Source organism: Cyprinus carpio, chromosome A2 (assembly GCF_018340385.1).
Source record: "Cyprinus carpio isolate SPL01 chromosome A2, ASM1834038v1, whole genome shotgun sequence".
In the NCBI taxonomy this organism is placed as follows: Eukaryota; Metazoa; Chordata; class Actinopteri; order Cypriniformes; family Cyprinidae; genus Cyprinus; species Cyprinus carpio.
In genome coordinates this window covers 14,381,738-14,608,234 of record NC_056573.1, presented here as the reverse complement: position 1 = coordinate 14,608,234, position 226,497 = coordinate 14,381,738, and the positions used below count along the sequence as shown (strand labels likewise).

Sequence of the window (226,497 nt, the reverse complement as noted above, 5' to 3'; positions counted from 1 at the left end):
TCTTCCTCTCTGCACTTTCTCTCACCCCTTCACCCTCCCTTCACTACACTGACTGTACTCAACACTTCTTGTCAGCATTCTTCAGGGTAACTTTAACTGAGTGGGACAATTGTTCCTTTGGGATTCATGCCCATGCCCCATGTCAACAGATAAACTGTCTCTTCCCACCCACCTAGAACATTAGAACATTAGAAATACACACAGGTTAGCATTTACATAAAACATTTTAAAACATCAAACATCATCATCAATCTACCATCATCATCAAATGATTTAACACTGATCTATAATAGACATTTATACAAATCAGTGGTTTAACATCACATAATGTCATTCTGCTGTAAAATTCAAGTAAATATTAAGTAAAAAATTATGAATTATCTTATAATGTTCAGTTCAAATTTATATCACTTAAGAAAACTTATGCAGCTTTACAGTAAATGATTGTCTTCAATGATAAATCATGTAAATAATGTAAAATAATTACATCATTTATGAGTATAAAACAACAAACAAACAGAAAAACAGAAACAGAAAAAGACATTTTCAGAAGTCCCTGCATAACACATCATTCATTATTATATTAAATTTTTATTTATTATATTGTTTTGTTATCATGTATTTTTGTTACATTTTATGGTTAGATTTTAAATAATATATTTTTTAGTGTTTTGTCCCTTCTTCTCTCTAAAAAATAAATAAATAAAAAAAATAACGCAGCAAAAAATAAAAACAAAAGACAAAAGTTGGCCACTTTGAAGTGTAACTATTGAGGTTATACTACAAAGCTATTTGAGACTGGAAACAGTTTAAGGCTTTCTACATTATGCCACCAATGCCATTGGAACAAAACCTAAAAGCTTATATATATATACAAAACCTTCAAGCAGGTGGTCACCGTCTCTCTGGTCTGAGAGGTCGCAGTCCCTCCCTCTCTCAAACTGTACATAAGTGATGCACCAATGGAATAGACAGCTGGAAGGACCATAATGTCTTGAGTGATGATTCTGACAAACTAGAGAGACAAATCTATTGTACTTGTAACAGTAGAGCCCCATGAGGTGGTAAGGTTTCACCCAAAGCTCTCACATCATTGAGACTCATAAAATCAGAGATTATGGAGAGTAACCCAATACCACCCAGTCTCTGAAGAGAGAGAAAGAGCTTGCAATTGATTAAAACAAAATGAGTCGACATGAAAAACATTATGTAAATATAAATATAAACTAAATATGTATATTACATTATATATAGTGGTATGGTACTATACATTCAATTAATGTAATTACTTTTAAATTAAAATTATGCTTGCTTAATTTAAAATCACAAAATTATTGTGATTTGGGAATTCTGATGCTTCCCTGTTAAATCCTGATGTGCCAGAAGTGCATGCAGTTCCTGTTCGTATCATGCATCCTGCTATTAGATGCTGGATTGTCTCGGGAGGACCGTTCCTATTGATTTAGAGCTGAGTGCTTGTTCTTGTTCTGCCATGATTAGAGTCTCTGTGCTTTCCACTGGTCCTGCTATTTTAAACCAATCTCATAGAGTCAGCCATACCAGCTATAGTATCTGGCAGTAGTTCCTCCCATTGAGAGGTCTGTCTTCCGATGGCATTTCCTCAGCCAATCTCAAATCTGCTGGTGTGTGAGAGTCCCTTAGAACCTCAAAACTGGAGGCCATGTGTCAGGATGGTGGTCTTGATACTTAAAACTTTCCAAAGGCTTGGACCCTTTAAAATCTAACACAGATATGCATTTTAATCTTAGTAATTTAATATTTTTGAATTTAAATGTTCAAAATTAGGAAAATAAAGAACAAAAAATTATGGCAGGGAATCTAAAGCCCCCATATACACAGCTGTGCATGATTTTCTTTGTTTAATGTGCTAAATACAGTCACTGCTGGAAAGCGGTCAAATATGCAGAAGATGCTGGAAAACCAAAGAATGTGCAGGAGCTGGAGGATTTTTTCTGAAGAACAACAGGCAGTTGAACTGTTCAGGACAAACAAGGGACTCGTGAACAACTATCACAAAACATAAAAAAACATTCATGGATCTTCCAGGAAATGATACACATTATTAAGATTTAAGGGTATGTAAACTTTTGAAGGGGGTCATTTTTATAAATTTAGCTATAATTTTGTCTTGAGGAGTATAAACATCCGTTATGCAAGACAGTACTAATAAAAAAATAACATGCAATTTTCATGATCCCTCTTATTTTGTTAAAATTATGAACATTTTGCATATTCTTCAAGGGGTATGTAAACTTATGAGCCCAACTGTATATGTAAGTTCACTATATACAAGTTCACTCCTTTTAGTTTTTATGGATCATATACACTCAAAAAACAACAACATTTGGTTTTCACTCAGATATGGCTAAGAAATTTCACAAATAATTACACAGAATCAGCAATTAACATTCAACTGAATGTGAAAATTTAAAATAGAAAGACTGAAATTGTATTTTCTTGTTAAATGTACTCCAATAATCTTTATACAGTATAGGTCTTTCACCACTATATCATTAGATAAAAAACAATAAAACTAGCCAATTCTGTTTCTTATCACCAATCTGCAAATGTTTACAATAAAGATAAGATCAGATCATAAAACCAAGAATTATCATGTAACTAGATATTGAAACATTATATCTTTTAATCTTAAAACAGAAAGGAACTATTGGACTATTTGCGGTCAAGAGATCTTGACTTTTGCTTAGGTAACTCTAGGCAATGTTTATTATGTTAAACATCAGAAACCTCCAATTTGTGCTATGAAATTGAAGACAAAATCTATTGTCTAGTGTCTCTAAGTAAAGCAAACATCTACATGTTACTAAACATCACATGCTAATAATTAGTTTAGACATGAGCTGTTTGCTTTATCAACAAAAGTAATCCTCACATGATTTGGTGGTTCTGCTCCAAATTACATGATTGCAATGACTGTAAGTCTATTATGGATTTAACCACATGCTACTTAGTTTAGTTTTTTGTCATATTTTGTATGGAGATACAACAATACTTTAAAACTTTGCTATTGCCAGGCTTCAGTTGTACTGCTCATAAATAATGATCTTCATGAGCAGTAATGACCCATGAACATAATCAGGGGTCTATGCCTCTGTAGTACTCACAGGAAATGATCGTAGACCTAAAATGGACCACTCTGATGGTAATATGTAACCTTTCAACTCCTAAATCCTTCATTGATATTTACAAATCTCCCAAGTAATGCTTTATTTATTGAATTACCTGAGAAAAAAGATGGATGATGTCAATAAAATACAATTAACATGAATTAAACAGAATCACAATTATATCATTTCATACATAAAACCTCATAATGTAATGTAGCTTGTGGAACTTGATTCTCAGAATCCATAAACTTACATATTTGCTCTTTTCTAAGTGCACCCGTAAGTCTCATTAGGAACGAGCTGGCTGCATCAGAAAAATAGCAAAGGCTCTATTGCACTCTCTCTCTTAGTAAAGCAGTGTAATCTGATAACCAGGACACATCTAACCACACTATAAAAACCCACTCACTGATAGCAAAAAAGCCGCACACAAGCCAATACATAGGAGATTCCAAATGGGTAAGAATGGGCCTCTTAAACTTTTTCTTCTCTTGTTTGTGTGTTGTTTATCTGATGCTCTGATCTGTTGAAACTTGTATTTTGGAAAAGTTAATATCATGGGACGTAACAATAAATGACATTTTCTCTTGTTTTTCATATAGTTTACTTGCAGGATGACTAAAGAATGTGCAGAAATGACAAACATCTCCAAAACTGAGTCAAAATCTAGACAACAGTCATACGACAGTGCAATGGATGGAGACGAGAGCAACCAGATATCTGCAAACGTATTTGAGGTACTCATCTTATCTAAATTCACTAATTTATTCAGGAATATGCATATACACTACCGCTCAAAAGTTTGGGATCAGCAAGATTTTGAAAGTTTGATGGCAAAACTCCAGTGTCACGTGATCCTTCAGAAATCCTTCTAATATGCTTATTTGTTGCTCAAGAAACATTTCTTACTATCAATGTTGAAAACAAGTGTGCTGCTTAATATTTTTGTGGAAACAATCATATTTATTCAATTTAATGTGTCCTTTCTAAATAAAAGGACTCATTTCATAAAATGCAATACAAAATATAAACTTTTCAGAGAGAGAACATTCTGTGCCATGCCTTTCAGTTTCCCGTGTCTGATAGTACTGTGAGATGACAGCTTGTACAGGTGGTCTAACGTTCCTCATGACTGAATTTTAAACGCAGTGGACTAAGCAAGGAAATGTAGTCGCTCTGGAGAAGCACACCAGGTACCTGGACATACGTGACAACATCGGTGCCAGCCCAATGCACTACGCTGCATCCATGGGACACTTTCGCATCATCAGACTAATAGTGCAGATCACTGGACAACAAGGTAATAGAACCACACTTTTAGACATTTATTTTAGTTTGAATCAATGACAAAATACGAATGTAAAATATTGCTGTAAAGAAGCAAAACTAAACTAAAATAAAAATCTCATTTTTGACACTGCAGAGCTCAGTGCCAGGGATGAGGAGGGGAATACACCTCTTCACTGGGCTGTGCAGAAGGACCAGCCAGGAAGCTGCTCTGTGCTTCTGACTCTGGGAGCAGATCCTAACATCCTAAACAACAGCCAGCAGTCACCGCTACATATGGCAGTCAGCATGGGTAAAAATTTTGTGTTAGAGGTAAGTCAGCTTGCTCACAGCATCATATAGTATTATATTATTGTCCATAGTTGTGTTTTTCATTGGAAGCAATATATTTAGCCTCTCAATGTAGATAACATCATTAAACTTTTGGTTTTAAATAGCAACTTGTCTCGCATAAACAAACTGACGTGAACCTGGAAGGGGACTTGGGAAACACCCCTGTCATTTTAGCTGCTTCTTTGGACAACCATGAGGCTCTGGTCATACTGGTAAGTTGGTTTGAAATATTCTCTGTTTTTTTGATGATTATAACAATATAATCATTGTCTCTCTTCCAGTACAAACATGGTGCAAAGTTCTGCCGTCAGAACAAGCTAGGTCATTTTGCAATTCATGCTGCTGCTTTTGCTGGAGCTAAGAAATCATTGGAGGTCATTCTTCTGAAAGGTGAGATTTTGTATCACCTAACCAACTGTGTATTCTGAGCCTGAAATATTATATTAGTGCTCTGAGCCTAAAAACCAAGTGTCTTTTGTTTCTTATTTTTCACAGGAGAAGAAGTTGGTCTGTCGATTGACACCCATATAAACTATGTGGATAAATCTTGCAGTAGTCCACTTCACCTGGCAGTACGTGGAGGAAATCTTGACATCATTAAACTCTGCATTGCATATGGAGCGAAAATTGAACAGCAGCAGGTAATGGAGGATTTTGTCCTAAAATAGACACCAACAGACAATGTCTAATCCGGTACTTTTGTTTTCCTTTTACAGTGTGATAAATCCACTGCTCTCCACTTTGCATGTAGTCAAGGTGCCATTGAGGTTGTTAAAGTCATGCTCACGGCTTACCATAAAGTGTGTGACCTTATCAACATCACGGATGGGGCCAACCAGACACCTCTACATAAGTACTTAGACTTTACCCACTAAACCTGACTAAACGAAACTAAACAAACCAACATATCTGAGAAATCTCTCCTTGTTTATTTTCCATTTGCAGAGCAGCGATTTTTGATCATTTTGAACTCTCTGAGTACCTTATATCACAGGTATGACAACTGCAGTTGTTTGGAAGCGAAATAACTATGCTTGTAAAATGAAACATGATATTCTGACAATTACCGTAAATCTGGATAATTTTGTTCCACAGGGTGCTGACATTGATTTTGTTGACTGCAAAGGCCATTCTCCACTTCTTCTGGCAACGAGTTGTGGAGCATGGAGAACTGTCAGTCTGCTCCTCTCCCATGGTAACCTTAATAAATGAGCATCAATAATAATAGATCATTCTAATTTATAATAATTTTTTTATTATTATTTTGACTGCTGTTACCCGGATGAGCCTGTGTTATTAGCTTTAACAGGTTGTTATCAAAGGATAACATACCTCGGAATGTCACGACTGACCAATCAGAATCAAGTATTCCACAGAGCCGTGTAATAAATAACACTAACAAACTGATCTATTTGTTTTGTAGGAGCTGATCTGAAGAAAAAAGACAAATCTGGATGCAACTTCTTGCATCTGGCCATCTTGCAGCCCAGGGGTCTGAAAAACCTGCCCACAGAGGTACTGCAGGTAAACCGTACAGGGTTTTAAGAGACCGTGCCCATGCTTAACTGAATAACTCATTCTCACGTCTTCCTTAGAGATCCTAAACTTAAGCCACTGCTGCCCTCTACTGTTAGTGCCACTAAAAAGAGTTGATTGAAGTCTCTTTTGGTTTATCCACAGCACGAGAGTTGCTTAACTGAATAACTCATTCTCACGTCTTCCTTAGAGATCCTAAACTTAAGCCACTGCTGCCCTCTACTGTTAGTGCCACTAAAAAGAGTTGATTGAAGTCTCTTTTGGTTTATCCACAGCACGAGAGTGTGAGAGAGCTTCTCAATGATGAGGATACTGAGGGCTGTACTCCTCTCCATTACGCCTGTAGACTGGGAATACCAGAGTCTGTGAAGAACATGCTGGGATTGGAGGTCTCGCTGGACCAAAAGTCCAAACAGAAGAAATCTGCACTTCATTTTGCGGCCGAGTGAGTCTTACTGTGAAGATTCGGAAATGGCAATAAGAAAACAGAAAAGAGAATTTGCATTTACCTGTCTTCTCAACAAACTGTAGGAAAGCTGCAAATACATATTGTAGTAATGTGCATTATTTTTTGTTTCTGATGAGATATGGGAGGATCAACACATGCCACAGGCTTTTGGAGATGGTGACTGACACCAGAATGCTGAATGAGGGGGATGAGAAAGGACTTACTCCACTGCATCTGGCTTCTCGTGGAGGTCACGTTAAAGTAGTCGAGCTTCTCCTACGCAAGGGGGCGCTGTTTCACAGGTACAAGTGCATGCACAATTCACTTTTTGGTCAAATCAAATTCGAGAACCATGAAGCTATTGAGCAAAGTCAAATTTTCATGCATACTTTATTTATATGCTTTATGTTTAGTGACTATAGAGGATGGTCATGCCTTCATCATGCTGCATCTGAAGGATACACACAGACCATGGACACTTTGCTGACATCTAACATCAAACTTTTAAACAAAACTGATGGAGATGGGGTAGTTTGCCTAATTTGTTAAAACATTTCTGACACAACTTGGTCACAGCAACTGTTTATATATATATAAAGAAATTAACACTTATTGAGCAAGGATGCATTAAACTGATTAAATGTGGTTGTATATATATATATATATATATATATATATTTCTGAAGCTTTGCCATCACAGGAATTAATTACATTTGAAAATATATTAAAAATAAAAAGTTATTTAAAATTGTACACTTAGGCTACAGAAAATGATCGTGGTGCTCTGAATATTGATCTCTTTTAGAACACAGCTTTGCATCTGGCTGCTAGAGCAGGTCATGTGGCAGCAGTAAGACTGCTGTTATACAGAGGGGCCAAGATCATCCTCAACAAGAATGATGCCTCTTTCTTGCATGAGGCCGTACATAACGGGAGGAAGGAGGTCACCAACACTGTAATCGAGAGCGACAGGTCAGCTTGGCCAATTTCTAGAAATGTTTGAAATGTGTTTCCCAGTTTCTTCATTTATCTCATCTTTGTTGAATACAGATGTGAAGAGGTGATGACAACGTACAAACCAAACTCATCAAAACGTTGCATTGTCATGGACATGATTGAGTTTCTTCCAGACTCCTTTAAAGTGAGTTTTTACTGCTGCTGACAAGCCTGACACGTAAATTAAAGGTTTAACACTCTAACCAGCAGGGCATTGTATATTTCCCCAGCATCTTCTAGACACTTGCATAAAGGAATCAGAGGAAGATGTTAACAGCACCAATTACTATGTAAGTTTCCTTTTGTACTAGATGCATAAAGTAACATCCTCTTCAGCTAACACTTTGTGTGTTCTCCAGATTGAGTACAATTTCAGGTGGCTTCAGCATCCACTGCAAAACCTTAAAAAGACAGGCATGGAAAAAGACAACACCTACAAACCTCTCAGTGCACTGAATGTTGGTACTTTACAAAAACTATGTTATAGCTGTGTTAATTGTGAATGGCCACGTTCAGAAAATGTGTCTCCGCTACAGGCTATGGTGAATTTTAATCGTGTCAGTTTGCTGACACATCCAGTCTGCAAGAAATATTTGGAGATGAAATGGTGAGTTATACAGCTGAAACCTGAATCTTACATTTTGATGTCTCAGCATCCTGAGCTAAATAACGTTTTGTTCTACAGGAATGCCTATGGGGTCAAAGCACATCTGCTCAATATGACGGTGTATGCGCTGGGGGTGTTTCCTCTAACATATCTCATTGTGAATCTGAAGCCCACACTGGTCACTGCAAGGAATGTCACATCAGTCAACATGGTCTGCACGTCCCTGTACAAGGTACATTAAGCAGGGTTCCTCAGATCCGGTCCTGGAGGCCCACTGCCTTGCAGAGTTTAGCTCAAACCCTGATCAAACTCACCTGTGATTTTCTAGGGATTCTGAAGACTTTGATGAGCTTGCTCAGGTGTGTTTGAATAGGGTTGGAGCTAAACTCTGCAAGGCATTGGCCCCCCAGGGCAAGATTTGAGGAACCTGTACTAAAGCAATGCATCAAGAAAGACAAAGAAAAAAACTATGATGCAACTTCTCTTTCTATACAGCAATCCTATATAATCACAGCATGTATGTTCCTGGTTCTTGCAATGAATATGTATGCAGTTGGGAAAGAGATCCTGCAAATAATTCAACAGGTTTGTATACACTGCACTTTATATTTCAAGCCTTACCTGTATGTAGTCAAATAAGCAAGCAAGCAAGCAAATGAATGAACGGTCTAATGGGAATGTTTGATATGTAGAGTTAATACTGATCAAACCAATAACTGCATGGAACTGATTTGATTTGTATATTATAGGTCTATTTTCTGAAAATTATGACCCCGCGCAAAGATGTTCTTAAAGGGATACTCCACCCCAAAATGAAAATTTTGTCATTAATCACTTAGCCCCATGTCGTTCCAAACCCGTAAAAGCTCTGTTCGTCTTTGGAACACGGATGAAAACTTGAACTTTGGATGAAAACCGGGAGGCCTGTGACTGTCCCATAGACTGCCAAGTAAATAACAGTGTCAAGGTATGAAAGACATCATCAGAATAATCCATCAGAATTTGTGAATCCATCTGCCATCAGTGTACATAACTGTAACGTTATGATGCGACGAGAATACTATAAGAAAACAAAAATAAGGACTTTATTCAACAATTCCTGTCAACAGTCACCGTATGCTGCGTATGCTCTTCTGTATCATCCGCACCACAAGGATGCACTGTTTTCTTTCAAATCAAAGCTAAATACATGTAGAAACAGCACATCCTTGTGGCGCGGCTGATACAGAAGAGCATACACAGCATACGGTGATATGGAGAGACACAGAGGAGACTGTTGACAAAGGAATTGTTGAATAAAGTCATTGGTTTCTTCGTTTACAAAAAGTATTCTCGTTGCTTCATAAAATTACGGTTAAACCACTGATGGCAGATGGAGTATTCTGACGACGACTTTCATACCTTTTATGGACCTTGACACTGTTATTTATTTGGCAGTCTATGGGACAGTCACAGGCCTCCCGGTTTTCATCCAAAATATCTTAAATTGTGTACCGATGACCAACAAAGCTTTCACGGGTTTGGAATGACATGGGGTTAAGTGATTAATGACAAAATTTTCATTTTGGGGTGGAGTATCCCTTTAATTAATAACACGTTATAATCTCACCGATCACCAACACAACATAAATGGTCAATAATGTGCACAAGACACAATTATAAACATTTAAACATGGAATTTATCTAACATTTACTAACCCTTTGCATAGAAGAACTCCATTATGGTAAAATTAAGTTATCCCTCAAGTTTAGTCAAGGTGTGTTTTGTCAAGTTTACATGTTTTGAGATTCATAATAATCTAGATTTCATTCATATTTTGGCAAGATGTGAAAGTTTCTTTTAATTTCTCTAGCAATTTTCTAACTGGTCAGTTGAGTAACGAGAAGAGTGACACGCCTAGGCTACAGTGTAATAATGATACTAATAACGATGATGATAATGCAAAAAGTTAAATATAATATAATTTTGAGGATGCTCATCTTCTTAATTGACTCCTCTGACAGCCTCACGACTTTATGAGCTTGAAAAGTTCTGCAAGTTAAAGTACTGTAAGCTTAATCATTTAAACTGTGTCTTGCCTTTGCAAGCGGGTGCATTATTTGCGGGATCTGTCTAACTACATGGACTGGGGCGCTGCGATCTGTTCTCTGGTGTTCGTGGTGCCGCTACTGCTAAACGTGAAGAGTTCCTGGCACTGGCAGGCTGGAGCACTGGCAGCTTTGGCCTCCTGGCTGAATCTCCTCCTCTATCTCCAGCGGTATTGGCCTGCAAGAATCACTAATACATCCACAGAGCAGAATTATTTAACAGAAGTATTTCATACAATCTTCAAGGACTTATCTGTATCTCTCATGTCTTTAGGTTTGAACGGATCGGTATTTATGTGGTAATGTTTCGGGAGATCTCACGGACACTGCTGAGCATTATTTTGCTGTTCTTTTACTTGATATTGGGATTTGCATTGGCCTTCTATGCCTTGATGATCGAACAGGTGTGTATATCAGTGTTACTAAATGATTATTAAACTTAATATAGATTAATATTACAAGTTGTGGACATGTTGGAACACTAGCCTGAATGTTTAGTTTTATTGGTTGAGTTTAATATATGAATTAATTTTGCAGCAACATTTCGGGAGGATGTTCCTGTCACTGCTGCAGACCTTTGTCATGATGGTAGGAGAAATCAACTACCAGGAGAATTTCTTGAAACCCTTCCTGCAAGGAGACCTTCCTTTCCCCCTTTTGACATTGGCAATCTTCGTTTGGTTTGTCTTACTTGTGCCTATTCTTCTCATGAACCTTCTGGTAAGTCCTAAAGAAAGCAGGCTCTGAATTAAATATTTTAAAAAGTCCACTTTGCCAGATTACATATCAAACTCATGTATTTTGAGCTTAGATTGGTTTGGCTGTCGGTGACATAGCAGAGGTTCAGACAAATGCATGTTTAAAGAGGATTGCAATGCAGGTAATTCAACACCAGCACACTAATACTGTGTCCTTATAATAAGAATACTTTTTTTCCCCTAAAAACAACGATTTGTTGTCATTCTACTCCACAGATTGAACTTCACACTAATCTGGAGGAGAGGCTTCCCTATTGGTTTATGAAACGGGTGGACCAGGTCACCATCAAAGAATTCCCAAACAGATGCTTCAATGGAAAGGTCAGACAGCACAATAATGATAAGATAATGTTCATGTTTCAAAGGGCAAACCAACTTTGATAATTGTGTGGTATATGGTAAAACAATGCATGATTTCAAATAACAGCAGCAAACTCCTACATATAAAGCATTTTCAAAGAAAAAAAATGCATTTACTTTCCATCACTTGTAAAGTTAGATTTAATGTGTTTGTGAACAGAAAAGATGGGTTTTCTGTTGGAACGAGGTGAGGAAGTCCAGGACCCGTCTCAGTCCTACCATCTACCAGTTAACTCCACTGGAACGGGAGCTAACCAAACAGAAATACAGGTAACAGCAATCTGACGCAAAACTTCATTAGCCAAATTTAAGTGCATCAATTCCTGAATTAAACCCAATATACCTTAGCCAGGGTAGAGCCATATTTAATTCTTGACAGGAATAAAATCTAAGCTGTAAGGGATGCAAGTAGTGCATTCAGTAAAATGTACTGTTGTTTAACAACATATTGATTGTTCAGCTGATTAAACTTTTTTTTTAATGAGAAAAGCTTTCAGTAGACAAAGTTTTGAAAGTTGTGAGTAAAGACTAAGTCTATCCTCATTTTCATCTATGTTTAATTTAACATGGCATCTAACCTGTCCATGTGCTGTGAATCTTCTCAGGATGAAGGAGATGTCAGAGTCCATGGAAAAGCAACACAACCTGCTAAAGCTTATAGTGCAGAAGATGGAGATCAGCTCAGAGGCAGAGGAACATGACGGACCCCCAGTCTTTCAAGAACTGAAAGAGAAACTCCTCAGTAGGAGCAAATGGGGTCCACTGCTCAGAGCAGTGACCGCCAGAAAGAAGGGAGTCTGCAAATTCATGAAAACGTCATGAACAAGCCATTGTTTTAACAGAGTTGTTGTATTTACTCATAAACTGTGATGATGTGGCTAATATTTCTCAGTATGACCTTGCTTCTGTACAACAACCAAGGCTGAAACCAAATACCAAGCATCTAGCATTGTGTCTATAAGTAATGTGTTAAATGTTACAAAGTTTGACCACAAATTCAACCAAAGGCAACACCTGTTTTATTACTGGAAATCATTGTACATTGGTTGCGTTTATTAATAAATTGTGTGGATCATGTAAATGAGAAATGCTTGCTTGCACAGTTCCATTTTTTTTTATTTACGTATCAGTCACAGTTCTTCAGAGCAGATGATTTACTATTTGTTATCGATTAGTAACGGCATAAAAAACTTAAAATAATAAATTTGACCTTTGCATCTAAAAAAAATAACAAACAACAATAACAAAAAATTGCTAGGGAGTTTTTCCAACCTCAACACAGAATATCCACAGCTACAGTATGTCAGGCTATCAGTCCTATGAGTTTAGATGCAGAGACAAATTTAGGACTCTTTGGCCTTTTTGGTCTCTTCCTTCACCGTCATTCTCTTCCTCTTGGCTCCAGTTTGCTCTGTTGAGATACATAACTTTTAAGTATCACAAGGATCATGCTCGAGCTGCAGGAATCGCACACGAAATATGAAATAGCCTTCTGACCTTTGCCTGTGGTTTTATTTTGCTCCTCTCTCTGAGCTGACTGCCTTGCAGAATGTGAGGAGGAGGAAGAGGAGTCAGGGAGCTCCTTCCTCTGTCTGTGACCCTCCAGCATGCCTATCTCCTGGGCTTTTCCTAGAGAGAGGGGTGTGGTTTAGTTTAGAAGGGCGGAGAGCACTATTTTAATGAGTGTATTAATGTCTGCACTTAATTTAAAAAGATGTTTTTCAAACCACTTTTACTTTATATTACCAGACAGATTCACCAAACTGTTTTGATGATGATAATTCTGCGTTATGTATACTACACCTCTGACATCCAGAGATAGAGATGCATTTAGAGAGCATAAAACACAATCACAAAGCTTGTTAGTTTAGTTAGCCATGCATTCTGGTAGCACTGCAGCCAGCTTCATTTGGTCAAGGACATTAAAAAGCAACAACTAACAAATGTTATTCTGCGTAACAAAATTCTTGATTCATTTCATTGATAACTATCCATAATTTAACAAAATTCTTTGAGACATTGTTTTTATTCAAATTAATTTTATTTTTTTAAAACACACCATACTTATCAAACCCTTCTCTTTACAATGCTTTTTTTGACACTTTCCATGAACACTTTAATATCTTTCATTAATAAACATTGACAGTGTTGCATTATATCACAGCTTATTAATCTACATTAAAATGGTTAAAAATTTTATCCATACATTCCAAATAAGAATGTATATCATTTTAATCACATAATATTTGGAATTGGCATATTAAGGAAGTTACCACTTTGCAAGAAACTGCTCACTGTCTGGTTTAAATATACTTCAAACATTAATAATGATCAATAAAATAAAAATAATTTAAACATATTTTGGTATAAAAGAATAGATAATTTAAACAAAAAACAAACAAAAAATATTACTCACTCTAAATTCCAAAAGATGCAGAAAATTTTAAACATATTTTGGTATAAAAGAATAGAGCATTGTTAGTTTAAGCAAACAAGCTGCAACACGCTCCTGTAATGATTGGCTTTGAAAGAAAATCAAAGATGACTCTCAGTTAAAGCAAAACTACAGACTGCAGAGCTGCCACATCCCCAAAAAGGATGAAACTCATTTATTTAGGTTCAAATTATTTTACACAAGTACACAAGGTTCCTTGAATGGTCATATATCAGTTATATTATTAACTCTGATTCTCATCAGGTTATTTATTAATAACATTACAACTATAAACAACATTTGTTGTCTTACATGCAAAAATGGGGGCGGGGGGACATTTTCATTAATTTACATTAATAAAAATTGCATATCAGTACATTGAATCTAGCACTCTACCAGCATTTACAAATATGTTTAACAAATGAATTAGACAAGTTGCCATAAGGTTTGAACATTAAGTTACGTACTCCAATTCCACACTCCACTTTTCACACAGTTGGTAAAGTCATGCACAACGCACAGTCCTCTTTCTCCTTTCAGCCCAAAGCGCTATTCAAAATGCAATGTGCATTCATTAAGGACACTGCAACACAAAGTGCTCGCAGAAAGAAATACTAATCTCACATTATGGTCCCAAATACAAGTAACATTACATGTATCCTGTGCAAAATACTGACAGTACCCATTTCTAAATATATAAACAAAAAACTGTTCAGAAGCAACAGTCTTAAAATTTAAAAAAAGGAATGAAAAAACAAAAACAAATGCAATGTACAGACATCTAAATGCCAGTACTAACATTGTTTGAGCTCAAGTTTGTGCTGAAAGGGCTCCATTATCTTAATTGTGTTCCAATCGCAGCAGTTGTTCCTTACCATTTACGGTTATAGATTTTAACTGTCCATCTTCTTCCACTTCTACACGTTCCTGTCCATTCTCGATGATTCTGTAGAAACAACAGCACATCTATGAATTACAGGAAAATCTTGTTTCGGGCTACGTTGATTATATATTTGGTTTGACATTGCTTTTATATCTCAAACCTTTCCACCTTATTTTGCAACATGAAAGTAAGCTATTTTTAATGTGAATGTATGAGACTTCTGATTCATTAGATGCTGTAGGTAGATAATTAGAAGAAAATCAAAGTGCAGTAAATGGTGAAAAATTCTTACAATACATAGTGTAATAATAAACTATATGATTAAAAAAAAAAACCAGTTTGCAGTCTCAAGCAGCATAACAAACTGTTCTGTACAGCTAAAAATAACTAGAAGCAGATGATACCAGAACTGTAAAACATATGTTAAAAATAAAATGGATAAATTACAACTCTTGAAAGATGTCTACCTTTTTGTAGTGATTTTCCTGCCATTGATGAATTTAGTGGAGGTTGACACAGAGCGGAAGCTGCCCATGCTTCCACCACCACCACCACCACCCCCTCCCCCTCCCCCTCCACCAAATGAAGTTGAAGAGAAAGAAGTAAATCCACCTCCTCCCATATGCCCAAAGGGAGAGAAACCTAATGAAATAAAAATAATAAAAAAAATAAGTAAAGAAAGAAAGAAATACTATGGCACCAAAAACAGATATTCAAAAGTTGTCCTGATACAAGTTTTAGAACTTTTTTGCCTGGTTTTGGTCTTTATTTTGAGCAGTTTGTGTTTGCACTTTTACATCAAGTGTTTGCACTTTTACATCAGTTGAAAAGATTTTGAATTGAAGCACAAACATATTTGTAACATCTGACCTGAATCAAAAGATGAAAATCCTGCCCCAAAAGGTGGGAATACCCCAAAGCCCCCAAAGAAGGACCCTCCTGTCCGGTTCCTGCTCATGCCCCGCTGGGGGTAGTGACGTCGACCGCCACCAAAGAAGCCATTGTCAAATGGATCTCCACCTAAAAATGTAAAGAATGTAACATTTATAAACCTTATGTAGCTCCGCCCCCTTTCAGTGTATTTCCACAGCATGAAGATGAGACCTTACAGATTTATGAATGAATCGCTCATTTTAAAATCTTCCCGATCTACTGACATTTGTTATGACATCTGCTTCAAACAATACAATGCATATAATAAATATTGTAAACTATATAATAAGTAAATCCAATTCACCATTTAATTACTCTTCAGCAGCAATGCTACAGAAATGAATGAATGAATGAGGCATTTATAAGCTGCTACAGAAATATATAAAGTTATCGCAAAAACTGAAGTTTAATGACAAAATTCTAAAGATGGCAGTGCGCTTGTTTCTCTGGCACATACGATCTATGGAAAAACTACTACTACAAACTCACCAAAGAATTCTGCAAATGGATCTTGTCCACCAAAGAATTCCCTGAAAACATCCTCTGGATTGCGGAATGTGAAAAAGTGGTCATTATTAAAGTGTCCTCTTCCTCCTCCTGTCCAAATGATGAAAAAAAAGGTTCAAACATAACAGAGTGGCATGTTGTCATATTATTTATATACTTATATTTATTCCAAATTTTGAAATAATTAGGACCAAACAACATATCATTAAAATTCACTGTAGGATGCAATTTACCTCCACCTCCACCTGCAGTTAAGCCTGCTTTTCCATATCGATCGTATAAGTTCCTTTTGTTTGCTGAAGGAGAGTAAACCAAGAGTTAAGCAATGAACTCATAGTAAAGCAAAAATACTAACATAAAATGTGAAAGACCATATAGATTTGTTGCACAGCAGCTGTCAGTAACCTAGTAATTATATTACTCATGCACCAGCCCTGAATCACACCAGACACAGTGGGTGCAGTAAAATCAGTCATTATTCATTTTTTGGAATTCGAATTAGATCAGTGGCTACAGCCCCTCTTTATAAAGGAGTGTCTCAAAAGTGCAAAGTCTGTACAAGGCTGATAAGGCTTTGTTTAGTATACAATTTTGATGACGCGGTGAGTGTGTGCAAGCAGTTTACAGTATACTGACAACCTATAGCTCCTTGATATATCCCATTTAAAACTTTTACTAAAATCTATGAGTGATAATTTTTTTTTTTTTTTTTTTAGAAAGGCTCAACAGTAAGGATTTTTTTTTCCTAAAGACCCAATCAGGCCAGTATATCAAATTCTCACTTGCCGTGAGGAAAAACTAAAAATGCTTAATATTTTTAGGCAAATATTTTAAATGAAATGCCATAAACAAGCATATTTATTTTAATCGTCTTTTTAAAATTCCTTATGTTAGGACTTACCATCTGACAGGACTTCATAAGCCTCTGAAAGCTCTTTAAACTTCTTTTCTGCCTCTTCCTTGTTATCTGGATTCTTATCTGGATGCCACCTGAGAGCTAGTTTCCTGTAACTACAAAGGAAATACAACATGACAGAGTGATAAATGAGACAAGACAGGCAGAATACCATATTTTAAAAAATCTACATCTGATTTACTGTTAAATGTTGAAAAGCAAGCAATGTAAAGGATATTAAAAGGACTAAATGAAACCAAAGATGAAGCTTACGCTTTTTTGATGTCATCTGGAGATGAATTTCTCTGCACCCCTAGAACATGGTAATAATAGTCATCCATGGCCACCGACTTCAATGGCCAGCAATCAAAAGGAGGGTAAACAAAAATATAATTATAATTAATTAGCTCAAATCTGCAGGCACTATAACTATATAAAGCCTATGGTATCACTTGGTGCATGAATTTCTAAGGCCTTTAAATTTTTAACATCAAAACTTTGCTGAAAAACCTGTTGTACACAATCTTACTGTAAAAGCTTTATTGATTTTTATCAAATAAATATGAATAACCTTTATATTGTTATTACTATTTAAATATGAATATTTACTGAACTGAAGCAACGTTACTTGATCATTTGATTATCCATAAAAAAATTTTTTATGTGAATATTAAATATGATACAACAGGCTCTTAAAGAATTTTTCTGTACATCTCTCAATCATCATTGTATCGCACTAACTTCATGTCATGATGGGTTTGTTTTCACAAAACAATTCATATTTTTAGTGTTGGTAGAGAAGGACGCATGTGCAAAATAAGAGATAGCTAGGGGCTATAAATGTCACATTGTCATTTGCCCATTTCACACTATGATAAAAAACATTTATGAATATAAACAATGATTTTTTTTGGTGCATTGCAATAGACAGCCACTAAAACACACTGAATAAAAGCATCAAAGGCATAGTTCACCTACAAAAAAAGAAAGAAAATTCTGTAATGATTTGCTTATTGTTCCAAACCTGTATGAATTACATTCTTCAGTAGAACAAAATGTCTAGCAGAATGTAAGTCTCTGTAACCATTCGCTTTTGTTTAATGAACAAAACATGCCATCAAAGTGAATAAAGGCTGAGGCGGTCATTCTGACAAATATCTCTGTGTGTTTCACAGAAGAAAGAAAATCATGCAGGTTTGGAAGAACATGAGGGTGAGTAAATTAACACAGGCTGTTCATGTTTGGGTGAACTCTCTCTTTAAAGCTTCTCTATGCCAACAAGCTAGCCAACCACCAATAATATTAATAAATCCTATTAATACCTTCTTCCTGACAGATAATCAGCCTTGAAAAACTTCAAAAGATCATTAACGATTTAGAATATATGATATGCGTTTTAATTGAATTTTTTCAAAAATGTACACAGTGTTGTGTATGTGTCTTATTCTGCCTTGATGTATGGCAACTCAGATTTATAATGTAATGGTGCAGGATAGGGGCCATCTACAAAGTACAAAATGAAGAGAATAAACGTTCAATGGTTCCACATCCAAATGCTTAACTGTTGAATTTTTTTTATTTTTATTATTGTACATACAAGACCTTGAAATGCACACACACATCTCTCATTTGCTAAACAACACATGCTAGATATTGTAAAGAATAATAATATTAGTAATATTAATAATAATAATAATATTAAGAATTACAAAATTAAAATTTTTGTAAAAAATACATATATTTGCCATTCAACGCCAAGCACAAAACGTGTTTTAACTACATCCTAAATTAAATGTTTTTATTCTGGTTTTAATATCATACGTGATACAGACTCTTTGGAAGGCTTCACAAGCAATTCCTTAATGTCAACAGCATGAATACTGCATCTCTTTTGACAATGAAAACTGGAAAATTATCTCTGAGAAATCTGTAACAAGGCACAGCCTTTGGAGCAGAAGACTGTATTTATTTCAACTAATTAATGTACTGGTTTCATTTTCAATAGTATGTGTTCTATTATTGTTCCGGGGCTAAAACCACCATCATGTTTCTTTTAAATGAATTCTGTATCGATTTAATTTCAAGAGTGTAATTTTGGTCAAGCAATACTATGACGAGGACTGGGCACATAATCGCATGCATTTGTTCATGCATTTGTGTCTCATCAGTAAAAGCCGGTTCCGTGATTAGCGTAAATGTCTGTCACCTGTTTTTAAACGGGAGCGGCAGTTAATTTATCGATTTTCTGTTCATATTGAGATTAAATAGAGTGTAACAACGATTTTAGGTCAGTGTTCCTCCCGGTGAATAAAACAGGTGACATTAAAATGTTTACTCACGAGACCACCTGGAACAGGCCTTAACGCATATCACCGAGGACCTGGATATCATGGAATATAAAAATAAATATCAAAATATATTTTTCTACTATTAATATAATTATCATATTATATTATAATAACAACCACGATCACATATTTTGTTTACAATATTGCTTATTTAAATAAAAGTGAGCGTTATAAGTGTTTGTCTGGGTAACTTTCAAAGACCTTGGTGCACAAATTGTAAAAAAAAAAATTTTTTTTAAAATTGTAAATAAAAAACAAAAAAAAGTTTTATCCTTCCACTGTACTTTGTAGACGGTCCCTACCTGGCCTAAGGAGCTAGCTGCTAGAGCCTTTATGCGTTACAACATATCAAGGAGGATTAAAACAAATAAACTGCGATGTGTGTCCAGTTCTACGTTCTAAAACTTGTCACAATAAGCCATTTTTATACAATTATACTCATCCACTAAGAATCTATTGATGTTTTTCGCGGCTGAATATGTCTAATATCAAACGTCAAATGAACTTTATCTCGGTCTTTCAGACTAAATAAAAGCTTACCCTTTTTTACCCACACTTTCAAAAGACCATAATATCTGAACAGCGATGTAACTTGCTGTTATTCATATTTCGACCTGGCAACCTTGGCATCTTTTAGATGAGCTAGCCAGCTAGCAACAATGCTATGAGCTGGCGAGCAGGTTTTATTATTATTTATCTCATGAAGCAAAGCTCTAGCGTAAGACTGGAATCATATTTAACGCTTAACCTACCTTTTATTTTAACTGTCAGGGGCAGTTTTTGGTTCGCTAACCTCTGCCTGTGCGAAGCTGTATTAAGCTGATGTGACAATCAACGAAGCGTCCGGATATAACGCGAATCTTCTGGGGTTTTTTTTATTTTTTTTTGTTGTTGGTTTTTTTTTTTTTTTTTTTTGCACGATGTGACGTCACGTCCTGTTTGAGTTATTCAAAGCATCCGCGCTTTTCGCTCCAGTTTTTCTGAGGAAATATCAAATTAGTTGACGAGTTTGACAGCTGCTATATGATGTCGTAGAATAGTCGACTCTGTGCGTTTTCGTCTGCTGTGTAAACATGTTGACTATTATAACTGCTGTATTTCATTGTTCAAATAGCCACATTTTTTCCTGTCCTGGAGGTCGTATAAAACAAATACCCCTTTTGTTAAGAGAGTAGTTGTATAATAAATTCTTTTAATTTTGCTGTTTTCAAATGCCTTTCATATTTCATAGTTTCGCAAACTATGAAAATAATTAAGCCTACAACAAATATAAATTAGTGTGTATAAAACCACATAAAAAGAGTGATTAAAAAAAACATTTATAGAACAAAGCCAGAGACCACGATAACATAAAAAAGAGTTAATTAAACCATTTATACAAAAAAAGCCAGAGTTTATTTTCTGAAAGTTCGCTGATCCTAATGTGCCTACATGCATATAATTAGGCTACATGGCTGAGAGCTGATATCAATGCTGCTAACTACAAATTAAATCACGGTATCCTTATACCGTAATATATTATACCGTACACACATATATATATATATATATATATATATATATATATATATATATATATATATATATATATATATATATATATATATATATATATATATATATATATATATATATATATTAATATTGTGATTCTTTGGCGACGTACTGGGTCCCTCTGCTGGCTTGTTGTTGTATTAAGCTTCGCAGTTTCAAACGTTGCAGAGTTGTATAGTCATGGCCAAAAGTTTGGGCAGTGATATACATTTTGTGTTTTGCAAAGTTTGCTGCTTAAGCTGTTGTGGTGTTCATTTACATTGTTTCTAGATTATTGTGTAGAGTGATCAGATGCATTTTAAATAATTGCTAAAAAATTATTGGCCAAAAAATTTACTTTCACAAAAAAAAAAAAAATTCATTGTTTTTTGATCCTGACACAAAATGACACATGCACAGCACATGTGAAAGTGTGAATGAGTACTAGTCAGGTGAAATCACTATCATATTAATTAGATTGTAAGAGCAGACTCATTGCTGTAAAAGGAGGGAAGAAGTGCTTCCAATCATTGTGTTCTTGTTAGCTCCAAGAAACACATGCAGCCATCATCGCTTTGCATCAAAATGCCTCACATGCAAGGAAATTGCAACAAAGAATATTGCACCTGAAAGAACCATTTACCGGATCATAAAGAACTTCAAGGAGAGAGGTTCGACTGCAGTGGTGAAGTCTTCAGGATGTCCCAGAGTGTCCAGCAAGCGCCAGGACCATCTCCTCCTGAGGAGTCAGCTACAGAATCATGTCTCCAGCAGTGCAGAGCTTGCTCAGGAATGAAAGCAGGTTGGTGTGAGAGCATCTGCACGCACTGTGAGGCCAAGACTTTTGGACAATGGCCTGGTGTCAAGAAGGGCAGCAAAGAATCCACTTCTCTCTAAGAAAAACGTCAAGGACAGACTGAAATTCTGCAGGAAGTACAAGTATTGGACAGCAGAAGACTGGTGCAAAGTTATTTTTTTGATGAAGCTTCTTTCCGACTGTTAGGGACATCTGGAAAATCAATTGTTCTGAGAAGAAAAGGTGAACACTATCATGAGTCCTGTGTGACGTGCCAACAGTGAAGCATCCTGAGACCAACAATGTCTGGGGTTGCTTTTCAACCAAGGTACTGGTCTCTCTCATAATTCTGCCCAAAAACACTGCCAGGAATAAAGAATGGTATCAAAATGTCCTGCAAGAGCGACTTTTTCCAAAGATCCATGAGCAGTTTGGTGATGATCCGTGCATTTTCCAGCATGATGGAGCACCATGTCACAAAGCAAGAGTGATGAAAAAGTGGCTCGAAGAACATTACATTGAAATTTGGAATCTGTGGCCAGGCAACTCCCCGGATCTTAATCCCACAGAAAACCTGTGGTCAGTCCTCAAGACGAGTGGTCGAGCAGAAGTCCACAAATTGTGATCAACTCAGAGAACTAATAAGGCAAGAATGGATCGCCATCAGTCAGGATTTGGCGCAGAAACTAATATCCAGCATGCCAGAGCGAATTGCAGAGGTTATGAAGAACAAGGGTCAACCACTGATCTATAATATAGAACATATATATAGATATAGTCATATATAGATCAGTGGGTTCAACACTGTAAATATTGAGTCATTATATTTTTTGGCCAATAAGACCTTTAAAACATGATAAGCTTATTGTTTTTCAGTATACCATAGAAACGTGTAAAAACAATCTATAAATATTGAAGCAGCAAACTTTGCAAAACACAAAATTTGTCACTGTCAGAACTTTTGGCCATGTAGGCTCGAACACAGCATCAGTAATAACTAATTCTGAAAACAAAATTGAAATAAACATTTACTAATTATATTAATAAAAAATCAATTAAAATATTTAAAAATACATAAATATAAATACTTGCATACAATATTAATCTAATATTAATAGAGAGAAGATTATTAGTGCCAGATTAAAAAAATGACATTTGTAATGTGTGGCATGAGGGGCACCTCTGATAGAAACAGATGCTGGTCTTAAGCCTTGTCACTGACATTCGTCTGTTTCTCATTAAGCTAAGCCTGTTAGCAGTTCAACAGCAAGTGCCCTTTCCAGACCCATCAATTAGAGTCCATATGCAGATAATCAGTGGCTATACAATGTTTCAAATATAAAATATGAATGGGAAGTTCCTTTTGGCATTAATCCAGGTATGTTAGGATACTATCAGAAGTTAATCATCCCAGTTGTTCCAACAGAATTTATTGCAAATCTTTGCATCAGTAGCCTAAAGGAAAACAAAATGGCTAGGTAACAGTGTCATTTTGGCAATGGGAATTTGTCATTTATACTGATAAATGGGCATGAGAAGATGGGTGCAGTAGTGGTACATAAACTATTAACTCCAGTCTCTTTTATGTCTGTCTTTTTTCTCTCTCTCGTAGCTGTTTCTGTAATGAGGGGTGAAACTGAGAAAGTGCTGTTTCATGTTAGTTACACATCCAGGTACTGCTGTGCAGGATGCAGACGTTTGTCAAGTTGAGCCTGTTAAAACAGTCATACATTCTACCATTTCTCTCTCTTGCTCTGTCCCATTTGTACCCTCAGGATGGTAATGTCCAATTTTATCCATGGTTATTGAATAACAGTTCATGAGAAGGCAGAATCAGAGTCAGGTTGAATAATCGATCATGCTGCTCTTTCTGCTATAAATGGAAGTGGGCTAAGTGCTTCATCAGGGATGGAGAGGCCTGTGAAAAAAGACTCATCACTGTGAACAAGGTTCAATGCCTTCAAATGTAAAATCAAGAGATTAGAGTGATGTCAAATTCAATTTGTTGCTTAATGAGTAATATTCACATATTATAAATCAACCAGAGGAATCTCATCACACTTAAAATAAATGACTCAAACTAATCTAATTCTAATCTTAAGTGTTTATTGCATAGCAGAGGTGAGAGGTGAGTTTCACTGGCTTTAAAGTCATTTGCACCTTAACACCTATGCTACCTCACCTCACCACTTGAGGGCTTCACAAGACCTCAGACATCAGTCTGGCAGACAATCACATTTATAAATCAGTGCACACCTAAGCTTGGCTGGTCTCCTTTTTCCAGCACGTTCAGTATGACCAGAGAGGCTTATGCATTTAAATGGCAATATTATTGCAATTTAAAATAAATGTTTCTATTTTAATATACTGTAATTACTTAATGTAATTTATGCCTGTGATGGAAAATCTCAATTTACAGCAGCCATTACTCCATGTTTCAGTGTCACATGATCCTTCAGAATTCAATGTCATCAATGTTAAAGAAAAATTTCTGTGATACTTTTTTTTCTTGATAAATAGCATGTTTTTGAATCTTTTGTAACATATTTGCCTTTATTGTCATTGAAAAATGTAATGCAACAATGAAAGTAATACTTCCCTTCTATATATATATATATATATATATATATTTATATAATATAATTACTGACCCCAATCTTTTGAATGGTGATGTTAATGAAATAGTTTTCTTGTAATTTAAAGTGATGATGATACAAATTGTACATTAAGGTTGTATTAAACAATATGATTTTTATGAATGTCCTTATTCAAGATTGTGTGCTCATTCACTTGCTGCAGGAGGAAATGATGAGAGAAGTCCTGCTGTTAATAGACAGCCTCAGATACATGCATTAAATGAACTGTACAGTCCCATTCACATATCTGGGACTCACATCTCTGAGAGTCAAGATTAAACTCTGCTCTGCTCTTTGAAAGACTAATGAGGTTGAATTACTGTTCTCTTTTTATCCCACAGAGGAAATGGAAGGAATAGGATTCCATTTTGTTGATTTTCATTTTCATTTTTGTTCCGTTTTGACATGTTCATGAAAACATATCTTCACTTTTCAGGTTTAAACAAATGAACAGCTGATGACTAATTCCTGTTTTGTGCCCCAACACAGCATTTCACCAAGAAGACAAGGATAATACAGTTTATGTGCACAAACCATATCTTTATGTGTATTTTATCAGTCAATTACACGGCAGCCATACATCAAAATACGTGTAACCTTTGAGCACAGAATGAGATGGAATTCATGAAAAGGCTGCAGCTGTGACTGAATGAAATGGATTAATCAACTATACACAAGATCTTGTGGTGTTCCACAGGAATCCCCTTTCATCTTCACTTGACAAGTCACTACAAGCATGTTCCTTCCAGAGAGCTTACAAGACACAGCTCACAGTTTTCCATTAGTCATTTAAAGTCACAAATCAAGTGATCTATATAGAGTGATTTCAACATGAATTGATAGAAAACATCTATTTGGTTTCATCTGTGTGTGAACCGGCTACCTGCTAAAGCAGTTAAAATGTGCAGTGCCTGTTAAATCATCAAAGAGTTCAAACAATCACATGGATCTTGACAATCCTGTCTTCTGACTTTGGTGCCGCTCACTGTAGCTGGCTTTCTCTTTCGGAGGTGCATTATTGATGGCTGTGTCTCACTCTGTATTGCTGTTGCTTAGAAAGGAATACAGAGGCACTTAGGAAATTGAACTAGATGCAAACTTCATTGTACCAAACCTTTTAGTGATGTCATTAATTAAACTGCATTGTGAATATGGAGCGTGTTTGGCAGGAGACTGTGACAGCCATCGGCTGCTGGACTGACTGCTTCAACTGAAGCACTTAGACAAACACGCAGTGATGTCATCCAAGCAACACACTGCTGAGAGTTTTGGGAAAAGTAGTTTTTAGTCATCTATGATTTTACTTCTGATCTGAAGCCAAAAATGATGCTACGTTTAAATTTAAACCAATTTCAATTAAAACAAAGACAGATTAATGCATCCAAGATTAAACAGATTCATAAATAGTTTAATAATTATTAAACCCAAAAACGTTCTATATTGTGAACATTAATCTAATTAAAATGATAGACATTTAACAAAAAATAAATAAATAAAATAAAAAACCATGCCTGAGTTGGTAATAGGATCACCCCCTTGTGTCAGTATTTTGTTGAACCACCTTTTGCTTTAATTACAGTCTTTAGTCTGTTGGGATATGTCTCTGTCTCTACTAACTTTGCACATCTAGACTTTCTCTCTTCATTGCAGAGCTGCTCAAGTTTAGTTCAATTTGATGGTGACTGTTTGTGGACTGCAGTCTTCGAATCATTCCACAGATTTTCAATGGGGTTTAAGTCTGAGCTCTGACTAGACCATAAATTCACCCTTTTCTCCTTCAACCACTGTGTGCTTTGGTAAACCATCTTCCCATTGACAACTTTCTGGCAGAAGGCAGCAGATTTTCCTCAAGAGTTTGACTGTATTTTGCCCTATACATTCCTTCTATCCTGACAAGTGCTCCAGGCCCTGCTGCAGAGAAACACCCCCATAACAGGATCTTACCACCTCCGTGCTTTGGTCGCCTCTCTGATCAGTTTCCTCCTGTCTCTTTCATCCAGTTTGGAGCGACGTCCTGATCCAGGGAGGGTCTGTGTTGTACCAAATACCATTTTACTTCCTAATAATAGACTTCACTGTGCATCTAGGCATTGATAAAGCCTTTTAACTTTTTTTGTATCCATCTCCTGACTTGTGCCTGTCCACAAATTCATTCCGGGGATCTTTAGACAGTGCCTGTCCACACATTTGCTTTGATTGTTTGCTTCAGTTGCACTACCAAGAAAATAAACACCACATAAAACCTCTATTCAAACTCAAATAAACATAGATAGATAAACTGAATGTCAAAGATAGATAGATAGATAGATAGATAGATAGATAGATAGACAGACAGACAGACAGACAGACAGACAGAGAAATGTTTTGGTATGTCATAATTATGATTTTTTTAATGTCATAATAGTGATTTACCAATCCTTGATTTTTCTTCTCCTTTTTTCCCCTCTTTTTTCCAACTTGGCTTTTTTTTTTAATTCGTTTTATATAGCTAATCACCATAGTCATCTATTGAACAGTGCATGCTATTTAATGCTCTTTCGAAGAACTTGAAGTTATCTGAGGGCTTTCGTTGGGTTCTCTTTGAAGAAAATCTCTGTTTGTCATGAGCTTTCCAGTCTCACTGCTGCTCTAGGTTTCATGCGGGAAAGGTGGCCTCGGCTGTCTCTAAAGGTGTTGGTTAGTTTACAGTCACATTGCAGGTACCTGTGGAAGGTGTGCTGTCCTCCGCCCTCACATTGACTTGTTTCTCTACATCGTCAGTCTAACAACAGAGCTGACATGCTCATAAAAGCCCTGAGCTTTTGAATTGGCAGTGGGAGAGTTCCATTCTGCACCTCCTTCAATCCCTCCTCTATCTCTCCCTCCCCTCTCTGACCTTTCTTCAGGCTCTGAATGCCTCATTTGATCTGACCGATGTTTGTTTATGGTCTGCGCAAATACAAATTGAGTTTTTCCCCCTGCTTTTCACCAAAGATGTGAAAGAGCAGGAAAAGGATGTGCTCTGTTTGGATTGCATGGTGCTCCATTCATTTGTAAATGGCTGTGGATTGGAGAGGCTTGTCCAGTAGCTGTGACAGTTCAGTGAAAAGACTTATCCACAAAGAAGAGACGCAACTAATAAGCAACTTCAGAAGGACTAATTGCATGAGGAATGCATTCAGCCAGATGAGGTGTGAGGAGGTACGTGTGTGTGCATCATCCATCAAGCTGCCCTGTGAAAAAAAAAGGCAAAAAAAGCTATTCTCTGTGGGGAGCTGCAGTCTTTCAACATTATAGTTTTCAAATGTACACATCTGAAATGTTTATGCAAAAACACTAGATCATTTACCTTGAAAAATAGCTCAGTGCAAGTGATTTTCAGTTGAATAACCCTGAATGAAGTCCACCAGCACCAGATCTTCATCTTGAAAAACTGAAGCGCAATGAGAATCACAATCACCTCAGTACCAAGCCTCCACCCAAAAAACTGTCTAGCCGTCTGTATGACCAATTTTTGGTAGGTTTGTCAAGAGCTTTCAGAACAAGGAGGAAAAGTGCAGGATGGCAGGATCACAATGGGCCTGATAAAAGTGTGGAGTGGAGATGCAGCTGTTCAAATAACAAGCATGTTGCATCTAGGCTACGATGAGTCATATAAGCCCCTTATGGGATATCAACAGGTTCTGCCTCCCAGGATTTGCCTGCTGGCAGTTGAATAGATGAAAAAAGGGCAAATACCTTAAACAGTTTCCTAAAGCCTCTGTGAATGGCCTACTTGAGAGAGGAGAGGGTGGTCGGCAGTGTTTTAAGTGTGATGGGAAAGATCCACAAGCCTTCACCGTCGGTCCACATGCATGTGAATTAACTTGTCAAAGGATAAACAGAGAGATATAATTGGTGACAGACAAGCCAACAAGGAAGGAATTCTGGGTTAAATGAGCAGAGTGATTTTTTAACAGTTTTTGACAGGGCAGACCTGACTAAATGTTCAATAACAGAAAGGTTTGGGTTTTTTTTAAGGATAATATTTCCGAGAAGGAACCAAAATGTAGATGTCAACACAAACTGGAAGATCTTAAATGGTTTGTCAAGATATGAGCTTAAACAACATACATATTTCAACAAACACTACATTAAAACAATTTGGTGTAGTATTTACATAGAAAAAAAAGCTATGAAACTATTTTGACTCAGAAATTGCTATTAAATTTCACATATAATTACCAAGAAATGACCAGTAACACACTGAATTAAGTGTGGAATTTTGAAAGAAAGACTGAAATAATATTTTTGTGTAAAACATACTCCAATAATTGTAAAAAAAAATTTTTTTACATATTTTTTATAGTGTACTTGTATACAACACATATGATCAACATATTTATGACTTTAAGCAAAGTCTGACAAAATGAATATACTATTATTATTTTGAGGTTGTAAATAAAGATTATTGGTGAATACTATTTTAATATTTCTAGATCAAGATTTCACATTATTGTAATTGTTACTTTCCATTTTTTTGTAATTATTTGTGAAATTTACTACAATTTCTCAGTAAAAATGGTTTCTACACTAATTTCATTTAGTAACAAGCCATCATCTAAACAAACATAATAAATAAATAGAGAAAGAAAGAAAGAAAGAAAGAAAGAAAGAAACTTTTCTAATATTACAAATGCTAAAAACCCAAGAACAATGGAAAAAGCTTATCCATCACAGCCAGTTCAAATCCCAGTGACTCCAATAAACATCCTTGGCTGGTAAAACAATTCAATCAACATCAACTGAAACATTTGTAACTCATTAGAAGAGAAGGTTTCCATGGTGACTGATTGAACTTTTGACTGAATAGGAGTTCTAGACGAGTTTGTTTGAATCCGGCTGGGTGACCCTCTGTTTGCTGTGCAGCTTTGCATTCCCACAATCCTTCCCATGCGCCATCCTCCACTTTGATACAGCGGCATAGCAACCGTGAGGACTGGCATTTTAGTGACGAGAGGCCAACACCAGGTGCAACAATCTGCTACTGACTATTCTCTTGCTCCCGCTTTCTCTCTTATACCAGGGTAATTTTGAAACGGCATTGTAACCTGTTTCACAGTTGAGTCAGCAAGCACTCAAGCAAATCCTAATGACAATAATCAGTCTCTGAAACGGCTGTTAATAGTGGCACAAGCTTAATTTCATTAAAGATCGATTGATTTTTACTCTGTGCATAAAATACTGTGGCCATAAACGTTTTATTTGCTATTAATAGTTGTTTCAAAATCTATTAACACTCATTCCTGAGAGGTTAACTTGTCGTAAAAGCAAGATCAATGCTTTCTTGTCTTGCGTGTGGCCAAGGAACCATTAAAACAGGACTGACTGTTACTTTGTCATAAATCATCTTTATACTCCCTGTGACCTGGTTTCTTCTGCACCATTGATGACAAATAGTTATTGGCATGACTAAGAAAAAAACAAAACATAGTCAAATATTTATTAATCTGACATGCTCAGAGATAGCATTCCCAGTGGTGGGAATTCAGATGCACTGCAAACTCAAATGGCATTTAGCCATCCTAACGGCTGCTGCATTGTGACACCTGCTATTTGCAAAAATGTTTCTGTTGGCTAGATATACCAAAATTGCAAAGTAATGAAAATGGCCTTGTTAACATGGTAAAAGGTTCCTTTAAAAAGTGGTACAAGCTTAATTATACATGCTTTCCTCTCTGCTCTGAAAACAGCCCGGGGATTTATAAAGAAGTTAACCTGGCGATGACAGATAGCAGATCTAAGAGAGAGACACCTAATCCTCACATTCTTTTTTCTGTCTGTTCATTTTACCATTGCCAGACTGTAATAAATAAAAATCATGTCAAAGATACAATATGTAGATCAAAGAGGTTTACACTATTTAACAGTTTGAGGTATGCCCACCAAAGCTGTATTTATTTGATCAAAAATACAGTAAAAACAGTAATATTGTGAAATATTTTTACCATTTAAAACAATTGTTTTCTATTATTCTAGTTCTATTGTAATGTAAAATGCAATTCCTGTGATGCCAAAATCATTGTTCCAGGCTTCAGTTTCTAATGATCCTTCAGAAATCATTCTAATATGCTGATCTGATGCTCAAGAAACATTTCTTATTGCTATCAATGTTGTGCTCACTAGGTAAAATATAACTTTTTTTTCAGGATTCTTTGATAACTTTTTATTTTTTTTACAATATATATAACAATACTGCAACTTGTGTTAAATTTGATGCATCCTTCCAGAATTAAAGTATTAATAGAAATAAAAAAAGGAATAAAAATAAATAAATTAAAATAATCTTGACACCAAACTTCTGAACGGTAGCGTATCTTGGCTTCCATTGCTTGTGAAAATAACACCACCCTTGCTATAAAGCTCCTATGCTTGATAGGCTGTTATTTTTTATTACTTCTCCTGATCCGAATTGGTTCACATCCACAAGGTGACCCAAAAAAGCCAGACACCTAAATGGCCCTGTGATATGGGTGCAGATGGACTATGAGCAAATGTTATGAGCCACTTCAAATGAGTGATGGATCAAGTCAAATGACTGAGGGGCTGGAGCAGGTTATTGTGGATAATTATCAAGATCCATAAAAAGTTAAATATAACATCTGTCTGGGCGATATTAATCAGGTTCATTGACTCTTTCTTTTACTTAAGAACAGAATAGCATAAAATAAAATCAATACTGATTAATCAATCTCTTGTAAAATAGTATAATAACTAGTAATAGTAATAAAATAACAGATTAAACTAAAATGCTAAAAACTTGTCCAGATCTATACTGTATTTAATATTGATAAGATATTGTTAAGTTCATTAAGGCTATTCATAAGCAATATAATGGACAGCAAGGCCAGGCCCTGAGCCAAAGTTAATCCTCCATTTCTGTTCCATATGATATGGTATAAGACACTAATGGACAGAAAATGACATAAGTGCATTCACAGTTTGTTTCATGATGACAGGACCAAGAGTGAAATACACCGCATGTGTATAAAACACGTGCAATCCAAATCAGATGGATGCTGGCGGAGAGGTAAGCAGACCAGGTTGAAAGAGTTCAGATCAACAGACGTGATGCGACTTCTGTGAATTAAATACAAATCATAAATTTTAATAGTAGACTTTGGTTTTACTTCATTTACTAAGTGCTGCATTACCTCATGCTCTCGTCCTCACAATGGATTTTCGATAAATCTCGACACGCTCTAAATGATGGAGGGCTCCACATATCACAAAAATATGACAGCACTTATTAGCCTTTGAGAAGTTATTGATCGGGCAGTTTTGATTAATATTTTACGGCCTTCTGTAGCACTGGTGCCCAGAGACAGTGGTAAGGACTGGGCAAAGTTGCCAGTCACTTGGCAGCGACTGAGATTGAGACTATGGTATACAGCCCTCTCAAACTAATTCAGCATGACAACTTTTTTATAGATGAGTACTTGAGACATCACAAATAGCGCATACTACACTTTCAGTAACTTATCAACAGAGAATTATTAATGATTTTGACCACTGACTCCTGAAATGAATCAACACAAACCTGAAGAACAATGCTGATGTTGTCAAAGAAAGTGTATGAATCAAAAACGGTTGTAAGATTTAAATATAACACTACCGTTTAAAAGTTTGGGTTCAGTAAGACTTGTCAAAAGTGACATTTAATAGGTAAAAAAAAATTCTATTTCAAATGCTGTTCTTTTTGCATTTTCTATTGATCAAAGAATTCTGAAAAAAGCTGTATCACAGTTTCCACAAAAATATAAAGCAAAACACCTGTTTTCAACACTGATGATAATAAGAAATGTTTCTTGAGCACCAAATCAGCATAATAGAATGATTTCTGAAGGATCATGTGACACTGAAGACTCGAGTAATGGCTGCTAAAAATTCAGCTTCACCATAACAGGAATAAATCAAATTTAAAATATATTAAAATAGAAATCGGTTATTTAAAATTGTAATAATGTTTACTGTTTTTACTGTATTTTTGGTCTAATTAATGCAGACTTGATGACCATACGAGACTACTAATGTACCTGATGTTCTTTTAGCATCAATGTGGAGGTGAGAGGTCATCCAGTTTAGAGCATTTTGTCCTGCACTCTGATTCAAAAAGATTATGAAATAGAAACAAATCTTATTAGAGACCAGTAAGCAAGAATTAAGACTCATTCTTGTACACATTTCCCTTAAAATCCTCTTTGTTTAGTCGTTCAGTTCATGGGCTTCGCACCATTCCTTTTCACAAGTTATTTTAATGACTTCAAAAGATCAAAATGACACACCACATACAACATAAAAAGAAAGACACACAAAGATCATAAAGTCTAGCTGAAGATGTTATTTTAAAGTTTAAAGCATCACTAATTAGCCCTAATGTGCTCAAAACACAATGATTTTAAAGCCCAGCCAAGCCATCATGAGCATGTTGCAATTATAACCGTGTCTGTGTATGAGGCCTTCTTGACTAATCACGTTTTAAGTAGCTTTGTTCAAAATGTGATCCCAACTAAGCATTTCCCTTTAACAATTCTCCATTGTAACATGTATTAATGTCATGCCTAGTCCCTTTTCCAACAGGCTGAGACAAATCATGCAAATATTACAAAACATTAAAGAGGTTCTATCCAACTTATGGTGACTTTGTATAATGTGCAGTGGTAAATCATGTTCCTCAGATTGCTTTACCACTGTTCTCTTTGGCATCCATTTAAAAACATGCATTTAAACAATGAGGAGGCGACATGATCGTGATTCTGACTAATTCAGAAATCATTTTGGGGGCGGCTTCATTTATGTAGCTTAGAAGACATAAGCTCTTAACTGCATTCTTTATCGTTTACTACATTCGTGTTTTGTAGCCCTGAGGTCACATCTCTGAAAGCCGCAACCATCGATGACCTGAGATTACCTCTTAAACATTGAAGACAACATTATGTTCTACAGTCTAAACATTAGACACACACTTTAGGAACTATGTTGTTTGCTCCTAAATTATTTTTCCATATTATTAGCATAGATTGCATCCACTGCTGCAGCACATTACCTAGACTGCAATACAATATGTCAAGGAAATGTTTCACACTGTGAAGATGTTTATTGGGAGTGTTTTGGCATCACACATCCCTGACATGTGTGTAAACATGCACACTCTGTTCTATCTCGTGTTTTCCTTCTGATCCCAGAAAATAATTACATATTCGATTGCATTGCTGTCATTTTTGTTGGCTTGACATTTATTTTTTTGGAATTTCTGGAATCACAAAATGAATCACTGTTAATTATTACAATATATCAATACTCCCAGTTTCTGTTTACAAAGAATCAATCAATAAATAAAATGGAAACAGTAAGTTCCAAGTTTTTTTTTTTTTTTTTTTTTTTTTTACAACAAGGAAAAGTGATCTCTATGCAAATATTACTATCTTTCATAACCTTATAAGTCTCACAGCCTTCTTGACCTGAAGGTCCCCTGTTTATTGTTTAAGATATACTATCTGGTATTTCTGCTGTAATTACGACAAAGCTGATTGTTTCCATTTTATTTATTTGTTGACTGATTGATAGATTGTAAACAGAAACTGGTACTACAGTATTGATATATTGTAATATTTAACAATGATTCATTTTGTGATTCCAGAAACTTCAAGAAACAAATAGTACTCAATAAGAACACTATAATATAAATTAGTACAGTAGGGAAAAAATAAGATTGCAGTTTGCAACATTATTATTATTTAGAATTTTAATTTAAGTTTGGGTTATATTTAAATAAATATATTATTATTAATAATATTTACTAATACTTGACTAATCATTTATTAATTGAAATAAATATCCTGTAGCATAGCAGTAGAACCACTGTTATAAATGGTTATTACTGTACTTAATTAAGCTAACTTTATAATACACATGTGCATACATAATAATTATTATTTTTTTTAGCAGTGAAATAATCGATCAAATAATATGCAGTTTTGTAGTAAACAGATTAGCTACTGAATTCAGTCATTGTGGAACAAAAACATGTCTCTTGACTTTTTAACTCTCCTTCTTGTTTTCTAAAGGTAGTTTGATTATAATTTTTAAGGTAACAATTCTGGCATCTGACCCAGATAGACAAAGGCAAGACTCAACATGGCACCAGTTGTGGTGGATGACTCTATGTGAGAACTACATGTTTAAAAAAGAATGGAAAGGATGGTTTTATTTAACATTAACCTATGAATAATGATGATACAGTCATACTGTAACTACCATGACTGGTTACTGGCTTAATCTAGAAAATTTCACATGATTCAGTTTATGTTTGTTGCCATTTAATATCGAATGATATCTTTAAATGTATGTTTCTGTTATTTATTTATATTCAGTACAATATAAGCATGTGGTGAAAACCTAAATTGTAAGCTTGTGATATATAAGTATGAGGTGATGTTCAATCAAACCGAATGGGGCTAGAAACTTTAGTCTGACATCTTTAATAGCAAACATCTACTGCATTCAATATTGGGGTAAAAAAAGCAAAAGCATCACACTGCAATAGCTTAACGCATTGGTTTAACCTTACATGGGAGGATTTCTAGCATTCCTCCTCCAGTTGTAATCTTCTTTCATTGTTGCTAGTAATTAGACTGAAAACATTTTATTAATCTGGAGAGGTCAGGAGATCAGTGTTCAACCCGAAACATGTACATGCATCCTTCTAATGCTGTATTACTCTCTCTCTCTCTCTCTCTCTGTATATATATATATATATATATATATATATATATATATATATATATATATAATAACTTGCATTGTTAAATGTTTAAAACAATAAATATCATGAATTAATTGATCAACTTCTACATTCATTTGTCTATGGTCACAATTTGGAGCAGTTATCATGAGAGAGGCAGGATTGAGCATTCACACTTATTATCTTGGGTCTTATCGATCCTGTCTGTCTTCGCTACCTCACAGAATCCTTCCCCTCACCTTGTGGAATTACCCATCACTTTGTGCCAGTTGCCATAGCGACAGACCATTGATCCACTCCACACCTGAGGTACTGATTGATAAAAATTGCAGCTAATGGAAAGTCTACTCTTCTATAAAAGAAACTGGCCACCATATTTACTTGCCCATCCATTTCTCTCCCATTTCTCTGCTCTGTGAAAGACAGCGAGGTACAAATAAAATCACTTTATATGAACATCATTGCCAAATTTATTTGAAGGAACAACAGATTCAATGAAACCTTTCTGTGACTTTACCACAGACTGATTCAAGCAAGCTCACCTCCTTCTCTCCATTTCAAATAGTAAAAGAATGTCTGAAAGCACGTGCTGTACAGTCCGTGAAGGACACTGTGGTTAAGTTTATTTATTAAAAGGTCCTGATAATTATTGCAGGAAGGGAATGACAGAAAATCCAGTGGAACAAAACCTCTGTTCATTGTTGAGCAAGAAACGACGAAATCCGCAGCAGAGAGGCCTGCTGTTTCTTGAGGTTTTCATTCAGTTCTCATTCTAAGTATGGACTGCCCAATGTCTCACCAACTAATTAGGAAGTATTGGACACATTTGACTAAGAGGCCACTATGGGCTGCAAGGCAGTGTTCTGAATTACTGAGACATGTGAATATGGTAACTGCTTTCCTGTGCAAACCTCAACTCCAGGAACCTCAGGCCTGAGGGGTGGGAGAGGAAATTCTCAGATAGCACCTCAGTCCTATTAGTATTTGATTGTATTCTTCATTTAATAAACTATGAAAGGATAGAAACAGGATTAAGTGTGGAATATGATTTTTTTTTTCTTCAAGTAGGAACATTTAATTATGGAAAAAAAAGTTTGTGCTAGTTTTGCGCCAATCATACGAGCGTATCTCAAACTCATCCTTATTTTAGTGTACTTTTGAAATCAAACAAATGAAGTAAGCTAACAAAAGCTAAGAAAGAAAACAAAGCAAATCTAATTTAGGCCAAGAAAATGGCAGGATAATGCAGCAGTTCCAGGGCAATTCTGTCCATCCGTATTTTATGTCTTTGAGTCACCAGAGCGATGCTGGTAGAAAGATGAGTGAATTAGAGGGCTTTATTGGCATCAGAGCGTTCATTAGTGGTGAGACCGCTTTGGCAGGGAGAACAGTGAGTCTGCGTGCCAGGTGAACAAATGAACTGATATTGTATGTATGCTGATTCACCAACAAAACTTCAGTATCAGTGCTTCCATTTTACAAACATACTGCCATTCTAGAGGAAATCACTCATTAGGAACTCATTAGTTAATCTCAGACAGATATAGTTATACTCGTAGGGAAAGTGATTTTTATGCTAGCTGTAGGTCAGTAGTTCATATTTTTTTCATAAAAAAATATATTATATTTAATTTTCATCAACATATTTTGCATGTGTCTGAATATATTATTATTTTTATTTTATTTTTAACTAGCTCTAAGACAATCATTTATGCGGAAAAATGATGCCATAAAATGCAAACCATTACTGAATGTTTTTACAATTTTTATGATGCTTCCAATGGAAAACCTGATCTATGTTATCTGAAAAAGGACCGATATTAAAATTCAATATTACTTTTGTCTAAATAATTAAAAGGTAAAACACTAAAAAAAAAAAAAAAAAATTTAATAAATGTTTTTCCCCCACACTTACACAAAATCTAAAATTTTCACAGTATTATATTAAAAAATAAGGACATTCATTCTGAGATTTGCTAAAGATTACAGCACAAACAATCAAATATCCAGTACTGACCAATCTCTAATACTGGCCGATGACTGATTTGATACCAATAATGTGCATCCTGAAATTCTCTCACAATGTTCTCTTAAAGAGCAGGTCATATGGGTTTTCGAAAAATATATTTTTGCAGTTTGTAACATAGCTATCCTTCAATGTAAACAGTCTGCAAAGATGTTAATCAATAAAGGGGATGATAAATAAAGATATTGTCTCTCAAAAGAAAGAGTTGACTCTGAACCGCCCCTATACACGTCACAAGGTAACACATTTGCATAATCCCCCTAAACACCCCACAAACAAAAAAAAAACAATAATCCCCGCCTGGTCTCGAAATACGAAAACTCTGACCTGCCCACAAGCACTTTGGCTAGTTAGTGTGTTTACATCATGTCAAGAAAAGACCTGTTTTCAGCCTCACTGGCCATTCTAACACAGTTCCTACATGTGCAACAAAGTTTAAACTTACCACTGAGAAACATTCTGATCAAGTCGTGCTTGCGATGGAGTTTCCGGTTGAGCGACTGCATTAGTATCATCCTCTGACTCAGGCTCGAATTGATACGGTAATGTCAATGACATTTTTGTAAACTTATAGCATCTTTGTTTACAACTAACCATCTGGAGCAAAAAAATTAATTAGGGTAATAGGCATTTTGTTTCTGACATGCATTGTATACGTTAAGACCAATCACAACAGACTTGCCCAGCTTAACAATAAGAGCAGAGCAGGCTTATGGAACAGAAGAGTTTACAGACCTTAAGGGGGTCATATGACTTTGCTAAAAATAAAATTATGTTGTGTATTTGGTGTAATGTAATGTGTTAAAATGAGTTTAAGGTAAATAAAACACATTATTTTCCACATAATGTACATTATTGTTGCTCCTCTATGCCCCGCCCCAGCACGGTGAGACAAAACCAATAAAACCCATTACAAACAAGGCATTTGTTGCATCCAGTTTGGACATAATTACTGATTATAATGACCTTTACTGTGTTTTTACGCGTTGCATTGCGTATCGCGCCGCTTAAACATATTTGTGCTCGGAGAAACGACAAACAACAAACGCTACTCTACACTGCTTAAAACTTGCATTTGAATCATCAGTGACAAATTCTTTAAAGGCGTCATATGATCCGATTTAAATTTTTCCTTTCTCTTTGGAGTGTTACAAGCTCTTGGTGCATAAAGAATATCTGTAAAGATGCAAAGACTAAAGTCTCAAATCCAAAGAGATATTCTTTATCCAAGTTAAGATTCTGCCACGCCCCCCTAAAATGGCTCATTCGAACACGCCCCCACATGTCTACGTCACTATGTGGAAATATTTGCGTAATGACGCCCAAATGTTCACACAAAGAAAGAAGGCGTGGTTTCAGTAACCGCAGTTAGTGTTGATGCAGCCATGTCAGGGAGACGCTGTGTGTAACTAGGCGAAAGCAAAAGCACTTTATATGGCCTTCTGAAAGTATATGCATTTAGGAATCTTTAAGATTACTTACAACAGAACAGCTACGCATTTTATGGATGACCGTTTCGTGAACCTAGGAGAGGTAATTCTGACTTTGCTACGACAATCTGGCACTTCTGAATCAGCTACTGTAAGTATGTTTTGTTATTAAAGTATTTGTTATTGACTGTTCACATGCGTAGTTTTGCGTGTCGTGCGTGTGTGCACGCATGCGTGAGAGAAAGAGACAGGGTCACACAGCGGAGTCAGCTGGCTTAACCGTCTGTGGCTTGTATACTGCAAACACATAGAGCTTCATCACTGTGTCTGTCACACAACTTTGTTCCCCTTTCGGGCTTGAACTGATGGTAAAACTAAGGACATTATTACTGTATTTTAAACATTTATTTTGAAAGATGAAGCTTGCGATTATGGAAAGGGGCGTTACATTTCCAACGAGTGCTTGTGGTGCTTGGCCAATCACAATGCACTGGGTCAGTTGGCAAATCAGAGCAGTCTGCGCTTGTCACAAGTAGGGACTTTGTAGAAAACAATGCGTTTGAGCGAGGCAGCAAAGTTTGGCTGGCTTGTGGCAACCACATATGATGACCCCGGGCTGGACTCCGCTTCGTCCACCGGCAAAAGCTGATCCGGCGATCCACAGCGTGAAGTTGATGTATTTTCTCAGCAACCAACATGGATCAGCTCCAGGCATGAGGAAGCGGATATCATCCTCTTTTGGAAGGCCAAACAAAGTAGTTTCGCTTTCACAACGAAACACACAGCATCTCCACAACATGGCGTCGGCAACATCATTACTACAGCAGGAATAAAAGTTACTCCTTCTTTCTTTGGGTGAACATTTGGGTGGTGTTTTGCAAATCTTCCCACACAGTGACCTAGACATGTGGGGGCATGTTAGAACGAGCAGTTTCAGGGGGTGTGGACAAGTCTTAACTTTTATAAAGAATATCTCTTTGGATTTGAGACTTTAGTCTTTGCAACTTCACAGATCTTCTTTATGCACCAAGAGCTTGTAACATGCCAAAGAGAAAGGAGAAATTGAAATAGCATCAATGACCCCTTTAAACTCAGAACTGCTTTGAACTAATCGTTTCGAAATCATTGAAAAATTATTCTAATATTAAATGTCTATTCTGAGAAAATGACAATGTTTTCTGACCTTAGATGCATTTAAACCTGTGGTAAGGGACTCCAACACAATATTAGGACACTTTAAAATACCATATGACCTGCTCTTTTATGTTAAGCCCTGACTCAGATAGTGGACTGTTTAATTGAATGTGGTAAGTACTGAATGCTTATAGATCATGGAATAAAATGTAAGCAATATACTTAAATAAAGATAAGAAAGATCTCGTGCATAGGTCCAAGTCAAGCACCTTACAAAATGAGAATGCAAATCTCATATCGTTACTATGAGAATTGCATTGCTCTGCATGTTCAAGGGGTCCCTGTAACAACTGTCAGAAACCACTACAAGTCTCACCACCAGATATTGGAAGGCCATAACATTTACAAGGGTCCGTCAAAACTTAAAAAGAAGGCCTCCCATTAGTAAAGCCAGGTATTTCCTGTGGATGCGAATGGCCTTTTGACTAGAATAAACCATACCTATCTGAAACAGCTTAACTGGTCCAGTGACCCATCTGTCCACAGGTATTTTAAAGGACTAAAAAGAATGGTTCAAGCATGCTTTTCAGACCTGCCCAGATGGATGTTCGACACTCACATAAACCATGAAACAACTACAACTGATGCACAGATAAAGTTCTCATTTGAATTCCTGCATTTTCAAAGGTTAGAGGGGTTGAATACTCAGTAACTGTGATTTCAAACAGTTATTATGCTAATTCTTGCTCTTGTTTAATCTGCGTATATTGTGACTAAGGAAAAGTACTATACAATTATGGTTTTAGATAGTTAATAGCAGACATTGACTGATATATAACATATACATTGTCTTCATATTTTACTATAAATTAAAACACTATTTTCTTTAATATTCTATATATAATAATATTTGAGAAATTTAATTAATCCAATATTTACTCAAAATTCTTGCACAAGGTGGAATTCTGCGGTTTCAAAATATTGTCTGATTTATTGGACTAGCCTACTGGTCATATTGTAACTCAAAGTTTTGTCTTTTTCAAAGGGAGCTGAGATTTCAGCCCTAACTCTGAAAAGCATTACCCTTGTGTCTGTTCATTAAAGCATGTCTCACTCAGAGCTGTCAGGATTGACAGCGCTGGTTGCCAGGACAGCCAAATGATGTAAGGACGTTCTTTTCTAACATCATCCCATCTAAATCAAAAGCAGGAATGGTTTCATCTAACAAATTGAGCTTTTGTTGAGTTAAGGTGACCTCATCCTTTTAAGAGTGATTGCAGGAAGAATATATGAAGATGAAGATGAAGAGTATATATGTGTATGGTTGTGTAGCACTGCATATTAAACAAATGGATTTTCTTTTATCTCATTTTACGCTGAACATCTAAACATAGAAAGTCAAAGTTTATTAAAGTTGTTTAATATACTACTTATGATTTTTAATTGAAGAGATTAAATGGCCATTTTATTCCATCATGGGACACTTGAAAGACACCTGAAGAACTGATCTCACAGTCTGACAAATCCTTTTGCATATAAACATACACCTCTTATAAATAATTTGTATAAAGCCTATATTCATATCACCTAAACAGATTTATTTCAGCAAATTATTACACAAAATGGTGTATAAATATGTGCCTGAAGCTCATTAACCCTCATAAATAAACAGTCTACCCAATTAATTCTAAAAAGAGTGGGACATTTTTAGTGTTTTCAAGTGTAACCGAGTCATCTGTGGGTCATACCGTAGAGTGGCAAGAGGGTGAGTTTTTGCTCACTCACATGCCAATTTTCAGAAGCCCTTGAAAGTCCAAACCAGGTAGGTGTTATAAATTCAGAGATGTACCATTCATTTATTTCGCCTATACCAACAAAACCCCTCCACAAAACAAAATCTCCTCATTGAGGAACGAAAGAGATCGGATCAAATCTGATAATCAGATAAGATGCTGATATATTTATTAAAGCAGCACAAATAACAGTGCATATAAACTTTTGAGCTACAATATGACCAGTAGTGCATCTATCTATCTATCTATCTATCTATCTATCTATCTATCTATATATATATATATATATATATATATATATATATATATATATATATATATATATATATATATATATCTATATATATATATATATATAAAAACAATCAACAGACTCAACATGTAGCAAATTTTTAGCAGTCAGAAACGGTTTACAATCATCTTGATGATGCCAACTTTTACCGTATAACAAGATTTTCTATTGGAATTATGACATGGACCTGTTTTGTTAAAGTTTAATTTGTAAAGGCAAAGAGCAAATAAGATGAGTGTAAATTAACCTACACTTTCAGATGTCATCACACAAGACCAAAACTTTGACTTAAGGACAGAAATGAATGACTGGACTTTGGATGCCCTGATTATTCCCTGCTAAAGACAACTAGAAAATATATAGCTGCAAGCAGTGATGATGGGCCCAAGCCACCAGTGCAACCGCCACAGCGGGCACATGCATTTACAATAACCCTCTGACAGTCTGGTTTTAAGGATTACTACAATGAAAGTGTAACACTATAACATCAAGAGTGTGAAACAAACACACACACAGAAAACAACATATAAAACTGTGGTAATAGTCATTTATGAGCTTTTGCCAGTGTCATTAATACTGGTGTGTGTGTGCGTGTGTGTGTGTGTGTGTTGAGTTTCATGAAATTCTAAGCATGTTAAGTGCCTTACAAACACCTGTAGAAAAGAAAAAGCACATTTACTATGTTCACGATTGCAAGATCACATTCACTATTACCCTCTGTCCTGCACCCCTGTTATTAGGCCTATGTGTGTATGAATTCTGGTGACAGAGCCCCTCAAAAATGGACTTATTAAAGGGTGTGCCATGGGCCCCCCCGGTGACCCCCCATGTGAAACTCTGCCCGGCAGATTCCAACATGTGTGCAAAGTTTTAAGAGTTTTTGAGCATGCTAAGGGCCCCAAAAACCTATACATAAATAATCATCCTTCGAAGAACAATAGGGCCCCAGGGCCCTGTGCCCCCAGTGGCAGGGGTATAAAAGGATGGGTATAAAGTCCAACAGCGCATCAAAGATTTTGGGTCCTGTGCTACTGTTAGTAACTTAAAATTTGCTGTGCTGACACTTAATGAGGTCTACCAGTCTTATAGAGAAATTTCTGACTACAAAAAACAAAACAAAAATACATCTCTTGAAATGGAGAGCCAGCACAAGGATACAAGGAGTCATTTTACATTTATCAGATTGTTTAAACCTCTAAGAAATTTATTTTAATTACAAAAGAATGTCCAATTTGGCACATTAACTTAAAGCAGGATGCAATCTGACCTTGATATATGACACACATCGTTTTAAAAAGGGTGCACTAAAACAAATTATAAAGGGCTGATTTGAAATAATGCAATTCTGATATACAACATATTTTTGTTTCTTTAAAAAAATCATAACCATTTGTTATTTGTGCTCGTTTGATACTGCTTATAAAAATCGTACTTTTTTGGATATTTTTATACCCGGTGAACTCGAGTTTACCATGGCAACGTGAGAATACGTTTGTGTCATTTCTGCAGAAATGAAGGAGTTCTAGAGACTGTCTTTGCTTGGATGGCATCATAGTTGGACTGCACTCCGTCGAGTCAATAGACTCCCTCCCCCTGCCATAGATTTGCTCTGTAATTCATATGGGTAGACTGCCTCTACTCATAAGCGTCTGACCCTACCTCCCGTCAAACTAAGTCGCTCTTTCGTCTCCCACTTAGCTGTGACAGCCAACCTCCAATGTGCTCAGTCAGTGGCTATCGAGAGCGGTCGTTATTGCACCTGCTTCGGTAGTGGTCGTTGGGTAGCATCCATCCGGTACGCACGAGAAGACTCTGTGAGAGACTAAACTTTAAAGATCCGAAGAGTTCGTTTAACGTCATGGACGTAAGGCTGCATCTGAAGCAAATTGTTTTTCTGTGTTTTATTAGCCTGCTTCTGACGCCTTGTGGATTAGCCTGTGGTCCTGGTAGAGGTTATGGAAAACGAAGACACCCAAAGAAATTAACCCCGTTGGCTTACAAGCAATTTATTCCTAACGTTGCCGAGAAAACGCTTGGGGCCAGCGGCAAATACGAAGGCAAAATCACAAGGAATTCAGAGAGATTTAAAGAGTTGATTCCGAATTATAATCCCGATATCATCTTTAAAGACGAGGAAAACACAAACGCTGACAGACTGATGACCAAGGTATGGACCCATGCGTGCGTAATTGACCAGACTTACGCTCTTTTAAATAATGGATCCCCATTTTTGCGGTAAACGGTTACTGAGTTTCCTATGGTTTTTGGTAGCATTAAAAAATGGTGATGTTGCATTATAGGTTCTTTAGATCAGTATATTGCTTTCTGGGTTCTTTAACGCGCTAGCACAGAACATAGATTCTATTTTTTTAAAACATAAACAGAAAATAGAAAAGTTTTTGGTATAACAATAATAGAATCTCATATTGCATCAGAATGTAAAAACTTGTAAGGAACATTTATTTAGGTTTCCAGGCACTTTGGAGATACTGACAGCGCGCGGTAGAACTAACTTTAACTGTTGGAAATGCCTAACATTTTTATCAAACAGCTTAGCTAGTGATATTTTTAATATGAACATTTGCATTCTTTGCAGACTTTACATGGAACATGCGAGCTATAATTTTGCGTTTTACATAATACATAATATTCCGTTTAATTTAAATCAAAATGACCATTCAGTGCTCATTCGGATTTTATATTTTTGTCATTAGTGCAAAAGTGGCACCGTTGGATAATTTAGTGTTAGTGGTTAAAAGCATGTGCTGAACATAAGTTTCTTCTGATCTCCAAACAGACCTTTGACAGTTAATACATAATTAAATTCACGAAACACCCCGCCTCCACACATCATTGCGTAATTTTTTTTTTCTTTTTCTTCTGGTGTGCCCGATCAATTAATGCGTTTCCTTAAGATCACATCTGCAGATCTTTATATAAATAGATCTAATGACCTGCTTTTATTGTGTACTTAATAGAAAATGTGGGTCACAAGTGATCTTTGCCGCTGATGTCGCGCTCAGGTACTGGATATTACCGGCTCCCGTGGTGACCGCGCTTTTGCATTCCAATCAGCTGCTCAACTGTTTTCTCTAATGGCAGTGCTTTAGGAGAATTTTTTGAAGCCAAATTACAAAACAGTGTAATATTAGTCCCATTTCCCTCACAATATCTAGTATCAAATTAAGCAACTTTCGATTGTACAAAAAATATTAACACATGTTCACAGTGCCATAGTGCCTGGCATTTAATTAAAGCAACATCAGCAGTTATGCGAATCATTGGTGGCAACGTCTCTGTAATTGATTGCTGCCGCACAGGCTGAGAGAAAGAACTTGAATTTTCAGTTCTATTTACTCCTCTCGGTTATCGATCGGTCGGTCTGGAGTCTGCGCTCTTGACCTATGGCAACCAACGATTTCCCCAGCGCACACATCTTTTACGCACAAACTCAGACCGACAATGTGCTTAGTGATGTATATGCAGAGACTATAACTGTTACTCCGTAAGGTTATTTTGCGGTAAGGATCATTCCGATGAAATGATGACATCTATAGTATTTTAGGAGTATGTTCTGCATTATGCAAGCAAATGTGTTTGACAAAAAAACTCAAAGAACATAAACGTCACTTCAACAGCTGTTTGCTGATATGAATGCAGATACTCAAACGTTTGTTAGATAAGTTTCAGAAAGTACTTGGAGAGGAGGACCGACAGACCTTTTGCGCATGCATTTTTTAACCTTTTTGAACATTCAGTAAATCTGCCACACTTTAAAAGTAAGGTCTGTGTTGTAAATAAAGGCAACCTGTCTCTTTCTCTCATTCAGCGGTGTAAGGATAAGTTAAATTCGTTGGCGATATCCGTCATGAACCAGTGGCCGGGTGTGAAACTGCGCGTCACTGAAGGCTGGGATGAGGATGGTCACCATTTCGAGGAATCTTTGCACTACGAGGGACGGGCGGTGGACATCACTACCTCGGACAGAGATAAAAGCAAGTATGGGATGCTATCTAGGCTTGCAGTGGAGGCAGGATTCGACTGGGTCTATTACGAATCCAAAGCCCACATACACTGCTCTGTCAAAGCAGGTGAGCGCAATAAATCACTTTAACTGATAGCTATATATTCACCAGGCAGCTTATGACATAACATAGATGTATATTTTAGATATTTGATTCAATGTCTGTTCATGTGCATTATTTGAGAAACATATCCAAGAAAATCAGCAAATAGCTTACATTGTGAGGAAACTTGAGAACTTCTTGGCACCCTTTGTCACCTTACACGTTCTGTCAAGAAAATGAATATCTCAAGTTCCTCGAAACCTTAACAGCCTAGTTTTAACAGTCTTTAGAATTATTTTGGGATCTTATGGTATCAAGGGAATCATTTGTGAATATGAAGGGTCAAAAATAGGAAAATAACGTCTTAACACACCAAGGAATGAAAGGTTAAAGCAGCTGGTATTAAAGAATTAAACAATTACAAGAACTTAAATGCGGGAAATTATGTAGGCCAATTGGCATGTTGGAATCTCTGCACCTGTGCAAACATTTATGCAAAAAAGGGATCAGGGAAAGCAAAGTCTGTATAGGCTCAATTTAAATGACAATGTCTGATCAGTTTGTGCTAATTGAAGAGCCAGACAAGCGTTTCAGCACTTGCTTCTTGACACAAGAGTTTGGATCATTTCCATGTCAGCACCATCATGTCAATGCATCGATTTTTACAGAGTGCTTTATAAATATCCGCCTAAGTTGTCCACCTTTGCTTTTATCTCAGAAAATTCAGTCGCTGCTAAATCCGGGGGATGCTTTCCTGGATCAGGTACGGCGACACTCGCAGACGGGAGGAGGAAACACATCAAAGACCTTAAAGTGGGCGACCGGGTTTTAGCGGCTGACGAGGAGGGAAATGTCATATTAAGCGACTTCATTATGTTCATGGACCACGATCCGACAACGAGAAGGCAATTCATCGTCATCGAGACGTCAGAGCCTTTTACAAAGCTCACCCTCACAGCCGCGCACCTAGTCTTCACTGGAAACGCGTCATCTAGTTCGGGTATGACAGTAACATTTGCCAGCAACGTGAAGCCTGGAGATACGGTTTTAGTGTCGGAAGGTACAAGCAAGAGCCTCAAGAGCGTTACAGTGATGAGGAGTTACACTGAAGAGCACAAGGGCTCTTACGCGCCGGTCACCGCTCACGGAACCATAATAGTGGATCAGGTGCTGGCTTCGTGTTACGCGGTTATTGAGAGTCACAAATGGGCGCACTGGGCTTTTGCACCGGTCAGGTTAAGTCACAAGCTGACGACGTGGCTTTTTCCAGCTCGTGACTCAAACGTCACTTTTCAAGAGGACGGCATCCACTGGTACTCAAATCTGCTGTTTCACATCGGCTCTTGGCTGCTGGACAGAGACTCTTTCCATCCACTCGGGATTTCACACTTAAGTTGAGACTGCAACTACAGTATAACTTTGTGGGCATCAGACTCAAATGTAGCCTATCTTTATTTTCTGTAAGAAAAGCCTTAAAGTGTTCATTGATTAATTTATTTGTATTGGATCATCTGTCTCTGGAAACGTACCGATTCAAGCATGATATGACCGTTTTTGCGCATTTTTATGAAACCTACAAGAGATTATACAAAATAATAGAAAGCAATGAATTTACAGGGCTGTACGTGCAACCGACTGTTCTATTTTATTGGATAAGCATAGGATGGCGATCAAAATTTATATTTTTATACACAGATTTGTATATTAGATTTTTGACGGATCTAAAAGTATTTCCAGAACCTTATTTCTTAAGTGCTATAGTGTTAAATTTATTTAAACAGTTGCGATGTATCAACGAACTGTTCATGTCATTATGTCGAGTATGTCAAGTGTCATTGTTTTGACCACTGTTCCAACGTTTGTGTATTCACTACACTAACACTTTTTGTTTAAATGTACATTTTTTGACAAAAGTACTCAAAATAAATAGTGCTATAAGTATCTTAACAGTTTCAAGTAAAAACCCTGATCACCAATTTCAAAGTTCCTGTTCTGGTAACAATTACTTTGCAGTACATGATAACAGAAATCTCATATCACAACAAATTATGTTTATTATGCTTGATGATGCTGTGATGCTTTTAATGTCCACAGTAAGAGTATCTCACAGCTGATGTAGTGCGCCATCTACTGGTCTTTATGGCTCTGTCAGACTGTGTGCTCCAGGTTTCCTTGTGACCAAAGACAACATCTGTGCACCTTTTTCTCTAAACTCCTACAGAAACAGAGAAAGATTATCCTTGAGTTTAAAATGTTTTGTATTTACATTTTTTAACCCAACATCTCTTCAACATGAATTATAACATAGCTAAATTAAATCTTTACATTGACTCAACTTTCACTATATGAAAAGCAACATGCTAATGCTGATCAGTAGCTAAAATACAAATAGAACCCTGTGCATTACAAGAATAAAGAAGTTAATTTAAACGTTCTTCTCTATGTAACCTTTGACATGATTGTTAGTGTATTTCCATGGCAGTTGTTAAGTTATGGGGAGCACTAAGTATATGCCTCACAAAAAAAATCAATAATTTTACAGTGTTTCAGTAGTCAAATCAAGCTCAACATGAGTGAAACATATTTCTGAAAGACTTGAAAAGTCTTGGAAGAAAAAAAATTCTTAGTGAGGAAAGAAACACTGGAGTTTTAACTGCAAAGATTGGTAAAGTACTGATAACATGCGAGGCATGATGTAGATGATTCAGAGGCCATTCAATTCATTCTACAAGAGCTTATGTAGAGATGTAGAATAGCTCATTCAAGTAAAGCTCTAAAATAATTGAAAGCAACGAAGCTCAACTTTGGCACAAGTTCAAGCAGCGACTAGCTCAATAACACTGCCCACCTGAGTCAGTTAATCCATCAGACTTCAATCAGACACCAGGCACAAAACCTGTGATGAATGATGCAGACAGGCTGGGAGATACACTGGTATGCTGATCTTTTTCCCTCAACATTTAACTCAAACACAACATTGGTGGTGGTGGGGAGGGGGACTCAAATTGCTTAATGAGAAAAGTAAGTAACATTTAGAGAGTGTTGCGACAAGGATTGAAATTCCACTCACATTCTGCTTTTGAGGAGGGAGCGGTGTTGACTCTGTGTGGTTGAGACTTGCTGGAAGACACAAAAGGAGCTGCGTGGAGACAGAGGGATGACCTTGGGCCCGGCCCAGGTACAAAAGCACTGCTAAAGAAACATTCCAGGGGACCGGGAAAACAAACTAGCCCCTAATCCTCTCTCTATCCCACAGTCTGCCGGATTAGAGCAGGGCCACTCTCTGCAAATGTTGACATTCCCTAACACAAGATGTTAGCGTCTTGGAAAATATTTCAGAATGAAACGTCTGTTGCAAGCAAAAGACGGCACACAATAGATGAGGCGGTCTTGTTGTATCTAAGAAGCAGTGAACCACATATTCTTTCAGTGGTCTGTGTGATTTAAGATGGAAGGTATTCGTCTTTTCTTTTCTTTTTTTGGGAAGTTAAATCAACATCTCCATCAGTGGTTAAAAAACATAACTGTTTGAATTTGTAAAAACTGTGAATTTTTTAATTATCTAAAGAATATTATTAAAAATGAATTTCACAGCTTTTTCAAAGCACAATCAATTAAAAATTATATATGATTTTAAATTAATACACAGAACACAAAGCTCATGAAACATGACTATTAAAAATCAAAACTAAATATTAACAGCCTGCCTAAATTTTAAATTTAATTTCACATTTTACACTTTTGTAATTCTGTAAAATAAATAAATAAATAAAGCCCAATTTATTAATTAACTGGAAAAGATCAAGCAAATTGGCCACTAGATGGTGCTGGACATCAGCATGAGTAAAACCATGTGGCCTAGGCAGGCTTTTGTCAGAAAGATGAGGGAAAATTTATAATATTCAAAATAAGTAAGTGAGTGCTAATGTCAAATGCAGTGCTTTACTTAATAATGTTGGAAGGAATAGAAAACATTGCTTAAAGGGATCGTTGACCCAAAAATTCTGTCGTCATTAACTCACCCAAGCCTGTATGAATTTCTTTCTTCAGCAGAACACAAAAACACACACACAAAATATATTTTGAAGAACTGAACAGCTGTTGGTCCCCATTGACTTCCATAGTATGCATTCCTACTATGGAAGTCTATAGGGACCAACATATTCGATTACCCCCATTCTTCAAAATAGCTTCTTTTTGTGTTCAGCAGAAGGAAGAAATTCATACAGGTTTGGAGGTCAACTTGAGGTTGTGTAAACATCAACAGAATTTTCATTTTTTTGGTTAACTATAACTTTAATGCTTATTTAAGCATTACTGGTAGTTGTCAATAGGCTATTACCATCGTCATGATGCCACCTTTGTTTTTATAGCTCATTCCCCAGAGATAAAACTTAACTAAACTTGAAAAACATTTATGGGGAATAATAAAGGGTGAATAATAAATCAGTAAGAGTGACTGTATAAAGGTGACTCAAAATAAAGTATAAATTCATCAAAGAACAAACACATTAAAGGGTTTCTTGGGAAATAACATGAAAAGCCACGTAGGACCATGCAAGTAGTGTAAGGTATTTAATGGAAACCAAGAAGCAAAATGCAAACAGGTGCCAAACCACTGTCTTCAACAATCACAAAAAAAAAGAAAATATTGCATCATAACCAAAATGTTGCCAAACCTACGAGAACATTTTCTTCTCAGCATGTTGTTGCACAGGGCTTGATATCTGAGAGGTTTAGTGGTTCAGTCTTACTATGAAGTTGACATGGGTTTGAGCAGTAACAGACTCTGTTCTCAGGCCGGAACTGAAGGAACTATAATAGCTATAATAGAGACAAAAAGAGAAAAAAGAGGGCTTAAGCGTTATGGTACATGGTACCAATAACACATAAACAAATATGAGAAACATGCTGGGAAACGATGGTGTCTACTTACATGAAAGCGCTGCAATGGTTTCCCCTGACAGCCACCTGTGTCAAAAGAAGGTTATAAAGGTCAGATCAAAGGTATGACCCCTGAGGGACACTATTTAAAAAGTAATGATGTCGGCCTAGCGCCCATTATCACGTTCCAGTAGCATTCTCGGTCCATTTTTATAGGGTGACAGTGGGCCTGCTGCCTGTCAGGGTCAGTGGTGTTTTTGTAATGCCTGTGACATCATAAAACCACCAGCTCATTAGAGGCCACTGAGAAGCAATGTTGCATGTAATAGCTGCTCCCTTTAACATTCCATGTAGCTGATGGTCACTGCAGGACGCTGTGGGTGGTTTAGATCCTACCATTTAGCAAAAACTTGGAAACGACTTTTGTGTAGATCCCATCCTGTCACCACGGATGTTGCTAAATGAATCACACACTGATTGTTTCACTGATCACATCTATAGTGAATTCAACCTAGTCAATGCTAAAAGCACAGGATACTCCAAAACCCAAAACATAGAAAAAGAATGCAAAGCGACACTACCATTCAAAAGTTTAGGGTCATTAAGATTTTAAAGAAATGTATATTTTATTCAGCAAGCATGCATTAAATGAATCAAAAGTGACAGTACAAAATATTTCTATTTCAAATGAACACTAATGCTATTAATGCTAAATGCTAATTTCTATTAATCAAAGAATTTTGAAAAAAATGTAACACGGTTTCCACAAAAAAAATTAAGCAGCACAACTGTCTTCAACATTGATAATATGAAAAAATTTCTATTCTTGAGCACCAAATCAGCATATTAAAATGATTTTTGAAGGATCATGTGACACTGAAGTCTGTTAGTAATAGCTGCTGAAAATTCAGTTTTGCCATCCCAGGAACAAATGACAAAATATATTTTCAATTAATTTATTATTAATGTACAATAAAATGTATTAAATAAAAAAGTTATTTTAAACTGTAATATTTCACAGTATTACTGCTTTTACAGTATTTTGATCAAATATGTTTTTCAAAAGAATCTTGACACCAAACCCCTGAACAGTAGTGTCTGTTTGCTGTACATTTGCTAAAAATGGCACAAAAAATCATTTTTACTTTTGTGTATGTACAGTACTGTTTGTGTATGAATTATACTACATACGGTATATGCATGGCAATCATACATTACCCTTTCATTGGAGTGAAAGTGTTTCAAAAGTGCCATTTTCAAATGTCAATCACTTTCTTTAATATAGTTTGTCAGAAATATCTTTAAATTTGAATTCTTATGACTGATTTAATCTCTAAAAGAAGCTTTTACAATAAGAAAGCAAAAGGAATACAAATACTGTTTTTTTTTTGACCAGGTTCAAAACTGACAATTCTAAAAAATGCTTAATTAATTGTCTTAAATTAATCCATCAAATATCCACATCCATAAAATTTCAAAACTATAACCTGTAGCATAGCAAAATAAATGTCCCTCTCGACCTCTCTGTATTCAGCCTTACCTAGAGCTCAACAAGTCGACAAAGGCTGCCCTCTAGAGGACTTTTATAAAAAATGATAACATTATGCAGCCTTGGGAAGTGCATATTCAGATTTACAAAATATGCCTTCATATCTCACCAAGACTATTTCACTCACAAAATGATGAGACAAGTGAAAAAGAGCTTAATGAACACAAATCCTAGTAAGAATAGGATTAACATCTTATGCAATAATACGACAATGATAGTAAGTGATAATGTAAGTTTATTCAAAACTAATTTCATAATCACTGTTTTATTTATTTAAAATGAACATTAGCCAATAAGTATATCAGCTAACCAAATATTGTGAGGAAAAAGGGCTAAATTGTTTAATCTGGAAGAAAGAAAACACACCCACTCACCTACACTGAGCAAAACACAAACACCTGTGATTCAGATGACTGCCATGTAAGCGTTGCTCAAGGCAATGCTATGATGCCTCTGTGTCAGCGAGTGAACAATCACCTCTCACTCTCTGTGCAGTAATGCACGACATGACAGCCGAACGCCTCTCAACCCCGTCAAGCCTTTAGATCCACGCACACCAGGGATAGAGTCATACTGTGCAGACAGGCACATCAACAGACCAGGCAACAGCAGGTGATTGGCTGCAGTCAGCATGGGGAACTATGGGGGAACACCACACCCACAGATCCCCACACCCCCCTCACACACATGATATGATAGTCTTGTGCATTACAAGTAATAACAAATCAAAAAAAAAAAATGCACTCTGTGGCATGCTCTCAAAACAGATACAAAAGTAGACAACAGTAATGAAAACTAGAAGAGAAGATGCCACTTAGTGTTAGGTCAAATGTGATTAACTTCCTTTCTAAAAATGTATTGTCGTTTCTTTCTGCTAGTGTTTCTTTCTTTTTCACAGTAATCAACACATTCCTTACCTCTTCAAGGTACCTTTCTTTCTTTACCTGTCGTTCTTACTGTTTTTGTGTTGCAGGGTTTCATTTAGCTTTCTAGCATGATAAAGTTACTAATTATTAATTCAATAGTTAATAATCCAAATGATGAATGCAAATTAAAGCAAGGATACAAAAGTATCACTGTTTCCACAAAAATAATAAGCAGCATCTGTTTTCAACATTAAAAAGAAATGTTTCTTGAGCAGCAAATAAGCATATTAGAATTATTTCGGAAGGATTGTGACACTATGGCTGCTGCAAATTCAGCTTGTAAGCATTTAAAAAAAATGCATTAATTAAAATTCTAATGCCATTAAGCATTAGAAACTTTCTTTTCATCTTACTAAAACCCTAAAATGTATTAAACTACTGTACAAATCCGTTAAACACACTCTACTTTTATCTCTCACGGCCTCGTTTTCATTTCTGTCAAAATTGCCTAATGTTAATGAACTGAACTACATAAACTAAGGTAGAGACGAAAGAGCATTTATATTCAGCAGCCATACTGTACTTTTGAATTTACCATACTGTACTTTTGAATACCATCAAACAACTTAAAACAAACAAAAACAAAATAAATATCCAACCAAACAGAAAGAAGAACGCAGTGCCAGTCTTATGAAACTGCCTGCTCATTTCAGATCGTTTTATTTCAAACGTCTGCACCTGGACAGCGTGTCATTAATCACACTAACTTTCACAAAGGGGTTAAGCTGTTTCACAGTAAATTGCACTGATCGTATCAGCTTTCCAGGGTGAGTAGACGGGCATGACAGTGAGTGGTGGAGTTGGGAGGGAAGCGGGGATTTGACCTACCTGAATGGGTCTTACTGACATCAGCAGGTTTTTCAGATGGACCCCAGCGGTTGATGAAGAAAGCCCTTCAACTGACACCAGGTCTGCAGTCTTGCCCATCCTCTCCCCCCTCTTCCCGCTCTACTGCTCGTCTGTTTGCCTGGCACCAAGTGGGCACTGCCCATCTGGCCCTCTCCGACTCTACCTCGCCCCTGAACAACAACCTGCAGCGAGCGCCAGGCGCATGCCGAGACGACCAATTTAGTTTGCCCTTCTGGCGTCTGCTGATGTTTCAATACGGACGAGATGCTGCAATGTTTTCTGACTCTATTGACTAACAAAAGAGCAAACCTTTGTGATGGTAGATGCCATATTTCATTTTACGCTTTTTGTTGCCCATGAAATGTCACTGAAATGTAGTTGATGTGATGTTTAGACATAAGGTTTAAACTCCCAGACATGCGATTAACTAGTTCCATAGGTATACTGAACAGAAATATGGACAATAAGTCATAAGTATTAAAGAATAATGTGTAGCATTCTCCCATGTTCACAAAATGATAAGGACAGAGACACATTTACCTCATCCTGGGGCTGGTTTGGACCAGATCCCCTTCCCTGTTTGGGACAGTTTGACTTGAGACTGTGTTGCTGAAATGAAGGAGGAGATGAATCAGGCATTCTGAAGGTGACAATTCTGGGCTTCGTTTCAGTCGCTGCAATAGTCTCTTCACTCGTCTGTGGTGTGAGATCACAACTCGCACTCTGTAGCAAAAAAAAAAAAAAAAACCCAGCAACAACAAAAACAAGAATGTTAAAAAAAGAGAAAGGAGCAATTATAACTTATTATAATTATAACAATTATAACTACAGTATGTATGATTCAGTATGGAAGTCAATTGCTACCAGCGACTGTTTGGTTACCTACATTCTTCACAATATCTTCTTTTGTGTTCAGGCTTGGAGCAACATACAGTAAGGGTGAGTAAATGATGACAAAATTAAAATTTTTGACATAAGATCCCCATAACATTAATCTTATCCCACCTCAACAAGTCTTCCTTACCTACCCACTAATCATCTAACTCCACCTCCCACCCCAAAACTGTCTTCCTGACCTTCCCATGCTGCATCTACCTCCTGTTGTCCTGCCGAGAGTGTCCCACCTCCCACCTCAGAGCTTAATGAGCATAAACAAATCAGGAGTCCCCCTGACTCTCTCCGCTTCAAGTTCTGCACCTCTCTCGGCTGGCCCGGGCTCAATGTCACACCTGTCCACTACACTGCTGTGAAAGCAGTGGGCATCCCCAGGCCTACAGTCAAAACAACTGGCCTACAGTGATGTACAACAATGGCACTCCCACAGACTATGTTATGATGTTAGACAACATCACAACATTTCCTGCAGGAGAACAGAGCTGAACATAATTGATTTTTTCCCACATGGTCAATGGGACAGTCTGTGTTGTATACTGTATATTAGGATTAGTGTTGTCAACACATTAACTGCAATTACTATATATTTTATAAAAAAAATGCAATCATTCCTTATTATTTAACTCAAAACAAAAACAATAAAATGCAAATAATTCAAGATTAAAGAACAGTTACACATTCAAGTTTCCTATTGAGGGCAGTGGATACAGAATGTGTGAAGAGCCCATCTACAAAGGACACATTTAAAAACAGATAGAGTGCAACAGAATGGAACACAATGCAAAGGTATTGGGAGCTGAACTAATTTTAACTATTAACTTCAACTTTACTTCCAGTGTAATGTAATGTCTTTGAAGTTGTTTATTTGAGGTGCAAATCACTATTTCCTCAGCAAATATTGATACATGTGATTAACTTGATTGCTTAATCAGCATCTCTTGCAAATAATTTGATTACAAAATTGTACCTATTTGACAGCCCTAAAAAAATTATGCTGATTTGGTGCTCAAGAATAATTTCTTATTATTATCAATGTTAAACAGTTGTGCTGCTTAATGTTTTTGTGGAAACTGTTACAAAAAAATTTCAGGATTCTTTGAGCATTTATTTGAAACAGTAATCTTTTGCAACATTATAAAATGTAATTACTGTCACTTTTGATCAATTTAATGCATCCTTGCTAAAGTATAAAATACTTTTTTTTAAAAATCGTACTGACCCTACTGAAAGTTCCCAATTGTAGTTTATGTGTTAGACCAATTAGAATTAATTATGTCATAGTGTTTAATGCAAAACAGTTTAAGTATGTTAGCACCACCAAAAAAAAAAAAAAAAAAAAAAAAAAAAATGTTGCCATCAAAATTTTTGTCCACAGTGTGAATCCACAAAAATGCATACTTTCTAATCAAAATCTTCTCTTTACATTCATTAAGCTGCTATGGGTGGGATGAATTAACCAATGAAACTAAGTTTGAGCAAAGTCAAAGCATTAAGTAGTTATCCAAGTATGAAGTTCCATTGTAAGGAGGTTTAAATCCAAATTGGTTTACTGCTCTGGATAAACTTGTTGTGATGTATTAGGTGTGAATACATCTTAAACCATATTATGCTATAAACATGTCCCAAGGACATCCCAAATCAAAGCAGCACGATCTGATGCAGTGAAACAGTGCTTTCTGTATTCCACTGCTCTCAGCACAGTGTAAAGTGATTAATCCCCCTCCATAGAAATCACAGCCCTCCATTACACCAATCACACACTAAGTAGTATTATCCTGGGGTGACAACACTTGACAAATTCCCTCCTCGCCCTCACTCCTGCTTTGTGTTCCCTGTTGGCACGCCTGCTATTATTCCTGATGAAAAATTAATTTCCCTTATCTGTCGCTAAGCTCTTCTATCCAAATCCTCCATACTAGCAACTCTCTATTTACAGGTATTAAGAGAACGTGCCCACACACACACATTCTTGCTTGAAAACACACACCAAAGATTAATTGCACGTCTTCAGGGGGTGACATCCAATTCTGAACACCTGAAAGACACTTGATACTTGAGAGAGGGAGAGAGATAACCTTGTCAGCGTGGATGAGACTGACAGCAGAACAATGTCCCTGGGTAGCATCTTGCTGATCTGTCTTTCAGCACCCCCGTACCAGTCTGTCAAATGCAACCTCATCGATTCGGCTGTCTGCAGATATTTCTCTGCAAAGGCTCCCCCCACCACCACCACCAAAACAACCTCTATTAAGACTGACATCCCGTTATCTTCATCGTCCCGCAAAGCTCGCATGCCTCTCATCTCAGTTAGGGTTACGAAGAGGAAAGAAGGGAGAGAAAGGGCGGCTACACAGGAAAGACAGAGATGAAAGGAGAATGTTGTGTTATGTCGTATGGGGAAGATGGAATTCATATATGGGGATGAATTATGGGCTTGTTTTGAAAGGTGAAATTATAAAAGGGAAATCTTTTACCTCTATATCCAATCATGTACTTATTGCTCTCTACTTGAATGTAATAATATATGGATATACAATATATACTGTGGAAACAGCACCAAAAGGAAATATGTGCTAGAGATATTATTAACATTATTAAAGCATTTTAAAGTGTTGTTTGCAAACATAAATAATTTGATTAATTAACTTAATCAATTAATCAATTAATTAATTAAAAGCAAACCAATATTTAAAAATCGGTTCTGCACATCAGTTATTGGACACTTCAAAATAAACTGTTTTGTAACAGCCAGTTTTATAATAAAGCCAATATCTGTAAATCTCAAATCATGTCACACCACTTTTGACTAATTAATTCCCAAATAATTATTAAAGGTGGTATTCATGGGAAAGAACAGTACTTACAACTGGGCTGATGTGTTTTACCACTCTAATTTTGGTGGGAACAGGCCCGTCAGAAGTTCTCTGCTCACACATCCTCTTGCGTCCTCGCCAGACTTCCTGCGGACCTGCTGCATGGGCCTCTTCAGTACTGTACTGTTGGTTCATCTGATCTCGGACTTGCTCCATTCCCTGGAACACCACCCTTTCTGCGCCCCACTGATGAGACTGATTATGCTGCAGCTCTGATGGATTCCCTCGTGGAGCTTGTTGCCATGGAGGCTGAAGTGGGGGTACTAAAACCTGATACTGGTGCTGCAGTGAAGGCAAGGGCTGGTATTCTGGATGGCGCTCCAAGACAAGACAGTGAGGGGGATTATGGAAGGGCTGCAGGTGCGTAACCTTTTGAGGGCAGGAACCCAAGATGCACGGCTGTTTCTGTTGATTTTGGTTTTTGTTCCAGTGTACGGTGGAACTATCAGTTTGGAAGTGCTCCTGCCGCAGATGCTTCTTGTTTACAGCCCGTCTAGATCTCATCCGTTCCTTCTGTTTGATAACCTGCTCCCTCAGTCGCATCTGCTCCTGCAGCCTCTCCATGTAGAACTCCTCCTCCTCACACTGAGAATAACAAAATAAATAATAAACAATTCAATGGTATAATCACAGCAAGCCTGGACATTTATTAGCAAATACTTTGTTTTATAATGAACACTTTAAAAAAAAAAAAGCAAACCACTGTAAGTTATTGTGTTCTATTATTGCTTAAGGTGCAGACATTCTGCTAAATATAATTAAAGCATTTTTTAATACAAAAATCCTTGTCTGATATCGGCAAATGTCTGCTGTCTGAACATGACTGAAAAAGGAGAATGCAGATAGAAGCCGGACTGATTGATTTTCAGAGCTAGGCATTGAAACAGCCCTGACAGTGGCTATTGATTTCCTCCTGACTGCATTGTTAGAGGTAATAATTGGTCTAATGAACAGCTTTCACACAGACTGCCTGACCTTGAGCATGGGGTGAAAGGCTCTATTACCCCACACTTTCATATCAAAGTCCAGAGAAAATGAGAGCCGCTACAAAGCCTTCAAACATATCGACCCAAGAACTGTGAAATGATGCTAATATAAAGGTTTTTATATTAGATAGATTTATACAACACAGCTAATATAAATGTTTTTAAATGAATAAAGTTGTGACTGTCACAGACATCACACTGACCTCTTTGTTGTTTGTCATGTTTAGTGGCTTTGCGGGATGTTTTTGAGTAGCTGGAGGAGTTTGGGGCTGCACCTTGACCTTCTGACCCACATTTCTTCCCAGCATCCCTGGCGCTGGTGGAGTTTTGGCAGATATCTTAGACTTGGCACCTTTTGGCTGCCTTGCAGCAATGGGCATCCCCCTGGCAACAGCCATTGGCTTGGCACTCTGCACCATCCTGGCAACAGCTCTTACCAGCACAGCAGGTTTCTGAGTGGGATGGATGCTGTTATTAGAAATAGATATGTGCTGCATTTGGTAATAAGTGATCGGCCTAAGAGGCTAAGAGGCCACTGAGGCTTGCTGCATTAAAGAATGTTATATAAACTTGAAGTTTTGCATGAAGTGAAATACTGAGTGAAGAAATTAAAAAAGGACCTTTTACCAAAATTTGTTTAAATTCCAACAGTTTGAGGTTAGGATGCATTAAAAGTTCAAAAAAGGCAAAGACGTATAGAAAGATTCTAAATTATGCCTTTTTGAGCATTCTATATATTTAAAAAATCCTGAAAAATTTATCATGGATTCCACAAAGATATTAAGCAGTACAACTGTTTTCAATACTGATAATAATAAGAAATATTTATTAGAAAGATACCAGTCTTCAGTGTCACAAATGTGACATTAAAGAAATAAAGAAATGGCTGCTAAAAATTCAGCTTTGCCATCAAAGGAATAAATTAATTAACAGATAAAAAAGCATTGTATTGTATAATTTTTCACAGTATTACTCTTTTTACTTTATTTTTAAATCAAATTGGTAATTGGTAATAAAAGATAATTCTTTCAAAAACAAATAAAAAATTAAGAATCTTATTGATCCCAAACTTTTGAACAGTAGTGTACTGTAAATTGCAAGAAAAAACAAAAATAATATTAATTTTCATAATCTTTATCTACTAAACTTAATAATTTAATCAGCATTAAAAATTGCATTGAAAATCTCACTAATCTCACTTAAACTAAATGGGTTGCAGCTTTAACCAATGAAATTCCCTGGCACTCCTGATGAAGGCAGATCGACACTGTGATTTGCTCTGTGTTTGGTGTAGTGGACAGTCAGAAGGGGGCCTGTAATGAGTTGGCAGCCAGTGGGTTTCTTTGACTGACAGGCAGAGGAAGAGTCTAAGTCAAAGAGCACTGTGCTTAATAAATAAAGTAAAATGTGCTAGATAAAGAAAATAGCATATAAACAAGATCAGCTCCAAAACTCAATTGCATAAAAATCCGTAAATATAAATAAAGAAGATAAATAATCCTCAGGTTAGATTAGAAGTGTGTGTGTGTGTGTGTGTGTGTGTGTGTGTGTGTGTGTGTATAGATCCATTACAAAAAAAAAAAAAAAACGTAAACAAAATGAAATAAGCTTGATGTTGAAATAATCCAGTTAAGCCTACTGAAGCCAAACTGGAAACAGAGTAATTGCCCAAAACTGCCTTTAAACACTAGAGGGCAGCGTAGCCTGTGGGTCCATCTGTCTATAAGAACAAAAGGGCCTACTATTATTCATCCAATTACTACTTTGAAGTGCATATGTATTTAGAGTAGACATTAAATGTATTTCATATATTTAACATGGTATTAACAGTATTTTAAATTACTTTGTGTCACAACACAAAGTTAAACTGTTAAACTAATGCTATTTATATTTGCAACAGTCTAATAAGTCAAAGCAATGTGAACTAACCACTAGGTCACAGGTTCAACAAATAAACAGCGCAAATAGGCACTTGTTACTTAATTTGGGGAAGTACACTAAACCTAAAGATAAGGTAACAGATCTGAAGACCATTTATGAAGGCAAAAATCCTTGAGAATCAGAAGAGGTTAATAGCCTTCATAAGGCACACCTTAATCAGTCAAATCACAATTGGCAGAGTGGTCTCATCAATATGAGTGGGAGTGGCCATTATGGATATTAATAGAATATTACCTGTGCCTGTGGTCCAGAGGGAGCAGTAAAGGAGCAGCCAGACTGAGCTGATGGATGTTTCTGAAAAGGCTTTTGCCCACGGTGGGGAGTCCCAGGCCTTGACAGATCGGTGGGCCCTTGCAAAGCTAGACTGGGCCTGCAGGGGTCACTCTCATTTCCTGGAGGCTGAATGGAGCCCATGGGAGTAGGTCCAGCAAGGGGCGGATTAGTGTCCAAGACTGAAGCAGAGTGTTGTGGATCAAACATATGCTGTCCTGGGAACACTGGCTCTTTGAAGGAGGGGTGAAACAGAGACAAAAAAAAGAGGGGAAGTGAACATGCGGGTGCCATACTTCAAAACTCCACCTCTTCTAGCACCTAGTCTCTACTACTGCATACACCTATGATGACAGACCAAATACAAAAAAGATGAAAGAGCAAATCTCAAAAAATAAAAACACCATATCTGTGTAAAAAAAAATTAAAATAAAAATGCATATATCTAATTCAAATCGAAAGAATTCTCTTATGCTCACAAGAATGCATTTTTTTTTTATTAAAAATGTTTATTAAAATATAAAATTGTGAAATATTGTTTTCACAATTTTAAAAAGGCTGTACTCAATTTTAATATATTTTGAAATGCTATTTATTCCTGTAATGGCAAAGCTTAATTTTCAGCAGCCATTACTTCAGTCTTTAATGTCATATGATCCTTTAAAAACATTTCTTATTATTTTCAAAGCTGAAACATATGTGCTGCTTTTGTGTAAAAGTTAAAAAAGAACAGCAATTATTTGAAATAGAAATCTTTTATAACATTACAAATGTCATTTTTGTCAGCTTTTGATCAAATTTCTGTGTCCTTGCTAAACAAATCTGTTCATTTATTAAAAAAAAGAAAAAAAAAAAGAAAAAATGATTACCAACCCCAAACTTTTGGACAATAGTGTATATATTTAGGTTAGAAGGTTTTAACTGTAGAGTAGCATGGTAACAGATGATTCAGTTAGAAAAATAAAAGGCGTGTGCATCTAAACATACACCTTCTGAGACTGGATGTGTTTGCTCAACCTTCTGGAGCAGTTGGGATATGTGGTCTCACCAGGACTGCAGCAGGGTCCAGTGAGGGTCTCCTCTGGGGCAGGCTGTCCCCCACAGGAGTGTGTGAGATGAGGCCCAAAGGGTTGAGGAGAGAGACCCTCTCGCAACTCAGATCCACCCTAATCCAGACAAACACTGAATGAGCACCGAGTAAAAACACATATGTTGGCATTTAATTCAAATTAACAATACATTAACATAGAAAATAAATGCCATAGTAATACATCATTTTCTATAAACCATTGCCATTTACTTTAAAAATAAAGAAAAATTATTCTGCCATTTTTCATTGTATCACCTTTTTTTAACCAAATTAACATGGAGGAAAATAAAGGATAAAATAAGAATTTGTTTTTAAAATATAATATTTAGAAATACAACAAATAAATACAATGGAGAAAAGGAAGAAAATAAAAGAAGATTTTTTTTTTCATTTTTTAAAAATAATATATATACTACTGTTCAAAAATGTTTGGTTTAGTAAGATTCATTTTTAAATAAATTATTCATTTTATTCAGCAAGGATGCACTAAACTGATCAATAGTGATGGTAATAATTTTTATATCATGTTAGAAAAGATTTCTATTTAAAATAATGCTGTTCTTTTCAAATTTTCTATTCATCAAAGAATCCTGATAAAATTGATCATGGTTTCCACAAAAAAGTATTTAGCAGCAAAACTGCTGTCAAAAGGTTTTTGAGCCGCAAATCAGCATATTAGAATGATTTCTGAAGGATCATGTGTCATTGAAGAAAAAAATAAAAAATGATAATTCAGCTTTACCATCACAGGAAAAACTACATTTTAATATATACTAAAATAGAAAAGTTATTTTAAATATAAATAATATTTTACAATATTACCATTTTATTGTATTGTTTAATTAAACAAATGCAACCTTGGCGACTATAACAGACTTCTTTTAAAAAATGATATATATAATTTATTTTTTAACATGATTATACAACGATTGTCTGGTTATTCTCACATATTAGCAGAGATTTCAAATGTTTCATAGCGGAAACTTTGCTGGCACTCTGGTCATTATGATCACGCACATCTGCTTTAATTGCATTGAGCTTTTCGTGGGATGCATTATAATAATCCACTAATCCTTTCAAAGAAAAGCTAACTACCCTGATTTCACATTTATCCTCTTAAATATCCATCTCGGTTCTCAAATAAACCCTTTTTCACTGTACTTCACGTACGAAAATGCCACCCTTACCCCTGTTAATTACCTGATGCTATCGCTCCTAATCTACATTCTAAACCAGAATTGATTACTCCTATTTTTTCTTCTCTCCTTGGCCTGCTTGTGAATGAGATTCAAGCCAAGTCATCCTAAACAGAAAGTTAATCAGTGGCTCTATGCAACAGACTGTGGTTCAGAAATAACTGGGCATTGTGCACTTAATCAGTTCTCCACTCAAAAGGTCAGTTCCAGCCCCCCAGTAGGATTTAATTAAAAGCACTACACAAAAGCAAAAGCCGTTTGTATGAATTTGATAACCAAGAATGCTCTTTCAATGGCTAATCCTGCATTTACAGAGAGAGAGAGAGAGATGGAGCAGGAGGGAGAGGGAGAGATAGAGGCTGCCAAAGCTCTCCAGGGTTGGAGCCAGGTGTGGATTGCACTGCATTCAATAACAGAGATGATTTAGAGGACAATAGGAAGATGTTTCATTAGAGTCATGCTTTGCCTGTTGTCTTCCACTCTTAGTGTTAGAATTGCCATTGAAACTGCACCGATATAGGGAGAAGACAGTCACGTCACTGGGCTTCTTTCCTGGAGGAGAGATGCTGTTGTGGAATCAGAAAGTCGTAAGAGGGATGTTTATATTCAGCACACTCTAATTTAAAAACTGCTGTAGGGCTACCGCCAAAGAAGGTCAAACGAGGGCAAAATTATTCACTTTAAAATTAATTTCGGAGTTGTCTACATAATTTATTGCAGGATAGGTAACTTTTTAATAATCTAAACATTATATGCAAAAAAAAAAAAAAAAAAAAAAAAAAAAAAAAATACAATCTGCAGCCAAAATCAAAATTCAGCTGAATAGAAAGTGCATCGCACCTCTTTCAGTCAAATGACCTGGATTATTTGTGATGCATTTTTAACAAGACAGTCTGATATTTTTCTTTTCAGAAACAGCCATTTAAGCGACTTCTGACATCACGGAATGAAAAACTTGCGGGCAATCCACTGATCCATAGCAAAAAGCCTTTATCTGCCTCACTCACTATCAGAGCTGTCATTCAGCCAGTGCAAACAAACAGCAGCCAACCCATTCTCTACTGCAATTAATGGAATTAATGAGATCTTTCACTGGAGGCAATTCATCCATTTCAGTTGAGCGGAATACTCAATGCAGTTGTAAAATGAAGTTTAAAATGATAGACAGGATTTATATTTAAATACCTCTATTCATAGAGCATATTCCTTTCACACACACACACACACACACCACAGATGGGACCCTGCATGTACGATTCGTGTGTGATTGTATGATAATGGTATGATAATCATGATTAATCAGATGCCCACTGGCAAATGGACGTTTCCGGGGGGCATTTTGTCACTTGCATTCTAAACAGCATCATACCAAGCCTTGGCTCGATGACACTGCTGATTGGCTTAGGCTCTCAGAGTTGCTCTCTGAAATGCTGCACTCAATTGAGATTCACATTTGAGAGTGGAAAAATACACATCACATCACGGGCATCCAGAAAACATGAACATAACCAGCTTGGACTTTGACTTCTGACTTTGCGGCCAGAAATTTTCTCCTCCTTTTCTCAATAATCTGCCTGTGTAATCATGTCAAATGTGCACATACAGATTTATGAAGCCATTTTAAAGGAGGCAACAACCAATTTTTTTTTTTTTTTTTAAAGTAGTGAGCTGACTGATTACAACAAAACTTAACAAATGCCATCAGGTTAAGTGATAAAAAGTTTTAGACATCTAATGTGTACAGCTGAACTAATTTAAGATAAAGATATTAAGGAATGATATTTTGATGAATATAATGAATAAGACTTCAGCTGAATAGAAATGTTGATGCTGGGGCATATGTATAGAGCCTGTGACCCTCACATTCTATTGAGCATTAAGTCCCCCTCCTCCCTAGAAATGGAATAAACATGTGCCTAAAGCCCATATCAAACCTTTCCAGTTGCACAAGGACAACTATCAATGTTTACAGATTCAACTCAAACAGTGTTTAGCCAAGGCACTCATGATTAACAGCAGTAGAAAACATATACACAGCCGTGTCTTTGAGCACACACACATATACACTGAGCGAGCAGCTGCTACTCCCTTGGATGCTCAAGGGATCCACAGCAGGCCAGGCATGGCTTTGAGCAGACATCAAGGGCACTGCAATAGAAAGAATAATGCCTATTTGAGACTTAATTTTGTATAGACACCTTAACTTTCTTTAAAGTCAGGAAATGGAATTATTTCAACAAAAATAAATAATTTAACTAATTTAATATGTATTTTGGATGGTGGAAATGTTATTATTATTATTATTATTATTATTACTATTATTATTAACAACAACAAATAATTTTAATGATTAAATAGTATTAATAATAATAATAATAATAATGCAATTTAATAATTAAAATGTAATTATAAATTATTATTATTATTAAAATATTGTGTATTCTGTAAACTGCATTAACAACAACAATATAATGTAAATTATTAATTATTATTATTATTATTATTAATGTAATGTAATCTGAAAATGAATTATAAACAACAATTTTATTAAAATAATAATTATTATTATTATTATTATCCATAACAATAAAATTCCAGCATCCATTGTATTTTAATAGATAAATAAATACAGACATATATTTTAAATTGTATTATTATTATTAGTCCTAATTTTAAAAAAAATAATAATAATTTTAAAATGAAACAATTGTTTAAACGAAACTGTTAAAACGAAACATCTAACCAAAAATCTAAACCCACAGCAATATTTATCAACTCATTATTCCATTCACAGCAATAACAGCTTGATGAAATGAAAGTAAATTTGCGAAGCCCTCAGGCAGAAAGGTGCTGCAGGCCTGAGCCTGACCTTGCCGAGAGAGGGCTCTTCTGGTTCTGGTGAAATGTTGTGAGGGCTCAGAAAGAGAGAGAGCTAGGGTGCGACTCAGGACTCTGGAGGGTTTGGTCTGTGGGTGGATCGTACTTGCCCGAGGGGTGCGACGGGAGCGAAAAGGCCAGGTTTGATCACATCATCAAAAAAACAGTGTTTAATGATACTGTGTACCTGTAATAATAGAGTCAGAACTATATGATGTTCTTTGTTGAAAGATGACTTTATCTAATGTGATATAATTTGAATAAAGCCAGGCAATTCGGCACTTTACTCCAACGACAAGCAGACAATGGGCTGCCACTCGTGCTGCAGAGGGAGGAAGGAGGGGCTGTGATACCTCTCCTCCGCCTGTCTGTGTCTATTAATGCCATGATCACAGATTAGCATGACTTCAGGATAGAAAGAGACAGGGGTTGGGGGGAACATGGGTAGAGAGACAGAAAGGTGAAGAAAGGGATAGACAAAGAGAGGGCATTAACACTTAAAACTGAACAATTTAGCCACTTGAGTGGCCACTTGACTCATTTTTACAGTCAAATACAAAAGAGTCAGAGGGAACTGCACAAAGAGCAAAAGCCAATAAAATAAACAGGTTTAACCATTTAACATGCTTGATGTTAATACAGCAATATTTAGAATGCAGTCTCAATGCTGTAACATCAGCATCAGTGAAACTACAGGGGAGTTTATGTTAGAGTGAATGAAGACATCGGCAACTCCAGTAAGCTTCTTGCAGATGACATAATGCTAATGCGGAGCTATGCATAATTTACATTCACTCTACTCGCTCCCGACATGTTAAATGAGCAGTTTCAGCCAATCCTACACCAGCAATGCTTCATTCATCATTCGTCATGGAGTCAAGAGGAAGAGGGAGAGGTTTCACTTCATCATCAATTAAACAATCAGAGGGAATACCGCAGTGCTATCAGGATGTAGCCTACAACCACTGTCTTTTGCATTAATTAAATATTGTTTTGGGCTTTACAGTAATTGAATTGCCCAATGCAAAATATGTTTATACCACAAGAGATGCTAAATCCAAAGCAAAACACAAAGCTAATTTCGCATGATTGACTCAAAGTGGAAAACTGCCAAGTTATTTTGCATAATCCAAATATCAACATCAGTAAGAGAAGCAATAACCCTGGATAATTTAAATTTCATAAACCAAACTCACAGATCTCACATACATGACAAAAGGACAAAACCTTCCTGAAATCGATACATACACACAGACACACATCCATGCAGTTCCCCATTCAAATCTACAATAACATGTAGATAGTGAAGTTAAAACATGCTAACAGATGCCGGAATAATCATTTTATGTTTAATAAATTCATAAATTCCCACTGAGTGCTGGTCTGCTGGGGCTGGGGGGTGTTGATTATGTTAGTATGGAGTGTTTATCAATCCCCCGTACTCTTGTATGTCTAGCAGAAGATCCCTCTTTACCAAAGCAACCCTGCTTTAATTCCCTTCGGTTCCACATTGTACTATTCTCAAGCAGCCACAAAACACAAACAGGAAATTATAAAAAAATATCCCAATTTGCTCTAGAATGCTCTACAGATCAGCTTGTTAATAGCTGCCGTAAAATAAACTGTGACAAAAACTGCTGAAGAACTTGACCAGCACTAGAAACTTAATGGTCAGTGATGGTGGTTGGGAAATCTATATATCAAGTATCTTATCGAATCTTCCATTTTAACCTGTCTGCCTCTCAACAGGCTATGAATCAGCAATTATTTCCTTCACACTGTGTGTCACAATCAATTTCACTGCTCTGCGTAACAGAATGGTTTCGGGTGACATCTCCAATCAGTAGGTAGGGAGCACATCCTTTCAATGGAAATAGGGTGCTGCACAGGGTCATAACTTCTGACAAAATGCAAATTACATTTGTAACATAAACTGAAATGTCAATTGAGCTTTGCTAGGGCTGCTCCTTAGGTTTTTATACTTGGGAATTTATAATGCATGGTTAGCGCTGGATCAAGAGTTGAATGGTATGAGCAAAACTGTGGTTTTGGAGCCAGTTTCCTACACTTGAAAGTAGTCAAGGCTATTTTCTTTTCATCATTCCCTAAATGAGCACACTATATTTTTCAACAGTAAACCATATGATTTTCCTGTGGATTAGCTTCCTCTGTAACATTAGCACAAGCAAAAAACTGCCGAATAGGCTCCAGAGCTGAAATTATGTCAACTTGCATATCAAAACTGAGAAGCCACAATAACAACAATAATAACACCACCCAAAAAAAACAACAATCATATAAATAAAAAAAAATAAAAATAAAAATAAAAAGGAAAAAGCCCTCTGTCCCTTTTGTGTCTCTGTTCCTGACACAAACAGAGGCTAACACTCTGAGCACAGAGACTGTAAACATAACAGCAGACACCATCTGTACTGCAGGTGTATGTTTGTGTTTACAGTCGAGACTAACACTCTCTTGCCATTAAATAGAGAGGTAGGTCGAAGGTGACAGATGGATCTAATTAACTGCAATTGATGATTTCACTGAATGGTTAGGCTAGCAGATGAACATGTTAAAACGATAAAATTCCCTTGTTTACAAACAAAAAAATAATACACTACACTATTCAAATTTTTAGAGGTTGGAAAGTCTCATAAATGCGCATTAAGGCTGCATTTATTTAATCAAAAATTAAAAACATTAATTAAACATTAACAATAATATTGTTTTCTATTTTAATATAGTGCAGTCTGTAATTTATTCCTGAGATTGCGAAGCTGAATTTTCACCCTTCAGAAATCATTCATATGCTGATTTGAAAGAAACATTTCTTATTATTGTGCTGCTAAATATTTTTTGTGGAAACCATGAAACATTTTTTTTCAGGATTCTCCGATGAATAAAGAGCATAAAAGAGGTTTAAAGAGCAGCATTTGTTTGAAACTCTCTTTTTAACAATGTAAAAGTCTTTACTCTCACTTTTGATCAGTTTAATCCATCCTTGCTAAATAAAAGCATAAACTTATTTAAAAATAAAAAAATTTACTGGCACGAAATTTTGGAACAGTAGTGTATACAGTACATACAGTATTTTATCCTCAGCAAATGATCAACTGCGGAAGCAGAAGGACTATGTACAATAAATGCGCCTCCTCTTCCAAAATACCAAGACAATACAATACCTCTCTTGACTCCTGCAAACTGGACACCACCTTAATGTCATCCTTAACATCCATCTTTACATTGGCCTGCTGATGATCACTGTAGTCAGCAACTTCCTGCTAAATACACATTGCAGCGTTTCTTGACAGGTTTATATTTTATTGATCAATCATTTGAACATCTAATCAGCTGACATTTGGATAAAGCTGTCCCTGTATCTGATTAACATATTCAATAGCATTGAGTATTGAATTATTCAGTCTAGCTTATCCAGTGACAGCTTATTTGACCCTGTTTTGTATTGCTCTCAATCACTTATGAAAGGACTGTGTCTCTATCCTACAACGAAAGACCAGCCTTTATTCAGCAATGACTTAAACGTCCTTGAAATAATGATAAATTGACTTCACAACACACATCACACCATTATTAGGGGTAATCTCTTTCTCTGGTGGACAGGAAAACAAGAGAAGAGCATCAGTTATGTCCTCCATATTTAAGTCACACTGATATCTTTTAAAGGGTCAATAATCTTTTCACCTACACAGGCGTTATCAGATTTGGTTTACGGTTTGATAGAAGCCTATGCATTATCTGAGGCTGATAATTGGCGGGGAGTCTCTCCTACAACACAAAGAGTTCTTTTCTGCAGGGATGCGGGCCTCAAGGTCAGATCTCAATTCTGCCATGGAGACAACAGGGGGGCATTACCTTCCACCAAACAAGCTGTCAGCACTAACTTTGTCAGGGCACAGACAAATAAACTGCTAGAGAGTGATAATAGATCTAATTTCACCTCCCTGTCACTCCCTCCCTCAAGGGAGCCAATTCCAAAGCACGAAAGCTTAAGGAGCAAAAAAAAAAAAAATATCGAATGACAAAACCAATGCTATCTAAAGAGATAAAGGGGTAACTTACGTGAAATTCATCTCCAGAAGGGGCATTGATTTCGATGTCTAAAACTTCACCAGGGTCCACTTCCACCTCTTCTTTAGGACATCTGCCTTGGTCTTCAGCAAGGTGTGGAGTTTTGCAAACGAGGTAAGGCTTTGCAATCGCCTGCAGTTTTGGTTTAGAAATGCTTTCATTGTGACATCTGAAAAGAAAACGCAACCTGTATAATTGTGCTTAAAACAGCCGCAATCAAGGAACCAACAGTAGTATTAGGATTACTGGCCATGTCAGAACATCAGTATTCTCCAAGCAGAGCTACGTAATTCTTGTTTGGAAATTTGCCAGATGGAAAAAGAACAAGATAAGGGCATTTTGAAACAACATTCCCATTATTTGCAATGTGCTTCGGCAGCGTTTGCTCTAAGCAGAGCTTACAGAGGCTCTGGGGGGCATCAAAAATCAACCTTTATCTAAAAGTTCCCCTGTAGACCAGACTGCTATAGAAAGAGGAAAAGTTCACCCTACCTTATAGTTTCGTTCTCATCATCGCTACACAAAAGGTCATCATTCAGCTCTTCATCTGATGTGTCCAACAGATCCTGAGAAACACAGTCTCAATTTAAGCTCGTTGCAAACCAACACTTTAATGAGTCATTCATTTGAGAATTGATCTTTGCTGATATAGTCTTTTCAACACAGAACGAGAACCTATCCACTTTCTATACTAATATATATTTTATTTAGGGCTGTCAAATGATTAATCACGATTAATCACATCCAAAATAAAAGTTTTGTTTACATAATATATGTGTGTATACTGTGTATATTTATTATGTATATATAAATACACACACATGCATGTATATATTTAAGAAGAATATGTTATGTTTATATATTAAATATATTTATATATAATATAAAATATAAGAATATAAATATATAAATGTATATACATGTAAATATTTTCTAAATATATAATTTATGTGTGTGTATTTATATATACATAATAAATATACCCTGTACACATACATATATTATGTAAACAAAACTTTTATTTTGGATGTGATTAATCGTGATTAATCATTTGACAGCCCTAATTTTATTATATTGGTTTACCAGTCAATATTGTGTAAATAATATTGTCTATAAATATCAAATAAGATTTTTTTTTGTCAGACTGCTGTTGCCTGATTCAAAAAATACAAAATTAATTCTTATTGGTATTTTTAAATAAATCAATAACACATCTGTTGAATAGTATGCTCAGATCTTAAATAATCTAAAGGGTATTTGTAAAGCCTAATAAAAAAGATGAATGGAAAAGAAGAGATTCAACTCCCAAAAAGTACATGATAAATATTGATGCACTTATAAATCTTGTTGCCAATTTCAATGACGAGCCAGAGTTTGGACAATTTAGCTAGTCTTCTCAGTTATTAAATATCTAGACTTTATAGTTCCTCTCCTGTAAAATCTGGTCAATCCTCAAGAGACCTCAAACCTGCCACAGTTAAAAGCTATTTCTAGTAGTAAGGTCCTTTTATCTGCAGAACACATTGTATTTGTGCCGTAGGACACATTTAGCAGATAATGTACCATTAGCTGCAAAAAATAGGACAGCTGGCCTGTGAAGAAACCACCTGTGACAATCCTGAGGCAGAATGTGACACCATCACCGGAGACCTGGCATCTTAACAGATATTTACTGCTGTTTATCAGCATATCATACTGTGCACTGAGAATGCAATCACTTCACATGATCTTCAAGACAAGAGTCAGAGATCTAGATCCAACACAGCGGATACAATCTATTCAAATATATTTGTATATATATAAAATATATATATGTTATACAGGATATAGCTCAAGCACTCACTTTGTTTTGGATGTCATCCAGTCATCCACCAGAACGTCTTCCTCTGAATCACTTTATAAGGAAACAACATAAAGAATTGCATTCCCAAGACCAGCAAGCCATTTAGAAACACACAGATTCTCATATTCACAGAAAGAAAAGAACTTTACTTAAAGTTATACAGAGATCAAATGTGTACAAGCTTTACCAAAATGACATATTTACAAAATTAATTAATATAATATAACTAAACCAAAACTACAATTAATATTAATAGATGGAAATACTGGGTTTTTTATTTCAGGATAGTATTTTTTTTTTCAGGATAGTATTTTTACATTTAATCACATACATTATATTAGAGAAGACTAAGACCCGTTTAAACCCAGAATAAGTTCAGAGCAGCATTAACTTACCTGTTCATATCTTTGAACTTGATACTTTCCTCTGTAAAAATCTCTCTCGTCCAGGCTTGTCATAAACCTCATTGTTCTCTGTGAAGAGAATAAATCACGTTTTGTTTGTGGTTGAATTATATTGTGCGGTAATATAAAGGTGCTTGCAGTATTTAGTGCACACCAAGAGTTGTTTTAATTATTATTAGTGCAATAATAAAGTGTACCAGAGCAAGTGCAATGCCGCAATACTAAAAATGTATTTCTGCACAAATAATTGTATTTCAGAAAGAAATAAGCCACAGTTGTTGGTTTAACATAAACTTACACTGCAATATTTTTGGCACCAGTAAAACGCAACGTACGTGCGTCACGTTGTTCACTGCGCATGCGCGGTACACTTTTTTTTTTTTTTTTTTTTTCTTATACAAATCGTTATCGTTTCAGTTAATGTTGTAAATTTGACACTTTATATTATTTGTCAATAATATAAAAATAATTATGTGTCAATTAGGGTCAGCCACGCAGGAGATCACAGGTTTTAGGTGTTATCTTAGATATAGGTCGGGTGTCTCCAAACTGTTCGATTTTTCACATAGCAACGTAATTTTTCGAAGTGCCTGATTAAAATACAAACAAACAAATGACGCAGAAAGAATAAAATTACGTTAAGGAAGTACAACGTTCAGCAATCACGTGAAACAACGCCAACAACCAGCTGACGTAGGCTACTACTATCTAGATGACCTTGTACAGTAATTATATAGTATGGCTTTTGCCGAAGAACAATTTGCCTTTGCCGAAGAACAATTTACCTACAATAAATACCTACCATGATATACACACGATACACAGCCTGACCTGGTGTACTCTAAAGGTTAAAACAGGAAAAGTTATGAAAATGTAAGTTAAGTAAGTAAACGAGGGTGTTGTGGGTAATAAAAAATTAAACCCAAACAAACTTTGAAAATACACGTGCTTATCTTATATATTTGAGATTCGTTTTCACGATTCCTTTTAATTTTAAATGCAAACATAAAAATCTAGAAACTTGCTAAATCTATCTTTTACCGTAAATGTGTTTTCCGTGAATAAAAGAAACCAATAGTGTGTAGTGTGTGTGTGTGTATATGTGTGTATGTGCTATATATGTGAGAATATATATACTATAGTATCTATATTATATATATATTTATGATTATATATATATTAAGTGAAAGTGACATTTGCCAAGTATGTGACCCATACTCGAATTAGTGCTCTGCAGTTATCCTATCCAGTGCCACACACAAAGGAGCAAAAAAAAAAAAATATCGAATGAACAAAACCAATGCTATCCTAAAGATATAAAGGGGTAACTCTTACTATTAATTCAATCTCCAGAAGGGGCAATTGATCATGCGATTCTAAAACTTCACCAGGGTCCACTTCCACCTCTTCTTTAGGGACATCTGCCTTGGTCTTCAGCAAGGTGTGGAGTTTTGCAAACGAGGTAAGGCTTTGCAATCGCCTGCAGTTTTTGTTTTAGAAATGCTTTCATTGTGACATCTGAAAAGAAAACGCAACCTGTATAATTGTGCTTAAAACAGCCGCAATCAAGGAACCAACAGTAGTATTAGGATTACTGGCCATGTCAGAACATCAGTATTCTCCAAGCAGAGCTACGTAATTCTTGTTTGGAAATTTGCCAGATGGAAAAAGAACAAGATAAGGGAAACAACATTCCCATTATTTGCAATGTGCTTCGGCAGCGTTTGCTCTAAGCAGAGCTTACAGAGGCTCTGGGGGGCATCAAAAATCAACCTTTATCTAAAAGTTCCCCTGTAGAGACAGACTGCTATAGAAAGAGGAAAAGTTCACCCTACCTTATAGTTTCGTTCTCATCATCGCTACACAAAAGGTCATCATTCAGCTCTTCATCTGATGTGTCCAACAGATCCTGAGAAACACAGTCTCAATTTAAGCTCGTTGCAAAACCAACACTTTAATGAGTCATTCATTTGAGAATTGATCTTTGCTGATATAGTCTTTTCAACACAGAACGAGAACCTATCCACTTTCTATACTAATATATATTTTATTTAGGGCTGTCAAATGATTAATCACGATTAATCACATCCAAAATAAAAGTTTTGTTTACATAATATATGTGTGTATACTGTGTATATTTATTATGTATATATAAATACACACACACGCATGTATATATTTAAGAAGAATTTGTTATGTTTATATATTAAATATATTTATATATAATATAAAAATATAAGAATATAAATATATAAATGTATATACATGTACATATTTTCTAAATATATAATTTATGTGTGTGTATTTATATATACATAATAAATATATACCCTGTACACATACATATATTATGTAAACAAAACTTTATTTTGGATGTGATTAATCGTGATTAATCATTTGACAGCCCTAATTTTATTATATTGGTTTACCAGTCAATATTGTGTAAATAATATTGTCTATAAATATCAAATAAGATTTTTTTTTGTCAGACTGCTGTTGCCTGATTCAAAAAATACAAAATTAATTCTTATTGGTATTTTTAAATATAAATCAATAACACATCTGTTGAATAGTATGCTCAGATCTTAAATAATCTAAAGGGTATTGTAAAGCCTAATAAAAAAAGATGAATGGAAAAGAAGAGATTCAACTCCCAAAAAGTACATGATAAATATTGATGCACTTATAAATCTTGTTGCCAATTTCAATGACGAGCCAGAGTTTGGACAATTTAGCTAGTCTTCTCAGTTATTAAATATGTAGACTTTATAGTTCCTCTCCTGTAAAATCTGGTCAATCCTCAAGAGACCTCAAACCTGCCACAGTTAAAGCTATTTCTAGTAGTAAGGTCCTTTTATCTGCAGAACACATTGTATTTGTGCCGTAGGACACATTTAGCAGATAATGTACCATTAGCTGCAAAAAATAGGACAGCTGGCCTGTGAAGAAACCACCTGTGACAATCCTGAGGCAGAATGTGACACCATCACCGGAGACCTGGCATCTTAACAGATATTTACTGCTGTTTTATCAGCATATCATACTGTGCACTGAGAATGCAATCACTTCACATGATCTTCAAGACAAGAGTCAGAGATCTAGATCCAACACAGCGGATACAATCTATTCAAATATATTTGTATATATATAAAATATATATGTTATACAGGATATAGCTCAAGCACTCACTTGTTTGGATGTCATCCAGTCATCCACCAGAACGTCTTCCTCTGAATCACTTTATAAGGAAACAACATAAAGAATTGCATGCCCAAGACCAGCAAGCCATTTAGAAACACACAGATTCTCATATTCACAGAAAGAAAAGAACTTTACTTAAAGTTATACAGAGATCAAATGTGTACAAGCTTTACCAAAATGACATATTTACAAGATGCATTTATTTAGTATGATGTACCTATATCTATATGGCTATTAATATTAATAGATGGAAATACTGGCTTTTTTATTTCAGGATATTTTTTTTCAGGATAGTATTTTTACAGCTTTAATCACATACATTATATTAGAGAAGACTAAGACCCGTTTAACCCAGAATAAGTTCAGAGCAGCATTAACTTACCTGTTCATATCTTGAACTTGATACTGTCCTCTGTAAAATCTCTCTCGTCCAGGCTTGTCATAAACCTCATTGTTCTCTGTGAAGAGAATAAATCACGTTTTGTTTGTGGCTGAATTATATTGTGCGGTAATATTAAGACGCTTACAGCATTTAGTGCACACCAAGAGTTGTTTTAATTATTATTAGTGCAATAATAAAGTGTACCAGAGCAAGTGCAATGCCGCAATACTAAAAATGTATTTCTGCACAAATAATTCAATTTCAGAAAGAAATAAGCCACAGTTGTTTGTTTAGCATAAACTTACACTGCAATATTTTTGGCACCAGTAAAACGCAACGTACGTGCGTCATGTTGGTCACTGCGCATGCGCGGTACACTTTTTTTTTTTTTTTTTTTTGGACGTACAAATCGTTATCGTTTCAGTTAATGTTGTAAATTTGACACTTTATATTATGTTTCAATAATATAAAAATAATTATGTGTCAATTAGGGTCAGCCACGCAGGGAGATCACAGGTTTTAGGTGTTATCTTAGATATAGATCGTGTCTCCAAACTGTTCGGTTTTTTACATAGCAACGTAATTTTTCGATGTGCATGATTAAAAGACAAACGAACAAATGACGCAGGGAGATTAAAATTACGTTAAGGAAGTACAACGTTCAGCAATCACGTGACTGAACGCCGTGAACCACCTGCTGACGTGCTACTATCTAGATGACCTTGTACAGTAATTATAGTAATTATAGTAATTATATATAGTATGGCTTTTGCCGAAGAACAATTTGCCTACCTTGAATATTTTCCATGATATATACGCATGATACACAGCCTGACCTGGTGTACTCTAAATGTTAAAATATGAAAAGTTATGAAAATGTATGTTAAGTAAGTAAGCAAGGGATTGTGGGTAATAAAAAATTAAACCCAAACAACCTTTGAAAATACACGTGCTTATCTTATATATTTGAGATTCGTTTTCACGATTCCTTTTAATTTTAAATGCAAACATAAAAATCTAGAAACTTGCTAAATGATCTTTTTACTAAAATGTGTTTTTCCGTGAATAAAGAACCCAAATAGTGTGTGTGTGTGTGTGTGTATATATATATATATATATATATATATATATATATATATATATATATATATATATATATTATTATATATTATTAAGTGAAAGTGACATGTGGCCAAGTATGGTGAGTGACCCATACTCAGAATTAGTGCTCTGCATTTAACCCATCCAAAGCAAAAACACACAGCAGTGAACACACACCCAGAGCAGTAGGCAGCCATTTGTTGCTGCGGCGCCCGGGGAGCAGTTGGGGGTTCGGTGCCTTGCTGTACATTCATTCCCCCCACCCACAATCCCTGCTTGTATGAGACTCGAACCCACAACCTTACAAGTCTGGCTCTCTAACCATTAGGCCACGACTATATATATACTGTTCATAGTAGTTTCCATAGCAAAAAAAAGAAAAGAGGTATAAAGGTTTAAAAATGTATTTATTCATTTTGTTCATTTATTTTATTGCTGCTCTAATTGTGTTTGTCTGTGGCGTCTACACAAAGTAGACGTGGGGGAAGTCGTGACCTAATGGTTCATGTGTCAGATTTGTAACCGAAAGGTTGTGGGTTTGAGTCTCGTACCGGCAGGGATTGTCAGTGGAGGGAGTGAATGTACAGTTCTCTCTCCCACCTTCAATACCACAACTGAGGTGCCCTTGAGCAAGGAACTGAGCCCCCAACTGCTCCCCTTACTCCACAAAAATGCCAAAACTGGCTTATTTATGACTTACAAATTCTCCAAAAATGCCAAAACTGGCTTATTAATGACTTACACATGTTCCCATAGTTTAGACATAGTAGTTCTTTTTTATTATTCTTTATTTATTTAATTATCTTCTTTTTTTTTTTTTTTTGGAAACTTATATTTGATTTATTTGGAAACTCAGTATTATTTTTTGAAACTTTTTCTTTTTTCTTTTTGGAAACTCAGTATTATTTTTGAAACTTTTCTTTCATGGAATGATTATTTACGTTACTGCGGGTACTACAGATCATTCCTACCAATGCTTAATTGTCACTTGGCTGTAATGTTTCCCATTATCTGCTCGAGTGGTGTCTGGGAACTTTCTAATCCGGGAATTTAATGTCTTTGCGATCATTGGATAAGAGTCACAATTCTGTGATTTCATTGGATGTCGCGGCTGTCAATTCTTAGTGTGACCAGCAAGGTTGCTGGTCGTGGCAGCACGACAGACAGGCACGTGGGTAGTCGTTGCTTTTTGTATAGGAAGCGCATGTGTAATTTATTTTTAGGCGGATTCGTTGGGAGTTTTTGTGTAAGTTACCTGGTATCGAACTTGTACCCTGTTTCACCCTCAGTCGTTCTTTGTAGCAACGAAAACTTTTACCCGTGCCTCACTCACCTCTGTTCACACGTCTCAGGTAAGACAGTAAGCTGCATCGACTGTTTATAATGTGTTAGTTTAAGGAAAATAAAACGACAGGTTGTCCATCATACCCTATCCAATCCTAAATATGTACGTTTTTAGTTCTTATTTTAGCTTCTCATTTACTCACACGCACCTGGACAAATGAAACAGGTGCACCAAGTTTTACTTGTAAGTTATTCAGAGTAACTTACACTATTAGGTGACACTGTATCGTATACATATTTAGATTAGTAATTGGTTTAAAACATATCCTACGTTATTAGGCTAAGAGATGCATATATTGCGATGATTCAGTTTTTTAGTTATCAGAACATTTAGTGTTTAATTAAAGTTACAGAGTAACGTAGAGTACAAAAATAGTGTTGTTGTTCAGTTGGGGGCGCTAGTTCGTCCAGAACTTTATGAAAAGTCCCTGAAGGTTTTAAAAAGTTTAACTCATTAAAGATCAGCAATACGTATTATGCATAAAACACACCTGATAATAAGTACTTGAAGCCTATTTTCAAGGCTGTAATCTGAACTCTTTAAAATGCTATCTCTGAGGCGTTTCATAACTTGCTCAGTATTCCAACTGGGCTTTTTTTTTCTGTTGGTTATCATTAGCTTGTTGTGATGAACATTCAGTATAATTGTTCTGTGAGTGTCTATATGAAATGGAATAATGCAATTTCAATTACCTTCACCGTGTTTTGCTCATCCAGGAGATCAGCATGTCACCATGGGTTAAACCGGTTTGCCTTGTTCTTGTGGCAGTGTTCATGTCCAGAACAACAGAGTCAAAGAAAGATGAAGCATTGTACTGTTCAGGTAAGTTGATGTTGCATGGAGTTTCTAAATAAATGAATAAAATACAGTCACACAAATGACTTATAATGCTAAAGTAAGTGATGACTGAGAAACTTAATTTATCCATTTAACATTTTGAAAAGACAAACAATGGCTTGCAAAATATAAAATTGACAATCTTTTAACTGGAATTAAAAAATTATAATAATTATTTATATTTTGCGTAGTGCAACATGTGTAAAGTTGTTTAATTTAGGTCAAAATTTTCACATTGAATAAAATGCCCTGTAAACACAAATCTAAAAGTGACATTTTAAATGAATTTCTGAAGCAAACAACCACATGTTCAATGGTAACTAATTGTGCTTGTTTTTGAAAAGTATTTCTGCAAAAAAAAAAAAAAACCAAAAAAAAACACAACTCAGAGATAAACTGTAGTTTAGCCAGCTGAGTTAAAAACTTAGTTTTTAAAATTAAAAAGTACTACTGATTTCCTTTAGGCTATCTGTTATTATAATCATGGAAATATTTGTTTTAAAAATGTGTTTAGTGCTTTTAAGCGGCGTCAGCTTCAGTTTGATATAATTAAAGTACTTTGAGTGAGCTCATATTTTCATATTGCTTTAAATTGGATTAGTCATTTGGAATAGTACATACTTTGGACTTTTCCATTATGTTTTAGTAACAAACTTTTTGTGAGTTTTATATACATCACATCACATCACTGTATTTTGGTTTCACAGTTTACTTAGTTTTTCAAAACAATAAAACTCAACATAAGCTTAATCGTATTTAAGTGCTATATTGCAGTGATACCGTTTGTGCAAGTTTCACTTGCTTTTTTGCAAAGTATATTTAGATCTTAGTAATGATGACTATAGTATACAGTACAGGTCTTTAATCAATGGATTTGTTTTCATTTATGAATGTGACTAATCCAGTTTTTTAAACTAAATTCTTCTTTTTGGTCCGACATTAACTTATTCTAAACTAAGACAAGCAAATGTGTCTCATAGGCTGCTAATTATACTGACTAGTTTTTCATATGAATTATCGATATAGAAGGCCAACATTAAACCAACACTGAAATTAACTATTTTTCTAATATCTTGTATGTGAATAGATTTCATTTCTTACTTTCAGAGGATTCCGAAGTTAATTTGTATGGTAAATGTGCTATTTAAATGTGTATTCCATTCTGGTCACTTTGCAGGACTAAGATTCTTTCAAAAAAGCCCTGTTGGTTTCTATTATGGAATAATATTGCTAGTATTACAAAATAATAAAACTTGGTGAAACTAATGCTAGGACCAAGCCTTTTTGGAGAATCAAAGGGTGCAAAGCTTGGTTCACATAAATCCTACTTTAAGCTCCGCCCAGGTTTGGCAGTTGCCGTGGCAACATAGCAAGCATGACTAAGCATTACCTGAAGCATAACTAGTGCTTTTTCGCCATTACAATTTTTTCCATTTAAAAAGTACATGCAATGCAGGTAAAAAAAAAAAAAAAATTGATACAAAATTTATTCTAGTTCAGATGATTTGAGTACATGCCATGATTAAAAATCTAGGCCTGATCATTAATTGTACAAGAAGGCATCCAACATTATCTTATGGGAAGTGTATATTTAGCCGTATTTATCACAACAAAATTTTCTTCTACTACCTCCTGCAAAAAATAATAATATTAAAAAATCAAAAAAATATTAAGAATCCATCAATTATTTTCTCCTTTTTTCACCTTTTTGACTACCATTCAATGTTTAAAGGATTAAATTGATTGTAATGTTTTTTTCTTTTCTTTTCTAGCTTGTGTGGCGATTGCAGAGGAGCTGAACTATTCAATCAGTCAAACTGATCCAAAAAAGACGATTCATGTTGGTGGATTCAGACTTAAACCCGATGGAAGTCTTACAGACAAAAAGGTATGATTCACTGTTAATGGCTTCAGAATCAATTTATCACATTTATCATTGTCAATGCATTAACAGTATCCTCTAAAGACATTTCCTCTTCATCCAGGGTGATTCTGACAGCCAGCTTTCTCTTGCACAAGATAGTGATAAATTGTGGAAAAATTAATCTGTCGCTAGAATAGAACTTGCATCATTCCTGTTTGTGCACCACATTCTCAGTCTTTACCACCACCATATTTATTAAGGGCTTTCAGTTACATTATTAACACAGGCTAATCAATGTTTGAAAATATTCTACAATATACTGATAAGATCTGAATTGTTAGTTTCACTTTTTTTATTAAGATGTAATTGTAAATTGAGTTTATTTTTGTGATTAGTTGTCTTACATAGCTCTAATATTTCCTGGTGTTTATAAGCTTGTTCTGTTTACTTGAGTAAAGGGAGCCATTTTTACTGTTTCCTTCTCAATAGTGGTGTCAGTATGTAAAGGTCAGACCCAATGAACTCTAAGCCCTGACCCCTGGTATCCTGGGACTGTCATTAGGTGCCCGACTCCACTATTGATTAGGGGTTAATCCCCTTTTGATCGTAACTGCTGCCTAATAACAAGTGTTTGTTCAGTTCTGACTTTTCCCTTCCCCTATTAGGCCATTTCATCTGTGGATGAAATGTTTGTCAGCCTGTTTGGTGGGAAATGTAACGCAAGTAATGCTCTATCCTAACTGATGATGGGACTTGAATGGGAAGCTTAAATTTTACTGTTGATTTGGGTACACTGTTTGGGTTAAAAAAAAAAAAAACTGCAGGTATTGTTAGGGATGAGAAAGAAACCTGTTAAATCTGTTATGTCTTGCTTCGTTGCAGATGAAACAGTTGATTAATGAAGTACTTAATTTTTTGTTTCATGCATCTGTCTTTTTTCTTAATTTGTCATTTATCAGCTCATTGAGGTGAAGTCAGGAATTTGGGTTTTAATTGCATATTATGCTTTAAATTGTGGCTCGGGGAGCTGTAACATGATTTTGGTCACTATCAAGTTTTTATTTTTCATTAGAAATCAAAAAAAGCTAAGAGTGAGATACAGTTTTTCAAAACTGTGTAGAGGCTTGTAACAATTCTAAAGAGAAAGTGCAGCTCTCAGACGCCACTGTAAAGAGTGAAACAGTTTTGCATTTGACATGTCTGTACTGAATTGTATGCTTAGCATATCTTCTCACATAACAAAAACAACATCATAGCCATAAAATAAAATCAACCCGATCCATGTGCTGACTTCTTCCATCTGACTGTTTTGGTCTTTGGTTCCTGAGTATCCCATTTCTCTTCAATAATAAGGAAGCAAAGCCGAAGCAGTGTAGCAGAACTCGCTCACTGTTCCCTGAGAGTGACTTCACTTAAAAATAAATGCTAATTAATGCTCGCCAAATCCCTCCCTGTTTCACTTTTCATACTTGGCTTGGTTCCCTTGCCCTGAAGCTGTAGGTGAACCCCTGCGTTGAGCCCCATGTTTTTAGCAGATTAACCAAAGATGACCTTCAACAGCTTTGGCTAAAAGGTCAATTCATGTATAAATAAACATTAAAGAACTCTTGATCAGATCCTATATCTAATCTACTGTATATGTTTTTTGTGTGCATGTTTAGACTTTTTAGAATTTTTCTTTAGGGAATTAAGGCAGCAAAATGAAATACCCTGTGTCTCGACACTACAATGATGCATGACTCTCCAATGGGAATTTAGTGAAGGGTGGCATCCCTGAGAAGCCTTTTCTCTGCCTCGTACCCCCCCCCCCCCCCAATTCCTACAGAAATTCTTTATTGACAGCTTCTATTCAAACCCTTCAGACTGTTACGGGGAGGAATTTAATTCCCCTCCATTTTCAGGATTGCATGATAAGGACTCTGCAGAGGTTGTGGCACACAGGCCGTCTTCTGCTAGATCCAAAGGCGAGATTTTTATTGCTTTTGGACCTTTGTGCATGACTGAATCTCTCTTATTGTTCTCAGTTGGTTAGCCCGAAGTCTCCTAAAGATTAATGAGTTGAATTTAGAAATGTAATTGGTGAAGATCTCAAATGTGATAATTCAGTTTTAGTGCCAAAGATGTTCTTATAACCACATTGTATCCATATTAATACGGTTAAAATGTCCTGCACCTATGGGCAAGCGATTAGCTCCTTCGTTCATAGTTGTTCATATATTGTCTTATCTTGCGGCCTATCCAACTGCATTCAGCTTTTTAATTAAAAAGATGGGGGATGTGAAGATAGGTTCCTGTCCTTCCATGGGACCTTTTATCTTATTTGTGACCAGATGGCAGCGAGCCACGGAAGCCTCTTTATGTCACAGAGCCTCACAAGAGTGGAGGGGGTAGAGACGCCCTCATAATGTAATCAGTGAGACCGGAAGGGTCCATACTGTGTCTGAAAGGGGACAAAAGGGTCAGGGATATATCTACATCGCAAGAAAATCCAGCTCATCTGCAACCTGTCCTCTTTCCAATAACCCCCTCGCCCCCAAACCCGACATCCTTTGACTGGCCTGACAAGGAAGACTTCCTGCTTTGATCATTGGAGGGTGGAAGAGATGAGCTGCCCAAGAGAACCAAAGGATGGGACTCCACTGTTTACCCTGCACTTGGCTGCTGTTGACAACTCCCCTCCCCACTGCTTACCCCACGCTCTCCAGCCTTTTCACTCTCTCCGCCCCCATCACCCTTTCCCCTTTCTCCTTCCGGGGGAGGCCAAAGGGGCGGGAGCAGGGTGCACCTTGACCTGTCTAGACACCACAGTGTGGTTTTGTTCTGTTGCCAAGGCAAGGAGATCTACTTTTCAACTTTGGAGATGCAGGTTAAAAGTTAGCGTCGTGGCACAGGGGATGTGTTTAGATGGGGACGGAAGGAAAAGGTCATCTAAGAGAACTCGGTGCCCTCCTTTTTCTTTTTTTCCCCCAAGGTTCGATTTGGTAACTTAGTCAACTAGTCTTTCTATAACTTTATTCTGAATTCTTTTTCTGATAGGTTCCTCTGGCTAGGTCTGAGACTTACTTAACTGAACTGCTGGAAGAAGTCTGCAATAGCATGAGTGACTATGCTCTCTATGAAGACCCGGACACCAAAGAAAAGAGCTACAAGAGATTTGCACCAAGAGGAAATGATGGCGGGAATTTTCCAGATTTCAAAAATTTTAAGTTTGATGGACCAGAGAGTTCCAGTGCCTTGAAGTTTGCAGTGAGTATAAATTTTATATATTTGTCATTGAGTATATTTGTAGTTTTGTTATAACAATAAAACGTGAGTTTCCCACTTAATGGTTTGTAAAATACATATAAATTATCCATATAAATTATTTTGATATTGTTTTTTAAATCATGTGACAGTTGTGTAGTATACACTACAAATAAATTTTTCACTACAATGTTTTTTTAATTTAAGTTTTACTTCTGAAAGCCTTTGGAAAATTTACATAAATTCTGAGATATTTCATGAATCATCAATACTGATGTCTTTTTCATAAACAATGAGACTTGGGTTTTTTTTCTCTTTTCATTTTTGTTATTATCATTATTGTTGTTGTTGTTGTTGTTTTTATTATTTATTGGTTTAATTTTGTTATCATTGCGGTGTTCATTTTTTTAATAAATACAAATGATCAATTTATACAACATTAAATTGACTTTGTCACATTAGACTCCAATTTACCACCCAAAATATCAAATTTTCTGTACAAGATGACTGTATTTTTACGCCACAGTAAAATGACTAAATGGCATTTGCCTGCAAGTTGCCTCGTTAACCATCCAAGATGGCAGACTTGCCAACAGTTTAGCACTAAAGATGGCTGCCCATTACTGTATTTTCACTGATGTGATTGCTTATTTACTGTCAATAAGCTCATAGAATGCTGATTATATTTTTAAAATGTCTATTGCAGTGTGAAAGCATTGTGGAAGAGTTAGAAGATGATATCATCTCTCTCTTCGCCAGTGAGGCCGGCCATGTGGCTAAGACGTTGTGCAGTGAAATATCAGGTATTTATGTATGATGCGTTATACCTTCTTTCATTCAGTGTTAAGCATGTTTACACTGAAAACCTGAACATAGTGTTGTCTTGATTTGCACTGTGCAAAAAGTGTGTTCCAGTTATATTAATACACTTTTCTAGTGCTTTTCTACATACAAATATCAATGCAGTTTTAAATGAATATGAATTTTTTTTCAATGTGCTTGATATTAAACATGCTATTTATATTAGTTTTTTTCCTGCTTTTTAAAATCAAACTTTTAACATTATGAGATGTGATCTAAATGTAGCTTTTTCTTTTCACATTACGCCTCAGACACCATTCACTAATTTGCAGTGCTGTAAAATCTGCATTGCAATTTACATTCATGAAATTAAAATCCGCAAGAACTTGGAGTCTTTAAAAAGAATATTGTAAAAGATATTTTGCTGGAATTATAGTAAATTTAGACATTGATTACAATATGTAATTATCTGAAATATTATTATTGCTAGCTGGGAAAGTGTAAAGAAATTGTTAAATTAATATGCCCTATGCAGAAATAGCATTCCCTTAGCTAATCTGATATGTTTATATATATTTACTTAATTTCTTATTTTAATGTACTTTGTAAATTTAAGTTCAATGCACATTTAAAACAGATGCCTGCTATAGAATCTACACATTTGTAGAAGTAGCTATAAAAGACTAATAAGTCTAAAATAGGATTTCAGTCTATCAAACAAGTGACGACAAAATTCAAATGCAAAACTGTCAATGTCAAAAAAAATTCTAAACGTTGTGTGTGAAAAGATTTTTGAACATTCAGGAAAAAAAATGTAGCAAGAACCTCAGTTAAAACTTTTTTTATATATAATTTTTGTATCAAACGCTTGTGTAATTTTATGCCTTTTTTGTTTTCTTCACATATCCAGGTCACTGTAAGAGCTCTGTTTTCCAGCACAGTGAACTTTAGTTTCACATGAGCGTCTGCTGAAGAACACTTAAAAACCTGGACCAAAAAATGAAGACCTCAAATATTTTCCTAATGTATGTTATTGTTTTGAATGTTTTTAATGACGTAAAATTATGATGATTAAAAAATTATTTGACTTTAGTAAAGTGTATTACAACTGCTTCCACTGCAGATTAGTGGGCACACTCTTCCTGTATTAAATGCATATATTTATAAAACAACGTAACTTTTTTTTATTCTAATGACTTGTAATTGACATGTTTAATTCCTTAGTTCTTTTTAACCTCAATTTAGTTTGAGTGAACTTGACATGGCATTAACCATTGTGATTTATAAAGCGTATACCTGTGATAAAAGAAAATAAAATATTTCAAATATAGTGGTTAAATGAGTCATTTGTTTTCATACTTGGCACATTTTATAATTCAGAATAATTTGTGAGGAACTGTTAACAGGCCCGTAAGACAAAATGGCAAAAAGGGTTTAATGTCCCAGATCGATTCACAGCTCAGTCTGCTTTTTTCGTTCTGATGTCCCATATCTGTCCAAGTCAGGCTTTTGAACATGGCCGCTGGGTAAGCATGATGGCATGCCTTTCGCACCCTTCCCTCACAGCTCCCTCCATGCAGAACTACGCATGCGCTGCTGTGGTAGCAGCACAGGGGCAGGTCCTGCTTTGGGAGTGTAAAGGAGCAAGAGACGCCATGATTGCTTAGCTCTGTGAGTTGGTCTAGATATGGGTGTCAGCCAAATCACTGAGGGGGAAAATAACAAAAATTGTTGCATTGTTTAACAAGTCTACTCTCTATGTGCAGTGGGGAAAATGTTGATATCACAAGGATATATTCAGGAATCTACATGATGCCTGCTTCTTTTGGGAAATGTAATGCCTGGGTGTTTCAGATGATCGGTTGATGTAAATGAGTAAAGTAATATTCACTTTTCTGTAATTTATGAAGTAATTTATTTTTTTAGGTTTTTAACTTCAATTTAATATGTAATCCAAAGAAAATTTGAAAACTTTATTTCTCTTTAGAATTTTTATCATAGAATATAATTTATACAACGAACATGTAACATTCCTTATTTTTATTCTTTTTTTTTTTTTTAATGAGTGTAGACTAGTAACCTTGGGATTAAATTACTGCCCTTGCAAGGTTTTTGGACCCAAAAGCCCTATATCAGCTAATGAAGAGCACCATCATAAGTTCAAAGTTTTGCTGTGGTTGAAGGCTGTTTACATTAACATGAACTTTGCTGTTATTGCAAGTTTTTCAGTTGTCAGATTACTTTTTCTTTTTTCTTTTTTTTCCCCCCCATACTAAATTGAAATTTGGTATGCATGTAACTATAACCCTTCTCTGGAAACTGCTTGCTGTTTAAAAAGTTGTTTGTGTTGTAAGATACAAAGTAGCTTATTTCTATTGTGCTTTGAGTTTAAGTATGACCGATCAGGTGTCACCCATGGTGCATTGGGCTGTGACTCAAAACAAACGGAAGTAGACAAATAAACATCAATTTCCCATGCATACAAAATGCTTTCATGCTAGCTTGAGCTACTTGTCTGCTCTGAAGTGGAGACATTCCCAATGAATGTATTTTTTTTTTTTCTTTATCATGTCAACTATATGATTAACCATTTTGTACAATTAAGTCAGAATGGACCTGAAGTTATACACACTGAAAATTTGTAAATGAAATTTGATCTCTCCCTTAAATTCACTATAAAGTTCAACCGCTGAGCTGTTGTGTTAACTTGTATTCTAACAAGATTAAAATTTATTTGTCCTGGAGATTAGCATACTTGAATCCTTTTTTGCTTTTTCTGAACTGGCAGTGTGCTTTGATCTGTGTTGCGTGGCAAGAGCCTGGCTTTGGCTTGGCCATCCAAGTGCCAAGTGTGAAATTGGCCTGATGTCATCCCCATTCTTCACCCTCTACATCTTTCACTGCCTTAATTATATTTCCGCCACAAAGCCCCGGTTCTTCATTGCATATTCAAGTTTGACTAGGAAGCATTCAAAAACTGTAGATAAATGACTCCGATGGAATGGGGACAAGATAGGCCTTTCTCTGATACGAAGACAAGGGAGATCAATACCGTTCTGATATGTATTTTCTTTTCTAGAGTGTCTGGTCTCAGGAATCCCAGCCATTCAGACTTTGGAAAGACCTGTTTAGGGAAAGGACAGAGTGTGTGTGTGTGTGTATCAGTTCATCAATGATAAAAAAAAAAGGAATAATTCACATCCAAATCAGGTCCTTTGAGGTGAACTGGGATGGACATCAAACTTTTTAAGCCGGTCTTTTGGAGCTTCATATTTTGTCTGTCCATCCAACCATCCAGAATTTTTGGTATGACTTCTTGGACAAAAGAGTTCAAGCAAGAGAGAGTTTTGGGGAATTTCTGCATTCCAGATGCAGAGCTGGATGTGAGTTCTAGGAATCTCCTCGGACCATTTCATCTCAACTTCGATTGCAGAAATGTTCTGTTCGTTTTTGAAGTGAAGCCAATTAAGGAGATGCCTTTAAGATCCGTGTTGAAATCGGAGGTGATGAAATGTGGGCGCAGTGAAACGAGCCACCTGTAGCTGTGACAGGAGGCTTTGACCTTCAACGGGGTCTCCCGGCCACAGCCTTCAATTCAGGAGCCTCGCTGCGCGTCTGAGCGGCAACTGCCTTTTTCTTCCCAGTGAAGCTCATCAGGTCACTGACTGTTGCGCGTTACTTCCACATACAAGCTTGGCAAGAATAGAAATGCAGATGAGATTCTCTGGCATTGAGGAATAGGTCAATGCTGGGAATATTTCTCAGAGATAGCTCGCCTTTTGTGTTGGACCTTTTCAGCAATAGGACTTTTCTAGAAAGGTTTTTTTGGAGTCAGGTAACACTGAAGTATGTGTCAAGTTTCTGGTAAGGGTTACGAGTGCAACAATGTCTACAATATTTTTTTTTTTTTTTTATATATATTTTTTAGTATTTGCGCAAAATTACTTTGTAGACGCTTTGGGTAACTTTATCATTTAAGAGATGATAAATCCTGGTTGTAATCTGTTGTGTAAATTAGATAGTTCAAACAAAAAGTGTCACCGTTTTTAAAGTAGGCCTATGTATTAAATTCTTCAAACTTTTTTTTTTTTTTTTTTTTTTCATAGGCCAAGTGAAGGTTTTATTAGTTGGTTTTTAATACTCGGAATTTACGAGTGAAATGACTTCTATTAGCAGCATTTGGACTCCCCCAAGTGTTGACACTTGGACTAAATTTGGCTTTATACAGCATAGTTTAGTTTGTTTATTCATTTTTGTTCCAACTCCCATCAGTCGCCAAATAAACCCTCGGACGGAACCAGATGGGTAGCATGTCCCAGAATAAAAGAAAAATTACTTCTGATCATAATAGATTGAGTTTCACCAAAGACACCAGTTTTGTAAACTGGTTGTTGCTGCGGCTCATCCAGTACATGTCAGTGTGGTCCTCTAGATTTCTACACAAACTTTGTTACCCTAAAACGAATTTTTCATTTTATGTTTGGCTGTACAAGATTTGGTGAACTTGCTGCATCCAATAGGACTATTTTACCTTAGCATATTAGATAAAGAACCTCGTGCTCTGAATGCCCCGCCTACTTTTAGAAGCTGAATTTGATTTATTGAAAAGCACAAATCACCATTTAAAGTAATTTTGCATTTTGTTAATTAATGCAATGTCCTGCTTTCCATTGCATTCTTTTCAGACATTTCTGGCCATTTGAAAACATTTTTATAAGCTCTGTAAAGCGGTACAATAAATCTTATTGCATTCCGGTTTTCTTTTTAAAGTTGTTATACCAGATTCAAATTATCTGCCTCTGTCTAATGTCACACTAAATCCTATCGAAACTGGTTTGTAATAAACTAAATAAAATGGACAGTTTATCTTTCAATGATAACACCGTCTAAATTTCTTAGTCGCCTCTTGCTAAATTTAATTAGGCTGTCCGTCTTTATTGCCTAACACTTGTGGGCAGATCTTATACATTTTTTTTTCTCTAAATTTGGGTTTTTCAAAGTTAAATTTACAAAACGTTTTGCAAATATTTTGGAGGCAGTGGTAGTGATGCTCCTTTGCTTTCACAATATGTAAATTTTATTGATTTTATTTTTTTTTAAAGAAAAAATGGGGAAAACACTTCTTAATATATCCCCTGCTGACAAAATTTTAAATGGTAATTTTCAAACAACATTTTCTGAGAGTTTCTTTTTCAGCTAAGTAACAATTACCATTTCACCTTTCACAGTAAAAAAAAGAGCAAACGAAAATGCTTCTGTTAAAAAAAAACAAAAAAAAACTTGTTGGATTTCCATTTGGAAAAAGAAGATGAGAAAACTTTTATTGTACATTCCCAACTAAATTTAACAGACAACAACTCAAGTCAAGTACTTGCATTAGAAGTTTTGAGGTTTACTGACTCGTTTACGTTCAGATGTCTGATCTATTTCCTGAAAATGTGAGGACATAGGATGTGTAGCATCCTTGACGGATAGTATTTTAGACCATAATTCTTTTAAATACAATATACTGAATTATTGTAAGCATGATATGATGATATGCAATGTTGTCTTTTTTTAAATACCATGTCTCTGTAACACAAATCAATAAAGTAAAATATTCATAATAAAATTATGCATGGAAACAAACATCTAAATCAGATAAAACATTTTTACCATTTATTTTAAATCACAGTCGCCTGAATGCAGCAGGAAAAATCTTTGGACTTCAGCATGGATTAAACATGTTCACTTGTGGCTCAACGTCAAGTGTCGATCAAATCACTCCCCCTTTTTTAAATAAAGAAGCGTCCTTTTCCTCGCGCACTGCATCTGAAGTTTCAGTAATTGTGCAACAGTGATATTAATTGAAAATGTTTTACACCACTGTACACAAATTATATATATACATAATATTGCAGAATCAAATCTCATACATAAAGTTTTCATCCGTTTAATGCTGGTTTTTTGTACACTGGCCCTTGTTTAGAATTATTGCATTTCAGACGTCCTGTCCTTTACGTTAATCACTGTCTGATTTGTCGTCTTTTGTTGCTGTGGCGTGATTGTATAGTCCCTGTGCCATCAGGTGCAATGCAAGTGAGTTTTTGCTCCCCGACGCTTTTTTAATCTTCGCTCTTTTGTTTTGAAACCAGATTTTGATTTGAGACTCGTTGAGGCCTAGTTCCTGGGCCAGAGCTTGTCTCCTCTGCTCCGTCAGGTAACGGTTATTCTGGAATTCGTTCTTGAGTCTCTGGAGTTGCTCCGCTGTGAAGGCTGTTCTCGGACGCTTGTCTTCCTTGGTTGGATTTGTCTTCTTTGGTTTGCGGGATCTTGGTCCTGCATTTCAGAAATGAACGAGAGGGTTTATGTTCTCGTGCCGTAAATGCACATAAATGTTGCATCAGTATTTTCAATAGATATTAGTTGTTTCATAATATCAATATTAAAAACAAATAATGCTGTTTCAATAATAGTGTTATTTAGAGTTACACTAGTTGGATCAAGGGTTCTTTCAGATCGAATGTTTGAGGGAGTCTGCTCTAGTTTTGAATAAGGAAGCTTGGTGTAGTAGTGGTGGGGGATTGGGGGTGGGGTGACTGCCAGAAAGGGAGGGGTGAAAGAGGCTTTCCCCTCTTTTTGTTACCATAGGAACTACATTTATAAGAGAACGTTTTTTGTAAACTTGTTCTAAGAGTGGCACCTGTCGTTCAATGCTATAGATTACCCACTGCATATTCTATTTTTAGTTCATTCTTAGGTAGGCTATTCCAGTGCACTCAAAGGTTCCGCGTGGCCTGAATGCTGACAATAGATTGATCGGCAGCCTATGAGATGAGCCCTTGCTCGCACCCTATTTTTACATCTTTTATTAAGCTTAAGCAGAGTATACTTTCTATTGTAGACTGCTGGTATGATATAATATTAATATTTTCACGTCGTACAATCGAAAAATCAATTTAAGTAGGCCCTAACCCATCATGACAAGGGGTTGATACACCTTTTAAGTTAGTCTGACCTTTCCAAATATTCACACCTAGCTAAAAATGTATGTTTTATTGTAAGTGTAAAAACTTTGGTAAAATTATGTTCATAGACTGCATTAGAAATGGGCTAAGATGTATTCGCCAGATTATAGTGGGATATAATCATAAGTTTCGACGTGACAAAAAAAAACTTGCGTTGGCACTTTTTCGGAAGGCCGTTTTGTGCACAATTTGAAATTCGTTAATTAGAAATGCTGATTAATATTTTCCTGATTTTTTTTCTATGCCGGTACGTGCAGGAATAGCATATTTATTTCAGAAGCTAGTTTTGAAGAGATTTGGTTAGCATTTAGCTTCTGTGGTGCGTCCAACTACATTGTCAAAAATATGCTAATTAAATATCAACAAAGACAGAGAAGTAACAATGGCGCAAAATCTACCCGTTCCTTTTTTGAAAATAAAGGCAAAAAATGTATCATAATTACCATTCCTAATATTTAAAAATCAGTTCTATCTTTTCTTTAACAACTTAAGAAATGCCCAATCAAACGTAAACGAAGGGCCCCACATTGCACCTTATACGAAATTAAATAGTTTAGATTACATAATAATACACCTGTAAAATAATATATAATAATAATCATAATTCTGATTATTATTGTTTTTAATATTATGGTGAAAATAATAATAATAAAAACATAATACAATAAAATGTATTATTATTAATAATAATTCTATACGTAGCCTACAGCAGCAGTAGGCTATATATAGCCTATATACTTAAAATGTTTGTAAATATTAGATTTAAATTAATAATAATAATTTAAAACAATCTTTGCAGTTAGGCTATTACTTTAAATTTAGGAGAACAGACTCCATAAAAGAAAACTCCCTGACTCTTGGCGGGCAGTTTCACATTCATGAAGAACATTTTCGTACCCCTTTTCATCGACACAATTTCTGTAGCCTAATAGTTTAGTGTTTTATTTGCTCGCTTTCAAGTCAAAATTATATAACATGTGATATTTGAGTACACAAATAGAACTGTGAACAGAATAAATTGCTACCTGATGAAGGTCTGTCTGAATATCTTGTGCAATATACCCAAGCCGGCCAAAGGATTGGTTGGTTCCTCTGAGCAGCGTTACTTTGCGAGCAATCCGAATCTGAGCTTAAACATTGATCTCCAGTCTCTGCACGGGGCTTCAGATGTGTGTCTGCGGTAATATCAGTTTTTTTAGATGCGCTCACTGGAGGAGGGCTCGAGGTTCCTTCCCCTGAAACTGGAGCTCCTACCTGCCCTGATCCGGGAGCCGATGGACAGCGGTTCTCTCTTTCAACTATATTAATTTCGTCGCGCCTGGTTCCTTCTTTCCTGCGACCAAAGTCTGGTCTCAAAATGTTGTCGATGTAAAAGTTGGTGATTCTGTGAGGGAGAAGGTTTCCAGGAGCCTGCAACAGGGGTAAAATAACTCTGTTGGACTCATCGCCCGAATCCTGGCGCTCCACATCTCTGTTGCTCCGATCATTTTCTTCCATAGTGGAACTCTCCAAATGTTCTTTTTAACCCCTTTCTCTCTCGCACAAACGCGTATGCTTGTGTTCCAGTTTTTGTGGTATATTTTCCTTATTTCTTAGTCTCACTGCAAAGAGAAACAAACAAAAAAAAACAAAAAATCCTTTCCCCCATTATTCTTTCGTCTAAAAAATACGAAAAAACCTCCTTTTCTTAGAAAAAAAAAAAAAACATAGTTTTAGAAATTAATTCCACAGTGTGCCCTTTGCAATCGTCTTTACATCTACTTTGTAAAACATATAGGCAAATTTTATCTATGCAGTATCAAAGCAGCAGACCTGCTCTAGTAAATAAGAAAACGCAAACTGGCTCTAGAATACTTTCACTACGGATTTTTGTTCTTATTTTTAATACGAGTCCCCCGGGTGACGTCGCAGTCCGGTCTCTTAGACACGTGCCTTTGACCAATAAATGGAGCGAAATTTTATCACATGACCCAGTGACTCTCGAGTAAATGACAGCACCCAACCTCGCCTTATTCTCAATACTTAAAGCGATAGTACTCTATAGTGTTCAGCATCCCAATATGTTGCGTTTTCAAATCACTAACTGCTGAAAAGATAAACAAATTATTTGGCAAACACATTTGGTTATTTGTCTGTATGTGGAACCGCTGTCTTTTTGAGTAGTCTCGTGAAACTATGTCGTTATTAAATCGCACTGGGGGATGGGTGTGTTCATTTTTACACGTAGCCTAATTCAAATTCGGTGGTAGGTCACACACTGTCCAATTTCGTAGACTTCTTATTCCACAATATGGATTGCTATGCTATTTTAACGTAAGTCAACAATCTGTGTAGCCCAAGTCTACACCAGTGTATTTAGTCCTGCGTGCGATAACTAGCCTAACTAATTACGCACGGCAACTCTCTGCGGAGCGTCACTCAGAACAGCTATTTTAATTTCCCATCCTTTTCCATGTCCAGTTTTTAATGTTTTACATTATGCATTACTACGTTCCTCGTTATCAGTAGCTAGGCTATAGCCTAAAAAACACCGCCATCGTTTGAAATGTTAGTAGGCTATGCGGTGTCCCTGTTGGTCTGGCTTAAGTGTGTTGTGATGTTCTGTACTTGAACAGGTTATTTGCATCCAAAAATATTTCGTTAAATCAATCGCTTTATTCTATCTTTATAACGGTTCGCAAAAAGTTATAGTGAATCACCGAAAAGCAACTCACTCCAGTAGTTTTAAACAGGAGTAGCGTAGATGGCGTGGCTGATGCGCTTTAAAAGAAACCAGCGAAGCAAACCAACAGTGATCTTTGGAGCGTGCATGGCGTCCTGGAGCGTCAAAATGAAACAAACGATCACTTCAGAAGTGGGCTTATTGGAAAGTTTCAGTACAGGTTTTTTTCTGTTTCAGGTTAACCGAAATTATGGAACCATTTGCAATAGACATGAAAATAAATCTCATCCACGTGTCGTGTTTGTTGCAAAACACCTTTTCTTGTGGATTTGCCTAAGCCGCAAATCAGATGGAAAGACACTGCATGTGTGTGTGTGTGTGTGTGTGTGTGTGTGTTTTTTTTTTTTTTTTTTAGAGAAATGTACTGGCATTATCTTATATCGTATCTTATGACATTAGGGGCACGTCAAGAGAACGAGGCTGAAGAAAAAAATAATAACAGTGTAACTTGCATTCGTTTTTTCTCTTATCAGCAGCATCCATAAATTGTAATAATCTGATTGCACAAAAGTGGGGCTACAATATAATGTTTATACTATAACATGTATTTTCTACACTATGTGTGTGTGTACACATTCTACTGTTCCCATGTCCTCAAGTTTTTCCTAAAAGCTTAATGTCTTTCGTGTCCTGCTGATTTTATAAAAACACCAAAACAACTTTTAAAGGACTGTAGAATATAGAAACAGGTCCATCTAAAATAATTTATAGTTTTATAAACGAAAAGTTTTTTTTTTTTTTTTAAATCCGCTTTACCATTATCCGTGACAGTTTTGCCCTTGGTTTCCCCCTCAGAATATTTCCGATATGGATTTTTATTTTTTTATTTTTGTGTTTTTGTAAAAAAAGTGTGTGCATATTTTGGAGCAATAAAGAGTACGGCGGAAAGAAAGGGAAGCGTGAAAAGAGCGCAAGAGTAAAACTGGGCGCCCCGAAATCCTTTCTCGTTATTGTTTTGTAAAAGTTTGTCATTGTGAATCTGAGGTCAGGCATAACCGACTGCTGCACAATAGCGTCAACGCTTTGTGAGCACATAAAATAGAACGTTCCAGCCAGTCAAAAGCTCTGTTGTTGTTACGTTCTCTATTAGGCTACTCAAGTTTAAAGTCATAAAAATATGTGACATTTACATGAAGCTCTATTATTACGAACGTTTTCGGATTTGCACTATTCGTCTTGACAGTCATTTGATCTCATGAAAGCCACTGCTCATGATTACCAAGCGTGATACATATGCATCTTATGCTTTAGACTCCTACTGCAGCTCGAACATCTATATTAATGTATTTCAGATCAATATTCAGAAAAGCTCACAAGGAGAGGAAATGCTCTGTCTCCTTTACCCCCCTCGTTCGTTTTGTTCTGTATAGACTAAAATAATGACTGACCCAGATGCTAATAATATCGGTGAAAGGACTCAGCGAGTCTCAATGGGGAGGAAATGACATGGTCATGTCATTCATACAACATCACACCAGTGCCATTCTATGACACGAAGCCTCTGACAAACATTTCGATTTCATCTATGAGACCACCAGAACAAACCGACTGAGTAGCTTCAAAAGTTCGTAAGTTGTTCTTATTTTATTTTATTTTATCATTTTTATAATTTTAAATTTTTAAAAGCAAAATAAAAAAAAAAAAAAAAAAAAAATAAAAAATGTATTATTATTTTGAAACTAAAGTATTAATGTATTTACGTCCATTACAGTAAGAGAAACTCATTTAATTAGGAATAGGTCATGTCTTAAGGTTCAGTGTACTTGAACTGTAGATTACATTATTCATGAATGCATTGTGAAGATATATATTTCCCACTGAGAGAACTATGTTTGACGTAATAATTCAATTGCTGTTAACTGTAACAAAGCAAAATTCAACTAATGCAAGTTTTAAAATCACCACGTTAAAAATGTGGCAGAATATTCCATACTTGTGACATACATTTATAATGTTAACTCTTGATAAAAGTTTGGTAGCCTGGTTACTCATTGCTTTCTGATGGTAGTTAATCTGTTTTGCTCGTCGTGTAACGTTGTTGAACCCACATACTCTAATCATTATATCGAACAAAATAATGATAATATAGGCTAGGCTTGTATAATTATTTGTATATGTGTGCCATAAAAAGAAAAACAACAGTTAAATAATAACATTCACCTTATTTACCTGACCGCATGGGATGCCATGCAAAGTTTGGCAGTGTCAGAATGTCATTTGGGACGAGCCTTTAATTGGATGTTGCACTGTGACATCACAAACCATTAAAGTAATCCCAGTAGTCTACATGTCTCGGTAAAAAAACAAAAAACTGCTGCATGGCTGGAGGAGCACTATTCAGCCATTTTGGTCTGAAATTTTATTTAACTTTGACAGATAAACCATGTCTGCTGTGCTGTAAAAGAGTCTTGTGCCAAGAGTGAAGGGCTGAGCTGAGGCTCAGAAAACACGCAAGAAGTTACACAATTCATGGTAGAAAAATAGTTGTATGTAGTCAGGATAATATTATTAATGTGGTATTTAGCCTCAATACTGCGTTAAGACAAAGTCTTAGTCGTGTCTAATTGAGTTTTTTTGATGTAGATTTTTTAATTAATAAATAAAACATTGGGCATCTCTTGGAAGGGATTAGGGCCTATTGAAGCACAATGTAGCAACAGGCAAAACAAAAAGCGACAACACACCAATAATTATTTTGCCTGTAATATTTGTGTGTTTGTTTTATCGGCGAGTTTAATAATTACTTCAGGTCTTTCCTCTAAATAATTCCTCAAAGATATGAAGCCGTTTGATAACCTGTCTCCAGCGTGCCAAAATTAAAAGGTAGCCTATAATATACATTTTCATCTCCTTAATCTTTATTTAAACTTTTATCAAATTTGTCGATATCACAAAACCTCATTACACCTAATGTTTAAAGTGTATGCAAAACGGTGTCACTTGTAATACCATATGCATTTAAATTGGATATTAAACTTGCGCATGCAATTAAACTTATCACTCAGATGTAAAATAATCTTGTAAAACAATTGATGACGTGTAGCCTATTGTCGCAAAAGTTTCACATCACTGATTTTTTTCATCCAAAACAAGACAGCTACATAGATCTTATATTTGTTTTTATCATGGGAATTCATAAAAGAGTGACCTAGGCTACTTGTAGATCTTTTTTATTTAACTATTAAACCTTTATTAAATCAACAAAAGTTCATTTTAAGTTTTCAGTTTTAATTTTTTTTTCTTTTTAATTAATTGTTCGCGAAAGACTCCTCTTCGAATCAATAATTTTTGTTTTTGAGTTCTTGATTGTCTTGGCTTTTGGAGATTCAAAATGTTTTTGCTGAATGTTGTTTTCATACGTTCACTGAATTCTGAACCGGAACATAGATGTGATTTTGTCTTTGTGTAGATGTATTTTAAAATTTCAAACCAGAACTTTTTTTTTATACCATACATAATGTTCTCATATAGCATCAGACTGTTCTAGTTTCAAATTGTGTTTTTAATACTCAGCTAGGCTAAATAAAATCTACGAAACCATCCCTTCTGTTCTTCCATAAATTATTTGTTATATTTCAGTAGGTACCCTACTCCACATTTTCTTTAATTTTATTGAATGTTTATAAATTGTAACTTTTGACATAGAGTTAGTTTCAAAAGAGAATGGATTTTAAAGTTTGCTTTTCAACCTAATTAGCGTGATTAGACAGCGTAACTTCAGTGACTTGAGCATGATATTTGCCAGCTGCAGGGAAACGCATCAGCGGTGCGTCGGCTTCACTTCTCTTTGTTTTTAACCTAACAATATTCACTTACTGATTCACCAACATACATTTCTATTTCACCACAAAAACCCCCAACTCTAAAATCATTAAACCCCCAACTCTCAAATTATGCTGTGTTCTGAATCTGACTAATGCCTGTTTTTGCCGTCCAAGGAAAAACAATAAATAAACCTGATTGCACTAATAAGCAATTAATGTAAATGCTCTGCCTGTAATACTCGTGAAATTATAAAGACAGATTCATATGAATTTCACCTATTAGATTTACATGATGTCAAAACATCTCGAGCTTGGACAAAATGTTGCTAGATGAGTTCTGTTCTGTGTCTTTGTGTCAGTAGAACGTTTTGAAAATTTGAATTGAAAGTAAAATTTAAACGTGGACTGATTTAAAATAATCGCGCAAAGACATTCGAATTCTTCTTTCTCGCGTGAGATCGGTGATCTCAGTTGTGTGTACAGCAGATATTTACTTTGTTTTATTAATTTTGGAATGAGACTGAAATTCGTCTGTGTATAAAGAAAATGAGACCTTTTCACCCTACTTTGGGTAGTGCTACCCACTCAAGGCAGGACTGGAATGTGAGCTAGGGAGAGGTGCACTGAGGGACAGGGATGTATCTCACTTATTAAAGGCTCAACGGAGCTGAACACACTCTTTAGACTGCTCTCTTATGAGACGCAAGGTCCTTAAGCTCTTTAAGAATCCTCTCAATTGAGGGTTTGGGTAATGGGCCTCTGCAAATGTTTTACTGACACAAAACTCCAAAATGTTGCCCGCTGTTCTTATTATTTTAGTGTAGAAAGAGTTATTGCTACATTGTTTTTTAAATGTGTTAAGACAAATGATTTTTTTTTTTTTTTTTTAATGAATTTTTATTTTTTATTTTTACAAGAACAAATAGGCTATTCCATAGCCTCTCAATTAATATGAACTAATTAAAGCTAATAATTAGCAAAATGTCATTTAAAATAGTTTTAGATTGATTAAATAGCTTTTGGTTTTAATTGTGTATCGAATTAAGACAATTTACTTGTTCTTCTCTAACAATGACTTGTTTTCTGTGATGCTTTTCCAAATAATCCTAATTTTAACACTCAGCAGGACATTATGATTTTTGACCTTGACTGTACATGGAGTCATTTTTGTAGGTCAAAACCAGCATAATACCTTGCACTCTGGGTATGATAATCTCACTCATCAACTTGAAGTATGTTGTTCTTAGGGATGACTGCCCTAATTAAAAAAACGTTGCCCCGTTTTTTCATTTAACTCTACTTATTAGCTCCCAGTGTAAGTACTATTGTAAATCAACCCAAGGGGCATTTTTGTTAAAGGCACTGCTGAGAAAAAAGTCTGTTCCAGCAGGTCAGTCTTTGGTTTTCAATTAATGTCATATTATTAAAGTATAATAGTCCTAATGTCATATTATTAAAGTATAATAGTCCTGATGATATGATCTCAATTTCTTTGGGGAGCAAGCCCTTAATTTAATTTTCAAAAACCGTTGAACCTGAAGAACCTGTATATTATGTTTAAAAAAAAAATTAAAATTAAGAAAAAAAGAAAGTTTTCAAATCTAATCAGACTTATTTTTGTGTGTATGTGCAGAAAAGCAATTAATAATAAAATAGAGAAAAAGAGAGACTCCTGTGCCATCATAGATTTTTTTTTATATATAAATATACTCTTTGTGTGATGACAAAAGTGAACTTACATTATGCACTACTGAGTGTCACTTAAAAAGGAAGAGAAAATGGGTGTGACCCACTCATTATAATTAATTTATTAAAATAATAATAATAATAATGGTTGGCTAGTTATTATTAGGGCAGACTGAGAATTTCAAGACACAACATTGCTAAACTGACCTGGCTCATAATTGCTAGGGATAGTAATCTCTTTAATTTATTTGAATTAATTATTTTGTAGCTCATGCTGTGTAGTTTCTCACAGATGTATTATGAGCAACAACTTTGCAAGAATTAGTAATTAGTATAGATTCATTATGCTGTGTTTTAACAATATTTAAAAATTTTGCAATGGTAAGACCAAATATCCAGAATTGTGCACATATTTGCATTTTTACTTATTTACACCCACTCTTTTATAATATTATATTATATTATATTATATTATATTATATTATATTATATTATATTATATTATATTATATTATATTATATTATATTATATTATATTATATTATATTATATATTAAAGGTAGAACTCTTTTTATTTGGCCCTATGAATTAGAGACACAATCCCAAATCTGCACACATGCACGAATGGTGACACCCCTGCACTCCTGGCATACCAGAAGGCAACCTGGTCTCCTGGTGGGGTGTCTGTCTCTGTCTCCAGGCATCGCCCCCGCTGAGCCCCTCCTGGCTCTAACCCCACTATTTCTTCTCAAACCTTATAAAAACAGTAACATAAACAACACTCGTACTCTTTTTGCCACTGTTGAGAGACTGACAAACCCCCCAAGTCAGATTTCCCCAGTGAAATGCTCTCAGTTACCAAATGCAATGAGTTTGCTTCCTTCTTTTCTGAGAAGATCATTAATATCAGGAAGGCAATTAGCACATCCTCAAGTAATGCAGAGGTCAGACAGATCTGGACGCAATATCAAAAAGATACTATGTCTATTTTTGAAGCAATTGATAGCAAAATTTTGGAAGAAAATAGTGCAGCACCTAAAATCGTCAACCTGCGATCTTGACACACTTCCCACATCTTTTTTCAAAAGTGTGCTTAACTGTTTAGAAGCAGATCTCTTAGAAGTGGTGAACGCCTCACTTCTTTCTGGGACATTTCCAAACTCCCTGAAAACTGCAGTTGTAAAGCCCCTCCTGAAAAAGAGCAATCTTGATAACACCATTCTGAGCAATTATAGACCAATATCTAATCTTCCTTTTATAGGCAAAATTATAGAAAAGGTAGTTTTTAAATCAGCTGAACAAATACTTAAACTCAAATGGATACCTGGACAATTTTCAATCTGGTTTTCGACTGCATCACAGCACAGAGACAGCGCTCATTAAGATAATAAATGATATTCGCTTAAATTCTGACTCTGGCAAAATATCAGTGCTGGTATTGCTAGATCTCAGTGCTGCGTTTGACACTGTCGATCATAACATACTACTAGAGAGACTGGAAAAACTGGGTCGGGCTTTCTGGGATGGTACTCAAATGGTTCAGGTCAGACTTAGAAGGGAGAGGTTATTATGTGAGTCTAGGAGAGCATAAGTCTAAGTGGACGTCCATGACATGCGGAGTCCCACAAGGCTCAATTCTTGCACCGCTCTTGTTTAGGCCTGTATATGCTCCCACTAAGTCAGATAATGAGAAAGAACCAAATTGCCTATCACAGCTATGCTGATGATACCCAGATTTACCTAGCCTTATCGCCAAATGACTACAGCCCCATTGACTCCCTCTGCCAATGTGTTGATGAAATTAATAGTTTGAATGTGCCAGAACTTTCTTTCATTAAACAAGGAAAAAACTGAAGTTATTGCATTTGGAAACAAAGATGAAGTTTTCAAGGTGAATGCATACCTTGACTCAAGGGGACAACACAACTAAAAAGTCAAGTCAGGAATCTTGGTGTGATTCTGGAGATAGACCTTAGTTTCAGTAGTCATGTCTAAGCAGTAACTAAATCAGCATACTATCATCTAAAAAAACATTGCAAGAATTAGATTTTTTGTTTCCAGTCAAGACTTAGAGAAACTTGTTTCATGCCTTTATCACCAGCAGGGTGACTATTGTAATGGTCTCCTCACCGGCCTTCCCAAAAAGACCATTAGACAACTGCCAGCTCATCCAGAACGCTGCTGCCAGGATTCTGACTAGAACCAGAAAACCTGAGCATATCACACCAGTCCTCAGGTCCTTACACTGGCTTCCAGTTACTGTACATTTAGAATTGATCTTAAAGTACTTTTACTCGTATATAAATCACTCAGTGATCTAGGACCGAAATGCATTGCAAATATGTTCACTGAATATAAACCTAACAGACCCACTCAGATCATTAGGATCGAGTCAGTTAGAAATACCAAGGGTTCACACACAAAACAAGGGGTGAGTCCGCCTTTAGTTACTATGCCGCCCGCAGTTGGAATCAGCTTCCAGAAGAGATCAGATGTGCCTAAAACATTAGTCACATTTAAAAATCTAGACTCAAAACTCATCTGTTTAGCTGTGCATTTGTTGAATGAGCATGTGCGATGTCCCGAATTGATTGCACTGGTATTTTACATATTCACTATATTCTATGTAAAATCATTTTCTATTTTTTAACTGTTTTTAAAATTCATTTTAAATACGTCAATTTTTTAAATCATTTTCCAATGTTTTTAAAATTGCCTGTTTTATGTTTTTTAAAATTGCTTGTTTTTTATTTTTTGTTATTATTTTTCTTCATGATTATTTTACCTTCTTTTATGTAAAGCACTTTGAATTACCATTGTGTACGAAATGTGCTATATAAATAAACTTGCCTTGCCTTGCCTTACCAGGCATCGCCCCCGCTGAGCCCCTCCTGGCTCTAACCCCACTTAATTACCAGATTGGGCTACAGACACCCGTACTGTAGCCCCGATCCCTGCATCAAACCTTATTGTTCCCCAAGTCTTTGGGTTCAACAATAGATCTATCAAGACTTGGAGGGGATCAAAATTTTTGAGATGTCTTATGATGTATGTCCATTCATGTGTCCATTGCCATACTTATGCCACTGATGCTGTGTGCAGGAGGTGAACAGCAGGAGGACAGAAAGTATGGTGCAATACTTTTACAGCATTATGTAATGTGCAATACCTTTTCTTATGTTTAATCTTGTTTTCATGTAACTATTGATTTTAATTTCCCAATAATGCCAACTATGATGAGCTCAAACTTATGGAATACCTTGTTTGAGGTATTTAGAAGTTTAAAGAAGAGAGATACACTGCACATAAGAATAAAAGAGGATGGGTAGGTCATCAGCGGAGGTTGTTGACAGGCTCATTATCTCTGTAGGTAAACTGATGTAGCAGAGGTAGTACACTGCTTGAGATGTGTGATCTGTTAAGTTTGCAGCTTTTCTTAAAAAGCTATTCAGAAAATCTGGCAGAGCTCCCAGAAGTCTCTGAGCGAAAGGTTAACTGTCAGTATCCCAGCAGGCAGGAATGGCCGCCTCTCAGGAGGGACTTGCCCAGGAGGAGAGGAGAGGGCCATTTGCTTTTGAGACTGACAGTGTGCAAATAGATAGAACAGTGTCTGGCCTGTGAGGGGTGGGACGGGGAGATGGAAGGGATGCAGGCGATTGTGTTTCACAGCAATGCTATTCAGGCACACATGTCATTTCCATAGCGTCACAGTTTCTGAATAAAATCTATTCAAATTTATTGACAAGCATGATGTTTTCACAATGAAATGCACAGATGTAAATGTTTCACAAAATATTATGTCGGGACTACAGAAAAAGCACTGTATTTATATAGCAAAAATGTATATGGCATTTGCAAGATAATAATAATAAAAAAAAAACAATAGTAAGTAATGGAGTAAGTTAAACAAAATACTTTTGGCCCTTTTTGCATTTGAATACATATAAAATTTGAATACTCTAAAATGTATATTTCTCTAATATTTATTTTTAAGGTCAAATAGCTTTCACATCTGTAAATGGTAAATTTAATTAAAGTCAATTTGATGTAATCGTTGTCTGTCAAATCTCCTGATACACCACTTGTTTTTATTGCTTTGTGTCTAGTTATTCATAGTAATATCACATGAATGCCAAGAAATGAATATTTGATGCATAAATGCTTTAGGGATTAAAATGGTTCCGTTCCAAGTCCAATTTTGCTGCATGCCTTTCTGATTTAAATGTTGTCAGAATATCATAAATCTCTCTTCTGTCTAGCAGTTGGTGAAGCCAAAAGCAAAGTAATTAAGTAATGCAGGATGTTGCTAAATATTCCAAAATGCTAATGATTTAAAAAAAAAAAAAAGATAAAAAAATAGAGAGAGAGAGAGAGAGAGAGAGATAGAGAATCATGCTACTACTAATAAATGGCAACTTTTAACTAAAATAAAATAAAGTGATATATTTAATTTTATCATGTCACTCATGTTATACTTTCAACATAAAGCTGATGGCAGCATATCAAGTGTTCAAATCAACATTTAGTGATCTGGTTGACTGAGATAATTCAGCGGAGTGACTGAAGGCAGAAAACTGAATGCTGGCCTCCTGGTCTGAATGTGCCAACATGCTCATCCTCTGGCTCTGATATTGAAATGAAGAGACTCATTCCTCAGAGGGCGCAGTGCCTCTTTTCTACCCCCCGTTTTTTGTTTTCGCTCATAATTGGTTGGTGGTGGGTGGAGGCACAGATGCAAGGGATGGTGGGAGTTCCCATGATGCTGGAGAATGGGTACCTCTGTATTCTGTCTGTAAATAGAGGCACAGAGTCCGGCCAATGACACCAGAATACATTTCCTTGAAGGTTACTGTGCTCATAGCAGTCTGGGCACACTGAGAGAGCTGGATGCATGCCAGTGTCTCTGCTGTGCTCTAACAAGATAGAGAAAAGGAGGGAGAGAGAAAGAGAGTAACTTAAAGTGAGAGAGCAATGACAATGTGTGTGTATTGATTACACTGGTACCTTATTGCAGGAGGCATAAGCCTGTAACGATATAAATGACAAGGTGAAATGCAGTAAAGGGCTAGTTTGTTCTGTGGTGATCCTCTGAGAAACTCTAGAGACCATACTTTGATTTAGTTCTGTATAGCATAGGCTATTTGTCTGTTACTTTTAAGAAATACATCTGAAACAACAAAAACATTTATTAACCAAATAAATAAATAGTGAAGTTGAATTTATATTTGTAATCTTAACCTATATAGTCTTAAAGCTTCCGCTACAATGTACAAAACAGTCAAGACAAGGACTAGGCAGCATATCCATACGATATTACATTAACATCAATGGGACGTTATTTGAGGTCAGTTCCACTACATTTAATAACAGTTATGAAAGGAGGAGAAAAACAGCGTCAGACTTAGACAACCAGACGATCACAAATAAAAACAAATCACACCTCCACCATCACAAATAACACGAAATCTCACCTCATCTCACGCGGTCTTTGCACTTGACCACTTGACTACGTATGAGGTATTTCCTGTATTTGGTCCAAGTGTTCAAGTGAGCATGAAGGCCACAGTGTGTGTAGAACTTTTCATTACCTGATGGGACACACTAGTGTTGTGAAAATGCAAAATGTGTTTACAGAGCTTTATTTTTATTTCCAATAGTTTACATTTAAAAATCAAGTTCTAAATGTCTGTTCAATTTTGTGGTGCTTCTAATTAAGTGATATAAAGCAGTTGCAAATCTTGTACAAAATATCACCACTACTCATTTGCACCAATAAAACGTGCACCTTTTTGTTTTACTACCAAATTATATGTAATATCTTATTATTAATATTTAACATGGGGCCTTCATTGGAAAGGTTTCCGTGACTTCTCGCGAGATCTCGGCAAAAAGTCTCTCGATTTATTTCCATAACATGATACATGATGGGATACACTAAGTGTGGATTTAGTGTGCGTTAAGAGCACTGCGCTTGGATACTATTGTGCTGCGCTTTGGCGTTTTTGAGACCTAAGACAGTTTTGCGCACGCGCTCTCAAGTGGCCAAGACAGCAAGTGTGGGTATTTGGACAAGGGGGCAGACCGCTGGATGGCGCAATTGACCAATCGGAATTGATTATTCTACTGAGTGTATAAAGGTGCGTGAGCGAAACGCGCACAACGCTTGTGTCAGTATACCTCATCCATCGCTATGTTAGATGGACCTTTTTTAGTTTGCAAAATTTCGCTGGAATATCGAGTGTGAGGTCTCTAAACAAAAGGGGGCATTTTTAAGTTTGTGGGCATTCTTCAAACTAGTTGTCATGCAAACACAGATGTGACATTTTGTTATACATTTTTTCCACTATCGTCATACAAGAAAGAATTGACCTTGTAAATGATTCAGGAAAACGTGTAGACATCATAGCTTTCCATCTCCTCTAAATGCCATAGTTAAATTCCATAACATGCCAATTACATGTGATACCAATTTCACGTGTTCGCACATACATAAGTTCTTGCATAATTTTTTTTTTTTAGTTAGATCTTAGTTATTGCCTTGATAATAGAAAATATGAGCTAGGCATCATGTATGACAGTTGCCAAAGTGAGATATGAGCTACAAAATGACCAGATCCAGATTGCCTATATGTGGCATATATACGCATATATGCAGCATATATATTATCATATATGTGCATATATGCTGTATATATGCAGCATATATGTGCATATAAACTGCATATAGGTTTCATATATGCGCATATATCCTCATGTAGGTTCTTTCCATGTGGGTTTGCCCACCGATCCGGTATCTTCCATTACTGTCCTGCAGAGACCCAGGCCTATACTTGGAAATATCGCTAATCGAGATCACATTAAGACTAATGTGGTATCTTCCAAAAAAAACATTTTGGTAATCAGATTGACTTCCATAATATGAAAGAAAAAAATATGGAAGTCAGTGGCTACCAGCAACTGTTTGGTTACCAACATTCCTCAAAATATCTTCTTTTGTGAAGAAAGAAATTGATACAGTTTTAGAACAACATGAGGGTGAGTAAATGACGACAGAATTTTCAATTATTTTTTTTGGTGATTATCCCATTAATGATAGTATGTAACGTGAAGTGTATACTATTTTATTTTATATAATAATTAAATATAATACCATATAATTATTAAACACATTTACATATTTCAGTAACAAAGCCACTGTATAGAGCAAGTGTAGTGCATTCAAATTCTGTAATCTGAATGTCTTCATTGATCAATGAAGATATTGAATTAACATCTTCTGTTGTACTAAGCCGAAACAGATCAACTCTGTCATGGAACGTGTGAACAAATGTAAGCAAATAGATTAATTCATCAAATAATTCATCATATAGGCTACCATTCTGCTTGAAATGTCAGAATATTTATTGGCTGTCAGAAGGTATAGCATAACACCTCTTGGTGTGTAATCTGAATCAGAATTAATTCATCAAGTCAAAGTGTGTTATATTCTGCTGTGTTGCCAAGTGATGTGATCTGTCCTTCATTAGCTGTTAACCTTTAATCATGACTCATTTTTGCTGATAGAGGCTCTGGCGCTAGATTAGATTTTCCAAGGATCCCGTTTTAGTCGAATATGACATCAACTGGCCGTTTCATGATCTAAAATGAACGATTCTGAATCTTTCTCAAGATGTTTGCCTATAAATTAATGAAAACCTTCACACCAATTGTAGCATGCAGCATATAGTCCAGAAATCAAAGCTTGTACACAGATGTGATGGCTACACCTGAAAAAGCGAGTGGCAAATGTGACCACATGGGTAAAATTGGTTTTAATCAGTCTGTCACATTGTGTCAGACAGTCCGGTAAAGGGATGTCAAAACCTAATTCTCTCAGGTTACAAGGTCCCATCCCTGCACTGAATCTAGCTGTCAATTAAATTATCTAATTATGCTTCCGATTGGATGCGTTTCAGAGTTTATCAAGGTCTTTTAATGTTGATGAATATGACCATGTGACCTGTAACCATTCATACTATACCCTAAGAGATCTTTATATAAATTCAGAGAGATAAAAACAGAAAATATATACCTCTACACTCTTAGAAAAAAGTACACTTGTATGGTACCCTTTCAAATTTACCCCATTTACCCCAATTTATCCATAAAGGGTGCATATTAGTACCTTGAAGGTACATAGTAGTACCTGAATACATATTAATACTACTTTTTGAAAGGGTACTGCCCCGGTGACAGCTTTTGTACTTTTCTTTCCTGAGTGTACCAGAATATTAATGCCATTTCATGGTAAATATATCCTATGTGCACTTACAACATGACCTTATAAGCATGATATAATGAAGGGAGTGTGCGTCTGTTGTTTTGCTGTCTAGTCTGCCCTCACCAGGACAAAAAAAGAGACAACAGGTGATAACTACATGGGAAAGGAACTCATCCACATCACACAGCAGCATCGAGGCATCAGGCTGATTTACATTACATTTACACAATTACTTGACATAGCGTGCTTGTATGTTCAACATTTAACAAACAAATAAAATGTGTTGTTATAAGAACATAGAATGGTTTAAACATTACAATAACATAACTTTTTTAAATACAATCATAAATTATTGTAAACCATTAATTACAATTACTGTATTAAATATTGCTGCCCTATATTAAATATTGTGCCACATTAGTAATAATAAAAAAAGTATAATGCATAGTGCACATAATCCCTTTTTTCTGTTTTTGTTTTGATGAATACTGTTCCAGCGGTTTGTTGTAGTATTACGCTGTGTTACTTATTAATATATTACTGGCCTTCTGTCTTCAGATTCCTCGTGCCTTCGCTTTATATAATAATTTATATTGAATTGTACATTTTGGCTTGTTTGCTGTGCTGTTTTTATTCTTGACCGATTGAGAATCTTTAATCCTCAGGCATTGTATTTCCCGTGTTTGTACACCAGGGGGCAGGTTTGCATAACAGCAGCCAAACAACCTTGCAAAGAATGCCTTGCAAATAAAAACATAACAATCCAAAATACATAATTGAATATAATTATGTCTTTGAATTGCACATTCACGGTCATGTTCCAGTCAAAGTTCTGGGTAGACAATCTGTTCATGTTGTAATAATATGGGTACATCATTGGGAATCAATTTTGTGATTGTCACACAATTATATTGCATTAACTTATTAAAGTTCTGTAGAGTAGTTAAAAATTCAATCAAGTGACAGTTGAGCAATAGATGGGAGTCAAACATTTATCAATTACATTGTTCTTGTATGAAATTTAAAACCTAGAGAATCTTTCTTATTAATCAAGCTATATAATATAAAAAATTATTGTGAAAGAATTCTTTGATAATAATTGAAAAATTAATTACTTGATATCTGCAGGGAAATAACACTTTGCAATATATTAATGACATTGAGCAAACTTTTTTCTGATTCCTCTTGACCGGAATGCATGCTGTTTGGAAATGCACATTATAATCTGCACCATTTATTTTGTGATAGTTTCTTTCTGATAGTTTCTGTCTCATACATATGTAATTAAGAAAATGAGGAAATCTGGCAATATGTCTCAGTTTGGATCTATCTGTGCATCAGTTGTATTTTCTTATGCCATTTTAATACACTGACCCTGTCAATCAGAATAAAATTTAACCAGTTCAAGGCCAGAAATTTTATATCAGACAAACATAGCTGATCCAACTCTTACGGGACTATGAATCCAAATCAGATCCAGATTAACCATAACCCACGGAGCACCATAGAATATGAGTTTTGTGTCAGAAACAAATTGATTCATGAGTTTATTCCTAAAATGATCTCTCAACAGCTATTTACTATTGCTTTGTTATTGCAGAAAATTAGTTTCTGCACAACCCTTTTTTTATTATTATTATTTATTTATAAGTATCCTTCCTGTACTCCTTGTCCTTGTCGTCATGTAACAATAAAGAATATCTTATGACTAACCTTTTTATTGAATGGCTTTCTAAAGCAATTAACCACAGCTGTGGTCTGCTTCAGTATTTTTACTTACTGCAGTCAATTTATTATGTACAGAATCAATGCAAATCACAGAAAATCTGTGCAAGACCTGAATTTATTGACTTTCACTTAATAAAGGTTATAGATCCCATTAAAAAAAAACCTTTAGCCATGGGCGCCACACAAAAAAGCCGTGACCCATAAACTGTAGTGAATGAATATCAGAAGTGATATTTCAACAAAAAGGATCTGATTCCTTGCTGCTTTCTCATCATTCAATAAAATATGGTTTATATTATTGGAGCAGATACCGTTTCCCTGGTTACCATCCACAAAGGCATTTTCTTTCATCTCTTTGTGTTGTCTCTTTATTTCTAAAGGCTGAAGAGAATGAAGATTATAAAAGTTAATTTCTGATTTCTATGAGTCCCAGACCACTGATCTGAAATCACAATAGAGCACTGAAAAGGAAATTAAAATAGTATGTTCTTTCACTATTCTAAAAGACAAATGTTTTAGGTGCATCTGTCCTTGGTAAAGCAACAGGAATTTGCTAATAAATATTATTCCACAACCACTGGTTCAAAAATAGATCTGTATTACTTACAGTTCATTTCATTCTCATCTGCTTGTGTTTTTCCCGCAGGTAAAAAGTAATGAGACCTTTCGAATATTTGAGCCAGACACTGAAAACTACTAAAAATAATTATTTCACGTGATCTCTTGTGTTTGGTCATTACCATAATGTATTACATCATGTACTGTGTGAGAGTATTTGCAATAGAAAAAATGGATCATGTATCTGTTGATTTGCTCAGATGTTTAGCTCTCTCTTTCTATCTGCTAAAGTGGAAGGTGCCATTTAGGCAGGTGTCACATCCATTATTCATGTCTCCACTTCACCAACAAATTTCTTACCTGACACTTCACTTCAATTAGTCCTGAAAATTTCTCTTTTTTTTGTCGCTGTGTGATGCGAACGCAAAAGCACTCTACAGAGCTCCATTTACAGCCAGCTGATCCTTTGCTCTGTCAATCTCTGGTCTGTGTGTTCATGGCTTTTAAAAAGTGTTTAAGTGCAGTGTGATAGAATGAACAGCTAAATAAAGTTGATTTACACATACATCTTAATATGAATCCACACAGCCTTAAGTCTAAAGCATCTTCATTGAAAGTGAACAAGAGCACAGTATTCGATTTTGAATAGAGCTGAATCCTTTCAACGGCTGAATTATTTACTTTAAGGCCAAAGTATTAGGCAATATACTGTATCTAAAGCTCTTCATCTGTTCTTCAGTATTTCTTGAAGATTGCTTCTATTGATATTGCTATTTCCTCTCCAAATGATGAACACTTCACAAGTGGGAGCATTTATACACAGATGGGAGTGAATGAAAGTCTAGGCACTTTTAAGAAGTCAAGTAGGCCAGTGGAAATTTCCCTGACATTATAGCGGAAATAAGTGCTGTTGATCCATCATGTAAATTTCCAGAAGCAGAGATGACTTCAGTCAAAGTGTAAATTACCCAGATGGAAAAGTTCTGGATTGGTCATCAGTATGTTCTTTAAAATCTACCACTATGAGAATTGAATTCTTACTAACCCATGTAAATAAATGACAGTTCATAGTTCATCAGTGGAGCTGTAATACATCATTCCCATGTTCACTCTACTCAAAACAGAGACATTAGATTCAACTTTTTTCTTTTTTTTGTAACAAGCTGTATCTTTCAGATTAACAAACAACGACAACACAAACCATCTGCACTACTCATTTGAGTCTGAGCATTGCAGGAACAGCTGAACAATCCACACTGAACAACAAGGTTAATGTGTGCAAAAAGGCAGCCTATACACAAAATTAAAATGTGTACAAATCCTAAAACAGAGCAAATCATCGTTAACAAAGGGCTACTACCAACTATTGCCTGTAATTCTGGGTTTTCTCGCCTAAAGAAGACAATATCCCATATAACGTTCCTGTATCTCACTGTAAAAAAAGAAAGAAAGACAATATACTCAAATCTCAAAAGTCTTAAGTTATGCTGCCCCAAAATTCTTATGTTGTTAAGTTATGTTGCCCCCCCACCCCCCCACAAAAGTAAAAACAATTAATCACATGTTTTTATTAGAGCTAAACATTGAAATATTAAAATCTTTAACATTAAAACACTGACACCTTTCTCCCTCTTTCACTCTCTTATATTCTATTCATCTCTTTGATGAATGGACAGATCAAAAGAACACTGTTTATTTGAAACCGAAATTTTTGGAAAAATGTCCATTTCTGAAATATACATTACCTCCTGAGACCCAGAAAAAAAGGTTCTGGGAAATTTTTTTTATGTCATTACATAGTTTGGAGCATAAGAAAAAATATTTATTGTATGTCCTTTGTAGATGAGTTATTAAAATGAAATAACAAATAAATAAATAGACATGACAATGCATATATAGTCAAAACAATGATTTATTTCATTGATTTATAATGACACCGATCAGTTTTTAGGTTTCAGGCTATTTTTAGCCAAACTTTGTACAAAGATGATTCTCAACTATGTTATGAAAGATATAACAGAATGGTTTGATTTACTACTGTACTTTATGCAATATGTGTATAAAATGTAGATAAATTGGTATTCCTATTCCATAAAATGTGTTTATACAGTACATCACATCTAATTTGCATATTAATGTGTTCTTGGGGCAAACCATAATGAAAAAAGAAGTGTTATAATGGGAGCAATAACCTGGCAACATTTTTATGAGTATCTCATATTTCATACAAATATTGATCTTTAATTTCTTACAAAAGACATGTATGAAAATTATGTCCTGTATTCTGAGTTTAACCCTATAACTTTTTCTGAGATGTTTATTTACGACAAATATTTGATATTTGATATTTTAATATTTGAAAATTAGCCAGATTTAAATGATCATTACAAAACATTATCATATTTCCCAAAGAGTGCTAAATTTGATAATTCTTTCAATATCAGTCATATTTAAATACCAAGGAGAGGGAATGTTTATGATCAAACATCCAAACATTTGATATCTCTAAAAAGCCCTGAGTGTGCTCAGTACAGAAACTGTGGAATGTAGAGTCTCAGAGAAATTCACTAAAATATAAGTTCCTCTACAGAGGACATAAGTTTATGTCTGGGTCCCAGGAGGTAAAAAACAAAACAAAACAAAACAAAACAAAAAAACCCGCAAGAGTGGGTATTTAGACAAGGGGACAGGCCGCTGGATGATGCAATTGACCAGAATTGAATATTCCATTCCAAATTTTACAATTTTAAAAATGTTCTGTTAGTTTTGATTATATGCATCCTTTACAAATAAAAGAGTTAATTTCATTTAAAAAAAACTTTTGAACAGGAGTGTGTGGTTATGTATATATTAGGCAACTAGGGGTGTAACAGTATAATACACAAACATGACGTTTCGGTATGTACCTCTGTTTTGATGTCATGGTTCGGTGTAGGTTTGGTACACCATTTACAAAAAAAAAAAATAAAAATTAAAAACATAACAAAAAATTGGTTTGCTGAACTAATTGCTCTTTCTTTAAATAAATTCAATTATAATTAAAATTTTCTTAGGGATAAAAATCTACCTCAGCTTATGCTCTAACTATTGGGAGCCCTTTTACAGTACTATAAAGTTACAGTTAACAACAAAGCTCAAACTTCAATCGAATTACTATTTATTTTTAAATATAGTAATCAACACCCGACATAAAAAAAAAATTGTGAGCAAACATGTAAATTGCACATAATGCAGTTTTTTAATGAACTTCTAAATTATAAAATTTCTATTTGTTGTTAAAATATATTCATTTACACAGTGGCTGTCATAAGTTGTTTCATAACATACATTAAATAAGACATCACTAACAGGTAAAGTAAAATATAATAAGTATATAGTTTAATATTTCACAAAATGCTCTTCTCTAGACTTCATTTCTCTAGTGAACCAGCGAGCTGTGGACACTGATGTGGTTGAAACACTGTTTGAGCAATTACATGAGGCATGAGATGTTCATTATATATATATATATATATATATATATATATATATATATATATACACACACACACACACACACACACACACACACACACACACACACACACACACACACACACACTGTATATATATAGTTGAAATGAATGAATCTCACATGCCTTACTGTAAATATAAACTCAAACAAACTGACTGCCAAAAGCAAGACTTGGTCTATATTCATTTAATGCAGGGGACAGTCTGACATTTCACTAACGACACTGAGTCAAATGATCACTTTGCCTGACAGTAAAAGCCCAGACATCGTTCCATCAATATTTGAGCAATGATTCTTTGTGAATCTGTGCTTTTTGAAGAGCACAGATTTCCCAATCTTTCACAAATCTTAAGAGTGGCTTAAACCGGCATTTGTGGCAAGACCAAAATTTCTGATATCTCTCAGCGCTGTCGGGAGAAGAGATTTCTGAAAGCGTTATTATAATTCTTGTTGAAGGCTGTGTAAATGAGCGGGTTGAAGAAGGAGTTGGAGTAACCCAGCCAGAGGAAGACACTCTTCCATATTGGTGGAATGTGGCAGGAGCACAGCGGGGTGATGAGCTCGGTGAGGAAGAAAGGAATCCAGCAGAGGACAAACACTCCGATGAGGATGCCGACCATCAGAGCTGCTCGCTTCTCTTTCTGCTCTCGCCACGTCTCACTGTCGGTCTGGAATGTCACTGTGGCATGGCGTACCGTGAACACCATCTGAGGCTGTTGTCTAGAGGCCTCTTTCACCTGAGGGCACAGATGCGTCTTGAGCATTACTGCTGTGAGTGGATCAGTCAGGAGCATACAGTAGATTAAGGTCAAATAAACTACAGTATTTAGTTTTAAAACTAGAACACAAAGGTTGTGTACATCCCTACAGGGTGTAATTTTATTCATATTTTTCAATAAAATAATTTATTTACGCAATATTCCATATATTCCTCATAAATTATATGTGAGCCTTTTACCATTTAAACGTTTGGGCTCACTAAGTTTAGTGTTTTAGAATGAAGTCTCTTATTCTCACCAAGGCTGTATTTATTTAATAAAAAATACAGCGATATTGTGAAATATTATTAAAATGTAAAATAACTGTTTTCTTTTGTAATATATTTTAACATGTAATTTATTCCTGTGATGACAAAGCTAAATTTATGTCACATGATTCCTCAAAAAATAAGTTTAATACGCTCATTTGGTGTTCAAGAAATATTTGTTATTAATATCAATATTGATAATAGTTACTGATTAATATATTTGTGGAAACCATGATAATTTTTTTCAGGATTATTGGATGTATAGAAAGCTCAAAAAAGAGCAGTATTTATTTAAAATATAAATCTTTATAGAAAATTTTAAATGTCTTTACTGTCATTTTGATTAATTTAATGCAACCTGAATACAAATATTAATTTACATATTACTGAAAAAAAAAATCTTAGTAAACTTTTGAATGGTATATTGATCTCAATATACTGAGAATATAGATGAAAATAAATGAAATCAAAAAGCAAAAGCTACTGAATCCAATACAGAGATTTTAACCCTGCTCATGCATGTAGTTTTTTCCCAGTCATTCTTTCTAGTGTTAAGATATCATAGCATAAAAATGCATAGAACTTCTGGAGTGTTGGAATGGCCATGAAAATAGCCATTTAGGCATAATCTTTTAAACCCTTAATGTTTCTGTGTCAAACCTTTGACAATCCCTCCTGAACCCACTGAAGTTGAACATGATGGTAATAGAATGGAAATTAATGTAGAACTTATAAGGAAGGTGTCAAGAATACTATTCACTAAAGTGTTGTGACATGCTCAGAGATTATACCACGCTGTTCAAGGTAACAGAGCAACAAAATGGGATATTCAAGTTCAGTTGGCTATTGAATTGCCGTCTAGTAACATTCTGTAAAATAAAGACAGGTAATATATGAACAGTCTGATCTAAAAAAAAAAAAAAAGATTATATTCAGCAACTTTGAGAAAGAAATTCTCTGCACAGTACAGTATTAAAATGCCAACCTAAGAAGTTGCTGAAAAAAAGGCAACATATCATCTGTACCTCTCCAGCCTCTGCAACTGGAGTGATGGTGTTGGTCCTCTTTGATCCAATTCGGAACTTAGCAGCTTTGTATATCTTCCAGTAGACGAACAGCACAACACAAAGAGGCAGATAGAAGGCCCCGAATGTGGAAAAGATGGTGTAAGACGGCTCCTGGCTCACCTGGCACTCCATGTCCTCCTCTGAATACGTCTCACCCCAGCCAAACAGAGGGGAGAGGGAAATAACAGATGAGAGCAGCCAGGTCAAACCAATCATCACATTGGAGATCTTCTTTCGGGTCTTCAGCGTGTACTCCAGGTGGCGTGTTATGGACCAGTAACGGTCGAGGGCTATTGCGGTCACGTTCCAAATGCTGGCCGTACAGCACAGAACGTCAAAGGATATCCAGACTTGGCATAGAACTCGGCCCAACTTCCATCGACGACCGTTCAGCTCATGGACCAGACTGAGAGGCATCACCAAAGCAGCCACCATAACATCAGATATAGCCATGGAGGCCACCAGATTGTGGGGCACACGGTGAAATGTTCTGACTTTGAGAATTGTGACTAGGACAAGCATGTTCCAGAAAAATGTAGCCACCACAAGCATGGCCAGCAGGGTGAACGTCAAGACGCTGAACACTGTCTGTGGTCTGTAGACATTTCCATATTCTGAGCTTTGATTAAAGGAGCGGTTCTGGCTGACATCAGCCATGTTATTGAGTGCTCTTTTGTCTGCTTTACACCACTTACAAAATAACAAGAAAGATCTTCACTGGACTGCAACAGCTGTAAAAAGTGAGAAAACAGACACTTAAAAATTCAGCTTCTACAGATATATAGTGCTGTCAACTGGAAAAAAAATGCAATGGAAAGAGAACTTCTTTTACCTGAACTTGACACGCATTTAAAATTCACAGAGACGCACATGTTTACATATAAAATAATTCAAAAGCTAGCTTGGTGGAACACAAAACAAGTGTTCTTTGTGACAGAATGTGGTTTTGTGTTTAAAAATGAGTCTAGAGTCATTTTTTATGAACTTTTTTAATTAGGGGGTGTTCACATGACACTGTTTTCAACTAAGATCTGATAATTTTGGTAATTTACACAACAAATGTGTTCAAAGTGCAAGTTTTTGAAAATAATACTCTTATCGTCTACGAAACTACGAAAATGTGAATTTGTGAAAACGGTGAAATCATACACATGCTTATTATGTCTCCAGTCTATGAATGCATATATACGCATCCACTTAGTGTTTCTTTACAAAGTAGCATGGCCAACTACTGGCTTTGCATGCATAATACAATGTTTTTAATCATCTTCGCAGATCCGTGTAAATGGGGATCGTTTTGACAATGCTGTCATTTGTACGTGACACTTTTCAAAAATGCAAAGAAAAAACTTTTTCAACTTTAGTACAATCTTTGTTGTGTACACATACCCTTAAGCGCAGCATTTTTGAACATAATAAAACATATTTTTAGCTGAAATGCCATGCTAAAGAAAATACGCCATTCTCCATCTCTGGTGTGGCAGGGCTGACATTGAAATTGTATACTAAGGTAGATCCAGGCTGGAAACATGTCAACGTGCCTGACAAAGTCCTGTGTAACATTTTACCTTGGTTAGTAGCCTATAAGAAATGTGTGATATACTCCATACTTCTGAAGTCTGAATCTTCAGAATCATACTATTTCTGGAACCATTTGTGCTGATAATTAGATGTGAAATATAGCACTGCTTGTAAGACTTGTCCTTCACAAATTGGATTGTGGACTGTTAACTGATCTTTACTTCAACTGCTCTATTTTAATGATCAAAGTGTTTGCCTTGTGATATGCATCTTGCTGGGAGCAAAATCTAATTAAATCTTTAAAAATTGATTCATATTTAATGTGAGTGAAAAGCTTAAATCCACATTTTAATACAGGTGCTTATACATTAATATTTCAGAGCATGTATTCCTTCATGACACTATAGTTCCATCATGCTTTGTGACTCCATAATGAATCTGCCACTGGAATCTCCTCAAGATGTAACTGTTTGAAAATGTAATGATGCTTTTCAACAACGTCTGTGTAAAAAATTGGCCAAACCGATTAAGCATGCATGCATGTATGGCTTGGGGAAATCCATGAGCAGAAACAATAAACATGTCAAATTGAAGAGGTGAAATATGGAAAGATTGCTGACCAAAATAGCCCGTCTTCCCATGCCTTAAGGGTAAACAAGTAGTGGATTATATATGCCCGATGTATGTTGAACATTAAAATATTCAGAACACCTTCAGCTTGAATGTGCATACACAATAAACAAATAAATTTTTTTTTGTCTATTGGTCAATGATCTAAATCAAACATCATCTCCAAGTGTTAAACTGTTCTTTTAGACAGTCTTTTAGAAATGAAATGCATGTGTGGGAAGTAAACCACATAATAACCCACATAATTTCCATTAATCAAGTATGAGATATTCAACAAACTGTATCATCCGCTCTCACATATGTTCTCATCTTTGAATCCTTACTTTAATGACAGTTAAAACAGTGCCACATCGGAGGACTCATCCTAATCACACTGGCCCTTCTTCACTCTTCGCAGCGGATTCCTTCAAACATAAGTTGAGACCTGCTCAGTAACACAAGGCTCTTTCAAACTGTTTCTGGCAAGTACATTTAAACCACGCAGAAAACATCATTTTTTTGTGTGTTGTATGCATATATAGCCTAACATGCCAAACCTACAGCACTTTATTAGTTCTCACTCAGTGAGTTTTGAATTTGTGCCTGTACCAGTGGTTTTGGACTTTATAATGGCACCTATTGCTGTTAATGCATGACTATGGTTTTTCTATTTTTGCTTCATGCGATATACATCTATAGAAGACATTCATGGATTCAGTGCCAATTAATTCTTGTGCATTGTTGGAGGTTCAAACTGATGCACTGTACTGTGATCAGACTGCCGTGAGTTCTCTTCCCCGTGGTCACTGTGCATTGGATAGAGGCATATTTCCTTGATCTGTGACATGGAAGCTGCTGGTCGTCACAGTTTGTTTAATCACTCCAGCAGAGACTGGTTGTTGTTTGGACATTTTATATCTACACTCATTCTGTCTGAACTGTCTGGTGGACTGCGCACGTGCTGATCCATAAAGGTGACTTCAGGTAAATTGGGACACATTTTCCCATTAGGATGATCCATTAGGTAAAGCATCATCCATGAGATAAAGAAATTAATATTGTTGTTATCAGGATATTATTAACTTGTTAATCAGCTATCATTTCCCACTGATTTTAGGAATAAATTATGGGTAGGGTTAGCTTTAGGGGTAGGGATTGGGTTAAGGTTATATTTTTGGACAATAATGTTGATCCAGGATCATCAAAAGATGTTGATCCAGGAACATGTCTTACTTGGCAAAATCACGGCGACCCTATATTTTAATGATATTTCTCAAAAAAAAAAAAAAAAAAATTTAAAAAAAAAGAAGTTTTAATTTGCAACATGAATGCATCTATACACTTAAAATCCATCTTCAAATTAGCGACATCAAAATGTACAGTGTCTACTGAACTGGTCTGTGAAGGCAGTATATTGTGCATTGATATGCTCTGTCACTTGTCAAGCTGCCCTGCAATTAACATATGCAGAAACGATGTAGCTAAGTGCGTTCAGAGAGAGAGAGAGAGAGAGAGAGAGAGAGAGAGAGAAACATAATTCTGCACATTGCGCGACTCACGTGTAACAGTTTTTCTTGTAGGCTAATTCGCAAAATTGGTTATCGTGCACACAGTCACACAAGAAAATTATGGGTGACAATTAGTTGCACAAAGTGAGCAAAGTTAGTTACGATTCGCAATATCATTTGTTAATAAAAATTAGGCTAACTTAACGCACTAATGAATTGGAAAGACTATTACTTTCACGTGACATTCACATTACTTTAACTATTACATCAGCGAATACAGCATCACTAAATGGCACACAATGATGCTTTGCGAGATCTACACGCGAACAAATTCACGGCATCTCACCACAGCTGGTTATTGTTTTTCTTCCCTTCCTACTTACCTTTAGGCAAGAAGACTTTTGCTTCAGCGAAGGCAGTATCAGCACATTTATTCTGTAGAAAACAATATCCCAAGCGAGCCCTGTCCGTCAGTCTCTGGATCGCTGAGGAGTGACCGCGCTGTACTGCAGCTTCTCCAGTCACCGCGGCGCAGACCACTGGATAGGTTAAGAGTTACCACATCAGATCCCAGTGAGAGAGACAACTGTACTGAGCTGTGTTCTCGTGTGACACTTAGACGTTTTTGATTGCGTTGCTGTGTGTAAATTATTATTATTATTATTATTATTATTCATTTTTGATTGTTGCTTTCTGCTGTTTTTGCACAGGAGAAATGTGTTCTCTGAGGCAGCTAGCCTGAAGCTAATAAGCTACTGTATATTAGTGAGGACAACTAATAAATGCTTTTCTAACTAAGCTTCATGATACTCATCCCCTACATATAACCCTTGGTCACCCTCACCTGTTGACATTAGATCTATTCTAGAGCAAATTGTGTGCATTTTCGAGATTTTCTAATTGTGAGACGAACTTCACAGTATTTTTGTTATATTTTTAAAGACGTTAAAAAACATAAAAAATAAGTGGCTCTCACAAACAAAGCCATACATGCACAGACAAAAGGGAATAAACAAACAAACAAACAAACAAACAAACAAACAAACAAACAAACACAATCAGAAAACCTCATTAGCTGGTTGTATTATTGGTATTGGACAACTAATGAAACATAACTGGGAGCAGAAAAAAAGACATAAGTCCTGTCTTTGCAAATGTTGATTTACTGTAACCTTATTTATTTACACATTATAGAAATGTAGCCTAAGTAATTTTTCTTTACATACCAACAACGTCCCCTATTTATAAATATCTTATCCATGAAGATGTCTTCTCTGGCCTGTCCCCAGCAAGCCAGTGCATACTCAAATTAAAGGTTGATTTTTTTTTTTTTATATATTTTTTCGTGGACATAATATTTTATGTAGCTTTAGTAGCTTGAAGTTTCACTAAGTTGTCACTGTCCACCTGTTACATCATAATAGTCTTATTAATAGCTATTTAAAAAAGTGTTTGACCCCTTAACTCAAAGGTAACTAAATAGATCTATGATAAAATATTAGTTATTTCAAGTTAAAAACAAAATACAGTTAAGTGTACAACTGTGTAGCCAAATCACAGATCCGTTTAAAATTAAAATCCAAAGTTACATTGCCTCCTAATTAAAACGTGTTGGTTATACATATGAAACATATGAAGCGTTTCATATTTGGCGCTTTAATTGATGTAAATAAGCGCGTCAAAGATAACGCGCCGCCCACAAACGTGACATATTGCACAAATATAGGGGTGTATTGAAATAAGCGATATATTTCGTTTAATAAAAATACATAATATATATCCAAAAACGACCTGAAAAACAAAATAAATATTTAAGATAATAGAATTTATAATGTTATTCTTGTATTTTATATATTTACCAGTCGTAAATGCGTATAAAGGTATTGATCTCCCCCCACGAAAGACATGTAAGGGTCCGGAGCCCGCCGAATCCTCTTTGGCGCTTCTGTACCCTTTTCCTATGAGGCTGGATGTACGCTAATCTGACAGCCACATAATGCTTACTTTCTGCTGTAAAATTAATTAAACCAGTCATAAACAATGTCGGAAGACGCCTTAAAAGTACCGGAAGAGCTTTTCAAGGACGTGAAGTTCTATGTGGTGGGAGACATTGATCAGAAGGTACATTTAACAGAAATAGGCTATTCATTTAGCCTTTTGGCTAATAGTGGATACTGACTGGTGTTAGCATGAAGGCTAACCTACAGCATCTCTCATAACATGGTGAAACTAGGGGATACCTGTGGACACATTGTATTGAATATTATTCTTGAATACAATCGGCTTTATTTAATCATGTCGTTCCCTTTTGTATGTGTGGTGACTTTATCTGCTGTTGGCGAAAGTCCTGTCTTCAGTATGTTAACGTTAGCCGTTATCAGTGACAACAATGCGACACCTCTCGCGTTGGACTCATCTTTTGAGTTGTGTTAGTGATATATCTAATGATCCTGTGTGTAATCAGTTTGTGTCAACGGTAGCTTGTATCTTAAATAGGAATTCGAAAAAACGTTAGCATATGTAGCCCTCCTTTATGTGTTTATCATAGTGTCTTTTGGCTTTATTATGGATTCTCAGTTGACTTATTGAGATTTGTGTAGTTTTTAATGTATATTTACATTACATTCTTGAGTGATTTTTGTATACAGTTCCTGGTACATCAATTAAGAGCTAGCAGCAAACAGATACTGTTTTATTTTATAAATTGACTGTTGTTGATCGATTGCTGACATTTGCTGATAGGTTGTACAACTTCTGAAAGCTGGGAAAGGAAAAGAAGTGTCTTACAATGCCCTCGCAACCCACATTATAGCAGAAGATGGGGATAATCCAGAAGTCGGGGAATCCAGAGAGGTCTTTGACTTGCCTGTTGTGAAGGTAAACACACATAATATAGCACTTGAGGGTTTGAAAGCATTTACTGTTGGCAACAATTTAGGCTGATCTTCTGCCTGTATTAGATGTGATCACTTACTGTTACTAATGAAAATGTGCTGAAGTGTTTAACATTGACAATGCTTTCTGTTTTAGCCGAGCTGGGTGATCCTGTCTGTCAAATGTGGAGACCTGCTACCGTATCCTTTCATGATTAATGGGTTTGAAAGTCTACAGTTGTGATGTTGTTTTTGCACCCGACATGTCACACATCAACTTAATGCAACTTTGCAACTGTTGACTAGTTAAAGATAAATAGCATACTATTCAGATGTTCATTTAGCTTGACTGTTAATCAATCAGAGTTACAGGATTTTCCCCAGAGTCAGGACAAGTGTTCTTTGGTGTTACAGCTTGTCTGCCACATGTAAGTTGTACCTGTGATCTGTCATTTTCAGGCCGCATGGATTAATTTTAGTATTTACCAGTCTTGTTATTTTTATAGCTGTCAGAGGATCTCAACACACTTTGGGCCTTTATTACATTCTATGGAGGTGACTGTCAGCTCCACTTCAACAAGAAGTGCACACATCTGGTTGTGCCTGAACCGAAGGGGGTAAGCACATGTCTGTAGTCTTGTCTTAATACATATAATCAAATGTTTACTAATGGTAGCTGGATGTCAGTCATTTTAGGCTATTGTGTTTTTATTAATTTTGAATGCATAGTGCACCATAAGGCATTGTGCATCAATACAATGTCTTACGGTCCACTTTCTCTCCAAAGTAAAGTGGGGGAGCTGTGTGAGATCCAGCTGCTCAGTTAAAGTTTACGACTAATAGAGTGCCTTTAACAGCTGCTATCTGGAAGACTCTGTCTAGGTTTACGTCTGTGGGTTGTTTGCTATTGGATCAGTTTAGAGATGGAGCTGGATTGGTGGTCTTGTTTTATTGGCTCTGTTTTTGAGGTCTGAGTGCTGTATTCAAAAAAGGGTCAGTTTTATACCCACCATCTTAACCGCCTTAGTTTTCAAAGCCTGACTTTTATAGGCTACTCTTAGTAACCAAACAAATGTCATTGGTATTATCTAGTGAGCATGCAGAAACCTTTCTGATTTAACTATTAATATTGAGAAAAATCCTGTGTACTTTAACAGATATAATGAAAATATATATAACCACTTCAGTGAACGGTGATAAAGTTGTGGATTTTTCAGTATGGATTAATGTATCTGTCAAGCACAAAATATTTTATCACTGTCATGCTGTAACGTAAGGCTGCAATTTTCCTGATAAAAATTATGTTAGTCATTTAAATTATTATTATTATTATTAATAGTAATAGTAATAATAAAAAAAAGCTCCAGGTTTGCTTTGTTTGTTTGTAGGGGTGCACAATTTAGCCAAAAATGTTTTTATAGTTATATGATTATATAATAATAGTAAAATTAAATTAGTATTAATATTAAAAAAATGTGTACTATTACTATTTTAATATTTCACTGTAAAATAAAATTGAATATATAATATTTGTTTATTAATTAACTAATTTATTATTATTTTTTACAGTACAGCTGTATTTTATTTTAATTTTAATTTTGGTGGAAAACAGCATGGAGCTCTTAAAGCTTCACTTTTGTTGACAACGGTCCATTTATAAGAGATTCTCTTTACAAGTTTGGGAAGATGGTTGGCATATTTTTTTTGTTCCCAAATGCATATTATAAGCAACCCAATCTTGTTGCACATGCAGAAATTATTTAATCTGGAGTAGCATTTACTATGAACCACAGCACATATATTTATTTAATTAAATTGCAGCCTTTGTGATTTGATAATCACACTGGGCCATATTGCAATCTTGGTTTTATTTAGATTAGTGTAATTTGTTTCTCATTTGGGTTTTTCTGTCTCTTCCAGGCCAAGTATGAATGTGCTTTGCGGCATAGCAACATTAAGGTAGTAACTCCAGAATGGATTTTGGACTCAGTAAAAGAAAAGAACAGGAAGGATGAGACTCTGTATCACCCACGTCTTACAGTATATGAGGAACCAGAAGAGGAAGGCAGTGAGTATGAAAATGAAAGGAGCTCACGTTCTGAAGGCAGCTACAGTGACAGACGCTCACCTCACAGCCGACGGTCCAGCCCTACATCTTCCCGTGATGCTTCGCCAGTAGGCAGGCGTAGTCGTTCACCCTCACCGAAACATGAGCGCAAATCAGAGTTGATGTTTGATGACTCTGATGACTCGTCCCCTGAGAAGGAGGACTGCAACCTGAACTGGACTCCAGCTGAGGTGCCACAGCCTGGCCCCGCCAAGCGTCGAATACAGCCTGGAAAAGAAACAGGTTTGATCAATCTCTGTGCCAATGTCCCACCTGTACCTGGAGGCTTTGGGCCGCCAGATGCTCGGCTGGTCGGCGCAGGTGGAGGTGTGCCTATAGGGCCTATAGGGGTGGAGAGATCAGATGTCATTGGTGGATGGAATCCGGCTGCTCGGACTCTGAGGAACATTACTAACAACACGGACAAGCAACAGGCCTCACGACCCTCCAACGTGGCACATGTAAGGAGTTTGATTTTGAATGTAACTTATATAGAAATAGAAATTCTCCTCAATTTATCATGTAAACAGGGCTGGTTCTATGACTAGTTTTAACATGTGACAATAGAGATGTGTCCACTGGTAGAAATTCTGGCATGTTCTCTACTGTTCAAAAGTTTAGGTTTGTTAAAAAAAAAAAAAAATGAAATTGAAATAAGTTTTTTGAAATCTTAATTAATGTATCAAAAAAATACAATAAAAACAATAAAATTATGAAATATTACAGTTTAAAATAACCTTTTTAATATATTTTAAAATGTAGTTTATTCCTGTGATGGTAAAGCTGGATTATTTATATATTTATTTATTCTTTAACTTCAGATCCTTCAGAGTATTTCGCCCTCCTCTAAAGGTGTGGTGGAGCACCTGGGAAATCAAGGCCAGGCTGGTGTTCCCAACCAGCTTCTGTTAAATCCAGTTAAGACCCCGCAGCAACTACCACCTGAAGCACAGCAGCAGTTAATGCAGCAGCCACAGATACATCAGCTACCACAACAGCAACAACAGCACCCGCAACAGATGGCACAACAGCATCCTATGATGCTGCCACAGGTCATGCAGATGCACCACCATCAGCAGCAGCAACCACAACAGCAGCAGCAGCAGCAGCCGCAGCCGCAACCGCAACCGCAGCCACAGCAAGGGTTCCCTCAAATGCCTCAGCAGTCCCATCAGTTCTTACAGCAGCAGATGCATCAGCAGATGTATGCACAACAGCAGCAGCAACAGCAACAACAACACACATTCCCACAGCAACAAATTCGACCACAGCAGCTCCCGAGGCCACCCTTGCAGCAACAACATGCATTGCAGCAACAGTTGCAGCAGTTACAACAGCAGCATAGGCTTCAGTTGCAGTTACAACAACAGCAGCAGCAGCAGCAACAACAGCAGCAGCAACAACAACAGCAGCAAAACCAGCAGCAGATGCACCAACAGCATTTGCAGCAGCAACAACATTTCTTACAACAGCAACTCCAACAGCAGCACATGCAACAGCTGCAACAACAGCAGCAGCAAATGCAACAGCAGCATCTGCAGAACCAGCAGTCTCTGCAACATCAAAACCAGCAGGTTACTCCACATCAGACTCCGACCATGCTGCAACCTCCAGTTTTGCCTGCACAACTGCACCAGCTGTTCGGGCATGAGCCAGGCCAAGACAGTAAGTGCAGTGGCTGCTGCTTTGCGATGACACACAGGCGCACACAATACAAATAGTTTGTTTTTGTTACTGAGATGTATGCAGAGTCTTACCAATTTCAGCTAACTAAAACAGTGATTTCCCACAAATGGATTGACTTTACGTTGGAGTTACGTTGATTTTGCTTTCTCACACAACTTTTCTGAGTTGGCTTTTGTTTGAATATGCTGCGGCCGGCAGGCATGGCAGATCCACCATCATCACTGCCAGGGATGTGTACGTACGTGTGGGGCGGAGTTGTCAAAATAGGGGCGAGGTCCTGTTAGAGTATGGGCGTGTTTGTTTTGGTGCTTTCAAATATCAACATCGTTTGGCAAAAATTGCTTAGTTAAACTAGTTTAAAGCCAGATGAAACAGCGCTGACAAACAGGAGGAACACTGTGTGCAACAAGACAGTCAGAAGGCTTTTCAGTCTACAAATCGCCATCATTTACTATGGATTTACTGTGGTAACACTAACTGCACCATGGTATTGTGGCAGAAATGTGGGATATTCATATATCGAATTAGATTATATTATTAAACCACACTTACAGCACCTCAATACCATGGTAAAAATGTAATCATGTACCTATGGTTTCTAGCATAGGTTTCTAGTATGGCTGAGCACCAATGGGAAAAACTCAAGATATTTTTTATTCACTATCATATTGGCAAAACAGATCTGGCAAACTATACAGTGCATATTTGTTTTTATGCTCTGGAAAGCATCAAAATTTTCTATTTACATTGCGTTTTTTTGCAGTGTTGAGCATTGTAGCCAATCACAGACATACCTGTTGATTTCTTGAACACAATTGCCAATCAGAGGCGTTTAAGTTAGAATCCATTCACCACACCCACTGACAGATACATAAATCTCCACTTATGGTCTCTAGATATTTGTATGAAAAACAGTAGTCTAAATACATTTAGTATAAATGCATAAACGCTATAGCTTAATCAAAAATAGATTTCATTACATGTTTTAATACATTTAAAAAATTTCTATTTTAAACTTAGTTATCATGATTGAAATGTATTCTACTATGGAAGACCTATGGTTAATTTTAATAAAATTCAAATTGACATATTAATTACATTTTACCATATAAAAATTAGGTTGTTACAATTTTTACAGAAGTTACTGTTTTTGATAATAACATAAATTTACATCTGTATCCTAACTTAAGCTACTAATACTATCAACTCAAGCTACTGTCAAATGTGCATTTCTAAGATACAAAAAAATGTAATATTATTATTGCAGCCTGCACTGCAAACTGCTTAAGATACACATCATCAAAGTCAGGCAACACAAGACACACGTTTCATGATTTGAAACATTATCACTCATTAAAACATGCAGAACCTAAAAAGTTTTTTTAAGATATTTATTTTGTTAAAGAAAAATGACTGGAAAAGTGTAAAGAATTCAAAAATGTGAACGACTTTCACTTAGGAGCAAAAATCTGCCTTTAAACTCGAAATAAATAAATATTCAAAATTTATCGTGATAATTATATATATTGCGATATCGACTGATATGAAAAATGTTATCATGATAATTATTTTGGCCATATCGCCCAGCCCTACTTACAAGATGCCAGGGGAATTTAACATCATTTTTTTTTTTTCAGTCCCTGAAGAGGGATTCCTGGTTGGCTGTATCTTTGCAATTGCTGACTATCCAGAACAGATGGCTGATAAACAGTTACTGGCCACATGGAAAAGGGTAAGTGACTCCACCGCACCTCAGCTAATAGTTATTAGTCACTAGAATTAGTCACTCCAAAAAAAGGTGTTTTTTTCCTCCCATACTTATACTTTAAGACCAAATTTAGGTCCAGTGTTTAAAAGACACTTAGAGCAGTGGTTCTCATCCAGGGCCTCAAGATTACTTAAAATAAGACAAAATGTGCATGAAAATAAGCAAAACAACTAAATAGCAAGATATTTCTAATTTTATATAATAGAAAATGTGTTTTTTTTTTAGTTACTTTTTTTCCCTTCGAAGTACCAGGATTTCCGTTGTCTTAAAAAAAATATATATGAGCTAACCTAATTTAAAAATTTTAGACCTGGAAACGTCATGTAAATATTTTTTTTCTTATAATACTTCAAGTATCAGTATATAAATACTTGTATAAATTGAAGTATCAGGAAAATTAATGAATTTTGTGAAGTGAAAATTATGGGTTGTGACTATATTATGTGACAAACACATTATGAAATATTATGTTAGAATATCAGTTCTGAAAAGTGCATCTCTGAAATCCACCTCTCATTTGAACATCCGTTTAGGTTTTTTTTCCTGACAAAATGGAATTAAGACATTGTTATTTTGCACACAGATCATTCAGGCAAATGGAGGAACTGTGGACTCTGCTCTCAGCCGCTGTACTCATTTACTTTGTGAGAGTCAAGGCAGCAATACCTATGTCCAGGTAAACATAAAAGCTTGTTTTGAAAAGAAGCTTACATTATACATTATCCTTGCTGTCTGTTAAACTGCATAGTGGTTTAATTGGTGGGAAAATGTCCTGAATGTTATGTATGCTTTTTTTTTAGGCTGCTCTCAGTCGTGACATTTACTAATGATCTGTTATTAAACCCTTTTTCCTGTACCAGGCTTTGAGAGAGGGAAAGCGTTGTGTGACGGCTCACTGGCTTAACACTGTTCTCAAGAAGAAGAGGATGGTTCCCCCCCACAGGACCCTTCATCTTCCCTACAGCTTCCCTCCAGGGGCCAAGCCCTGCTCGCAGCATGTAAGAACCAGTCCTTTCTGTTCAGTGGCTGTGTTCAGTAGTGCAATGTCTTATAAAATTAGGGCTTGGTGAAAGTATCAATATTGTCAGTATTCATTAGAACAATCTAGGGCTGGACGATATGGCCAAAATTTATATCACGATATATTTCTTAATTTCGGTCGATACGATATAATTCCGATATCGATATGAACACTATAAAAAGCCTCGTAAAAACTGCCAAGAAAGCCCACAACAGATGTCAGTGTATATAAATTTATGAAAAATGAATTTGCCAAGTCTGACACCTCATTTAAAACCATTTAATATTTTTTGAAAAAAAAAAAAAACATTATTTTTTGTATTTAGCCTTCATACAAACAATAAATGTGAAATCACTGTCAAAAAATCATTTCAGTCTCACCTAATTAAAATTAATATCTTTAACTTCAAATTGTAGGCTAATATATATACTACCAGTCAAAAGCTTTTGAACAGTAAGATTTTTAATGTTTTTAAAGAATTCTCTTCTGCTCACCAAGCCTGCATTTATTTGATCCAAAATACCGCAAGAAAAGTAACATTTTGAAATATTTTTTACTATTTAAAATAACTGTTTTATATTTGTAAATATTTTAAAAATGTAATTTATTCCTGTGATTTCAAAGCTATATTTTTAGCATCATTACTCTGATTACATGATCCTTCAGAAATCATTCTTATATTCTGATTTGCTGCTCAAAAATAATTTGTTGAAATCAGCTGAGTAGGTTTCTTGATGAATAGAAAGTTTAGAAGAACATTTATTTGAAATATAATCACTTTTGATCAATTTAAAAAGCATCTCTGCTAAATAAAAATTTCAATAATTTCTTTCCAAAAAAAGAAAGAAAGAAATAATGCTGACTTAAAGCTTTTGAATGGAATAGTGTAATCAAATCAAATGTAATCAAAATGTAATGTTACAAAAGCTTTGTTTCAGATACATGCTGATCTTTGGATCTTTCTATTCATCAAAGAATCCTGAAAAAAAGTACTCAACTCTCTTAAATATTGATAATCAGCAAATCAGCATAATAGAATGATTTCTGAAGATCATGTCAAGACTGGAGTAATGATGCTGAAAATTCAGCTTTGATCACAGGAATAAACTACATTTTAAAATAAAACAGTTATTTTAAATAGTAAAAATATTTCAAAATTTAACTGTTTTTGCAGTACTTTGGATATAGATTGAAACAAATGTGCTTTAGTCAGTATAAAGAGTATGAAGAGCATAGACGTTGGAACAGGGGGGGCTGGGGGGGGGGCGGCCGGTCACCTCCCCCCTCCCCCTTTCCCCACCCCTCTCGGGGTCAGGCAGCTTTTTGTTGGAGGTTTGTTCGTTGTTTTTGTTTTCCGTTGTTTTATATATATATATATATATATATATATATATATATATATATATAGTTTTTATTTATATAATATATATATATATATACAGAATCTGAATTAAAATGTGTTTGATTTAAGCCTACAATTCAAAAATTTTTGTCAGAAAATGTATTGTTTTTTAAGCCTTTCGCACGTACGATCACACAAGTGTAATCAGTCTAGGCTGGTCCCTGGAGCGTACGATCAAGTGCATCACATGATCAACTGCTAAATTCAAATGTAGAATTTAGCCAGACACAGGCGGGCTCAGAGCTGTCATATATCACAACTTTTCAGTGTTTTCAACCACATACTGTTTATTTTAGGTTTCAAACATATAAATTCACATAAGTACTAAAAAAAACAATACATTTAGAGTTTGTAAAATACACACTGATGTCTATGGAAGAGGTAATAATAATCCTTTCCATTATAATTCGACACGTTTTATTCATATCAGATACACATTGTGTAAGTAACTTCAATGTTTACTCCATTCTATTCCCAGTTCACCAGCCACTTACTTTTAAGTATTTCGGGAGAAGTGGATGAATTCACGTGTTGTAAACATAGAGGTTGTAAATCCAACAGATCCGATTCTCTGAACTGCGTCTGCGGCACAAACTAACACGGCGGCGCCCATCGCGCATACAGCTCAACTAACGCGATCGTTGTTTAAACAACAATATACTTCCACTTTCATGTATTTGACAATCGGAATATCAGATATTTCATGCCATAGCTAACACATTTGTGAATATTCTGAATAAAAAAGGAAAAATGACATAAAAGCAGATCATCATTCATTCAGCGCTGTTGCTGCTGCGGTGGTGTGTCACGTGACAAGCAATGACGCGTCACCATGGAAACGCCCCCCCCCCCTCTCACAATATAGTTCCCCACGTCCCTGATGAAGAGTGCTCTTGAGTTGCTGCAGGAAAAAAAAAAGCATGTTGCTGGAGCCGGGCTTAAATGCAAACTGATTGTCTGCCAGCAGGAGGCGCTGTGAGAGTGGTAGACCCAGCGGTTTCTCCAGTAACGGCTATAATCAAAGGAGCTGCGCTTATGAACGCTTCTTTATCAGTTAAAATGAAAATGCCTTCGAAACTTTTCTGAAAAACCACCCGCGACGTGTTTTTGATTTTGAAACGTGCAGTGCTCATGTTTATTCAACGAAATCAAACACCACAAATAAATCAATGTATGGGAAATACTGATAATGTATATCGAAATATCGAAAATGTGTTTAAAAATCATATCACCGTTATTGAAAAAAATTATATCGCGATTAGGGATATGCCGGTATCAAATTTTCATGTTGCGATTAATTGATCATGTTTTACCACGGTATGCGGTATTATCACGGTATTGAAATTAAGTTTTAAAAAAGTGGTCATAATACAGTATAACAGGTCAGATAACTTTTTTCTTATAACAAAAATAACTGAACATTTAAATGCAAAAAAGCAATACAAAAAATATATTTAAAGTTAAAAAATTTTACACCGATTAAAGTGCAAAAGAACTTTAAAGACCCATTAGGTATCACTTTACAATAAGACCTCATTAGTTAACCTTAGTTAATGCATCAACATTCACAATGAGCAATAGCTACATTTGCTACAGAAGTTACTAATCTTTGTTAAGAAATACAAGTCTTAGCTCATGTTAGCTCATTAAATAACACAGTTGCAACTTTCGATTTTAACAATGTGTTATTAAATATTGGAATACCTAAGATTAATGAATGTTCATAAGAATTTTTTCATTGGCAGTTTATTAACTAATGAAGCCCTAATGTAAAGTGTTAATGAACAATAAAGAATCAAAACACTTTCAAACAATATCTAGGACATGTTATAGTCCAGATTAAAATGCAAAAAAAAATTATGGAAATATATAAATATTATTTAAAAGTTAATAAACTATCATCCGCTTTTATTAATGGGGTTTCCAGGGTAAGGGCTGCAGTTTCTGCAGTTTAGCGCCATCTGCTGTCAGAGAGTGAATGTGCTTTCATTCAGAGTGTCTCTCACGTGTTCCTCCATGTGCTTCCCGTGCATGCTTGTTTACATCAGAGTTCACACGGGTCTTTAAAGCAGCATAGAAACGATGTTGTGCATTTTGACCAGTTGATGGGAAAAGTATTCTTAAAATGCATTTCAAATTCGGAATAATTTGTAATATATAATTATTCTCGGTATTTGGAAGTGCCCACGATAACAATACCGTGCATATTCATTACCGCGATATATAGCATTACCGAATACCGGCACAAGTCTAATCGCGATACATATTGATATTGAATTATTGTCCAGCCCTAGAACAATCCAGTTTTCATGAGAACAATTATTTTAAACCTGCTTGCCATTGGATGAGAGGAAATTATTATTATTGCTGTTGTTATAATTAAAAATCAGGACATGATTTTTAAATAATCCTAATATTTTATTATTATTTAATGATGGTAATTACCTGATTTTAAATAATCACAATATTTTATATAATAATACTTAAGTATTATTGATAATTATAACATTTTTGTCTAGGACATGAATGTTCACATTAGTGTGTGAAATATAGTTTAATTAAATCAATACAAAAACAGAATCAAATTCAATCTGCAAATACCCAATACCCAGCCCTATGTCAAAAATGTGCTGTTATCCAATTTATCATACATATGAGCTGTGTTGTACATGACTTTTAGTTTCGTTTTTGGATTTTGTGTTTGTTTTTTGTTGTAACAGATCATTTCTGTGACTGGATTCGTGGACAGTGATCGTGATGATTTGAAGCTCATGGCCTATCTAGCAGGAGCCCGATACACAGGCTATCTGTGTCGTAGCAACACTGTACTCATCTGTAAAGAGTAAGAACCAATGCAGTCACCAGTTGTTGCCGTTCTTTCAACTGGTAGTTCACTTCTGGAGGCTTTTTTCCTTCCACAAACTGTTAAAAGGTTCTTTCTTTAGTAAATCTAGAGTTTTTTTCTCACTATTACAGTTCATAGAGGTGTAGTAAACTGAACATTTGCAGCACATATTTGGATTTGTTTTTCTTTCAGTGATGATTATCAGTACTTTTTTTTTTTTTTTTTTAAATAAATCCCAATTCCCTTTTAAGGCAGTTATTACAGTTTTTACTTTAACAACTGAGCAAATATATTAAAAACAACAAATAACAGTAATTCTTTCATATCTTTCTGGTTGCTGAGTCTTGTTATTTATATGCAATGCCCTCTCTATCAATGCCATCAGACCGAGTGGGCTGAAATACGAGAAGGCAAAGGAGTGGAGGATCCCATGTGTGAACGCCCAATGGCTGTGCGACATCCTACTGGGGAACTTTGAAGCTCTACGGCAAATCCAGCACAGCAGATACTCCCAATTCAATTTGCCTGAACCACTGGCACCCAACCCTCATTTTGCGCACAATCTTCTGAGTAAGCTTTATTTCAAACTTCAGCAATGTCATTTTGAGTTATTACGATGCTATAGCTACCAAGATTTCCAAGCTATCAAGGAGGTAGAACATAACATGCTCTAATTTTTGGGGTCAGGTGCTTGGCGTATTCCTGTGAAGATCTCACCGGAGGCGTTGGCGGTGAGTGGGCTCTCACATGGAAACACTCTGATTGCTTGCTCTCTTGTTTGTGATGCTTGAGTCTTGCAGTGAATGTCCTCAGTGGATAGAGGTGTATCACAGTCATCTTTTTTTGTTGTCGCTTCACACAGAGCTTACGTCTGCAGCTGAAACAGAAACAGGCTGATGTTAGCTCGCAGCCGCCCAACAAGAGGCCCAAGTGAGTTCAAACCATTAAAGATTGTTGGAACTATAATTAGAGCTGTATGGTAGAATCCAGTTTGTGCTGTTTCTAGATCCAGTTCTTTCCACAATTTTCTGCTTTATCTCTCAATGTCTAAATTATAATTGAGTTTTGATGTGAATGTGAGTGCATTCATACAGCCAAGCATGCACAAAAACACATGCAAGCTAAAAAGATTAATCTTTATCCAGTGTCTGCTCTATTTCTCTCCAGGAGTTATGACTGATAAAAATTCGGTAACACTTGAGGTAGCAATTCTCACTATTAACTAGTTTCTTATTAGCTTGCATGTAACTAGCATATTGGCTGCTTATTAGTACTTATAAAGCACATATTAATGGGATACTCCACCCCAAAATGAAAATTTTGTCATTAATCACTTACCCCCATGTAGTTCCAAACCCATAAAAGCTTCGTTCATCTTCGGAACACAATTTAAGATATTTTGGATGCAAGACGAGAGGCCTGTGACTGTCCCATAGACTGCTAAGTAAGTTTCACTGTCAAGGTCCAGAAAAGTATGAAAGACATTGTTGGAATAGTCCATCTGCCATCAGTGGTCCAACCATAATGTTATGAAGCGACGAGAATACTTTTTGTAAGTGAAGAAAAAAAAAAAAAAAAAGACTTTATTCAACAATTCCTTTGTCAACAGTCTCCTCCACAAGGATGCGCTGTTTTTGTTCAAATCAAAGTTAAATACAAGTAGAAACAGCGCATCCTTGTGGCGCGGCTGATACAGAAGAGCATACGCAGCATGCGGTGATATGGAGAGACACAGAGGAGACTGTTGACAAAGGAATTGTCATCATAACATTATGGTTGAACCACTGATGGCAGATGGACTATTCTGATGATGTCTTTCATACTTTTCTGGACCTTGAAAGTGTAACTTGGCAGTCTATGATACATTAACAAACATCCAAACATTAAAACCAAAAAAGAACAAATTAATTATTTTAAAAAACAAACAGACACAAGTCACTTATGAACAAGTTCTTATTTTCAACAACAGACTGGCAGGAGAATTAAAATCTCCTGGAGGGCATACAAACATACATTGCCATATACAAAAAAAAAAAAAAAAAAGGATAAAACATTGAAGGCACATGTGTGTGCTGAGAAACCTGAATGTGCATGCTGTGGTGATGGTAATGAAATTTCCTTCATGCATATACAGTGCCCTCCATAAGTATTGGAACAGTAAAGACAAAATTGCTTTCACTGCTGTGGAGTCAAGACATTTGCAAATATGATTAAAAGATGAATATGTGACAAAGCTCGGAATGTCACATTTTATTATTAGGTCTTTCGATACATACATGTTTTACCAAATAAAAAGGATAGCACTTTTAGAGTTCATCGCACTATTTGATGTGAGCATAAGTATTGGAACAGTTGAATTTAAGGCAGATGTAAAAGATTAAAAGCTAATATTTAGTTGCAGATCCCTTGCATGGAATCAGAGCAGTGAGTCTGTGACTCCTAGACATCACCAGACTCTTGGTCTTATGCTTTGAAATGCTTTTCCCCAGCCTTTAATGCAACCAATTCCAACTGTTGCTTGTTTTCTCTTCAGCTGGTGAAATTAATGTTCAATCAGATTTAAATCTGGAGATTGATTTGGGCAATCTAAGACTTTACATTTCTTTGCCCTGATAAAGCCTGGCTGGGTGTTTTGGGTCATTGTCCTGGTCCAATATGAATTGCTTTCTAATGAGTTTGGTGGCATTTTCTTGAATATTGGTAGACAAGATGATTTTCATACATTAAGTCATAGTTAAAATAAAGAGGTCCTGTTCTAGAGACAGCCATGCATGCCCATGGCATGACACCACCTCCACCAAGCTTTACAGATGAGGTTGTATGCTTAGGATCATTTGCAGTTCCCTTTTTTCTCCACACTTTTGCTTTCCAATCACTTAGATAAAGGTTAATCTTTGTCTCATTGGTCTATCAACTCAGTTCCAAAACTACTGGCTCACATTTGTGAAGAATCTTGCCTTTCTATTTTTGGTGCTGATCAGAGGTTTGCATCTTGCTGTGTAGTTTCTGTAATTCTGTGTCAAATTCTCCTGCGGACTGCAGATTGACAGAGCATCACCTCAGCTTTCTGGTGGTTGTTGGTGATTTTACAGACATGTATTTTAGGGTTCATTTTCACAGCTTTTATGATTTGTCTGTCATCAACTACTGTTGTTTTTCTCAGCCGATCAGGTCGTCGTTGGTTGCTGATGTCGCCGGAAGTTTCCAAACTCTTGATTTCTCCATGCCCATTGTTTTTCCTATAGTTCTAATTGACTTCTTCTTTTCTTTCAGCATCCAAATTGCTTGCTTTTCTTTCAGAGACGGCTTCCTCGTCTGCATCCTGGTTTGTGTGTCATCATCGAATGCAAGACTTAGAATGCAGAAGCAATGGATATAACTGATAAGACACATTCCCTGCTTTTAATATCTGAAGAATTAATGCAACAGGACACAGCTGAACACTTAGAAAGACCTGTGAGGCAACTGTTCCAATACTTATGCTCACATCAGATAGGGAGATGAGACTCTATAAGTGCTGATCTTCTTAGCTTGTAAAACATCTTTGTGTTGAATCACCCAATAATAAAATGTGACATTATGTAGCTTTGTCTCATATTCATCTTTTAATCATATTTACAGATTTCTTGACTCCACAGCAAACAGAACAGTTTTGTCTTTACTGTTCCAATACTTATGGAGGGCACTGTACATACTTTGCATGTATGCATACTTTGGGCTTAAGTAGGTGACAAAAAGGATAAAAAATTAAATATTAAGAGTGTTATTAAGTACAATAAAAAAAAAAAGTAAGGAGAACTTTCCGGGCTGAATGCTAAAAAAATAACATTCTCTCTCCTTTTGAAGGTTAGAAGAGTTGCCAACACCTACTAAAAGCTTCCACCCGAGTCCACACCTTACGTGCTTTTCACAGGCTTCGAACCTCTGCAGGCTCAGCAGTACATAAAGGTAACTAAACGCATGCACACTTTTTGTAAGCAGCGGAGGTAAAAGTAATGACACTGACCATGTTTTAAGAAGTACCATAAAATGTCTCTAGTCACATTGTGTCTAGCTGGCAGCTCTGAAGGCTGCAGGAAATCTCTGAAAATGAACATGTTTGTAAAATGGTCATGAGCTCATTTCCTCTGAACTGTTGAAGAGCACCGAGAAATATATTGCTCCACTCAGATGCGCTTCAGTAAGTAACCCTCATGGTGTTCTGCTCGCCCTCCCCTAGATCCTTTTATCCTCTCTTTAATCATCTCTCTCTCTCCTCCTTGGCTCCAGAAATTGTATGATCTTGGAGGGGAAGTGGCTGACAGCTCTCAGAAGTGCACTCATCTGGTTGCTAACAAAGTGACAAGAACTGTGAAGTTCCTCACTGCTGTATCTGTAGTCAAGCACATAGTCACTACAGAATGGCTGGAGGAAAGCTGGAAAAGCCAGAAATTTGTGGGTGAGTCAGTATGAAATCTAATTTATGTTTCAATCGATTTTTACTGATGTGTGGACGCGCTGAGGAGCCTTGCTTCATATTCCAGCAAGAAATGTTTTGTGATTAAAAAATTAAATATTAATGTTATGTAATGAAAAATGGATTGGAATATAGTTGGTTCTTGAGTTTCCATTGAAATGGACAAGCAATCTCAACCCAGCTCCAACTTGGGTGTTAAGGTAATTCTTCTACCTATTAGGAATGTGCTGATGTGGAAATTTTCATCGGTACTGCAAATGTTTTGAGACTAGTACCAAGCTCACACTTGTCACAAGAAGACCAAGCTGTGACCCTGAAATATTTTAGGTTTGTTTAAAATATTTCAGATAGTTTGAAATGATATTAAATATTTCAAAACTGCTTTGAAATCTGACCACTTGTCAGGGTTGAGCACTGTCCCAGTGAGCAAGAAAACAGCCAACAACATAGAATGAAATTGCAAGAAAGATTCAAGATTTTTATTTGTCACATACATGGTTATATGGAGAGCATATGACCAGAAGTTAAATGTAATTCAGGTCTGCTCCATGGATAGTGCAATTATTAAAGAATACAAACACAAGAAAATTATATATAAATATGGTATGAAAAAGTAGGATAAAAAAAGAATAAAATAAATGCTTATAAAATAAAATGTGCAGGACAGTATACTGTAGACTTACTGTGCAAACAGGTTGTACAGGGTATTTACATAGCAGCAATAGAGGTAGTAAATAAAAATAAAAAATTATCGCAAATGCTATGTGCTAGTGACAATGTCAGTATGTTAAGTATCTTACTGATAATTAAGTGAAGTCATGTAGAAGTTAAGAGACTGAGTTTGAGTTTAGGAGCCTGATGGCGTGGGGGAAGAAGCTCCTCCTAAGTCTCAGTTTTTGCCATCAGGCTACAGAAGCGCTTACCAGATGGCAGTAAAATGAAAAGACATTTACCAGGGTGGTTAGAGTCCTTAATGATTTTAACAGCTCTGCTTTTGCACTGTTTGAGATAGACGTCCTGCAGAGAGGGGAGAGCAGACCCTGAGATGCACTCAGCTAAGCGCACAACTTTCTGCAGGGCTTTGCAGTCCTGACTGGAGCTGTTCCCATACCAGTCAATACACTTTCTATGGCCCCTGAATAGAAATTTTTCAGAATTGCTGGTGAACCCTGAATTTCCTCAGCTGTCGCTGATGGTTCATTCTTTGCCTGGCTTTATTAACCTGACTTTGGATGTGTGAAGTCCAAGTCAGGTCCTCGGAGATGTAGTTGAAGACTTGAAGCTGCTCACCCTCTCCACAGGGGTCCTGCTGATCATAAAAGGAGTATAGGGCCGCTCCTGTCTCTTCCTGAAGTCCACAATCAGCTCTTTAGTTTTACTCACATTCATAGAGAGACAATTGTCCTGGCATCATGATGTGAGTTTCTCTACCTCATCCAAGTATGCGGCTTCATTATTGTTGGAAATGAGGCCCAGAACCACAGTATCATCAGCAAATTTGATAATAGATGTGGAGCTGTGGGAAGACACGCAGTCATGTGTGTAGAGAGAGTAGAGCAGGGGACTCAGGACACAGCCCTGTGGGGCTCCTACGTTCAGAGTGATGGAGCTGGAGATGAACTGGCCTACTTTTACCACTTGAGGTCTACCGGTGAGGAAATCAAGAATCCAGTTGCAGAGTGAAGAATTCAGGCCGAGGTCCATGAGTTAGCTAGCTTGATGGGGACTATAGTATTGAAAGCTGAGCTATAGTTGATGAATAGCAGCCTTACATAGTTCCTGTTATTGCTGTCAATGTGCTTGAGGGAAGAGTGCAGGACGTGAGAGAAGGCATCTTCAGTAGATCTGTTGGGGCGATAAGCAAACTGAAGAGGGTCCAAAGTATCAGGGATGGAGGAGCAAATGTTGTTTTTTATAAGTTTCTCAAAGACCTTCATGACTATTTACGTGAGGGCAACTGGACGATAGTCATTCAGGCAAAAGGGGTTATTGTTCTTAGGCACAGGGATGATGACAGATTTTTTGAAGGAGGTGGGAACCACCGAGGTAGCAGGGGACTCATTAAAAACAGATGTAAACAAACCAGCGAGCTGATCAGCACAGGACCTCAGAACACGGCCAGAAATCCCATCCGGACCTGCTGCTTTCTTGACCTTCACTCGCTTTAGAGCCCTCCCAACCTCGTCCTCCGACACGGTGATCACATGATTATCGCTGCTCTGACTGCTGCTTCCTGACGCGCTGATCGGCAGACTCGCGCTGCCTCGGTTGCATTCAAAACGGCCGTAGAAAGAGTTTAACTCATCAGCCAGCGACGGGTCTGCTCTCACAGCTGCAGAGGATTTATTTCCAAAGGCACAGATGGTTCTTAGTCCTTGCCACATGCGTCGGGAGTCATTTAGCTGGAAATGCGACTCTATGCGTTCCCTGTATCTGTGTTTGGCAGCTTTTACTGCCCGTCGGAGATCATAGCACAATGTTTTGTACTCATGTTCCCCGACATAATTTTTCTGAAATTAATTGTGATTAATTCCACCTAACATTAAAGTTTTTAAATATACTTATATTGCAATAATTTTACATTCAATCTTCAAATTAATGTAAAAACACATGAACACATGTTTAATGGCGTCTTTTTATGACCGAAGGCGAGTATCACTGATACCTATACTACACAAACCTTTCATTAAAATTTCCCCCTGATTCTGTAACGAAGCACTGTTGTGTGTTGCACATAGACCAAAAATTTAAATTACAACAATATTTACTTAACAAAAACACAAGCAAAAAAGACTTTCTTCTTTCAGACGAATGTAATCGTGATTTACTTAACCTCAAGCCATGTGTATATGACTTTCTTCTTTCAGACAAATGTAATCTGACTTATATTACAAAAAATATCTTGGCTCTTCCAAACTTTATAATGGCAGTGAAAGATGGTCAAGATTTTGAAGGCCAAAAAAGTGTGTCCATCCATCATAAAAAGTACTCCACATGGCTCCGGGGGGTTAATAAAAGCGCAAGCACATTTAGGAACCCTTCTATGTAAATTGGTATAAAAAATGTCTATTTCTCCTTGTATTTTAAAAACTAATTTATTCCGGATGTTCAAAATTCCGGAAAGAATTTTGGAATCATCAGTCTTGTAGTGTATTTGCCATAAGCTCTGGTTTAGAATGTTGCAACTAATTTACAACAAATGGGGCAAAATAGGGCATGTTATGATCTGCTTCCAGTAATTTCAATCACACCAGTGGCTGTAATTTAAAGGTATATTTGACCCAAAGATGAAAGTGTGTAATTTACTCCCTTGTCGTTCCAAACCTGTATGATTTTCTTCTGTGGAACATAAAAAAAAATCCGAGGAATTACATTACATTTTGAAATCATTGGTCACCAAAACTGTTTGGTTGCCAACATTTTTCTGCATTTTCTGCAATATGTTCTGCAGAAGAAAGTCATACAGGTTTGGAACAACGTGGTAAAGTATCCCTTTAAGAACATTATATCAGTAGATACAGCTGTATTGCACATCCCTAATTTGTCCTAATTTGATTTGTTTGTCTTTGTGTTTGCAGATGAGCAGAACTACATGCTGCGAGATGCAGAGGCAGAGGTCCTGTTCTGTTTCAGTCTGGAGGAGTCACTGAAGAGAGCTCATGCGGCTCCACTCTTCAAGGTTAGGAGCTTTGGGATATTTAGTGTCCATCCACTCTTATCACTTTCCCACTTTAGTGTGTGTACTTTCACTCAAACAGACTTGTTTATTTGACTGTGCAGAACAATAGGCTAAACAACTATGTGTCTCTGCACTGACATGTGGCCTAATTGGATATCACAGGGAAGCATGTGTTCAGTTGTCTCACGCTTCTTGTGCAGGGGAAGTATTTCTATATAACTCCAGGAATCTGTCCGAGCCTCAGCACAATGAAAGTTATAGTGGAGAGTGCCGGAGGGAAATTGCTGTCCAAACAGCCCTCCTACCGCAAGATCATGGAGCACAAGCAAAACAAGGTACCCTAATCAGATCCCCAATACTGAGGCGTGAGGGGCTGCTGTATTGGTGAGGATGCTGTGCCAGACTCGACTTGCTCACTTAATGAACATCTATTTACAGCCAACTCAGCTGCTCTTTGGATTTTGTGCTCTTTTTGTTTTGTTTGATGATTGGAAGAATTACTCTGAGTCACAATGTGAATTCAAAGTACCATTTAAGGGGAGTTATGTTAGTAAATAAACAAGGATGCACTACACTTTATTTATTGCCATGACATGTAGGCTACAATATATAATACTTAATACACACTACAGTTTAAACTTTTGAAGGCAGTAAAATTTAGCTTTTGAAAAATCACTGCTCTTCAGCAAGGACACATTAAATTGATCAAAACTGAAAGTAAAGACATTCACAACTACAGAATAACATAGTTACATAGTCACATAATTACATAGTAATAGAAGAATTCTATTTCAAATACATGCTATTATTTTGAATTCTATGTTCATCGAAGAATCCTGAAAAAACAGTAAGCAGCTCAACTGCAGGGTTCCCACGGGTCCTTAAAAAGTCTTAAATTAAGTTGTATCACATTTAAGGCCATAAAAATTCTGGTCTTTAAAGGACGGAAAGCCCAGAATTGTGATATGGCTTAGAGTGATACTTATTCTTCAATAATAAAATAAAATAATTTCATTAAATAAACATGAGCACTGCAAGTTTTAAAGTCTGGTGCTGCATTGCTTTGTGTTCTGCTGTTACCTGAAAACAGGGATATTTCTGCTGTTCAAAAAGCGCCTCCTGCTGGCAGAGAATGTACATAGGCGGTATAAATTAGTGAGTTTATTAGTACATTAATAAATTTGAAATAATTTGAATAAAAATACTAGTTTACAACATCCAGCAGCACAATGAACTGTTTTGCACAGCTAAATAGACTATGGAGATTGCTGACATCACCTCACGCAAACAAGTTCATGCCAGCTCTTACATATGAATAGTTTCCATGGATCTAGTCTTTGCAACTGTTTGTTTGATGTTTGAATTAGGTCTCCTCTGTTGCAATAGAACTGGCTAGATGGCGCTGTCACAAAAAAAAAGGGTCCTAGTAGAAATGCAGTGCTGAAACTGCAGCCTCTGGTATTGCAGGAACACAGTATTGGGGTTGTTTTTGTGAAAATGTGAAAATCAACCCATGTTTTTACCTTGCAAACATGCAGAGCTTTAAATGTGAACTGGTGGATCGATAAGAAGATAATGCATTATAAAAATCTAAACAATAAAATGCATTTATATGTTATTTAATTAATATAATAATTTATTGATAATAATTGTTTAAATATAATAATTAATACTTTTGACTCATCCATTTTATAAAAATGGTTTAAAGGCTGTAATGTGAAATGCATCATTTTATAAAACTTTTTGTTTTTGTGAAAACTTGTCTGCACTGTAAATCATGTATTTTTCAGTCATTTTACAGTTTAATACGTAACTATAGACATTGCCATACCCCACTGATGGTATTAATTTTGGTATTTGTGCAGGTTTTAAAAATCCTGCAGAAACCCTGCAACTGTTGGTCTGTAACAACAACACAAGCTGGATGACATTTAAGCAATCAAGAATCATTCATGATAAATCCACTTTCAGCACAAAGGCTGCCATAAATAAAAAAAAAGCAGTGTACATAACATTAATTAATTGTTATTATTATTAATTAAATATTCATCAAAGAATACTGAATAAAAAGTATCACAGTTTCCACAGAAATATTAAGCAGCAAAACTGCTTTTAACATTGATAATATAAGAAATGTTTCTTGAGCACCCAAACATTTAAAATTAATTAATTTGAAATGTATTGAAATTAGTTAAAATTGTAATAATATTTCACAACATTATTGTTTTTACTGTTTTTAAGTTCGCAAAATATACTTTTCAAAAACACTGGAAAAAAAAAAGTACCAACTCCAAACTTTTGAATGGCAGTGTATAATTAATAGATGCAGTAATTATTTTTTCTAAGTTATTATAAGGTGTTACCAAGTGTTCTTTGACACATTTGTCATAAAATGGTGTTTGTCTGTCTAATAGGAACTGACACTTGAGTTTCCATGTTTGTTCTAGAATTTACCCGAGATCATTTTAATAACCAGTGAAAATGACTCCCATCTTTGTCGAGAGTACTTCCTGAAGAACATCGGTAAGATGGCATATCTTTCATGTCCAGTTTTCACCTCAACATTTACATTTCTCACTGTATAATACTGTATATAGCCACTGTAATAGGAAAATGTAGCATGTTCACACATTTCAACCAGCCATCAGTCAAGCACAATCTAATGATTTTTTGATGTTTTATTTCAGATGTTTACACTGCTGAGCTCATACTGACGGGGGTGTTGACTCAGACCTTGGATTATGAATCATATCCTTTTAAAATACATGCAAGATTTAACAGACACATAAAAAACAATCACTTTTGAATAATTTCTGAATCAACTGACATCAGTGATGTCAGACTTGAAATGAACCAAGTTACATTACTGATGTTCATATGACAGCATTTTGTTACATATTTTAAGCTTTTTTGTAAAAAAAAAACAGGGTTACCACGCTTCTTGAAAGTACTTGAATATCAGACACATGGATTCAAGGCCTGGAAAGTACTTGAAAACAAATATAAGTCCTTGAAAGTGCTTGAATTAAATTTGAAATAAATTTTGCTTAGTAGAATAGTGTTATTTCAAAAATGATCCTATATACGCTGTCAAAGACAAAACTAAACAGCGCTAATGATTGGGGGTTGAGATGGGGTAGCGCAAGAAAAAAAACTTAGCATGTGAGCTGATGCACAGCCCTGCTTGAACCAATGGAGAAGCAGTGCATTTGCGATTGAAAATTACTGCGTGTGACTATGAAAAAAAAAATGTTTAGGAGCAGCAGTGTGACTGACCCGATCAGCATATTTGTGTTTACGCTCAGGGGAGCTTCAAAGGTTTCTAACTTATTTACAACGTGTGCTGAGTTCTTCAATCTCACGAATCCTCTCATTTATAGCAAACAGTGTTGACAGGGCGTAAATAAGAGATTCATTGTGCAGTGTAGGGAGCTTTGCCGATTATAATGGAACTTTGTGATTTGCAAAAGTGATAGTGACAGCTTTTAATGATTATTAAGGCAGTTTGCAAAAGTGATAATGATTTAATACAGCAGTTCATTAAAAAATTAATTAATATTAAGTGACTTGCATTGTCTGACTACAACACTGTTGCCTGATTTTGCTCTATTTCATCAACGAAAATAGTTCCAAACAAAGTCACAGCTGAGCCACTGTGCATCTCCGAGCAAACACAGCTGTGTTTCATTTATAAACATGCGTTTTTAAACAAATCCGAATCAATTACCCATTCATAAAGCCAGTCACTTGCTTCATTCCTGAATGAATTAGTCATTCGAATGAATCAATTGAATGAATGATTCAGTGATAAACTCAAACGCCACCTACTGGCAGTTTTACTTTCATTTTTAAAGGATTTTTTCTGTTATTTAATTCATTTAATATTTCTATATTGAACATTTTATTTAAAACATTAACCTCACCATGAATTTACGAATTTAATTGCACTCATGCCACCTCTGAGCCTCATTAAACATCTGAAAATACACTTACAAGCCACTTTTGTGTTCTTCTGTGCCACCTCTGTAGTGTAAATTATTATTTTTTAATGCTGATTTAATTTGGTAACTTATTCTTATTCTACTTAGAATTATTGTAGAAATGTTAGCTTTTAAAAAAGCTTATAAATTTTTTAACTTGACAAAAGATGACATACTTTTAATAAAGTTAGAAAAATGCCATTACAAAGGTATAAAAACTAAATTTCCTGTAAATCACTTTAAGGAGTCAACTATAATCTCGTATTGGGAAGGCTAATATTTGATCAGAATTTTTGATTATTGATTCTAATTTTCTACTTAAAAACTAAACATAGATCCCATATAAACAAATTTTTTTTTTTTTATTTTAAAAGTAAGCATAGAGCCCTGTTTAACCACTTTTTAATAATTTTAAAATTCAGAATTGTTTTCAAATTTAAATATTTTACAAGAATTACAGCAAAAACCAGTTTGATTCAAGAATATATACATTTTTATCTATATTTGAAATTGTATTTGAATATTACCATGAACTCCATTGACTTGGACATGGATTTCATTTAATTCCTTTGAACACGACTGCTCAAAATGGTCTAAATTTATGAAACCTACACATTCAAATCTTATTACTCTGAAATTTTTAATGTAAATGTTAAGTGTAAGTGAAATGTTAAGTGTTGTAAGAGGTCTTTCATGATGCTACATATGCTGGGGTGTGAATTTGATAGGTGCTTGATATAAAATAAATGGTGCTTTAAAAGGTCCTTGAATCTGGTGTTCATGAAAGAGTAGGAACCCTGAATAAATTTGAGTGGATTTATTGATTTATGTATGTATGTATGTATGTTTTGTTATGCTCCTTAACAATCTCACATATAAATTCACATGATGTCCTTGTAAGGACATGAATAATATATGACTGCTGGTGCCCTGTTCTGGATCAACGCTAAAGGTTACTTAATAAATTTTAGTGTACAGTCATGTTATATTTCAATGTTTGTATTTTATTACTTGATTTAATAATTTGTTACCAGTTTTGTAAACAAAGTAACAGTGAATCTACATAAATTACTGTTATTTGTAATGATTGTTTTAAATGAAGGCAAAGCTATGTTTTTACTGTGATGAATGTCTTCCCCTTTTATGGTTTTGGAATAAAATCTGAATTTGATAGTGATTTAAGTAACACATCCGTCGGTATATCTGTCTGAATTGATTCTTACATTTACACACATTTCTGGACTCTACTTGAAATGCATTGAACTTTATTTATAAATGTCAGGTCTCGAAGAAATAGTGATTTCCTAAATGACAGATCTTTTATTCTGTCTAAACCAAAAAAAAAAAAACTTCCAGGTTTGGCAGGTCACAAAACGTATTTACACAATGACTCTCAATAATGTCGTCTCACCGATGCTTTTGGGAGTACACAGGGTACTCTGTTCTCATTGAGGCGTTCTCTTAAAAGCATTATTCCTGATAGACAAAATTCAATTAAATGCTAATGAAGTGTTAGAGTACTTACCGGTGGAAGGCAATTGTGTGCTGTCAGACAGTTCGCCTGGGGTGATCCCATGGCTCCTGAGTTGGGTTGTGGAGTGGAGCTGGCAGTAATGCCCTCTAAAATGGGATAAATTAAAACTTACCCAGCCAAGGTCATGTGCCAGAAATGCAACAGGGGAAACAATAGGTGGTTTGCTCAGAGCTTGAGCAGATCGATGCACCCTAAAAGTGCTTTTACAATGCTTTTGTTTTGGAGTCTAACATACTGCATCGGAATGCTTACAACTGAATATTCCTTTGCAAACTGTACTACATAGCTTCATACACGACTCCACTGAGGTGGTTCTTTGTGTTGCTACAAAAACCTTGAAACTATTATTGTGGAGTCTTTGTATCCATCTTTTTTTCTCAACCCATTCATCGTTTATGGTTAACGGCGAAAAAATGTGTTTCAATCTTTGGTTATCTGGTTGTTACAGTAAATAAGCTCTAGCAGAAGATTGAGAAGCATGAACGCGAGTTTCCTTTTTTAAGTGGCACAATAAATAGGAATACAAAGAACTTTTAAGCAAACGGCAGTAGCTTTAATAGCTATTGCAGCCGCCTTAATTTCCTATCCAATTGACTCTTGTTAATTGCGATGAATTAAAAATGCAAATTAGTGACCAGATCTTTGATTAACTTACACAAGTTCCTTGTTGGTTTGTTAATGTCCTCAAAGATTTATGATGTTGATGCTCTTTTACCATAAAACATCAGGAGACACAATAATTAATCTTAAATGCTAAAAGGACTTGCGCTTTAATTACTCTTGTTCTCATCCTCTCTATAGCATTGTAGCATTTGGACACTTCTTAATGGTAAATGTATTATAATATACAAATTACATGCTAATTAGTTGGTGCTAAGCTTAGGGATTCAGTCATTCTAAAATTTGCATATGAACTAATTATCTTTCATTAAAGCTAGCTAATTACAAATTTGAGGAGGACCTGGAATGGAAAAAGCAGCGTTCCTTTGTCCAGACAGTGTTTTCATCTGGATTATTTGTGACTATACATTTGGAAAAACTGATAAAATCAGAAAATTAATTTATACAAATGATTATTTTTTATTTATTATAAATGTCCTTGAGTGAATGTCATGGTGCTTAGTATGTGAATGGCAACAATAAAACTTTTAATTTTTTAGCTGATGATCGACTGCACCATGTCTCTGAACAGGTATGCTAAATTAATTCTTTAAGACTGAATTGAACTTGGCATTAAAATAATGCATATCTAAGCGCGGAGAACAAGTCCAAATTAATAGATGTGCCAATCATTTGTCTCAGAGGAGTTTTGCTGTCCACATAATAGATATGACTCTTACATCAATCAGGTATTAATTGCTTTCATGTCTCATATAATAAAATGACTGCTGAGGGGCATAGGCACAGTTCTAAAATGGCCTTTGAAACCCATTTTTAAAGACTTTTGTTTAAGATCCTCACTTCAGTTTATCTGATATCTCAATATAGCCTTTCTTAAATTGTTACTTAAAGGTCTGAAACAGTAATGGGCTACTCTAGTATCACTGTGACTGCATCACGTCCAAAGTATATTATAGTAAAAAAAAAAAAAATCTTTATTACGGTGCTAAAAATGTTGTCAGCTGTTAATAATAATTATTTATATATATATATATATATATATATATATATATATATATATATATATATATATATATATATATATATATTAGGGGTTGAACGACTTCAGATTTTTTAAACTCGACATTTATGTGATGAAAGTTGACGTCACTAAAGAACAAAAAAGCCTGAACCTTGAGCTGAGACTCGGACACTTTGTTCACAGCTATGGCATATGACACATTTGACCACGTGACTATTGCTCCTATAACAGCTCATTTTCATCATTTCTTTTGTCTTTGGGTCGTTGTATTTCCCAGATTTCTGCTCGTTTTAAATCAGATACAGACAAAGATTACATTCATATGAATGCATTAGTGAGAGAGCGATGACAGCGTCTCTAATAGTGAAGCTGTGGGTTTTAGTTACTAAGAAATATATGCTAGAACTTTTCAGTTTCTAATTATTAAGAAATCACAGAACAGTGTTGACATTTCCACGCAACTGAATGATTCTGTGTGTGTGTGATGTACGAGCTACTGTCTGTAGTAGCATGTGTGTGTGCATTACAGTGCAGCAGCACATTAGATTACACCACATATTTATTTACTTGTACAAGTACAAGTTTAAGCTTACAGGTAAGCTATTTAAAATGTGCATTCTCCCGTTCAACTTCGAGCATCCAGGTGGTATAATCACACGTCTTATGGAGCTTGCATTTATTTGTCATTTAAACCGTCTGGAAACGTATTTTATTTTACAGGGTTATTATCCTAACCCTATTAGAAGGGAATACATGCTCAAAGATTTTGATATTATGGAAATTAAAAAAAAAAAAAAAAATAGGAAAAAGTATAGACTTTTCCTCTTCCTCCTCATATGTATAAACTAATTTAAAAAGCCCCTTTTGGTTTGATTTATTTATTCTATTTCATTTTCTTTCTTCTTTATTATGATTTAAAGAACCACGTGTTGTTAGATTATGTGATGTGTTTATGTACCTTGTTTGTTTGTTGTAAATGGAAGCATAATAATAATACAATTATTTTATTCCTCTATAGGACCAGCGACTAGTCAACGTCAAGCTTAAAGCCTCACGGCAAAGCGTTTAATTCGACTAATCTGTGCAACCCCTAATATATATATACATGTATATATAATACATCACACACATGTAATATTGAGGTTTTCCAATTAAGCCTTAGATGATTACATCATTTCTCTTTTCAGTGAGAAGTCCTGCAAGTCAGTGTTGCTCTTGCAGTTGAATATTGAAGTGATGCAAACTGGAAGAGCTGTCATCAGTTTTCAAATTGCTTTATCAGGCCTTGAAACAGGTTAAACTCTTTTATGTTTGCTAAAGAGACAAGTGTGATGTTTTTCATTTGCTTTAAATTCTGTTCTGTATCCATGTTTTAAAATATGTAGTTGTCAGACAGTTACACATTCACATGCACAGCATAAAAAAAAACAAACACATTAAAATAAATGACAATACACTGGAAGCCCTTTATTAGATAAACATCTCTGGCAAGCATTTTCTTCCAAACAATTTTCATACAATTTATACAGTATTACAAAATCAGATGTAATATTTACAGTATTTACCTTTGCATTATCCATGGGTAAATATCTGAAAAGCATGCATAGGAGTAAAGGGTTGTTTGACATTTGACGAGATATTTGGAAGGAGTACAAGAATAAAGTAACACAAAGCTAGGCTACAGAACCACTACGATGGTTGCACATCATCCATTCATACTACAGTATATACACCATTGTTTGGAGTCTTTAAATTAAAAATAAAACAAATATAAACTTTAGTTTTATGGCAAAACACTACAAACTGCAAATTGTTAAAACCGGCAGTGCACTGGAGGCAAAAAGCAACAATTCAGATTCAATTTGGTTAAATTCCTTTTAAACTGTCAAATCAATCACCACAAATCAGTTAAACCATTTCTCAAATAGACATACAGTGGGGTCCAAAAGTCTGAGACATCTGATGAAACTGCTTTTATTTAGCATTTTTAATAATAAAAGGTTTTTTTTTTTTTTTTAAATAATTGGTCTCTCAGACGTTTGTACCCCCACTATATATGGCTAACGTAAAACAAAATACACTAAAATATATTTCCTTTTTCTAAAATATCAATGTACATTTCATATAGTTCATGTAAGTAAACAAATGCACTTCTATAAAATAAAAAGCCAACACTGTCGAGTTTAATCCCTCACATACATCAAAACAAAATCCATAATTCAGAAGCACCATATGCGGCTCTAGATTCTGAACTACTTATGGATTTCAGTGGAAGTGCATAAAGACAATAACACCACCCTAAATACACGGCATAACTAAATCAGTATTTCTGTTACACCTTAAATACCACCAAAACGAGTGCAAACAGAATGAACATAAGAGAGAAATGGACAGCTCATGCCATGTTCCCAGTAAAGGATGCTGGTGTGATAGAGGCTTGGCCACTGCTGGCCTTCAGAGACCTGCGGCTGCTGAAGCTGGGCATGTGTACAGCTTGACCTCCCCGGAGGGATGGAGAGGAAGGGGATGAGGAAGAGGAAACAGAGGAGGAAGAAGAAGAGTAGGAGCTAGAGGAGGATGAGTAGGAAATGGAGCAGGAATGGCCATTTTGAGTCTGCAGAGGGAGGGTTAGGTTTTGACCTTCAGGTCGCTGAGAGGGCGAGACGGGTCTACAGCTGGGCCAGCTCAGGCTGAGACATGGGATAGAGGACTTGGAAGAAGAGGAAGAGGTTTGGTTAGTAAGCCTAGATGCATTTGAACGAGGAGCACGGGTTGAGCTATGTTTCCATGAGCTAGGTATAAAAGCTGGGATCTTAGAAACAGGCAAAGCAAGGAAAGCATGTTTACTATTCCCACCAGCTTTCATAGCACTCCCGTTAGCCTGCGAACAAAGATGCCGGAAGACATGGAAAGTCAAGTAGGATGATAACACATACGTGAAAATATAGAGCTCTATATTCCATAAAAATATTCTACAATACAATACCAACAAAAATATCACTCTGGCAACAAAAGGCGTCATTTTGTTTCTCTCTTTTCTCTCACAGTTTATTTCACACATTAAGCAACAAAGAGAAAAGAAGCAATAAAAGGAGGAATATGGGCACCAGACCAAAGAGGTCAGAGGTTCTTCAAAATGTCTTCATAATCCAAAGAAATGGAAATATAAACCATCACTCCCCAACCAACACAGTAGAATTACGCTCTAAGTTCCTATTGTTTGTTTCTATGATTGACTGTTGGATGACAACAGACACATAGTTTTCCTGTATAGCTCAACTGGACCATTGTGCTAACCATGGCAAGGCCATGGGTTCGATTCCCAAGGACCGCAAGGGTTGGTAAAAAATAAAAAGTGGGTCTATGTGTAAATGATAAACATGCACAAGGATTAAGTTGTGATGAACTGTAGGGGAAGAGAGATCATCATATTGGATCCATGTGCATCCACAATAAAATTGCTCAAAGATGACGTCATGCCTTGGACTGCCCTACAGTAAAACTACCTGACGGAATTGCCTCTGGGAGTCCTGGAGCTTTTGAGGTTTTCCGGGTTTTTCCACATTCCCTGCTGGCTGCTGGCGAGACTTGGGTGAGGAAATCCGACTTGAAGCAGGAGAGTCACCAGGGTTCTGAAAAGAACAAGGAAACAATTTCAGCGATGGATTGAGGCGATTGACAAGTACGCGACAGAATGAGGACAGAGCTTTTAAAGATTTCTCATTTGTAGACATGATTGGGGACAGAAGAATGCAGGCAGCATGCTCAAGTGTACCACCAATTTCCCAACCACAGTACATGCACTTTATTAATCCCAAAATAGTGAGGCGCTCAGACAGAGAAACGGTTTGTGGATTCAACCTCATTGAAAGTCTGAACAGTGAAAGTACACAGAGTGGTTTGAAAAAGAAATCCATAATCATGTCCACTGAAATCACACAGAGCCCTCAAAACAGAGCGTTTTCAAGTGCGTTCACCCGAAGACACCTACGAAACACATTCAAAGTTGATTAAAGTCGTTGTTTAGAAAAAGTCAGGCTTTTAAAGCAAACCCAAGCCACCAGGAGAAGTGTTCAAAGGAGTTGAGAAAGACCTGTTTACTGTTGGAGGAACTGGAAGAAGTGGTCGTACTTGAGGAGGATCGAGACTGTGTTTTGGATCTCTTTTGCAGAGATGACTTGTGGGGTTTGGGCTTCAGAGGTGCTGGCTTTTTTGTGGGACTGCCCTCCTCCAGTTCTGCATCACTGGCAATTCTCTTTGCTTTTGATTCCTCTTTGCGAGAGACTTCTGAAACCAATGCAGGCCCGATATCACTTATGGTGCTTTCTAACTGCTTAATGGTCTGCTCGAGGCTGTCTAATGTTTGATAAGTAGTCTTACGGAGTTCCTCAGTTCTGTCTTTGGTGCTCTGTGATGTGGTGGTCTGGTTTTGCGATAAAGACCTAGGGGTGGTAGACTCAGAGTCTGTGTGGGACTTGATCTCAAACCTTTTAGCTTCTTTAACCAAAGTCACGGTTCCATCTGGTTCCTCTTCATCCTCGTAGACAACTACCTGAAGTGTCTTTTTGCCAGTTTTTGTCCCTGTACGAAGGGCCTGACCAATAGCTACAAGCTGCTTCTTTGGGAACTTAAACTTGAATTTCTTTTTCGCATCTTTAGGAGATTCTTTCTTGTCTCCATCCTCAACGGTAAGAGCAGAACTCTCGAAGGAACTCTGCTGTAGTAGAGGCACTGCAACGCTACTACTTCTCTGATTGTTTACCCTGTTCTCAGTTCTGCACTGATCTCGATTATTTCTAGGTGTTATCTGACCGACCTGACTCTTTGAGTCGGCTTCCACTTCCTCCTCATTCTCTTCATCTATCCTCTCTTCCGATAGCACCCTCTCCAGCTCTTCTTCACACTCAAAGATGGTGGAAAGCCGCTTGTAGGCCTGACAGATATCCATAGGCTCGTCAAAAATTATTATAACCGGCTTCTTGTCAAATCCAGAGTCCTCAGGGGCAGATACAGTTGGTTCTGAGCCCACTTTAACAGTTTGGACATCTGTGCCTTTACTGTTTACCAGTTGTTGGTACTCTCCAGTTGATAGAGCCTGTACCTTGGTTTTAGTGATCCTGAAGGCAAAGTTATTCGGTGGAGGAGGACCTTCTTCTCCTGGGAGGTCTGGACTTAGACTAGCCTCCTCATTGTATTTGGCCTGATCTTCAGATGATCTCTTTGTTACTTCCTGCTTATTGTCATGGTCATTTGGTTGTGTTGACAATGAGGCATCAGTGTTTGGCTGATGGACTGGTGAGTGAACCTGAAGCTCAGCACTTTGTGGAATCTTGTTAACAAGTGTTACTTGAACAGTGGTTGTGCGATGTCCATACTTTATTGACTTATCCAGAACAGGTGCGACTTGCTCAGAAGACGTACGCAGTATCTGCTGTTCTAACTTCTCATCAACAGGTGAAACTTTCTCGGTAGGTGTGGGAACTACCTGCTTTAGTGACTTCAGCACTGATTCAGTCTTGAGCTCTTTAATGATCGACGGCCCATATTCAGCTTCAGTGCTGTTCTTTAAAGAGTTAAATGGGTCAAGTGGCACCTCGTGAATGTTATTTTGCTTGCTTTGGACCTCCTTGACTGATTGGCTTGACTGAAGTGAAAATATAGATAAGTCATTTGACGTTAACAATTTTTGCTGGGAAAGGTTAGAAGCATTCTCAGGAGCAACCTTTGAAGGAGAAAACGTTGCTTCCTTAGGTTCCTTAAGGTCATCTGGTCTAGAGGTGCTCTCCCTTGATGTTTTTGACGATCCAGTGATATAATACATGACCTGATAAAGAAATCAAGAATTCTTTGGAATTCAAACAACATATTAAAGTCAAAGTGAATACAATCTGTATACAAGCTATTAAATCACACATAAATCTAATGGAAACACAGTAACAAATGATATTTACCCCAGGTGAACCAGGTGTTGCACTATCTTCCCTACTTTCAGATAGTGCTCCTTCTTCAGACAGGTGAGAGGTGGTCTGCTAGGACAGTTTGTTAGCACAGAGTCATTGCATTACACTGTTACAGACCTTTATTTACATTCTCAAATTAAAACCCAGCTTCTCAGTAAAATTCAGAGAGAAACATTACAAAAGAGGTCAATGGCGCCATCTAGAGTTTAGTTTAGCTTTCATCCTTAGTTTACTAAGGACTGCTGTATGTTGTCAATCATTGCTTCAAAATAATGTATTTATGGTGACTAGAAATGCTTGAGGGAGCAGTGAAATTTTATGTATAGTATTTTCCATGCAAAGATGTTTGATGTTGATAGAGATTGCTGGAAAACACATGCTTGAAATTATTTTTTTGTCTATTTTTAAACAAAATATTTCAATTGAGAAAGTGACTTGGATCTGGTCTTTGTATAGACACTCAAGGATCCAGAATACAGAAATATTATTCCTGTTTTGAAAACCCAGACAGTGTAATAATAAAAACTAAAGTTAAACACACAAATTTATACATTACATTTACTGCACATTAAAACATTCATAAAGATTAAAATATTATATATCCCTTATGTTTTTAGAGCCCAAAACATCACATTAAAAAAAAAAAAATTAATGTTAAAAAAATAAGTATTAAATATTATTATTATTAAATTATTTTATATATATATATATATAATATATATATATATATATATATATATATATATATATATATATATATATATATTATTTTTTACACTGTTTAAATGTTATAAAATATATAATGTTTGGTATCTACATACATATTTTAGTTAATTTTACAAAGCAATAATATAATATCTTTATATCTCCTTATGGTGGACATTTTGGCCCTTTTTCAAAGTGAACTCTGAATGCTAAAAAAGGAAAAGGTCAGAAGTCAGAGTGCTGAATGGCCTTTCCAACGCTCCAGTCACTCTGACCCACCCCATGCTGTATTTATTAGCATTCAGCAGGAGAGTGTGAGTAACAGACCAGTGTTAGACATTCAAACATATTACGCCCTCGCATGATGAGGGGCTACGATCAGGCATTGACGTGCATCAGTATGTCAGTATATCAGTATGGGTGTTGCGAGGAAGTGTCAGTAGAGCAGGAGGTTATGGGACATGACTGCTCATATGAGCACTGTTGTTAAACTGCGATGGAGAGTTAGCACACATCACATCCGTTACCTTTGTGTGGTATAATAGGGAAAGCCCTGGCTCCATCTCAATGTCTGAGGGCTCACGGGGTGTGAGATCAACAATGTATCTGGGCAGTAAATCTTTAACAGTGCACTTCTGAAACACCTGAGGAGGGTAAGGGTACGGGCATTAGGTGTTGTGGCTGTGTATTGGGTGAGCTTTCTGTCCTGGTTTTGTACAATTATGAGATGCCAACAGAACTGAACACCTTGATCCAGACAAGGTGCAATAAATGTTCCATAAATATATTATTATAATGTTTACAGTGTATTTACACACTTAAAAGCAAATACATATATGTATATATAAAAATATCATTCATGTATTATCACTATTCAATACTTCTGTTGCACAATATAATCATAATCCTATTCACACTTTGTCTTTTTTTTTGAGTAATTTATTGCATACATTATAATAGATGTTATCTCTCTGATTATATTTTTTAGAGCATTTTATTTTATTTAGTTTTTTATTGGTTCTTGTGGACCTGTAAATTTTGTGCTATTTTTCTTTCAAATAAACTGCCCTTGGTTTCCTTTAATATTTTGTTAGCTGATACAATGTCATTCATACATTTTCAGTGTGATGTGTACAAATACTTTTAGAGGCCACTTTATGCTGTTGGTTTAGTACTTTTATTCCTAATGAAAATAAAATTGAATTCATTTAAAGTAAATCCTACCCATTCTCAACAATAGAGGGCAGCACAAGTCAAACTTCTGAGAGAGCCATAGTACCATCATTTTGATGCTTTTGTGTAAATGCTGACACTGGTTTGGCCGTCTGATGTTTGTATGGGCTCAATATTTGTCCCTTAACACCTCTGACATGTCTCGGACTTCCTGTGTGTTTGGTTTTCCTCTGTAAGTGTGCGTTCATGTCTTTGTGTGAGTGGCTCCTGTGACGACGATTGTGGTTTGCTCACCTGTAGCTCAGCCATGATCTTATCTCCTTCATCCTCTTCATCTTGTAAGGTGGAAGTGTTGACAGGAGGAGGGGGGCGGGGCTTAGGCTTGACCTCTGGGGGCACACGCAAGGGTTTGGGCTTCGGGGCCTCCTCTTCATCCTCCTATAGCCAAAACAACAAGTCAAGTGTGACCGACCCTCACCCTCCATTATGTCTTTCAAATCAACAAAAGCAGCTGGAATCTCTACCGTGACTTTCCGTCATTACTATTCACAAAAACAAGGACACATTATGTAGCGAACGGCACACCCAGACAAAATATAACACTGAAATTTCTACAGGTAGCAGGTACTATGTACAACAGATGTGTTGTTTTAAATTAAAAATGAAATTAAATTTATGCATTTAGCAGATGCTTTTATCCAAAGCGACTTACAGTGCATTCAGGCTATCAGTTTTTACCTATCATGTTTTCAAATAATAGTAATGACAATTGTCATGTTGTCTGGGAATACGGCTTAGCAAGGGCTGAGTCACATGATTAATGGTGTGATCTTAATTAGAAGAAGCTGAAAAAGCAGGACTCATGCACCTGTGCGCTCGTGGACTCTTTCCGGGTGGTGTAGATCACCTCTCCTGAACGTCCTGTGGTGAGTCCAGTTCCAGAGGGGTAGAATCTGCGTGGAGGGGGAGGGGGAGGCGATTTGCTGACCGTTTCAGGGTTGGGCTGTACTCTGTCAACACTGGCCCTGAGGGGCTTCTCTATGGTCGGCTTCTGTGGCCTCTCCAAACTGGTCTGGACTGGTTTATCTGCTTTGGGTTCATCCTGTGGTGCGGCTTCTGTTTGAAGTAAGATAAAAAGTGCCTCGATAAACGCTATAAATCCTGCAGATTAGATCTAATCTATAATCAAACACATCTGAACCAGTTAATCTGGGTTTATTTAAAAAACAGTGAGGTGTTTTGCAATATTTTAAAAAAGCTTTTGGGGTCCAACCAACATGCAGAAAAACAAAACAAAACATAAAACAGGAAATGACAGAAAGAACCCCTGCAGCCTCTCATGACTGTGTCAAGGCATCTGAAACATCAAATAATTTCATATATTTAAAATAGTTCAGGTTGTAACGTAGTGTAACTCCCAAAACTTAAAAAATATTTATTAATTAATGCTAAATAAATAAAAAAAAAATAGCATATTTTTCCTTTTTCTGAACATCTTTTTTGTTGTTGTTACTTTTAAAAGAAACCCTTCTGACTGAATTGTTTATATGAAGATTCACATGAGTGGACAGACATACCAGGGAGCGGATACACAGGAAGTGGAGAGTCCACCTCATCTGGCAAGATGCTGGATGGTTGGAAGGGGGCGCTGTCCACATGGTTGCTCACTTCCAGGTCAGGAATGGCCTTCATAAGGCTGGCCTGGGTCTGCTGAAGGATCCTTTGCATTTCCTTTTCTGCTTCTGGTCCAGTAGAGTGAACCTTGTCCTCCTCTACTGCCCGTTTTGAAACCTGTGGAGAACCCGACAGAAGTTACTGTTTGTTGGAAATAATACTGGGTAAAGGTCACATTTACCGCTGCTCTGCAAAATTTCACGGGCAAATCTGAGTCACTTCAATGAGAATCGGCACAAACAGCCAATTTCATGTGCGGGTGAAAAAGTTCCCCATGCAGATTTCGCTCCTTTTCAGGATAGTCACTTGAACTCACCATGCTAACCAACAGAAAGCTTCAATGTTTGAAAGTGAGTTTTGTGTGAGAGAAAATGTACCTTTTTTGTAAGTGAAATTTCACTCATTTAAGTATATTTATTCACACTTTAAGAATATTTGGAAGACGTTCCCTGCATTCCTAAAAATAAAGGTTCCCAAAGGGGGGTTTTATAGGGATGTTTGGTTCCCCAAACAACCAACCAGTAAACACTTCTTAAAGAACCATTTTCTGTTAAAGAACATTTTTATAATCTTAAAAGCCTTTTCTTCTATATAGAACCTTTTATGCAATGGAAAGTTTTCATGGATGTTACAGATTCTGCATGGAACCATCAATGCCAATATTTTTAAGAGTGTGCAGATAAATACAGATGTACATAAGACATTCTTGTGTTGGTGCCAATCCACGAAAAAGTGAAAGTCACAGCTGAACCACACCTCTTCAGGCATGGGCCTGCCTGTGTTGACAGAGATCTCCGTTGAGAAGGATCCAGTCATCTTGATGGCAGGGGTTGCTGGAACGGCTTCCTGGTCTTGTGGAAATGCTCTCTTTTGCAGGGCAGGGCTGTTTTCTCTGCTCCTGGGACTGACCTTCGCCACAGTGGGGGAGTCCCTGCCATGGGTGGGTGTGAGCGGGGGACTGGGGAGGTGTGCGCTGACGGGAGCCGTCTGAATGCGGTGCACAGTGACAGGAGACGAGAGCACAGGCTCCGAGCAGCTGACTTTGGCAGGTGATCTTAACTGTAGGGTGGGAGACTCACAAACAGGTTTTGAAGATCTGTACTCTTCCGCAAAGGAAACTGAATTCGCTGGAAAAGCCTTCACTTGGACTGGGTCAGAAGTATGGTTGTGGCTCTCTGTGGCATATCTACAACAAACAGAAACCCTAACAATGAACCCTCCAAACATCTACAAAGCTCTAAATGAATTTAATATTTCAAATGGTATATGAGTTTCACCTTCTCAGTCCACTGAGAGTATCAGTCAGAGCTTTGACTCTTTTCAGCATGTTGTCCATTTTGTGAGGCTCCTCCTTAAGGAAGCGCACCGCCTCCACCTCCACCCTCAATACAGCACGCATTTTCATCTGCAGGGCTGGGAACTCTCCTGAAAAGATGCAATTCGTTATTATACAAAAGAAAGAGCTACACTGCCACTGCCATGGTCTAAGAATCTTACAAACCCTAAAATTTTGAAATGTAGTGTATAATAACTACGTAATGATTATATAAGTCCACAGGGAGGATAAATACAAATGCAATCACCTTTGAGTGTGGCCAAAGCTTCTCCTACTCTCCGCAAGTTGACCGCCCCTTCCTCCACATCCTTCAGAGTGACTGGTTGATTGTTCATGGCAGAGGTGGATTCCTTCTTGAGCATCTCCACATAGTTCTCCAGCTCTCTGTGACATTGTTACAAGGATGTTTCAGTTATCAGCACCCCTGTCACTATATTGCTATATAACAAGTATTTTTTATTTTTTTGCTTTTTTGCTCAAGCTGCGTGTTCTTAACAATTTTATGTAAACTAACTTCTGTTCATTTCCTGGTTTAAGTAAAAAAAAAAAAAAAAAAAAAAAAAAAAACATATTTCCAATTAAGTCTCAGACATTTGGACACCACTGTTTATATATATTTCAGTTGCATTTAATCCAGCATTTACAGCATTTACTGACACTTAATACTGTGTAATAAGCAAGTCTTGACTGTTAGTCTTGACTGCTAAAGGCTGAAACCTGTTTAACGGGATTAAGTCTTGTTTGTTGACTGACAGTTCACATATAGAGAAGTTTGGCTGTGTAAGCAAATTTGGCAACAAAAGTCTACCCTCAGCCAAATACTTTCAGAACCTATGTCTTCAACTTCATTCCTCTTGAAACGGTTATGAAATGTGAATTGTTAAAGCTGGTCATCATGAGTTGTACCAGCATATAAAAGCCTTTAGCAGGGCCAGCCATGCAGGAATCTGCAAGCCAGTACACATGCTCTGAGATCATAGCCTAACATCATCCCTGTGGGAAAAGGTTTGTGTTTTGTGTAATTTACCGGAGTGGTGTCTTAAGGGTTTTCCCATGCACATTGTCAAGTTCTGCTTTTTGTTATCTTTCTCACCAAAGCACAATCTAACTTAAGCCAGCAACAACATTTCTTGGCTGTTATTATTTGTATGAACTGATATTTGTTGGTCACTGGAATAAAATGCTTTGTATATCTAATGTAGTGTAATTTTAGTATTATTTATACATACACATTTTTAATATCTTAAGTGATTTTCTAGCCTTTTTTCTAGTGATATTTTAACAACACTGGTTTCATGCATATTGAGACAAAACACAGACTTATTTCTGAAGCAATCTGACTTATATTTCCCCTTCAGGACAGCACATATTCATCGTGACAGGAAATATGAAGGAACATTCACAGGACTTATTCTTCTGAGACAGGTTGGGACTAGTGTTGCTTTCTTCAACGAAAATTATGACTAAATATCATCGTCAACGAACCTTTATCATGTGACGAAAACAAGACGAGATGCAACCTTTAATGCTGGTCATGTGACGATGACTATAATTAAACGTATAATGCAAAATTGTTGACGAATTTACGAGTTTACAAAATAAAAACTATGCTAAAATGTCTCTTCATTTTCGTTAATGAAAACGAGACGAAACGAAATGTTATAACGTTATTTCGTCACGTTTAGTCATTATTATTATTATTATTTTGCAGTATTTCTGTTTACTGCGTCTCACTTCAGGGCTGCATCAAGTCGCACTGCGTGGACGCGACCGACGTCACTTCCTCGCGGCATTATTAAGAAGATGACAACAAACAAAGTTAAGCAGGATTTATACTTTCACCTGGCTCTGCTGACTGCGAGCGCACCTTCCCAAACGGACGAGGCTTTTATACTTGTTGCGTTTACCGTTGCACTATTCTTTGAAACGACAGGGGAGCGATGAGGAGTAATTGTCCTCTAAAACCGTCGGGAATCACCGGTGAGAAGTCGTCATTTGCCAGTACAAGAAATAATATCAATGAGTTGATGAATTAATAATTTCTTTATGTACAAACTTAAAACAATCTTAAACTATTGGCTGTATTTCGCATCAAACACAAGAAAACTTTAAGCACATAGTGTATAATTAATATCTAAATGAATTATATATTCTATATTTATTTTTATACAATAAAAATAAAACATACTTCAAATAAGAAGCCTTGGACAAACTATGCAAACATTTTTTTTTCCAAAAAAAGCGTTTTCCGTCAAAAAGCACCTGATGGAGTTTGAACTTCACATTAAACTGCTTCTGTTTCACACAAACGCCGACACAGACGTGCATGTTCGGCTAGAATCGCCCTGAACTCGTGCATGTTTGGATGCGAATTAAAAAAAAAAGTTACAAAAAATGCTGTGCACTCCGCCACGCGAATAGTTTGCGCGCACTCAAAGCGAACATCCAGCAACACCGCGATGACGTCATATCTTCTGTGCTCACCCAAGCGAAATTGCGGACGCGTCGAGTATAAATCAGCCTTGACACAGAGAAAGGGGCCGATGGCCGGCCAGCCGTGGTTAGTTTTTGGGAGAAAAATTAGCAGATTATTACTATTTTTATTTTAATTGTTTTTATTTATTTTATTTAAATTTATGTGTGTGTACTTCTAACATGTATGGTTGGTAAAATAAATGTTGTAAATTCGATGACTATAATTAAATGTATAATGCAAAATTGTTGACAAATAAAAACAAGACTAAATGTGGTTTACAAAATAAAAACTATGCTAAAATGTCTCTTCATTTTCGTTGACGAAAACGAGACGAAACGAAATGTTATAACGTTATTTCGTCTCGTTTAGTCGCGTTATTATTATTATTATTATCAGCCGTGGTTAGTTTTTGGGAGAAAAATTAGCAGATTATTACTATTTTTATTTTAATTGTTTTTATTTATTTTATTTAAATTTATATGTGTGTACTTCTAACATGTTTGGTTGGTAAAATAAATGTTGTAAATTCAAATCAGAGTGTTTTCCGTGTCTGGAATGAATGTATTCTTGAGTCTGTAAGGTAACAATAATATAATAAGATAACCTTGTTTGAAATGGGTTTGGCTAAAAGAAAATTTTGGTTTCGTCTATACTTCTAGGTACTTGTACTATATTGACTGGGTTAAATAGAATTGCATTACTAAAAAGAGACTAAAACACCATTTTCATTGACTAAAACTAGACTAAATGTCATCAGTTTTCGTTGACTAACACTAGACTAGACTAAAAAGAGTATGAACGTGACTAAAACTAATAAAAATTAAAATGACAGCTTCACACAAAGACTAGACTAAGACTAAAATTAAAACAGGGCGCCAAAAACAACACTAGTTGGGACAGTGGATTATTCACTGCGTTGTTTCATGCAATCACACACACCTCCACCCAATGTAGGTAAGACTAGTTTTACTTTGTCAAGGTTTACACCACCAAATGGGTTTTAGAAAAATACTCGATACAGCACTAATGATGTGAAAATCCCCTCAGTTCACATCTATTAAAAACCTACATTAGTCTTTGTTTATTAAAGTGTGCATTCACCATTGACTGGAGGCATGGGGTTATAATTAATTAGTAAGGGGGATCTGGGAGAATTCAGCAAGTTAATCAGCATCAAATCTGGCTCATTTGCAGCAGCTAATCAGTGCACTGATTTTCCCCTCTAGATCGCAGCATTTGTTCTGTTTGTCTACAGCTGTCTCTCACATTCTACAGATGACCAGTCCATAATGAATTCATCATCATGGCCAATTAATGCCAAGGTCTTAACAGAATCAGTAGTCCCAAAAAAATTGCTGTACTATTGTCTTACCCGAGTTGCATGAGAACTCTCTCCTCCATGCCTAGATATCTGTGTCTTTCTTCTTCCACCTGGACTCGTTGTCTATGAACAGGGTCCTCAAGGCGCAGCACAGTGTCTGAAAACCTCTCTGAGATCTCCTGCTCTGCCTGTCGCAGCATCTGCTTCATGGCATCCTGGTTCTGCAGCTGTATATGCAAGGAAAAGCTCTATCAACACACTTGTTTTCTGACCAACTGTATATTATAACTACATCACATTAATATAATTATATATTATGTGCTTGTGTGTTTATATACTGCCATTCAAATGTTTGGGTAAGAGTTTTTAATGTATTTGAGAAAATTATCTTGTGCTCTCCAATATTGCATTTATTTGATAAAAAAATACTGTAAAGAGTAATACTATATTATTAAAATACAGTATAAAATAACTTTTCTATTTTAATACATTTTAACACGTCATTTATTCCTATGCTGATTTGGTGCTTGAGTTAATAAATGTCTGTAAGAACACTGGGGTGGACTATATTTTTGTCATTTTATTAGGTTTATTAGGTTGATATGTTGATGCTTCAGCTAGAGATGAAAGGAGACCAACTGTATATTATATATTATATTATGCTCTTAAATTGTGTTAATTGGGTTTCTTGTTTTAGTAATGGCATTCACACATAATTGGGTTTCTATAAACGTGGCGTCATAATGATTTTATTAAGAGGTGGATTAATTCAGGTAGGACACCACTGAAGGCCTAGGTGTGAAATGCATGGCCCACCATTGATCTTTAATAATAATAAATGGCTTAATTTATTTTTTTTCCTTTTTTTTTAATCTTACTGACCCCAAACTTTTGAACAGTAGTGAAATATGTAAAGATAGTTGCTTCAATACTGAATTATTGCATAACTATTGCAAAATACTTTTTTTTATTTGACTGACAGCACTAATATCTTTATTATGATAAGACATTATAATAATGTAGGATAAACATTTAGAAAGAGCAGTTGCCCTGGACAGAACCTCTTTTCAATTTGCATTTCATGTGTACCTGCATCTGTTTGAGCTGGTGGAGCTGCAGTCTGAGGTCAGAGACGTTTCTCCTGAAGGTGGAGAGGACTGAGCATATAGCAGGGTCTCTAACAGGAGGCTGAACCTCGGCTGAAATACTGTCTGTCTGCACAACCGGGTCTTTAGATGATGTTACAGTACAGACGCCTGGACAAAAACATCAATTTATGAAGTTACTGCTCTGGTAACTACACATAAGGAAGCATCATTATAATCAATAATTGAATGTTTACTGACCACCATTCTGTGCCGGAGACCCCTTCTTTACAGGATTCTCACTACAGAGAAAGACAAAACGTTAAGTCTTAGAATCATTTTGCACGAGTTTTCATTATACTGTTCTTATCTTCACATAATACTGACACAAATTAGATTCATGCTATTTATAATTCACATTAAATGTTTCTGTGAACATGTACCTAGAAGTCCCTTTGGCACTTGGATTTGGCCCTTTCATAAGAGCATGCTGAACGAGTCCAGTAAGACTGGCTATCTGCTGCTCCATTGCCTTTATTCTTTCACTGCAAAACACAGGCCACACATTGTTAAAGAGATAATTCCATAAATGATCACATTCTATTCAGCTGAGGATCTAAGGAGTATTAAACAGTGCTAATAATGCTAAAGGGGGAACAAGTCAATTATATTGCCTTTCTCTGTTCCTGAGGGCAAAACTGTGGTGAACTTTGGTATTTGAGGCATGGTAGCATATATGTGTATTTTGGGCTTTGCCCAGAGGAACTCTTGCCAATATTCTCAATTACACTTAATTTACTTCACCACGTAACATGACTATTGTTGTCTCAAATGTTTTTCAGACACATTGAGGCTCTTGTGTACATTCTATGATATTAAATCCTTTCCCTTTTTTCTGATGTTGTTATTTGTTCAAATAATGCATGAGTAATCAAAAGGAAAGGATTTAATATCATAGAATATACACAAGAGCCTCAATGTGTCTGAAAAACATTTGAGACAACACAATAAACTGCAGTTAATTTAAAAAAGTCCCACCTCTGAGGATTTCCGGCTGCCACGTGTCCTTGAAACGGCCTCTCTCCATGACCGGGCGGAAGATCGGCGAAAACAGGGGAGACCACATTGCCTCTCACCCGGGTGGCCACCTCCATGGCTCCATTACTGTCCTTGCGGAAAGATCTTCGCACAGTTGATGCTCTTTCCGCTGCCACACCTTGTGAGGGCATGTGGGAGTTCTGGCCTGGGAGCATGTCAATCATTCTGACCTCATTGACCCTGTGAGGGGAAGCAGGCGGTGTTTTGGAGCCCATCGAGGCGAGCTGACTCTCACTGTACTTGCGAGATTTCTGTCTGTAGAGGGAGTGCTGCAGATCCTGGCCATCTGCGTACGCACCGACAGACTTGATGGAGCGGTGCTGGATATACACCGCCCCGTCCGGGATGTCTCCAGTGTGGCTGCCTTGAGATGAGGCTACACTGAGCCTGGCCTCAGACGAACCGTACGCTTCTGAATACAAAGGAACACTCTTGCTGCTCAGATCCTCATCTGGTTTCACGTCCCGTCGCTCCAGGATGGCACTGGGGCAGGGTGTGATGAAGCGACTGGGAGGCACGTTAGACAAACGCTCCCTGGGTAAGGTGGCGCCTCCAGGCATGGCAACAGAGTGACCGAAGGGGATCCTGGAAGGGGAGGAGGGCATGGAGCGTGGTGTAGGAGGAGACATGGAGCCCTGGACTGAATGTATGGGACTGTGAGGCAGAGTGTGCACTGGGCTTTGGCCTCCCGGCTGCTGTCTGCCACTGTAGAGCCTCTCTCTTGTGATCTAGGGATAGACCGAAAAAGCATATCAGAGGGAAATTGGGTTAAAAAAAGCAGGTTTTCGGAGGGTATGTAACACTTTGGTGTAAGAAAGAAAAACTGTAAAAAAATGGTTATCAACTGGTTTTTCTACATCAAGTAGTAACCAAACAAAGTACCAATAAAATTAAAACAATAAAATGTATTATTTAATTCTGAAATTAAATCTAATTTGCATTATTATTTATTTATTTATATATATAGTGATGCACCAAAATGATTTTTTTTTTTTTAGCTAAAACCAAAATAAAGGTTTTCATTTAGCTGAAAACCAAAACTGAAAATAAAGTTTGAGTAATTAAATTTGGGTAACCGATGTTCTGGGTGTCATTTTCCCTGTTGATAAAGTCATAGGGAAGTTCTTTGGTAACGAACTGCCTCTCAATATTTCAGCCAATCAATTTTTATATATTGCTACTCTTGCATAATTTTTGGTCATGGTAAAGTGCATTCACACAGGTGACATGTTTACCTGTTGTAGCTTATTCATGTTTTGTGCACAAAGTAGGCACTGACAAGTGCAAAATGTGTCATTGGAAAAATGCTAATTAAATGTCACTGTTTTAATCAATGGTTTCAGCTCTCCAAAACTATTTTGGCCGAAACTGAAAATTGTAATATTATAATTTTCTGGCAATTCGGTGCATGACCAATATATTTATTCACTGCATTTTGTTTCCTCTGGCTGACCGTGACCATGTTATTCAGAATGCTATCCCACCAGTTAAAAAATTCTGTTAAACTACTCTCAAAGAAAGTCAATGGATATGAAAAGGACCTTTGAATTTAATGAAAAGGAGCGTTTTATTACATATTTGTCACGAAAATGATTAATCTTCACAGAGAAGTTTTCAAAGCAGGAAACTAAAAACAAAAATTGTATTGTATGACTGTGTTGATAAGATTTATGTTCAGACAAGTGCACAGATGTGAACAAAAGATGGAACCAGTGCAAAAGCACAGACAATAGCTCTGCCCAGACCTGCCTTTGTACAGTGGACATGCTTAAGTGTGCAGTAATAAAGCCCACAGACGGAGTGTGCGTGCAGGTGAATTATCCTCCATTCAGAGCACCAACACCCTCTGCATTAGCCTAAAGATGAACAACATCCTCCAAACCTCTCCTTATAACCTCAGGTCTAGTTTCAGAGCACATAAATAAGAGGAACCAAGAAAATTATAATTGCACTTAATGTATTTGGTTGAAGATTTAGCTGAATGCTTATATCCTGAAAACTGTATCATATGAATGACAAGACAATCTTGTCTGTCTGTCATTGCTTCTTAAAGATTTCTTTAAAGAAATTTGCTGTTAGAAATAGACCAAGTTATCACAAGGACAATTCAAACTGAGTCAGGCATGTTTAAACAGGTGCAGCCATAGTTTTATTATTGTATTATCTAAGCTCAAAATAGGTGTCTTATTTCAATGGGTACATAAAGACCTCCATAAAATTAACTTAATACTTCTCATGCGACCACAAGAACCAAATGTACTGCAAACTGCATGTTTAAATACAAAAATCTCTAGGACCTTTAGTTTGACACTGTATATGGATCTATAAATTATGTGTATGAAGGACAAGCTTCAACTTTCAAGAGATTTACAGCATCGATAAACAGCTCAAATGAAAGGCCAATATATCATCAGGCCCAAACATTACAGAAAATGGGTGCATTTTTGCAATCCTTCAAAATAAGTGCATTACATCAACAAACGTGTCTGTGCATGTTTGCTTTTTCACTCTCTCAGGGGACCTGTTTTACACATCCATTTGTTTTTAGTTCCTATCATCCCACTAATCGAAAATTTGGTTAAGGTGGGAAAAGGGTTTCCCAATACTGCAACATGTGAGCAGAGTGCAGTATTTTTGCACAGCTGTGCCAGTGAAACTACTGTGGGGTCACAGGTTGGAGATCTTATTGTCCCATGAACACAAATTGACACATGTGCAAAACACACTGTATTGAGATAGAATGGGAGTTGCCGGTTGGTCATTCCAGCTGTGATGGAACATGTGTACAGGCACTTCCTTCTGCGAAATGACTAGTTGGTCAGGAACTGGTGAGGTCTGGTGAGTTTAGATGTTTTTTAGCGGTGATGCTTTAAAGGGACTAAATTTGGAAATCCAACATTTTGCAAACTGTAACTGTCAAAACGCTTTCTGTGAGATGTTATGTTTATAAATTCATTCTGTTTAAAGCATTGCTGCTCCAGCCAACAATGCGTCACTTATAAAACAAATTCAATAAATTTAATGCATATTTATTGCCTGCGATAATGTTCCTGTTATTATGCATTGGGTTCCCACACTTTTGGACCAATTTATTTCCATCCCTTTTCTCTCAATTAGTGGTCAAGAATTTTCAAAATAATTTCACAGAGACTAAACCCGCCAAAACACTGAATAATGTAGAGCTGAGCGCACACACACACACACACACACACACACACACACACACACACACACACACACACACACACACACACACATATGACCTTTTAAAGATTTCAGCAATTTTACAGCCTCTAAAATCACAAATTTTAAAATGCCCTGATATTTCCATGTTTCTCATGAAGACACGGTTATGACAGTTACGTGCAATAAAAAAGTACGGTTATTTAGCCCATTATTTTGTAGAATATCTATTTATATACTATTTTAAGTCATTAATAACATTTCGAATTTTTTATTTTTTATCAAGTTTTTATTTTCATATTCTCAGCTTTCATTTTAAATTGTTAATCTTGTTAGGTTTTAATGCATTTTCGTTGCATATTTTATTTTATTGATGAAAATTGATGATAATTCTAATAACTGTATAGCATGTAACTGTATAACATACTGATATCAATCACCCTATTTAAAAACAATGTTTGACTGGAGACAGGTGGACATAACCCTAAGCCTGCCAAATTATAGAGGGATTTCTAGTGGACTAGTTTTTCAGACCAACTGCTGACTAGTCAATTTTGCAAATATGCAGATTTGCACATCCATAGTCTAGACTCATTCTTCTGAACAAACTATACTGAAGATACTGTTTAAAATACAGTTAATTGCACTGGGTTTCAAGTGGGTCTGCTTAATTGATATAGCTGTATATCTTCTAGCTACCTGTTTTCCGCACTAGATGTAGTTATGAAGAACACATAAGCCTAGCTAAACAGCAGGCTGCTTGCGTTGTGGGTGGTGTAGTGGCGCAGACAGGAGCTGGCCCCTTCTGCACTCTCATTAGAGCTGAGAACTACATGGTCAGGCACATCCGCTGCCGTGCTCTCCTGACAGCATGACCTCAGTTCAACTCCACACCCGACCGAGGAATTTTGGCTTTGAATTATCCTCTTCCCAATCCTCCATGGCCTGTTGAACTCAAGATATGGATGAGATAGCTGGAGACAGTCCAGTCTTCTCCAGAATTGCTTATAATTAAATAAAGCAAATTACACCACAGCAGAACAACTCCAAAATGTGTTACTCATCCTGTTACATATAGGATGCTATTAGTACTTTTCTGGCCTGAAATATATATATATATATATATAATATATATATATATATATATATATATATAATATATATATATATACTATATATATATATATATATATATATATATATATATATATATTTTTTTTTTTTTATGTTATTTTATGCATTTCAAAACTATATCTAGTAGCTAAAATGACATTAAACATGAATAACATTATCCTACTGTACGTTTGTAGATCAATATCATAAATGGGGGTCTAATGCTATTTTATGCATTCTGAATTATTTACACTGTTAAAGAGTTGGATTCTTAAGCTAAGCATGGCCAAAGTTTCAAAAGACAAGTGGGGCATATGACGGAGTATTTCTGTGCCAAATATACTCCTTCTGGGTTTGAATAAGTCTCGCAAAGTTTGTTTTTCGAGTATGGCGAGTATTTTCGAGAATTCCTTATCTGGGCACTTCTCCCGGAAGGGCACGCGCACATATCAACCGAGCGAGAGCACGCGCATCAGCATGCTTCATTTGGTTACGGAAGTTGTCGGCAGCACTGCACAGGGCTTGCTCGAGAAGAATGTCTCCAAAGAAGTGTGTTTTTGGTTGTGAGGGAAAGATAACATTAATCAACAAACCAAATAACACATTATCAAATGATTCATCGGATGCCACATGCCCAGATCCAACACCTTACTCTGGCCAACATACTGTGAAGAATGGTGGCACTTGGGCGGTCTGCTCCTGTTTGCCAGATTTGGGCCACAAGCAAGCCATAAGAAGGCTGCATGTCAGCCATGACAATAAATAAATAAACATTTATTTTAATTCTGGCCCAGATCCAACACCTTGCTCCGACCCACATACTGTGTGTAATAATGGCATTTAGGCAGTCTGGTTCTGTTTGCCAGATTTGGGCCTCAAGTAAGCTTTAGCATTGCTGCATGTAAGCCAACCAAATAAACCAAAACCGCCTAATGTGGGCCACAGTGGATTTTTATTCTAACCCTGTCTTCCCCACATTCCTCATGTGGCCCACATGCTGCATGGAATGGTGGCATTTTGGCAGTGGTCCACAAGCAGGCCACTACACAGCCACATTTTAGCTAATAATGAACTAAATAAACCATCTATAAAATATAAAACATCTAATTTACAGAAGCTGCAAGTAGCTTATAATGATGCAATGAGAATTTACTAAAGAGACCTAAATGGCATAGTGCAAGTGAAATGTTTGTGAGTGCAAGAGTAATCACTTTTAAAGCACTGTTACAAAATCTTATGTATAGATTTATCTGCCGGCTAAATGATTCAAAAAATGAGATTATCGTGAGTCTATCAAATATAAGGGGTTAGTACTACACGGTATCAGTCAAAGCTGTGGAGACATTGGGATTGTTGCATTTTGTAACCTTTTAAACTTTTTTAACGGTGCAAAAGGAAAACAAAGTCCAAATTAATAGAAACCGTGAAAGTAAGAGTGCAATCATTATAGTGCACTTCTGTTTTTATGCTGCACAGTACACATAAAAAAACTGCTATTAAAAGCATGTTTTAAAAAATAAATGGCTGCATATGTAGCCTTCTTAAGATTCACATCCAGATCACCCTGCATCAGTTAACTGTGTTGCATCCTACTAAAAGTAGCCAAATTCTATTAGGCAATATTTACAATTTGCTAAAACATATGTGGACCACATTTGGTTTACACCCTGATTAGCCTTTGTCGATAATGCCACATTTGGTTGGTACTATTTGGGCCATAATCAATGTTTACCACATGGGCCACATTTAGATTACACGTTCCTGTCAACACTGCAACTTTACCTACAGAGGCCCACATGTGATTTGATACATTTGGGCCATTTTTGCTGTTTTACATATGGGCCACTTCAGGCTTACATCCATTTTGTCTGGGCCATAAGAAGGCCAGCAGTGCCGTATCATTGCTTTAAGTGGCCACATCCGTATGCTATCTGGGTCACGTCCAGAAGAAGTGAGTGTAAGGTTTTTTTAATGAATCTTTACAAACTGCCTTTCCTAATAACGTGCTACTCAGCAAGTTTCACAATGAATGTGGCTAAAGTTTACTGTCTCTGAGAGAACAGCTCAGGAGAGAGGGGCCGGGCGAGCAGAGCTCATTTGCATTTAAAGCCACATGCAAGAAAACAGCTTGCTCTGAAAAGAGCTGTTTTTGACAGGGTAAAAACAGTGTTGTTTTACACTACCAATGAGAAATTTTAACCAAACTATGTTACAGAATTTTCATTAAGACCCTAAAGAATCATATCAACTTGTGGAAAATGGGCATCCGGTGACCCTTTTAAGGGGACAGTGGATGCAGTTTGTTTTTCCAGGGCCAGGATTTAAATATTGCCTAAAATATCCAGGTTTTGTTTTTGTTTTCCTGTTTTGGTGAAGGTTATGATCGAAAAGTAGTTTGACCAATAACATGCAGGCATTGCACATAATCAACCAATCATGGCACGTGAGAAGATGGGATCTACAGAGAATGGTCAAAGAGATGCAAATATGCATACATATAAGGTGTGTTCTACTTGAATCAGTGCTTTGCAGACTGATTTGTGTATGACATCAAAGTACCACGAGAGTGATTTGAAAGCATACGGAGCCGTCTGCTCTCTATAGCTCTCATGGTACTTTGATGTCATAACACCGATGAGTCTGTGCAGCACAAATAAATCCAAAACCTGGATATTATAGCCAATATAGAAATCCTGGCCAGGACGTGTCCAGGGAAAAAGTCGGAACCTCAGATTTCTGTTTTGTTGGCAATCGGCACATAAGTGCATATAATGTAAACAACACAAACGTCACTTTTATATTTTTTAGAGAGAGAAGCTGTAAAGCTGTATCTTTCTTTTATAAATCTGATAAAACTAAAGACTCTTCGGATATATGAAGGATCCAATACTACTCAAGGATACAATAGGTACTCAAGATTAAAATGAAAACTGTGTGTGTTATGTCCACTTTAAATCAAATTCCATTTGTTGCATAATGAGATAAAGAACAGGCATTGTTTGGCTTTCTGAATTATTGGCATAATTCTGTATTATCTACATTCCTGATGCCGAACAAATCACTTTAATGCAGCATGGCAAATACTATTGTGCCTTTGACATACAGTAAAGATCTCAGATCTCAGAGCCAACCTGTTTTGCTAAAGGTGACCTGCCCATTATAATTCCGCAACAGTGGAGAGACCAATCAGTGGGCCCTCTTACAAAATTAATGGGTGTGGCAAGTATTTGCTTCAAATTCTGAGCTCTAAAGAGCATATGCAGAACGTTAACCTTCAGGATCCTGACACCTGTTCAACACCAGCAGCAAACAGTATTGAAAAGCAAAAAATGTTGTTTGAGTTAAAGATGATTTTTGATTTGAACATGAAGAGTAATAGTAATGGTACAGTTCAGTGGGACTGCGATCACTCACCCTAATTTCCCCATTATTGGCTTTTGCGTTGTGATTGAAGACCTGGGCTGGGTCTTTGTGATAAACTTTCAGGCAAGAGTGTGATGTGATGTTCCTGCCAAGAAAACAAACAAACAAACAAATATAAATATAAATATAAATATAAATATAAATATAAATATATATATATATATATATATATATATATATATATATATAATACAGGTCCTTCTCAAAAAATTAGCATATTGTGAAAAAGTTCATTATTTCCATAATGTAATGATAAAAATTAAACTTTCATATATTTTAGATTCATTGCACACCAACTGAAATATTTCAGGTCTTTTATTGTTTTTAAATACTGATGATTTTGGCATACAGCTCATGAAAACCCAAAAATCCTATCTCAAAAAAAATTAGCATATCATGAAAAGGTTCTCTAAACGAGCTATTAAACCTAATCATCTGAATCAACTAATTAACTCTAAACACCTGCAAAAGATTCCTGAGGCTTTTAAAAACTCCCAGCCTGTTTCATTACTCAAAACCGCAATCATGGGTAAGACTGCCAACCTGACTGCTGTCCAGAAGGCCATCATTGACACCCTCAAGCGAGAGGGTAAGACACAGAAAGAAATTTCTGAATGAATAGGCTGTTCCCAGAGTGCTGTATCACCACCTCAGTGGGAAGTCTGTGGGAAGGAAAAAGTGTGGCAAAAAAGAGGTGACTGGACCCTGAGGAAGTATTGTGGAGAAGGGACCGATTCCATACCTTGGGGAACAAAAGTGGACTGAGTCTGGAGTAGAAACATCCAGAGCCACCGTGCACAGGCGTGTGGGCTTTTGCACCAGAAACAGCGGCAGAAGCGCCTGACCTGGGCAACAGAGAAGCAGCACTGGACTGTTGCTCAGTGGTCCAAAGTACTTTTTTTTTTGATGAAAGCAAAGCACATTTGCATGTCATTCGGAAATCAAGGTGCCAGAGTCTGGAGGAAGACTTGGGAGAAGGAAATGGCAAAATGCCTGAAGTCCAGTGTCAAGTACCCACAGTCAGTGATGGTCTGGGGTGCCATGTCAGCTGCTGGTGTTGGTCCCACTGTGTTTTATCAAGGGCAGGCTCAATGCAGCTAGCTATCAGGAGATTTTGGAGCACTTCATGCTTCCATCTGCTGAAAAGCTTTATGGAGATGAAGATTTCGTTTTTCAGCACGACCTGGCACCTGCTCACAGTGCACAAACCACTGGTAAACGGTTTACTGACCATGGTATTACTGTGCTCAATTGGCCTGACCAACTCTCCTGACCTGAACCCCATAGAGAATCTGTGGGATATTGTGAAGAGAAAGTTGAGAGACGCAAGACCCGAACACTCTGGATGAGCTTAAGGCCGCTATCGAAGCATCCTGGGCCTCCATAACACCTCAGCAGTGCCACAGGCTGATTGCCTCCATGCCAACGCCGCATTGAACAGTCCATTTCTGCAAAAGGGATTCCCGACCATTTAACTGAACATATTATTTGAAGGTTGACTTTTTTTGTATTAAAAAAACACTTTTTCTTTATTGGTCGGATGAACTATGCTAATTTTTTGAGATAGGAATTTTGGGTTTTCATGAGCTGTAGGCCAAAATCATCAGTATTAAAACAATAAAGACCTGAAATATTTCAGTGGTGTGCAATGAATCTAAAATATATGAAAGTTTAATTTTTATCATTACATTATGGAAAATAATGAACTTTTTTCACATATGCTAATTTTTTGAAATATATATATTCATTTATTACTCCATTACTCCAGTCTTCAGTGAGATCCCTTAAAAATCATTCTAATATGCTGATTTGATTTGAACACTGCCTATTATCACAGTTGAAAAATAGTTATGCTGCTAAATATTTCTGTGGATTTTTTGTGATTTTTTTTTTATGAATAGCAAGCTCAGAAGAAGAGCATACAGTATATGTGATATACAATTTTTGGAGCATTTAAGTATTTATTGTTACTTTTGATAACTGTAATCAATCCTTGCAGAATAAAAGTGTTAATAAGTGATATATATACAGGTCCTTCTCAAAAAATTAGCATATTGTGATAAAAGTTCATTATTTTCCATAATGTAATGATAAAAATTCTTTCATATATTTTAGATTCATTGCACACCAACTGAAATATTTCAGGTCTTTTATTGTTTTTAATACTGATGATTTTTGGCATACAGCTCATGAAAACCCAAAATTCCTATCTCAAAAAAATTAGCATATCATGAAAAGGTTCTCTAAACGAGCTATTAACCTAATCATTCTGAATCAACTATTAACTCTAAACACCTGCAAAAAGATTCCTGAGGCTTTTAAAAACTCCCAGCCTGGTTCATTACTCAAAACCGCAATCATGGGTAAGACTGCCATCATTGACACCCTCAAGCGAGAGGGTAAGACACAGAAAAGACATTTTCTGAACGAATAGGCTGTTCCCAGAGTGCTGTATCAAGGCACCTCAGTGGGAAGTCTGTGGGAAGGAAAAAGTGTGCAAAAAACCGCTGCACAACGAGAAGAGGTGACAACCCTGAGGACGAGAAGGACCGATTGACCTTGGGGGACCTGCGCAGTGGACTGAGTCCTGAGTAGAAACTCCAGAGCCACCGTGCACAGTGCAACCAGAAACAGCGGCAGAAGCTGCCTGACCTGGCTACAGAGAAGCAGCACTGGACTGTTGCTCAGTGGTCAAAGTACTTTTTTTTTTTCGGATGAAAGCAAATTTTGCATGTCATTCGGAAATCAAGGTGCCAGAGTCTGGAGGAAGACTGGGGAGAAGAAATGGCAAAATGCCTGAAGTCCAGTGTCAAGTACCCACAGTCAGTGATGGTCTGGGTGCCATGTCAGCTGCTGGTGTTGGTCCACTGTGTTTTATCAAGGGCAGGGTCAATGCAGCTAGCTATCAGAAGATTTTGGAGCACTTCATGCTTCCATCTGCTGAAAAGCTTTATGGAGATGAAGATTTCGTTTTTCAGCACGACCTGGCACCTGCTCACAGTGCCAAAACCACTGGTAAATGGTTTACTGACCATGGTATTACTGTGCTCAATTGGCCTGCCAACTCTCCTGACCTGAACCCCCATAGAGAATCTGTGGGATATTGTGAAGAGGAAGTTGAGAGACGCAAGACCCAACACTCTGGATGAGCTTAAGGCCGCTATCGAAGCATCCTGGGCCTCCATAACACCTCAGCAGTGCCACAGGCTGATTGCCTCCATGCCACGCCGCATTGAAGCAGTCATTTCTGCAAAAGGATTCCCGACCAAGTATTGAGTGCATAACTGAACATAATTATTTGAAGGTTGACTTTTTTTGTATTAAAAACGCTTTTCTTTTATTGGTCGGATGAAATATGCTAATTTTTTGAGATAGAAATTTTGGGTTTTCATGAGCTGTATGCCAAAATCATCAGTATTAAAACAATAAAAGACCTGAAATATTTCAGTTGGTGTTCAAGTTTAATTTTTATCATTACATTATGGAAAATAATGAACTTTTATCACAATATGCTAATTTTTTGAGAAGGACCTGTATATATATATATATATATATATATATATATATATATATATAGAGAGAGAGAGAGAGAGAGAGAGAGAGAGAGAGAGAGACCCCAAACATTTGAATGGTGGTGTATATATTTTTTCTTGGTGTTAAGTACAGAGCGTTGTGGTGTAAATAACACTTAATGAGGCAGAACAGAGCGACAAAGGTAAGAAACGTGTCAACACAAGCTACTTCCTCATAACTATAATGCTTGTTAAAAAAACAAGCCCATCCTGTGCCGAATAACACACACACACACAGAGAGAACAGACTGATCAAGCTCTCTTTCTATTCCTGCTGACTTGTTAGGAAGCCTCTGCCCAGCAAAGAGTAGGGTGTGGAAAAGGGAGTCACCCAACAGTTTCAACGTACTTAAGATCAACCACTGCCTGCAATTTTCTGTACTTATAGCCAAGCACACTGTAAAAAGTAATGTCTGATATTTCTGCAATATTTAACAAAATCTAATATTTTGTACATTATGGGCCCCAACATACACCCGGCCCAATGCGGCGCAAGGTTTTTGCTAGTTTCAGCTCGACACAGTTCTAATTTTCCGCGTTGTTTAAATAGCAAATGCATTTGAGCCCATTTGTGCGTGCTGGTCTAAAAAAGAGGTGTTTTCAGGTGCATTGTTATCATTTCGCTATATTTATTAACTGAAAATAAAATACCCCATAAACAAAATCAAACCTAAACTAAAGCCCTACACATTTTCTTTGTTATTTAAATATAAAGATAGTAGTAGTAATACGCGCCTATAGGCGGGTGCACAGTGTTTTGTACACTTTGCTTATTACACACAGAGGGACGCGCAGCAGCACACAAACACTTTTAAAAAAGAAAAATTACATTCCGCATGTAAATAGCAAACCAACCATGGAGCGAGCTCATCTGGCTTTTAAAGGGGATGGGAGATGAGACTCTGATTGCACATTACACCCGTAAACACCCATTACTCATTAAGAGAATAGGGACAACCCATTTAAATCATGCGCGCCGATCATTTTCCTGTCCTTAAACTAGCAAAAGTGGATTCGGACATGCTCTGAGTGCACCTGTGCTGTGCGCTTTAGACCATGTGCTTAGATCGTTAAAATAGGGCCCAGTATATTATATGTTTTAAATTCATTATATAATTCATGTTAAAAAAAATTCATGTCTGACAATGACAAGATTTTCTGTTGAGCAAAATACACACCTGACATCAGTCAACTCATAGTACATATTTCTCATGTCATCTTTGATGTATATAGCCACGCTGGGGGACTCCAGTATCTTCATAGTGAGGTGCTGAGGGAAGGCACTGACAAACAGAGCCTTGATGGCGTCTGCACTCGTCACCTCATGGGGCATTCGGATCTGTTTGGTCTCTTCTCCATACTGCAGGTAGAGGACACCTAAATATAAACCAAGTATAAGAGATTGATAATAGCACAATATGTCAAATGTAAGATTTCTGCACGACTTTAGAGATGAAATGCATACAGTACAGCATATAGGGTAACAAGGGTACCAATGGTAATGGTGACATCTGCATTCTGTCCTAGACAGGGACTTAGTGATCCCCTCTTTTAACGTGCAACATAGATTGTAACTTCCTCAAAATTATTTCTAAATATCTACTGACAATCATGGGGGAATGAATAAATCAAAAACACATCCATGAGTTAAAAACTTTAAAACACTGAGTGTCACTTTACCAAATGACCTGTCCTTGGTCTGGTAATTTGACTTGACCGCGGGGAGGCTCGCTCGGGAGCGGCTGCCTCGGGTGAAGGCGGAAGGGGCTTCTCCTTCTGACATGGCCTCCAAAGAATCAAGGGAGGCCAAAGAGAGATGCTCCCCCAACTCCCCTACAACACACTGCCCAGAAACACTGATCCAAAAAACAACAAAAAACAACCAAACACAAAATTAAAAAAAACAATTAAAAACATATAACATAAAACAATCCACAAAAAAAAACATCACAAAATAAAAAAATTAATGCCTAAATAGAGAGAACCCTAAAGATTTCAGCAATGTTATGTATTATGTGTTAGGTATTACTGTATTTATTAATATTTTGAATTAGCTTTTAATTTTATATTGTTTGTTTTCATTTTAGTTTTAGTAATTCTGTTATGTGCTTTTGCTGTTTTTATTAGTTTTAAATTTTTTTATATTTCTTTTTGTTTTTAATTTCAGTTTTAGTAATCTTACTTTTGAAGTAAACTTCAAAGTCACCAAGTCAACATTTATCATTTTCATTTCATTTTTTAAAGTTTTTTTTTTAAAGTTTTTATTTAAAATTTATATTTTATTTTATTTCAGCTTTATTTCAATTAATACATTTATAAGTTTATGAACTGTGCATTCTGAATGTCAAGATGTGAGCAGCGTGGTACCGTCATAAACTTTAATGCTCAATAAAAGGCCACAGAAAGGTCAGAGAGGAATTGTGGAGAGATACTAAATAGACAGACACAGCTATATCCAGTAAACAATCAACAGAACAAAAAAGCAAAAATATGACATTAAAAACCTTCATTTATTATTCAACCACATTTGCAATTTATGTGCCTAAAGAGATTAACTGAAAACAATAATCTACTGATCACAAGGGTAACTACAGTACGTTATATAAAAAAAGGTATGGTAGTCGTCTGATTCCTTTTCTGTTTCACAACACGTGGACATAAAAGAGTCAACACGTCTTTAAGTCGATTACGGCTCAGTCCTATAATTTAGCTCACAATAAAAAAAGAAAATGGAGTGATTTATCTCCAGTGGCATGAAAGCAGTAAACGCACAAAGACCAATTAGTGTGCTCTGGCACAGACATTATCCTTTGTAGCCTATTTATTTTCAAAGACCAAAATGTATCAACGTGGTTGTCCTCACAATAACACAATGTGGGCCTATACAGACAGCAGACATTGGATGATGTATATGTTTTACAGAGGATGTGCTTTCACCCTGATGCTGGAAGTCATTGCTCCATTCTCAGCAACAGAAAGAAGCGACAGGCAGAAGGCCACATATACTGAGTCAGAGCACATCTCATCATAACGGCAGCACGCACACTGACCTGCTCTGACATGCACGCCTGCCAGATTACCACCTTGCATGACCCAAAGGAACTTAATCCTTCTATACTGCGCTGCTTCATTTTCGACTGTGGTTTTGGTGACAACGCAATTATGAGGTCAGGGCAGAAGCACACAATTACACCTTAGACTCCGCATTTGACGCAGGCATTTCCGAAAGCGTCTCGAAACACTTCTGTAAACACCTTTTCAGAACCATATTTAAATCAAACCATCCTTTTGTGCATTTTACTAAGTTTTTGTGCATCCCCACAGATTAGTTCGAGCTCTAAACGTGTTTAGACTGAACAATGCTACATTGAACAATGTTGTACCTTTTGGAGGATCTCTGCTGACAGTAGTCTGTGCAAAAATGCAAAAATCTCCATGACATGCTGTATGCAAGTCTCAAAGTTGATACTAAAGAGTAAGGCCATGTCCGGTTCAGCCTAAAGGGTGATTCACACAGAATGTGTTTTTGAGCTTAAAAAAAGAAAATAAATTTAACTACTTTTTTAAAAGTTGAAGAACTTGAGAGCCACTCTTTTTAGTGGCGTGTCATGAGTGATATGCTGCAAAAGATGCAACATGTAAAAGCAATGGTCAAAGACATAAATCTAGTGAATGTTAACACAGAAAACAATGGAAAAGTATGAATGCAAAACGTGTTCCATTTGAACTGCTTTTTTAGGGTTTAAAAGTGGTTAGAAGAGGGTCTTATGTCAAAAAAATGAATTTTTAAATTAAATTAAGCAGAATGTTTTCAGAACACTTTTTCATGTGCGACATAATAACGCAAGTCAAATATGTCCATCTAGTACATGTCTACATATAAAAACAATAGAAAAGCAGTGCAATGGAATGTGAAAACGTGAGAAGCAGGGCAGTGGAAATTAAAAATAAAAAAAAAGGTCTAGACTCTAGAGACATGATTTTTTAAAGGTAGTTCTTTTAACTTGAGCAACACGTTTTTAGTGGTGTGTAATGCGCAAAATATTGCAATAGAGATATGTGTGAATCAGTCAAACACTTCCGTCTAACACATTTCCAAAGAAAAACTATGGGAAATCAGATCAGTGGAATGCAAAAAAAAAAAAAAACCTATTCAAGGTACAGATACACATTTTTTTAAAGCTGACATTCTAACTGGAAAGTCACATTTAGCGAGACGCAACAGTCAAAGAAATCCATCTAATGCATGTTTCAATAGAAAAACTATGAAAAAGCAGTGCAGTGGAATGCAAAATGTGAGACAATGGGAAGTATAATTGAAATAATTAAATTGTAATTAAATTTGAGATGTCATAAACGAGACTGCAAAAGGCACAAGATGCAAGCCTAGTGGCCAAAAACATTGATCTAGAGCATCTTTACATACAAAACAATGGAAAATCAGCACAGTGGAATACAAAAACACTTTCTGTGTGAACGGCCCTTAAAAATACAATAGATCAGCTTCATTATTCGCATGTTACTGCTGCAGTGACTCAAGATTCACCCTATACTTCATCCCTACACTGAATGCATTCTTATGAAATGCACAAATTGTTTTTGATGGCTGAACTTTCCCATTATGCAGGCAATACCAGAAACCTCTTTTTAAAGTCAAAATCTATGTTGACTGATGGAAAACAGTGCTCTGGCAATTCATTAGGAGGCATATCCAAAAATCTTTCATTCTGAAGATCCAGGCTGAGACTTGAAGGTGATGAATGAGTTTGATGTTATCTTTGCACAGGTGTTGCACTGTGAGAGGACTAACAATCGCTCCGGTGTGTACAGATGCAGCAAGAGCAAATAATAGGCTTTTATGTTCGCTTGAAAAAAAGTACACCAAACTGTGCCCAGATTAATGATGCATGACAGCTGGGATCATTTTAGACATGCATAATGCAACTGTACGTTAAACATTTCATTGTGTGGATTAAATAAAATAAATATGATTGCATTCTTAAGATTGCTTAAGGATAACCCTGAAAAAAACAAGCAGTCAACAACAGCCGCTGTACTTAACACTTGTTGAATGTGTTACTCTGATCATCCAGATCCAGATGCTTCAACTGCACCCTGCAGACCAGGGATCACATTTACACCTATTTCACATGCATAAGCAAGCCGTGCTGACATACGCTCACACTCGGGCACTGTTAGAATGCGCTACCTGCAGAATGCCAAGAGAGGCCTGAAAACAGCAGTTTAAAGCGTAAGGGTGGGCTTGAGGGGAGCAGCTTGTACGGTTCACTGCACTCTCCTCTAATCACAGGCAGAAGAATGGCCACAAACCATGCTTCATCTGAGCTGGTCTAATGCCAGGTCTTTGAATGCACTGGCAGGGTCAGATAAATCATACATCATTCTCTCTGGATCTGGAGAATACTGAAGACAGAACGAAAGAGCGAAAGGTGGATGAAACACACTCCCTCCTGCTGGATGTGCTTCGGAGATACAGAAAAAACATACGCTTGAGAAAAAAATAAATCAAAACTCAAGAGGCAGACACATTGCATTGAAAGAAACCAGCTATTGGGAAAGCAAGTGATACTTGTGAGTTAAAAGAAGACACCCCCCCCCCCCCCCCCCACACACACACATACAAAAAAAGTACTCTGGTGGTTCTCGTACAATGATTAAGGTGATTAGATGCTAATAGGTACATAGCACTTTTTACCATGGTATTTGCCTGGTACGTCAAAAAAAAAAAAAAAAAAAAAACCTGGTAAAACCATAATCTTACCATGGTATAGGCACACGTTTAAAAAACATTACACTACCATAATTATTTTGGGTAGCCTACACTGAAATGGATAAGCAGTAGTTTCTCATAATCTTATAACTAGTAGAATCTCATAATATGATAACTGTCGTAATATTCTAATTGTTTTGCATATCTTTAAGAATTTTGATCCAAGAGAACCAGTATGACTACTTCTTTGTTTACGTTCAGTTTACTCATCCATTACTCCGATGACTTGCAACACAATGCAATGCATTGATTAGCTAAAAAGCTTATCAATTAGATTAACGGTATTATGCACGGTAACTATTTAAACCCTATACAATATAAGTAAAATAAACATAATTATCTTTACTTAACGAGTTGAGACAAGCGACTGACTTGCTGACACTGTAAAACAATTGTCATGTTAGGCTAATTTACAATACCTTGATGCAAAACCTCCACCTTGACTCTTCACACAAAGAAGGACATATTCCAGATAATAAACTGCAAATGACAATAGCAAGTCCGGTAGTGTGTCTGAAAGTAGATGTAGATCGCCGCAGAAGTTTGTCTGTAGTGAAGTGATGATCTTTGAAAGCCGTGACATCAGCGTCTGCACAGAGACACACCCACCTACACGAACTTACCTGAAAGACTTGTTGGGCTACAAAAATGCACTGAAGCAAATTGGTTGCGAAATGTGCCTTTCCATCACCTTCTTGTGTACTACATCTTAAATCAAGATAGTGACATTAAGTCCTGAAAAGTCAGCGTTTTTCGAGAACATTAAATGTGTTACGCGACACTCTGGAGAATTAAATTCTGATTGTCAGCGTTTTTCGAGAACATTTCCTACGTAGCCGTATTCTGCAGGATTGTCTCTACTAGTATACTGATAAAATAAAATATTTCAACTCAAATCAGAATTTATTAAAAGTTAATAATAATAATAATAACAACAACAATTTAATAAATGCATATAATCCCATCTGTAATTCTTACATGTAAAGTCAGTCAGTGACGTTGCAGCAGCGCTTAAAGGTAACGCGCTTTATTTAAGCCTACATTCCGCGTCCCACACTTCAGAGGGGGTTCTTTCTGTATGTTCTGTTGTTTATCTGCTTCCTTTGAAGGCAACTACTGATGGTGTAAAATGCTAAAGCTTTGGATATCTGTACGTGAGCGCAGTCATCTGGAGAGGGCATGGTATTACATTCATTGTGTAGGCCTACATCTTATGTTTACGTGACATATATACTGGCTTTAATTTAGCCTACCTGTAATATTTATTTAATTATTTACGGTATACGTTAAACAGTTTATTCACATGTATTATTTTTTTTTATTAATGTAATCGTTTATTCAAGCGTACATGCAAATAAACCTGCAACAGTCCAAGCTGTGACTACACCACTCAAACTTGTCCATCCGGCAAAGATACAATGAAAATGTCAAGCGGAAACTAGCAGCAGTAAAAATGTCAGTGTTCCTTGATACATGTGTAGGTCAGAGTAAGGGAATGGTAACATATGTGGAGAGGGGCTAAACCAACTGTAAAAGTTCTTCTTGTAAGGCATGGACCAATCTCTTATATAAATGTCATGTTATGGAATTTCATTGACTATGATGATGAAATGTAATGATTTACACAATACAATGGATTTTTTCTTCTTTTTCTGTGCTGTTACCTTATTTTATCATTTTATCATATTTAAAAACCTAAATAAAGCCTAAGCGAAAAAAATTTCAATAGCTGATTTGAGCTGATTAAGCTTACCTGGTCTCTGAGTCTTTCCTGGTGCCCCATAATGACAGAAGCATGATGGGGATACTTCTGTTTTAAATGCTCAAGAAAGGCCTCTTTCTTTTGGTCCATGTTGTAGGACTGCATGACGATCACGTCCCTCACAGTACGAGGCCCTCCTACTGTGTGTCTCCTTGGTATGGTGTGAGGGGACCAGGGGTCTGATTGCTCGCTCTCATCTGCACTGCTTTGTTTTCTGCTGTTGCTGTCCACATCCTCATGGGAGCATATCCTCTGTTTGCTTCTCGCTAGCTCTTTGATTAAAGGCATAAGAACATATACAAAGGAATACAGATTAGATAGGGACACTCAGTGGGCGGCTGTACTTGGCTTGAGACCTGCAATTAATTAGTGTGATAAGCAACACAGTCAAGGCAATGACCGGCTTAGAGTCGGACAGCTGCTGGCCAAGAGAGCAATTATTGAGCAAAGCTACAAACAGGCCATTTGTTTCCCATAAACAGCTTGCACCTTGCCAAAAGAGGTCTCAGTGCACTCATTTGATGGCTCATTATTAGGCCGGGCTGACTGCATGGCATCGAGGCCCTCCAGTGGGGAGTCCAACCACTGCGCAGAATCAACAGTTCTATATACTTTAGAATTATTATTCACATGCATTGTTGTTATTACTAACTAAAACTAAGAAAACAGAAACTGTTAAAAAAAAAATCATGGTGTAATGTTTCATAACATGAACTAGTTAACATGAACCAACAATGAACATTTATTTATATTAATCAATGATAATTTCAACATTTACTAATTCATTTTTAAAATATATTTGTTATTTGTATTTGTTAACATGCTTTAAAAAATATATTGGTCATTGTTAGTTTATCTTAGCTAATGCATTTACTAATGTTGACAAATGAGTCCTTATTATAGTGTTACCAAAATCATTACCAGATTGTTATTTGAAATAAAGCTAAAATGAAACAAAATATAAATATTAGATGAAAAGCTTAAACTTAAATGAAAATTATAAATGTTGTCTTGTCAACAAATAAATAAGTTTAAGTGCAAGTACTAAAATGAGTAAAACTAAAACAAAAGTTAAAATATAGATAAAAAAAATAAATACTAATTCCAAATATTAATAAATACTATGTAATAGTATATAAACATCACTAAAATAACACAGCCTACATGGGAACTATTAGTTTGTTTAAATTATTTTTTTCTGTTATATTGTGAATGTGCATTCAATAGACATATGTAAAACAATATGATACAAATAATTAATGTATTTTCTTATACAATAAAAGAGCTTTACAAGGTTTTACAAATCATTTTAGATATAATGTACCATGCTGCTTGATATGTTGCAAGCACTGCACAAATCCTTGTACATCAATACATTTCTGCAAAATAAAATTTCATAGTTTGTGGAACCTGTAAGTTTTGTTTGGGTGAATGTGCCAACAAGTTTACTGTAAAGAATTATTGCATAATTATTGGCTAAGACAGACACATTCCATCATTGGAAGCTAATGAGAGACAAGCAGTAATCCCACTTAATTTCCTTTCTCAAGGTAGCCATTTCAGAGTCTCTGGCTTCTTGTTAGGGAAAGAGTTTAATACTTAATGAGGACATCTAAAAACCCTGTGGTATGTGGAGGAATTTTCTCGTTCTTTACTGTGCTGCTGTCCTCCCTTTGTGGATAAGCTTTACTGGAAAACATTAGGAGAGAAGAAGAGGAACTTTATAGTCTTTCATGTGACCTGTAGTTTGTAGTTAATAAAAAAAGTCTGAATATAGGGACTGAGATGATCCATTCACAGACAATTGTGGTGAGATTTGTGCTTCATGTTGGTTTTTTTCTACAGGCCTAGTATTGTTGGACAGCTAAAGTGTCATACATTTCTTTAGTAATGGTCTGCTGAAGCCCTTTAACTTTTCCTGACCTGAAATATCCCCAGCCCATTGCTCACTTATGAGAAAATGGACACTAAAAGAGTTGTTTCCTCACAGAGTCATTGTGAAAGAAAAATCACACTGTCAACAAGACCGAAGACGGTCAGACTGATGAAGATGAAATGGTTGCAGTTTGCATGCCTTTGCACTTATTCCCCATAAAGCATATTGCATGAGGGAATATAAATCATTTTTTCTCATTTTTGTGCAAAAAGTGTCACATATTGTGAATGAGGTATGTTGAGATGGAGCATTTTTACTAGACGCTTCCCATTTCTGACCAGAAAAGAGATGTTCCTTTCATTTTTACCCCCCATTTGAAAAAAAAACGTGCTTAGTGTGTGATCAACATCAGACATCTGGATGGCCCTGAGAGGAAGTGGCTGTAGATAACTGATGATGGCCAGCTGTTTCTGTGGTGATTATGTATGAATGCCTGCTTGTTGCTGGACTAAAGAAACATTCACACTCCTGTGAAAGTTATCATTCATACAGATAGATATGCGACTGCAGTTATTCTGAGAAACGTGAAGGAAGTCTGTGTTGTTATGCACATCCTTAGCAATTGTTTTGCAAATGATCTTTGGTGTAAGGTTCAAATTTTGTAATACTTTCTATTAATGTAGAATTTCTCATGATTTAAGATATATTATCAATATTATAAATATAATGTTTTTGTAAATGCAAATACACTATATACACTTTATGCTCATCAAGGCTGCATTTATTTTATCAAAGATAAAGTAAAAACAGTAATATTGTGAAATGTTATTAAAAGGTAAAATAACTGGTATATTAAAATGTAATTTATTTCTCTGATGGCAAAACATAATTTTCAGCAGTCATTCAGTCTCACATGATCCTTCAGAAATCATTTTATAGTAATATGCTGATTTGGTGCTAAAGAATCATTTCTTACTATTATGAATGTTAAAAACAGTTGTGCTGCTATAGTTTTTATGTGGAAACTGTGATACAGGATGCAGGATTGTTTGACAAAAGTTCAAAAGAATAGTGTATATTTTGTAACATTATAAATGCCTTCAATGAGACTTTCGATCAATTTTTTAAAAATTCCAGACCCCAAACTTTTGAATGTAAATAAATAAATAAACAACATAACATAACATAACATAACATAACATAATTTTGTTTATTGGAACACTATTTTGGACAAAAATAATGATACTCAATGTGCAAAAAGATACAGTGTGACAATGAATCAATGATATTTTGTGTTATAGGCAGTTGTATCACATTGAGCTGTTTATTAAATCTGTTAGAATTGTTGAAACATTTATGTTGTATCTATCAATTTATCCATCTATTCATCATCTATATTTTATTTTTATTGTCTTTTAATTACTTCAGATGAACAAAAGATGAGCTAACATTATCTCCAGTGGTCTTGCAAAGCCCCTCTGGGTAACTTTCTATGTTTGCATCCAATTTATCCAAGAGTATAACGCTCCCTTTAATGGTCTTTTAATGTTATCCAGTTCCAAGTGTATGGGTTATTAAAAACCTTCCCTTATATCCTTTATACTCTGTAATTTATACTCTCCCCAGTAAAACAGATGACCACTGGAGAAAATCCAGGCATTGTCTGTCATTTTCCAAGCATTTTAGGTCACTTTATGGTGAGGATATCCTCTCTCCACTCACAGATGTTATTTACTGTATGCACTTGGGACTGAATGACAAACCTGTATCTCCAAAACTTAAGCATTATGGTGTGGACAAGCTGAGGCACAGTCATACAGCATTAGCCAATTGTCAACACATTTAAAAGTCTCACTCTGACGTTTAATCTGAAGTTTCGCATTTAACACATCACACACAGGACTTCAAACTGAGTTTGGCTCATGTCTCATCTTCCATACTAAGCTATAAGCGTGGATGATTTCAAGAGGTTTGGTTATTTGCAGACCTGGCATCATGAGTATTTGCTTTTCTCTCAAAATGAAGTAAGTGTTGATTCCTCTGCCTCTTTCATGAAGGTTTTATGCTTGAAAAATTAGGTATAGCAGTCAAATGCCATGTAGACACACACAAGATCTATTTATGGGGTCAATAGGGTCATACATGAGATTCATTGTGTGCTTTTTCCTGATAGGATATATATGCTGTCTGAAATCTTCTTCTAAAATTATATATTTTTTATTTTAATTATTATTGTTTAGGTTCAGTTACTTCACTTTAATAGCAATGAAAAGGATCTGTTCATTGCAATTAAACTGAAATCATTGAACCTAAACATAGGAGCCTGATAAAAAAAAAAAAATCTCTCTTTCTATTTATTCATTAGATAATTCAGAATGATTGGAATTTATTAGCTATACAGCACAATTTATAAGAATGTTTCTGCAACTGGTGAAATGCCTGCTGAAAATTCATCTTTACCATCACAGGAAGAAATTGTATTTTAAAATATATTAAAATAAAACTGTGATAATATTTCACCATATTACTGTTTTACTGTGTATTTGATCAAGTAAATGCAGCTTTGGTGAGCATTTTGGAAAAGAGACTTTTATAAAATAATATATATATTATATATATATATATATATATATATATATATATATATATATATATATATATATATATATATATATATATATATATATATATATATATAAATTATTTATTTATTAGTGAACAAATATTAGACATGAGATCCACAGTGAGACAATGATTTCTTCAGACAAGGCCATTATTTGTCTTCCCATTCTGAGGGGAACGTTTTTTTTTTTTTATGTAACAAGGAAAACTTTTCCTCACTGGAAATCAACTTCTTACTGGCATTGTGAATGTCTTAATTATGGCATTTGACATAACTGGCATGGTTAGAGTATTTTGTGTCTGCCATCTGCCATGGCTTGAATGTTTAGACTGCAGTGTGTTGTGATTAGTATTCAGTGTGGTGTCTTCAGTTGAGAATCCTTAAGTATTATGTAAAACTGAATAGTCATAAAATGTGGGATTTTTTAATGACTTCCTTTCAATCAGTTTTCACTACAGCACTTGCATTAGGTGTTGGAGCCTGTGCTAACCATGATAAGCAGCTTTGCATACTTACCTCTCTGTCCTGTTATGGGAGAATTGCTTTATCTTTCAAATCCTAAACTGTGTTTGGCATTCGTTTATGGTCCAGGAATAAATGCTCTGAAGTGTTAGGTAACTCAAGGGACACTGTGTGAATGAAATAAAACCAACACATCCATCATTCTCGTCAACTGACTTGCTGAGAATGATTCCCTGACTTGTCCGAACAGATCCTCATGCAAAGTACAAATTCCAAATAACAATAGAACATTGACATGGTGAAGCTAATCCCTGGAATCTGGCATTGTATGATTAAATGGTTTACCACAAATGTATTTAATATAATGTATCAGTGCCATCTAATGTTTAATGAGGCTGACAGTTCTCATATGTTACGACTGGTTAAACCTGGAAAATTAAATATGGAAAAAGTGTAAAAGTAAAGTTATTTTACATTTCTAAAATGAAAATGAGAATTGAGATTTAAATATTATCTTAAGAAAATTTTGATAATGCCAAGCCACAGTGTCTAATACTATGGTAGGAGTCTGTAATGTGAGTGTTTTTCTTGGCCGTCTTTGAGTTTCACACATTGAGAGGAATGTACCTCTTTTGTAAAACTTATTCCATGACCTTGCAATTATTTTGGTAGCCCCCTCATAGTCTAAAGTAGACAGTGTCCATAGAAACCTGTATAGCGCTTTATTAGCCAAGAGTATCAGTCTCTCAGTATAGCAACAGCTTATTTAAACCAAACTGTTCAAACATGCAGAACTTTTTAGAAAGACAAAAAACTGAGAGGCTGTTCAACTCTGCTTTCCATCAAGAATTGAAATGTATCGTTAGAGATTTGACTATACCAAGATGAATGGATTTTTATACGAGCTGAGAACTTTAGTGGTTGTAGTGCAAGTGGACTCAGATATGGATAAAAATGAAAGTCGAGTTACCCTAGTCTCTTCACTAAAAGAAAAAAGTCCCCATATTCATTGCTATTCTGTGAGTGGAGAGCACTGGAATCTTCCATTAACCTGGTACTACACTTCGCAGATCAGGACACCAGCTTTAACACAGGCAAGAAATATCACCCAGCTCAGATCCCCCTTGCATAGTCTTTTTCATTCACACAGACTAACAATAAACCCAAACCAACTCTCCTCATCTAAAACTAAAACACCATGAAATATGGCTGCAGCACTAAACTTTGCTGGGCTGCCAAGGTAATACAGCTTTAGCTGCACCCCACCTTCAAATTTATGAATACACAAATTGTATTAATTATTATTAAACTCTTAATCCTTTTATATTTATACAGCATATTTACATAAATACAATTTTTGTTATATTATTTACATAATTTTTTTCACATTGTTTTGTATTTTATTTTGATTGTTAAGATGATGGTGACTTCATACCTCAGTCTTTTCAAAATTTTCAAAGAGTGCTGTTTAACATTTCAGTTAGCAAATCTAACTTATTTGGACCACTTCAACTCTTTTGCACATTGCCATGAAAGGCTGAAGGCTGAAGGCTTTCCATCATGATGTCATATTTCTTAAATGCTTTAAGGCCAGCTCAAACCAAGAACATTAACTAAAACAATAAATATGTTACTGTCCGCACCAGTGGATGCTAAAGTTCTTTTTATCTTAAGCACACGCTGCAGGACTGTCGTCTGCCACTTTATGCTCTGGCTCTTTAACTCTGGGATGGATTCTGATTGGCTGTCAATGAATTTATTGTTCATCAGCTGAAAAAAAAAAGTTCTGAAAAAGATTATAAAGATATCATTCCTCTTTGTTGTTATATTTATAGTTGTGGTGTGGACTTAAAAACTATATAAAAACTTTATAGTTATAGTTATTGTCCATGGTGTGAACAGACTTTAATCCGACTAATTACAGCTTAATTATTAAATCTTGTGAGTAAACCTTATTCCAACTTAATTTTTGTAAGCAGGATAAGTGACAACAGTGGAAAGTGCTCCTCAGCTGACAATACACAGATAATACTTCAGACCATTCCAGCAAGCTCACTATTTTACCAGCACTACTGTGCTGAGGAGATGGTGACGTTGATTTTTTTTAAAAAATTATATATTGTTCCCTTCAAGCTCAGAACAAATTGCAGTCCTGTTCTCCGACAAACATGATTCATGAGCCGAGCTTGCATTAGATTGTCAAAGGAGTGTAAATACTGGTATGTGAACTTCAGCTGAGTTAAACCAGGGTTCTAAAGCAAGACAGAATACAAATGGACATGTGCACAGAGAGAGAGCAATGTGAGCAGGCAAGTGCAGTATCTACAGATGTGATTCACTGCATGAAACCCTATGGGTTTTGGTGATCATTACTTCATTGTTTATTGAGAAGCAGGTTTACATCTGAAGCAATAGAGTGGATCATCAATAGCATTAAGTTAATGGCACATAAACACAACTCCGAATGTCTCTGGGTGACATTTTTCAAAGGGTGCTCGGCTACACCAAAGCATGTAGTGCAAGTAATTTCCTTATTTCCTTATTAATTAAATTTTTTATATGAATTTTATATTAGTAATTTACAACCGACAGTCTCAGTATAAACACCACACCCGTTGTTGGAAATACTGAATGTGCCATCCCTGCTCTCTAACTCAGGGCAGGCGCAATCACGTCAAATATAAATCCTCAGCAAAGTCAGCAAAGCAGTGGAATGCAACCCACTCACACAAATGCCTCGGCTCAAAAGATTTGGGCTGACGCATGGCCATCAGCATTTCAGCAGACCTCAACAACAATTAAGCCTCATCAACCAGTGCTATTTCATAGACCATTTAGCTGGCCCACAGTAGAGCCCTGCATTCTTCTCCATTACCACTCAAATCTCTGTTGATGTATCACAAATCTGAACGCTGATTTCAATGCTGTGGCACTGTCTGCGGGTTACTCTGGCATAGCCATCTCATTACTGATACCATCATTTATGTACCTGTAACTGCTGGCTCATTTTCTAGCATTTGAAATGGCATTCTATTTAATTTTGAAACATTAAACTTTGTGTTTATATTGAAATCTCATTTGATTAATTTGAAGAGATTTTCACTTTAGAGTCAGCATGAAATGAACGTTTATCTGTTTTCTAAATGCATGTCATAGATCTTCATCCATGAATGTTTATTTTTTACTTTTTTGATAATATGATCATCTTTAACACACCGGTACACCATCCATGCAGAAAAGCACAACCAAAGCCCAGCTCATGTACTGTAATTACCAAAACAATGTTCATCGCAAGTAACTTGCACTGTTATGCTTCAACCCCTAGAGGGCCAAAAGTTAAATAGTGTAACATTAAACATTCTGGGGGAAGCATACTTTGCTAAGGACCATTGCCAGTCTGTTAAAAATACTGCAGCTGGATGCTAGAAACCCCTTAAGTTAAAGGAACAGTTCACCCTAAAAAATGAAAGCAGAAAACTAGAATCTAGAGAAAGTAATATTGTAGACAGATGTCTCGTATTTTTAGCCAGAAGCAATGGTTTGAGGTTAAAAATGTCTTGATGAACCTGTTTATTACAACCATGCAGCTTGTTTCTTCACAAGATGTTAATTGATCAACTGAAGTCATGTGCATTACTTGTGGATTATTATGTTTTTATCAGCTGTTTAGACTCTCATTTTGACGGCACCCATTCACTGCAGAGGATCCATTAGTAAGCAAGTGATGTAATGCTAAATTTCTCCAAAACTACAAACTCATCCACATCTTGGATGGTTGAGTGTGAGTAAATTTTTCAGAAAATATTCATTTTTGTGTGAATTGTTTCTACAAAGTTATAATTGTAAGGGTATTCTCACCACATGTTCTCTTAACTTAAGAGCTTTGTTGAATGTAGTTGCAGTGTTTTTGACAGACTGTAAAGCTATATCAGACATGTTATTTCCTACTAGAGGACAAAACTTTATATTAATGTGACTGCTTTATTATGCAAGAAATCATCGCTTGGCCTACATGTGTGAAATATGACAAAAATCACATCTTTACTGCAAATGAGGCGAGCTACACTCCCCTTTGCACATTTCCCACTCTCATCATGCCAGTGTCAGTCTTTTGAAAGCATAGCAGATTGAGCCAAACACCGTTCCTCTTATTAAATCATACAAGCACACATGTTGTTTGCCGAAATTAAGCATGACTAAAACGTTTCCTGAGAAGTGGAACAAGAAAACATTTCTTGAATTTTTAGGAGAGAATAGTTGCCACACGCCACATTAAATACTGCAAAACTTTTGGCTTCATGCTGATACCTTTTTAGAAATGAACCTGAGGAGCCAATGTTTCAATTCCACGATCATCCTATTCAATTAATCTGCTGGACTGATTCAACCGCCCAATTCCTGAACATCACTAACCTGTATATGATGTGATCATATTACTGTGGTTCTGCACACATAAGGATTTCCCTTAAATACAACAGTACAACAGAGTTAGGTAGATTGCTAACTATAATACAACGTCTAATATTCTCATAACGCCATCAGCATACATAATGTGCTCATTGTGTTATATATTGTGAAATCTCACTTTTTAAAATGGTTCAGTGACAAAGTCCATATAACTGCAGCACACACACTGTCGCCACACATTACAGGCTGGTTCTGGTTGTTAAAATCTGCCATATAAATCTCAATGACAAATTTCAATATCTGCAAGTTCTTAAGCAGCAATTCAAACATAAAACATAAGCATCCCAAACCACTGCTTATGAAATATGTGCCCATTAATGATTAACATTTATAGTTGGATTTCAGTCCTACAAAAAAAACTTACCAGCTCTAAATGTCCGAGGCTGTTTGCATGTGTATCCTGTTCGGTGTGAGGCTCACGCTGCCTCCCTCTATGAAATATGTGTCTCGCCCACTGCTGAATCCACTGCTCTACTCTCTGCTCTACTGAGCTGAAGTTTATGTAAGTTAGGTGTGTGTGAGTCGGAAATGCAGCAAAAAGGAGGGTCTATTGTAACACTAATGGCATTCCTGTTCCTAAAACCTAACATTTGTAAACTATCAGCAAGGATAGGACAGAGGTGACAGAGATTACTGCCTAGAAAAGGCATAGACAATTAGTTAAGAATTGTTTATGTTTGTGGTTCCAAAGTGTTTGGACACAGGTTATGGCATCAGAGGTTTAAGACAAGGAACACAATAAATCCAGTAAGAGCTTTTCTTCAAGTTTCGAAGCACAGCTCTCATTCTGTCAGCAAGGGGTTCGTTTTTCAGCAACAAACCCTACCTGTGACCCTGAACAGACAACAAAAGAGGCTTCAACAGCATTTTAAACAATGCTTAGATGAGTAGGGCAGATTTGGTTACATCTCTCCTTAATGAACTGCAGAGCAAGAAGTTTCTCAGAAGATGCAAAAAATTCCAAAAAAAATTTTTCATATAATGTTTGTTTCCAATACCTGACCATTGTTTGCAGGAATTGGAAAAGATTTTGCCTGTTGCAGTTAATTACTAATTTCCACTGGTTCCTCCACCCTCTCTTCCTGTCCATCCACAGATCAAGGCATCTAGCCAAAACAACAGTGGCTAAACAATACAATGAGATAATATATCAAAAACATGATTTTATTATTATATATACAGTACTGTTCAAAGGTTTGGAGTTGTTAAGATGTTTTAAAGTGGATTTTTTTATTTATGCATTTCTTTAAATAGGCTTAAGTCTCACCTAGGCTATACGAAAATACAGTAAAAACAACAAAAGCAAATATTTTGAAATATTATTGCAAATTACAATAACTGTTTTCTATGTTAATATATTTTAAACTGTAATTTATTACTGCAAAGGCAAAGCTGAAATATTTTCTCAGCACACAGAGTGTCCTTTCACAGCACCCTTTCAAAAGGAACACATTTGTATCTAAAGGGTCCATATTGGTCCCTTAAAGGTACATATTAGTAACTAACAGGTACCGCCCCAGTGACAGCTTTTGTACCTTTTTCTGAGAGTGTACTTGTTTAAAATGTCCAGCATCTTTCAAACCTGCCCTTTTCATATCATGTAACATTCTACTCACATCCAAATCCACTCTCTCCAGCCACTTTTAACATTTAAAAGAAAGACTAAGAATAAAGTGATAACAGAAGACTAACTTTACAGTCCAATGGGCAAAAATGACATTTATATGAAGGGCTGCCCAGAGGACATCATATTTTTAGGCATTCCTCTTTCAGCACCATTAGATAGACACCAACAACACAGATAAAAGTCCCTGAGCAGGTCAGCTTTATTCAACCAATGAGAGAATTAAGCACTGCCACAGCCAAGTTTACACCTCTAAGCTCTTCACTAATGGTATTCTGTTTCCAAGCTAACCCATAAGGAGGGTATAAATACACTAGGTCTCTAGGATACAAGACACTCTCCTGAAACTCTTTCAGGCTTTGTGTTTTAGTAGGATAAGGAGAATTGCCAGCAAGTCAGCATCACCCAGCTTTGTTCAGTGTTAATACATGTTTGGTTTTATATTCCACTAGTTCTATATATTGAACAAGTCTAAAAAAAAAAAAAAAAAAAAAAGAATTTCTTACAGCCATTAGTCAATTTTTCAGTGTCACATGATCCTTCATAAATCATTCCAATATGCTGCTCAGTTAATAATAACAGTTATTATGATCAATGTTGGAATGACTGATGCTTAATATTTTTGTGGCAACTGTGATTTTTTTTTTTTTTCAGGATGATGAATAGAAAGTTCAAAAGAACAAAATTGATGTCATTATAAATGTGTCTTTGCTGGATAAAAGCATTAATTTATTATTTTTACTTTTAAAATCTTTTTATGCCCCAACCATTTGAATGGTAGTGTATCACAGTTTCCAGAGAAATATTAAGCAGCACAACTGTTTTCAACATTGTCAGTCATGCACTGATTTGTAGGAAACATAAAGGATGTGTATGAAGAACTGTCTCCGTCAGTGTTTTGATTTAAAACAAAAAGGCTGTCAAAAAAAGATATGACACATAAGAACAGCAGAGTGTGTGGAGAGACACAGATGTAACAGTGGCAGTGGAGGGCTCTCATAGGTTGACAAAGCCAAGCTGATTGATCTAGTTCACTTGTGCCCTGAAGCAGGGTCCTCTGGACTGCCATGCTGCAATGGTTCACTACACTCTCAGCGAGCATGTACGTACATGCAGCGCACATCACAAACAGCACAGAACAGAATGGAAGAGGAGAAACTCATTATGGTCCTGAGAAGGATCTCTTCTCTGCTGTTTGCACCTATTGAGAGCTTCTGGCTGGGCAAAGACAAGCACAGCGATGGGGAGCCATGGTGAGGTGGTTAAGAGAGCAGCAATGAGGGACGCTAATCTCTTTTATTATGCTGTTGCAAAACATGACATCATAGCTTGCGGCTCGTGGACTAGGCAGTGCACCAAATTACCAGCCATTCTGGGCAGTCTATTTATTAACCATGCAGTGACAAATCTAATCTAAATCTGAAAATGCCCATGATAAAAATAGGATACAACTTCAAAAAACACTTGCATCATAAGACTTGTTTTAAAACAGAAGGACTTTTACAGAATTCACTTCTATGATTCAGATGGTTACGAAGATTCATATGAGAAAATGAAAAAGCTCTCAAAACATTACTGGAAGTCGACTCAGACATGAAGAACCCAGACACCTATAAAGAGAAAGAGTGCGGCATGTTCAAGACAGTGGCTTTTGATCAGTTAGATCTGGCTTGTTTGGCAGCATTGGGAAATTTAGTGTTGTCCTTGCATGACAGCTACAAGATTCTTCTGTGATTTGACAGCATCTGTTAGAGTTATCTAAAAGGACAGTTTCAGTCAAGCATAAAGATGACGTATTCTGTGTTCAGTGGTGTGCAATAACAGCTTTTTTAAAAAAGCTTCAAATGAGGATGCACATAATAAACTGTATTATGACATAATTGATGCATGTGTTCAGACCTCAGTATGTGCATTAGTAATTTCTTGGCTCATTATGCACTTTAAAGCAATTTATCACTGCCAAAACTCCAAGTCATCACAGTCCTATAGTTGGAATAAAATGGCATCAGATATAACTTTACTTATTTTGGCATAAAATACTACTACTTCTTTGCTGCTTGTTCAAGTCACTTTGTTAAAAGGAACTTAATTTCATTATGTTCAATACACTTATATTTGTAAAAAGAAATCAAGCTAACCTAATTATTTTTGTTCAGACTTCATTACTTGCTGTGCAGTATAGTTTCTTTGGATTTTCAGCCAGTTTAAGTTTAAACCTTCCAGTAAAAAGCTAATATATATTTAGATATATTTTAAAATATTTTCATGGGTTTAAACCTTCCAGAAAAAAGCTTGAGTTTGGTATGTTCATTTTGGATTTAGTATGCTTGTCATGTCTCCTTATTTGAAAGTTTCTTATGCTGGTCCTCAGTAACCTATTTAAATTTTGTAGGTAGTTTCACTGCAACTTTTGCTAAATTGGCATGACTGTAACTCCCTGAAAATACCCTAAAAATAGCAAAATCAGCTATCTGGTGCTAGCCAGAAAACCACAAAGTCAAACTTCTATGTCTCTACAGGTATGTGTGTCCAGAGCGAAAACAACATTATGGAGAAAGAGAAACCAAACCACAGCATTTTTTAAACATTACATGACCTCCACCTATGATAATGGATAACCTCGGGAAATTATATCCATTTAATACTACACACCACTCCTGCCAGTTACAACACTTAAACCTGTAACACTGTGAATGACTGATTGTCCCAGATTGACTTTATTCACATCTCAGGCTTTTGCAAAATAAACAAAATACTAATAAAATGTGATAATTCAGTGGCTTGACTAATAACTGAAAATACAACAAAAACCTTGACAAGAGCTCTACAGAATTATTATTTTAAACAGACCAACCTCAGCTGGCAAATGGTATGTGATGAATCGTCTTTCCTGACTATAATGAGTAGGAAATAAATTCTCTGAGTAGAAGGATAGTGCAACCTGAGGAAGAGCTATTGCCGTCTTCTCCCTCAAGTCACCTCTAAGTCTCATTATAGGCAGTTTTCGTTGTGAGAGGGAATATGTATCTTTAATAACTCAGTCTGAAGAGGCCAAGCTAAGCAGTCTGCAGTGTGGATCTTGGCCTGCTCAGGTTTGAAGTAGCTGTGGTTCTGACAACAGTGAGCACTGATATTGCTGGGCTTAGCTACTACATAACTCAACAAACTGGACTTGATTGGAGATTAGACTGAGTGCATGCTCACAGCAGCTGTAAACTCCAAATCATTGTCTGAAAATTGCACAGAAGTGACCAGTACATTAACCAGTCTTCTGCTGTTCTTCCATGCAGAACATGCTCCATAATTTACAACACTGATTTTTTTTTTAGGATGTTGTGCTCTGCATAGTGTGTTTTCTGTGTTTTGCTCCTAAGCTGTGAGAATGCCGTAGAGCTAAGTTGGTGGCAGGAACAAAAATGATGTTGGACAGAGCAACAGAGAGGAATGGGACAAGACAGGCACACATCCTGTGTGGGATCACACTGATGTCAAACCATATCGCTTCCTGCTGATTAAGTTGACGTAACGGCACATGAAGATCTGGCTTTTCCTGTATTACATTAGTGCTTCAGAGGCAGATGCAGGGAGGTTATATAACTGCAGAGCATTAAAGTTCACTTCACCAGCAAGATGAAGACATGATTTGCTGTGTACAATAAGCAGTTTAGGAGGCTGATTAAGTGAATTTTTAAGCTTTGACTGTGATAAGTGTTGAGAGAACAATCTGTTGTTCCAAAAGCTTTTCTTGGAACTTAAAATCTTTCCCATACAGCTGCAGAGTAGATGAATGTAATCACACTATTTTGCAAAGAGAGGCCCAAATTATCTTCAACCTAGCAAAGCATTTCCTCACCCTTTACACCTCTGTAGCATAATTATGATTAATATCACTTGCTTTTGAAACATATTTCTCATTCCTTTCCCTAAGCTAGCACAAAATCAAAAAGTCCCTATTTTATTGACTACATATTTTGTAATATGAAAAGCATGAGCGCAGGTTTGAGCACAAGCTAATCATAATTTGAAGCATTTACAAAAAAGTGGTAAACTACAATGAAGTAACTTAAGAATAATTATATATATGGATATAATTATCAAATTGTTTAATCAGAGCAGCATTTTTACTGGCACAAAAACAGTTAGAGGTTTTGATTGAAAAAAAAAAAATCTCAGTTAGGGTATCAAATTGAAACAGGTATACTAAATACGATAAAAACATCATAATTTAAATAACTGAGTTGAATAAATAGAACATAATACAGGGAATCAAATTGGTGAATCAAATCATTGTGAACACTCACATGAAAGGTAAGAAGGAACCGTTTCACTAGAATTAATCTTTCTAATACTACAAATATGAGAAAGAGGACTTTTAAATGAACCATTCTGCTAGAATGAATCTGACTTTCCAACCCTACATAAGAGAGAAAGAGAGAAGACTATTTAGGCAAGTGTGTTTGATTATCAAAAAAATCTATGTAATGACCGGTTGTGCTATACAGCTCCTTAAAAAAGGGTACCTCCTTGCTGGAAAAATATGAAACTGTCACAAAAGTTAGTAGCCTCCTTAGTAAGTTAACAAAACCCAACTCCCAATAGAGTGTAACAGTGATATTTAAGTAGTTTGAGAGTGTTATTAAACTGGTGTATTGGGAGTGGGTGGGTACTAAAAATTATTTTGGTGTGATTTGTTTTGATTGGTGGAGATTTTTTTTGCATAATCTTGGGTAATGTAGTTTTCACCAGGAACTCTACTGTTGAACACAGTTATTTAAAGAAAGAAAGAAAGAAAGAAAGAAAGAAAGAAAAAGAAAGAAAGAAAGAAAGAAGAAAGAAGAAAGAAAATGAAATAATATGTGGTTCAACAAAAGCACATAACAACTTTGTAGCTCACAGCAGGTATGCTATTGTTCAAAATCAGTTCCTCAGTGCAGAAATTGAATGCAAAAAACATAACCTGACTGTTACACTCTGTAGCAGTCAAACTGATGTGACAACCATTCTGATTGGCTATAAAAGGAAAGACCACACCCCCAACTCTTTTTTTTTGCTTGTTACAGAGCTTTGGGCTGTCACAAAAACAGGTGTGGTATCTCAGGTGCACCTTTTGCTAAAAATGTATTTTGGAGTTCAGCTGAATAGGAAAAAATACATTCTTCATAAACATGAACTGCAGTTGAGTGCACATATAGCTGCAAGAAAAGAGCCTTTTAAATTAGGTGTCAGTTCATGGAGGCGAATGGAGCTGCAGGTTTTTCTGAGGAATCTCTTTCAGCACATTTGGAGCCTCTGAGGGTAGAAAGAACTCTTAAGAATCTAAGAGTGTTGGATTCTGTGCCTGTGGAAATGTCATGTACTGTATCTGCAGCAGCGTGGCAGGATTGGTGCTGTCTCTGGGATAAATCTCTGTTTTAACAGACCTGGCAGAGGGAATGGGTGACAGCAGGGGACAGTGGTTCTAAGGCTGTGCCTTCAATCTCATACCTCTCTAAACAGTGTGAGTAAAAATCATTGAAGTGAAAGAAAACTATTCTGGGATTTGAAAGTCACTGGAGACTGATAACATAAATAAGCGCTATACATGAAAAAAATAATAAAAATATATCACACACACCAGAACAGCAAATAGCAGTCAAGTTAAAAGCAGCTAGTAACAGATAAACAAAAGACTGGGGTCTGTGATATAGTAGTACTATATAGTACTTTATATATATTTTAAAAAAGTAATAAATTCTTGTGATAGCAGGTTCCAGTGCCACATGATCTTTCAGAAATTATTTATTTATAACAGTATTTATTTAAAATATTTTTTTTTCTTTGTAATCAAGTAAAACAGTCACTGTCACTTTGAATCTATATCTTTGAATTTAATGCATCTTTGCTGAATAAAATATTAGTATTATTACTTTTAAATCTTACTGACGGCAAACTTTTAAATGATATAGATTACCATGGAAAGAAAATGCACAATAGTAAATGTTTGCTCAAGTGGGTAATTTTTAAAACAAAATTTCTTAAAGATTCAAAAACAATAATTTTTTACATTTTAAATGATTTATTCCACATGAGAAAACAAGCTTATAAATCTTACAGAATTAGGTTTTTTTTTTCATTTAAAAATGCAGAAAGTTTGGTGTGAGGAGTAGGGTTATGGATATGGGATTGAAAATACAGTTTGCACAGTATAAAAAACAAAACGTCAATGGAATGTCCCCACAATGATAGAAAAACCAGTGTGTGTATGTTTACAGTGATGAACCACAAGAATGTCTTTTTTGGAAGGTGTCTGATATAATATTAATTGATTTGAGAAGCCTCAGTCCCTGTGCCCATTAGCTACCATGTGGTTTCTAAACTGACCTAATTAGTGCGGTGACAGTTCTTCAAGACTTTTGCCTAACTGCACTGTCAAAACTTGTAAGTCAACCGCTGACATCAATTGAGAGGCTTTTTAGAGATTATAAAATCAACCTAATGTAAATAGACATCAAAATCAGTCTGAAATAGCAAAGGTTGATAAAATCTTCTGGCTTATAAACCATCTCTAATCATTTTATGCTTAAATCAGTGTGTTCAGCTACCTATTCAGTGACTGTTTAAAAACGTGTGGAACTCTCAGTGAATCTAGATGAGAGTTTCTGGTTTGATTAGCACTGAGATCAAGTGATGTGAGAGAATTTGATGATGAGGAGGGGAATGTAACTAATCAGCAGAGTGAACACTGAGGGTCAAACCCCTGTCTTAATCCCCCCATATAGAGAAGGCATCAGCCAAACTATACAAGCGCACTCACATGCTGCAGTCAGGAATACTGTACAATAGCTCCTCGACGGGTGGATCTAAACTCATGGCAGAACCGTAAGCATATCTGTATGTGTGTGCTTGGTCAAATGTCTAATATTTTGTAGTGTGAAATATATCTAATCAACTAAGTAAGATCATGCTAACACCAATCAGGTGTAGGAAGCATAATACCTGGATTGGAAACCACTGGATTGGTGTCAGAAGACTTCTGGGATGGTCTGGATCTCACCAGGTTGCCCTCACTGCCAGCCTTCATCAACCTCTCCCCGACGACCAGCATGTGTGAGCGGTTCCCTGGAGGTTCCTTTCGGGGCTGCTTGGAGGGTTTGACCAGACGTGAAGGTTTGGACATCTCTCCTGAAGCACGCTCGTAAGGGATTCTTCCAAAGTTCTCACTTCTTTCTAAAAAAACTGCTCACACCTTCACCTGTCCAAACTTTGCAGATAACATGACATCCAACTAATTAATTTGCTGTTCTTCTCATTTAAAATTCATTCTTGCTCTGACAAATACTGGAGATTGAAACACGCTGAAGTAGTCGAGGATTCCTTGGAGAGAACCATCTGCTCAGCTTCAGGCACCACAGTGAGGACACAACTGAACACTTGAAGAACTGAATCATTGAAAGAGTTGAGGTTGTTAAACTCTATCGCTTTGCAGAAACGCACAGCACGTTGATGTCTAATCACTTCTCCCGCTTTGGAGAATTGATCCTCCTAATAATCCAGCACCAGGCAAGCATCAGGCTCTAATCTGCTTGAGTAGTTGCAGAAACACAGTGCTCTTAATGCAGATGTAAGCTCTGTGGTAAGTCGCCATGCAGATTTAACCAGGGACGCAGCAGAGATGATCACTGTGTCTCAGTAGGCTTCCTACTGCTGTGCATGCAGACCAGAGCCACAGCTAAGTCACACTTGGGCAGTGAGAAAGAGAGAGAGAGAGAGGATAGAGAGAAGAGAGAGAATTACTCCCATGTGCATGGTTGTGATAGGCTAAGTGTTCTTGTAACCTCCCTCCCCACCTTATTCTTATATAGTGAGGGCATGTTGTACTGCTCTGGAAGGAGGAGAGCACAGGTAATCTATCTATCTATCTATCTATCTATCTATCTATCTATCTATCTATCTATCTATCTATCTATCTATCTATCTATCTATCTATCTATCTATCTATCTATCTATCTATCTATCTATCTATCTATCTATCTATCTATCATCATTTTTCTAATTTATTTATTTTTCTCACAAATTACCTTACAATATAACAATATAAATGAAAAGTTTAAAGTAAAAAACCTGATGATCATGTTCTCTAGCATGATTTGCTTCAGTGGAAAACATCTGACCTTTTAAACAAAGATTTGTGATCTAGAAATAGTGTTCTAAATCTTAAATATTTCTATTTCGTGCCATAACATTTCTTTGATTAAACAGAGTCAGATTGATTTTATGATAATTTTCATTATAAATAATTAATAAATAAATATTATCTTCTTATGCTGCATTATCAACATTCATTTTGGTAGAAGAAATTATTAAAGAAAAACTTACTGGCCATGAATTTCTGTTGTATGTTGTTATTATTATTATTATTATTGAAATATATTGATTAAAATGACAATAGAATAAACATAATAAACAGTTCCTCACACATTAAAGTCATCATGGAATCAAAATTCTTTTTTTAATGGAATATTGCCGTGTTTATTATAAATTATTTATCCATGCACATATTTTTTTTTTTACTATTATTTTAATGTTTATTTTTTAAATTCATGTGCTCTCTTAATCTTTGATCAAATACCTTTTCCTCCCTCTCGCAACAATATCATTTCTCTGATGATGTGTTCACTAACTTGAGGGCGCGACAATAACCTCTCTCCTCCAGCAACCTGTCACTCACACGAGATTCCAGCAACAGCACACAACAATGATACAACGATCCAATTAATTTCCAGTAGACCAAATTAAATCCTGCCCTACATTTTTGTTCAAGATGCAATTTCATACAGTATGCAACTTTCAGATTCTAAAGCTGAGGGGGGAAATTATTTTAAAGCTGCTATAACTGAGTGACTGTAACACTATTTAATTATGACACAGTCCAGTCCTGATCATTAAATACTTTAAAAAACAAAAATTATCTGCAGCTACTGAGAAAAAAAATGTCAGTTACTAAAAACAATGAATGCTGCAGCAAAGAAAACATTCCTCCTACTAAGGCTATTAGTCTCTCCCATTCCCCTGTGGAGTGACTCTAAACTAAACCAGAACAAGGGATGGAGAAGAGTGATGAGATTGCTGATCGTGCTGCAAAGCCTGTGAGGAAAGAGAAGATCTTTAGCAAGAACTATCTGCTCTTATGGGGAGTGAAATAATACAGCGCAGAACCGATTCAAATTCATGAATAGTATGTTTAGAGTTATATGGCGTGAGATAGTGTTTTTAATTGGGATGACTGCTCGACTGAGGTCTGATCATTTGCGTGTTTACATGTGCAGTGAGATATGCACCATGTGCATTCGAACTCAGAGTGCATTGCATGGTGTGCTTATGAAATGCAATACAATTCTTCAAACCACTTCTCTGCTATGGTGATAATAGGAGTCTATAAGAGTATGTCTATATGAGTACGTATTTTTGAGTATTTAGTAAGACAGTTCACCAGTATTACAACATACCCTGTTATAGAATGGTATCAACTCCTTTGTAGCCATAATCTAATTCACCTTAGCCTTTAATTAGTACAATTTATTTTCTCTAATATATGTGTGTGTGTGTGTGTGTGTGTGTGTGTGTGTGTGTGTTCGGTACCACGTCATTTGTCCTGGGAATCCTTTGATTTAAAAATTACATTTAAAAAACAAAACAAAAAAACTCTGGCCTCAAGATCATCAGTGAGCAAGTGGAAAAGCTGAAAGAGAATGGCCAAAAATCCCTCCTTTTCTGTAGTGCAAGAGGCAGTAAGAGTATTTGTGAATGTATAATAGATTTAGAGATGTTGCTCTGAAGTTTTTCTGGCTGTTTTTGTCAAACTGTGGCCTGTTGTAAAAAGACATTTTGGTCAAAAGCAAACATTTCTGGTATGTAATAAGACATGCAACTACAGCATATCATGGACATTTGACAACCAACAAGGCCTGCATGCAAGCCTCACAAAGTCTTGTTTCTCATATCAAAAGAAAGACAATCCACATCCTCCTCTGTGATAGCCATAAATCATCCATGTGTAGTTAGACTCACATATGCACTGATCTTGTGGTCACAACAATTAAGTGATGTCCATGTCTTCCTGGCTCCTCCGGCATATTTTTGTGTCTGTCATGGGTTACTGTGCTCTAATCTGTGCCAAAAATATCTCCCAAGCACATGGTCCAGAAGTTAATGCTGTCATGGTTCTCTGAAGAACAGGAATAAAATGGCTTTAATAGGTGTTTATTTTCAGAACACCCTCGGTTTACATGAAAGCAGGCCTGAGGTCTAAAGAATGTAAGCTAACAGACAAATAGGAGCACAGGGTCCCAGACTTTAGGTGTATCCTTATTCTCATGACAGTTTGACTTGTCAGCCTGTCTACAACGTATGGAGATGATTTTATACAAAAGCACACATTCAGCAGTCCTGCCAGAACAGACTACCTATCAACTCTGCTGTCAGTGCTGTCATATGAGAACAAAAAATGGTGTCTGGTTTTATTATTTTCTATGTACTGTAGGTTATAGGTTATGTACTTAAGAGGTCATTGAGAAACACTGACCACACAGCATTTTTGTCCTAAAGGTGGCATAGAATGCATTGATACAATATTTTAAATTGTTCTCTGATGTCCCCAGAGTTTGTATGTGAAGTTTTATCTCAAAATACCTCACAGATCATTTTTTATAGCTTGTTGAAATTGCCACTTTTAGGGTATGAGCCAAAACGTGCTGTTAATGTGTATATGTCCCCTTTAAATGAAAATGAGCTGATGCTCCTGCCTCCTTTCTCAGAAGAGTGCGAAGCTTCAAGAGTGATTTTATGGTTTAACTGGTGGTGACCATGTTACTGATCCTCACATTGATTCCAAACGCAATTTTTAACTACTACATTCCTATTCACGATCATTCTGGTAGCACGCGAAGGCAGCATTAGTGAAAACAGGCAGAGACAATGGTAGCTTTAGCAACATTAGCCTTACAGAGAGCCAAGAAATTCTTTTGGAAAACAAAATATTATGCGTGATGCTTACTTTGTCTGGAATCTGGACGTTTTGTGAGGCAGTCCAGTGTAAAATGTTAGCACAAACATATAGGACTTTACTGTTTTTTTTTCCGGGACATTTACTTTGAAAATGAAATGTAACCAATGTGTCCTCAGCAGTCTGTGGAGACTCCTATGTTCATTGGTGAATCCCAACACACCACATTTTTAATCGCTCTTTGCTGCTGAAATTGTATCTCCAGCAGCTACAGCAAGAAAACAGAAATGGCGGACCACTGCTTCTCACTCAGGGCTGTGTATAGGGCAGAGAGCGTCACCGAGTAAGACGTCATAGTCTGGAACTGCTTGTGTAGAGAGATTTTTGAGATTATAAAACAATGAGTGAGTGTATTCTTACCACTATAGGCTGGTTGTTTTCACACACTGCGGCCACACAACTATGTTCAATCACCTTATAAAAGTGATTTTTGCATTCTATGGCACCTTTAAGGTGCACATGCTTAGCTGGAGTGCCCATGAGCTTTGCTAGAGGGGACTCCATTCCAGACTCTTGCCACTTCACCCCAGACTCCGTTTCCCATAATCCTTTGCCCGGACTCATCAGCGCTCATCAACTGCAGTCACCTGTCTCTCATCACCTCATCAGCCATACACTATAAGAATGGCACACACACACTCTTATATCGCTGATGATTGATAGCCTGTAATATTTTCTGTAAAATTTTCTAGTTTCCTGCCAGTGCTTCTGTGTTTTCCTGTGCCTTGTCTTGCTTTGCCTGGCCTTCATGGTTTTTGGATCTTGGACTGTTTATCTGGTTTTCACGATTGTTTTGTTGTCTGCCCTGACCATTGCCTGTTCTGTGGATTACTTTTTTGCACGTGCCTTTGATATTACTGTTTGCTGGTGTTTTGACCCTGCCTGTTCTGACTACACTCTTCATAACAAAGCCTTGCACTTGGATCCACTACTCCATTGTCACGCCTAAATGTGTTTAGTTTAATTGAGTTTAGTTCAGTTTTCTGCAGGTTACACTAGTAGGTATTGACTTGCAAGTGATTGTATTTATGGGAGAGGTGTATAAAATGTAGAGTATATCTAAGGTGTAAGTTTATAATATATTGTAATATCATATATTTATAATACAATATAAAATGTTTTATATATAAATATATAAAGTGTCTAAGATGTAAGTATATATTACATTATATTTTTCAATTAAAGTCAGTTCATTGTTAATTCAGTGATGTCATCATCCAGCTCAGCTCAGTTCTCATCCAATGGTGTCTGTGCAAACAAGTTGATAATATTGCAAAATATTAAGTGTTCCCAACTAAGCAAGCCAATATGCAACAGTGGCAAGGAACCCAAACTCCATCGGTGACAGAAATGGAGAAAAAATATCACTTAGAACATCCATCCAAGTCCTTCTGCTTAAAGATTGGAGTACATCACATGTTGACCACATTATATTATATTACACATTATTGATTGTATAATTTTTGGTTAGTATTATTAAAAAATTATATTTAATTTTGACAAACCAGTGCTCTTATGAATTAGTATGCAGGTGCAGAAGAAGAATCTTCTGTTGTAGTAGGAGCGCTGAAGGGTCAAGACATGGTTTTCCAGTTTGTTTACTGATGTTTAGAATCTGCGTGGGTTAAGCAAAACACTAAATGGCCACAATGGCATCATCACAATTATGAAGTTGAATGAGGCACATTGCAGATTTATTGGATCATTTTGGAGTTACTCCAGGGGTGCGAGCCTTCTGTCCATCCCATGCATATATTCAAAATCCATTTTAATTTCAAGCAAATATGTTTAATTACACAACATCTTATTTCCTGTCTTTAAATCTGAACCAGTCTTCCATGATGACTCTGAGTTCATTCCCTCTCCTCTATTTAAGGGGAACGGGCAGGTCTCAGTCCCTGATTGTCTAAGTAAGTTATCAGGAAATGAGTTTTCCTCCCCTTAATTTCGTTTGCCTTTGTTAGGAGCCAAAGGGTACATACACACATATACACACTTGTATGTACAGTGTGTGTGTGTGTGTGTGTGTGTGTGTGTGCAGAGGTAGGAGGCACACTGATGATTAAAGGAAGTGACTATGGGCTACAGACCTGCTTATGGCTTATTGATTTTTTTTAAGCTCAGCCATGGAGACAGATAGCTGAGTAAAGTCCAGCTAGTGTCTGTGAGAGAAGAAAAGGCACAGTAGCAGGTAGAGTTCACCAGGGAGGGGACGGTGTCACTGTAGTCCTCTCTGTTTCTTCTCCATTAGCCACAGTAATATAAATGTCACCTTCTTACTCACAGACAAGATAAAATAGAGCCCTCATTATCTCCTTTCAGGATGAAATGCCATAGCTGTGTCATGGTCAAAAATAGGTCACCCTGACTTCTGAGTAAGAGTGGAAAATGTACACTTAATTTGCTTAGAATATGTCTCATTCCTCAAGCTGCTTATTGTGACACCACTTGTTAGGTGAAAAAAAGGTAATAAGATATAGTGTTCTGTTCAAGACAATGCTAAAACCAGATGCTATAGGACATATGTTGCATATCTTCTACTTTTTCATCATTTCCAATAACTGGAATAACAATCAACTTTTCTTCATCCTCAAGAGTGCTATTAGCAAAGCCAGAGTTCAGCAGTAGTTTGAGGAATGAGAAAGGTGGGCACAAGTTAATTGTTTTAAGAATGACCCATCCCACAGGCATAGCATCCATCCACTGATGCATCCATTTTCCAAACTGCTTGTCCTGCTGGAGCCTATCCAAGTGTCTCAGGCTGTAGGAAGGGCTACGTCACTCCTAATCCGATCTTAACTTGCAATGGGTCATATAAGCAATTAATAGGTGATGGCCTGCAATGCATAGGCCTACTCTTTATGATTGTTGAGTGGTAAATCTGGTTTTCACGATTGTTTTGTTGTCTGCCCTGACCATTGCCTGTTCTGTGGATTACTTTTTTGCACGTGCCTTTGATATTACTGTTTGCTGGTGTTTTGACCCTGCCTGTTCTGACTACACTCTTCATAACAAAGCCTTGCACTTGGATCCACTACTCCATTGTCACGCCTAAATGTGTTTAGTTTAATTGAGTTTAGTTCAGTTTTCTGCAGGTTACACTAGTAGGTATTGACATAGTGCTATGTTTTTGTAATGAAAATATAATAATATAGGCTACAGGTAAGATAATAAAATATGTTAAACTTTAATCAGTATTTCATGTCCACATATTTATTTATTTGGTGGGCATGCCTAGCCATGTAAGTGATGTTAAGTTAATGTACATTATTCCTAAACAGTATCTCACTGGACATTTTGAAAATGATTTACAATAACACTTTACAAAAAGGTTTCATTTGTTAACAGTACTTAAGTATCAGTTAACATGAACAGTACTTGCACAGCATTTGCAAATGTTAGTTAACTTTAAATTCAACATTATTAAAATTAAGTTCTGTTAACTTGATGTGAACAAACAAATTGTATTTTTATATTTTTATTAACATTAACAATGGTTAAGAAATGCTGTAAAAACACATTGTTCATTGTTAGTTGATGCAATAACTAATTTATATATTATCTTTGGTGTTAAGTGTGTTACCAAAATGATTTTTAACTACAAGGTTGCTTCATAGATATTGCTAGTGGTGAGTGAACTGGTTTGTAGGTGGGCTGTCAATGAGTTGAGCCTTTTGTGCTGAAGGAAGCCAAATAAGTCAATTTTAAATTAACTGGACCCTAATACCAAGTCCAGGTCACTCTCCCCCACTCTCATTTCTTCCTTTGAAGTCAGCCTGCATTAAAATCCATGCGTCTGATGTTCTCTCCCACAGACCTGTGGTCACAGACAAGCTACAGTAAGAGCAGACTGTGGGGGTTGAAGAGACAACCATTTCTATCAAGTTGAAAACACTTTTAATGTAATCACCAAAAATGACTCATACCTGGTGGTCCATCATTAAGCTGAGAAGACTGCGATATATTTCTTAAAGAGAACCAAACTGTCCTGATGTTGCAGCTTAAAATAATCAGTCCATATGAATGGAGATGTATGGTGACTTTTATGTCTTTAAAGGTTATATCCAGAGCTGGAATGTGGTACAGGGCTCATTAAAGGCAAGTGTCAGACTCACAAAGTTCAACGGACACCAAGAAAAAACATTGACTCACATTATTCTGTCAGACACAAGCTGAAGACTGAGGAACAAAATGACAGAGGAAATGCACTTCCAAAAAATAAATAGTCAAGAATATGGTTTCCACAGTCATGAAAAACCTGGACACATTAGGGAATTTTAAAACAATTATTTTCAGGCCTGGAAATCTCATAAAAAATAATAAAATGTTAAACAAAAAAAGTAATACAATTTTCGAGTGAATATTTCTAGACACTGTCAGCTCAGCTATATGTGCTAATTTCTAGATATACTCATCTAGAACTTGCTCTTTATAAAAATACTTATCTATTAATTAATTGGTTTAAAATGTAGGATTTTGTTATGGTCAGTTTCATAACATCAAGTGCCAGTCAAAACTTGAGTCAGGATCTGCAATTGTGAATGCAAGAACTTTTTCACTGAAATGATACTGTTTTTTTTGTTAATATTACCTGTTAAAAGTTTAATTCATATTGTGTCTAAGCATTAAAGTGCTTAGAACCATCAGTGGAGTTCAAACAGTTTTTCACAGTTCTAAGCTGTAGTTTGTTGACAGATGTTGCGCAGTCTGTTCTGGCGTCTCTTTCAAAAATGGTCTCCATGAAAAAAAATCCTTGTGTCTGTCAATGAGCAACATTTCAATTACTGTACGTACCTCTTGGCAATTGTTTTCATAATCAGACACTGGCAGAGAACAAAGGACCTCCTTTGTGCTTAAAAGCTATTAATTTTAGCAGATATCAGCTCTTTGAGCAGGTTCTTGGCACAGTTTGATCTAAGAGCATTAACAGGATTAAAAAATCCCAGAGGGATGGTGGGCATTGACTGACAAATATCAGAACTGGAACCTTCCAGCTTATAGAACACAAAAACACACAGTGGGACAAGTGGATGTTGCATATAGCCTATCACTCTAATGACAAATCAAGATAGTGTCAATGTAGGCCTGTATTCACGATTTTGCATTAAAGATCACAGCTACAATAGTTTAATATATATATATTAAACTGAACTTTGATCATATATATATATATATATATATATATATATATATATATATATATATATATATATATATATATATGATCAAAGTGTTCTGCAATTATTTTTCCCGTTCCATCAAACTTTACAAAATGGTCTATAACACTTGGAGAGAGCTGCATCTTATTTCATTTATCACAGTTGCACAATGTTAAGAGCCCTCAAATCAATTTGTCACTAGTAAATCTAAAATATAATGATAATTTTGAAATTTATATTTTGCTTGAAGCCCCTTTTTTTCCAGCATTATACACATACACCTTTGAATGCTTTTTTTTCCTACCACATAGAATAGTGTAGTTATGACAGATAAAAATACAGTATGCACAGTAATATTAACATATCAAAAGATATTTAAAAAAAGTGTCAATATGTAATCTATTAGTCTAATTAGATTCCATCTGGTAAGGTCTGCTGTTCATTTTCTTGACGTTCAAACGATCTACTTAAAATTCCTGCGTTTGACCAGAGCATATTTATATAAATACTTTTTTTTTAAATCACGATTTTAGCAACCAAAATAATTTGTAATATATTAATATAATACATTTTCAGGAAGAAGTGTCATGAGAATGAACGTGGTCTCGATTTAAACGTTACACCTGGTCAGCTACTGCCCTCTAGAGAAAACAGTCGGATATAGCAAAGCAGAGCATGTCCATGCACATAAAAATTTAAATACATAATGTCAGGAGCATCAGATAAAACCACAGATAAGATCATGATATTCGTTATCCAGCTTATTTCTGTATCAGCCTAGCTGTTCTCACTTTCTCTGTAAGACTAAACCATCTTTAGCAATAAGCAAACTTATGCCATATGCCATTTTGAACCTCTGTCATATGCTGCCAACTCTAACTAATTAATTTCTCTGTTTATTCAAGGGGAGCTTTAGCTTATGTCACCAGAGGCCATTTGTTAATATCATGTTTTCCCCCTCCCAGTGGTGTGTTCTCTGGGGGCTGGCATATCTTGTTTTGGTTTCCTAACCAATCTGGCCCTGATTAGATCCCATGAGATTTCATCAAAAATCTGTCCCTTTTTCACTGTGTGTCTGTTGTGTTGTGGCTTTCAATAAATATGACATAGGTCAATCACACAGTTGTGTAGTTATTTATTAGATTGTCTTACCAAAATTAATTAAATAAATAAATAAAATAAAAATAATAAAAATAAAATAAAACACTACCACTACTACTAAAAATAAATAGAAATTAAATAAAAATAAACATAATAAAAATCATTTACTGATTTAACCATTCAAACTATTCATGCCCACAATCAATAATTAATGACAATGTTATAGTATGATAAGGGATTAATTGGCAGCCTGCCAATTTTTGATTGCTACTTAAAAAAAAAAAAAAAAAAAAGCCCACTGACTGACCTATTTTCCACAGTTTAGTGAATATGGGGATTACTAACAAATTAATTATGATGTAAATGAAGAGTTAACAATTGTGCATTAAGACTTTTATTTTATTTTATTTTATTTTTGTATTTTTAAAATTTTAGGGTTGCAAGTTTCTGAAATATCCCACAATTACTATTGTAAATAATAATAATAATAATAATAATAATAATAATAATAATAATAATAATAATAAATAAATATATATTTTATTGTTTATTTGTCTCATGCTCTTATTTGCAGGAATCAGTATTTTGGAAGTTGAGGCATTTTAACCAGTGGAGGGCAGCAAAAAGCGACCTTGCTCTTAGAGTCAACCAGGGGTGCATTTCCCAAAACCATATTTGCTAACCTGTTAGCAGCTTAGTTGGTTGGCAATGGGAAATTGCATTGCAACCAACAAAGTTGCTAACTTAGTTAGCAACTATGGTTTTGGGAAACGCACCCCAAAATAGTGATGTTAGATCTGCCTCCAGACTTGATGATGAGCTGAAATCATTCTAAAATGAACTGTCTACAATGACACTGCTGCCATTTGTTGGCATGGCAAATACTAAGAAGCCCCATGAAACCAAACCCCTGCATGCAAACTAATGAGAGCCTGTATCATTTATCTATTTATGTTGATGAGTGTCATGTTGACAACTATAAGTGTGTAATGTATAAATACATCTGTGAAGCATTTTAATAATTTGCATACATTAATGTCAATAGGCTGATATAATGATCTTGTTGTCCTGTCCGAGAGAACCCATTCCCAGTCATTCTATTAGATTAGTTTGATTCTTCCTCAGAATGGTCCACATGAATGGAATCCGTAGTGTGACAACTCCCCTTTCAGTATGTAGCTCTGCTCAGGCTCGCACTGGGGCCCCAAGGCTTCTGCGAAGTGCTGGTTCAGACTAAATGAATTAAGGCTGATTTCCATTGTCAGCTGGTGGGCCATGTCTTAGGGAATTTGTTGCTTGACTTGGCTTCATAAATATACCCTCCATTTTCTGTAAAGTTATGTCTGCCTCTTCATTATGACTCAAAACTATTTAGACCAGTTTCTAAATACCTGCTAACCAGGGTTATTAAAATTAACAAAACTAAAAACTTAAACCATAAAATAAACTTTTGTTACTCAAAATAAAATAAACTTTATTTGAAGCTTAAATTAAAACTGAACCAAGGCAACAATTCTCATTTTCATCCACTTGATGTATAATGTAACTAAAGCTAAAACTGATTTTTTTTTTTTTAATTACAAAATTACTAAAACTTTAGCTAAAATAAAAACGAAAATACAATAACAAAAACTAATTCAAAATATGAATAAAAACTAAAATAACACTGCTGCTAACAGATGATGATTGCATTAAGAAATAATGTCAAATATATATTTAAGAATTGCATTAGATAAAATTTAATATTACTTATTACAATTTTAAAAAACAATATTTACAAGTATTTATTCTTTTTTTCACACACATATATAGAAATTAGTGAATGTTCAGTATTTTCTCCTCTAATTGTTTGCTTTCAGTAAATTGTGGTCATGATGGAGAAACAACATACTTCAAATACTCCTTTTGTAAATATATTTACAAAGTATAATTTATGATATTGTATTTGCCTGCAGATATTTAATTGCTTTTACATAGCAAATCATGTTCAATATAAATTTAAAGTACCAGCGTTTTAATGCAATATTAAACGTTGAGGTGAAAATTACAATCAGACAAAACAATTAACTGAGAACATTTATTCTGGCTCTAGTCTCTTCATTAGTAGGAGTGAGTTAAACAAGCATGTCCAAGACAGTTGCTCTCACTTTACGCCTGACTGATATTCAATGATGCATACATTATTGATCATAAGGGCTCTCAATTAGAACAGCATTAAATAACAAACTGTTTTGGACCATATACAAAATGATCAGAAATCTCCATGCAGTGAAAACAGACCCCAAAAATCAACACTATTAGCCCTGTACTCTACTCAGGAGGAATACTCTGATTAATTAAAGGGCCATATTGGCTTGCCCCAGGGCAGACTCTTACAGTACAAGCAATGCTGTCTACGAGGGGGAGGGGACATACCTAGAGTCTGCTGTTGTGCCTGCTTCACTCAGGGTACGGCTTACACCATGCAGGGGAGTATATTTTGGTATCGGGGATTATGCTGTTTAAGCAGACTCAAAGAGCTTATGCCAACTAGACAGACTATGGCAGACTAATCTGTTTTAATGGACTTTTCCTTGTCTGAAAATGAAGAGTGGGCTTTGTTATTAGACACATAAAAGTGCACAATAGCCTCCTAAAATATATTAAAGAGGTAAACCAAGTTAATTTGAAGTCTATTGTCTGTCTTCAGTCTGAGATATGAATTGGTTAGAATTACTTAATAAACACAGAGACCTAGTTGTCTGATGTCATGGCCAATTAGGAGAGCTGTTTAGAGCTAATCAAGGGTAAAAGGCTTCTGAATTTCACTTGTAATTGCATGTGTCAAAATCTGTTCTGCTATCAGGTGGATCAGGTTCAGTACTATTTAAATCATATAGAGGAATCAAAGTAATTTAATGATTTTGCCTCAAGTTTACATACATTTTTTAACCATAAACTAGTTTTATTATTAACTGTTCAGTAAACAGCAATATATATAGTAGCCTATATAGTGTTGGTCATAGTGTTGATATAGGTAAATTAATTAAACTCAGTTCATTTTATGATTCCATAAGCTTCAATTATAGGTTCTTCAGTAAAAACAATAGGTTTTGAGAGAGAAAAAAGAAAATTGTTTTCAGGTTTTTTTTTATTTTGATTGTGTTTGTGTGTGTTTAGCATTTTAATAGAAGTAGATTGTTTTAATGTATTATTAATAATATTAATAATATTTTTTATTAATAATAATATATACATTTTAATTATTTTACAACAAGTCATCTTGCAGGCACCTTGGAAGTTTGTTGAGAGCCCTAGTGGTTATTTGAGAACCATGCAGTAGCATGTTTTGCACATGTGCTCACCATAATGCGCATGCTTGATGCGCTTACCAAAGTTTATCAAACAAAAATTGGCAGGTTAATAAATAAATAAATAAATAAGAAAATAAATTAATGAATAAATAAAAGGGGGTAGGTAAGGGTTGGCTTTTATTTGAATCAAACGGATTTGACATCCCTGGCATAATGTGAATAATTACCCACAATAATACACAGACCTCTTTAAATAATTTAATTGTTTACAAAGGTTTAATATAAAAACTAATATATTTTATTTTCTATATCGTATAAATATTATTCAACTAGATAAAAAAGTTAATCAAGACAAACTTTAGGTTGGCTTGAGAAAGCCTAGCCTGAAAGTTTAAAGCAGTTATAAAAGCCTGAAGTTTGAAAATTTTGATTAGATTAGATAGATGTTGATAACATGTTTGTAGCATGATTAGCATGTTTTTAACACGATTGGCCTGTTACTAGCATTTTGCTGGCATGATTAGCATGTTGCTAGCATGATTCGCAAATAACTAGCATGTTGCTAGTTTGATTAGCAAGTAAATAGCATGTTGCTAGCATGATTAACAAGTTACTATCATGTTGCTAACTTTTTGCAAGCATGATTAGCATTCTACTAGCATGTTGCTAGCATGATTAACAAGTAACTAACATGTTGTTAGCATGATTAGCAAGTAACTAGAACATTTTTAAAACATTATCATCAAGATTAACAAGTAACAAAAAAATTTTAATAACAATAATAAAGTAACCATCATGTTGCTAGCATGAATAACAAGTAACTAGCATGTTGCTAGCATGATTAGAAAGTTACTAGCATGTCACTAGCATGTTTCTAACATGATTAGCATGTTATAAACACATTGCTAGCATGATTAGCATGTTACTAGCATGTTTTAGCATGATTAATAAGTTACTAGCATGTCTCTAGCATGTTTCTAGCCTGACTAGCATGTTACTACCATGTTGCTAGCATGATTAACAAATTACTAGCATGTCGCTAGCATTTTTATAGCATGATTAACATGTTAGTAGCATGTTGCTAGCGTGATTACCAAGTTACTAGCATTTCACTAGCATGTTTCTAACATGATTAGCATTTTATTAGCACATTGCTAACATGATTAGTATGCGATGAAAAAAGGCGCACAGAAAGCTGCTACTTTGTCAGTGCATTCCGCTAGATATGCTCAGTGAATTCATTCATGCTGCTGGCTTTTCATCTTATTAGTTCAAGATTCTTCTAGCTTTAGCCCTGAGTGACCTCACTGTGGGCTGTCTAGGTCACCTGCTGAGAGGGCATATGATGGCTTTGTGGGGAAGAACAGTGCCTTCACAAGGAATCCTCTAGCCTGCAGAGTTAAACATATTGATTAGCAGGCTTACAGCCAAATAAATGCTCTTCTAAATTCATGTTCTAGTTCCATAACTCACAAATATATATATATATAAAATATAATATATATATATATATATATATATATATATATATATATATATATTAGTTGGGAAGGAAATATAACCTTCCCACTGAAAAAGCAAGAAGGACAAATAGAAAAAAATACTTAATGGATAGTAGCAAGTTTTTATGTTATCATATATTTATTTGGCAGATGATTTTATTCAAAGCAACTTACAGCCTTTGAGAAGTTGGATATACACTGTATAAACCATAACCTTGGTGTTGCTAGTGCCAGTTTGCCATTGGGTGTTAAATATTATTTTATGTGTTTAAAATATTTGATTGCATCTCAGGAAATGATCATGTTAAAAGAAGAAACTGAAAAGAAACTGAAAACAATAAGTTTGCGGTATATGAGACCCAACTGCAGGATGAATCCGACGCCCTTTATGAAAGTGTGAATGACAAAATTAAGAATTTAGAGAACTGTCACAAAGAGCTTTGTATACAATGCTGCTTTTATTAATTACATGCATGTAATAAATGTAATTACGATAAAAATAACAGTTTTCTATTTTAATGTATTTTAAAATGTAATTTATTCCAAAGCTGAATTTTTAGCAGCCATAACTCCAGTCACATGGTCTAATATGCTGATTTAGTGCTTAAGAAACATTACTTATTAATGGTAATGGTAATGGAAACTGCTTAATAATTTTGTGGAAGCCATGATACATTTTTTTTTCATGATTCTTTGATGAATATTTATTGATATAAATCTTTTATAAGATTATGCATCTAATGTGTCCTTAGAAATTATTGCAATTGCATTAATTATGTGTGAATATATATTTTATGTACAGTATTTTTGCGCTCCTTTTTTTTTTGATGGCAGCCTTTACGCTGAAGCATTGTTTGGCCAGTAGTGCATTTATCTTTAATGATGTCAATATGATTCTCGATCGCTTAAATGCCATCCAGCTTGTGTTGTTATTGACCAGCAGGATGGTAATTATTGTTTAGTGGTCTGCTCTATTATGGCCTGAAGTGCACTTGGTAGTGGCCTGGACCCCATGGCTGTACACTAATAAGCAGGTACTTGCTTTCCACAAAGTGAAATCAATTGCTCACCTTTATGCCCTTGCGAAAGAGGTTTACATGTAACACGAATGAGCTATCAGGCGCCAATAAGTGAGGTGTCTATTATTGGCCTTTTTAATAGGCTACCCCTCTCACTCTCACAGTTATCTCTCACCCTTAGTGTCTGAGCTCTGCCCAACCAAAACGGCTGCTTGTGTAGGCAGATGGCCGGGAGAACAGCCATACAAAACCTGCCACTCAAAGTATAACAAATGAGTGCAGCCCGGCGGAGTTCAAGCTTTGTTCATTGTGCTAATGAGAACTCTCACGCCCACAGGAGAGATGCATGGCTAATCACCTGTAGTTCTGTTACTGCAGCAGATGGTGGAGCCAGAGTTATAGGTTGGGGTGTTCAAACAGGGCAGGAAGATGTTCCTTGGAGTATATTTACATTTACATTTAATCATTTACCAAATGAGGAGAACAACAGAAGCAATCATACCAACAAGAGAGCAACCATATACAGGCGATGTGACAAAGTCTAGCACAGTACACATGGCAAGTTTTTTTTAATACATTAGTAAAAACTAATAGATAAGTGCTAGTATTAATTGGTCAGGTGCTGTCAAAAAAAGGGTCTGTTTTTTGAAAATGGCTAAAGACTCGAATTGAGATCCAGGAAAAGGTCATGAGAGTGACTTTGTGCATCTTTAGAAATGGCACCACGAGGCGTTGTTCACTTGCAGAGCGCAAGCTTTTGGAGGGCCCATAAGTCTGAACAAGCGAGTTTAGGTATGTTGGTAAAGAGCCAGTGGTACCAAACATCAGTACCTTGAATTTGATGAAAGCAGCTATTGCCAGCCAGTGCAAACTGATGAAGAGAGGTGTAATGTGGGTTTTCTTTCTTTTTGAGAAGGAAAAATTAAGTTCAGTATCTATGAACAAGTAATAAATCGATACTGTCTCTCCCTAGAAGATGACAATGAAATAGGGAGGGAAGGCTGAAGTGTGGGTGATGTTTGGGCTGAGGTGACCACCCTGCATGGAGTCATATTTCTGTCATGCTGGATGCACCGATGCCCATTCCTATTAGTGATAAAGTAATCCTGCTCCATGACATGTACATCATTATCATCTGACCGTCACACTTGGGGAGTCACATATATAACATATGGCTCTTTATTCTGGGATTAAATCTATAGTAAACAATCTTGAACCATAAAATCAGAGCATTTCATTTATTATGTGTGACTAAAATGACGCTGTGACTTACCTTTTTTATCCCTAAAATGTGTACATTAGTACCTTAAATGTACATATTACTGTTTGTCACTGCCTTTTTTTAAGTGTATATGTTGTTAAGGTTTATTTGAGGTCATACCAAACTTCACAAAAAAGGAAAACTGCCAAACATCCAACAAACTTACAGCAATCAAAACCTATTTATGATTGCAATTTACTTTCTTTATGGATGAGTGAGAGAGAGACGGCGTGAATAAAGTTGAAAAAAGAAAACCCTTTAAAAGCCTTTGAACGCCTGCACAATCTTAAGTGTGACAGGCATGCAAAAGCACAGTTAATGTTCGGGGCATGAATGGTTGCTGCAGTACAAAGTAGAGGGCCAACTGCGTGGTTATCACAGGAACCTGATGGGCTCCATGCGGCTCCCAGTCTGCAAACTTCAGCGTGCTGACATGTGATGTGATCCTGGTGACACTGGCAGCGCTGCTACTGAGGGACAGCACAAAGGCAACAAGTCCCCCCGGGGAAACTGTGCTCTCTGTGAACCCCCTGGGGCTGCTCAGCCATCCTCCAATCGGACCCCTCATGGACTGGCTCTGCCGAGCTTGTTAGAAAGCAGAGCCCAGACTGTGGGTGGATAGGCCCCAGCTGCCTTCCATGACTTCCAGAATAAATTGACCTGAATGACAGGGGCACACAAACAGTATGATATGTATTATTCCTGTCAATAAAAATGTCCCCATGAATTATGGGCTTTGTATGTAATGTACTGCTGTCTTTCTTCCGGGCAAGAAGAAAAGGCCGAAAGAGAGAAGAGGGGAAAAAAAGAGATCGCCCTCTTCTAAATGTGTTTGCTTTTTTTGTTTCTCACTTTTTATTATTCAGGGGGAAATGGTAGGAGGCAGAAAGTTGTCCGATTGCTTTGTGCCTGAATGGCACTCATATTTGCCACGCAGCTTGAGCGGCATGGCTTTTGTTTTGCGCTGTAAAGGGAAAGTTAAAAAGGACTTGTGTCATTTTTCAGATCAGCTCTGAGGGAGCAGAGGACCCCGAGAATGCAGACTGAAGTCTCAGAATGAAAAGCTAAAAGATAACATTGACTCATTGCACGTCGAGCTGGAAGAAATTCACAGAGTCCTGGAATCCAAAGAGCAGAGACTGGGTAACATGCCACGTTTTAAACTTTTATTTATTTTGTATTTTTTTGATAAACCACACACAAAAAAGTGTGCTTACGTTTTTTCCTATGGTTTTGGGGACAAAAACAAACATTTGCCTCGAATGCTTGTTTTGGAAACATAGACTGATTCTCTTATCTTTCCCGGTGTGTGAGGTAGTTAGAATTCAGAGCGCAATGTTTGAGGACACTTGTCAGACCATAGCTATCATCTCACACTCTGTGGGAGTCTGTGAGGAGAAAGCAAACACAGGACAGATGTATTCTCAAGGGTCAGGCCTTTATCTCTCATAGTGTTTGATATTCATTCATTGCTTATGTAACTTTGGTAACCGTCTGAATATTTTACGCCACTGCTTTTTGTGATTACACATGAACACATCAATATTTAAAGTGCTCCAAAACAACGTATCATCCATTTCATTGGAACATAAACTCCTTTTGTGTGTCCCCATTCAAAATGTGAAGAACCATCTGCTAAAACGTTTTGCATTGGCTGTGACTAAAAATAAGAGCTGTCCAGGTCTTGAGTCTCTATGGAAATAAAAGCACTTGGGCAATAACACACACTTGGCCCTTGAACTTAGTGGTTTGTGTTCGGTCAGTGCATGTGAGTGGACGTGTCAACAGCAATGCATCAGGTCAGAAGCTTGTCAGGACCCTGAGCCAGAACAGGTCACGCAGGCCAGGACTGGGCTTCAGTCCACTGACCCCAGATGCAAAAGATGAACAAAGACAAGTGGATGTCCTGTCGTTGTGCTCCCTGCATCAGCCTTTGTTTCTCTTCTAGATATTGTGAAAAGTTGTGGGAGTGAATATTACACTGGGTCTTTTTTTTGTGTGTGTGTGTGTGTGTGTTTTCTCAAATGTTCTCTCTTTCTTCTGTCCATAGCTATGGATTTGGAACAGTTAAAATCAGAGGCTGACAACAGCAAAAAAAAAAAGCCCTTTAAAGAAGTATTATATAGTACATAAAAAAAAAAATCTTATATGCTCATTGCATTGTTTTATTTAAAACACTTTAATTTCCATTTATTGCAACTGACAGGTGAACATGAGCAACTGAAAATGCAGTTAAACCTTGAAAGAGAAAGTAGCAGCGAAAAGGATTTTTACTTTGGTTAAATTATTATTTTAATTTAAACTTATTTATATAGCACCATTAAACACAACAATTGTTGACTAATGTGGTGTACAATAAGTCCAAAGATAATCAGAATCATACAACATTTACTTCACTTCCAGAATAAAAAAATCCTGATAATTTGCTCACCCTGTCATCTGTCTTTATGTCTTCATGTCTTTCTGTCTTCAGTCACAAAGAAATTAAGGTTTTTGAAGAAAACATTCCAGGATTTTTCTCCATACAAAGGACTTCACTGGGGATCAATGGGCTGAAGATTCAAATTGCAGTTTAAATGCAGTTTCGAAGGGCTCTACATGATCGCAGCCAAGGAATAGGGGTCTTATTTAGTGAAATGATTGGTTATTTTCTTTAAAAAAAAAAAAGTATACTTTTTAACCACAAAAGCACGTGTTGCACTAGCTCGGTGATGCACATCCGCAAATTCAGGCATTACCTAATCACGCTGGAAAGGTCATGCGCGGTTAGCTCTTGATCTGTGTACTCCGGTTCAGAAAGATAGGGTAGGGCGAAAAATCTAATTTTCTCCTCCAACTTCAAAATCGTCAGACATCATTATTTTTTAATAAAATACATTTTACATTATGCTAGTACAAGACAAGCATTTTCTGTGTAAAGTCTATATTATATAATTATTTTTAAATTATTATTATTAATTATTATTACAATAATTGTTGTTATTATTATTATTTATTTATTTATATTTTACGACTTTGTTGCCATGTATGTTTAATAAGTTTTAGCAGAACAAGTGCTTTTATGAATTTAAACATTCACATTTATGCTATTAAATCTTCAAATAACTGGTCTCATTCACTTTCATTACATATACTGGTTTTCCTGTTTCTCCTTGGAAATAATTCTCCTTACTAGAAATGGTTACTGTGTGACGTCTAAGATAAATAAGGCAGCATACAGTATGTGAGGTTTACAGCCTAGACAATGTTGTCCCTCATAATTTTGCAGGTTTTACTCGTGTGTTAGCTCTGTGAGAAGAGAGAAGCATGCCAGCGGAGCAAATTACCTTGAATTAAATACTCTGCAGCAACTGGTGCAGGAGGGAGAACTAAATTATTTTATGATATGTGATCAAGCACAGCTGACGATATGAAGCACTGAGCTGACATTGTAGCATGTTAATATTGGTAAAACATTTGGTGAATGGACGTGGTGCAGCGTTTTTGACATGCATTGATATAGTATTGTTTATTTAGTGTTTTATCTTTTGTGCAGTAAAGATGAAATGTGTGTGAAGTAGCACTGTGTGGTGTTAAGATTGGGGCCATGCCAGAGTTTATATTATTGCACTACAGTAAGAAACCATGTGGTCAGAGTGCTTTGTTGTGCATTTTGAATGCGCTCTAAGTTGGACTGCTGCCTTGTATTCATAAGTCATCTCAAGTCATGTCAGCCAATTGCTGTATTTTACCATCAAAACCTTTAAATATGATATTAATTCATGTTAATATTTTAAAACACAGAATCTTGCATTAACATATTGAAACAGTTTTACAGACAAAATGTATTCAAGCACTGGTTATCAAGTATTATTTTACACAGCGTCTGCTGTTGATTGCGAGGAACAATATGCACCAAGTTTGCCACACAATGGCTGGAATTAAAATATGAACACAGAGGACAACGTAAAAAGAGTGTGAAAGACTCTATGGTACTCAGCCATTGAATCCGGCCACACAGAATCAAGAAGGTTAAAAGTCTCCCTCTGGCCTTGCAGGGTTGCTGGGAGACAAGCAGCAAGGGTCCTGTCAAAGCTGGCATAATTTACCCTGCAATCAAACACTCATATTAGCTCAGCACTTCAGCAGAGTAAAGAAAACTATCCATACAGATGTTTAGTATTGTCACTTCTTGCTTTTTTAGGTAGGTAGTTAGTTTACTTAGGTTTATATTTCTGCAGTAAAACTAAAGCAAATGCACATAAAAATATATATATATTTTTTTTACAAAAATATATTACAAGACACATATCAAAGGTAAAAATGCATTTTTCTTAAAATATAGAAGAAATATAAAATGCTCATATGTAACACACACACACACACACACATGTATAGAAGACTTATATGTATTTTTGATGACATAATGATTTGATTACTAGAAAGCTCACCACTGAAAATGATTTTTTTAAATTAATAAAACAATGTTCTGCAGTTAACATTTTGTATTTAAATATTTTTTTCTATGAATATTTTCAATATGTATTAAATATATTTCTATTATGCTCACATTCATAATTTAATATACAGATGTACTGAATGATACAGTTATTACTTATGTTGCATTCATTGGAATGAAATAACCTTTAATTGCTTTAAATCATTTATTTATGTATTTATTTTGAAATAAAAAAGATATGGTAAACTGCTAGAAACCTTACAACTGAAAATTAATTTTTGAAATGGGTAAAACATAAACTCAAGTTCTGCAGTACAGACTGTTTTTTCTTTTTTATAAAGAAGACATTCTTTAATTTAACATTTTTTATTGTATTATTTAAGATTTTAATGTTTTCTTTCTTTGTTTCTTTCTTTATATTGTTTATTTTGAAAGAGTTTTATAATAGAGGCATATTAGTTTCAGGTCAGTAATGTTCTTCCGGCTCTTCACATAAAACTGAGTGGACACAAAACCTGGTAGGGCCAGGAAAGAGACTAATGGAGCAGGTGGTGGCCAAACACACTCCATGTAGAAGCCCTGGTTAAAACCACTAATGAAGACCTCCTTAATGTTGTTTGAGCCACCGGGAGAAAACGATTATCCATATTTAGTGTAGCAGTTTAGACTGGCCTCTTTTCAGTCTTGCAGCCTTTGTTGAGCCGCCCCTTTGTGCTGTGACTGACAAACTCAATGTTAAGGTCTAGCATGGTATCCATAAAAAAAAAAATAAAAAAAAAAAAGTTTACAAAAACAAAAACTGACCTCTTTCCCCACTTTTGGTGTCTTTGGTGTCTTTGATCATTGGAGCAGAAAATGTGTTTCTATAGCCAGAAGGCTGCAGGAAAGACCTATAATGAGAGGCTGAAGCCCAGGGCAGAGGGAGTGTGAAGCTCAGCTGGGTGTAAGCTTCGCCTCTGTGGAAAGACACCCAAATGAACCACCCAACTGCACTTGTCAACAGCACTATTGGCTGACCACTTTTGAAGTTTTAACCTAGTTGTAAATTCTCCTAAATATCCAAGAATCTTTTGGATGGTTGCAAATAAGCAAACAACATGAAGTCTTGCCAGATAAAACAGTTAAAAGAGGAAATGGATGCATTGAAGCCTCACGGATGAAGGAAGAGAGTATGAGACACAGATAAATGCATGCTCAGTTATGGCACGGACTTGACGTGAGTCCAATCTGTCTCATGATGTTTGGAGGTCTTGAACCCTTTGGACGGACAGTCTCTCCATTACCCCAGACATCAGTGTCCTAAAGCAAAGACAGAGGATAAGGTGCACACGCAGTGTCTAAGTCATATCGATTTTAGCCATGAGTCTACGGTTAAAATTCAACCCGTACTAACAGTGAAACGCATTCATTAACAGCACCGAGTGATGGCTGGCAGCTTCCCTCTCCCTTCTTCAAGTGCAAATCTTTTTATTTTTCATTGAAAACACATCTGAAATGCTTTTTCTGTCACAAATATGAA

General features: G+C 36.2%; 9 protein-coding genes and 1 long non-coding RNA gene across 19 annotated transcripts; 5 read left to right on the top strand and 5 right to left on the bottom strand.

Moving 5' to 3' along the window:
- Window positions 1-2,775: 2,775 nt before the first annotated feature.
- LOC109111665 (transient receptor potential cation channel subfamily A member 1-like) lies at window positions 2,776-12,418 on the top strand. Its single transcript, XM_042774555.1, has 27 exons — window positions 2,776-3,886; window positions 4,299-4,449; window positions 4,573-4,748; window positions 4,874-4,981; window positions 5,051-5,159; window positions 5,265-5,410; window positions 5,486-5,622; window positions 5,715-5,763; window positions 5,865-5,964; window positions 6,193-6,293; window positions 6,581-6,750; window positions 6,891-7,055; window positions 7,167-7,281; window positions 7,559-7,725; window positions 7,804-7,894; window positions 7,980-8,039; window positions 8,109-8,207; window positions 8,286-8,356; window positions 8,435-8,588; window positions 8,852-8,941; window positions 10,445-10,614; window positions 10,719-10,848; window positions 10,982-11,164; window positions 11,256-11,324; window positions 11,419-11,523; window positions 11,723-11,832; window positions 12,168-12,418. The coding sequence occupies exons 1-27, from the start codon at window positions 3,764-3,766 to the stop codon at window positions 12,382-12,384; spliced, it is 3,366 nt and encodes a 1,121-aa protein (XP_042630489.1). The 5' UTR covers window positions 2,776-3,763; the 3' UTR covers window positions 12,385-12,418.
- Window positions 12,419-12,558: 140 nt separating this feature from the next.
- On the bottom strand, window positions 12,559-20,472 carry LOC109108924 (dnaJ homolog subfamily B member 6-like). The gene is made up of 10 exons (XM_042774563.1): window positions 20,315-20,472; window positions 17,488-17,564; window positions 17,221-17,330; window positions 16,553-16,615; window positions 16,302-16,409; window positions 15,750-15,899; window positions 15,347-15,521; window positions 14,872-14,942; window positions 13,060-13,191; window positions 12,559-12,973 (listed from the first exon to the last, which is right to left on the bottom strand). The coding sequence occupies exons 2-10, from the start codon at window positions 17,553-17,555 to the stop codon at window positions 12,906-12,908; spliced, it is 945 nt and encodes a 314-aa protein (XP_042630497.1). The 5' UTR covers window positions 17,556-17,564; window positions 20,315-20,472; the 3' UTR covers window positions 12,559-12,905.
- A 22,917-nt stretch (window positions 20,473-43,389) lies between these two features.
- LOC109111740 (tiggy-winkle hedgehog protein-like) lies at window positions 43,390-49,475 on the top strand. The gene is made up of 3 exons (XM_019124737.2): window positions 43,390-44,131; window positions 45,794-46,055; window positions 46,750-49,475. Exons 1-3 carry the CDS (start codon window positions 43,823-43,825, stop codon window positions 47,427-47,429), a joined length of 1,251 nt encoding a protein of 416 aa, XP_018980282.1. The 5' UTR covers window positions 43,390-43,822; the 3' UTR covers window positions 47,430-49,475.
- A 1,118-nt stretch (window positions 49,476-50,593) lies between these two features.
- On the bottom strand, window positions 50,594-76,842 carry LOC109111682. Of its 5 annotated transcripts, XM_042774536.1 has the most exons (13): window positions 76,591-76,830; window positions 76,286-76,361; window positions 75,892-75,940; window positions 74,538-74,611; window positions 70,447-70,624; window positions 69,549-69,647; window positions 62,252-62,369; window positions 61,168-61,436; window positions 59,196-59,444; window positions 57,998-58,591; window positions 54,780-54,962; window positions 50,968-51,002; window positions 50,594-50,855 (listed from the first exon to the last, which is right to left on the bottom strand). In XM_042774536.1, the coding sequence occupies exons 2-13, from the start codon at window positions 76,291-76,293 to the stop codon at window positions 50,768-50,770; spliced, it is 1,944 nt and encodes a 647-aa protein (XP_042630470.1). In that variant the 5' UTR covers window positions 76,294-76,361; window positions 76,591-76,830; the 3' UTR covers window positions 50,594-50,767. The 5 variants fall into 5 exon arrangements, with proteins under 5 accessions (XP_042630470.1, XP_042630460.1, XP_042630449.1 ...); XM_042774526.1 differs by lacking the exons at window positions 50,594-50,855; window positions 50,968-51,002 and adding an exon at window positions 54,123-54,421 and having other exon boundaries at window positions 61,168-61,430; window positions 76,591-76,842; XM_042774515.1 differs by lacking the exons at window positions 50,594-50,855; window positions 50,968-51,002 and adding an exon at window positions 54,129-54,421 and having other exon boundaries at window positions 76,591-76,837.
- A 1,631-nt stretch (window positions 76,843-78,473) lies between these two features.
- LOC109108932 (protein canopy-1) lies at window positions 78,474-86,806 on the top strand. Of its 2 annotated transcripts, none has more exons than XM_042774499.1 (6): window positions 78,474-78,632; window positions 79,448-79,553; window positions 81,341-81,456; window positions 84,469-84,678; window positions 85,382-85,478; window positions 86,387-86,806. In XM_042774499.1, the coding sequence occupies exons 1-6, from the start codon at window positions 78,489-78,491 to the stop codon at window positions 86,425-86,427; spliced, it is 714 nt and encodes a 237-aa protein (XP_042630433.1). In that variant the 5' UTR covers window positions 78,474-78,488; the 3' UTR covers window positions 86,428-86,806. The 2 variants fall into 2 exon arrangements, with proteins under 2 accessions (XP_042630433.1, XP_042630441.1); XM_042774507.1 differs by having other exon boundaries at window positions 78,510-78,738.
- A 4,306-nt stretch (window positions 86,807-91,112) lies between these two features.
- LOC109111813 (engrailed homeobox 2b) lies at window positions 91,113-94,118 on the bottom strand. Its single transcript, XM_019124807.2, has 2 exons — window positions 93,509-94,118; window positions 91,113-91,794 (listed from the first exon to the last, which is right to left on the bottom strand). The coding sequence occupies exons 1-2, from the start codon at window positions 93,978-93,980 to the stop codon at window positions 91,478-91,480; spliced, it is 789 nt and encodes a 262-aa protein (XP_018980352.1). The 5' UTR covers window positions 93,981-94,118; the 3' UTR covers window positions 91,113-91,477.
- Window positions 94,119-96,052: 1,934 nt separating this feature from the next.
- LOC122148213 lies at window positions 96,053-117,051 on the top strand. The gene is made up of 3 exons (XR_006162194.1): window positions 96,053-96,773; window positions 115,172-115,486; window positions 116,850-117,051. It is a non-coding gene; the product is annotated as an uncharacterized LOC122148213 (long non-coding RNA).
- LOC109111795 (5-hydroxytryptamine receptor 5A-like) lies at window positions 114,803-117,466 on the bottom strand. The gene is made up of 2 exons (XM_042774468.1): window positions 116,768-117,466; window positions 114,803-115,452 (listed from the first exon to the last, which is right to left on the bottom strand). Exons 1-2 carry the CDS (start codon window positions 117,464-117,466, stop codon window positions 115,117-115,119), a joined length of 1,035 nt encoding a protein of 344 aa, XP_042630402.1. The 3' UTR covers window positions 114,803-115,116.
- A 4,902-nt stretch (window positions 117,467-122,368) lies between these two features.
- On the top strand, window positions 122,369-147,454 carry LOC109084859 (PAX-interacting protein 1-like). The gene is given in 22 exon segments (XM_042774456.1): window positions 122,369-122,568; window positions 123,190-123,324; window positions 123,478-123,521; window positions 123,685-123,748; window positions 123,827-123,937; window positions 125,241-125,888; window positions 126,249-127,092; window positions 128,751-128,845; window positions 129,465-129,557; window positions 129,742-129,879; window positions 134,025-134,146; window positions 134,535-134,719; window positions 134,837-134,880; window positions 135,012-135,079; window positions 137,996-138,021; window positions 138,024-138,097; window positions 138,419-138,587; window positions 142,184-142,284; window positions 142,485-142,619; window positions 144,732-144,807; window positions 144,972-145,032; window positions 147,138-147,454. Coding segments are annotated over 22 exon segments (3,330 nt in total). The 5' UTR covers window positions 122,369-122,487; the 3' UTR covers window positions 147,154-147,454.
- Window positions 147,455-150,882: 3,428 nt separating this feature from the next.
- Window positions 150,883-203,856, bottom strand: LOC109060515 (sickle tail protein homolog). 5 transcript variants are annotated; one of them, XM_042774446.1, is made up of 21 exons: window positions 203,140-203,856; window positions 185,081-185,384; window positions 179,240-179,418; window positions 178,738-178,936; window positions 173,979-174,072; window positions 166,209-166,996; window positions 165,614-165,715; window positions 165,432-165,472; window positions 165,175-165,341; window positions 164,137-164,312; window positions 160,536-160,672; window positions 160,230-160,377; window positions 159,709-160,138; window positions 158,856-159,069; window positions 158,147-158,394; window positions 157,573-157,716; window positions 156,633-156,749; window positions 155,392-155,466; window positions 153,534-155,264; window positions 152,947-153,072; window positions 150,883-152,321 (listed from the first exon to the last, which is right to left on the bottom strand). In XM_042774446.1, the coding sequence occupies exons 1-21, from the start codon at window positions 203,318-203,320 to the stop codon at window positions 151,836-151,838; spliced, it is 6,087 nt and encodes a 2,028-aa protein (XP_042630380.1). In that variant the 5' UTR covers window positions 203,321-203,856; the 3' UTR covers window positions 150,883-151,835. The 5 variants fall into 5 exon arrangements, with proteins under 5 accessions (XP_042630380.1, XP_042630354.1, XP_042630362.1 ...); XM_042774420.1 differs by lacking the exons at window positions 185,081-185,384; window positions 203,140-203,856 and having other exon boundaries at window positions 152,164-153,072; window positions 153,534-155,084; window positions 155,163-155,264; window positions 155,392-155,469; window positions 179,240-179,399; XM_042774439.1 differs by lacking the exons at window positions 150,883-152,321; window positions 185,081-185,384; window positions 203,140-203,856 and having other exon boundaries at window positions 152,929-153,072; window positions 153,572-155,264; window positions 155,392-155,469; window positions 179,240-179,399.
- Window positions 203,857-226,497: the final 22,641 nt, after the last annotated feature.

Coding starts and splice junctions, on each gene's coding strand:
- LOC109111665 (XM_042774555.1), top strand. CDS start 3,764: ATGACTAAAGAATGTGCAGAAATGACAAACATCTCCAAAACTGAGTCA. Junction 8,040..8,108: donor TTAACAGCACCAATTACTAT/GTAAGTTTCCTT, acceptor TGTGTTCTCCAG/ATTGAGTACAATTTCAGGTG. Junction 10,849..10,981: donor ATGCCTTGATGATCGAACAG/GTGTGTATATCA, acceptor TTAATTTTGCAG/CAACATTTCGGGAGGATGTT.
- LOC109108924 (XM_042774563.1), bottom strand. CDS start 17,555: ATGGATGACTATTATTACCATGTTCTAGGGGTGCAGAGAAATTCATCT. Junction 16,616..17,220: donor TTATGAAGTCCTGTCAGATG/GTAAGTCCTAAC, acceptor ACTCTCCTTCAG/CAAACAAAAGGAACTTATAC. Junction 13,192..14,871: donor AAAATCTATAACCGTAAATG/GTAAGGAACAAC, acceptor CCCTCTCTCTAG/GAAAAGCCCAGGAGATAGGC.
- LOC109111740 (XM_019124737.2), top strand. CDS start 43,823: ATGGACGTAAGGCTGCATCTGAAGCAAATTGTTTTTCTGTGTTTTATT. Junction 44,132..45,793: donor CTGACAGACTGATGACCAAG/GTATGGACCCAT, acceptor TCTCTCATTCAG/CGGTGTAAGGATAAGTTAAA. Junction 46,056..46,749: donor ACACTGCTCTGTCAAAGCAG/GTGAGCGCAATA, acceptor CTTTTATCTCAG/AAAATTCAGTCGCTGCTAAA.
- LOC109111682 (XM_042774515.1), bottom strand. Junction 70,625..74,537: donor GATGAGAACGAAACTATAAG/GTAGGGTGAACT, acceptor TTTTCTTTTCAG/ATGTCACAATGAAAGCATTT. Junction 54,422..54,779: donor CAAACCAGCCCCAGGATGAG/GTAAATGTGTCT, acceptor CGCTCGCTGCAG/GTTGTTGTTCAGGGGCGAGG.
- LOC109108932 (XM_042774499.1), top strand. CDS start 78,489: ATGTCGCGGCTGTCAATTCTTAGTGTGACCAGCAAGGTTGCTGGTCGT. Junction 79,554..81,340: donor TGAAGCATTGTACTGTTCAG/GTAAGTTGATGT, acceptor TTTCTTTTCTAG/CTTGTGTGGCGATTGCAGAG. Junction 85,479..86,386: donor GTTGTGCAGTGAAATATCAG/GTATTTATGTAT, acceptor TCACATATCCAG/GTCACTGTAAGAGCTCTGTT.
- LOC109111813 (XM_019124807.2), bottom strand. CDS start 93,980: ATGGAAGAAAATGATCGGAGCAACAGAGATGTGGAGCGCCAGGATTCG. Junction 91,795..93,508: donor TTCAGACAGACCTTCATCAG/GTAGCAATTTAT, acceptor TCTGAAATGCAG/GACCAAGATCCCGCAAACCA.
- LOC109111795 (XM_042774468.1), bottom strand. CDS start 117,466: ATGGCTGATGTCAGCCAGAACCGCTCCTTTAATCAAAGCTCAGAATAT. Junction 115,453..116,767: donor CAGTTGCAGAGGCTGGAGAG/GTACAGATGATA, acceptor CTGTGCCCTCAG/GTGAAAGAGGCCTCTAGACA.
- LOC109060515 (XM_042774446.1), bottom strand. CDS start 203,320: ATGTCCAAACCTTCACGTCTGGTCAAACCCTCCAAGCAGCCCCGAAAG. Junction 174,073..178,737: donor TATGAGTTGACTGATGTCAG/GTGTGTATTTTG, acceptor TTTTCTTGGCAG/GAACATCACATCACACTCTT. Junction 166,997..173,978: donor CCAATAATGGGGAAATTAGG/GTGAGTGATCGC, acceptor GTCTATCCCTAG/ATCACAAGAGAGAGGCTCTA.